This window comes from Bemisia tabaci, chromosome 6 (assembly GCF_918797505.1).
Source record: "Bemisia tabaci chromosome 6, PGI_BMITA_v3".
Taxonomy (NCBI): Eukaryota; Metazoa; Arthropoda; class Insecta; order Hemiptera; family Aleyrodidae; genus Bemisia; species Bemisia tabaci.
This window is the reverse complement of record NC_092798.1, coordinates 20,840,901-21,087,130: the sequence shown is the minus strand read 5'-3', so window position 1 is coordinate 21,087,130 and position 246,230 is coordinate 20,840,901. Positions and strand designations below refer to the sequence as shown.

At 38.9% G+C, this 246,230-nt stretch overlaps 3 protein-coding genes and 1 long non-coding RNA gene across 9 annotated transcripts; 2 read left to right on the top strand and 2 right to left on the bottom strand.

Annotated features, from left to right (window-relative positions):
• Positions 1–9,599: 9,599 nt before the first annotated feature.
• slgA (proline dehydrogenase slgA) lies at positions 9,600–61,627 on the top strand. 3 transcript variants are annotated; one of them, XM_019058093.2, is made up of 13 exons: positions 9,600–10,174; positions 41,496–41,704; positions 43,283–43,347; positions 44,706–44,867; positions 45,817–45,881; positions 46,977–47,152; positions 47,977–48,151; positions 48,584–48,694; positions 49,234–49,365; positions 50,769–50,968; positions 51,483–51,571; positions 52,934–53,156; positions 59,565–61,627. In XM_019058093.2, exons 1-12 carry the CDS (start codon positions 9,845–9,847, stop codon positions 53,137–53,139), a joined length of 1,920 nt encoding a protein of 639 aa, XP_018913638.1. In that variant the 5' UTR covers positions 9,600–9,844; the 3' UTR covers positions 53,140–53,156; positions 59,565–61,627. The 3 variants fall into 3 exon arrangements, with proteins under 3 accessions (XP_018913638.1, XP_018913644.1, XP_018913630.1); XM_019058099.2 differs by lacking the exon at positions 59,565–61,627 and adding an exon at positions 55,103–55,789; XM_019058085.2 differs by lacking the exon at positions 59,565–61,627 and having other exon boundaries at positions 52,934–55,789.
• Positions 61,628–62,893: 1,266 nt separating this feature from the next.
• Positions 62,894–105,060, bottom strand: LOC109042626 (UNC93-like protein). Its single transcript, XM_072301989.1, is given in 9 exon segments — positions 62,894–68,466; positions 72,806–72,943; positions 77,309–77,438; positions 77,964–78,074; positions 78,077–78,822; positions 78,861–78,986; positions 78,989–79,301; positions 86,866–87,188; positions 104,577–105,060. Coding segments are annotated over 8 exon segments (2,073 nt in total). The 5' UTR covers positions 87,145–87,188; positions 104,577–105,060; the 3' UTR covers positions 62,894–68,236.
• Positions 70,274–242,377, top strand: LOC109042632 (MFS-type efflux pump MSMEG_3705). 3 transcript variants are annotated; one of them, XM_072301988.1, is made up of 11 exons: positions 70,274–70,393; positions 223,476–223,718; positions 232,890–233,045; positions 234,100–234,210; positions 235,207–235,261; positions 235,731–235,838; positions 236,327–236,564; positions 237,386–237,579; positions 238,011–238,095; positions 239,027–239,224; positions 240,165–242,377. In XM_072301988.1, exons 1-11 carry the CDS (start codon positions 70,362–70,364, stop codon positions 240,344–240,346), a joined length of 1,602 nt encoding a protein of 533 aa, XP_072158089.1. In that variant the 5' UTR covers positions 70,274–70,361; the 3' UTR covers positions 240,347–242,377. The 3 variants fall into 3 exon arrangements, with proteins under 3 accessions (XP_072158089.1, XP_018915061.1, XP_018915054.1); XM_019059516.2 differs by lacking the exon at positions 70,274–70,393 and adding an exon at positions 203,151–203,307; XM_019059509.2 differs by lacking the exon at positions 70,274–70,393 and adding an exon at positions 207,311–207,807.
• LOC140224849 (uncharacterized) lies at positions 144,980–156,404 on the bottom strand. 2 transcript variants are annotated; one of them, XR_011900066.1, is made up of 3 exons: positions 156,033–156,404; positions 151,804–152,154; positions 144,980–145,602 (listed from the first exon to the last, which is right to left on the bottom strand). It is a non-coding gene; the product is annotated as an uncharacterized lncRNA (long non-coding RNA). The 2 variants fall into 2 exon arrangements; XR_011900065.1 differs by having other exon boundaries at positions 152,024–152,154; positions 156,033–156,345.
• Positions 242,378–246,230: the final 3,853 nt, after the last annotated feature.

Sequence of the window (246,230 nt, the reverse complement as noted above, 5' to 3'; positions counted from 1 at the left end):
AAGATTCGTCCCTAGATTGCATTTATTAACGCAAACACTATAATCATCGCGTCTTTCCTCCTAAGTAATATAAGTAAAATCGTATATTAACGGAAGCAGTGGAAAAATAGGGATCTTGCTTTCAGTACCCAAGTAGTATTTTTCAAACGAAAAAATCGCGATATTCTGAAATTAAGTTGCAATTTCATCACTATTTTTTGGCGCTAAAATCGCTAGGATCATCAACATCTGAATGCTTATCTTCGATCTTGTCGCAATTTTATTTTTATCTCTTTATAATCGAAATTTCATTTCAATTTATTACGAATTTTCGATGACATTGCGATAAATCGCCGTCGATAAAATCGTGATTTTATTGCAAATTTATATGATGAAATCGCAATTTATTGCAATTTTTCATCCGATAGTATTACAATAAATTGACGTCGATGAAATTGCGATACATTCTCCGATCAAATCGCGATCATTGCTAGGTACTTAGGTATTGTGTTTATGACAGCCCTTTCTTCTTTTTTTGAAAGAAAATGACTGGGCATTTTTGCATAGCATCATGAAGAATTGCCCTCAAAAGCCAAATAAAATCTATCATAATTTTGTCTTTAACATGATCAATCTGGCGGATACAACCGAAATCAGTCTAACTGATTTTCTTGTTGCTTATTTTTCTCGCACGTACTTACAATTTTAAACAGCGAACTTGACTGCGAAACGCCTTTTCTAAAGTTTCTGTGGATTTACCCTAGATTATGAAGAAAATTCTCATAAAATTTCAAGCCTCAGTGTCACCTCGTTTTCTGTTTAAAATAAATAAATGAAAGAAAAATTAAGAAGTATTAAAAAAAAAAATAAGCAGCGTCTGATTTAGCTAGCCGGACTCCCGGTACAATTTGTCCAGTCACCTTTTAAAAAAGTACCTAAAGTTTGCCAGGAAATCTGCAATATTTTTAACAGAGATGGATACAATAGGTACATGGTCAGACAGTCTCACCATCTATATTTGCTTCGAAGTTGTTTACCTATATCCAAGTGATACCTATACATTCATCACATTTTTAGTCATATATATATAGACCATTAATCAGATTTAAACGCACACACCCAAGTTTCAAATGTAATTTTATCAAATCAATGGTTTTCTTCAATTTTGTGCAAGAAGCAGAATGATTGCCCTCAGAAGTACTTTTCAGCCATTGAAGTAACTTGAAGTGGGAAAAAGTAGAGTTTCAAATTAAAGCCAGAAGTAGGTACCTATCACAGCGAGCTGAAGCTGAGAATACAGTGGAAGTCAAAGAACTCGTGGATGCCTTCCGAACCCGTGAATGCAACTATTGCGGCTCCGGAGGATCCTATTTTGCCTATCTTGTCGGTTGAAGGCAAATCTAGTGCGTAAGCTGTTCCGCGGAGGCAGAACTGTGAATGGACCGTTTCAAACAGAAGCACCGGTGACTACTGACCGAGTTCGTTCAATACGAAACACGTCTTTTTCGATGTTACCCTGGTATTGCAGGAAATACCCATACATTTTACATTCTGAGCATTAAGTATTACCTATAGGTACCTACGAGGAAATATCCCTGAAGTAAATTTTAACGCGAAAGATGTCGACAATTAAGCTTCTTGCACGTACCCACCTCGTTTGCGCTGCGGTTCAGAATCTCCGTTCTCATTTTTAAAGGAGAAAAAATCAACATCATCTTTGAACTTTTCACAGAATTTTCTTTGCGGAGAGATTAAAAACTGGGGCAAATTTTAAGAATTTCTTGAATAGTTTTCCATCAAGAAAATGAAGGAGGTATAGGTATTACAGGATGCATGTGACGCTGCAAACCGAGTGCGGTGGTTTGGAAATTTCACCAGGCCATTCTGACGTGCCAAGGAAGAACGCCGTATGAACTTTCAAGCGTTGCCAAATTTCCTTTGATAAAACCAGAATTTCCTGGTGAACTTATGAATGTTTTTCTTCCAATTTCTCAGATAATTATTTTTGCAATTTCACCTAAAAATTCCTGAAATTTACATGGAAAAATTGTCCGTAACTTTAATCAAAAATTAATACTTCATCGCAGGAAATTTGGCAACTCTCGAATGTTCATACGGCGTTCTTCCTCAGCCCGGCAGCTTTAGGATCGTTTCGTTCTCGCATTGATGATGAGAAATTCATTAAATTGACTCTCTGAGGGGTAAGGATTGAGGAATCGTCAACATATCGTGAGATTCACGAACTCCCTGGTAAAAATTGGCGATAGTAGCTGCGTTTCAAAATACCATAGGAGTTCTTATAGCCGACTGAAGAAGGCGATAGAAAATCATATAGCTGGCTGTAGAAAGTGGAAAAAATCATACGACCGGGCTACACGAAGGAATAACAAATTATATAGCCGGGCTATAGTTCCTATCGCCGGGCTTTACACTTTATCGCCTGGCTGTTGCTTTTTCGCCATCGGCTATAAAAGGCTATAAGAAATTGTGTAGAAATTCGTGTGCTTTGTAAAGCCTTAAGTTTGTACGGAATCACCTTAATATATTTACAAAACGCATATTATATTTTCCTTTACTACATATTTTTTTCATCAATTAAAATGAGAATAAACCATACAGAATGTGCAAACATTTCAAAGTCATGAGTTGAACAACGCTGACTCCAGGAGATTAAATATTAGAGCCTAACACAAAGCGGAGCGGCGGCGCACTGGCGCCTACAAACCTAACAGGGATACTTCACGCGTTGCGCAATGCGTGAAGTATCCCTGTTAGGTTTGTAGGCGCCAATGCGCGTTTCGCGCTGGCTGCCCGCCCGCCGCGCCGCAGCGTACCACGGCGCTTGAAGCAACTATTTCACACCAGAGGTATTGCACAGTATCATACGAAATTGAAGGCGCTCCAACATATTAGGAATGACAGGCGTCCTTCAAAAGTACGGAGCTTTCCTCGCAAAATAAATCAAGATACTACGGCCCAAAAAGAGAGCGGTAGTCCAAAAACTCACTAAGTTAGCCTAGCATCCGTAATTAGTAACGTTTAGCATACACTTTATCGCCAGGCTGTTGCTTAATCGCCATCGGCTATAAAAGGCTATAAGAAATTATAGTTTAGATGTGTTGCCGGCTATAGAAGCTATTGAAAATCTTACAGCCGGCTGTAGGTCTATGGTATTTTGGAACACAGATTCTACTGCCAATTTTTACCAGGGACTTACACCGCAAAACGCAGAGATGAAAAATGAAATATCCTTTATGCTGGAGTGTTTCATATACAATTTCGTCGAATTCTTCAGGATTTATAATCGATGGCCCAAATGCAAAACCACATATGTTTGTTCGCGACGTTGTAGACTTCTTATCATAAAACATTTTATACATACCTATTTTCTTTGGTAAGCTAGTCTACGGAATTTCTTAAGAGCTTCCTTAATTTGTCTTTTTGGTTAGCAGAATGTTTTACAGTATAAATAATCGCAAAATATATGAAGTTCGCCTGTTTCGCTTCGAAAAATGAAATAGGAGCTGAAATTTTAAAACACCTCGATGGAGATACGCGGTTCCGCACTTTCGCCAACGTTATGCAACCTGAAACATAATCGAAAATTTGACAGGCCCTGTCCACACGAGCGTGGTTCGAGGAACTTATTCGACGAACTACTCAGTTCCCGGAACTTTTTCCTTAAAACGAGGCATGTTGTCCACACGAGTTCGCCCGAACTGGAACCGGAACTTCAATAAAACCATACATTTATTGCAAAATAATAGATTATTACGGTCGCCAAAGTATCGAAAAATAAATGTTAATACATGTAAAGGACGTAAAAAACAAAACAAAAAAACAAAAAAAAACATTCACATTCAAAGAAACATGTAGAAGCTCGGGGTAAGTACACGGGGGAAGTTTCGGGTTTTGGAGGAATAAGTTTTAGCTCAGCTAAAACTTGTTCCGGGAACAAGTTCCTCGAACTAAGTTCCGCGAACCGCGCTCGTGTGGACAAGGCCTGACAAAAAAATTTCGCTGGTCAATTTATGACAATTTCCCCCTTCAAATTACGTTTAGGCCTGGATACACGCTCAAATTTTCCATCAATTTCCGATCAAATTGTGACTGGTGCGCACCATTTACCATCAAATACCTATTTGCGGCCTCCAAAAATGTGTCCGTCATTTTTGTCATTTAAATTGACGGAAATTTGAGAGTGTATCCAGGCCTTTTTCTACTGAGTATTTTCAGGCACTTATTATGTGGTCTATTTTGAATCTATTTACTCCGCAGAAAATTTAACCAGATAGCCTCTGATAAATCATTTGATCAAGTTCATAAAACTTTTATGATAAAAGTTTGCATTTTTGCTCAGAAACGGCCGGATATTCCTACTTACCGCCCCCTTCTCATTCGTTTTGAAACATCAATAAAAACCATCAAGTGAACGTGCCAGCGAGGGAGGGGTGCATAAGACGCGTTTACTCGTGTTAAACACATTTTTTGGGAAAACCCTGTCAACACTACTAGCAAAAGGTCGCGAAAGTCAAGTTTCGGTAACCTATCTCTAATGGACAAGGCCTTCCATTCATAAGAAATGAACGAAAAAGTTATGAAAGAACAAACACAAAATTTGGTTTAATGATTTTAACTTCCGCCGCCGCGCCGACCGCACCGTGTTTGGCGCAATACGTGAAGTATTCACGCAGTCTTGTAGGCGCTATCCGTTTCACGCTGACCACAATAACCGCACTGTGTTTGATGCAATGCGTGAAGTGTTCGTGCAGTCTTGTAGGCGCTTATATGTGTTACATGCCGATTGCCGCGTCGAGGGCTTCTCCTTTCCATCTCAAGTCCTCGTCATCATTTCTCTCTAAGTCGCGCCGTTCCAGGCCAAATTGTGTGTTTGGTTCTCTCTTAACTCGACAATTAAAGGTGCTGTCTCTTATATCACTGAAAGACGACAAAATTAGAAATTACTATACTCTCAGGAAATGAGAGATTTTGTAGCCTTTTCTCGTTTGTATTCTAAATCCGATTTTTTTTATACCTACTTTCAAAAAAATTGCAAAATTTGCCGCTCCTCAGATTTGCCGCCATAAGCCGCGGCCTATGTGGCCACCCCCTTAATCCGGCCCTGCTCAGAAAGGTGATATCCTTTCGTCTTTCCCTTCTCGGAAAGAACGTAGGTAAATATATTTCAATGTTGCCACAGTTCCCCTCGCAAATTGCATTTTTATCAACAGAATCGGGGGCATTTCTAACGGAAAATTTCACTGATTTCCCTCTGATTTCATGCGAAAATCAGAAAAATTTTTGACACAAAATGCACAGGTATATTCTTGCAAAAAATTAAATTGTTTCAGTCAATTTTGCAACCTTGGAATGGAGTTACGTCCCTTCGTGCCAGAAACGACGCTTTGCAAATGTATAAATTTGACAACACTGTATTTCCTCCATTTGAACCTATGTTAAATAATCGATTATTGGCGGCGCACCTGGCCCTTCCGAGAATCGATACATTTCTATAGGTTTATATGGAAAAGAGACAATGTTGCCAATTTGCTGGATCTGCCAATGGTATCAATTTTTTGGACTTTTCACGGAGCCACTTACCCATCCCCAATTGAAAATATCGTTTGGGCCTAATTTAGTATGATCGATACCTGACAGGTTACGTGAGAATTCCCACTGTGACGTCATGCTCGAAACAGTTCATGCGTGGGAGGCGCCACTGACGTTATTCGCTTTCATGGGGAATAGGTAGGTACCCTCATCGGGGCTTAAAAGGTTTTTTTTACACATTGAGGAGGAAGGCAACGGAATTGTGCGCTTTCCCCAGATAAATACAAAGGATGGTTCTTGGATGAAACCACCAGACTAGACGGGATCTCGATTTTTGACAATCTCTCCGCTATTCATTTCGTTTTTTTATGAAGTAATACCCACTGGTGTGTGCAACTCAACATTTTTGGGCGACATTTTTTGAGAATGTAGGTACTCACTGTTGAAAAAATGGATTAAGTAATTTACTTATTAAACGAAATTTTGCGCAAAAATGACGATGAAGCCTGTTTTAGAAAATAAATAAACGTGTCCGGAGATTTGCTAACGGAGGAACGTGGTTTAACACTTTAATTACCAATATTAGGAAACGCTAAATTATGGCATTTTCGACTATTCCTTTTCCCATTACTTTGTCATTTTTCCGTGCAAAAGTATACGTCACGGTAAGCCTATTACCTATTATTTTTCCTCTTCAGGCTTCAATTCAATAAGACAATTCCACGCATTAGTTCACGCACGTAAAATTTTTGAAAGGAAAAGTTTCAATGTAGTTGCAATTATTGAAAAGACGATAACGTCGTCGAACGAAAGACGAATAAAACTAAAATTCTTAATGCAAATTCGTCCAATCTTTCATAAGGATCATTCGAGACAATTTCTACGCCTACAGCCAAGTAGATAAGCAACACGCAACCTTACTATAGAAATTGCAACTCAGTAATGTACCCACCTACCTCAATTAAGTTATGTGATAATTTCAGCGCCTAGAACTGGGAGGGTAGGCAACATGCAACGCACACAAAAAATCATGATGGAAACTTTTGGACGAGCGAAGAAAACTCACAAAAAATTTCAATAGAAACTTACGGTTTTTTTCTGTAAAATAAATGAAACATGTGTGAGTGGAGGCTCACGAGGTTGCACTCCGAGGTATGCATTTTTCGACCTTATCGATCAATTCTGCGGATACAGGATACAGCTACATTGCGGCCCCTGAGAAGCCGATTTTGCCTAGCTTAAAAATTGAAGGCAAATTATGTCTCTTGTCCCTGAACGAGGGCTTGCATGCAACACGTGCTCAAAGCATAAGCATTTTTCAACTCGTGCCTTGTGCGATGTAGGAACCGCAGTTCATCGAGCCTCCTGAATCTAGTATGACTTGAAGATGATAACTTTCAAAGCTCGTTTTATGAATTCAAACTAAATACACGCATTAAAAACTCGATCTTAAAAGAAAATGGATTTGAATGCATCTTAGCATGTACCTAACCGTTTACGAGGATGTTAATTGAGGCCCGCTGTAGGTATAGAACTTTAATAAACAAGTAGGTAAATAAAATAGCAGGGTGAGAAAAGGTCAGTTACATTGGGACACTCAAGCTTCGAATGATGAACGAGGGCCAGCACTCAATAAGTGACTGGTGCCAGAGAGTCTCTCTATCATATAGATATAACTGCTACAAAGTATGCAGATCGAACGATCACCACTAGATGCCTCGCCAAATTTTTGGCGGGAGATTCATATGACCTACCACATTAGAACGAACATGAAAAGTCATTCAATGCCAAATCATCAGTGCGGTAGGTTTGGTTTGGAAGAAGTCACCTGTGGTCATTGGCTCCAATCAAATTGATGGCCTCGGTTCAACAGGATGTTTTGATAGGAGTTAATTGTTACGCTGCATAATATCAGATCTTACTGTACCTCTTGATATCTTTATGGGTTTTTTCCCCTCTTTTTTTCTGTCAAACGACAGTGAAGTATTCTAGAAACACCCGCACGATGAAAAGTACCAGGGTGAAAGAATTGAAGGATTTTTGAAATTTCACAAAAATCTCGATTAAATTCGAAACAAACTTCAAGGTCCATTGAATGAAGGCATCATAAAATTCGAGCATTTCATTTTTTCGTCCAAGGCGCGAGTTTTACGCGATATGATCAAAATCAATTTTTTTTTTTTTTTTATTTTTCAGTAAAGTATGTCAATCGTCTATCATCATGGGTTCACCAGTTCGGAAAACCTATGAAGTTGGCGATCATACTATTTCGCTACCTTTGTAATCCTCCAAAAAGCCTCTTCTGAGTCGATATTCAATGTTTCGGAACTCCGCTTTGTCATGGCAGTTTTTAAGATTTTCAACTTAAGATAGGAGAGTAATCAACGTGTGGTCCTTGCACCCGGGACAGAACGGAAGTGACAAACCTACTCCTCGCAACTATTCGTGCTCGCAAGCCACACATGTTGCCATCAAAATTATTGAAGGCGAACTCTATAGGGTGAGACACATGCAATGAGATTAATCAACGTGTGTTCCTTCCTGATACAGAGCGAAAGTGACAAACCCACTCCGCGCAACTATTCGTGCTCTCAAGTTGCCCATGTTGCCGTCACAATTATTGAAGGCGAACTCGATAGGATGAGAAACATGCAGTTGTGAGAATTAGAGCAATCAACAGGTGAGTTGACCCTCGGAGTTTTTGGGTAGGTACTAGCGAAATTATTTCTTCTGTAAGCGAATATGTAGTTATTTGGATAAGTACTTTTTGTTTGTTATGATTCTATGACGTCACTTGTTGGTCAAACACCCAGCCCTACATGATCTTCCGTTTAACGAAGAGTAGGTAGCATTGACAGGCAGTTGAACTTGAACTGTCGTAACAGCCTGTCAGCCTATCCAAACATACGCTGTGATCATGAAATCGCGTGATTACATCGACTCAATGACGTCATTCGATTTCAGTGAACCCTAATCCGAGCTATAACTACAGTCTATAAAAAGTATGAAAGAGGGGGGGGGGGGAGGCGTTTTAATAGGAACATGTTTTTAAACAGACTGTAGGACCTACGCATCGGTTTTTTCACGAAAAAGCTCTCGTTTGCTGACATACCTGTTCAAATACATTTATTTAAGCGTCGGACTTCGCTGTAAAACATTGTGCTGTACGTACGCAATGAGAAGGGGCAATGAACTTGCAATCGAGAGAAACGAGGAAAATGTATGCGGTTGAGGAAAAAAAATAATCTGCTGACTTTGCAATTCCTACGAAAGGAACCAAAGTTTGTGGGGGGGGGGGGTCTTTATTAATTTTCAGGCGGCAGGATAGGAAAGAGGGCTGAAAGTTGCATGCATGCGCAATAGAGGAGGGGGGGGGGGTTCAATTTTAAGGATGTCCCACGAATAAAGCGAATTTCCGTATAGATTTGCTTCTCTAGTAAAATATGAGATATTTTTGGGGATCTAGAGGTCTCTTGTGTAATTAAACGTGTTTTAGAGATAGGCAAAACATTTGAATCAAGAAAACTTGTCGAGAAAATGTCATGAGTCGCCGAAAATTGCAAATATCCGCTCTAGTCGAGTCGGCGGTGCCTTCGGTTGCATCGGTGCATTTGTCGTTGATTGCCCGGTCCACTGAGAGCTCCTTCATTTCGTCAAGTATGCAATTTGATCTCCGTGAGGTTAAAATAGTTGCTCGAGGTTCCAGCAAAGGCGCCGCTGCAAGGAGAAAACTGCATTGCTGGTTAAGTAACTGATGCACCAATGCAAAAAAATCGCGGTGAGGACGGCCGGCACCTGCATCGAGTTGCACTGATGATAACAGAAGTGATTAATGGTAAAATACATGGTCACAGCGCCAAGAATGAGGGTTCCATGGAGTCGTGACGCACACACGAAAAAGAAGAAGGGAAGCACCGTGGAGAGTTTGTGGATAGATCGAACTGGGAAGTTCAATATTCTGGTCCCCAACTCCCCACAATCCCGATTGAATCCCCCGAGCCCCGATTCCCACCTCCAGGCCCCCTCCGCTTGCTTCGCCGCGGCGCGCCATTCACCCGCCTAACTCTGCCGTCATCGTCATCACTCAGTCTGTGCCTCGCCGTCCGCTGGTGGTCTGACGTCGACCGTGAGCGTATATTATTGAACTGCACGCGACACGCACGATAGTGATAGTGACGTTGTATAAAAAACGGGAAGAATAATATTTAGTGTGCTCGAAAGATAAGATAGTTTAACATTATCTCGAAGTCCTCTCAAGTATTCTAAATTAATCGTCGACGGGGGGAGTGTATTGACCTAATACTTGGAGAGTGTAATGGCGTTTTTGAGAGCCGTTATCAGGCATAGTAATTCGCGTAATACCGGCAATATTTACCTCTTGCATGGCACCAAGGGTGCCCGAAACCAGATTTACTACCCTTTAATCAATTACTGTCCCAGTGCTCTCAGGTCAAGTGTAACAAACCCCCTCAATAGTAATGTCACGGCATCGATCAACGAAAATGCACCCGTGCGCGACCCTTTGGATACGAATTTCTCAGATCCCAAAGCCGCTTTCAAAAGCAAAACTACTTGGGAAGTTGTACGAGCTTACTTAGTCTACCAAATGTGCTCCTCTTCATGGCTCGTCGAGAATAACATGAAGGTAAATCTCTTTTATTTATTCAGTCCTCCTCCCTAACCTCTCTAACCTTAAAGGATTGTCACTACTGTGTCCCCTTTTCTGGGGTTTTCTATGGTTCATGTCGATGCTTCACGTATTTGATCCCAGTTTGCTGCGCTAAGGAGCAATATAATTTTCGGAGCTGATCATATGTTGGACCACCTCGATTATTTGAAACAGAGCTCACAAGTTCTCGGTACATCCAAAGTCACATGGCCAAGTTTCTGTGACCTCTAGGCCTTGTTACAGTGATCGCTCCTCACTAATTAAGTTAAGCTATTCTCTTTGGGTCTCTGCCATCTGAATTACTATTCGTTCAGTATAGAAATCTGTTCATCTATTAACAATGGGTTTTTACTGCTGAATGAGTCCAGTATTGTAATCTGCGTCATCTGATACTTGTCTCATCAGAGACCAATACGTATTGAGAATGCAGATGGGGTCGATTTACGAACATTTTAGTTTTTAGGCCCCTGTAAATGCATGTATGAGAATTTTGCATCGTTAGAATGCTGAGTTGTTTCAGCTAGTGGCTTACTAAGTTTTTTAGAAGCCCACCATTAATTCAGGACCCTGAACGCTGTTACACCAAGTTGTGTAAAGTAACAACTGTTCCTAATTATATCCTAAAGGAGATTTGTTTCAATACTTAACCCTTCAGCAGCATCTAATGTCAATGTGCCTGCGGTATCAAGAATTTAGAGGCTGAACTGTCAGTTTATGGAGTTTTCAATACAACCAGCAAGAGCAAAGTGATGCACTTTCAGTGTATTCGCATTCATGCAACACAATCCCTCTAAGGCAGATGGTAATTTTCTGTTCATCTCATCGGGTAGGCTCCAGTATTGTTATCTGTGGAGAGAGTTGTAAAGGAAGGATTAATCTGAAATGAGGTTACAAATTGAGTACCTGCCCATCCTGGAGGCTTGTCACTGAAAATGCATTCTGATCTACCTACTTGCGTTTATTTTCTCAGCATCTTATTCATCAAATTAAATGACATCACGGATAAAATATTTGAGAATTTACACGTAATTCTTAACAACCATAGAGTTGAAAGTTATAAAATTATTTGTATGCTGTTACACCAATTACTGAATTTTGAACTCAAATATTGAAGCAAAATTTTGGATAAAGTTTAGTATATGACCTGTTTGATGAACTAAATTATTTATTTGACAGACTTCAGCCATTAGTCTCTAACAGATTCTAATCTAATTGCATAGCGGGTCATCAAACTTCAAAATTGAAGCAAAATCCAGGATAAAACTAAGTATACAATCATTCAATGAATCACAAGACCTGTAAGATGAACTACAGCTAGTAGTCCCAAACAGAATGTCAGTTGAAGCGCTTGCTCTATGATCGGGAGGTCCTGCGTTCAATTTCCGGTTCGGTGACCCGAGTTTGATGGTCTCAAACAACGGTTATTTGGATCCGACTTGATTATGGATGGAAAGGGGATGGAACTTTAGGGACTGTAGGTAAAGTGCAAGATTATCTCTCGTGTGATATTTAAAGTGTGAAAAAAAAATGTAACCTAACTGAAGAGCGGTCCCTATACTAACTTTAGCTATAAACGGTGCCCTCTGTCCAGTCTTCTCCAAAAATAAGCAAACCAGGGAAAAACTCCCCGCCCATAAGTAAGCCAGTACATTAGTTTGATCCAAAATTTCATTCTTTATCGGTGATAACCTTCAGTTTTCATTTGACATCGGCCTGTGATGGTTTGGGGTGATAACAGCCCTGTTATCGGTGGAGGAATCAACAAATTAAATTATCTTAAGGAAAATCAACATTTTGGATTGAGTTTTCCGTATGAGCTGCTTAGGGAAGTGGATTTTCAGGATTATAGGACACTCCAAATGATAGAAATTTATGACTTTCCATGAAAATCATGGAATAACTACCATGTCTGGCTCAGTTTAGAAACTGAGTATGTACCATTGGTTTCCCTTTGCACATTGCATGTTTTTAAGGATGGGCTAGAAATAGTAGCTCCTAAATGCAAAATGCAGTACAGTTATAGGTGGGTACTGGTTTCCATATCTAGATACCATTACCATACATCAGGGATGTGTCTCTGAAGTCCCTTGGGAATCGCATAGTTTTAGGACCCAGGGAAGTGCCACTTGAGTGCGCTGCTGAAGAAAATTCCTTATGAACGTTGCCATTACCTATTTCCATCTTCAAAATAAATTTCAATTTTTTGGAAGCACTTGTGAATCCTTTGCTTTTCATCGTCACAGAATTTTATTCCAAAATTATTCAGGTTTTTCGCAAATGTCAAGGACTTTTCGTGACGACTTAAAAATCAAAATTTCATCGAGGAAAACTCGGCAACATTCTACGAAGCTCCTCCTTCACACCACAGCAGATTAGTACATCCATTATCTGTCAAGAAAGAGCCCCATATAATGAACTTAATGACTTAATTTTTCTTACGATGACTTGCGTGATATGGTTTCTGGCGCATCCTCGAACTCGGCTCAAGTAGTTTTTACTGAAAAGTGAGTGGTTTAACTAAGCAGGTACCAGTTTGTTATTTTTTTGGGTAGGCTTGCAACATTTTTTCTTGTCAAAAAATATCTTATTCGTAGCGTATGCAACCCTATACACGTCGTGCGCGAATCGTTCGCCCAGGCGTGACGTTTTAGTAGTTCGCTTTGCATTCAGAGGACGAGTTTACCGATCGCATGTTACCGCCTGCAAGGCTGCATGAATACTTCACGCATTACTCCACGGTGCGCGCTGTTCAGTGCCTGCAAGACTGCATGGATACTTCACGCTTTGCGCGTACGCTACTGGGCGCAACTCAATCGTCGCGTTTCCCCGTTTCCCGTCTTATGCAGCTCAAAGTTCCAGAGAGAAACGCGCATTTGCGCTTATTGATGCAAAAATTGATTTTTGTACCTTTACTTAATCTGATCTTTACGAGGTGAATTTCGCTCCGCTTTCCCGTGCGCCACGCACGCGTCAACAGGTGATGTTTCCTGCAGTTTGTAGGGTTTGCAATTAGATCCCCTGTGCAGGAATAGTTTCCTGATTATAAGTATCACCGAAATTCTAAGACACCATAACCGTTTTTTGTTTCTTTCACCGTTGTAATTTTCAACCGCAGTTCTTTGACTTCATTTGTTCAAAAGTAAAAAGGGAGGCTTCGCTGTCCACGCTGCAGCTCGTTTGGTATAATTCCTGAAGGAGAAGTGAAATAATAATAATCCTAACTTCGAAGAAGTCGCTCTTTTAAAAAGTAGACACAGTTAAAAAAGAGGATTCTTTGGTATTTTTGTGATTTTTCTCAACAACGATGAGACAAATCCACCAGTCTATTTACTTAATCGCCCTCAGTGCTCATTGTCAGTTCAATCCTATTATTTCTTATCATTGCTTACACTGTAAGCTGCACACACACGAAGAAGTGACAATGATGCGTTGACCGTAACCGAGCATAAAACCCTATACTCCCGAGTTTATCTCAATTTAGATACTAAACGCTCACACATAATCTATTTTTAATTAATTGTTTGATTGCTCACAAACTGAGTAATCATAATTAATTAATATTTTTTTCACGCTGGCGTTTATCTGACTTGCTGCAAGACGTGTGGGGAAAGATTTTTTTTTTTACTCCCGAGCCAGTTCCGTTAATTAGGTTTTTTCTTCCTTTTTCTTTCTTTTTTATTCGTAAATGATACTAATCACTCACAAAGTATTCTGCTAGCAGTTGTTTCCGAAAAGTGAACGTTATTTACAGCTGAAACGTTTTAATTCATAGTTTTTTGGGGATGCAAAAATTCCAAAATTCTGGGTTTTTTGCCGTGCTTGAAAGATAAGGAAAACTTTAAGAGCCCCAGCTACATATGCGAGCTTTAATACCTAGAAAGGAAACGAAAGAAGGAGAAGAAAAGGCATCAAAATTAACATCTTAATTTCTACTTTTATAGAAATTTGCTTCAATTTGTATTTACCTACTTCTCCTCCCATCATGAATATATTGGTACAACGTTAAAGCTTCTCTCGGTATGCCATAGAAAGTTCAAAAAAGGAAAAGGGCTTGTACTTCTAAATGTGACCTTCAAAACCACCGAATTCTTGATTGTAAGGTTTCAAGACGATGAAACATCTCTCATTTTAAGGTAAAACTCTTGCTCATATTTTACATTAATGAGGTACCATGAAGGCATGCACTTCTAAAAATGATCTTCAAAGATACTACGAAGGCATATACTTCTAAAAATGACCTTTAAAACCACAGAATTCTTGATTTTGTGGTCCAAAGGCGATTAATTATCTTTTATTTGGAAGTAAAACTCTTGCTCGTATTTTACAAGGACGAGATACTATGAGGGCACTGGGTTAGGAGGGGAGGAGGAAGCTGGGAGCGGGGAATGACCTACGTATTTAAAGTAGGTACTTGAGATGAAGGTAGAAAATGAAAACAACATTCTTGAGACACATCGTCTAGACAGTCCGTAATGGTAGAAGCGCGTTAGTCACCGTAATCACGGCAGGTCATTCTTACTCTGGCTTCCTCCTTGTTTACCACTTTCGATCTGTGCGTCATACGTCACTTTACGGCCCATACTTTCCGTCTTTAAATACTTACAGCAGGGGTGCAGAATCTTCCAAGCTTCCACATATTCACGCGCCCGCCCGCAGGCTTACCATATTTTTTTTTTTCACTGGGTTTCTACCTTTCCCACCAATTTAAAAAAAAAGATGACCTTTTTTCTGTTTTTCGTTGACTATCGACTGCTGACCCTTCAGAATTTTCCCTCCTTCCACATTTTAGGTGCTTTTCCACATTTTCCCTCGGGCGCGTGATCGGACATTTTCTGCACCTCTGACTTACGGATGTTTTGCCATGCGAAGACAAAACGCCGGATTAAGCATGAGCTTTAGAAGTTGCCAAATTTGCCCTGTTAAAATATGAATTTTCAGGCTAATGTGGATATTTTCCCTTCAATTTTTCGGAGAATTTTAGTCATTAAGTAAGTAAGGATATGAGCTCTAAATTGTCTGAAAATTTCAAGAGAAAATGTTCGTAACTCTCATTAAAAGTAGAAATTTTTTAGGAGGAAATTTGTCAACTCTCAATTGTTCATACTTACGGCGTTTTTCCTTAGCACGGCAGTGTTGCGTTCCTTTTCGAATCAGACTTTTTCCTAAAAAACTCCATGTTGACTTTTCAGATCCCAGGTATGGAAATTCTTCGTGCACTGTTGAAAATGAAGGGGGTTAATTTTGCTCCTTACTACTCCTAGTTCATAAATCCCATTCAGCGAAAGTTAAAATATCGTATAATTTAAATCATTCGGGGATAAACCAACTCGTCCAGAATTCACTCTTGCCGGCCAAGAAACCGAGGGTCAAGAGGTCAGAGGCCTTCTAGCTATACCTACTTTCTTCACATGCGTTCATAGTTCCTTCCATTGCAATATATTTCACTACTGTCTGGAGTCATTCATCCCAGACCATAGTCCTGTGTACTTACTACTTTTTTTTAAGTACCAAATTTGACTCCTCTTAAAGTGCCCGTTTTTAAACATTTGTCGTGAAATATGACTTCTGCATCTTTTCCTCAAGTTACTTTTCTTAAAAGCTTGGTATCATGGTGAATGAGAATCATTTACACGCTCAAAAGGAAAATAACATGTTTTCAACCAGCCTTCAAAAAATGCTTAGATGAGTTCTCTTTAGTGTAATACAAGCGTGACGAAATATTTGGGTGCAGTGACGAGCAATTTGTCACCGAAATTGAATTTCTAGTATACCTGAAAAAAAGAGGGAAAAAAATGACAACAGATGAGTTGTGATTAACATCTTTTTTTTCGCTCGGTAATTTGAGACGAGGTAAATTTTTCCCTCCCCGTCACGATCACAGTTTTCATGACAGTTGGTTGACTTTCGTCAATCAAAGAATATTAGTACCTTCTACAACAGCTGGAATTACTTTGACAAGACCATAGCATACTATTATCCCATACCCCGCAGTATATCGATTTTCTTCGGCTGATGTTGTTAGACGTGCGCCTTCTCACTGCATTCGTGTGAATTTGTAATGCCAAATTCACCCGTATAAACATACTGGGCCCCATTCCACCCTCCACCCTCCCCCCGATTCGGATATTGGCGATATAGTTGTGACGTCACCATATAGGGATTCTCTTTTTATCGAGTTGGGCCGAACGATCGCAATTGCATGGTCTCTCAATGCGACCAATGTGTTCAAACCTAGGTGCTCAGTTTTCAGACTCAAACTTTGTTATTTTCTCAGAGCACACTTTTGGAGGATGTTTTCAAGTCGTTAGGTACATTTTCTTATCTAATAAATAAAATTATTATTATTTTTTTTCTTCGTCTTTTTTTGGGGAATATTCATTGAGCACGTCTTTGCATACACAATCTAGTAGCACCATTACTTCTTAGGACTAGTTAGGTAGGAATAATTAAATGAGTGAGTAGGTGAAGTGTGAAGTAGATGAGTGCATGAATAAGAACTAACTGTAAGCTTAATAAAGTAGTTTGAATAAGATCTAAATATAAGCAAAATTATTCAATCGCCAATATTAGTTAAATATTGAGATCATAATGTACAGAACTCAGCCTCGAGCAGTCAGCTTTAGTCGTGGTCTAAGACATTCTGTTTGACGTCAAAGTATATACCTCTTTTTAGTCCTTGTAATTGTAATTTTTAAAAAGTCGACATCATCTTGGAACAGTCTAATGTGTAGCATCATTTTTCTTCAAAGCTTAGCGCGTAAAAAAAAGACAAAGAAATGAGTGAATACTGAAAATGTCTAAAATCGTGATAAAAGAACTATTCAATATTTTAAGTTGCGTCGCGTCGCGAGGAGCTCTGGACACCACACCTGCTTGGAGCGCATCTCCCGAGGTTTTTGATCATAATTGGTACTGGATCTTCGACCAGAATCGGCATTACGTAATGCGGAGAGGCCAAGTCAGCTGCCGTGCGTCGATCCGTCCGGTGCCTCAAGCCGGGAAAACAAGATCGCAGACAAGATCCTCGGCGATTTTTTACGCTCCGTTCATAGAATTGTTTTTCCGCTTTTGAGCGGAATTTTCCGGCACGAGGATAAGCCGCACAACTCCGCGCATTGTGATCGTAAAGTGGACGCTGCAGGCCACAGCGGATGTAGCAATTTCGATGGCTATCGACTTTTCCTCATCAAAAGCTTCAAAATAAATTTCGTGATTGTGTGGATACCATCAGGGAGTCCATCTAGGGAGATATATCGCCCAGGGTTGCCACAGTCAGGGGAAAAACCGGGAATTGTCAGGGAAAATGCCGAAAATGTCAGGGAAAATTTGTTAAGTCACCTTCATTTGTTTTCTAGAGTGGGTTTGAGGGTTCGAACTAACAAATTTGCCTGAAAACTATTTTCAATTATGTCTTCTCCATCCGTTTTCCATCTTCAATTGTCAGGAAATTTCACCGAAATGTGTCAGGGAAATGTCAGGGAATTTCACTTTCCAAATTCTGTGGCAACCCTGAATTCGTCATATTTAAGCCACTCTTTGATTGGGTCTCTGGGTCTTTCATGGGGTTCTTAGGGCCCCATCTATAAACCAACAAGCATTTCGCGGAGCAAAGGGCACCGTCCCCCTCTTTCAAGGGTCGTTTTTTGGCGTAGGGTAGGCTTCAGGTGGCAATTCAGGTTAAAATTTTGACGTTTTTTTATTTATATGGAATCGATTTGAAATTCGATTGGAAATCACAACTTTCGGGATTATGACCCTCCTGTTTACCCATCCCAAAGGGACCGTGGTGGCTTCACCATGCAAGTTTGGGGTCCATTTTATTTCGCAGTCTTTGACTTCATTTTCGACTTAGAATAATGAAGAAAACACCCTAGCACGGTTGATCGGGTTGAAAGCAAAAAGCGCTCTCCATCAGAAGTTGAGCGCTCAAAACAATAGGTAATAGTCTACTCTAGTGTGTTTCTTCATTGCCGCCATGCACTTTCAAGGTTTTCCCCCTCTCTCTTCTAGTTGTCCGAAAAAACTGCAAGAAAACTAGGCTGCAGCACCTATTCTAACTCGAAAGAAAAAAAAAGAAAGAGTAAGAATAAGGATTGCAACTGGTGTGTTGCGCTCGATAATTTTTTCTGTCTGTTAATTTTGTCGCATTCATAGGTTGATATGCTGGTTAATTTTTTCTATTTACTCAATCATTCACCACGTTTGCTTCTACGCACTCTTAAAGCTACCCACGACGGAAAGAACTAAAAAACGACGCCTTGTTTTTCTGTTCACTGTGTTCGTAATTTCAGGCGTTGTTTTATGCAGCTGTCCGTTGTACGAGCTTTCTTCTTCTCCCTCTTCTTTTAATTTCCAATGTACGATTTTAGTCGGAACCTCCTTCGAACAAAGAAGTCTAGTGTTTGCACCTGTCCAACGTTATATTTGCATTTTGGTGATGTAATCTTCCCGAGGCTTGTCACCGTTCGTCTTGAATGATGGTTTCCTCTCAAACTTCATTCAGCTCAAAAAAATGAAAGAGAAGAAAAAAGATGCAGCTTGGGTTTTTAGTTCTTTCTAGCTCTCCCTCTTAACCGCGTTTTTCCTCAACCGAGCGCCAGTACTCTTCCCCTTGTTTTAGTGTTTAAAATTTATTTTATTAATTTATTTTATTAATAAATTAATTTTAATTTTCTTTTTTTTTCAAAAGAAAAGAACGAACCAAAATATCGTTTCCAAATTTTCCGTGTGTGATTATATTTAAAACGGTTCAGGCAAATTCACAGGAAATTTTAAGATAAAATATGTGTAGCTATTTCTAATTACCCTACGATTTTTGCTGTGACTGTAGGACAATATTTATACAACGAAAATTATTGAAAGTAATTATTAACTAAGTCAATACATTTTTCTATGCAATTCAAAATCCCTGCTCCTTAGGAAAACTTAGGTCAAATGCATACTGGACGTTGAGCAAACGGTTCAGCTGCTGCACGCTGTTTACTCTTCTGAATTTTGAACTGCATAAGATGGGAAACGGGGAAACGCGACGATTGAGGTGCGCCCAGTGGCGTACGCGCAATGCGTGAAGTATCCATGCAGTCTTGCAGGCACTGAACAGCGCGCGCCGTGGAGTAATGCGCGAAGTTTTCATGCAGCCTTGCAGGCGCTAACATGCGATCCGCGCCGACTGCAGTGTTTGACGTGATCATTCTAACTTGCGCAGCGTTTTTCAACTTGTGATTTTAAAGTTTTTTTGCGCGGGTATACTCTGAATGGACCATTTGTCACTTACCCTGATTAAAAATTAAGAAACTACACGAAATTTCACTAATTTTCTTCTCTTTATTTGCAACTGGTCATGGTCGGCAGAAAGCGGAAAAATTAGGCAGGGATATTGGGGCTGGAGAATTAAGTACCTCTGCATGCGAAAGGGTAAGGCGCAGAATTAGCGGGGGGGGGGGGGGGAGTGATGTTGTGGAAGTGGTAGCGGACACACCCAGCGTTAGATACCGTTATGAGCTATGCGAAACTCTTATCATTTAGATAATAGATAAGATATGTACTCCTGAAACAGAAGAATAGGAGGCTACCAGAAAAAGACACATTTTGTCTCAACCCTTCCCAGATACAAATCAAGGCCCGCGTTTAGTATTCCGGCAATGATGAAGACATTTACTTTTTGGGATTTTAATTACCGTAATAGAGTAGCAACAGAAGGAGATGCCCAAGATGATGCTTGATTGAGTTCTTTCTAGGAGGAGACGAAGAGGACGCCCGGTGAAAGTAAGGCGACAGACTTTCAATGAAATGACTTGTGTGCCAACTCTCAAAAGGGTTGTGGGAGGACAGTGAAACTTGGCGGTGCAACAGTCATCGTACCTTCTTGTAGACTGTTCCTTTTCGAGGTAATCAGTGCACCCAATAAGTTTATCTAACAGTCCAACATTAACGACTGCTTGTCGAATACTGCACATTGATTAACGCATTGCTCAACAGGTCGCTCAACGGCCAACAAGAAGGCAGTTGGATAAATGAATGAGTGATGGAACCCCGAAAGGAGTGGTTACCACTCGTCGCGCTGAGGCTAGTGAAGGGTTTCAATTCGTCTCTGATTCTCCCTAGGAAAGGACTCTCTAACTTCGACTGTGTCTCGAAACCTTTCAGTTTTTTGTAGTATGTAGTCCAGTAGGCCTGATGGGACTCGTTCATCGACCAGTAAGCTTATCGCACTTCTACTATTTTTACATCCTGCCTGGAAGCCTCGCGCGCTAGCCTTCAACGTCGCAGTATCCACGCTGACGCAGCTTTCAATGGTCGATGCCCCCGCTTCTCGTACACGTGGTTTCGTTCATAACCATCTCAGCAGGTGGCGTGTAGTCGAGTACTTAGCTTCGCTAACTTATAAGAATCCGCGCACCTAGAGCGTATTCGCGAAATCGCGAATGCTCTGCAGTATTGCCAGGCGTAATGGCTGTACTCGAATATCCATTTTTAAATGCACAAGGATCCAGGGAAACTCGATGTGGCTCTGGAGCCATGGCACGGAAAATGAGCTGCCAAGTTAGATTCAAGGAAATGGGATCTCGGGGCGTATTTATTTCGCATTTTTGTCGTCCTTTTCCTGATGATTCGAACGTCGCGTTCGGATCTATTGTCACAAACGATAGAAATCCCTCTGTCAGCGTCTTTAAGCTTCTAGGTTTATCTTAAAATAACGGTTTCTATGATTCGTTTCCGTCAGTATTTCCTCTCGTTTCATACTGTGCTAAATTACAGAGTGTCCATAGGTTCGGAAAACCGGGATTTGCCAAGGAATTTCATGAAAGACGGAAACTTTTTGCTGCGTTAGGGCTGTCGATTGTTTTTGCGAGCACTCTCAACTTTTTGGACACGTTTGCAAAAAAAAATTCGCGACGCGTCAGTATGGACTCCAAACACGCAATTGCAAGCCAGTGATTCGCTCTTTTTCTGCGTACTTAGAAGCTGTTCCTAAGTTTTGGCTTTGGCCAGGCAAAAAGTCCCATTTCGCAATCCACGTGTCGCGGCAAGCGTGAGACTATAATCGGGTCGAACGACTATTTTCAAAAGTGATGGAACTTTTTTGCTCATTACTTGAAAGAAGTGGAGGCAAATCGCTCATTTTACCGTGAAATTAAGCATTTTACCATGAAAATGCATTGTTTTACGATAAGCAAATCGAAATGTTGGGGGTTGAGCACTAACGCCAGGTCGCCCGAGACTGTGGGTGTTGTGGAAATTTTACCACTCCTTTTTCTGTCCTTATCTGTTCTCCACGTACATTCTACGACTGCTCACATATTTCTCCTAGTATTGAGGCATGAATGGATCGATTTTCGATTTTTCCCCATTTGAAGTTAGAGTAAAAAATCGATCATTTAAGAGCTCGTCGCAAACATCCTGTTCCAGATAATTTTCCATAGGTTTAAGTGGCAGATCAATTTATGGATAGATCGCAAAGCACGACACGCCACTGCTGTCCCTCCCCTCGCCTCATGTTGCAACTCTAAGAGCGAAGAAAATCATCAGTTCAAAACGAAAGAAGGATTCCTTTTTCTTCATGGGAAATATGGCATGTATTGGCAGTTGAGGTAATAAAAATATCTATGTCATTCATCGGAAGTTGCTTCAATACTTCGTTACGTTCGTTCGAAGGATTTGAGACCTTGCTATCGTAGGAAACAGTAATTGGACCGGTGTTGATTTTTGCAATTTTGGCAACGGTGTTTCCCTTCATTTAAATGTAGTAAAACCATTGATTTGAGGCGAGGCAGACTTTCACACCTGGAATCGATATTTATTATGGATTTAAACGGAGGAAAGACAGTGTTGCCACCTTGTCAGAATCACGGCTGAATTGGACAGGGTTAAGCAGAAAGGAACCAAGCCACTTCAAAGTGAAATCGAGAAAAAGAGGTGTGAAATTATATGCCGCCTTAAGAATCGGTTGAAAGACAAAGTTTGATCCATATTTTCATTCCTAAGCTTGCCCGAATTTGAATTTTTGATCGGTGGAATTGTACGACTAAGTAGTTGAACTCAAAACTATCTGATTTATCATTTCCAAAGTTTGGCTGGATACCTCTGCTATATATGGTTCAATCGTAAGCTCGGAACACAGCCTTGACCGAACACGTCGAATACGTTTTTTTTTTTTCATAAGCCGTTAAGAATTATTTTTAGCCCACTTTTTACAACTTTCATTCGTAAATACTTATCTGTTTATCTTTAAATTTGTTTAATTTTTTTCGATATGCATGGTCACTAACTTGTTCGATACCTTCACCTTAGTCCTTGCGTTTCGGCGTTGGCGTGGATCGATCTCATTCTCCCGCGGTTTCGGAGTTGTGAAGTTTTTAAGTAGAATTTGCCTCTTATGTAATATGCAATCATAATGAAATGGAAGTGCTTTCTCGCATGTTGCTCGAAAGATGTGGAAACGAGACAAATAATAGTGATCACGCTTGAAATTTTCTCATCGATTTGGCATGACAGTGGTTCCCAAATGGACGTATTTATGCTGAAAGGAACTATATTCCACGCAAACTCCATGCACATAGTTCCTTTTAGCATAAATACGCCCAAGTAATGTTCCGCGTGACACCATCAGCAGAAAGTACCCCGACTTGGGTTTCGATAGCCTTGATCACATGCTCAAAGCGCGCTAAAATTGATGAGGCTGTCCGGAAATTGAGATGGCTTTTATAATCTAACGGTTGCGTGCGCTCATATTCACGTCTTAAGGAGTAAAAAAAATTACTTAGCGCCTTTCTGTGCGGAAAGGGTTGCTATCTATACGAAGTAGCTACTTTTTCATGAGTTGAAAAGAGATTTTGGATTCCAAGAAATTTGAAAAATTACGGAGAAGAAACGCAGGGATGACTTGTATAATCTGACGGTTGCGAGCTCATATTCGCATCATAAACGAATAAAAAAAAATTGACGCCTTCCTGTTTTGAAAGGGTTCCTGTTCCATCTAGCTACTTTTTCATGACAGGAAAAGGGAATTTGGATTTTAAGTAATTTTGAAAATTGTGGAGAAGAAACACAGGGGATCAACTATATTTGCTGTCAACTCTGTTCCTATAAGTTGCATTTTCGTAGAACATTGAATCATTGAGTATTTCTTAAACAGATAATGATCTAAAGGCTTTTCTCTTCGTCTGGGCATAACGTTAAAAACCTTGAAATTCGTCCGTAAGTTGAATTTTGAAGCATTCGGATTTTCAGCAACTTTTCCACCACCATGCTCTCTTAAAGTCATTTTTAAGGGTTGGCTCACTCTCTTCTGTCCCAGGTAGATATTTGGTCAGGGGTGAATACTCTTCACAAGGAGGGGGGAGGGGGTGCATCGTAAAAAATTGCCCTCTCGGCAAAAATTTTGAGTTGGGGGGAGGGAAGGAGATGCGGGCAGAGAACCGTCTACATTTTCATTTATCAAGACTCAATCAGAAACGTAGTTCATTCCCTTCATTAGAATTGCAACAAAATAAATAAACGGACTGTAAATGCACAAGGCAAAGAGGATACCACCAAAAAATCAACATTTTTTGTGTCGAGTGCAGTATTAATGTATTTTCTATTTTTAGCAGCGGTCACCGAAAGGAACACCCTGTGATCGATTGCGTCGCGACGTAGGATTGAGTTTTCCTCGTTTGTGCTAGCAAGCCATATGATCCGCGGAAGTAGGATTAGGATACCTACAAGCTTTTATTCCGTTCCTCCTTGTCTTTCCAGTTCACTACGTAGGCTTGTTGCAACAACACTCACGACATCCTCTCTATTCCTGCAAATCTCTAAAATTGTTGTCCAAACTTAGCAATAGTTTTGGAACCAAGTGTTCGAAACTGACAGGCGCTAAATGCGCTTAAGAAATCGGCCATGGCGCCTAAAAAATGAAGGCTCTGCGCCAACGTGGCCCCTAAAAATTGGCAGACCCATCTGAATAGGGAAACATAATGACACACAAGCTGTTTCTTGAGCCGGAGCTAATGGCTCCTTTTTTTTGTGTACTGCGGTCCACGGGTTAGATTTTAGTAGAAATCGGAAGGAGGACAACAAGAAGGATACGGAGAAGATGCGAAGGAAAAGAGAATTAATAGGAATTGGGAGAAGAAGAAAAATGGGAATAGAGATAAAGAGGAAAAGACGATGAAGACTAAGGAGAAGAAAAAAATAGAAGAATAGAAAGAAAATACGATGAACGTTGAAGAATAGGGAGAAGAAGAAAACGATTAATATAGAGAGGAAAGAAAAGGAGGAATAGGAAGATGAAGAAGGAGAGGGACCGAAAAAGAGAAAGGAGAAGAAGAAACGAAGAAAATGAGAAGAATAGAGAGAGATAAAGGAAGAAGGAGAAGAGGAATGAGAAAAATCGCTGCTTGAATGTATGCTCATTCTGAAATCTCGAAGCAGAGCGGTGTTGAATTTCGTGAAGCGACCTGCGATGAGTCGTAAAGTATATAAATCTGGAACTGGCAAGTCGGTGGTGTATGGAGTGTGTAAACTTTTCCGGAAACTCGTAGCGGCTCCGAATACGTACGGCTGATTTGCATTAAGATTCCATTTACCATATCGCATATCGTGCAGGAAGACCGGCCGCGCGCCGCGCCGCTCGCGCTCGGGTGCAGGAAATCCTTGAATGCAGCTCCGGACCCGTAATTTTAAGATGAGATCTCTTCCAGCCAATTTAACGCACGAATAACTGATTTTTTCACGGATGGTCTAAAAATAGAGTCGCAAAATCCAAGAATGTCAAGGTCGTAGAGGTGTGTGCCTAAAATAGATTCGCGAAATCCGAGAGGTCAAGGTCGTCCTGAACAGGTGGCCGAGAGAAGGTGAGACGTAATTTTTGTCTTACAGTAAGGCTTTTTTTTAAATATATATTTTAGTGTAAAAGAAGGAAAAAGTATGAAGGGGAGGGTTCTGTCAATCATAAATTTTAAGGTCACCTAATTATTAACATCTGCCGAGAAAAAATTCCTTATGAAAATTCATGTAACCCCCCGCTCCCCTCTCCCTCTCAATCAGAAGATGGACGTATTTAGTCCCAGGGAACGTTATTATTCCAAGCTTTTTAAGAATTGCTGGATCGGGGCTGAGCACCTTCTAAAAAAAGTGATAACTCTCCCCCCCCCCCCTGTTTCCCAACCACCTTCCCCCCCCCCCCCAACTCCGCCGAATCGCTAACTGTTTTTTGACAAAATTCTGTATAATTTTGTGAAATGGGCGGAGGACAAAATCATAATTTCGCGAAAATGTAATGATCCCCCCCTCCTCCTCTCCGAGCGGCTTTCCTATAGTTTACAGGCTTTCCAAGTTCTCGCGCGAAGAGCATCGACCTCCGCCCATCCCTGCATAAAGACAAAAAAATGAGGATACGAAATGAAACAAATACTTAGATCTTTAAAAAGTCATTCCCTCTGAACTGACGAATTAAAGAATTTAGTGATAATTTTTAGACGCCGGGTAATATATTTTCCTTTACAAACCGAGCATGATTATTTCTTAAGTGGAGTGCTCTAGCACGCATTACCGCTAGTTTAACACACATGCGGGTGTCGCAGAACAAATTGAAATGAAGCTACTGCCGGGCAAGATTGAAAGGCCGTAGGGTTAATCAAAGTCATTGCAACTAAGTAGACTGAGTATGCAAAGCTTTCGACCCACCTCAGAAATGAAGTTAGATATGTGTCGTGTGTTCACAGTCGAGAGCGTGGTGAGGTTGCCAAATTAAGTCGCCTGAGGGGTAAGATAGCGTAGCCCTGAGTGTTTATTTGAGTTTTAAAATTAGTCCCGAAAATCGGTTCGATTATTCAGAAGCACATCGACGTGCTAAAATTTATTCAATTTTTATCGCATAAAATCACTCGCTAATACGACGAACGGGTAGAAACAGGAAACGAATTGGCGAAAAGCATCACCAATTGCGTAGGTAGCAAGCAAGCGAGCCACTTTAATTCCTTCCAACAAATAATATGGCCTCATAGAGTCGATTTTGTCCCTATCTTTTTTCTCACAGTTGAGGACCTATGAATTCCCCAAATTTCGTCTGACCTTCGCGCAGAAACGTAATTGGATAGGTGCATGGGTTATTTCCAGATTCAGCTCGTAGAAGCGAGAAATCAGCGCTTTTCATGTCAGAAAATTCTAATTTACTGCTCGTCTAGAAACCTTTTTTGAATAAAGTTAGACTCTGAAAATTAGTGTGCTTTATGATGAAATATCCTTCTTCGGAAGCTGAAAACTTTTTATCAGGATTCTGAGTACTGTGAGTGAGTCAGAAGAAAATTCTGTGAAATCTAACTGTAGTCATGTGCCAGACGATGAGTTCGTTTTCAGTGTCAGATTAACTGCGTTAACTTCAATTTTTTTGGAGAGCGGTACGGGGAATCATACGCAGCTCATTACAATGTTATTCAGCTCTGGAACGTGAACTCGACACCAATTATTTTTAGTCGAAATTACCATGCCCATTTTTTTGGTAACAATTATCACTTCGGCCCCGGTACTGCTAATACCGCGTTCTCAGCACAAACGCAGCACCCTCACATGGGCCGAATTATTGGCACCAAAAAGTGTCATTGTAGCATGGACTGGAACTTTTGGTTGGGCGTGCGAAAGCTACAGAAATTGTAAGAGCCACGCATGATTTTCATTCTAGTAGAAGTTTGAATCGACTGTAAATTTACCATCAAGATAAAGTCTGTACATAGTTAAAAATGTTGTGTTTGGTTACTTTGAGTTACATCTTGTTTGGTCAGATCAACCCAAAGGACCTGCTTGATCGACCAAATGTTTTATTAAATCAATTGAAATCGTGTTCGCCGAGCTTTTCCGAGACATCTGTGGGGTCGAAGAAAAAGCCCTGCCGAACTTTTCTCTTTTCGTCGCTCAGAGGTTGCGACTTGCGAGTGGCTAGCACATTGGTCACCATGAGATCCATGTTCAATCTGGTGGCTCGCGCCTGATTTTTAACTAGGTTGAATTTTCAACCCTAAGATTTTGTCAATGGAACCCAAAGATAAAGTAACCAAAAAATACTGTCCGCTCATACTCATCTTCCATATTAACACAATACGTCGCTTAATTTTCCCTTCTATGTAGGGATGAATTTCAGACCTTTCCGAAGCAATCATCGTGATTTTTGGGTCACATTTCTCTAGAAATAACTATTTTCTTTTTTTTTCTAGTGATATTTCGCTACAGACCCATTCCAACCCTATACAGGGTTGCCACAGTCAGGGAATACCGGGAAAACCGGGGAATGTCAGGGAAAACTTGAAAATGTCAGGGAAAATGACAAAAATGTCAAGAGAAAAATTAACAAGCTACCTTTGTATGCATTCGCGAGTCGATTTGTCGCTTCGAACAATGAAATTCGCCTGAAAACTATTTTCTAACTATGCCTTTTTTTAACAATCTGGCATTTGTTCAATTGTTACTGAATTTCTGTACAACGTATCAGGAAAATCAGGGGAATAATAGGGGAAAATCGTCGAATTACCTTTATATGCTTTCTCGAGAGGGTTTGCCGTTTCGAACAACAAACTTTGCCTGAGATCAATTTCTAACCATGGCTTTTTATCAATCTGGCATTTTTCAGTTGCACTGGAAAAAAACACATTGGATCTAGAGTCCAGATTCTTAAAAACATCGACAAGAAAAAATACTCTTGATTCAATCAGATTTAAGCTTAAATCAAAAGGAAATCCGCTCAAATTAAGAGGCTGCACTGGTAAAAAAAACCTCTTGGTTCAAGAGTGCAGTTTCTTGTCGCCGGATTTAAGAGTTCAAGACTCTTAAATCCGGCGACAAGAAACTGCACTCTTAAGTCAATGCACCGCGGCATTGGTCCAAGAGGTTTTTTTTACCAGTGTGGGTTCTTGATTTAAGCTTAAATCTGATTGAATCAAGAGTATTTTTTCTTGTCGATGTTTTTAAAAGTCTGGACTCTAGATCCAGTGTGTTTTTTTCCAGTGTGTCAGGGAATTTTACAAAAATATGTCAGGGAAATCAGGGAAATGCCAGGGACTTTAATTATCTAAATTCTGTGGCAACCCTACCTACATAGCACCTAATAGTGAATCATCAAAAGAAATAGGGGCATTGGCGAAACGTGGCCGGAGACGGCAACGACCGACATTGTGATGCCGGCCGGTCGCGGGTTCGGGCAGATGCGAGCGAGCAAGGATCAACGCGGGCCGCGCGCGCGGTCGGGGCCAGGATGTGACGCAACCACGCCACGCCGCGCCAGCCTCCCTCCTTCTTTCGCCAAACTTATCCCTCTGACCTTCAGCCCTCCCCGGCCTAACCCTTACAACCGCCCGACTCTCCAGCATCTTGCTATTGTCTCCACCCTTTTCTTCGAAACGGGACAGGAGCCCCAGATCTGGATCCTTCAAACTATAGAGGGCCGTCCCACTTCGAGGGTACCACTTCGACTGATATTTGCAATATGGGTGTTGTAAAATGAGGAAAAGTGTCAGTTGGAGTTCAAAATATTGGTTTTCGGACGAAAAATTGTCAAAGTTCAAGTCTTGATATAATATCCATGGCTTAAGAGTGAAACTACGCATATCTCCATCGCAGGGTTTCAAAATCTCCCCTCCCAGTTTATTTTTTCGAAAAGCAACAAGTCAACTAAATAGTTTGAAAAAACACAATATCATAATCTGATAATGGAGAAAAAAAAGCAGGAACTTTTCAAAAAATTACGTAAACTACACTGGGAAAAAAACACATTGGATCTAGAGTCCAGACTCTTAAAACATCGACAAGAAAAAATATTCTTGATTTAATCAGATTTAAGCTTAAATCAAGAACCAAGCCTCTTAATTTGAGCGGATTTCCTTTTGATTTAAGCTTAAATCTGATTGAATCAAGAGTCCTTTTTCTTGTCAATGTTTTCAAGAGTCTGGACTCTAGATCCAATGTGTTTTTTTTTTCCAGTGTAGGTTTCCAAGGAAAAGATGAAGTATGACAGGGAGTTGCAACGGAGATTCGTAGTTCCGCACTTTGGCCATTAATATCATAATCTTGATCCATCAGTATAAAATAAAGAAGAAGAAAATCACAAGCTATCGACTTATTGATGTTCGATGTCCTCATTTCAACAGCATGTCGCTTTTTTGAAAAATACAGTCGATAGATGCACATTCGTAGTCCTTACTTCAAAATAATCTTTGGAACTCACTACGACTCCCTTGCTAGGAGCATTTATAACGGAAGGAAATTAATTATAAGCGAAGGAGAATCCAACACCCTTCATAATGGAAAATTGTCCTTGTTTTATTCAGATTTTCTTGGATTTTTCACCTCTGAACTTAGTAAAATTTCTGGCTGCGCCACCGAAGAGAGAAATCTCCGTATAGTTGCTAACTGCCTGGAAAGCAGATCAATGTCTTTGAATTTTTAAAGACCAGGGAGAGTAAAAAAAAATATTTAATTCTTCAAAAAGCCGTGTGATAATCAAGGATCTACATTAATTAAATCCTTTCTCAACCCAAACGGAATAATTAACCAATTGTTGGTCCGCGTCGAAGATTTTCATCTTTAGTTCTTTAAAAACAATCATAATTTTTTCAAAAATCCTCACCAAATTGTTGGATGGCTCTCGTTTTTTCCGATGGAAAAGAAGCAGTTGTGAGTAACCTGTATCTTATTGAAAGAAGTCTGACATCCTTGTCCCTCGCCTTGTTCTATTGAATTCAACTTGTGTACCGAACGTCTTAGGGTTGACCAGCGCGATGCCTATCCGCGCTCTTGAAGGAGTTCTCGTAGGCTGAGAAGAACTCCAGTCGTTATCGCTTTAGTAGTTTGGTGAATGATTCACGTGTTTGTTCATTCTGCGGTTGGTCGGCAACGCCAAGTTTACGGATTTTTAACGTCTTCGTCAATTTTTTTTTTTTTTTTTTTTTGGATTTCGAACCTCTCGCCCTTAATAAGGTGTCACTAGCCAGTGATCAGTGCTGTGTAATCCTTACCATCCTCTTTTAAAACTCAGTCGTTGATTTTACTAATTGAAGCGCCTTCTCGTCCCCATAAAGCAGTAATTTCACTTGATGAAAGAGGAACGTTTGAAGTTTCAACGGTATTGGATTTTTCCTCTTTTCTTTTTAGACGTTTCCAAGTTTTTTTTTTTTTTTTTTTTTTTTTTTTTTTTAAGAAAATATACTAAAAATTAAAATTTTTGTTGGACAATTTATCTCGCTGCGCCCATAACTCTTAAGCCCGGGTATACTAACTTTGAGGGCACAAAATTTCCACTTCGTTTCCGTTGCCTCCTTTTATGAGTTAGCTAGTCATCACTGATGAAGCCCCCCCCCCCCCCCCCCCTCCCCCCTCTCTGTACATTTAGCTAAATCTCCTCTACGCCCACGTTTTTTTTTTTTTTTTTTTTTTTTTTTTTCTGAGGGGAGGGGTATTTTATTAATTATCAAGTATTTCTGCGGAACTATCGCGATTAAAGCTGAATGCCGATATAATGTGCGAAAGTGTAAGCAAACTTTTATCCTGAATAAAGAAGAGAACCCGTTCGTGTGTTAAGATTATGTATAATTATGAAGTAAATGCATCGACGGTCGAGGTAAAATTGCTTACGTGTCTTGCAATAGTTAGTCAATTTGGGCTCTACGGGCAAAAATACATTGCTGACATAACTTATTGCACTAGTTGCGCAATTTAGCATTGCAGATGCAATTTCGTGTTGCACAACGTATTGATTCTTAATGAGCACATTGACATTACCTTGAAAGTGCTAGTCGCGCCAGTAAGACAAAAAAAGGAAGGAAAAACATAGTGTGCGTCAAAACGTGTACCTATAAGTATGAGTACGCAGAAAGTTACAGGAGATTCCAGTAAATTTGGCGCACTATTACCTTTTGCAAAACAAAAGCAAAGAAGAGTAAGGAGAAGAAAAAAAATCTGTGTTAACATTTTTTCATGGCAGGCTCGAATCTTATCTGTTACTAAATTATCATCTGTCAGTTGGTGTTAGAAAAAAAAGTGAAATAGATGCATTAGTGGAAAAAGAATGAAATTAAAACATCTAAAAGTCAACAAATAATTGATTTATCAGACTTTTAATTTTTTGCTGAGTAGCCTATTTTTAGGCAGTTGGAAACGCACCAACAATAAACCGGAAAAGTGACAAATTGAAGAATTTCGTTTTCATAGCGGTATGACAACTCTGGCGTCAAGCTAGACGGCTCAAATTGCACCTCAAGTTGAATCCAGCTCAGCGGCCCGTAATCGTTCAGCTCCGAATATACATATTTCTGTGTAATATGCTCTGCAGCACTTTACTTGCATTGTTGAAAGCTTCCTTTAGTTTCCAGTATGATGCGCTCAAGTCCAGACCGCATCATTTGTTTCGCTGTCACTGGCTGATCGATACCTCGCAGTGAGACCCGCCTAATGAACAATCGAACCATTTATGCCAAAAAGAATTATATGCGGATGAATTAGATAAAAAAAAAACTGCGGAGCATTTGTACGTAGTTCTTTTTGTTTTAGCTCACTCGCCTACATTTCTTTTAGCTTAATCTGCCGTGCTAAGGAAGAATGCCGTATGAGCCTTCAGACGTTGCCAAGTTTCCGCCGATACAAACCGAATTTACTGGAAAAATTGTAATATTTTCCCCCAAAATTTTCAGACAATTTTGTTCGAAATTTTTCTAAAATCTCTGAAAATTTCAAATAAAAAAGTGCAAGAATGCCGTCAAAAATACACGTTTTTTCAAGGGAAATTTGACAACTCTCGAATGTTCATACAGGCGTTTTTCCTCAGCACGGCAGAAATAACGTCCAATCAAACGTCCAAAAATAGTTAAGAAGATTTGTCAAAGGCGTGAACAAAAGTACGAGCCTTCCTGCAATCGATAGCATTTATCGCTTGAGCTATCGATTCTCGATCGTCAGCCCTAATTTGGTCAATTATTTTGAATTATAGCGTGTGAAGGTTGGTTTACATTGACACCGTCCACTCTGTAACTCCACGCTCGTGCCACTGTCGAGAGATGCCAACTCGTTCCATTAGTATCGGTTAATGACACTAACGCGTTTTCAAAGCATATCGATGGCTTAAGTACGAAACCACGTATCTCCATTGCGGTGTCGCAAAATCTCCGCTCTAGTTTATTTTCTCGCACAGGAACGAATCAGCTTTTTACCTAGGTTGAAATTTATTGAGAATATTCTGCCAGCAGCGAAGAAAAATCAAGGAATTTTTCAATAAATTACGTTGACTAGTTTTGCAAGGGATTTGTAAAGTATGAGCGGAAGTCTGCAACGTCATAAACGGAATAAGTTTGGTTAATACGGGAAGTAAATCGAAAAATAACCCGAGCCGTCGCTTGACTCTGGGGTTTTCCATTGTTTTTTGCGCTAAAGTCACCGCAAACTTTAGCAAAATCAAGACAAAATTAGGGTTGGTCTGTGTTGCACTTATTTTATTAACCAAAAGTAACACAAGAACACAAATATTTTTATCGGTATGTGTCTCGATATCTGGTGTCGCGACTCACGCGACTCCGATAATGTCGTGTCTCCGCAGTCGAGACCTGGCGCGAAGCGGCAATAACCTTGTCTCTTGTTTCGCACGGAAAAACACGAAGTAATCACGAAGCTTCGTTCCCGATCATCGTCCGTTCAAAAGCTCGTGTGTTTCATCGAATCGACATGAGAAACCCGGCGCTTGCTTTTTCGATCATGCGGCGGAAGAGCGCGATCATATTCATGTAGAATGTTGCTATGGTGTCCCATCAAAAATAGGAGGTGCAAGCAACTATTTTGAGAAAACTCAACATTCAAATTCAACGGTGGTTGGGTTTCATTCGGTGAAGTATACATAAATTGGAGTGTCGACCAAATTTTTTCTATAGTCACAATCCAATATCTGGAGTTCATAGAATTCAGTCAGAAGCGTAAAAGCTCTCTCCCTGAACATTCCTAGCTAAAACTAATTTTGACCGTATTCGAGGTGTAAAAAGGAGGTCAGTAATGACACAGTGACAAAGAATAAGAATAATTTTTTGTGGAAGTCAGTAGATATATTTTAAGGCGCAGACCCCATAAGGATTAGACCTGATATTTGATTTTTCATTGTTGATCATCTGAAGCGCGGAATTTTCAATTTTTCCACGATATTTTTTTCTATCCGTAGAATTTGTTTTTCATTTCGATTTAAGAATTTTAAAAACGCGTGAGAAATTTTCCGTCCAAAAAGTTCCGTACAGTTTCGTTGCCAACAATAGATCTCAGTGAACAACTTGCTCAGTATAATTTCGTCAAGTGCGACGCTTGAAACACATGTGAGTGACAAATTTACTAGGTCTAATTTTCATAGCATATTTTAGGTCTAATCCTCATGGGATATGAGCCTCTAAACATATCTACTGAAGTCACAAACATTGTAATCCGAGGCATTCTATAAGAGTGTCCGTAGTCAAAGCAGGAATGCATTATTAGTCGCAGAGACTATTCTAAAAAAGACAAGCACTTCCGCCAAAATGATGTCAAAATGGTTCATCGTTAAGGGTAGATACCAATTATTTTCACTGCGTTGGTGGTCGGTCAGTTAAAATATGTTGTTTGATGGGCCTGTAGGCCTCGTCAAGTCTCGATCCTTCAATTAATTTAGTATGCTGCTTTAAAACTTTTAGCGGTCAACTATACGGCAACTAATTCTGAGAATTGTATTCGCCCTCGAGCAGCAATAACAAAGTACGAAAGAAGCACTTTTAAGAGTCATGAGAAGTGTGAACAAATTTAATATCAGGCACATGCTCTCATTTTCCCGAAAGTTTTCGCCTTGACTCTTCGGGGAGAGAGAGGCGAGCTTATGAATTAGTTTTCAATAGCTCCAAAGTCTAACCGGGTTAAAATGCGCGACGGAAACCGACTTATCCTTCAGTTTGGTGGGTATGCAATTTGAGCTACCCTCGAGTCGAAATTGTTGTATCACGCATTTCGCTCACGACGCGGCGGCTCAGCGTATAAGCAGATAAAATGCAGTGGAACTTGTCACAAACCAATACCATCTGTTTCCACTTTACTAATTCAAAACTTGTTTCGACTCATTCGATAAATTTTTATCAAATTTCTGGTTTTCTAACGACTCAATGTACAGTTTTCAATAGCTCAATTCTAGGTTGTTTTAGCAGAATTGAATTTTTAAATCAACCCATTTAAAAAAAAAACCCGAGAATATATGCCGATTTTACAAATAGATTAAAAAATTAAAAAAATATTGGCTAAAAGCAAGTCGTTTCAGTAATGCCATAATTATTTCCTCCCTTTTATCTTTTCGACGACATCTTTTTTTATCTCTCTAGTTCACCTCCTTCATCTTTTTCTCTCATCTTTTCTAGATTTTTTTCATCTTTCTTAGACTTTATTTTGTTCAAACACGTAAGCCTCTTTCGCTGTTGCAATACCGTTCTTGTCCTCGCAACCATTTTCTTTAAAAATTACCCATTCCTCCAACACTTTTATTTCGTTGTCATTGCCTGGCAGCTCTTTTTACGTTTCAAATTTTCTCCGCACTCAGCAGATATCGTCGCTCACCGATCGTCAAGCGCGGGAACGTAATTTCGTTGCGTAATTGTTCAGTAATTTCAGAGCGATAGCGAATTAGCTCATCCGCTGTCGCACCTGTTCGGTATGATGGCGCCCCCAGTTTTAATTTCCCTTGACCCTCAGACAATTTACGAGCCACCTGATTAAAGACTGGAAGAAAGAAAAATTTCAGCCATCGCTGTTGTCCCTCCCATGCCGCCTTCGCCAAGTTTTGGGCTCCACCAAAACCCTTTCACTATCGCCATCTTGCAAGTTTTACAGCATCGGATGTGTAGATGGCTATACTGCCGTGCCAAGGAAGAACGCCGTATGAACCTTCAGACATTGCCACATTTCCTCCAATAAAGACCGAATTTATTGGAAAAATTTTGAATGTTCTTCTTCAACTTTTTCTGAAAAATTTGTTCGCAATTTTATCTAAAATGTCTGAAAATTTCAAGAAAAAATACGCATAACCTTTCTCATAAACACATGTTTTATCCGGGGCGATTTAGCAACTCTCGAATGTGCATGCAGCGTTCTTCCTTAGCATGGCAGTATAGTCGAAAATGCGTAACTCCAATTACGACGTTGCTAAGCTTTCCTCATTTTTCATCTTTTTGACCGAGTTTTTGAAAACCGATTTCTTGAAATTTCCCGTAAAAAAAAAATGAAGCACTATTAAAGATGTTGATACGTTGGAATGGCGACACTCATTTGGATTGCATTTTGCAAAAAGGAACCACTAGCATTGCAATGATGCTAAGATCGTGCAACTTCATCTTTTGCAATAAAATTGCGGAAATCGTGAAAAACTATGAAATTTAGATGGTAATTTTTGTCTGAAATTTGCCGTTTTTAGCGAGTAATATAGAAACTATCAATGGATAATCGAGTTTTTCCTCCAAGACAAAAGAAGTTGCACAATCTTAACAACATTGCAATGCTAGTGGTTCCTTTTTGCAAAATGCAATCCATTTTTTTATTTGAGCCGTCGACATTCTACTCAGTAGAAATTTGTCAAATACTAAACGTACGCGCACTCGTAAAGTGCTCGTCGCATTCTCCTTTTTTTTCAAACTAATGAACTATACTACAAAAATTAAACAAATTAATGTAAAAGTAAAGGAAATAGGAAACAGAAGGTTACGGTATGTCTTCTGTCGATAGTTTTGCTACTTATCGTTAGACATGATCATGCTCTGTTCGAATATCTGCACAGGAAGAATAAGAATTTAAGAAACTCTCAGACTAATAAGCATATCCAGAGAAAATTGCTTCAATTAGGAAACTATCAGAATAATCAATGAATTTGGTCTATAAATCCCTTCATTATACTCGTGTGTAAGAATCTCATCCGTCTGTTTTTTCCCCTATAAAATCGGCATTGGAAAACTTACTTGGACTTCTCAAAAAAGTAGAAAAAACTCGGCGTCCTCCCTTCCCTGCGTTATTCTCTTATTATTAAAAATAACTTTACTTTCATTTGTAATTTATAAAGAAACACTTTCACTGGCAAAGCTAATGATGAATGGTCTTCTCTCATAAATAAAACAAGGAAACATTTTGAGTGAAAGTTATAAGATGTTGCATTGCAGGCAGCAGGTTATCGACCGACACCGTCATCAGCTTGTGCGTACATCGTAACAGGATAATCAATTTTTTTTTTCTTTTTCTTTCTTTTTGTAGCAAAGTAGGGATAGTAATTTCGACGGCTGAAAAGTATGATTAAGCTATGCGTCAGAATAGCTGAATATTAAAAAAAAAACGGAATTTTTTTGTTCGGGATGTTGACTGCATGAGGTTAATCGGGAAAAATAGGAAGATGGGAAAAGGTCAGGTTCTGACTGCGTGACGCCCACCTCTGTTGTCGTATTTTCAAGCAACTTCCGCATCACGCTGCCGTGCCTCTGTTACGTAACGTAACACTTCCATCGCGTGATATCCGAATCTTACATCAAATAATTAAACCCTCGAAAACTAAATTGGGGTGCTTTTTCACAAATTTTTCATGAAAGAATTGAAAATAAAATGTAAAAGAAATTAGGTTTTAATTTTATATAATTAAAAATGATCAAAATTGTTTCGATGTAAGAGCGTATTCGAAAGAGCGCTCCTTTCTCACTGTAATATCAATCGAAAATCATGGGTCGTCGTGGAGGAATCTGGAGAGTATTTAAATGTATGGATCATATTCGATACATCAAGCAGGTGAGATTGTATTGATATTGATTGGTTCAACATGTAAACATAACCTCAAAAATCATTCGATCACTTTGAGGGAACGGGTTTTTTGTGATAGATTTTTGATTCTTATGAGTATAAAATGGCCGTACAGAGTGAAATTGGTAGGAGTATCCTCATTTCTAGCTTTTAAAATAAAGCCTTCTTAAATCCTAAAATTTTTGTTTGAGGTTATGTTCTGTTGTTTGAACCGAACGATACATCGAACCACTGACAAATACGATCTATTAAACATTAAATTCACGCTTTATTGGTCTCTCAATTTTTCAAACCTACGAAGAATATTCTTTTTGAGGCAGTTCCTAGCGTGTCATGACATTTACCTTGTATCTACGTTCTACGTACTTATTAAAATAATGACGAAAACCTTGAATGGAGAGGTAATCTCCGTATCGCAACTGCCATTGTTTCAATGTTTCATACATGCAATGTGCAATGATAAAGCCCGCTTGAGCCAATTTTGTTATTTTCTACGGGATTTCGTTCATGGCGAAACCTAGTAGGGATGGAGTTTTCCTCATGCAGCTGATTCGCGTGGACCTAGAAAAAATTGACACAAAATAATGATGAAAAATAATCAGGGGCACCACCGCTCCAATCAGGGTGTCTAGCAAGTAAGGAAATCAAGAATACCGCGAATAATTTGGGAATTTTTTTGACATCTAGGAAAACCCGGACAAACGCCCTAAAATTCGCGGAAAATGTGAAAGTCATTGAATTTTTTGTGGAACCACCAAAAATTCACTTTCATGTCTGGAAAATCGGAGAATTTCACAGAAATATCATTACACCTATTTCTTTCGGAGAATTTCTGATAATTAGGGATTTTTTTTCATTTTGTTCGTGGACCTCATTAACCTACGAGGGAATTTTTCTTTGCCAAATGCTAGACGCCTTATCACGTGAGGTAATTACTTAGTGTCATTGGACTACATTTTGAGATTGGGAACTACAATTTTTGGCTGAGTTCAGAAACAACGCATGTGGCATTAGTTTCCCTATGCACACAAGCGTTTTTACAGAAAAGTCAGAAATTTTAGCTCCTTATCGCAAAAAGTCGTCTAATTAGGAGGTTATAGGTGTGTCATGAGGTCGTTTATAGGTGCCGAGCAAAAGTGTAATTTTGAGACTTCATCAAGAGTACAGGATTGCGTCTGCGTGAAGTTCTTTAAGAAACACACCTTGATACCTGTGTTGACTTTAAGAACGCAATAAAAATACCGAAGCAGCTTGTTATCATTTGTGAATTTTGACCAAATGTGAGTGGTTATGTTTTACAGTCATTTTCCCTCAACATCCTATAAATAAACTGTCGGCGTCGGCCCGCGCCCAAAACAGCGTTGCCTAAAAACACCGGAAAGCATCCAGTTTCTCGGGCGTGACAAGCATCGTTCGGCAACGGTGCCCAAAATCCCATTGTTAGATGATTGGCCCATGAATCCGCGGCTATTTCAAGTGAAGCATTCGTCGCGTCACGAGGCTCCTCAATGAAGCCCCCCCCCCCCCCCCTCGAGTCAGTTCCTCTTCAAAAGTAAACATCGATTTTCATCTTTCAAAAATACCCTGCGCATCCTTCGAAAATATTTTCAAAATTGCGGCAATATTTCGTACATGATATCGTTGAAAAATCTTTTTGACAAGACTTTTCAACGAATTTTTGAACATGGGAAGGTGTAAAAATATTTTCAAAAGAACATTGCAAAATTTTTGTATAGGTAAGTATGTTTCTCAATACAACGTTGCACGTCGTAATATATACGTAAATGTAACGGGGAGAAGAATGAATCCAGCACGGTTGCAGTGTTCTACGTACGATTTAACATTAACTTTCGTTCCCTATTCGAAAATTGCGTCAAGGTGCTCCAAAGTTTTGAGGATTTTCTTTGGTCTGAAGTAATCCTTGCAGGGTGTCTACCAAAAGTCCCCAATGTTCCCGATTATCCCCAATTTTGGAAGGGTGTCTCCGACTGTCCCCGATATCCCCGAAAGTCCCCAATTTTCTTGTTCAGGTCCCTAAAAAATGACAAAAATTGTCCTAAATACTAGCATTTTCAAATTTTCCCGCCAGCCGCGGCGGCGCGGTATAACCAGGAATAAAAAAAACTAGTGTTGCTTGCTTCGTATGTTCTCATCGGTTCATCATCGTGACTTGGACAATTAGTCGTATAAAAAAACGTCTTTTAACGTTTTAACTATCTCCCTTTCGCTTACTATTTCGGGGAAAAAAAGTCCCCGATTTTCTTGAAAAAACACCCCTTAAAGTCCCCGCAAGCCCTCGATTTTGGTTTTTTATAACTGGTAGACGCCCTGCCTTGACAACTCACTTTAATTTTTTTTTTTTTTTTTTTTTTTCTAAAGAACGTAATTTTAAAGTGTGAATAAAATTGATCGTATTCTGTGGTTGATCAAACTCCAAACCCTGGCCCGGGAGTGCTAGAGTCTGTTTACACGTTGCGAAAATTTTCGAGCCATAATAGTGAACCTATCCTTTTTTTCCTCTTCTTTTTTTCTAGGACTTGAGCTTATCATTTAAGCTGTTTTCAAACAAATGACGCCCGGCAGAGGTAATTAAGACCGCGGCAAATTTCGTCCCGACAGTGCCGTGTTAAGGAAAAACGTCGTATGAACATTCGAGGGTTGCCAAATTTCTCTTGCTCAAACATGTATTTTTGACGAAACTTATGCCTATTTTTCCTTGAAATTTTCAGAAATTTTAGATTGAATTGCGTACAAAATTGCCTGAACATTTTGGGAAAAAATTTTCACAATTTTACACGGATATTGGTATTTTATCGGAGGAATTTTGGCAACGCCTACAGGCTCGTACGGCGTTTTTCCTGAGCAGGGCAGAATAGGGAATAGGCGCATTACCGTGACAAGTCTGTTGCCCTCTTCGCCAGACAGTAAGCGGCCGGCTTTCGGCCAGTCCGCGAACACCTGAACCTGATGCATAATTCATATTTCCAGGAGAGTTTTTTTCCGATACTTTTTCGTTTTTCTCTCCTTTTTTCTCAAAGCGCCGCCATAGCCTCGGCTTACTGCTCAGAGAAGCCTATAAGTTAGCATGGCCGCAGTTCAAGGAGAACAAAAGGGCACAAGACAATTTGATCGACCTCATCTATTTTGAGAGTTGAGAAAGAAAAAAGACCTAAGTCGGTTGGATTAAGCTATAGTCATTGCCGCGACGCTATGCAGGCTTTTGTCAATGAGTTAGAGTGCGTTCCATTCATGTAGACGGGAAATTGGACTACATTTTGCAATTCGGACCTCAATTTCTGGCTCATCTGTAAGAACACCTATGTGCATAGGGAAACTAATGGCACATACGTTGTTTCCAAACTGAGCCAGAAGTTGAAGTTCCAAATTTCAAAATGCAGTCCAATTATAGTCAATTTTAAACCGATTTGACACTGCTTCAACTGCAGCAAGGTAAATCTGCTTGAAGATTTTAAAACTTGTAACGTTGAAATTCGTGTTTTCAAGTCAAACTATCGACCACGGGGTACGCCCCCCCCCCCCCCCCCGACCGCTTCGCGGCCTAGGTGTCACGCGTTACGCGTTATCGATGTTTACGGCTGAACTTAAAAAACAAACTTCTCGATCGATGTTTTAGGTATCTTTGGGGTGTTAGTCCAGACCAGGGTGTCTGCAAGTCCGGAATTTCCGGAAAGTTTGGAAAAAGTACTGATTTTTCAAGGGCGGCCCGGAAGCACTGAACAAGTGCGGAAATTTCGGTAGAAGGTTCAGAATTTTTTTCATTTTTGTCGCAATTTGAGCGGGAAATTTAAATTTTTGAAATTTCGTCAGTTGAAGGTACTGAAAAAGTACTGAATTTTTCTGTATAGTAGGTACTGAATTTCTTGAGAATGTACTGAAAAAGTATTGTAAAGGTACTGATTTTTGGCCAGCCTGTTTTAGTAGACACTCTGCCGGACTTACCGGAAATAGTACTGATTTTTTAAGTGCGGTCCGAAAGTACTGAAAAAGAGCGGAAATTCCGCAAGAAGGTCCGGAATTTTTCCTTCATACTGTGCGTGTTTTTTGATAATGCCTGGAAAGTATTGATTGAATTGAATTTGAATTTTATTTGAACCCCTGCGCGTTGATTCTCTGAGAAGCATTTGCCTGCAAGATTGCGATTGTGTTGTCAGTTAATCTTCAACCTACCAATGAAATTTTGTGTCTACGTCATTTTGGTCGCAATTTGATCGATTATTTCAAGTTTTCGAAATTTTTCGTATCTCGTCAAATAGAAGTCCTAAAAGAGTACTGAACTTTTCTGTTGAGGATGTACTCTTGGAAATATTTAACCTGGGAAATTCTTGGCAATGTTCGGAAAAAGTACTGTAAAAGTACTGATTTTTGGCCAGCCTGGTTTGGTAGACCACCTCTGACACTGAGCTAGGTAATTATTTTTTTTGACGGAAATAGTGTGCAGTATTATTTGATTGATACAAACTTTTCTGATGTAAGGGTTTTGTTTCTTTTGTTGCAGTTGATGAAGCTAGGGAAAGCTGTGTTTGGCGAGAAATTGTTCTGCCAGATCATGAAACTGACGTTTTATGGTCACTTCGTGGCCGGCGAGGATCAGTACAAGATCGTGCCCACCTTGCAGAGGCTACAGTCCTTTGGTGTGAAACCAATTCTCGATTACTCTGTAGAGGAGGATATCTCTCAGGAAGAGGCCGAACAACGAGAAGTAGAGTAAGAATTATTACATACTTTTTCTGCGTATATAGATTTAAATTTAATAAAGTCAAACGTTAAATTTCCTTAAATAGAGGTCCTGAAAGAGTACTGAACTTTTCTGTTGAGGACGTACTCTTGGAAATGTTTTTCCCGAGAATTTCGTGAAAATGTTCGAAAAAGTATTGTAAAAGTACTGATTTTTGGCCAGCCTGTTTTGGTAGACACCCTGAACCTTTAACACCAAACTAAAACGGGTAAGTTAACGTTAGAGACTGCCTACACTAGCCTTTCAACGACAGGTGAAAACTCCTTTTCGTAGAGGCTCCACCATTCAACCTCAGTTCTTACAAGTACCTACTTTTTTATCAGAATTAGCTGATGAGTTGCTATTCATCTGGAGAATACCGCCGTTCTGAGAAAAAACACCGTATGAACTTCGATAGTTGCCAAATTTCCCCGTATAAAATATGTATTTTTGAGGAAAGTCACACACGTTTTACTTTGAAGTTTTCAGATATTTTAGATCAAATTGCGAAAAAAACTGTCTTAAAAATTGGAAGAAAAATATCCAAAATTTTCCAAGTGAATTCACTTTTTATTGATGGCAATCTGACAACGTCTCTTGGTACATACGACTTTCTTCCTTGGCACGGCAGAATAAGCCTTGTTTTTTTGACTGAACAGGCATCATAGTCCAACGGGCACTGCATTCTCACCCGTAAGGAAGAAGATATCATAAGTATTACTGCTCATTTAAAAAAAAAAAAAAAAAAAAAAAACCAGAAGTATGTCCCTCTAAGGGAATAATATGCAAGAAAATCAAGGGACTTCTTGAAAAAGAAATTACCTCTCGGAAGTGAAATTCTTCTTCTCTCAACTTCAAAATGAAAAAGTTTTTAAATTGATGGGCCAAGTTGATTTGGCTTCAACAAATTATATCGATGACCAAAATGCGAAACCACATATCTTAATTGCAATCTTCTAAAACCTCCGCTTCAATTGTATTTTTTCGAAGAGAAACACGCCATCTTTATGACTATTTGTAATTCATACAGAATATGTCTTTAGTTGTCAAGAAATTACGATGTCTAGTTCTCCAAAGAAGAAATAAAATATGATTGGAAATCTGTAACATCGCAAACGGAGGTATATGGTTTCGCGCACTTTGGCCATCGATATAAAAGATGAAATCGTTGAGTTTATTTATCTTGGGAGATCTTTTCCTTTGAATTTATAGGAAGATGAGAGGTTATCCTGGTTTCTCATCTATGAATTTTTCCGTGTAAATTAAGTAAAATCAGGGAAATATCACGGAGTGAAAAAATCAAGGATTCTAGACACCATGTTCAAAACGAAGTCATCAAAACGATGTACCCAAACTCTCTTCAAATTTGAGAACTTAGTTAACTCTCAGGAGAGGTATTCAGACCAATAATAATTTGGCATACTCTCAGTGGATGACAATTTTTGAAAGCGAGCCTTAGTTGGCTGTATTGTACTTTTGAATTTCACCTGCAGGAGTTCTTCAGTAATAATATTGTATTATATGGATTGAATATTGCTGTGATTCTAACTTTTTATTTTTGTTTACAGTGCCAGTTTATCAGAGGTTGAAAAAAAAGAAGCTTCAAGTGGAGTTAAAGCGAAACCAGATGAAGGTAAACTTTCTCTTTAATGCTGATCATTTCCATCTTTTTTATCCTTCATTTATCTATTTATCAAAGAAGTCGCCTAAAAGTTTAAAATTTATTTAAAGCTCTAGTGATCCATGGACTGTATGACTTAATGTTTGACTGTATGTAACATTTATTTGGGGGTGCTGGTGGAATTATTTCGACAGTGTTGAATTATGTAGATGCGCTCTTTGCTTGACTGTGAGGATTGTATATCTTTTATAACACTCATTGATTCCAAGTTCCTCGGGCACAAAAAATGATTTACTTAGGAGTGAGAAATTGTGCTGTCAAATCAAGGTGAAAGAAGTTTAATCAGTTTAACCCCCAAAATTTATATGAAGTATTTTACAATGAGCGTGGAGGAAAATGATTTTTTTAAAGGATTAGTCAAATTATTTTCATCGGTCTTAAGATCCTAAATTTAGAAAACTATTCATCAAGAAGAATTGGTAGGTAGTATGTTATTCAAGAAATAATGTTTTATTAATTTCAAAAATTGTTTATTTAGATATATCATTAATTTATAGCAGGATGAAGTACCTAAATCTCAGATTGATATCAAGAACTCAAATTTTTTCCGTCAAGAATTGCGCAAATATCCTCTTTGCCCTTCTCTTTATTCTGAGGATTCCTTACCTTCCCTTTCCTCAGTTTTCGCTGTGTAAGGAAACAAGGGAAAGAACAACACCGTGCTCTGTTTCAGAGTTCTTGAGCCTTTGTGGAAGGGAGATGGTGGAAAACTAACATTGCCGCTGTGGAGATTTTTGCTTGTTTTCCTGCTCATCAGCCTTTGAAAATTCTGGAAAAGAGTACCAATGGATATTAGTACTGAGCAATCCGGATGTCGTAAGTTTCACATAATTTGGTGCAAGAGAAATGGACCACATTTTTCCATAAGGAACTCCTATTTCTTGCTCATTTTAGAAACAGTATGTGTGTCACAAGTTTCTCTATGCGGAAAGGTGCTTCTACGGATGAGCCAGAAAAAGTAGTTCGTCATTGCAAAATGCAGTCAAAGTAATTTTGAGCACGTTACTTTTATTTCCACAAAGCTGTTAAGAAGTCTCTCTCATTCTTAACTTCTTCTCTGTCCAAATTAATTTTGGTGGGTGCTGAGAAATCACAGTGAAAATGTATTTATTGACAGATGAACTGTACTTTCTCCAATATCATTTTCATAAACTAATCATTAGATTCTTTAGGAGTATCGTTTTATTTTTATCTCACTTGTCTTTTGTTCAAGTTGAAAAATTATCCTGGCTATTCAGCTCTAGTTTGAGGATATACTGTGCTTCCGTTTTATGGAGTTCTTATTTTTCAATTATGTTTTCTGTTTACAGCTGCAGAAGTTTTAGGCGCACCTCTACCCCAATACCACGTGGACAAAAACTTTGCCGACAGAAGGTATAAAGTGGCTAGTGCTCGAACGTATTTCTACTTGAATGAAGCGACTTGCGAACGAAATGTCGAAACGTTCCAGAATTGTCTCCATGCTGTTGCAAGTTAGTAGATAAAGTGTTTTCATTTAACCATAAAAAATCAGTGATGCTTGAGATACACTGCAGTTTTGTAAGCAACACAAGAATTTTTGGGAAAACAAAAAAACTAAAATACAAGTGAAAATGATGTTTAATTCTTTGGTGAATGCGAACATCTAGTTAATTTAATTTACTCCCCCCCCTTTTTAAAAAAAATGTCCGTTTCGTTTTAGCCAACATCATCTCTTACTCATGACATCTCAGTGCTTTTTTTTATTTTTCTTTTTAACTGTTGTTTGCCATTTACTCCTGCAAGTACATTTTTTTTGGTACTTATTTTTATTTATCTAAAGCTGAATGGAATTGCTGTGATGCATGTTATGGCCGCTTCACAGACCTCTCTCGTGTTTTAATCATGAGAGAAGCTAGGGTCAGTGACTGGTGCCAAAAAAATATATTTTAAGATTGACTGAAGATGCAATAGCTCATTAGCCTCCCTCCGTCACCCCCTCTCATTTATATTTTTGTGTTTTTTTGTCTTAACTCTCTTTCAATAAAATCTTCTTTTGCGCTCATATATACGTTTGTTCCTGCGTATTTCAGTCATTGTAAAACCATTATGCTATTTATTGGAGTTTTAACAATTCGTTTACTCTCTCCCCTCTCCCCTCTTTGTCCCTCTTTCTCTTTCTTTAAAATTTAATCAGCTGGCAATTACATTCCTCAAATGCTTGAAGGTGATTCTAATTCTCTGTAAAGTGCGTTTAACGTTAAATTGTAGGACTATTGCCTTGTCTGTGATAACATTTACCACATTTTCACGAAAGTCTACCAATATTGAAAGATAACTATTGTCATTCAATGCTCCAATTTTATTTTCAAGTAATGAATAAGTAGAAACATTTCAGATGGACAGAAACTTTCTTTCCTTCCGTGTATGAATATTTAAGAGGCATTTTTCTCTCTTTTTCAGATGCCACATACGGAACAGGAATTACAGCCATCAAACTAACTGCTCTTGGCAGGCCTCAGCTGCTGGTAAGGCTCTCTGTATTATTGGACTCTCCCAGTTTACCTGTCCTATTTTGTCATAGCTAACAAGGTGTCTAGCAACGGGGAAAACCGGAAAATTAGTATTGGACTCTCCCAGTTTACCTATCCTATTTTGTCATAGCTAACAAGGTGTCTAGCAACGGGGAAAACCGGAAAATGTTAGGAAATTTTTTTATTGTGTCAGGAACATCAAGGAAAAGGTCAGGGAATCCGCAAAAATTCGGCATGTCAGAGAATTTTATTTTGCAAGCGATTTTCATGTCTGGGAAATGTCAGGAAAATTGAAAATCATGAATTTTGTGGAAAGTGTTTTCCTGAACTATACTCTTGCAAAAATTTCTATCAAAATTTTTACCTGAATTTTGGCTGATGTTTTTTAAATTTCAAAAATGATGCAAAAATATCTTGCTTCAGTTTAGGCACCTTACTATATTTTGCTCTATTTATGACATTATATTCCTAAAACATGAAAAACATTCTCACTTACATGTAATCAGTTCAACCAAGTCGAAAAATTAGGTATATTTTCCCCATTTGTCAGGGAATTTTAAAAATTTTCCCAGTTTTTTGGCTTTTTTTGTCAGGGAATTTTTTTAAAAAAACTGCTAGACATCCTGGCAAAGAAAAAATCCTAGACATCGGGCTGAAAAATAAGAAATTCTTATAGAGAGGTCTGTAAGTCCTCCTTGAGGACTGTTTATGACACACAATGCTGAAAATTAGATGTTTGACTCCGCAAAAAAAAAGTCAGGCGATTTTTTTCTCGTAAACACGGAAAGTCTAGCAATGGATTAAATTTTTCATTTTTGACATAATTTTTCTCTCTCTCTCCTCCTTTCTGTTCTACTAGTAAATGTGGTTTGGATAAATCCTTGGGTGGTCGTTTGAATACATTTTTAAGATGGTCTCATATTACAATATGGAGTGAGATGCCAAGGAACTGGAAATTCAGTGTCACGCAAAATTAAGATGGCCTTTGATCTCGTCATTTTTTTGGTTGTCTATCATTTGGTTTATGTTTCAAGCGCTAGCTTCATTCTCCTTTTACAATCAAGTGATCTTTTTCTTTCTTTCCTCTAGTTGCAACTGTCAGAGGTAATTATGCGCGCTCGTAACTTTGTAACTGAAGTTATGGGAGGAAGAGGTAATGTGATTGGGCAGAATTTGAGCAAAGATGACCTCATTAAGAAATTGAAAGAAAGAGGAATCCAAGACACGGAGAAATTCCTTGAAAAAGTTGTTGTTGATGCTCAAGGGTAAGTTCACTCCTCCAATTTTTATCCTTTTTCCTATTTTTTAGAAAATTAGAAAAAGACCCTCACTCAATTTCGAAAAAGTACCTGTGGAGTTGGATGATTCCAAAGGTGGATTTACTCTTTGCTCAAAATTGAAAGTTTTTACATCAAGTGTCTTTATTGTTGTTCAGGAAGGATATAGTAGATGGTTGTAGTCATTAGAAAACCCAACGGCTCTGCTAGACTCTAGGTCAAGATATATCAGTAGTTTTTCTCAGTTGTGATATCTTTTGAATGTTTTAAATTCTTTATTAAAAGATTAATTTTGTCTCCATAACTACTCCTTTTGCTGAATCAAGTTAGATCAGAATCACTGTTGCAAAATGGGACTTCAGCCTCAGGTTGAAATTCTCTTCAACTGGATCAGATGTTGTCAAATGCGGATGTCATTGCTGAAACATAAGAAACAATAATAAAAAAATTATTATAACAGGTTTTTTTACTTTTTTTTATAAACAGAAAAATAGAAATAGAAAAGTTTAAAAAATGAAGGAAAGTAACACATCTGATCAAGCTAAATTGTATAAATGGAATGAATAAGTAGTGAGTGTTAAACTATACCTGTGCTAATTCGTAATTTGACATTACAGTAAAGAAGATTGGTCATATCTTCCAATGGCATTGCCCGCGATGTTGTGTGAACATCCTAGCCTTTAATTTGAGAAGTGTTTTACACCCGTTTTGTTCAGTACAATGTGAGGTTATTAAAAGTTGAGGAATGCACTGCTTGTTAGCATCATTGAATTTGAATACCTGTACTTATTGATACTTCCAATGTTATACAGAGTTATCCATCTTTTCCCCTGGAGTGGATTGATCGATGAAAATTTTGGTTTGAGTGAAACATTCCGTGTTCCAAGCTTAAAAGAAGGTCGCATGGTCAGATTATTGTCTCAGCTCTCTCAAAAGGAAGAAGAAATGTTCCGCAACATGGTGCGAAGGTTGAACACTCTAGTGCGGGTAAGTTTTTTGAAGATATATTTTTTATCTGATGTAAGTTAATGAGACCTGATATCTGCTATAAAGCATCAATATCTTTCAAAAAAGTTGAGTGCTAGTATCACACATACATTCCAGGTGTTGTGCGTGTCATATGAGTAAAATATGCAAGGGATCATCTGTAAATAACTGATGATAGGTTTTTCAAAGTTTTTCATTTAGTGTGTGTGAGTGAATATACATTTTTAAAATTTTAAACTTGACCAATTCGTTTGTTATCTCCCTCCTTTTGTATATATTTTATGGTTAACGATGCAAAAGATTGATTTGAATTAGGTGTTTACAGATTTATCATCAAATCTAATCCATAGCTCAATTACTCTCTCTCTCTCTGTTAAATGGCGGACAGAACAATTGTGCTCATAACAATAATTATCCATGTCTTTTTTCTAGACTGCTGAAGAGTTAGACGTACGCATAATGGTTGATGCTGAGCAAACTTACTTCCAACCAGCCATCTCTCGATTAACATTGGAATTGATGCAGAAGTACAACACTGAAAAGGTATGAACATTTTTGGAAGTCTTAGTTCTTCAGCACACTAGAACTTAGTTTTTTTTTTTTTTTTTTTTATCTATGAACGGTTCCTGAAGTTTTTCAGAATGTTCAGTTAAAGTGGAGAGAAACTTTTGTTGCCTCTGAGCTCTGACAGCCTTCATGGTACGGCTTTGAAAAGTCTTTGAATACTCTTCAATAATTTTTTTTTGAATTGTCTACATACTGAATAACTCAAATCCTAAAATTTTATCTGGATATATTTAAAAATGCTTAAACAAATTTCTAGGTTCCCGGAGACAATTTTCGAGAGAATTAGTGCTTTAATTTCTATCCTTTTCATCATTTCTCTGTTACTCTATCACTTTATCATATAAAACAGAGAATAAAAATTATAGCTACATTGAATTGCTTCTCTCAATGAACTGGCGAAGAACGTTTTTCAATTTTTGTCTCTAGAAAGAAAGTAATATTATAGGTTTCTTTGCTCCCAGTGCCTCTTTTTCATTTAAGTGTCAAAATTAAATTATTGGCTTTTTTTTTTACAGGCAATTGTATTTAATACATATCAGTGTTATCTTAGAGAGGCATACAATGAAGTCGTTACTGATCTCAATCAAGCCAAGCGACAGAAATTTTATTTTGGTGCTAAATTAGTACGAGGAGCATATATTGAACAGGTAAACTTTGATTTTGTATTCAAGACAATACTTAGTTTTTTCTTTTTCCAAGCTAGTTCATGGCATGTTAAGTTATCTGTAGCAACTCCGTGAATAGCGTCTAATCACAATCTTATTTTCCTGAATAATGACTGGCTATAGTTTTAATTTAAGTTTTACAACATTGGCCAGAAGCTTCTATAATTAAGAAATCATGGTACTTGTTAAGAAAAGCATTGAGCTTACAACTGATGTAATAGCATTTTAATAATTAACATATCGTTAATAACAATAGTTCATACAATTTTTTCAAAGGAATTCATCAACACTTCAGCCTCTCTTACCAGGAGCTCTCTTACATCCTTGAGGAATGACATAGCATCAGCATTTTTGACGAAAAGTTTTATTTTTAGTGGAAGAGCATGTTGTGACTGAATTGCTGAATATTTATCATTTATTATTGCTCTCAGAAATTTTCAGAGAGGTTTTGACGTTAGTAATATTTTCAGATCTAGAATTATAGTGATGGTTAAGGGATAAATCAGCTAGTTCAATAAGTGCATTAGTTATTAAAAAATGTATGCTCTCAAAAATATGCAGTGATGGTAACATAAATAGCCTAAGCTTAAACAACAGCAATTGTTTGCACCATGCACTTAAGTTTCTTTGCAAAATTTGCAAATCACATTCCAAACTTTTTAATTTCTGAGCGATGTTCCCCTGATACTTGAAACGAAGAAATATCTGTCACCATCTTTTTGCTCTGAGCTAGATTTGTATTTTCTTCGCGTTCAAGTAATTTTTTGGGTGTCTACTGTACAGAAAAATTATGTTTAACTGAAAAAAGCACGGATTTTGAAAGGTTGGTGCAGACCTACTGAAATCTACGGACTTTTCATGAAAAGGCCTAAAAAGTAGAGATTTTTACAATAAATTCAATGAAAAAACCGTAGGGGTATGCAATTAATTGATATACGTAGTTCATTTTATCATGCTCCTGCTAAATCTTGGCTTACTGCGTAGTTTTTCTAAAATTTCCCTTTTCCAAATCTGAATTTCCTTAACCTCTGTTGTAATTTGTCCCAATGAAAGTTCAAATTCTATGTCATGTAAGGAAAAAGTGTGGAAAGGGCAATGAAAGAGTAAGGATTTCTGGAAACCTCGAGAAAGAAATTTTTTTTAGAACAAGTGGAAAAAGTAAAAAAGAAGAAAAGGTAATGAAAAAGCAAGGGTTTTAGATGATGTAGTAGACACCCTAAAATTGTAAGTAATCAAGACCGCGCTTGACGTCCAAAAATCGCAGGAAAAAAGTATTTGAAGAGATTCATAGTCTTACAAGTGAAATTTAAAATTATTACTCTGAAGCCTTTATAAATTTCAATTTTTTTGTGAACATACTTTGAAAATTCCTTTTATTTTTCTAGGAGCGGGCAAGAGCATCAGCTCTAGGCTACCCTGATCCTATCAACCCATCTTACGAAGCTACAAGTGAGATGTATCACAAAACTCTGACAGAGTGTCTTAGTAGGATCAAAACTTTGAAAGATGCTGGTGATGACCCGAAGAAAATCGCCATCATGGTTGCCTCTCACAACGAGGATACCGTTCGTTTTGCACTTCAAAAGTAAGTTCATCATTTTATATGTATTCTGATGGCTGTTATTTCGTTTAGAGTTGATTCAATGAAATAGGGTTGGAATTGGTTGATACAAGCTTTATTCAATTTGCCATGGAGACTACCATCAGCAGAAAGGAACCGAAAAACATCATTGTCAAAGAAAAAAATTACCAATGCAAATTTTGCCCTTTCGTAAAATCTAACGTGAAAGTAACTTAAAAATTCAGTTCATTGGTCTTGCTTCTGTGACCTTGTAAGTGTGGTATCAATGCTGCTCTAAGGATCGTGTAACCCGTTGCAGTCAAGATCGTCAAATATGGAAAAGATACGCAGTACTTCTTTTTTTGCCTTTCTTATGATTAAATGATTTAGGAGATCATTTTCAGTGTTTACAAATGTACAGAAGTCAAGGACAAGAAACCCCCACATTGACCTAAAACATGTTGTATTTGTTGCGCTGAATAAATCTCATGAAAACAAAATGCATGATCTTTTCATATCTTCCGTCCTCTTTTTTCAGAATGGACGAAATCGGAATTTCACCTGAAGATAAAGTAATTTGCTTTGGTCAATTGCTTGGAATGTGTGATTACATAACCTTCCCTCTTGGTAAGTTCTACAAATATTTTTCTTTAGTTATACCTGCATGATAAAGAAAGATAAAGAAAGATATCGTGCACGACGTCATGTCCAGGCAGTTATGCTGGTATGGACATGTGCAAAGAATGTCGGAGGAGAGGTTGCCCAAACAAGTTTTGGATCGGGTACCACCTGGGAAGAGGCGACGGGGACGTCCCGTAAAGGGTTGGCGGCAGGGCGTTGACGAAGAGATGTTGCGGTGTCAGTTGCCCGAGAACCTCTGGGAAGACAGGCATATGTGGCGTTTGGGTGTCGTAGAACGCCAGATTGTGTTGTAAAGCGACTTCATATATATATATCTGCATGATATCCTCAAACATCCATTCCTTTATCGAAGAATGCAGGGACTATGAAATAAATAATTTTCAGGTCTCTGAAGACTGGTTCGTATTTAGATTAGAAAGACAGTCCTAAAAATTAGCGTGCCTTGATGTAAAACAAGAAAAACCATAGTGTGACAGCAAAAAAAAAAAACAATAAAACAATCATAGAGATGGTTTATTTAATTTGGAGCACATTACGGACGCTCCTGCCTCCCATTTTGTTATGAATTAAGTCATGTCAGAGTGTTTTTCCGTATCTTTAAATTTCACTTACAGTTCTAATTGGTTCAGAATAATTTTGATTCTCCCAAATTCTCATGTGGTTGGCTTTATGTTTCTTCGTGTGTTCAATTGAGCAAGATATGAATTGACACCTAGTATGTAATTGAGGCGTTAGGTGCAAAAAGGGCGTTGTTTGATTGCCTTGTTTCAGAATCTCCAGTGCTAATCTTCATTTTAAAGAGAAAACCATTGAGTGAATTTTCTGAAATTTTTAGCTTTCAGCTCTGTAAAATCATAAAGAATATTCAGTTTAAGTTACAGCAAATTAAATACATTTTTTTAGATCATAACAGATGAAACGTTGGTGGAGATTTTGAGACATTGCAACCAAGTAATGCCCTCTCTGCATTCAGCGCTCCAATTTTTAATTTAATTAAAAATAAAAAAAAGAACAAAACAAATTTAGATTCCTCTATTTAATGATCAAATCAGCAAACATCCTTAATTTAAGTCAATCATCTCTCATGAAAAGATAGGTAAGTTGGACGATTTTCTGAAAAAAAAAGAGAGTGGATTTTGCTTTTATTTCATATTGATGAAGAATGTTTATGTTATTATCTGCCTAAGTTGGAAGGTTAACTGTAAAGGGGTTCACAGTCATCAAATATGAACTACATTTTCTTAATCCTCAGTTTTCTCTTTTTCTCATGTAGAATTTTTAGAGTAACGATCCAGCACCACTACTTGTGCTAAAAGGTTTGTCTTTTCTTCTCTCCCTAAATTTTAGGTCAAGCTGGATACTCTGCTTACAAATATACACCTTATGGCCCGGTGAATGAAGTTCTCCCCTACTTGTCTCGAAGAGCAATGGAAAACAAAGGTGTTTTAAAGAAAATTGAGAAGGAAAAAAGCTTACTGCTCTCAGAAATTGCGCGACGCCTCAAGTCTGGCCAAATATTCTACCGACCTCGTGGAAATTACAGACCCATTTAAAGTGAATGTTTTCATTGGTAAGTTTAAAACAGTTATTTATTTGTAATTAATTTTAGGATATTTCCCACTTTTTTTTTACGTTTAATTTTCTAGTTCCTAAGTTTTCTCTTCAATTTCGTCCAATTTTTGTGTTTCTTTTTTATTCTCACTTCATCTCTTTTTGTTCTTTTGAAGTTCGTTAATTGAGTCATCCAAAAGTTTAATGAGGCTGTTTTGTGTCAGATCTTTTGGATTGTTAACTGTTTAAATTAATTGGACGGGTTGTATTCTGCTGCAGTAATGCAAATCTTAGTGTGATTGGTCAACTTGAAAAATTTTTCTGTTTTTTTCTGTGCATTTTGTAGAGCTGTCACGAGAAATAAAATTCTCAGCAAAGTAATTAGAGCAGTATTATCAGGTATATTTCTTCTTTTTTTTAAATGAGAAGTTGAAACTCATTATTCATCTTAGGGATTCAGCTCTCCAAAGCTGTCTTTAGTTTGTGAAACATTTTAACACTAAATATGAAGAACTCCAAGGCATCCTGTTATGATGTCTCCCTTTGATGCTTGAGTTAGACTTTGATAGTAATACACAGACCACCATCTTCATTACATCTGAATGTTTGCTACAACTGAAGAGAAAAAAAATAAAAAACATCTATGATAAACAAGCTAGGTTTTTCCTTTCAATATTATCCATGTCTGTCCCTTGAAAATAGAAAAAAGTAACTGAGGGATGATAAAAATTGAACGATTTATTATAAATGAATGAATTATGCAGATGCATGCCGAACCTCTTGTTTCTTTCTTTGGAGTCAAATGAGGAATTACTTTTTTTACATGTTATGAGTAACCATAATTGCAAGCTGCAATTTTTCACCAAATTCTGCTCAAACATTTGACTCAAACTTGTTTATCATAACCTACTGCATTTTGAATTTTTAGCAAAATTTATTAATGTTCACTGTTAGCGTAAGTTTTACCTATATTAATAAGTTTATTGAAGTGTGAAGTTATTAGCATTATTTTGCATTGTACTTTTTTGAGCAGACTTGCATATTTACATGAATGTTCAGTCAATTTTGTAATAACCTAAAAGGTAATCGTACTAGCCAAAGAAAAAACAGTTCTATGAAATTGTAACTTCAATATTGCTCAAAGGTTCAAGCTCCTGAAGCTGTCATAAAGAAGTTTTAGAATCTCCAAGCACAAATTATAAACTGTATTGTAAAGTCTAAAGTTCCTTTTAGAGTTTTACTTTACTTTTAAATTAGTAGGAAGAAGTTTGAAACCAGGTGCAAATGATATATCCTGTTAGTTTTGAACACCTACTTCTGAAATTGTTCTGATAAGCTAGTGCATTGGTGTTCATCAGCAAACTCTCATGGTGTAAATATTTACTTTCATTTTGGACTGCTAATCTAGTCCAGATTTTATAGGTTTTAAAAAAGTGATTTTGGAACATTAGTATTAAGTCATAAAAACAGAACTGTTTTCAATGTTCAACATCCTACAAATATTTGGCTGCTGTAGTTTTATATTTTAATTTGAGAATAAAATAGAAAGTGTTAGAGTTGGCGCAAGTTGAATACTTCGACATTCACATTTATTTTGAACTGCAAGGTTTAAAGTTAATTTACTTCAGCTTTTACTCTTCCATTATCTTTTTTTTTCTTGCGCATCAGTTATTTCCATGATAAACGACGGGGAATTGAAAATGGAGTCATAAGCATAATTTTTAATGAATTGAGAAAATAAATTATTAGGAAAATCGATTGAAGCAAAAATTTGTTGAGGAGAAAAAGGAATTTTCTCAAAGAGAACACCTTTTATTGTCTATACTTATTTCTAGTAACTATTTCTTATTGTAGTCTTTTCAGTAGTTTTTGGCGATCCTTCAATATTTAAAGACTACGCTCAATTTGCGCTCAACACAAGTGCAGCAGTTTTGAAATGGAGCCTGTGTATTTTCTTTTTTTCAGGTGTTGGAAATGAAATTCATTGCTAGAACTTCCTCGAAAGTTTAGTCAGTCAATTTCAAGAAGCGTAAGCTTCAGTTTTTGAATGGGTTGATCTAATACCAAACTTTCTTTTTTATATAATGGATTGTGCATCATAATCATGATTTCTGCTTTGCCGTCTGTTGATGTATAACGTGACTGACTTTCATTTTTTTCTCTGAGATGGTCCGTCTCATGCCAGATAAATTCTTTTTTTTTTTGTCTTAAGGATTTTCTCTTGTTTTGTAATTATTCAATATACATAATAAACAAATCTGGTACGTAGGCACTCTTTGCTGCCTCAATCACGTATTATAAAGCAAGATTTTTGTAAATCACTGAAACAGTCTCATTAAACTGTAAATCTTTTATTTTGTTTTCACGCTCTCTTCAGAGAATGCTCTCCATGTGACTTTATGTACAGTATTAATTTTAAAAGCAGGTGATTGTAAAATAATTCAAGAACAAATTGTAAGGAGTCCCTCTGAAGCTCCTAATTTAATCCTTTTTACAAATGTATAATTTTCCGGTATATCTTCTCCTTGTGAATTAAAATCCAGTTCATTGTTCTAACTGAATTGTTTTAAATTGTACGATAATGTTGTGAGAAATTGTGTTGTACGTTACCAGATTAAAAAAACCGAAATAAATGTCATTTTATGCAAATGAGCTCATCGATTATTTTCCATTTTATCTCAGAAAATCTTAACAATTCTATCTGTTACCGTCAAGGTTCCAGAAAGTAAGCTTCAAATTTTTTCATATGCTCCTTTTTTCTTGAAATCTCTCGCTAATAATCTACATTGAGAGGAAATGAACATTTTGGTATCTCGCTATGAATGGAGAAACCATAGTTTCATCCTTACTTTTTGTTCTTTCATCAATCCACGGTTTGAAGAGATCGGTATAATCAGATCCATTTTATATTTTTTTTTCAAAAAATATGTATCATCACTAAAAAAATTATTCTACCCTTTATGGTTGGTTTTAAAGCTTATACAGTTCTTTTTCAGGCTGAAAATTTTTAAGTCGCAATTTTTGAATTATCTCAGCTTCAAAAATTTTCATCTCTTATATTTTATGTAATGATACTGAATCGAAGAACTTCAAACTTTTTGCTGCCAGACTTTAATTGTTTGAAATATGCATATATTCTTGTTTCTGTCTGCTCGTTAAGTTAATAAGCTGGTACTGAGAATTTGTGGCATATTTAAAATGATAATTGATGCAGCATCCATGTTAATAATATCATTGGTAAGAGATGAATTCCTGAAGATGACAGGGGTGTAAAAAGTTTTTAAGCGTCGATCATTCCTTGCAATCCAGCGTTATTGTCTCTCGGTAAGACTACCGATTTGTCTGAGGGCAAAACACTCCATCGGCTCTACTTTTTCCAAAAGATGAACAGTAGAAAAAAACTAAGAGCTCATCACCCTAGACAACTGCTTCACATTTGCTATGCTCTGCTGATTGCATAATTGGACACTTTTTGCGCCCCTGGAAAACTTTGAATGAAGTAATAACTCGATTATCAGACCTGTACTTATCTGGTGCGGTAATGAAACACCGTCGACACTCCAACATTTTTCTCATGAAAGAAAATTTGGCAGTCGCCAAGAGTCAAGTGCTCCAATGGTGACAGATAAAGAGTTTCGGGTGGGTATTCCTGACACAATATCATACCTTTGTCGGTGAATTTATTTGTCTTATGCAACATATTTTTAGACTCATTTCATGTGGTTTCGTGTGTTTTCATGCATATTTGATTATCCAGTATTTTCGGTATCTAAAGCTGGCTTTGCCATAATTTATCAGATAATGGAGTTATTATTGTAGTTCAATATATGCCATGGAGTGGCAGCTATTTCAGAATGTCATCAAAGCTGCATTATGACAAATATTTGTTCCACATTCTTCTGAACGGGAGGGGAAATTCTTCTAAAATTTTTGCATCTTGACTAGGTGTAAATTTCATAATTTTCTCAAGCTGTAAGTCCATGTACGATGACGTCATTCTTGGATTAATTGTTCTTATATCTGGAAAAAAATAATTAAATTCTATCAAACATGTATTTTCTGCACATACCAAGAAAATGAATGTCCCATTTAAAGCGCAAAAACTTTGAACAAATTTCCTTTACAGAGTTCCATGAAATATTGATCAGGTATGAAGTACAATGGCATTTAATGCATATTTTTATTGCTAAACTTAATAGCTTCTGTCATTACTTCAACCGTTAGGTTTATACATATAGGTATACAGTTGTATTGGAACAAAATTTTGTTGTTGTTGTTTTAAGATAGGTACAAAATATCGTTTGTCAAAATTTACCTCAGATCTCAACTATTCTGAGGTAAGCTTTTACGTGTGCCTTTCTTTACTTTTTAACAGAGGGCTTAGGACACAATTATGGACTTATGGAATAGAGGAAAAATTTACATCTAAATATGTAGTTTTCTGTTATTCTGCTTTTGTTCATGCTTGTGATAGGTAAAAAGGAGCCATTGATTTCATTTGGACGTATTTCTGCCAAACAGAACTATGTGCATCAAGACATGAGCCTTGAGACCCATATGAATATATGCATAACAGGGCTCATGTCATATTGCACATGGTTCCGTTTGGCAGAAATATGTCCATTCAAGCATCTACCTATTACATGCAAGTATGGTAACTACCTCTATTTGATGATTTTCTTTATCACAAAAACTTTGTATTAATCCTTCTATCTGAACTTAATCGTTCATCTAATTCTAGAATAATTCTGGCATTTTTGACACCACAGAATTGAGGACCTCTCGGTAAAAGAGCATATTGTCGCTCCTCTGATGTAAGGGCGTACCTCAAGAAAGGTGTGAGCCCTGTTCTCCGTATAACTCTATGCCCTCAGGGGCTCATATGAAAATGAGGTTATGCTCCTGTATCAGATCAGCGACGACAGAGGCCTGCAACACTGATAAGATTTTGCAGCTTATCTCTGAATGCACAACTGACATCTAAAAGCTCTGCTATGCCTTTTTCAAAATAACCTCTGACTTTTTCTTCTTATTGCTGTGAAAGCAATTCGACTGTAAATTAGTTCAGTTTTCCACTAATGGCAAGTGAAACTGTATACTCTTAGCTGTGTTGTAAGCCTTTTGTGCCCTTTTACCAAAGAATTCCTCAATTATGATTTTTTTTTTTTTTTTTAAGAAAAAAAAAACAATAATCAAATTGTCTTGAAATTATACATGAAGAAGTCAATAGCCTGTTTTAAATAGGGAAATCTTAAGAGCTATTTTTTGCGGACGCTCATATCTTTTTTACGATAAATTTCCTCAACAATTATTCCTATTTTGCCTCTGTCAAATGAGCTATGATCGCTTTAGCTACAAAACACTGAAAAGTGACAATATTCTCCATGTCTAAAATGGTCCTCTCTCTTATCTTCATTTTTTGCCATCAAGATACCTCTGAATTTATGAGTTCAGATAAATTATTTTTGTGATAGTTCGACACGCAATCTTGATGGTAAGTTTACTAATTTTACTGTAGGTTGTGTAAAATGAGAGTATCAGCTTCTAATGCAACTTTGATTTGCTTTAATTGTCTTGTCCACTGTCCATTATCACTTGACAAAGTATCCACTCAACAGTTTTTTTTTTTAGCTTTTTGAAGGTTTTTAACGAATTTTTCTCTTGCCTTTTAAGGTAATAAGAATTATTTATAAGGTATATAGTTCATCAAAATTTAAAAGATGGAAACCTCTGATTCATCAGAGTACGGTTTCTGTTCAGTGTAATAAAGCTGAAGGAACAGATGAGTAACTGAATTTTCTGATGACAAGTTTGTGCAAAATAGTTCTTTTCGTTGGTTTTCTGATTGACGTAGTTTCTTGAAAATATTTATGAAGAGGTTGATTCCTTGAAATTGTTTTTGGTAACTTGTCAGAACCAGGATCTGTCTTAATTTTTTTCTAAATGAATAAAATCCTGGATAGGAGAGGCAATCCTCAGAATTAATTCCCAATAAAGTTGTTATCACCCAATTAATTTAGAATGATGTGTAGGTTTATGTGTGATTTATTGAGTCAATTTTTCTTGCTCTTTCTATGAAGTATCATATCAGGCTCGTATGGAGCAATTTTTTATCTTTTTCTTCTGCCATGGCATTTGCGGTTCAACATAGGGTTTCTGTTCCACGCTAATTTCACGCCTTAAATCTCATGTACAAGTAGCAGCTTTATTTTATAAGTGAAGATAGTAGAAAGTCAGCTAAGTACAAAAAAGTTTGTTTAGCTTGGTTCAGGCCTGCCTGATAGTGAGATCAGCTGGAAATCAGTTTCACGCCAAAAAAATGTAATGAAGGAATCCCTGTCGTATTTCAAATTAATCATCAGCTTTTTGTTTATGACTCAAGGTTTCGCTTGTTTTTTAAAAAATCATTCTTTTCTTCTTTTTTCAGGTATTCTTGAAGAATTTTTTGAATGACTCAAAAGTATAAATTAAATCGTGAAAATTCAATTATCAATGAGAATCTCTTGAAACAAACCAGGAATATATTTATTAAAGAATTTCTGTAACTTGTAAACTGTAGGAAAGGACAATGTTCCTAAAAATTGTCCTCCTCATGTTATCATTCTAGTCTCTGTGGCTCTGAAAAACTGCTCCTTGATTCAATTAATGAAGAGTTGTGTGAAAGCTTCCTACGATGTATAATACAGCATCATCATTAAAGGCAATTAATAGCAAATCATATAAAGGACTTTAGCACCAGCCCAGTTCGTGTATCTTGTAGTTTTTTCCCCTCTTTATTTTTCCTATCTCTAGTAAATGATGCCAAAAATTGTCAGAAAGGCTTTTTAAGTTAGCTTTTGAACTGTTGAAATAGCTCTATAAGATGTTAGTTTTGTCCTTGTGCATCATACATTGACGATGCAATTTAAAAAAACAATCCCCAGGAAATTTTTCAATTATTATCAGGAATGATAAAGCAAAATCCTGACCTAAATAGCAACGCTCTTTTTATTTAATATGGCTAATTTTAATGATGTGAAAAGGAACTTTTCTTTTTTGTGGCAGTAAAAATAACGTAATGGCAAGCATCTTCATTTGTATGTTTTGATGTCAGGTACACACATTCACCTGAAGGAAGTTGTGTTTCTTGCACTTTGGTTCGTATTGATACTCGTTCTTTCAACATTAAGTCCTCCCTAAACAATGTAGTTCTTATTGCTTAAGGAAGCCTTAACATTTAGAAAAGACTACGCAGACAGTCCTTGGGAACTGAATCAAGATAGAACTCCACAATAAGTGAGGTTTTTGGGCAAGGACAACAGGGGCAATTTTTCATTATTTTATGAAGATTATTAATCATTTAGGGAGGATTTGTTTTTAAAACCCTCCTTTAATAGATTGCTTTCAAATTCCTGTAGTGGAGACACCTTAAATCCTCAGGTCACTTTCTAATTTTAATTTTTTATATAAAGATGAAGAAAAGAAAATTAAAATGAATTAAAAATTCTGCAACTTTAACTTTATTACTTAAGTTTTACAGTTGAATTAAGACACTACTCCAAGACTGTCAGTTGACATCCAGGGTTGCCACAGTCAAGGAATTTTAAAAAAGTAAGGGATAACCTGTGAATGTCAGGTTAAAATTGTTGAACAAATTGGTCTTAGAATGAGTTTGATGTTCTGAACAGTTGATTTTGTTTAAAAATTGTTTCAATTTTTTTTTTTTTAAACCACCCTGCAGTCCCAGTTTCCAGGGAATAAAGCAAAATATGTCTAAGAAATCAAGGAAATGTCAAGGAATTTACTTCACTAAATTTTGTGGCAACCCAGTGACGCAGGTAGCAAATTGAAACTTTACACGGCATGGTAAGTTATGCTAAGAACAGTACATTTCTACTGCTAAAGAACTTCTTTCCGAACTTGTAGCAGCTTTGCTATCACCAAAAAGCTTCAGATCATGAAAAAATTCAACATTTCTAAAACTAGTCAGCATAGGTACTTATATTGTCGGACTAAATTTCTGAAACTATTTATACGTATTCCATATATTTATCTTTTATAAGACTTCGACCCTCTTGTAGGCTTGTGAGTAGTATCTTAAGTTTCACATGCTTTGTACGCCAGTTGCTGATTCCATAATAAATTCAGAAGATCTAGGGTAATTAGGATTAGTAGATATTGTAAGCCTTACTGATCAGACAATAAAATGTAATATTCATTCAGTAGCTAACTTTCTCTATTACTCATTTTATTTATTGATCAAGTAACTTTTTTTTAGTGCAACTAAGTATTTAGTAATCAACTTCAAGGCTCTCAGAATGTTGGATATCCACGTTATTATCATGACCGTTTTTGTTGATGAATGTTTCACCATGTACTTACCTACTTCAATGTTAATTAAGTTTATTAGGTGACCTGTTAAATTTGTAAAGGGAAATGAAGTCATTGTTAGAAGGTGGCCAAATGTGTTGCTCTGTTGGAAAAGAATAAAATTCTTCCATTCTCATGGAATGTGTTTGTCGGAATTATTTCATCATCTCAATCAGCACGTCCCTGATCCAATAGACCCACCTCTTGTGCCGGTAGAAAACTGAGCCCGACACAGGGTGCTTTCGGTGGCGCCGAGGTTATTTTCTCCGAGTTAATCACTTCAATAAAATCCAATTTAATCCTCTGCATATTTTACATACTGAGTTGTGAATTAAAAGCAAATTTTTTGTATCATTCTACTTATATGTATTTTTACATATTTTACCTGTGTTTATGTCATCAGGACAGAGCAGAGTTTATGTCATTTTTATATAGTACCTATCAGGAGTTTCTACGAGGGTGGATTTTAAGGTAAATTTACCCATTTACTATCTCTAAAACTATTTATGGTAGAAAAAAAATCAGACCGGCTCAAGAACGACCATATCCTCAGCTTGGTAACAAGCTATAGTTTTTAAAATTTGGTACTTGTTGTGGGAAGTAATGACATATGGATTACATTTTGCAAAAAGGAACCACTATTTCTGGCCAATTTTTGAAACAACATACATGCCGTTGGTTTCCCTATGCAGATATGTGCTTTTAAGGGAGAGCCAGGGATAGTGGTTCCTTATTGCATAATGTAATCCATATTTTCCACACCCACCTCATGTCTTTACCATGCTGTAAGGTTTAAGAGAAAACTTAACTTATGAGGGGCTTGAAAGACAAGTGGGATAAGTGCATACATTTTTGAAAATTTTGAAGTATCAATAATTTCAACTAAAACTAGTCTTCAATTATATACTGTGAAAAATACACTACCGAAATCCAATTTTTAAGCATCAAGAAGTGAATTTGTGCTTTCTTTTCGCCATAAGGCTCCATGTAACTTTGAAACTTCAAACACGTTTTTCTTGAAATAGCGAAAACTGCAAGCTGGTCAAGGGTATATGAGACAGCCCAAGTAACAATGGAGCACGAAACAGGGTATCAAATTATGCACTATGATTTATTTTTCTTTTGATCAGGAAACACCGCTCAATTCTCTTACTCTGTCTCTATCTGTTGAGTCGATTGCTGAAGGAAGAAAAAATGAGATTGCACCGATAGAAATTTTTTATCAGTTTATTTTCATATCATGTTACACTAATTGAGCTAAACAATAGTTAAAATACACTCAAAATTTTTAACATCTTATAAAAATACATCTTGAAAATCTCAAAAATTTGATTATGTTTCATCGTTAACAGTCCTGATGATGTCATTAAAAGTCCTTCAGAGGGGAGTCCATCAAAGGTTGTTCGGTGTTCACATTTGATGTGAATTGAATTCAGTTTAACTGAAGATCATCTATCAATCGTAATGTATGTTGCCAGGTGGAATGCTATTTACAAAAGTTATAAGCGCTACATATATAGCTGCAATGTTTCTTTTAAGACAAGTCTTCAATTTTTGCTGACAACATAATTAGACAGAATGACTGTTGGCACTGATATTTCAATCAATTAAAGCCACATATACTTTTTTACCCCATCCCACACAAGTTATTGCAGGAATTATTCTGCTTCATAGCCCATATCATTTTTGCCTCCCTCCTTTTGTGGCGGTATCTTCCTCCCCTTCAAAACCCTGCTCCCTGCTACAGCAAATTTCTCTTTTTCACCACATAAGAAATGCCTCTTCCTACCCTAAGTCAAGCATAAGTCCCTCCTGTTGAATAATAATCACATATTTTACTCCTTATTTTTGAAAATACTTATGTCCCCTCACTTTTAAAAAGTAGATACCTACTTTTTTAGTTCATACTTCCAAACATTAATCTCAGAATGGTCTATATTCACAACTGGTCAGCAATTGTAACCGCACAGACATCCAAGATCTTAATGGTTATCTTAGGCAAAGGAAAGTCATTGAAATGTTAACGAAATTCAGCCTTACTGGGTTAGTAGGTTTCAAAGTTATTTACTTCAAACTGTTTTATTGATGCTGTCTACAATATTAGGGTAATATTACTGGCAGATGAGATATATTCTAGACAGTAGGTACTATTCCAGTACAATTATTTTGGTTTGTGATGTTGCAGACTTCCCGTCGAACTCCATTTTTTAAATAGAAAAAATTCAACCTCGTAGGTATCTTATAATTTTTTCTAATTTATCGTCTCAGTTTGAAGAACATCCATTAAAAATTTCAAACAATAGCGTTAGTTTGTTCTCTTTCGATAAAATAATACAGGATCGGAGATTTTGAGCAACTGCAAACGAGTTATGAGTTCTTGAAATCTCACTATCGATAAATAAATGCTTGAGTTAAAGCCTTGGAAAATTGAGTGGAAACATGCACTTTTTAAACACATGCACACTTTTTAAGCACAACTTTTGCTTCACAGCAATGGAACCCTGCTAAAAATTGGCGATAAGAGCTGCGTTTCAAAATACCATAGGAATTCTTATAGCCGGCTAAAGAAGGCTACAGAAAATCATATAGCTGGCTGTAGAATGCGGAGAAAATCACACGGCCGGGCTATACGAAGCGATAAAAAATTATGCAGCCGGGCTATATAGTTCCTATCGCCGGGCTTTACACTTTATCCCCATCGGTTGTAATAGGCTATAAGAAATTGTGTAGAAATTCGTGTGCTTTGGAAATCATTAAGTTTGATACGGAACCACCTTAATATATACAAAACACACATTATATTTTCCTTTAATACATATTTTTTTTTCATCAATTAAAATGAGAAAAATCCATACAGGATGTGCAAACATTTCAAAATCATGAGTTGAATAACGCTGACTCCACGAGATTAAATATTAGAGCCTAACACAAAGCGGAGCGGCGACGCACTGGTGCCTACAAACCTAACAGGGATACTTCACGCATTGCGCAACGCGTGAAGTATCCCTGTTAGGTTTGTAGGCGCCAAAGCGCGTCTCGCGCTAGCTGCCCGCCTGCCACGGCGCTTGAAGCAACTATTTCACACCAGAGGTATTGCACAGTATCATACGAAACTGAAGGCACTCTAATTTATTAGGAATGTCAGACATCCATCAAAAGTACGGAGCTTTCCTCGCAAAATAAATCAAGATACTACGGCCCAAAAAGAGAGGAGTAGTCCAAAAACTCACTAAGTCCTAGCATCCGTAATTAGTAACGTTTAGCATACACTTTATCGCCTGGCTGTTGCCTAGTCACCATCGGCTATAAAAGGCTTTAAGAAATTGTGTAGCCGGCTGTAGAAGCTAATGGAAATCTTACAGCCGGCTGTAGGTCTATGGTATTTTGGAACACAAATTCTACTGTCAATTTTTACCAGGGAATTTGAACTAAGTATACCTGCAACGGAAGTTGAATTGATATTTTTGGCTGTTGAAATCCTTACTCAATGATACCTTTGTTAGTCCTTGCAGCTAGAGGCGAAATGTAAAATCTAAAGATTATTTAACCATTGTTACTCAGAGGGCAGTGTCTTCATTTTTGGTAAGGCTGGTTCTTTTCAATGTGCATATTTCCTGCAAGAATTTTTTCTCTAATTTTTCACTTTTGCTGATGAAAAGGTATTGCCTACTTTAATACCAATGAATTGGTAATCAGCTTGAAAGAAATGGAATCATACTTGAAACACGTACCTACCTAGTAGGTAATTATTCAGGTAAATTATCATATTATAATTATGTAAAGTAATATATATAATTATTTCACATGGATGATTTCAAATGGCAAGCAATACCTCTTGGAGGGAGTGTGGAGGGCTAAGGACAGAGATATATGCTTCATTGGTTACATCCTTGCATCATGACTTCCCCTTTTTCTTCATAAATTAAGAATGGCTTTATTCAGCAATCCCTGCTTTCTTGAATAGCTGAATGTATCAGGTTCAAGTCCTTTTCATAGATTGATTTGAGAATGCTATATTACTTAGGTAACATACCAAATTGGCTTGTCTGATGACTGGGTTAAATGAGAACCTGAACTGATATTTGTTTCATTTGGAGCAGCCAATGGTACAATAACCTGTGAGTTTATCGCTTATTTGCATTACTGTTGTTTCGGATAGTAATTAAATACACCCTGAGATAGTGCTGAAGAATGTAAAAATTTGAGCGGAGAAATTAACATCAAATAGATGAACAGGAAATAACAGAAAACATTAAATGTGCCTAGACAAACACCTAGCAATGCTGTTAAAGTTGTCGTAAAAAACATTTGAAAGTGGATTTATCGTTTCAAATGAGCAGATTTATTTACTCGAGCATTATATTATGAACGAGAACTTGTTTTCGTTCTTGACTTGATAGAAAATGAGAATCTTATCAGACTTTAAATGACCCTGGAGAAAGTATGGATGATTGATGGTCAAATATTTTATGATGTTCAATCATTTTATCTGTTGATAAAAATATAATAATATATTTTTGTAACAAGATTAACTAATTTTGCATCTTGAATACCTATCTTCACTGAAATGGGTGCCAAAATTTTGTCAATTTTTTACCAAGGTTATCAAACTTGCGTGTGTAAGTTGAAAAAATGTCGAGGAGGGGGATGCCTACAGAAAGTGTCATCCCATGAACCATTTGCCTTTTCAAAGTGAAAATTGTGACACGGAAACTTCGGTGGAAAATCCATCTGACTACAGAACTTTTTCAGAAACTTCCCATCATCCTCGATTTTCTCTCGTTTTATGCCACCCTGCATGCAGCGTTCTTCCCTAACACAATACTATCGAATGGACCACTATGTGAGCTCCCTGTATCCGAAAGATAGGCAATTCGCAATGCAAAGAAAAATTGCAACTCTATTCAATTTTTCACAATACATTTTCAGTCAGAGAAACTCCTTCAAACAGTGAATAGGCAACTTGCACAACACTCTGATGCAATAGCAATAGTTTTACCAGGTTGTATTCCGATCTGTGCTACTCGAGTAGTGGTCCATTAAATCGGTTGGGATTCTGGCGACTGCGCGGTGAAAACTGCGAATGACGCACAGTGGATCAAGTCAATGAGAGAGGTCGGACATGAAATTTTTTACTTTTAAACCGCCAATTTTGACGTTTATTTCGTCACATTCTAAATTTTAAGGGATGCTCCTCGATGAAAATTTCACGAGAAAACCGATGGAACCACTTTTAAGACCTCAAACGTTTGTATGAACGGAGTTATAAGCGTTTCAAGTTTCCGAATTTTGTCCGACCTCTCCTATTGACTAGATCCACTGTGTGGCGGCAAAGTCGAGCGAGTGCGCAGAGATGCAACATTTTATGAAACTTAATGGAATGAAATCTCATCATGAAATTCCATGATTTTTTTTTTTAGAATTTCTGCCATGGACTCGTAGTGTGCAATGAGACACATAGAAACGGTGAAATCTTGATTTTTGAAATTTTGAAGAAAAAAAATATATCATAAGTCAAATACCGAAGTTATTTAACAAATCTCTTGAAATATTTGCGTGTTACAATTTCATGGAATGTGAAATTCTACTATTCAGCAAAATGAGATTTCATCTAACGAAATGCAGGGTTGCCACAGATTTGGAAAATTAAATTCCCTGAAATTTCCCTGACACACTTTGGTGAATTTCCTTGACTATTGAACAAATGCCATATTGTTGAAAAGACAGTTCGAAATAGCTTTCAGGCAAAATTTGTTGTTTGAAACGTCGAACCCACTCGAGAAAGCAAATAAGGTGATTTGACGATTTCTCCGACATTCTCGTCATTTTCCCAGACATGAGATATGATAGACGCTCCGCAGCCCGTGACAAGATATACTATAAAAAAACAATTTAAAGAGCGGGTACAAGGCTAAAATTTCACGAATAAAACCAAAACGTTTCGGCTGAAAACTCAGCCTTCCCCGGTTGGACAAGTAAAAAAAAAAAAAAAAAAAAAAAGGTAAAAATCTAAGATAGACATTCTCGCTTTGAAAGGTACAGCCAGGCACTATTTTTGATTTTTACCATTTTTTATTTTATTTATCCAACTGAGGGAGGCTGAGTTTTCGGCCGAAATGTTTTGGTTTTATTCGTGAAATTTTAGCCTTGCTACCCGCTTTTTAAATTGCTTTTTTTATTGTACTTTCCCCGACATTTCTAGCACTGAAAAAAAATTCTCGGCGTTTTTACCAAGGTCCGTTGGTACCTTTACCATCTCACTTTTTTACCAATTATTGGTAATTTTACCAAGACAGATTGGTAAGCTTACCTGAAAACCGGTATTTTTACCGTTTTTTCAGGTAAAAATACCACTTTTATTGGTAATCAATTCCTGGTAACTTTGCCATTTTATCTTGGTAATTCTACCACAGTCAATAAAAAGTATTGGCGGTTTTACCAAGGTGCAGTAAAATTACCGAGAAAGTTCAATAATTTTACCGAGATGTCTCGGTCAAATTACCAATTCCATAAATGGTAATTTTACCAAGAAAAAACTGGGATCAAATAGAACCCTGAATTCTTGGTAATTTTACCCTTTTCTTAGTAAATACACCGAGATTTTTTTTCGGTGAGGTTTTTCCCGGACTGTGGCAACCCTGGAAATGGGATTTTGCATCTCTGCGAGTGTGAGATGGAATAGAAAAATAGCAGTCTGATTATTAGTCTCATGGATTATGATAGTTTGATGACGTGAGCGACGGTGAAGGGTCATAACTTGGTCATCTGGGTGTTGGTTCTCCTGTGGGTCTCAAGGCGCCACTCGAGCCAGCTGTACGGGGCCACTGCCATGACGAGCGCCACCGCCAGGCCGTAGAGCTTGATCCAGTTGCAAATGGCCCCGTGGGCCCCGAAAGCCAGCGCCAGCCCCAGGAACCGGAAGAAGAAGCTGTGCGCGAACGGGGCTTGCCACGTGTCCGGGTACATCGACACTATCAAACCTGCAAACAGAAAATCCAATGGCGATCCTTGTCAAGAGAAAAACATTTGAATGAATGAAAAACAACTTAATCAGCCATCACACCGGAAAAAAAAGATGCTTTAATAACATCCCAGATGTTACGGGTACTAAAAAAATGTGCAACAACTCTTGGATGTTGCTATAAACACTCTGGCAGTTAACATAGCATGATAGGTAGGATGTAAAAGTAACATCCAATGATGTAACTTTAACAGCCAGAGTCGTAATGACAACATTCAAGAGTTGTCGCACATTTTTTTAACATCCAGGATGTTACTACAGCACCTCTTTTTTTTCGGTGGCACATAATAAAAGAACAACTTAATTTGGGGGAAAAGCTGCAAAGAAAGAACACAGGAGAAACAAAACCCGGAACGTTTCAAAATAGTTAAAATTTCATTTTCAACCGGAAAATAAATTAAAAATAAAACGAGCCGTCGCTACGCTGTTATTGCGAGACCGAGACTCAATTCATTGACTTCTTTCATTTGAATGAAATTGTACAGATAGATTTTGAGTTATTATGCCGTGCTAAGGAAAAACGCCGTATGACCTTTCTGGCGTTGCCAAATTTATTTGATAGAACACGAGTTTTCTGGTGAACTTATGAATATTTTCCTTCCAAATTTTCGCACAATTTTGCTCGCAATTTCACCCGAATTCCCTGAAAATTTCCACGAAAAATATTCATAACTTTCTTCAAAAACAAGCATTTAATTGAGGTAAATTTGGCAACTCTCAAATGTTCATACGGCGTTTTTCCTTAGCACTGCAGTATTGCTGTACGCAGATTCAGGGGGCGCAGCGCCGGGCGGACGGACACACATGCTTACAAGTCTGGTTCTTTTGATTCATGCACCTTAAAAAACGCCTAAAAATGATGAAATTTAAAAAAAAAATTTACGTTTTTTTTGACGATGAAAGTACTTCCTTTACTCGCGAGGGAAGCGAGAAAGTAAAAATTTGGCCCGAACTGCACGAGGATGGTAGAATAGCACTGCGTCCACGCTATTCTGCGAGGAAATCAAGGCCGAAAAATTCCATCAGATTAAAAAATTTGACCTCTAATTAATCAGCAACTATGGGTGCAAAACTGAAGAAGAGAGTGTTCAATAGCGCAGAATCTAAGCTCTCCTGCAAAGCAAAAATCCCCCCCCCCCCTACCCTGCGCCTAAAAACTTACAAGCGGTACCCATGTATTAGAATTTCAAGATTGAAAGTGATGAATAAGCTATTTATTGTGTATTTATTGCTATGGGACTTTTACTAAATAGCAATTTTAATCCACATGTGAAATACAAACTTGGTGAAAATAGTCATGTTTAATTTTTAAATACGAATAGCTATTTAATTGAAAATTTATATTGGACACTTACTTTTTAAACTATTTTGTTACACCCTGTTCGTGAATTTCAAAGCTACTTAATTGCCATTTATCACTTTCAAATTTTCATTTTGGGAAACTCTGCTACATGGGTATTTGAAAATACATAAATATGTTCATGACACCGTACGAGGACGTTCATATGCGTCACATTGACGTTCTCGCTGAATCTGAATCCAGCTCTGTAATATTACGAGGAAATCGCTGATATTTTGACGTTGAATAATGTTACATTTTCATCGAGTTTCTTTCCGTGATGAAACACGTAGGTCCTGTGTGCGTAGTGTCGCCTCCGTCATGGGAATTTGAAAAATGTCTTCTTCAGATCCGTCATGATTGATTACATGCGAAAATCTGCTCACCGTTCAAACACTGCTGTTACTGCCGGGCTGATTGAGTAAACTGTCACTTATTTGCCGGCACTCAATTGCCTATGTTTCTGTGGTCGATATATCGGTGCTCCGTAAACAGGAAGTGAATTTTGGAACAAAATGGATGACAACCCGTTCGTTAAGTTTACCAGGTAAGATGATTGACGATGCACCATTTCAATTAAGTATTATACATTCTATCCTGACTGCACAAATGTCTAAAATACGATGGTAATGCCAACTGTTCACGGATAGTTAGCAGTGCCACTCATGGATGTGTTTTTTTAAGCTTCCCTCACACAGAGCCTCCTTTCCTCGCGGCACCGCTGAAAATGCCATAATGAAGGTTTTTTTTAAACATGGCCTACATTTAATCAAAACGCTTAACAGAAAAATGGTACGATTCGATCGAGATGCTTGAAAATTTTACTGAAATTACCTTAGTTATAATATTTTCACATATATCTGTTGTTGTGTCCCTTGCAAGTCTATGTACGTGATTTTGGTAAAATCCTTTCCGCGGGGGACTCATCAGAGATTTTTCTCCAAAGACCAGGGAAAATAATCAGGGAAAAATAAAAATAAAAAATTCCGGACACCATGACTTCAAAAGAAAATATTAATGATGATTTCGCTTAAAACCCAATTAATTACCATCTTTACTTTGACAGCATTCGAGATTGCAAATACTATTCTTCCTTATAGTGCAGTAGAGGGAAAGAGTGCCTTGGACGATGCACGGATACAAGGCAACGTTAATTTTAACAACTTGATACAACTGTTTGAACTCTGGGGATGTCTGTATATCTGCATATACAAAGAATTGAAGGCGCTCCGGCTTTTTTCGTGTCGGTATTCCAGGATTGCGCGAAATGCCTGAGAAAAAAATATGAGGGTTGCGCGGAAAAGGCAAAAGGATTGCGCGAATGGAAACCTTAAAATCTGCTACAGGAATGCGCGACTTTAAAATGAAGTTAATTTCAGGTAGAGGTTTGGCAAAGCAGGAAACAGTTGGAAAATAATCGCATTTTTATTTTGACGCTAGTTTAAGTTAGTTTATTGACCAGTCATCGATGTCTTACCTATACCTCCTGATGATAAATGAAGTGAAAACATTGAATAATGGTCGTGGGTATAATAAAAACTTTCCTAACTTTTCTCGGAAAAACAATTTATTTGGGAGAAACGATGCAACGTTGGATGCAACGTACGGCGTCGAAGCACATCATTGCCCTTTTAAGCTCTATTATTCGATGCCGCGATTATTCTAACGCGAGTTCGTATAATCCCGCCAAAAACAGTGCGGCCGGCATTAAACGTATATTAGCGCCTGTAAGACTGTAAGAATACTTCACGCATTGCGCCAAACAGTGCGGTCGGCGCACAGCCCATGTTGGCGCCTACAAGACTGCGTGAATACTTATCGCATTGTGCCAAACGCAGCGCAGTCGGTCAGTTGGCATGCATGAAACGCATATTAGCGCCTACAACACTGTAGGAATCTGTAGGACCGCGTGTTATCATTCTTGACTTTCTGCTCCAGTTTTCACTATAATTAAAGGGAAACTATGTGTCTCATTGTAAAGATTCAGTAACTCGGATGATATTTAATTTTTTTGTTTTGGTTACATTAAAAGAAAATATAACGAACGTAAATGTCGAGTCAAAATGTTCGATACTATTATTTGAGATCAGTCAGGTAAATTCGCTGAAACTTTTCAGAGACACTGTGTGTAGCTTTTTAAAAACATTTATCAAAAATAAAACCTAAAAGTGGTGCATAACGTTGCAATCAGAGATAAATATTTTCTTTCGGGTGTACCCGTCGGGTTTTGAACCCATTCATCTCTTAATAAACTTTAACGTGGATGTCCTTAGTTCACTTCTTTCTTCCGTCGTCTTATGCTGAGAGTCTCCAGTCTGGGCATCCTCGACTTCAAGGGCTCATGGCTCAACTCCCTTGCCATAGAGAAACGAAGGGGGAGTCTAGGAGGGCCTGGCCCTCTTAGAACTGAAAATAGTATCATATACCCCCCCCCCCAAAAAAAAAAAAAAAAATAAAAATTTTCCAGATGTTTTGAATGCAACAATTCGCAAGTATTTTGTGCTGAAAGTAGAAAAAAAAACATAATTATTCCGCAGAAATTCTTTATGGAAGCTTCAAAATGCGTCCACTTAGTCGTATAAATTCTAAAATTTCTCGGGAGATGCCCCTCGGACCCCCCCCCCCCTCCGTGCTTGGGGTCCGGACCTTAAAACTGGTACCAGGGCCCGAGATGGGATGTGGCGGGCCTGGTTGAGAGTTGATTCTAGTAATTTTCGTCGCGCGCATCGTGCGTTCCGGGTTATATTTTGGTTAGGAGACATGTATTACTATGCTTAAATTTGCACCTTGTCTAATGTTCCATTTATAACGTCTTGATACCACTATTCTTGTTCAGGGGATATCCACGTTGCATAAATGAGGAAATGCAGGCGCTCTAGATTTTGAAAGCTATGTGGATGTCCTCGCTGACCTCTTTTTTGCCCTAAAATCGTATAAAAACGTTCGTGAAAATACTCACTAAAACTGAGAGTATCCCAGATAGCGTTACAGACTCCCCAAGCGGCAGCGATGACGTAGAAAAGCGCTGGATCATCCCTCGTCGGTTTCCACTGCAGTAGCACCAAAATCAAGCAAGCGTGGAAAGCGAAGCCAACACCTGAAGAAAACAATCACAGAATTAGCGCAATTAGCAAAATTAGCAGGGTTGTTAGACCATAGATCTGTAATCTATTTTCGAACTTTACTTAAAAAGTCGAATTTTTAATTGCGCTTAAAGCATCGTGTCTAGGACTTGGACCTGACTGTTTTTGCTCAATCACAGAATTAGCATTGGGATTTCAAATCATAAATCTTAAGCGTACTTTTAAAATTGGAATTTTTAAATTGGGCCTAACCCGTTGTGCAGAGGACTTGGAAAAAATTCACATCTAGAAGAGAAGCGTAAAATATCCTAAAAAATATGGAATTGGTCAGAAAATTGGTCATAAAAACTGACAATTTCTACTTTATCCGTTCTGAGACCAAAATATTTATACATAAATCTGCGATTATTGTTCATTTGGCCCTAGAGAATCAGACAAAAGATGAAATAGTTGATTCTTTCCCTAAACTTTGGAGAAAAATCTTGCTTTTTTTTTGTTATTTTATTTTATTTTATTTTTTTTTATTTTTTATTTTAAGAAGATGTTGAGAAAAATGTGAAGGAGTGAAAAAAATCAAGGATTCATTTGGAGCTAAGGAGCTGTACGCGGAGACACGATTTTGGTCCCCCGAAAAATCGGTTTTGAAACAAATTCACTTTTTATTTGTGTGCGAGTAGGTGTAAATTTCAATTTTTACTCGATACCTTTGAACCCTAAAAATGGTGTGTGACAGCAAACTTTAAACGGATCTTCTAAAATATATCCATCTCTTTCAGGGCCGGATTAAGGGGGTGGCCACATGGGCCGCGGCCTATGGCGGCAAAATGTAGGGGGCGGCAAATTTTGCAATCTTCTTTAATGTAGCTATCATAAAAAAGGAGGAAAAATCGGATCCAGAAAATAAAATACAAACGAGAAAAGGCGATAAAATCTCTCATTTCCTGAGAGTAAAAGTATAGTAATTTCTAATTTTGTCGTCTTTCGGTGATACAAGAGACAAAACCTTTAATTAGTCGAGTTAAGAGAGAAACCAAACACGCAATTTGACCTTGAGCGGAGCGGCGCAGAAGGCAATGATGACGAGGACTGAGATGAAAAGGAGAAGCCCTCGGCGCGGCGGTCGGCATGAAACGCATAGCGCCTACAAGACTGGATGAATACTTCACGCATTGCGTCAAACATTACGGTCAGCAGCGGTCGGCGAGCAACGCATAGCGCCTACAAGATTGCATGAATACTTCACGCATTGCGCCAAACACAGTGCGGTCGGCGCAGCGACGGAAGTTAAAATTATTAAACCACATTTATGTTTGTTCTTCCATAATTTTTTCGTTCGTTTGTTATAAATGAAAGGCCTTGTCCAAACAAGGATGGGTTTACGGAACTTAACTTTCGCGTAAAGTTCCGTGAACTTTTGTTAGTATTGACGGGGCTTTCACAAAAAATGTGTCCAACACGAGTAAACGCGTCTCATACACCCCTCTTCCACCGGCACGTTCACTTAACGAATGAGAAGGGGGCGGAAAAATACAGGCGGCCCATGAGCGGCAAATCCGGCCCTGATCTCTTTGAACGGAAACATTAAAACTGTCCTAGTGTTTGTTTGATTTTATATTTTTGAACGTTTTTTTGTTTCAAAATATTTGAGGAAGTAACAGGACGGTAAAATAGTGCTGGATTCACAGAATTTTGCGGCGAAATCAAAGCTGAAAAATTCCCAAAATTAGCATTCGAGTCACAAACTGAACTCTGATGAGTTTCAGGACCAAACTGCAGAGTGGGGGAGAGTGTTCAGCTCAGGCAGATGCACATTGGAATACTAATCTGGGGTCACGCCCAAAGATCTATATTCGCTGGAGCCTTTTTAGACCCTATCAGTAGATCACATTCAGGCAGGTTAGCATTTCGCATTTCCTGTTTTTTCCTCTCTTTTTTTATTAGGTACCTTTGAAGAATAATTCTCTTCGTTGTGGCATCAATACTCGCAATCTTGAGTTTTCGCGTGAAGCAAGGTTTCCCCGCAGGCGGTCACCTTTTCAAAAATGCAGAGCCATTGGTTAACCTTTCACCGCACAATGGTATTTATTAGATGCAATGGAGAATTTTCATGCAAATTTTTCATTGCTTTATCTGAAAGTGCTTAGAGAGTTGATTTCACAGTATTTTTTATAATTTTTTTCCGATATGGGAAATAGTATAAAAATATATTTATATATATATAGTCGCTTTATAACGCACTCTGGCGTTCTACGACACCCAAACGCCACATATGCCTGTCTTCCCAGAGGTTATCGGGCAACTGACACCGCAACATCTCTTCGTCAACGCCCTGCCGCCAACCCTTTACGGGACGTCCCCGTCGCCTCTTCCCAGGTGGAACCTGGGACCTAAAAATATATTTAAAAGTGAGAAAACACACTGCCTAGTGACGAAATCTGGCGGCATTTCCCCTTTAAACACATGTATTTTAGTAAATTAGATCATTTTGTCATATCTTCTCCAACACTGGAAAAAACACACATTGGATCTAGAGTCTAGACTCTTGAAAACATTGACAAGAAAAAGGACTCTTGATTCAAGCAGATTTAAGCTTAAATCAAAAGAATTCGCTCAAATTAGGAGGTTTGGTTCTTGATTTAAGCTTAAATCTGACTGAATCAAGAGTATTTTTTCTTGTCGATGTTTTTAAGAGTCTGGGCTCTAGATCCAATGTGTTTTTCCCGGTGAATAATTGTTCGATTCACGAACCAGAGGTATCCTCGTGTTCAGTTCACTCAGTAGTTTCCACTCAAAACACGAAATTCATCAAATTTCAGACATCTGCAAATTCTCCATTCTCTACAATCTTCAACCCCCATTTGGCGGGGGGGGGGGGAGAGATTACGTTTCCCCTCCATTTTATCGAAGGTTCAACTTGGTCCAAATGTTCGCAGTTCGTAAAAAAGCGCCCTGAAGATAATCGATACTCGTTGTACCTGGGGTTATCTCTAGGTGACGTGGTTCCTGTTGACGCGGTTATACTCCGGAGTGGGTTAATTATCCGGGAACAGGAACGGATCACTCCGTTCTCCTTTTGGATTGATTCATAGCTGCTCGTAAAATTATGCGTGTTTATGGCAAAGTTGGGTCGCCTGCATTTGAGTTTAAGGTGGTTGTTCCTCGCGCCATTACCTCAGTTTATACGTTCGGCCGTAAAGTTCGAGGCTTATCTGTTTCATTTGGTGCCCGTAACTTTCAGTGGTTCTCGAAACAGAAGCTAGAATCGAAATTGGAACGCCCCATTTTACATCACAGAGATGCCCGCATGAGTTTACGAAGACCTCGGAGATTCATATAAGAGATTATCAACCCAGTTGGCTAAACTTGCTCGGACAGATCTGAGAGTAAATGCTGAGTGTTGCTCTAAAAGGACTTTGAGCGATTTTCGAAATAATGGATTGAAGATTTTATAGATCAAGGGCCGTCCTTGAATTACGCTATACTGAAATTGCTGGTTTTTTTTCAAATTCCATCACCCGCTTAAGAGGCTCATAATGCTGACACCCCCATTCAGGAAGTAGAGATTGAGCAATTCACTCAAGCTCACCTCTATTGTTCTCTAACAAGGTGCTTTACTTTCGCACATGAAACGCCTTCAAAGAGTCAAGTATGGAATGAGCTAAAATTAGCACGCACAGCATATTCGTGAAAACAATTGCTGCGGACGCAGCTGAAGGCGAATTGAAAACAACCGTGTAATACACGTTATTATATAGCAATATATCTAGGATAAAGTGCCGAAAGAAAGCTATCTCTATAAAGTCTCATTTCAAGTTTAGAAGGGAGAAAGTGACCGGTCAAGATTTTTAATTTTCGCCAAGCATAACAATTTGTTTAATTATGTAAAAGTTTCCCACGCTTTTTAGGGCAGAATAAAAAAAATAGAGGAAAAATTTCTGCTCGAAACGGACAAGTGCTTTTTGCAAGTCCACCGTTCAAATATCGATCGTAAGACTCAAAGGTATCGTAAAAAAAGTCGGAATGGCTCACATTTAAAACATCAACAAGGAATCGACCTGCAGCGACGATGATTTAACGATCAAAGAAGACATTAATAAACGTTACGAAGTTGCCGTAAGTTCTTTGAGAAAACTTTCCGGAAACTTTCAGTGTGCTAATTTTCAGATCTAAGTGGAGGGCAAGTTTTCATTTACACGGCTAACAGTTTAATGTTTACAAAAAAGTTGATTTTATCCTCAACTGAACTTCAAAAGGGCTGTTTTCTCTCCTCGAGTTCGGTGCGTGATTCCTGAAAGTTGTGCATTTCATCTCAAAGCACCGATTTAATTTTCTTGGAATCTGGCGGATTTGAGTTGTAAAATGGAACACAGTTAACTCACCAATCACAAAATAACGTCTAACGTGTTGGAGAAGCATACTAAGGGTGATCGCCGCCACTGATTGGAGGAGTCCTAAGCTAAGGAGCACCAATGAGACGTTTTGTAATTCCACCGCACATACGACATACCACTGAAACAAGAGTCCAAGATAAGATAATTTTCCTAAATTGAACACTCAAATGTTGCGGAAATTTCACAACCGAGCAACATTTTCTAATCAAGTTAATTTTTAAAAATATCAGATGGGTGGTTACACGATAAATGGAATAGCTTAGTCACCGTAACCGACAACACATTTTTCGGTCATATTTTTAGTAGTAATGATAATCCCTCGAATTTTTTCGCATTGATCTTCAAAGGGTTACGTATTATAACGCTTTCTAATGATTTATTGCTGTACTTCTCAATTAATATTATGTAAATTCTATGACGACTATGACGTTAGGTGTACCTCAATTTCTACGTGAACCTCATGCTGTATATAACTCTGTGCTTTCCGTGGTTCATGTAGAAGTAGAGATTCTCCCTCAAGTCAGAGAAGGGAATATATGTGAGGTACGTTTTTGCAGGAGCTTAGAGAGTAAAAAATATTCTACTTGGCTGGGTTAGTTCGCTTAGAGCCACCTTAACATGCAAAAAGGCAGAAATGTCTCACCTTCGTGAAGTCGGTGTAAATAAAAGCCTGCTCGAGTCCAATAAATATGGACAACGGCGCCGCCAGCTGGAGCTTCGGTCTTTGAAAATATTCTTGATGATGGTGACGAACGGCTTGTTCTTCATGTTGTGATCCGTGGAGGGCCCCAAATGGTCCTGGAAGACGTAGATGCGGATCTTATCTATAAACGCCGCAGAGAGCGCCACGCTCATGAGCCCACACCCGACGAATATACTCGTGAGCAGGGTCGACGCCCGGCTCGACAGGGCCACCGGGAATATCCCGTCGGCGTCCCCGGAAAAATTCCCGTTCTCCGTCGTGTCCATCCGCACGGTCGCCAGCGGACACGCCTCGCTCCCGCAAACCTTCTCACCATTCAAATTCGAAAACAGGGATCCGTAAGGGATCGGACTCGAGTTATTCACCTCCAAATTGTATATATTATGATCCGTGTTGTATAAAACTGTAGCAGTGATGATGTTGCCTAGAATAAGCCCGAAGTTGGAAGAGAACGTCAAGTACCTCGAGAGTCTGTGCACGATGATTTCCTTGCGACCTAGAAGGTACATCTCGTCCATTTCCTCTTCCTCTCGCTCGGAAAGGACGTATGATAACTTGGACGCCAACGTCATGAGGAACGTGACTTGGGATATGGTTAGGGGCCCCAGCCAAAGGCCCATCAAGAAGTACCCGATGATCAAGACGTAGAGCCTCGGGTAGATGTGAACGGACAAGAACAGCGTTACGAATATGTAAGAGATTATGATACACCAATTGATTCCTAGTTTCCTAATGATGAGCAGCGAGAGGAGGATCGAGGGGGTGCTGACGAGGAAGAGGAGGGAGAGGAGGAGGAGCCGACGTTGGTGTTGATCTGGATGGCGCCGGTGCGGACGGCGGCGTCGAAGTGGTCGCCGTGGGGGTAGACGAACTCGGTCTCGTTGGACGGGGGCTCGAGGGTCTGGAGGAGGTTGCTGGGCCAGTACCAGGCGGAGATGGAGCCCTGGAGGGCGAAGAGGGGACCAGGGCGGCAGTTATGAGCATGTGCCCGAGGCAGAGGGCCCCGAAGTTGCGGCAGAGGACCTTGCGGCTGTAGATGGGGCCGTACTTGGAGGGCGTCGAGCGGACGACGGCGATGAGCTTGCGGACGGAGGAGTTGCCCGCCGAGCTGGACATGGAGTCCCCGCGGATCCGGGAGGTGCTCGCCGCGGTCGGCGCCGTCGTCGAGCAGGCGCCCGGGCCGGGGGTCGCCGCGTACGCGTTGTGGAGCTGGTGGTGGTGCAGGGTCGAGTTCGACCTGCTTGAGCGGTTCGAGATCGGCGAGTAGGAGGCCATCCTCTGGAACAGATCGAAACAAAAACTGATTAAATTTCCCTAGTAGCAGTGGCTGTTCAGAAAAGTTGTAAAAAAACTCGTAAATTTTAAGAGATCTCTTAAAATTTACTTTAAAACCACTTGAAAATTACGTAAAAAAAACTCTTGAAATATTCGTATTAGGAAACCTTTTTGGGCTTTTTTCCATCATTCGAAGAAAAATTTTAGGTAAATTTTAAGTAAATTTTTTACGTAAATTTTAAGTAAATTACTGTCAGGTAAAAGGTGGATAGATAATGTCCGTAGAGAGGTGGAAAGATGCCAGCCTCTGGAGAATCTCCACCTTGACTTATTACATTGGCGATTAGATGTTACAGAACGCACCAGTAGCCTTCAAACGCGACTAATAAATGCACTTTAACTCATGTATATACATAGTGGTCGTTTTGCTGTAGGTCGGTGACGCTCTCCGGTTGCGTTTTCATGATTTTCGAGCAATCTGAAAGGATGTGACTATTTCGATACCAAAGAGATGCTGTGGTTTATTAATCGAAATAAAGGAAATCAACTGCCCACACCGTTGAGCGCAGGGCCGGATTAAGAGGGTGGCCACGTGGGTCGCGGCAAAATTAGGAGGCGGCAAATTTTGCAATTTTTTTAAATGCAGGTACAAAAAAATCGGATTCAGAATAAAATTACAAACTAGAAAAGGTGAAGAAATCTCTCATTTCCTGAGAGTTCATTAATATCTAATTTTGTCGTATTTCGGTGATACAAAACACTGCGCACCTTTAATTAGTTGAGTTAAGAGAGAAACCAAACACGTAATTTAGCCTGGAGCGGCGCGGCGCAGAGAGAAATGATGACAAGGACTTGAGATGAAAAGAAGAAGCCCTCGGCGCGGCGGTTGGCATGTAACACATATCAGCGCCTACGAGACTGCATGAATACTTCACGCATTGCGTCAAACACAGTGCGGTCAACAGAGGTCGGCGCGGCGGCGTGAAACGCACAGTGCCCACAAGTCTACATGAATACTTCACGCATTGCGCCAAACACAGTGTGGTCAGCGCAGCACGTCGGCGGAAGTTAAAATTATTAAACCACATTTATGTTTGTTCTTTCTTAATTTTTTAGTTCATTTCTTACAAATGAAAAGCCTTGTCCACACACAGATAGGTTTACGGAACTGAACTTTCGCGCGAAGTTCCGTGAACTTTTGCTAGTAGTGTTGACAGGGCTTACGCAAAAAATGTGTCCAACACGAGTGAACGCGTCTTATGCTTCCTTTTCCCTCCGGCACGTTCACTTGATGGTTTTTATCGATGTTTCAAAATGAATGAGAAGAGGGCGGCAAAATACAGGCGGCCCATGGGCGGCAAGTAGGTAAATCCGGCCATGGTTGAGCGTGGTCTGGTGAGCGACTAAAATGATTCGCCATCTCTTGAACGTATAGACAAAAATACACCCTATGATTTAAAATAGAGGATTCTATGCATCCTAAGAAGTTGATCTGTGTTCCTCAAGCTCTCACTTCATTTCAGACTTTATGACAGTGCTTGATATAAATAATGACTCGTGTAATCTTCGCAAAATTAGAGAGAAAATATGCTTGTTTTTACAGGTTTTCGCCCCTTAGCACATCTTATTTACATTTTAATCAATCTGGAACCTGGACGTTTAAAATCTGCCTTACAAAATAAAGGAGAGCGGAGCATAACTCCACTCATAAATTACATCCAGTCGTGCGGATTTAGGAATCCAGAGTCCGCTACACCTTTTTTTCTTGCACTTCACTAAGGCCCGAACTTCTCCCGAAAAAATACGTCACTCATTGTTTTGAACACTGGAAAAAAAAACACATTGGAGCTACAGTCCAGACTCATGAAAATATTGACAAGAAAAAATACCCTTGATTTAATCGGATTTTTGCTTGAATCAAAACGAAATCCGCTTAAATTAAGAGGCTTAGTTCTTGTTTTAAGTTAGATTCTGATTGAATCAAGAGTACTTTTTCTTGTCGATGTTTTCAAGAGTTTGGACTCTAGATCCAATGTGTTTTTTTTTTTTTTTTCAGTGTTGAATGATATCATCTGCAGCCCGCTAATCCTCTCGCGTAAATAATCGGTATTCGTGTAGCCGATGTTTTTACCCTTACTATCACAAAATGTCATAAAAATCGACATTTCTCCTATAATTCTACCTGTAAATTCACGCAATGCAACTACTACCTCCCTGCGGGTTACGACCCGTCATGCAGAACCGCACACTCCTCTGCTTCCTAGTGTGTGACGTACTTTATCGTCGTTCCGCAGACGTAAGGACGTATCTCGATCTTCGCATGAGCTCCGGAAAGCATTGACTCCTACGCAAAACGGGGCTCACGTTGAATTTGAGATACGCGCTTACGTCGGGTGGCGGGGGGTGACGTTCGAACGACCCCCGCGAACATTCAAACTTCGCGGAACTTCCTCCGATAAAGTACGTATTCATGGAAAAACTTGAGAGTTGTTTTCTTCGGATTTTTCCTTGAATTTTATTCGTAAAACCTAATGTACCTTAAAATTTATAGGAAAACGTTTATAACTTTTCCGGAGGGTGGATACTGAATATTGTATCGGGGATGTTATTCAATATTTGAATACCACGAACAAACAAATAGGTAAATCGTCTATGTGGCTGCGGTATTGCCTCTTATATGTATGCACGGGTAGATCAGTCCCGATTTTACAAGTTGGCAACAGTGTTTCTCCTCAATCTAAATCCATTGAAAATATAGATCTTAGATGAGGCATGCTGTCTTACCAGGAATCGATTGTTTTGCATACATTTAAACGGGGGAAAAATAGTGTTGCCAACTATCAAGAATAGCCATTGGGTAAGATGGACCCTGGCTTCACTTATGGGCTCAGAGGAGAATCTCCTCGGGGATTTTAAGTTACAGGTAGGGATTTAACATTCCAGCGGGCCGATTATTGAAATTGATAGACAAGGTGATAGACAAAGAAGACATAGGGAGTATGGAGCTATCCTATTGGTTAAAATGGGTGATTCCTATAGAGTGAGGGAGAAAATTATGGGCTAACTATCGGGTCCCTCGTGGGTTACCGTTAGTTAGTCTATTATCTATCTTCTTTGTCCATTGCAAACACCTGCTTCCAACAATGGGATCCCTCCATATCTCTTTTGACTTCTTTGTCTATAGCATTTTAATGCCAATTTGGCTGGTTTTCATAGAACATGGTAAAATTATTGAAAGAATAATCGAGCTACAAGCCAAAAATTGTTTGTCTCGATTATTCTTTCAAACATTTTACTTTGTCTATAGCTTTGTCTACCAATTTCAATAATCGGCCCGCAGAGAGACATCTCAATGCTCAGCAAGTGATAAGTTTCCGCTCATCTGAAAGGTCCAAATTGGCCACCAAATGCGATCTTAGTAGAGGACTATGGCTAGAGGTGCACAATTCTAATTCATATCCAAACTACTCGGTTATTCATGAATGCAAACGCTGAGAAAACTGGATCGGAACCAATTTTTGTGCAACAGTTGAGATCAATGCATGAGCAGTATGCCGCGAAGAATGACAAATATCTAATACTCCTGTCTCAGAGTGTGCTCTAGTATTGAATGCCATCGGTATTTATTTCTATGAACTATAAATATTCAAATAATTTCATTCAGTGCGTTTTACGTACTGTATGTATGATGGATTGCCTGTAAACAGAGTGTAGTGTTTTTAAGTGGATGTCACTCTCTGTAAGAATCGAAATGGCGCGTATTTCAGTGTATCACAGTTGAGTTATCACGTAGAAATGAAAAAATTAAACACTAAGAAGTGGCCCGAAGCCTGAATTGCCTGATTAAATTTGGCAATAGCTGATGTGGCTTGGTTCCTTTCTGTTTAACGCGGTCCATCTAACGTTACCATGTAAGATTAATGCAATTTGTTTAGTTTTAGTTTAAACCATGTAGATAGATACAAGGAAATACTTGTAGTAGTTACGGTATATTTAAATAAAATTCCTCCAATAAAAAACTTCCTTCAAAAATAAAAGTTTTTAAGAGGAAATTTGGCAACATTTGAATGCTCATACGGCGTTTTTCCTTAGCACGGCAGTGCAAGAGTTCGATCTGAACGTGAAGGGTAATTATAAAGTTTCAAGGTTACGATTACCGTTCTGCGCGTGTTCGCCGGAAAACCCTTAATCTGGAGAGTTCACGATCGTCAGACTCGAGAGGTTCTTTTCCCTGATCCGACTCAGCGAAGAAAAAGAGGGGGGGGGGGGTGCAGAAGTGCCCCGGAAGGGAGAGCGTTTGAAGGGGCCCTGTTTCCGTTACGAGGATAAAAAGGAGCTCTGTTGAGCGGGTTTACAAAAGCTATCCTCTTATTATTGCCCTTGGAGCTCAGGGCTGAATCTTGTCGGTCGAACAAAAAAGCGTCATTGATTTAATTTTGATTGTGAACTTATAGTCTTGAGAGCAAGTTCTTGAGGTGGCTGCCGTTAAGTGAACAATTCTTGCACGTTCCTCTACCTCTTAACGTTTTTGCACTTTCATATTCGCTTCTATTGTAACCCGCACGCGGATGATTTTGATATCAAAAAAAAGACTTGTAGCTCTCTCCACTCTTAGCCAGCTCAGAATTATATTTATTTCTATTTCAGCTAACTTATATTTATTAGCTTTCTTTCACATAATTATACATGCGGCCGCATATAATTATGTGAAATATTTATGTAGATTAGATGAAATGGAACTAAATATAGTTGGACTACATTTTGCAATTTGGAACTATAAATTCTAGCCCGGTTTAAAAATAACGTATGTGCCAGTAGTTTCCCTAAGCACATAAGTGTTTTTCCAGAAGAGGCAGAATTTATAGTTCCAAATTGCAAAATGCAGTCCAGTTCTGAGCTGGCTAAGAATGGAAAGAGCTACTAGTTACTAGACTAGAAATTTGAGTTTTTTGGTTGAAAGAAATTAAAAAGGCCAAAGAAATAGTGTTAGATCTTGCTTTTCTTTAATAATTCTTTTTCACCCTTCGAATCTTAAAATTTCAGGACAATAGCTCTCGAAAAAAACGTTTACGTATTAGGAACTAAAGTCATGACCACAGGAGGGGTATTAGTTCTGTAGCAATGTTTGGTGTATAGCTTGGTGTATCATACTTATTTGAAGGAATTTCAGGCTGAGAAGTAGAGCATATGCATTAATATCGACACAATGCGTTTCATTTATGCGTACCTTTCATTTTGTCGGTGAACAGGAAACTCAAATGTATATTGTGCCAACACACGATTCGCCAGATAGCTCAAATGTTTCAGCTCAGATAAAGTGACGATTCTAAGCATTATTCCCGTCTAGCGTCTGCCAAATACTGAAGGGAGATACCGTCTATGACTCACATTTATGTTTTTTTGTTGAAAAAAACAATTGTTTAATTTTAGAAGTCGGGTGGATTGGGATCCACAAAAGGTAATCAGATATTCAAATAAGCTGATTTTAATACGCTATTTATCATATTATCTTAATGTCTGGCTTCCAGGCCAGTAATTGTTTAATACAGCAATTTTTTACAAAGACCTTTAATTTCTTATTTTTTAATCCTCTTATTGAAGTTTTAACTGCGGTGTTATCAGAAGACTCAAAATAACACTCTCAAGAAATCTTAGGAAATCGCAGAGGAAGTGAATTTCGCGTTCATCAGAATTGTATGCTGATTTTTGAATTCTACACTTTATTCATATTTGTGAAAAAGATATAAGATCGATCAAAACTCAGAGCTTTTCTATTCAAAATAAACGAGGACACTGCTCAAGGTTGCCAGGCTAGGCGATAAAATGTGGATATTTCACATGATGTGAAATGCGGAAAGTGCTGATTTTTCAGCATTATCTGGCAACCATGACCACTTGTTGAAGAACGAGATGGATGTTTCTATGCAGCGGTCTGTGCATCCAGCGTGCGTGTTGTGATTTTGACTCTGAGGTATTGTAATATTGCATTCTCGCATGTTAAGCAACTAATCCAAATAAATATCATAACCGATTAATGAGACTAAGGAGGAAAACTCATGGTATGACATTCAGCGAAAAATCATTCCACCCAGTTTTCTTTCTTTCTTTTTTCTCCTTTCTTTCTGCTCTCCTGCTTCCTCGAAAAGCGACATAGTCGGAAAGGTCATAATGAATCAGGAGAAGAAATCGATGAGGAAGAAATAGAGGAGGAAGAGCAGATGAAGAAAAAGTAGAAAAGAGGTAGTAATAGTAATATTCGTTTTTTTAAAAATAGAAAATTAAGAGGAAGAGGAGAAAGAAGAAGAAAAAATGAGGAGAAGAAAAAAGGGGGAAAGGAAGAAGATAAAGGAAATATAGGAAAAGGAAGATGAAAAAAGGAACAAGAAGAAAAGAGAAAGGAGTAAGAGTGAGAGAAAGAAGGATAGAGGAAGGAGTAAGAGCAAAACGAAGAAGAAGAAAAGAGAGAAAGAAGATTAAAGAAAGAGGAATTAGAAATAAATAAAGGAAAAAGGGGAAAGATATGGAATAGTGTTATCATCTTAAAATTGCACGCTAACTCGGAACACGTACAATAAATAGATTTTTACCCATAAACAGAAAGAGATTATTTAACACCATATCAGTGCGCCTTCAATTATGGGTGCAGGCTACCTGAGCTTCCACGTGGTCGAATATTAGTATTGTCGTGAAATGGGGCGCTTACCCGCAACTCACTCAAAAAATAACTTTTGACCTCAAAGGCTGGGGCTAGTTTAACGTCATATCAATTCGCCTTCAATATTTAGTGCAGGCAACTCGAGCTCCTACGAGGTCGATTAGTGGTATCATCTAGGTATCAAGCATAGAAGTATCAAGTATAGAAAGAATTTCCAATCTGCGTAGGCGGATACAGGCACTCCGAACGGAGGGGATGGAGGGGAGTCCAGGGGGCTCCCCCCGGAGAATTGTCGAAATTTTCAAGCATCTAATATGGAGTTTGAGTCAATTTTGTCATGAATAATAACCGGATATGAACGCTCGTCCTTCTTCTTTCCTCTGTTCCTTCATTTTTCTTCCTCCTCTTTTCGGGCGAACAGGGAGGCGGACGCCCCCTGAACTCCTTTTGGATCCATCTAGAGTACTTGTGTATAGCGAAAGTATGGACAGGCCGCTTAGGGCCCAAAAATGCAGCCATCCTTCTAATCAACTTCTAACACACAAAATTTCACTGCCATTCTGCAGAGTCTGCAATTTCAATTCTAACCAAGGTGGTTAAGGATGTACAGAAATGAGCGTTCTTCCGCAAAAATGAGTAAATTTATGGAAAAACTGAGTCAAATATAGTTGCTTTATAAACGGCGGTTCGTAACAATAGTATTAGTAAATCGTTCTGGATAATTGAAATTCATAGGTTGGCTGCATTTCTGGGCCCTAACTTTATTCGCAGAAGCATCGGTGCATGAGGGCCTGATGGATTTTCGGAGTTTCACGTCTGTCCATACTCTCGCTGTACAGGTACATACTCTAGATCCATCTACACTAATCTGTCAAAGGAAAAATAAAGAAGTAATGATTGAAGACTACATACTTCGAGAATGGAGTCCTCATCGGGTCTATCGATGGATCCGATGCAGTTGTGCTGTTGGCTGCCGGCGCTTTTGGTTTTGAGGAGGGGCGGGTGGTGGGAGCGGTGTCCGGCGTGGCCGGGCGGGGGCGGGGGGTGTTTGTGCTTGTGGTGGCTGTGGTTGTGGTTGCAGTGTCTGCATTGCGAGCAGCTCGCCCGCGCCTCGGCCAGCCGCCCCCGCTCCCTGTCCCGCGGCTCGTCCTCCTTATCGGCCAGCTCATGCAGGTTCGGCAAACTCCCCATCAGTCCGCACTAGAGCGCCCAGGCATCACTTGCACCAGCTACCCCTGCAATCACAAACAATCCCTTATCATCCGGCTGCCCCATCCGTTACGACAACGTCTCCGCTCATTCGTGGATCCAGCGGATTGGCCATGTTGTTTTTCCTCCATTTAAGGGCCGTCAATAGAGTCCCTTTATGCTGAGAGTCAAGACAACACCCCCTCATGGTGTCACAAACGGGAATGAAGATTACACAAATTGATCGTTTTTCGTAATCTTTGATCGGCCCATTCTCAAATTCCTTTCTCCGTTCCTTCTCTCATTCCGTTTGTTCCTTGTCGAACCGTAATTCCTCGGTCCATTCTGGATTATAATCTTTGCAATGGAGATGTTGCATGTGTGAGGGATTTGTGATTTGACTGTTGATTCTTACGTAAAAGTTCGCGAGAAACACGATGGTGCCACTAGTTTTCTCTGAAATCAACTCCCAAGCTCAAAAAAAGCTCTCAAGTTGAGGCCAAAATGGAGGGGATAGCCATAGCCCACCCTACCCTGAAAGTCCACCTCTACATCAAGACAAACTCTCCATGCAAAGATAGGTAGAAAATACATTAGCAGGGTTGCCGTGTTTTCAGTTGTAAAGTCCCCAAATAAAGTGGCAGCCCTGTCAATGTATTTACCCCCTATCTTTGCATAGAGAGTTTGTCTTGATGTAGAGGTGGACTCTCAGAGTAGGGTGGGATATCCCCTCCATTTTGACCTCAACTTGAGAGCTTTTTTTGAGCTTGGGAGTTGATTTCAGAGAAAACCAGTGGCACCATCGTGTTTCTTAAGTATTTTTGAGTAAATCCGTCAAGGTTTCTGGCGTGGTCGGACGGGTGTGCGATATATTACATCGATTATGTCAAAATTCTTGGCAGACTTAGAAATTTTAGCCGAAAAAAGGACGACAGCCCCTGCCCTGCGCATGAGCTCAAATAATTATTCCAAACAAAGAAATTGGCAAAATCTTGAGGGATGTAGGCAGAATTCTATTTGGTAAAAACCTCGCATTCGATGCAGTTATCGACATCTGTATCCAATGTATCCGATTGGATACAGTAACCATAAAAAACTGCCTTTATAGTTCAAAAATTACATGAAAAATAGTCCATAGATAAACGTTATACTCGAGTTGTAAAGGTAAAACAGTAGTTTTTTTATTTTACCATATTTACCGCGACTTTTACTTGCAGTGACCATAATCTCACAATCCTTTTCGAAAATTTTACGCAGCAATGTATACTTTATTGAATGGAAACAGGTAATATAGCAGAAAAGATTTTCAAAAACTGAGGCCGAGATTTGCCCTTCCTGGACTTCAGCGTTTTTACCAAGGTCCGTGGTACTTTACCATCTCACTTTTTTTTACCAATTATTGGTAATTTTACCAAGACAGATGGTAAGCTTACCTAAAAACCGGTATTTTTACTGTTTTTTTTGTCAGGTAAGAATACCACTTTTATCGGTAATCAATTCCAAGTAACTTTGCCATTTTATCTCGGTAATTCTACCACAGTCGATAAAAATATTGGCGTTTTTACCGGGGTCCGGTAAAATTACCGAGAAAGTCAATAATTTTACCGAGATTTCTCGGTAAAATTACCAAGAAAGAACTGGGATCAAATAGAACCCTGAATTCTTGGTAATTTTACCCTTTTCATAGTGAATACACCGAGATTTTTTTTTCAGTGCGGATGCTGAGTTAAATTATCTTTCATTAGGGTCAGTGATCCGACTTTGATCGCGACTTTTAATGTATCATCTCGAGCTTTGATTCCTGAAGCAAGTGTGAGGTGCGTATTTGATCCGCGTCGCTCCAACTTAATGAGCGCCCTTTGAGTCCACGCGAGTGAGATATCTGTATAATTTGTGTGTGACAAAGTGTTGGTTCGTCAGGTGCTCAGGTGTGCCTCGGGTAGTTAATGTTAATGTCATATGATCGTTCCCCTTGAAATAATGAGCTTTGCTCCTTTCCTGCATCCTTCTTGGCTTACTCTCGCTAAAATAAATATTATAACCTTCAGCCTTCAGAGCTCTGTGAAGTGAAAGCCAGACCGGCGCACAGTGGACTGAGTCGATGGGAGAGGACGGACGAAATTTGGAAGCTTTAAACGCCTATAACTCCATGTATACGAGACTTTGATGTTCTGAAAGTGGTTCGTTGGTTACCTAGTGAAATTTTCTACTAAAGCACCCCTTGGAATGTAAAATGTGACAAAATAAACACAAAAATTTGCAGTTTTAGTCAAAAATTTCATGTCCCACCTCTCTAACTGTCTCGATCCACTGAGCGACGTCGAAGTCCAATGGTGCATGTGTAACGATATCCCAGGTTTGCATATGGGAAGTGCAAATTACGAGAGCATGAAGAAGAACGCCTTATGAGACTTCAAACGTTGCCAAATTGCCTCTGATAAAATACGAATTTTCTGGGAGTTTTGTGATTGATTTTCTCCCGATTTTTCAGAGAATTTAGCCGGTGCTCAATATAAAGTATCTGAAAATGTCCAGGAAAAACGCTCAAATTTTCTTTCAACGATAGACAAATTATCGATGGAAATTTGGCAACACTCAAGAGCTCATAAGGCGTTACTCCTCACCACGGCACCATATATTACCGTGTCACACCCACACGAAAATTAGCTACTCGGAAATTGCACGTTTATTAAGAGCAGATTAAACGATCGGCACATTGTTGGATTTCTACCTCTCATTGTTTTTCCATCTTTGTTTTGTCTGTTCATGTTCGAGGGGCTTTAAAGCATCATATTTAATGATGGAGCTTTGGAATTCCGGAATCCTAGATATTTTATAAGGTGTGCAGACTTTCAATCACGATTACCTCTCCCCCTCCTCTTAACCAGACAAAACCACATAATAATTATATTATATTATTGTTTTTGGTCAACCGAAAGTAAGAAATTGCCGCCTATAAGCTCCGTTGTTATTTTTTGTCGTACATCGGGAGCGTAGGAGTATTATGAAGTGGAGGTTGTTTATAGACTCTCATTATTACAAGATCAAAAGATTGTTCAAATTGAGAGAGTACTCACTCTCTCTGAAAATTATTTTAATCCGTTCTTCTGTCAAAGGAAAATGTTCCTTGTTTCCCAACAATTTCCCGCCCAATGCGCAGAAAAAATTAATTTGAACGTTGCTGCACTTCCTCATAAAAACCAAATAGCTGCTGGAAATGCGTTTTCAGCTGTCTATTTTTCTCGTTGCGACCTTCAACGTTTTGATTAAATATAATCCACAAAATCTACTGGCAAACAATTTCATTTGTAGTTTCCTACGGAACATGTACCAAACCCTTCTACTTGTGATTTAGTGTCTCGGCAGTTCTCCGCCATTACACATATAGTCTGATAAACCCTAAATGAAGACATAATAATTAGAAATCATCTTTGGGCTTACATTTTTACTTCGAAGTATTATATCAGAAAAACTCCTCCTTATGCAGAAAAAATGAAAGTATTCTCTAAGCTGTAAGACTCACTTCACCATGAAAGCTTTCTGACTTCCAAACTTTCAAATTTTCATAGACTTGTAGCTCGAGACTTACAATTAGACGAGTGGGCCAATTCTCAGGGTTTTTCGGCTACCATCAGATAATAATATTTAAAAGAGTTTTCTTCTGAAGACCAAGGTTATTTCTATCTTAATAAGCACAAAGCGCCCACGTGAGGTTGAACCGCGTAGAGGCCGTGGGGCTGACCCCTCATATTTTACCGTCTTGGCAGTTCTTCAGAAAAAAACTTAATCTGATAAACCCTTAATGAAGACGTAAAAATTAATTACAATCATTAGCACTGAATACGCACTTTTTCAATACCTCCAAAAGAAGGAAGAAATTTCATCATTGAAATTTTCAATAGATATCTAGTCTTCCTTATCCGAGGGGTGTATTCATGTATCCCGCATTAATCCTGTGTTCCTCCTTTAAACTTGGAAATCGGCGGAGAGGCACGAACGATCGATCGATAATTCCCCATTTGAAGCTATGATAAGTAATCGATTATTAAGGTGTTCGTTGCGAACACGTTCTCCATCGATTCTAATCTATGGGTTTAAAGGGCAGATCAATCGATATATCGCAAAGCACGGAAACTGTTGGAAATGCGCGGTCTGAGCGGCCGAAAAAGCAGACAAAAAACCGCTTGAAATTGACGGTGATTGATGGCGTGTGTTTCAGTGGCGTGGCGTGAATGATCGATTATCGATACCTCGCCATTTGAAGCTTTGGTAAAGAATCGAACACTAAGGTGTCCGCTGCGAACACCCTGATAATCGATCTTTTTTCATAGGTTTGAGTGGCGTATCAATCGATACATCGCAAAGCCACGCCACTGGTGTGTTTTTCAGCGCCCTACGTTGTCGAAGAGAGTAAACTTTAATCGACCGGTGATTGACGTAAAACGGGGGATAATCAAAAACATGCGGACACAAATGAAATAAGCTGTGTCGTAAAAGCAAGTTCGCAGCGCGGCAGGCGTTCGAGTTATTGAGTGCAAAGGGCGCGCAGGGTTTATGTCACCGTCCGCTGCTTTTAGCGCCCTCTCCGAGTGACGGATATTTTGTTCGTCGAATTATCGGATATTTTGTTTGACGACCGTTCAGAACTGTCCGAAGTTTCCCTGACAAGACTTCAACTTTGTTTAACTTTATACGCGCGAGGATCGGGTTTTTACCTGCAGCGAACAAGAAAACCGTTTTTTCTCGCGCTGGGAGCATTGGCCCATGTGCGGAGAGGGTTCAGATCAAATGCATTACATTTTCCAATAAGGAACCACTATCTCTGGGTCTTCTATAAAATCACCTTTCTACGGAGGGAAATCAATGGCATGTGTTGTTTCTAAAATGATCCAGAAATAGTGGTTCCTTATTGCAAAATGTGGGCCAAATGGCTGGTGGCGTTCTCCGCACATTCTCTCGGAAAGCACTGCTTTCTCACAGTGGTGGGTTCACGAGAAGAGCCATGGTGGCATGACCCCCTCTTTGAGTAAAAAAGAACATTGCTCCATTCATCTCTATTGACTTTTCATAAGTACCTTTTTTCGCTTTTCGCTACTATCGTGCAATCGAGATCAAGATAGCACGGTGGTTACGGGCTTTACTATTGCGCCTGAAATTTATGAGGTATGTAAGAAGACATGCCTCGTGCTAAAAAATTATTTTCAAGAGTTTTTACTTTGCTATATTCACAAGGAAAGGTAGTAAACAAGATTGCGATAATTACAGAGGTATATCTGTCACAGGAACCTTGAGCAAGGTCTATGGTAAAATTCTCAAGGCAAAGGTCGAAGAGGTTTGGAGCGGCCAGGAAGCCGAAGAGCAGGCTGGTTTTAGAGCTGGCAGGTCTACCGTCGACCATTAGTTCACCATTACCCAGGTCATCGAGAAGAAAAGGGCGGTCAGTGGACGACCAACTAAAGGCACTTCTTGAGTTTCCGAGAGTATGTCGTCCATTCCACCCGACAAAGCACGGCAAAGCAACGATAATACGTAGCCGACCAATCACGCATCGCCATCCAACCTATGTCATCCATTTCCACCCGACAAACATAAAATTTCAACAATCAGGTTGCATTGGAGGGTCTCTTATCTCTGAAAGAACGGCGCAGACATGGCAATACGCTCCCGTATGTATGTAGCTAGGTACTCTACCCAGACTACAGTTTAGGCTTTTTTTGCCGGAACTGATTATATTTTTCTGCATGAGCGTATTTGTTGACGCTCTTGTCCTGCATGACGTCGGAGCCCAAGCCGCATGCAACGAAGTGTATCAAGACAACGCACGCCGCCGCACAGTGGATCGAGTCAATTAGAAATGTCGTACATGAACTAATTAACTAAAACTGCAAATTTTGATGTTTATTTCGTCACATTTCAAATTTCAAGGGGTGCTCATAGAAGGAAATTTTACTAGGAAACCCATGGAACCAGTTTTAGAACCTTCAAGTTTTGTATAAGCGGAGTTACTAACGTTTTAAGTTTCTAAATTTTGTCCGACCTTTCCTATTGACTCGATTCGCTGTGCGGCGGCGCACACTGGATTGAGTTAATTAGAGGGTTCAGACATGAAATTTTTAACTAAAATTGCAAATTTTGATGCTCATTTCGTCACATTTTAAATTTTTAAGAGTGCAGCTAGAAGAATATTTCACGAGGAAACCAATGGAACCAGTTTTAGAACCTCGAAGTTTTCTATTGACGGACTTATGAGCGTTTAAAGTTTCCGAATTTTGTCCGAACTCTCCGATTGACTCGATCCGCTGCGCGGCGGTCGAAGAGAAGGAATCGTTCCACCCCATCTTTTTTTCCGCGAAGCCTAGCGCGTGGAGCTGGAAAAAACGTGATATTTTCTCGTTTCGCGGCGCGACGCGCGCTCGCACCAAGAACCAGAGTAAGAAGTCGAGTTGGGATATTATGCGAATCGATATATTTATGGCGAGCCGGAGTTCAAGGTCTAGGATGCAGGTTCGATTCTCGTCGGCGGCGCTAAAAATATCCGGATCGGCAGGAGACGGTGCGGTCGCAATTACGGATTAACCACCGATCGCGGCGGATGCCTAACCGCGACGAATTCCGCCCGATTCTCGCCAGTTCCCTCCTTCCGCAAGCAAAGCCTCGGGTGGAGTGCATGTATACTTAGAGTATTGCCATGTCTGTTCCGCTCTCTGCGGACTGATTGTTGAAATCGGTAGACAAAGCGATAGACAAAGAAGGGGGCCGATCAAGAATTAGGTAAGGCACTTAGGGGGGGAGCGGGTCCGAGCTTGTCTTACGGAGCCTTACGAAGAGGAATGGGGACGGGGAGGGGGATAAAGTCGCGAGTCTTACGTAAGTTTTCCGCTGTAAAGAAGGGCTACTTATTGAACATTTGTTCTCTCACTACTTCCGGGAAAAATTTCTCAGATTTTCTTGAAAAACACCCCTAAAAGTCCCCAAAAGCCTCCGCGGCGACGGGTGCACCTGCGAGTTTTTTAATAGTGTTTTAATAAATTTTAGTAAATTTTAATGATATACAATGTGATTTTTAGTGTTTCCCAAACCAAGTGACCTGATGATGATGTATACGTAACATCGAAATAGCTATCGCCTGAAATCTGATGACAAGTGATCGGGAGAAAGGTAATATCATCAAACAAAATGCAGCCCGATAGAAAGAAGTTCAACTTTAAATTAACAATTTACTGTTGATAAATCCCAATTAGGTTATGTTTCCATTTTTTTTGTTCACAGTCGAGCCACCGCCACCTTGGTGCACTCTTTTGTGACTCCATGAGCGAGAACCAATCAGAATTGGATTTGTTTTTAGGCCACTTTCAGCCCAACCAACCCCGACCAGAATTGAGATGTCGTGACTCTGCGTATAAAGGGACTCCAAAGGGGCCTATCCCACAAAATGCTCAAAATTTACACATTATACGGTGCAATTGTTCGATATTTCAGGCCCCCAAAATGTGCGCACCAAATAAGATTTAGGTGTCAAGAGCAAGAGCAAATTTTTGGATGAGCAATGCTAGTTGAAGTTCAAAAAGGCCGTGTTCAACACAATTGTCCCTACAGCCTCAGCCCTTGTTTTTGTCTGCAACCACTTCAATTCGTTGCCGATGAGTGTACAAGTTCACCCGTCTTTTCAATAACCACCCAAGTCAACATGCGGAATGTATACATAGGTACGAGAGTACGCGATCTTTGTTAGCAGGGCAGGAATTTTGATCATTCCGCGAAAATTCGACAATGGGGACGCTAAGCGGATTACACCTCCAGAGCTCACGTCTATTTGTTCGAGCAGTTCGACAGATGAACACAATCAATGGAATTACAAGCAAATTAATTTACACTGCGTAGGAATCAAAACAACAAACAACACCTGTTGCGGCAAGCGTTTTCCTCGAGTGCGGACATCTAGCTGGACGTATTTATGCCAAACGGAACTATGTGCATTGAGACATGAGCCCTGAGACCCATGAGAATGCATGCATAACAGGGCTCACGTCATAATGCACATAGTTTCGTTTGGCAGAAATTCGTCCAGCTATGTATACAAGGAAGACGTGATTAGACATCAGTTCGAAATGCTCGTCGATAGATTTTGGTACGAGACCCAATTTCGAGTGGTAATTTCACAGGTCAGGAAAAATTGGTTTTGAAAAGGCTAGAATCTCAGATTATGCTCCGGAATGTACACGGCAAAAATTAAATTGTTGATTGAATTCAATCGCTAAAACAAGTGACTGCAATGTTTCAAAATCAACACATTTGTCACAAACAGATTGCGATAGACGCACGAGTTGCATAAACAGTAAGTTGCAACTTTTTAGCCATCATCGTGCATTAAAAATCCAGAAATCTGGAAATCTAAATGCAGAGGGACGAAGCTCATTCGAGCCTAATTTTCTCTCAAAGAGACACGCTGTTTGGTGCGCAACACTAGTTACGACCGTTCAAGAACGCAACTGCAGACATGTTTTGGATCTAGTTAGGCTAACTGGAAAAAAAACACATTAAATCTAGAGTCCAGACTCATGAAAACATTGACAAGAAAAAAATACTCTTGATTCAATCAGATTTAAGCTTAAATCAAAAGGAAATCCGCTCAAATTAAGAGGCTTAGTTCTCGATTTAAGCTTAAATCTGATTGAATCAAGAGTATTTTTTCTTGTCGGTGTTTTAAGAGTCTGGATTCTAGATCCAATGTGTTTTTTTCCCAGTGCATCTACATTAGTGTAGTGCAACAACAGGTCTCTTTGAGGGGAAATTGTGCTCTAATGAGCTTATTCTTCCTGCATTGAGATTTCCAATATTCTGGATTTTTAGCGCACGTTGGCTAAAAAATCCCAACTTCCTGCCAAAATTTGTGTTGGTTCGTGTTTCACCTCCTATATTAACCCAAAGTAAGACAAGAGCACGAATATTTTTACCGGTGTGCTTTCCTCCTCTCCTAAAGCGTTACGTATTTTATGAGCGATCTGAAAGAACAAGTTCAGGTTAATATTGTTTTCGAAGAACGGAAAGCTCAAGGAGCCGAGACCCTGCATCCGAAATTGAAGGAACGACCGTCCGGAAGCGGTGCAATGTCGGACAGACGGAAAGAGTATGATACGAGATGACACTGCTCTGCATGGGAAATGAACAAACAAGCAGAGGGCCGGGCGGGGAGGGGGCGTGGAAGACCTTTCTCCAAATTGAATTACGAACGGAAGCAGGAGATCCCGGCGAACTCGGAAGCTGGAACTTTCCCTGGATGGAGGACGCCCGTGCGAAGGCCGCGGGTGCAGGAGCGCAGCGCGGCGGGGGGCGGGGGCGCCCTGCAAAATTTAAATTTCCGCGCGGGATTTGCATGTGTATTGAATAAGTGCGACGTGCGAGGGACAGGGACGCGAACGCGGACACGGGGAAGCAGGTCCCGAGGGAATATCGGGAACGGAGCCGGAAAGGAAAACTGTCGGTCAAGGACTCGAACTTCTCTTTCCCTGTTTCTTCACCCGCCGGCGGCGCGGCGCGAGCGGAGGATGCAATTCCCAGACGAGCAGCGTTACAATGGCACCCATGGTGCTTACACACCGCTGCAATATTGCACCGACGCCGACGGAGCAGTGCTATCGTCATGAATTTAGCTATATAGAGCGTTTTTCCGAGATCGGCCTGGCCCACACTGCCGTGCTATGGAAGAACGTCGTATGAACATTCGAGAGTTGCCAAATTGCCCCGGATAAAACTTGTATTTTTTAGGAAAGTTATGCACATTTGTCTACGAAATTGTCAGATATTTTAGATTAGATTGCGAACAAATTTGCCTGAAAAATTTGAAGAAAAATATTCACAATTTTCACAAATTCCCAATACATTCGTCTTATATTAAAGGAAATATGACAACGCCTGGAGGCTCATACGACGTTTTTCCTTAGCACGGCAGAATTAATCTTCGATGCCTTCTTCGATCTCCGATCTTCCTTCGATAAAATGCCTATTTGAAGGAAAGTTATGAATATTTTCCTTTGAAATGTTCAGGAGTTTTAGGTGAAATTGCAAACAAAATCATCTGAAAAATTGGAAGGAAAATATTCATAAGGTTACCAGAAAATTCGTACTGTATCAAAGGAAATTTGGCAACGCCTGAAGGTTCATACGGCGTTTTTTCCTAGCACGGTAGCACACCCCTTAAAGTATTCTGGATCTTCATTGCACATATTCAGAGGTCCCAGAGCCCTCCCTCAAGTTATTTTTTAAAGAAAAATGGCCTTAGGAGCTACTCTGACGTCAAATCCACCTGGTAGGCAAGCTTTGAGCTTAAATCTATAAATGATTCATTGAAAAGTAAGACTGCTTCTTCTCCAATTTTTCACCTCGAATATGATTTTATTTCGATTAGAGAGACCAGGTGAGTCTGACCCCTGGCTCCTTTTATCAACTTAGCCCACGTCTATGGCGCTAAAGAAGTTCAGTTCTATTTGAATCTCTTAGATTGCTAATATGTACATGAATACTATGTGACTGTTCGCAGGAAAAGGGGCCTTAGTCTACATTAATTTAAATTTGAATTATTAAAATCCAGCCCAAAGAAAGTGATGCGCAATCATTTCGGGTCAACAAAATGTCAAACTGAAGCGGATTTATGGTGGTGTAAAGTTTGCAGTTTGTAGTTCAAAGAAAGTAGATTTGAAGAAAAGTTAATTGAAATTCTAATCTGCCTTCCAATCATGCCATTATTTTAATCATGCCATATTTGGCATGAAATTGAATGATTTTAATGCACCTTTAAGCTCTCTCTTGGCACTAAAATGCCACACGCACACACAATTAATTGCCACTGGTGACTTATCCTTTAGCTTGAGACGTTTCTTAAAATTTTGCTTCCGCGCACCAATGCCTCTTTTCAAGCAAAATGGCACATTATTGCATACGTACTTACACTTTTGCAATCATTCAATGCTATGATTCCTCGAGGGAGCAGTGCTTCCCCTCAATGGCGTGGCGTGCTTTGCGATATATCGATTGTTATGCCATTAGACGCGTTCACTCGTGTTAAACACATTTTTTGGGAAAGCCCTGTCAACACTACTAGCAAGAGGTCACGGAGCTTTGCGCGAAAGTCATACTTTCGTAAACCTATGGACAATCGTCTAATGGACAAGGCCTTCCATTCATAAGAAATGAACGAAAAAATTATGAAAGAACAAACATGAATGTGGTTTAATGATCTTAACTTCCGCCGCCGCCGCGCCGCTCAGACCGCACCGTGTTTGGCGCAATGCGTGAAGTATTCACGCAGTCTTGTAGGCGCTATGCGTTTCACGCTGACCGCACTGTCTTTGGCGCAATGCGTGAAGTATTCATGCATTCTTGTAGGCGCTATCCGTTTCACGCTGACCGCAATGACCGCACTGTGTTTGATGCAATCCGTGAAGTATTCGTGCAGTCTTGTAGGCGCTAATATGTGTCACATGCCGATCGCCGCACCAAGGGCTACTCCTCTTCATCTCAAGTCCTGGTCATTACTTCTCTCTAAGTCAAAGTTCCAGGCCAAATTGCGTGTTTGGTTTCTCTCTTAACTCGGCTAATTAAAGGTGCTGTCTCTTGTATCACTGAAAGACGACAAAATTAGAAATTACTATACTCTCAGGAAATGAGAGATTTTGTGGCATTTTCTCGTTTGTAATTTTTTTTCTAAATCCGATTTTTTTATACCTACATTTAAAAAAATTGCAAAATTTGCCGCCCCCTAGATTTGCCGCCATGGGCCGCGGCCCATGTGGCCACCCCCTTAATCCGGCCCTGCTCCGGGCTACACCAAAATTCAACCATTGGACGTTTTACGAAGCAACCTAGCAACAGAGAAAGGGATTTGCAAAGATACTTCTCCCTATGCGGAGTTTCGGTGTAAGACGACCGTTCATGCCAGTGAATTAAATGCTCGCACTAGATCATGAATTTCGCTCTCCCTTTTTTAGTCGTCTTGCTCTAATTTCTTGAGGAAGGAGCAGAGCGAACTGTCTCGGATATAACTCACGGTTGTGATGAATAACTCATTGGCTGGATGAGTTTATTTTCAGGCCAGCTTTTTGTGTTACATCATATGTTGGCGGAACATTAATAATTTAACAGAGACATTCCCCGAGCGGCTTAACAGAATACAACTCTCGGTATATCTTTTAAAGGTGGGCGGTTTTATCCTGCGCATGATGCTGTCCGACTCCCGTTGTTTCCTCTCTCCGCGTGCTGTTTTTTAGACTTACTTTATGTTTTACCTTCCCGTTTTGATTTCGTACCGGTAACATTCGTTCTCATTGCAACTGATAAGAACTCTATCGAACGAAAAACCAAGAAAAAATATCGCGCGAGAAAAAGAGTTCTCCGAAGTCAGAAGTATAGTTTGTAATACAATGAAACTGAAAATTCTGGAACATCTTTTTGAATTTTGGAATTTGCACTGAAAAAAATTCTCGGCGTTTTTACCACGGTCCGTTGGCACCTTTACCAACTCACTTTTTTTTACCAATTATTGGTAATTTTACAAAAACAGACTGGTGAGCTTACCTAAAAACCGGTATTTTTATTGTTTTTTTTTTTTTCAGGTAAGAATACCCCTTTTATTGGGAATAAATTCCCGGTAACTTTGCCATTTTATCTCGGTAATTCTACCACAGTCGATAAAAAATATTGGCGTTTTTACCATGGTCCAGTAAAATTACAGAGAAAGTTCAATAATTTTACCGAGATTTCTCGGTAAAATTACCAATTCCATAAATGGTAATTTTACCAAGAAAAAACTGGTGTCAAATAGAACCCTGAATTCTTGGTAATTTTCCCATTTTCTTAGTAAATACACCGAGATTTTTTTTCAGTGTGGATTAGTGAAATTGGAGTTGAAAAAATGGTGTAATAGGGGCGTAGGGAATGCGTAAATATTGCATCATATGATAGAGCTGGGTTTTTCCTTTAAGATTACGTAGTTTAGTTATGATACTCATCATTTGTGAGAGTGTTCTCCAGAAATATTCGTAGGGGATCGCACAATGGAATTAAAATTGAGAACTTCATTTAACCTCAAGCTATTGTCATCCAACCCCTTCACCCTAATAAAATTATATTAAAAAATGAACCTGCATCGAAAGACTATATTATCTTTTAGAAACCCCATTCCAACAATCTAAGCAGTGCCAAATGACATAGGGGGAAGTAAAAGTTAAGGTAGGAAGTCAACTCTACTTCTTGCTCCAAGTGCCAAATGATATCGGGGGAAGTAAAAGTTAAGGTAGAAAGTCATCTCTATGCTCGATGATGATTCATAAGTATCTATAGTTGAGCATAAACTCAAATACAATTTTCCGAATGACTTATGGATGTCGCGGTCTGCAATTTGCTAGGCGAGTTCTTGCAAATTGGGTTAAGATAGCCAAACCAATTATTCAACACATTGGTCATCAGTCATTATTCGGCGAATGTTCCGATTTCGACTTCGAAAAGTAACTTTTACACCATAGGGAAGAACGCAATGTGGGCTGTGGGGTCCATAAAATATTTTGTCTCTACCTGCATCCCTTTCCCTCCCTTTGACGCACAGACACATCCGCATACAGAAGTAATGGATCCATTAGCGCTCTCTATCAATTAAATATTTAAAGTTTTCATCAGCGGCGCACCAGTCATTATGACCCATTCATTAGCGATAATAAGCCTCCCGTTTCATATCACGTAAAATAGGGAATTCCAACTGTGTTTTCTACGCCGCGGATTTTCCCGCAACCGGAGTTTGTTTCTCTCCACATTCATTGACCAGATTCAGATTTTCAACATCCATCAGCACCGCAATGAAGGGAGAGATTACTGGCTGTAACCCTCCATTCTCGCAGCTCAAAACTCCGCGAGAGAGGAAATATGAATATGAAAGGAAGGAAAGAATGGAAAAAGGGATACCGATCGTAGTGAAGATTAGGTGCAGTTGGGTTAAGCAACTAAACTAACGTTACAGTAAAGCTTGAAGTATTCAGCGTGTTTGAAGGCGCCCTAAGTTGAAACCGTAGGAATCATTCGTCGTGTCACCTCGGTTCATCAGTGCAATACGCACGCAGGAAGAACGCCGTATGAAAATTGGGAAGTTGCCAAATCTCCCTTGATAAAACATGTATTTTTGACGACATTCATGCACATTTTTTTTGTTGTTGAAATTTTCAGATATTTTAGATTAAAGTGCGTACGAAATTGTCATCGGCGGATCCAGAAAATTTGCAACACTGTCTTTCCTCCACTTAAACCTATGGAAATGTATCGATTTTTGGAGGGGCCAGGTGCTCGGACAAGAATCGATTATTTAGCATTGATTTAAATGGAGGAAACCGGTGTTGCCGCATTGCATTGCTGGATCCGCCTTTGATTTCTGAACATTTCAGAATTAAATTATTCAAAAATTTCCCAGTAATTTCGGTTTTTATCGATGGAAACTTGGCAACGTCAAAAGGTTCATAGGGTGTTCTTCCTTAGCACGGCAGAGTAGGGACTCGAGGTTCCGGGGCCTTTTATTTTTTGATCCGTTATTTTTGTGAAAAAGACTGTTTGAACTGGGGTCAGGTCACAAGAGTTAAATATTTTCATCCTTAACCATGAATAGTATGCATGAATTTGTGATGAAATAGATATGATTTATGACGGTAGATCAGGAGCAATCGACTAATAATCATTGAACCTCACACTATAAAGCGAGTCTCCTTGCATTAATCTGCGTGTGCGTATGGCATTTGCAATAGAGTTATGTGAGGCACTGAGGTGTTTTGAAAAAATTCAATCCAACCATGCCAAACTTGTAGTGACTAGAGTCGTTTATTATTAAATGCTATTAAAATTAATATTTCTTCAATAAGAGCACTCATTTTTTGTGATCGAGTCTACTTAGTTTCACCGCAGGCGCATTAATCCATCAAGATGAACCCCTGTGTTTAAAAAAATAGTCGCAGTAAAAGGGTTCTCGTGTATTCTGAGTGAATGGTCCATTTTCATTTTCAAAGAAGGTTTGACTCTGAGGTGAACGTCTAGGCAATGCACGCTGAAAAAAAATCTCGGTGTATTTACTAAGAAAAGGGTGAAATTACCAAGAATTCAGGGTTCTATTTGATCCCAGTTTTTTTTTGGTAAAATTACCATTTATGGAATTGGTAATTTTACCGGGAATCTCAGTAAAATTATTGAACTTTCTCGGTAATTTTACTGGACCTTGGTAAAAACGCCAATATTTTTTATCGACTGTGGTAGAATTACCGAGATAAAATGGCAAAGTTACCGGGAATTGATTACCAATAAAAGTGGTATTCTAACCTGAAAAAAACAGTAAAAATACTGGTTTTTAGGTAAGCTTACCAGTCTGTCTTGGTAAAATTACCAATAATTGGTAAAAAAAGAGAGATGGTAAAGGTACCAACGAACCTTGGTAAAAACGCCGAGAATTTTTTTTTTCAGTGCAGAGTGGATTCTCCTACGAGTGCTCATTAAAATCTCACCTACAATGATACACTTATGGAGAGCTCGGATCTCGAGCACTTATTAGTGCCGCTTTTCTTACGAAACTTTGAATAAAAACAGTGGATTAATTTTAAAATTATCCATTTTTGTATGAAATTCGATAATCAGATTGTGGCGTTATGAGGACGGACAAGGCATGAAAATTAGATCCAAGATCAATAAGTTAAAGGACGATATTTTTCAAATGAGAGAAACTGAAAAGAAAAAAACCGATTGATAAAAAAATAATTTGAAACTGCAACTGATAATGATCAATTTGAACAAGAATATAGTAGCGAGTCTACCTCTTGCATTATACAAATTAGTTTAGTGGAAAAAATAATGAACGGAAATAGGCAAATGAAAAGTGCCAAGGCCGTTATCGAATGATCGAATGATCCATATACTTAAAAAACGCGATAAAGTATACGAATGAAAAAGAAGGAAACATGGGAGACCAATGAACAAAAAATTTGAGTTGAAGTTCTTCGATCCTCGTCGTTCTTATGAAGTCATCAGATGTCATTCTACCTTATTGATCGGTCTCAAAAATGAATGATAGTGTCTGCCTTGTGAGTCAGGTTGAGCCGACCTGAAGTTTTTGACCTTTTTTTCGGAGTGGATGTTGTGTTCTAGTTTTAGGTGTAGCACACGTGTTCGGAGATCATCTCCATAACCTACAACCTGATTCTGCATCTGAAGCAAATCGACGTTAAAACTTTTTTTCTACTACTATGTAGTAAAAACTACGTTTTTCGATTTGCGACGTTGTAGCGGATCCTCGCCATATTTTTTTAATGAGATGCGATTTAACTTCGTTCCTGAAAAACCTCAGTGATTTTTTTGTTTTCCCGTATTTTTTGATTGAGGAAAATATTCTGGGAAAATTTTAACAATTGATGCTGATTCCTTTATTATCAAAAAATAAAACAAGTGAAGAAATTTTGAAACAACGACGTCGAGATATGCGGTTTAGGAGCCTCGCCGTCAAAATAGAGCAGTCGGATTGATGACTTGAACTTTCCGATAGACGCTCAACGTCAAAAGGTCCATCTTTTAGGAAATTCAGGCGGTTTTTGATGAGAATGTGTGTGTTTATTGCAGTTCTATGCAGAAGGAGAAGGGTAGCTCAACGATAGGTGCGTTTCAGTTGTGAAAAGTTACAGAATGAAACGACTGAGGTCCTGTACGGTGAGAGATCGATTTTTTACTGTTTGTCTCTAAGTTTTATCAAACCTTTTCCTCTCAATATGTAAACTCATGTGAAAGGCCGTATACAGTTATCCTGCTTGTGGAAGTTTTACCCCTTTTCGAAACATTATGACTGCCCCTCGTAGAGGGAAAGAAATATATATGCTATGGTAATAAATTCAAAAGCGTAAGGAAAGAAGGCAGAGTCTTAACTGACTTGATATTAATTAATAAATAATGTGAAATCATAATTAAATTAATAGCAGTAAGTTGAGAGGTGGGCTTTGAGGCTAACTGTTGGGCGGAAAAGGAAAAAAATGGCATCAGTTAGGCAATACAAGAAGAATCTCCTGAAACTCTTTAAGTCCCTTTTCTTTCTTTAATCTCCTTACGCTGCAGGTAAATTACGCAAAAGGGAGGTCATTTAGTCTCTTGTGGTGTTACTTGATTTTTTTCTTTTTATATCGCATCTTCTTTTTCTTCTTTAACTGCTATAGATCACAGAGATAATTAAGACGTACAAATCTGTCAAATAGTGTGTTGCTGGGAGTGAGCAGCCAGTTCACTGCAGCGCAAACAATGGTTTAGTTTCAACAGGTACGAGTATATTCGCAGGTGAGATGGATGATCATGAAGCTACCCTAAGATCCAAAAAATTACTCATGACAATTTTCAGGTCTGAAGAAACAAAGATTCAGCAGAAGAGATAAAGAAGTTACCTTCACAATTTGACTAAAGCTTGATCCCGCGGAGATCTCTGCTGGTAGGGTTCAACGCGTGAAAGGTCAGGGACCTACATGTGCAGAGGAAAAATGGACTCAGCTTCGAATGCATAGGAAAAGACACTGGACCGCCTCTCGGACGCGAAATCTTCACGCGAACTGACGCCTCGAAATTATTTCGCGAGAAATACGACGTAAATTTCTGGATACCCTGCACTGGTCACCAAACTTAATCAACCCCAACGACCTCTCGTTTTTTTCTTTTTCTTGGAGGCGAGTTTAAAAAAAGTCGGGTCAAGACCTATTGGCCCTTTGCGTGAGGGTTTCAATCGAGATGATTTTAATCCCGAGGGTTTAACGCGGAATTTCAGGTGCGTTGTCGCGGATTTTTTGCGAGGGTTTCGAGATCGGAACGAGGTTGTGGGTTGCAGGGCCGAAGGGAACTCAAAAATATAAACACGGCTACGAGCAGTCGATTGCACCCGCGGTGCGCGCGCAGCCCCGGATCGATGCTCGGGCGCAAGGCATCGGACCCCAAGCGCGTGCAACATGTTTCGGCCACCGAGCGCTCAGGATCCAAAAACCACGTATCTACACTGAAAATCTCGAGTCTTTACGTGGTTATTACCACGCGTGGGAACGCTACTCGTCGTGTACGCCTTTGATACTGCCGTGCTAAGGAAGAACGCCGTATGGACATTCGAGAGTTGCCAAATCTCCTTCGATAAAATACTAATTTCTGAGGAAATTTATGAATATTCTTTCTTGAAATTGTCAGGAACATTAGGTGAAATTACGAAGATAATTTGCTGAAAAATTTGATGAAAAATATTCGTAAGTTCACCGGGAAATTCGTGTTTTATCGAGTGAAATTTGGCAACGCCTGAAGGCTCATACGGCGTTCTTCCTTAGCACGGCAGAATACTACCGTGATCAGGAAAAACGCCGTATGGACATTCGGAAGTTGCCAAATTTACCCTAATAAAATGTTAATTTTTAAGAGAAGTTGTGAATATTTTAGGTAGGTCCTCAAAATTCTCAGATAATCAGGGTTGAATTGCAAATTCTCAGAAAAATCGAAAAATAACTGACCTTCTTTTTTTTTTTTTTTTTTTTTTTGAAAGAGGGTGTTTATACAGATACTTCGTACTATGCAGAAATTCACTGAAATTTGCACAAAAATCCGCACAGCCTTTCATGTAAAAAATAAAGTGCCCAATTAAATTTGGTAATAATGGATGTGATTGATTCCTTTCTGCTTAGCGCGGTCTACTTATCCTTGAAAACTCCTATCCTATCAAAGGAAATGCGGCAACTCCTGAAGGCTCACACAACGCTCTTTTTTAGCACAACAGAGTACTACCGAAGAACCGCGTATTTAGTTGAGGCTCCCGGTTCTCACTTAGCACGGTATAGCACTGCCATGCTAAAGTGAAGTGCCGTGTAGGCAGTGTGAGCCTTCAGTTGTTGCCAAATTTTCTTTGATAACTATGAATTTTTAGGTAAGCTTCTGAATGTTTTTCTCAAACATTTTCAGTGAATTTTTCTCAAAAGTTGATCTGCGCATACGGTGTCTGAAAAGAGGGAATGGCATTCATAATTCTCTAAAAAATAGACTTTCATTGGAGGGAACTTGGCAACGTTTGAATCCTCATGCGACGTTTCTGTTCAGTATGACAGAATTTCTCATCGTTTGATTGGTCCGGTGTCTTCATTCATCCGAAACTCGGAGATTCGGGGGAGAAAGATCTCTTCGGGAAGTTCGGAGAATTCAACCCCCCCCCCCCCCCCCCAGGAGACTTTTTTACGGTCGCTCCCGAGAAGACCCCCGCACTAAATAGACCTCGCATTAAATTTTTACGATATAACGGGAATATCACACGGATGATCAACAAACATCTGAGAATTCACTCAATTTTTTACGTCAGTAGATTCGCTGAAACATAGATACCGTACAAGTATTCTGCCGTGCAAAGGAAAAACGCCGTATGTACCTTCAGGCGTTGCCAAATTTCCTTTGATGAAACAAGAATCTCCTGGTAAACTTATGAATACTTTTCTTCCAACTTTTTAGATAATCCTGAAAATTTCAAGGAAAAATACGTGTAACTTATCTCAAAAATTATCATTTTATCGAAGGAAATCTGGCAATTCTCGAATGTTCATACAGTGTTCTTCCTTAGTGCGGCAGTATTTTCCGAGACCTTTTTCTAAAGGGAAGGGGAAACTTTAGATGTACAGTGGCAATGGGGTCTTCACCGTCCGCGCTAGTGGAGGGGGAGGGGGAAGGGGTGGACCGCATCGGGTATGAACGCCGCAGTTACGGACTCACACCATCCGCGTTTCAGGTTCAGTGACCGGATGCCAAGCTCCAGGTTCGGAGTCTGTAAGTTCCGGATTGAATATCCGTAACTTCATGCCCTCATCCAATCCACATAACCCGTAGGAAGTTTTTAAAGCTTTAAATCCCTCCCCCTTTCTAGAAGAAAAAAACGCAACATTTCCTCTAAATTTCTTCTAAAACAACCTTTTCTCGTATTTGGTACTACAAAGCGAATTTCGTGGACTTTTCGGTATTCTTTACATTCTCTCTTCATTCGTTGCACGAGATATCATTTTCTGTCGTATATTTTCAATTCAGAAACAAATGAAAAAAAGATGACTTTATTGTCCATGTTGGAAACTAAATTGTGCTATCATTTTAATTCAGCGGTATACTAAAAACACAATTAACGTATCGACGGTGAGACTGCAAAAATGCGTGTCTTGAGTGCGGTGCTTCAAAATTTTCGTTCTTATTTTAATTTTTAAAGGAGGCCGAACCAACATCAAGCTTGAAATTTTCACAGAATATTTTTCATGTTGAGGAAAAAAACCTCTGAATTTTTCAGGAAATGACGTTCAGTAGTTTTCCATGTAGAAAATAAAGTATGAAAGAAATAAAAAGCCTGCAATGCTGCATCCAAACCGAGATACGCATCTCTGCAATTTCGCTTTCGATATCGAAATTTTGAATCAATCAACCCTCCAGAAATATCCTAGCTTGTGATCTTACTTCCGTAACGAATACGTTAAATTCCAGAAAAGAAGGGGCTTAAAATGAGGCAGGTGGGTTGACGTTTCGCAGCGTCAAGTACAAAATTAGGCGATGGGTGGAAAGAATAAAAATATTCAATACGTTCTCTGAAATTTTTTTCTTGATTTAAGCCCCTCTCGGAAATCTCTTCCATTGCGATCTTACCTCCGTAACGAATGCGTTGAATTCCAGAGAAAGGGGGCTCAAAATGAGGCAGGTGGGTTGATACGTTTCGTAGCATCGAGTATGAAAACGAGGAGATGGGTGGAATCATGCGAGTATTTATCATTTTGAGACCTTTGAGTGTGTGCTGCAACGTAAGCAGGATGAGGAACGCACATCCGGTCGTAACTCATTAGCTTGCCCTGAATTTTCTCGGATCTCGGGCTCGACTGCTGAGCTCATCGGAGCGCGTTTTGACCTTTTCCACGCTCATCTGTTGCAGATCCGGAGCCCCATTTCCGGCTCGCATCTGTAGCACGCGTCCTTGTATCAACGGCGTAATATGCAGCCCCCGGCCCCAGGGGATGAAGTGCCTCTCCTGCTCCTGAAAGCTTCGGAAAAATACATCAACAAGCAGAGAGACACTAACGATAGATCAAATTCAAAATAAGCTCCCATGCTATACTACGCAATCGTTGGAAGTGGGTGTCTCTTTCTCCACTGGAGACGGAAAACTAAGGATATGTTTCTCATCGCATGGGTTTCGAGTGAGTGGGGAGGTGGGAGTAGAGAAATATTCTGCCGTGCTACAGTCCCTTTACACTGAGAGTCAAGACAATGTGAATCCATTTCTGATTGGTTCCCGTATTTTAGGCCTTCACAGTGTCACAAACGGGAATTAAGATTACATTTTCACCGATTGCAAAGATTATAATCTGGAATGGACCAGGAAATTACGGGTTCGGCAAGGAACAAACGGAATGAGAGAAGGAACGAAGAAAGGAATTGGAGAATGGGCCGATCAAAGATTACAAAAAACGCTCAATTTGTGTAATCTTTATTCCCGTTTGTGACTCTATGAGGGGGTGTTGTCTTGACTCTCAGTATAAAGGGACTCTAGGTGGGAGTAGAGAAATATTCTGCCGTGCTAAGGAAAAACGCCTTATAAACCTTTAAAGGCGTTGTCAAATATCCTTTGATAAAACGCGCATCACCTGAGTATAGAGAAATGTTCCGCCATGCTAAGGAAAACGCCGTATAAACCTTCAGGCGTTGTCGAATTTCCTTTGATAAAACGCGAACCACATGGGAAAATTTATGAATATTTTACTCCCGATTTTGCAGACGATTTCGTTCGCAATTTTACCTAGAGATTCTGAAATTTAAAGGAGGATTATTCATAACTTCCCGAAAAAATAAACAATTTATCGAAGGAAATTTGGCAACTCGCGAATTTTCATTAGGCGTTCTTCTTCAGCACGGCAGTATTGCATCATAAGGACAATACGTCGTCGTTTCCCGGACGAGGGAGCGTAACTCCATTCCAGGGTTGCAAAATTGACCCGAACAATTAATTTTACTACAAAAATGTACCCGTGCAATTTTCGTCCAAAATTTTCTGAATTTTGCAGAACATCAGAGGAAGAATCAATGAAATTTTCATTCAGAGGTGCTGGAAATTTTCCTGGTAAAAATGCAATTTGCGAAGAGAAATTTAGCAACATCGAAATATAGGAAGTTATTTTGGGGGGAGACGATGAACGGAGCTGTTGCAAACTTTTGCTAGGGCCAAAGGAAAATTATTTAGTTTTTGGAAATGGTTCAAAAATTACTATGCTCATTGTGAGACTTTGAACTTTAATCCTAAATTCACAATTAGCGTCAAAATTTCGCATTTTTTTTAGACCTGTTTTTTCGGTAAGACAATATTTGACAAAGTTAAGTCGTCTCGGTTTTACAACTCTAGACGAAGCTAAAAATGGCCAATCTAACACTATCGATGCACAAATACAGCAATTTGGGAACATGAATTTTTCCACAGAACGATTCTCAAGTTGCAATATATCTCGCAAAAACTAAAAAATATGAGGTAGTCACCGCTCTACGCCAAACGTTCAGATAGTTGGACGTTCGGTGAATTATTCCTGCTCTCTTTTTTGAGCGATCGTAACATTTGAGAGTGATACCACTATTCGGCCACGTGGGAGGTCGGGTTGCCTACATTGAAAACTGAAGGCAAACTGACAGTGAGGTAATGTCACTGCTTCGCACGACGCGCTCAGTGAATTATCCCCGCTTTCTCCGTTGAGCAAGCGTGAAATCTGAGAGTGATACCTGAATTAAATAAAAGAGAGAACTTTGAATAAATTCATACAATTTATTACAAAAACGAAAGTAAAAATCGGAAGTGAAGTGGGACCACCTTAGCGCGCGATGCGTAGGGTAAGTGAATTCGGTGCGGCGATCGGTATCCGGGCCGCCGGTATCTCCTGATATCGGTATCTCTTGAACTTAGACCTCATGATAACAGTATGACTCTATGGAAAATATATCACCTCCCAACCTGGATTCAAAAATAGTATCTAGATGGTAAAACTGCCAGGAAAGATACATTTTTGAGATTGAGACGTCGTCATGTCAGGTGGCTGAAGAAGACATTTGGGATGACTCGTCTCGGGATTCTTACAGGGCAGAATATTATGAATAGTAACCGGGTTATTTGGTGTAGTTGTTTAGCCTGAAAAAGTTCATGGATGCAATCACTGACTGTATAAAAATTATCGTCACAGTGGTAGAGTTCTTCTCCCGGGTACGTTGAGGCAAGGGTAGATCCAAGGAGTAAATCGCCATGTGATAGTACATATTTTTCCTGAAATGACATTCGAATTTGTTCTGGCTGTACAGAGGGGAATTTGTTGTAACATAAAATATTTATAGGAAAAAGGAGCATTCAAGGTATTTTGATGGTGTATACTAGCAGGGAATCTTCGCGTTAAAACTACGCGGATGGAGCCTTTTGTAAATTTAAAAACATTTTCAATTTTCAGTGGGACGGGAAATGTAACGTTGAATTTTTGCTTATTAATTACGACAAAAATAAATCAGGATATAAATGCTAGGGTGGAGTAAAATGTTAGAGAATCTACAATGAATCAGAATGAGAATCAGTATGAAGAAGAGGGAAAGAGAGAAAAAATTCTTGGATCGCATTCTTGGTTTCAATCCGGATATAATTTTTTTATCTGATCTAGGCGTAGTTTTTCACCAGCAGGTTTTCTCGGGTTATGCAATACCATTGTCTCTTTATTGGCTTTCTGTTGAATTTTTTTGGGGATGAAACTTGGTTGTACTTTTGTGTTGCCCTGAGTATTTTTGCGGAGAACTTCATTAGGCTGCTTTGTAGGGGCAGGTTTTCTATTTCCATTAACTTCTGCAATATACTTTTCTTTGTTTTGATCAAGCCTATGATGAATCAAATCATACAGTTTCCTACAATATTCTTTATGTTTTTGAACGTATGTTTGTGTGTTCAAGCTGTCCTTTACGTTTAGGAAGTTGTTTGTTTCGAGATGTCCCGAAATGATCTCATGAGGAGTTGATTTTGTTACATCAGAAATAGAATTGTTGTAAGCAACAAGGGAATACAACACTAACATAGGAATGGAGTCGTTCTTGAATTGTGGAGTGAGCTTAAGTGTTTTAATATGTTCAATGAGGGTGCAGTGAAATTTTTCAATAATTCCATTAGATTGTGGGTGGTCGGAAGAGATTAGGTGAAATTCTGTATCATGACTGTTGCAAATTTCCCTCAGAGATTTATTATCAAATTTTCCACTTTTATCAACCATCAATTTTTGTGGAATGCCATGATGAGAGGTAAACCTTAAATATTTTTCAGCTATTTCGGTTGCCGTTTTATTTTCAACCTCGTAAGCTTGGGCGTATTTTGAGAAAGCGTCGACAAAATCAAAAATGTATGACCAGAAATCGTGAAGAGGTCCAAATGGAGGATTTCAAAGGGTTTGAAGGCAGTAGGTGTCTTTTCAAGGGGTGTTTTATGTGGATTACAAGCATATTTGGCTCTGTTGCAGATATCACAATTTGCAAGAAAAATTGAGATAGATTTTCGCATGTTTGGCCAGTAATATTTACGAGTTAGGTGGTTTTCTGTTTCAATTACACCTCTATGATTGGTTTTGCCTTCGTGATAGTTTGACATTACGGTCATTTGCTCGTCAACATTCTCAATATCCTCAAGGAATCTGTTGGTTTTTTCTAGCCTGAGATTTTTAAAAGTGTTTTGCAAGACAGGGGTGAGTTTTGTGTACAGAACATCTGGAAAAAAATGCATTCGGTATTTGTTAGAAGGATTAAGGTGCTCGCACAAGATTTTTGATACATCCGTTTCAAAAGTATTCTTGTTCAAAGTGATCCAAAGTCGAGTTTTTTCGTTTCGGGAATTTTGAAACAGTTTTTGAATTTCAACATTTGAGGGCATGGTATGTTGGCGAAAACAGATTTGATACTTGGAATAATTCAGAGCTTGTTCCGATATTGGGATTTCGAGTGTATCAGTGTCTAATTGACTATGCACAGTATCTACTTCCGAGTCTGAAACGTTCTCGGCGAGAGGAGTTTCGTCGAAACTATGTATTACGTTAGCAATGCGGTCAAAGGAAAAAACGTTGGTAGGAGCTGTTGAGGACTGTTTCTGAGAAGGTTCCAAGGTGGAGATAGAAATGGAGTCGGAAAGGTTTTCCTCCATGTCTACATTAACAAACAGTGAGGCCATGTCATCGTCAGTCAGGTCACTATTTCGCGCGATATCTTCTTGTTCATCAAGATCAATTACTTGCAGAGAGTCGAGATCTTCGGGGAGGTCACGAATAGTGTAATGAATTTGTATCCTTGATAAGGCGTCTGCATTTAGGTTTTTCTTTCCAGGCTTGTATTCGACTGAATAAACGTATTCCTCTAACTGAATTCTCCAGCGGGCCAGCTTGCTCTCTGGATTTTTTAGTGAAAATAGCCAAGCTAACGGTCTATGGTCAGTGAAAATTTTAATTTTCTACCATATAAATAGGGGCGAAAAGTTTTTACCGCCCAGACGATTGCCAATAATTCTTTCTCGATTGTAGAATACAGGGTTTCCGAATCATTTAGGGTTCTAGATGCATAGCATACGGGGAGGTCAGAGCCTTTAGGGCCCTGTGACAAAATGGCGCCCAAAGCAAAATTTGAGGCGTCAGTCGTAAGGAAAAATTCTTTAGTAAAATCCGGATTTTGAAGAATTGGATCATTACATAACAATTCTTTGCACTGATTAAAACGTTCAATGAATTTTGGGTTGTTGTGAGGAATTGTGGCATTTTTTTTTCAAGCACACCGTTAAAAATTTTGTAAGACGGGAGAAATCAGGAATAAATTTTCTGTAGTAACCAAGAAGGCCTAAAAAGGATTTTATTTCTGTTGGGGTCTTAGGCACCGGAAAGTCTGTAATGGCAGAGATCTTTGTTGGACAAGGTTTCACACCTTCGTCAGTTATTAAGTGGCCAAAATACTCCGTTTCGTGTCTAAAAAATTCTGATGAATACAGCTGGATTTTCAGGTTAAACTGTCTTAATCGTTCGAGGACTAGGCGACAATGTCTTATGTGTTCTTGAAGAGAAGAAGAAAAAATCAGAATGGTGTCAAGGTGAACTAAGCATATTTTACCTTGTAAGCCTGCTAAAACAGAGTCCATTAAGCGTTGGAACGTTGCAGGGGTATTCATAAGTCCAAAAGGCATCCTAAGGTACTCGAAATGGCCATTTTCCGTGCTGAATGCTGTTTTAGGAACGCTATCTGGGTCAATTTCTATTTGGTGGAAGCCATTTGCAAGGTCAAGGGTCGTAAAGTAAGTACATTTCCCAAGTTTGTCCAACAGGTCGGAGATGTTAGGTATCGGGAATTCTTCAGGGATGGTCTTTTCGTTAATTTTCCTGTAGTCGATTACCATCCGCCATTTTTTCTTTCCACTAGCGTCAGTCTCTCTGGGAACCACCCAGACGGGAGAGGACCATGGAGAGTGGCTAGGTCGAATAATGCCTGATTCTAACATTTTCTTTATTTGGGTTTTAATCTCTTCTTTGTGCACATGCGGGTGTCGATACGACTTGGTGTAAACTGGGTTCTCATCTTTGGTACGAATGGTGTGTTTCACTCCGTGAGCAAAACTTAATTTCTGACCTTCAACGAAGAATGTATCAGAAAATTTGTTCGCCAGATTTTCAAGAGCAGATTTTTCTTCCGAGTTCAGGTGATCACTTCGCAACATGGAAAAATCAAATGAGGGTTCGGGGTCAAGGTAATGAAAATTTTGATTGGGTCTCTTCTTTCGTTTCTTCCGAACATGTGCCTCCTTATTGGCACCAATATTAAATAAATCAGCATCGAAATGATAAACAAAATGTTGCTGAGAGAAATGGACATCATTAGGACTACTATTTCTCACGAGTACCGTTGCCAAATCGTTAACGTTAGTTGCAAGGCATGACGGAATGACACAGTTTTCGGTTATTTTATATTTTGGGATTAATATGTTCTTGGGACTGTTCGGTTCTAATTTTAATTGAATTTTTGTCTCTGAGTTTGCTTTTGCAGTATGGTGTGATAAATTGGGTCCAGTTTTGTGGTAGAAGAATTTGATGGAGGCGTTGGGCGATCTTAATGTTTGATCACTGTAGCAAATGTCAAGTTTTAAAAGTTTGAGGGCGTCCGAACCAAGGAGGCCATGAAAGTAATTGTGAAATTTCCAGTGGTGAAAGCGAACAGGGAGGGTTGTCCCAAGGGATATCGGGGTCATTCTAGAACTATGAGTTAAAGCAGTTTTTCCATGGACAGAATTAATAATGACTGGATTCTTATTTTTTTCTGTTGTGAACAATTTAGTGGCAATTGCAGGGTCAACGAAGGAGTTTGTCGATCCTGAGTCAATTAAAAATCGTAATTTATAGGTCGGAAAAATTACATAAGGGAGTCGAGGTGCGGTCAATTCTAGGAGGGATTCAGTATTGTCGAGGCTGGTTGCCGAAAAACCTGATTTTCAACAGTATGAGTTTCTCCGTCTGTATATTCCTCGGCATACTCAGCTGCAGATTCAGAGAAATGCTGACAGTCCTCATTATAATGACTCATTTCATTTTCAATTGGGGGCTCATAATGTTCAGTGGCTTCCAAGTTAAATTTTTGAGCTGTAGTTAAATGGGAATTCCTGGAGATTCCAGACATTGGAATTGGAGTATTGGTGGGAAAATTATTTCCACCAGATGGTCTTGTTGCAAAATCACGATAATTTTGCTGGTGCGCTCGATTCTGTTGAGTTGAGATCAATTTACTGCTACTTTCATTAAACTGAGAACGAAAAATTGGATTTGGGTTGGCATTTGGCTTGAAGGGCTTGGAATAATTTGGTCTTAGTTTATTAGGATTTTGCATGTTTGTGTGATTATTAGAAGCAGGAACAGACACTGTTGTGAAATTTTTGCATGATGCTTCTTCTTGATATTCGTTCATGAGAATGTTGTAAATTTGAGAAAGGGATGAGGGTTTTCTAGCTTTCACGTACTGTTGTAACGGGTTTTTCATACCGTCAAGGGCTTGTTTTGTAGCCAAATTAGACCAGGTTTCTTTTAAAAGAGGGGCATCTGTGGCTCTACCATGAGTATCTAGATAAGCATTTATCAAATACAGATGCTGTTCCAATCTTTGAACAAAATCAAAGGCTGTCTCATTTACTTGAGAAATTTGATACATTTCCTTTGTCAATGTTCCCAGATCTCGCTTATCAGCATAAGTATCTAAAAGCGCTCGTTTAATTTTTTCCCAGGAAGAAAGGTCATGATTTGCTAGCTTAATTTTTGCGTCTCCTATAATTTTTGCTTTGATATGACTTAAAATCAACCAGTTTTGGGGAGGGGTGTCAGAGGAGGTATCATAAAAATTAGAGACAATGCCACTGCAAACACTCAAAAAGTCCTTCAAAACTTTTGGTTCTCCGTCAAACTGAGGGATGGCATCCAAATACATTTTTTTCAATTTTCGGAATAGTCATGATTGGATTTGAGCCTAACGAAACAACTTTTGAAAACAGTTCGAGAAAAGATTGAGAATTTGGGTCAGTTTGGTGGGACATAAACTATTCAGGAGGAGGGGGGGGGAGCCAGAACACTTGGCAGCATGCAAGAGAGGGTATAAAAATCGCCGGGCACTGGCGAGCGTGCAAAATTAGGGGAAAATGATGGGATAGGGAGCCAGAAACAAATGAAGTCTTACATTGATATGATGAGCAGGACTCGCATGGCTGGATGAGATGACGTCACGACTCGATCAGGATTCTGAATTGGTTGAAGAACAATGGAGCAGGAGTACTCGCGCACTTCCGACGCAAAGATTCGGTGGCGGGGAAAAAATTTTTCTATGAAGATAAAGGTCTCTATATTCGCGATGAAATAGTGTCTTTGTTTCTTCGTTTTTCTTATTTTTTTTTTTGAGAGAGAAAAAAAATTATTTACGTTGAACGTTGAATAATGGAGCAAAAAGCTCAGCACTTCCGACAGCGATTCGGTCGCGGAGAGAAAAATTTCTCTAGAAAAATTAAAGTTCCTATATTCGCGATGAAATGGTTCTTTTTCTTTTTGAGAGAGAGAAAAAATTTCCGTGGAACGTAAGTCCGATCCCGTGATAAGGTGGGTCACACTAGGAAAACTTGATACTTCGCGATGAAGCAAGTTTCCTTCACGGGGCTACCAACTGCGCCAATTAAATAAAAGAGAGAACTTTGAATAAATTCATACAATTTATTACAAAAACGAAAGCAAAAATCGGAAGTGAATTGGTGACCTCCTTAGCGCGCGATGCGTAGGGTAAGTGAATTCGGTGCGGCGATCGGTATCCGGGCCGCCGGTATCTCCTGATATCGGTATCTCTTGAACTTAGACCTCATGATAACAGTATGACTCTATGGAAAATATATCACCTGTGTTCGGCCGCTTGGGAGCTTGGGTTCCCTGAACGTAAAACCGAGCCCAAACTGAAAATGAGCCAAAGTCAGATCTACGTCAGGGCCGGATTTAGGGGATTGCCATATGGGCCGCGGCCCATGGCGGCAAATTTTGCAATTTTTTAAAAGTAGGTAGCTATAAAGAAAAATCGGATCCAGGAGGTAAAAATACAAACGAGAAAAGATGGCAAAATCTCTCATTTCCCGAGAGTACGTGTATATCTCTAATTTTGTCGTCTTTCTGTGATACAATAGACCTAGCACCTTTAATTAGTCAAGTTAAGACTAAGAGAGAGACCGAACACGGAATTTGGCCTGGAACGGCGCGGCGCAGATACATGCCGATGATAACGAGATCTTGAGATGAAAAGGAGAAACCCTCGGCGCGGCACGGCGGTCGGCATGTAACACATATTAGCGCCTTCTAGACTGCATGAATACTTCACGCATTGCGTCAAACACAGTACGTGCAGCAGCGGTCGGTTCGAAACGCATACCGCAAAACCGCATACAAGACTGTAGGAATACTTCACGCATTGCACCAAACACAGTGCGGTCAGCGCGGCGTTGTGGCGGAAGTTAAACTTATTAAACCACATTTATGTTTTTTCTTTCATAATTTTTTCGTTCATTTCATATAAATGGAAGGCCTTGTCCACACAGAGATAGGTTTCTGAGTATTTCTCCTCCGATTTTTCGCAGGTTTTCGTTTGTAATTTGATCTAAAAAGTCTGAAAATTTTCAAGGAAAAGTATTCATATCTTTCTTCTAAAATGAATATTTTCAAAGAAAAAATTTAGCTACATTAGCACTTAGTAACAACTTTTACCGCGTTTCTACTTACGGCAGAGGTATTATTAGCTGTTTTCCGTGAGAGCGTTTCTTGTCCCTAGGAACTTCATTTATAAAGGCCCACGGTGCGTTTTAAACAATTTTAATGCGGTCAACATACCACCCGCGATTTTTTTGCGGAAATGTCAACTAGAAGGCCTACTGATTGAGGAACAACAAACCGCGAAATCTGTGATGGGGCCGTTTTTGAGAAAATGCGATTTTTCGCTTTTTTGGCGGGAATTTCGGGTCAAGGCGCTGAAAAAGTCAAGTTAGGCTGTTTTTGTAGTTCGTAAATGCATATCCTATACATTTTGAGTCAATCAAGTGCCAGTAGATTGCTATTCGTGCATATTGCCCAAAATTCATATCCTTAAATCCACGACTTTTGGGTTTTTGGGGGGTTAGTCAAGGAGAAATCCGAAAAAAATAGGGTTAACATGGAACAAATTGCTTAACAAACTTTTCCTACGTAAACTTCTTCAGTAGGTCCTATTGAACAACATACCAAAAGTTTACCACGGTTCGCTCCCGGAACACACCCCCAAATTGCCTAAATTTCAAAATGGCGGCCATAATAAGGCTTCTGGGAGTTTGATTTTTTTAAAAATACGCATACAGTGTCATGTGAGGTGTCAATTCCTATGTAATTTTGGTCGTAGATTTCAAATATGAAGTCAAAAAAGTCCCTTGATCAAAAGGGGGTACCCCAAATCCAAGATGGCAGCCAATTTTGAAAGTCAAGAGGGTGGATTTTTAAAAAGTTCGCGTGATAAGGCAAGTGAGGTATCATTTCTTATGTAATTTTGGTCGTAGATTTCATTTATGAAGTCATAAAAGCCCTCAAGTCAAAGGGATTGCTCCAAATGCCAAGATGGCGGCCAGCTTTGAAAGGCAGGAGGGTGAATTTTTGAAATGTTTACGTGACATCCCTAGTAAACAGAATCAACCTGACGTTTTATAAACTACCCTGAGTCAGACTAATTCAGGCTGATATCAATCTGACTCAGGGTAGTTTATGAAACATACCCTGACGTCAGGTTGATTCTATTTACTAGGGATTTCACGTACCTAAACATTTCAAAAATTCACCCTCCTGCCTTTCAAAGCTGGCCGCCATCTTGGCATTTGGAGCAATCCCTTTGACTTGAGGGCTTTTATGACTTCATAAATGAAATCTACGACCAAAATTACATAAGAAATGATACCTCACTTGCCTTATCACGCGAACTTTTTAAAAATCCACCCTCTTGACTTTCAAAATTGGCTGCCATCTTGGATTTGGGGTACCCCCTTTTGATCAAGGGACTTTTTTGACTTCATATTTGAAATCTACGACCAAAATTACATAGGAATTGACACCTCACATGACACTGTATGCGTATTTTTAAAAAAATCAAAACTCCCAGAAGCCTTATTATGGCCGCCATTTTGAAATTTAGGCAATTTGGGGGTGTGTTCCGGGAGCGAACCGTGGTAAACTTTTGGTATGTTGTTCAATAGGACCTACTGAAGAAGTTTACGTAGGAAAAGTTTGTTAAGCAATTTGTTCCATGTTAACCCTATTTTTTTCGGATTTCTCCTTGACTAACCCCCCAAAAACCCAAAAGTCGTGGATTTAAGGATATGAATTTTGGGCAATATGCACGAATAGCAATCTACTGGCACTTGATTGACTCAAAATGTATAGGATATGCATTTACGAACTACAAAAACAGCCTAACTTGACTTTTTCAGCGCCTTGACCCGAAATTCCCGCCAAAAAAGCGAAAAATCGCATTTTCTCAAAAACGGCCCCATCACAGATTTCGCAGTTTGTTGTTTCTCAATCAGTAGGCCTTCTAGTTGACATTTCCGCAAAAAAATCGCGGGTGGTATGTTGACCGCATTAAAATTGTTTAAAACGCACCGTGGGCCTTCACTGGAAAAAAACATATTGGATCTAGAGTCCAAACTCTTGAAAACATTGACAAGAGAAAATTCTCTTGATTTAACCAGATTTAAGCTTAAATCCAAAGGAAATCCGATCAAATTAAGAGGCTTGGTTCTTGCTTTAAGCAAAAATCCGATTGAATCAAGAGTGTTTTTTCTTGTCGATGTTTTTAAGAGTCTGGACTCTACATCCAATGTGTTTTTTTCCAGTGTTTTTCTTTCGTATATGACGCTTCTATCCTAGCAGAACGCTACTTCCACCCATTTCGGAACTCTGGTCTCGGGTGCCTCTAGTTCTGGTTTGTTTACGTTCGCACCTCAGGTCTCCGAAAAAGGGTTACGGAAGTACAGGAGAGCAAAGAAACCGCAACCCGTTGCGCGTAAAGAACGACCTCGCTGCGGATCTAAGTCGCTGTCGGATGTAGAGCGACCTCTCAACGCTCGCCACCCACGCCACGTGGGTCATTGTTTGTCGCACCCGCGCGCGCGGCCCGCGCCACGCCACGCGACGCGTTGACAGGGTGGGATTTCGCTCGCATTGTTAATTCGAGTCCCGTGTTCGGCTCAATCGCGGCTCCGAGCAACAAACAAACCAACGAGCGTTTTAATTGAAAAGCGAGCAGATTTATCGAGTTCCTGCTCAGATTAAAGGCTTTAATTGTTATTTATAAATGGGCTTAGCGCGGACCTGGAGACTCCTTCTGCTTCGACCCAATCGCCGCGCCGGGTGGCTCGGAGATGACGGTTGGGGCTTCAGTCCCGCGCGCGAATAAGAGGAAGATGCTTATCGTGGTTTGAGAATATTTTTCAAAGGCAGCGGGTGGAAACTTCTAGACGGTGTCGCAGTTTTCAAGTCTGAGACTCTTTATTTTCGTCGGCTTCCGCACTTGCGAAGACTCCTTTGTCTATTGCATTTTAGAAACACGCAAATGCATGAACCGTTAAAAGCAAGAGAATTGCAGGCGCGGTGCCGGTTTTATGAATTTTTTAACTGGTGCGAGATTGATTTAGGAGCCCCACTTCGGAAGAGGGCGAGTCTTGAATACCCCAACAAGTTAAAAAATGTATCTAAAAAAGGCCTTCCAATTTTTTTTTTTTTTTTTTTTTTTTTTTTTTTTTTTTTTTTTTTTGAAAAGTTAGCAAGTCTCTTATACACACTGGAAAAAAACAGATGGGATCGAGAGTCCAGACTCTTAAAAACATCGACAAGAAAAAATACTCTTGATTCAATCAGATTTAAGCTTAAATCAAGAACCAAGCCTCTTAATTTGAGCGGATTTCCTTTTGATTTAAGCAAAAATTTGATTGAATCAAGAGTCCTTTTTCTTGTCAATGTTTTCAAGAGTCTGGACTCTAGATCCAATGTGTTTTTTTTTCCAGTGCACTGTAAGGAAAATCTTAAATTTTCGGCCAAGCCAAATTTTGTTCTTGAATGAGAATTATTTCTTTCGCAGGTATCATCGGGGTTTTTTTTTTATCAGAAGCTTTAGGCAGCCTTATCAGAATGAGCGCTGAAAATTCTGAGAAGGGGGTGGCGGTGGTCCGCTAATACTATGCTTCATACCAATGAACAAACACGCTAAAACTGCTGCAAGCAACTATTCCACGTACTCCGAGCTTCTACATATGTTTTCTGTTGATGTGAATTTGTTGTTTTTGTTTTTTTACGTCCTTTACATGTCTTGACATTTATTTTTGTTATACTTTGACGGCCGTAATAATCTATATTTTGCAATAATTGTATAGTTTTATTGAAGTTCCGGTTCCAGTTCGGACGAACTCTTGTGGACACAATGCCTCGTTTTAAGGAACAAGTTCAGGGGACTGAGCAGTTCGTCGAATAAGTTCCTCGATTCCCTCTCGTGTGGACAGGGCCTTAGAAGGGGCGGCGGTGGTCCACTAATGCTATGCTTCATACCAATGAGCAAAAACGTCAAAACTGCCGCAAGCAACTACTACTGCTCCCATGCCGCTTACATTGCCTATCAAGATTTTAAAGGCGAACCGGTTGAAAAAAATTGGAAACGATGTGAATGAAGTATTAAGCCGCCACACCTATGCAAAAAACCAAGCAAGGAACGTGGCCAAAATGCTGCGAGCAACTACTGCTGCTCCCAAGCCGCTAACGTTGCCTATCGAGATATTGAAGGCGAACTGGTTTGAACGAGTGAAAAATAGCGTGAGTGGCGGTAATGGAGAGTATTAATCCTTCAATGCTACGAACATAACACGGCTCGTTAATTTGAAATTTGGGCCCCTGAGAACCTCGGGCGGAGATATGTGGTTTCGCACTTTTGCCATCGATTTATTATTCACCATGTAAATCACGAACGCTAATTGGACTACATTTTGCAACTGGAACTATAAATTCTAGCCAGGTTTAAAAACAACGTATTTGCCATTAGTTTCCTTATGCGCATAAGTGTTTTTCCAGAAGAGCCAGAATTTATAATTCCAAATTGCAAAATGCAGTCTAATTTTCACTCAGGGACCGTTCTTAAATTACGTAACGCACTTTTTCGGAATTCTTGGCCGCCCACTCCTTTTGTAACGCTTTTGTGAAGTTGGGACCTATCCCCCCTAGAGCGTTACGTAATTTAAGGGACGGTCCCCTTGAGACTTAATCATGCAACTTTTCAACGGGTTCAGGCTTCGCGTGAAATTTTGAAGAGATTACATGCCTTTTAGACGTCTGAGTCTTGTGGTGCATTTTGATACATACACGGAGAAAAAAACTTCGTGCGTGAGACCCGAAGTTTAGGTCATATGGATCTCTGGAGTTTTCGGATTCAGCATTCGAACACTTAAGGTCCAGCTGCTGAGGTTTGGAGCACACATCTGAAACCTCAGTTCTTACGTCTGAAGTACTTCGGTTTTCACATCCGAAGAACTTCGGTTCTCACATCCGAAAAACTTCGGTTCTCACATCTGAAGTACTTCAGATGTAAGATCCGAACCTCGACCTTAAGTGTTCAGATGCTCAATCTGAAAACTTCAGAGATCCATATGACCTTAACTTTGGGTTCCACGCACGAGGTTTTTTTCTCCGTGTACACACATTGAGTCGCTCTTACAGAGCTCTCTGGCGCTCTGCAACGCCTAACCGCCACAAAACTCGGTCCTCCCGCAAGTCATCAGGGAGTTGGCACTCCCTCATCTCATCCAAAACCCCCTGTCGCCACCCTTTCACCGGGCGTCCCCTTCGTCTCCTCCCGGGAGGAACCCAATCTAGCATCTTTGTTGGCAGCCTCTCTTCCGTCACCCTAGTGACATGACCGTACCAGACAAGCTGTCTGGATTTGGATTCGGATACAAATCAGAGTGTGACCGCTGACAATGAGTGGGTGATACTCTTGACTGGTGACCCGCGCGGCGCCGCGGTGGCAATGTCAAGGACGGTGAATGTTACCAGTCATCCAAGTAGTGAGCGTGGTGCTTGCGCAAACCTCATTGCTTGCCTCCGCTCCAGGAGGCTGGAGGATGCGCTCGCTTGGGAGATCTGCCGTGCTGAGGAAAAACGCCGTTTGAACATTCGAGAGTTGCCAAATTTCCTCCGATAAAGCGTTTACTTTTTAGGAGAGATACAAATATTTTTCCTTGAAATTTTGAGGAACTTTAGGTGAAATTGCGGACAAAATTATCTGAAAAATTAGAAGAAAAATATTCATAAGTTTACCAGGAAATTTGTGTTTTATCAAAGAAAATTAGGCAACGCCTTAAGGTGCATACGGCGTTTTTCCTCAGCACAGTAGAGTTGGGCTCGCGCTTCACTGCATCATTTGATCGGCATACTTGCAGTCTTGCGCCGACTCATTTTACAACTGCGTGCGTTATTCATTGATCAGCTGCAACTAACCAAAGTAGGAGAAGTTGGAAGTTATCAGCAAAAAGTCGATGTAAGAACCAAAATACTCTAAACATACGTGACCGTTCATTGGAAAGAGATCCTGCCCACAGAGGTAAAATTATAAAGAAACTGTTTTCAAGTTGGTGCAAAACATGCATGTACGGCGTACGTATTGAGCGTATTGATACACGGAAGAAATAGGATAGTCATCACAACCAGGATGGCCATGGTTGTGACTATCCTCTTTTTTTTCCGCGTAAGGAAATAATAGACCCCGGTACAGTGCGCCTTCATTTAAATGGTTAGGCAAAAGGGTATTCTATGCGTCGAAATAGTTGTATCTTTGGAGATCGACTTGCGAGCTTAAAGTTGCTACGCTTAGACTTTACATCTGAATCTTACATTACGGTGCACTCCTTATTTGAATCAGTGAGTTCAAAAACACACCAACTCGGAAAAAAAAATTGTTCAGGAAACACCTAAAACTGCGCAGCGGGCGAAGAAGTTAGTTTAAGAAAAACCTTTTTGGTGCCAAAGAACAAGTACTTAGAGACTTTGAAAAGCACCAAGTTTAAATAGATACACCATGTTTGATGACAGAGAATTAAGCGTTTAAAAATTTCCGAGTTGGTGTGTTTTCGTTCTCACCGACTTTCAGATACTGATTTTTCATAGTTTGCCTAGAAAAATTTATATTTTTAGACCTGAATAACGCTTGAATATTTATATAACTTGTTGGTACAAGGTATACTGAACCGAAAAAAGAAAACCGCAAAATCGGATGATCACCCGTTTCCCTTGAAATGGCCAAAAATTGGTATTTCCAATGAAATACTTCGATTTTTCCCGTTTCCCGTCGCTGTTCCGAGCACTTCCGATCGCAATTTCGGAATTTCCTTTTGCATGCAGATGCGTCTATCCATAAATGTTACTAAACCGTAAAAAGTGAAAATCGAAAAAAACCCGAGTTGGTGTGTTTTCGAACTCACTGATTCCATTGCCGACCATTACCAGTTGCAAATAAAAAGAAGAAAATTAGTGGAATTTCGTGTAGTTTCTTAATTTTTAATCAGGGTAAGTGACAAATGGTCCATTCAGAGTGTACCTGTGCAAAAAACTTTAAAATCACAAGTTGAAAAACGCTGCCCAAGTTAGAATGATCGCGTCCAACAGTGCGGTCGGCGCGAAACGCATGTTAGCTCCTGCAAGACTGTATGAATACTTCATGCATTACTCCACGGCGCGCGCTGTTCAGTGCCTGCAAGACTGCATGGATACTTCACGCATTGCGCGTACACCACTGGGCGCACCTCAATCTTTGCGTTTCTCCGTTTCCCGTCATTGTTAGCGAAGGAGGGTGAAGGTCTAAGGGTCTTGCCGTCAATATTTCACAAACAACCGCGTTTTCTGTTTTGGTGATCTGTGATGAATTTTAATCTGCTCTTTGTTAGTTTGAGAAAAATTCTTCACCAGTTTTTATTTACTTTTTTACAAATGAAAAATGCTTTGGATAGAGCCGTACATAGAATCACGTATTGTAATAATAAAAACGTAGAGTCTTGGTCCGATACTCTGTCACTAAGAGGTGCAATTTTTATTTACTTATTGTTTTTTGTATACCCTTTTTTCTTCGATATTTTAACAACAACAAAAATTGACACTACAGCTTTATACAGGTTACACCACTTATAATTTGGAGGTTTGTCGTTTCTCGATTTCCAATTTTGAATTTCCTGTACGTCAGCTCTGTCGTTAATTTCTTTTATTTTCGAGCAATAGCCAACAAATAAGCCAATCATCGATGCAATAGTATGACAGTCAACCATATTGACTTTTCGGTGGTCAAGTAATTATGTTCTCCTTGTGGCGCGATCTTATACATGTAAGATGAATCAGATAATGAGGCCTCCAGAGGGCTAATTTTGAAATTTATAGATAAAGCAATAGACAAAGCAATAGACAAAGAGACCAAGAGAGAAAATGATGGACTAATTATTGGGTCTCTCGTGGATTGCCGTAAGTTTGTCTATTATCCACATTATTCTTTGTCCATTGCAACCACCCGCTTTCGCCAATAGGATCCCTCCATAGTCCATATACCTTTTATCTTCTTTGCCTATTGCTTTGTCTATCAATTTCAACGATCAGTCCGCAGGAAAAAGGGAAACCACGTACGAAAAAAAAACACTCCCTACTAATGCAATCCACGACATAACACTGCAGGAAAGGAGGAAAAAGCTAACAGGAAAATAAACAAAAAACAAAACCTTAAATCTGTGTATCAAGCGTGTAAATTAGCTAAACATTTATAACATGAATCCCTGTCATTTGAGATACTGGCTCCTGTGAGTGACCTAATTTCCTCCACACGCCGGTATTTAAATATTCATTAATGCTAATATATGGGTTTTTGTCCTCATTTCATGGATGTTATGCAACTCGATTAATTACGGCTCCGTTGTTTGATTGGCATCCGTTCTCGACTGGAATCCGGCAAATTTCCTTCGAATTTCACAGAAGAAAAGAAAAATGCTTTAAATTTTGGAGATGTTTCCCAAGAAACTCGTATTACTTAAAAATCAAAATCAGGTATTGCTGTTTCATCCGGTTCTACATGGTGTTGAAAATATTTTATTCCTGCATTCATTAAACGTCTCTGTAATTAAATTACGCTGACCGGTGGAGGTTAATTTTACGTTTTTCACTCCTGTTTCGCTCATTCTCCCACATCACTCTCTTCGCTTTTTGGGTGATTTCTTCGGTTCCCCTGGGAACAGCCAAAAAATGCATACACATTTTGTTCCTTTGCTGGAAAAAAGTGACTTGATTTAATCAGAAATGTAATGGAATTCGCTGCAAAGAAGATTTTCTCGTGAATCAAAACGAAACATTTTTACATCAAAAGGAAAAGATGTGTTTATCAAGAGGATAATCATTTAAGACGATGGTACAGACTACAACTTGATTGGAAATCGAAAAAATGATTCAAGCAATTTTAGTTTTGATTCAAGGATGATCTTCCAGATGGCAAATGTGAAGAATATTTCTGCTTAAATCAGATCATCGTTTTTTCAGTGCCCTTTGATATCACAACTATTTGGATGTATTTTACAATTAGGAACTGTAATTTCTGGCTCAGTTTAGACATAACAAATGTAATGTTAATTTCCTTGTGCACATGAGTGTTTTTTCTAAAAAATGAGCCAGAAATTGTACTTCCTAATTATTGCAAAATGCGGTCCATCATAGTAAAAATCTCAATTTGATGAGGGGCTCGGGGGGGGGGGGGGAGGTTAAAATAAGGAGCCATCTTAAACCAATCATCATTTTTCGTCGAAATGCAGCTTGTAGATCATGCTCATTAGCGTGTTACTGAAAAAATATGAGCGCAAAAGAGGGTCCTTTTTTCAGAGGCAAAACGGTTACCTAAGAGCTGCAAGACCTTCAAATGATGGAAAGTATGAGAATTCATGTGAGCAGAGTGCGAGGATTATGGACAATCTTCGCCTGCATCGGACTGACCGTTCGGAAGGACAATAAAGAAGCAAGTCGTGCTTTTGATTCTCGCTCCTTGTCTAAACGTAGTGTTTATCGTTGAAACTTGTTAGCTCCACAAACGAGTTAGAGAGGGAATCAAAGCTCTTAACGTTTACTGTAATCCTCCAGTTTCTATTCCATCGCCGAGCTACTAACCTTCCCTTACCGCGGTGGTCGCCAGGCAAATCTTTTTGCTTAATTGAATAGCCACATCAAACACGATCGCCGATTGGCCCGCGCCTCTTTAACACCCCCTCGTACCCCCTCGCTACTCGTAATCGCATCAATTTAATTTGAACATTTAGTGTTACGAGCTCGATACACGAAAAGCGGTTTTCGTTCGTTTGCACCCGGAGTTGTGTAGTGTAATTTGTTGGATTTTTTAGTGTGTTGTTATAATACGAAAAGTGCTTTGTGGATGCGAATTTCCATCGGACTTCGACCTGTCTAATATCATTAGAGGGTGAGTACATTAATGGCCTTCACATTGGTGTTTCTATTGAAGGTGATGAACATATGATAGTCGCACGGTGGATCGAGTGAATCAGAAAGGTCGGACATGAAATGTTTAACTAAAACTGCAAATTTTGATGTTTAATTAGACACATTTTAAAGTTTGGGAGGTGCCTCTGGAAAAAAATTTCACGAGGAAATCGATGGGACCACTTTTAAAACCTCGAAGTTTTGTATGAACGGAGTTATGAGCTTTTAAAGTTCCCAAATTTTGTCCAACCTCTTCCACTGACTCGATCCACTGTGCGTCGCAAGGGTAAATTGTCACCCATGCAAGCATCAAGTGCGCCTCAAGTGGGATTAGGTTAATCGACTCACAATGTTTAGAAGATCATAACATTTTTGTAGTGAAAAAACGATGTGTATAGTTTAGGATAATCACATTATGTTTTAAAAGAAAACTGAAAATCTCCACAAAATTTAAAAAAAATGAAATAAAATAAAAGAGAAGCTGAAAATTGTGGCGCCCCTGCGGTTGGCGTTCCACGTGAGTGAGTACTTTGCGTCTCCTTAGAACGGGTTTGATAATGAATATTACGTCAGAGTAATTGGAAAAATGTTTTATTCCCAGCTCAAATTGCCTGCATATTACTTGTATTTTGCTTGTGAGGGAGTTGAGAGAACTTTCTCTTCTAAGAACTGCATTATTTTCAGGTTTCGGACGAAAAAAATTTTTAAGGTTTTTCTTTTACTCGCGTAGAATTCGTCGGAAAGAATGCAGTCATGATTAGGTCAGTTTTTATTGCACCTCAAAAACGTCGGGAGTCAGTTTCGTTTTCTTACACAGCCTTGCATAATGCAGATCTCTGACCTTATTTTGGGTGTGTCTGATAAGTCCTGCAGACGATTTAAACTTGAACTATAACCATAAATCACTTTTTGCATTGTGAACTCTCTTTTTATCTCTAATGAGCGACATTTTTCATAGGAAATTCCATTTCAAGTAAAGAGGGAGGAGTCTTGATTAGTGGCGCCTCCGAGACTCACGTTGTTATCATGGGTATGCAACTTGAGACGACGATGTAGTGAAAGGTGAAACCAATTATGTGAAAGAGAAATAGACGAAAAAATAATGAATTAAAAAGGAGAAAACCCCCGAAAGAAAAACGACATCAAAGTGAAGTACAAACATAGCCACCAAGAATTATCATGAGCGTCCTACTGTAGAGTTATTCAAGTGAATGATTGTGAGGGCTTTTGAGCTTGCTGTCATGGATATCGATCAACTCGGCAAACACATAATACACAATCATAATTATCTTAACATGTTTCGCTGATTATTTTCTGTGAAGATTTAATTTATTGTATTTAGTCCAAAATTTGAACTGATCATCGATGATGCTGAGGTTCCAAGAGTAATAGGAACTATCAGACCACGTATCTCGTTTGCGGTATTTAAAAATCTCCGCTTTATTTTTATTTTTTGGAGGTAGAACGAATCAATATCATTCCTTGAAGTTTTCACAAAGTTTCCTTCGCAAAGAGATGAAAAATCACGAAAGTTTCCAAGAATGGACGTTGAGAATTTTCCCATTTGAATAATAAGTATGAAAGGAGGTCTGCTACGTCGTCGCTAACCGAGATAAATACGTGGTCTGGTAGTTTCACTGTCAATATTCGTTCGAATTTCAGCGACACAATTTAATTTATCTTTGTTGAAGAATTAGTTTCGTGGAATAAAATTTTAATCATGAACCTCCGCCGAAATTGATAAAATACCTCGAAAAAAAAAATTGAAAACTAAATGAAAGAATTGAAGTAGGAATTAATGCATAGCCGGAAAAATTTAAAGGCGGGGTGGAAATGCAAAATGAGTTCTGTCGTTGATGTAAATAACTTTTTGTTACGTATAAAACTAGAAACTCTACCGTCTGAATTTATTGAAAATTCCGCTCATTTTCTAAAAGATATTACAATATATTTTCGCATAATATTTTCAGAGCACTCCTAAAATAGACTGAAAAAGAAAAATAAAGACTAGAATCATAAATTATTCTGATTAAAACCTAACCAATCATCTGTAAGCATCTAGGCCAAGATACTTTACCTACTTTGATAGTGAGACTTTCATTCCGCCATTGATCATGTTAAATTATTCATTTATTTTAAAATGTAGCGCACAATGCAACTATGCTCCGAGGTTTTTTCCTCTGCTGTATTTCCAATGTGATCCGGTAGAAAGATGTGTGAGAACAGGTGAGCGAGTGTATATTTTACCTTTGCTACGTATGGTTTAGGTATGTGACAAACTACGGAAGCATGTCCTGAACTCCGCGTCTTTTTACGTGAATAACCTCTTTTTTCTTTAATTGAATTGATCTACGACTCGTGTCAGCAAACTTAGTCCCGTCTTGACTTATGTAGCCTTCAAATGAATCATTGGAGCCAATCCTGATTTATTGCTGATTTGTCAACCGGCCATTGCATGCTAGTCTTCAAGCAAACAATTAAAGCACACAGGTTTCAAATACTTATTACGTAAATTTTTTAAGGGAAAGCTTCTGAAATAATCAATGATCTTATTAGCCTTTCATTACAACCAGTAAATGTGTAGGTAATACTGAATTCAAAAAACCTTTTTTTGGAGGAAACTTTAATTGTGAAAATAGGAATTTTGAAATATCTAAAAATGGAGAAGAATTGAAAATCTAGGGATGATCATATGTGTAAGAGACAGGAAACACAACCCTATAGGTAGTTGAAAATTAAATGAAATAATTTAATCATACCGTGATGGGATTATTTTGCATCATTTGGCGAAAGAACACCTCAAAATGTGGGGAACTTAGCCTTTGAGAGCATTTTATAATTATTCAAGAACTATGGCCGGATCTACCTACTTGCCGCCCATGGGCCGCCTGTATTTTGCCGCCCTCTTCTAATTCATTTTGAAACATCAATAAAAACCATCAAGTAAACGTGCCGGAGGGAGAAGGGTGCATAAGACGCGTTCACTCGTGTTTGACACATTTTTTGCTTAAGCCCTGTCAACACTATTAGCAAAAGTTCACGGAACTTCGCGCGAAAGTTCAGTTCCGTAAACCTATCTCTGTGGGGACAAGGCCCCTCATTTGTAAGAAATGAACTAAAAAATTAAGAAAGAACAAATATAAATGTGGTTTAATAATTTTAACTTCCGCCGCCGTGCCGCGCTGACCACACTGTGTTTGGTGCAATGCGTGAAGTATTCATGTAGTCTTGTAGGCACTGTGCGTTTCACGTTGCGCCGACCGCTGTTGACCGTACTGTGTTTAACGCAATGCGTGAAGTATTCATTCAGTCTCGTAGGCGCTACTATGTGTTACATGCCGACCGCCGCGTCGAGGGCTTCTCCTTTTCATCTCAAGTCCTCGTCATCATATCTCTTTGCGCCGCGCCGCTCCAGGCCAAATTACGTGTTTTGTTTCTCTCTTAACTCAACTAATTAAAGGTGCGCAGTCTTTTGTATCACCGAAATACGACAAAATTAGAAATTAATGAACTCTCAGGAAATTAGAGATTTTGTCTTCTTTTCTTGTTTGTAATTTTTTTCTGAATCCGATTTTTTGTGTACCTGCATTTAAAAAAAAAATTGCAAAATTTGCCGCCCCCTAATTTTGCCGCCATGGGCCGCGGCCCATGTGGCCACCCCCTTAATCCGGCCCTGTCAAGAACGATAAACCGTCAAATTCCAGAAAAACGCGAGACATTTTTTTTTTTTTTTTTTTTTTTTTTTTTTTTTGTGTGCTGTTATCTGCATTAGAAAGGACTCATTGTAAACCTGTGTATACTGACTACAAATTCAATATTATATTTTTACCCTCCTAAATTAATTTAATCGCTGTAAAAGTATTAATTGTGTATACCAACCTGGAGCCGACGGCATCAATTCTTTTAATTGGACTTAGAAATTACCCTATTGACGGATGATTGATCGACAGAAAATGAATAAATACAAAAAATGCTGATCTATTAAGTTGGCGACGACGTTTGATGTTAACTGCGAGACCTAAGTATAGTTTTTTCCGTCTAAATCAATTTATTATCGCTTCGACCATGTGGGTTTTCGATTCTTCCTTGCAGGCAACACTATCGAACGAAGACATTTTAAATTTTATTGAACATTGAAAACATTGTTGGCAGGAGATCGATCAATTAAAAATGATAAAAAATCATGGTTTATTGAGTTTGCGAGAGAATTTATGACAGCCACGAGAGATAACTTAAAGATGTATTTTTTTTCCTCTTCGCTAGACTAATCTATGATTGCTGAAAACACATCGATGTTTGATACTACTCGCTCACAACGCTTTCAAGCTGATACATTTTAAATATTTTCATTGGACGTTCAATAATTTAAAAGAAAAAAAATGGTCGCTCAAACTCGAGAAAAATGGTATTAACTACGAGACCGATTATTTCTTTTTTTCCGATACATGAATTTACTACCCCCTTAAGGACCGCCCAGTGGATCGAGTGAATCAGAGAGGTCGGACATGAAATGTTTTACTAAAACTGCAAAAATTAATGTTTATTTCGTCACATTTTAAATTTTAAAGAAAATTTCTCGAGAGAACCAATGGAACCTCTTTAAGAACCTCAAAATTTTGTCTAAACGGAGTTTTAAGCTCTTAAAGTTTCCAAATTTTGCCCGACCTCTCCCATTGATTCGATCCACTGTAGGCCGTTCCTAAATTACGTAACGCTCTTTTACGGCATTTTGACCCCCTCCTCCCCCTCCCCCTTGTAACGTTTTTGTGACAGGTCCCTATCCTTTATCACGTAAAAAAATGGCGTAACGCTCCCTTCGACGCCCCCCCCTCCTAGAGCTAGCGTTACGTAATTAGGGGCCCTTGCCTTTGCTTGCAAACAATGCTCCTTAGGAAACTTTCAGGTGTTGTGTTGTTTTGATCATAGTTCAAAAATAATACACTGAAAAAAAAATCTCGGCATTTTTACGAAGGTCCGTTGGTACCTTTACCATCTCACTTTTTTTACCAATTATTGGTAATTTTACCAAGACAGACTGTTAAGCTTACCCAAAAACCGGTATTTTTACTATTCTTTCCAGGTAAGAATACCACTTTTATTGGTAATCAATTCCCGGTAACTTTTTCATTTTATCTCGGTAATCCTACCACAGTCGATAAAAAATATTGGCATTTTTACCAAGATCCAATAAAATTACCGAGAAAGTTCAATACTTTTACCGAGATTTCTCGGTAAAATTACCAACTCCATAGATGGTAATTTTACTAAGAAAAAACTGGGATCAAATAGAACCTTGAATTCTTGGTAATTTTACCCTTTTCTTAGTAGATACACCGAGATGTTCTTTTCAGTGCAAATAATGCTCCTTAGGAAAATTTTAGGCGTTATGCTGTTTTGATCATAGTTCAAAAATAATAATATTATGCGATAGGGATGATTAGGCAACGTAACATGTAGTTTGGCTGATTTTGATCAAATCCGTCCTATTCGAAATCTTTTAATCGGACGTCGAAGTTTTATTGACAGGCGATTGAGACTGCACAAACGGGAGCGTGACGTGACAGTGGCGCTGGGTCTGACGTGACGCGGCCGGCGTCAGGAGGCAGTTAGAGGTTAAAGTCGCGTGAACCAGTTTACATAATCGCCGCTTAATGGGCATCATTCATCGGTTTTGGCACACTCCTCAACGGAATCCGCTCTACGATTCAGCGTCGCGTCGTTGTCCCAATTGTGTCGCACGGCTCTTGAGTTACCGTCATGCAAATTAATCACCTCCTTGAAAATTTGAGGCCCTCTCTCGAGTCACCCTCCCCCCCCCCCCCCCTCGCCATGGATACTTGAAACTCGATGACAAAGGTGATACGGCGGCGCCCGGTCGAAAGTCACATTTTTGCAGGTACCAGAGCAGCGTATCTCATCCTCGGGGATTTAATACTTATGTCAAGGTGTTTTACAGTCCACTTTTTTTAAAATTTTATTTAAATGCATCTTTTTCAATGACCTAATTAAAATATATTATCAGAAATTTGCAATTTTTGACCCCTCTCCCTTTGTCATGTACCTATCTTGCAGATCAGCAACTCGTAGGAAAAATTGGATTACATTTTGCTATAAGGAACCACTATCTGTGGCTCTCCCATAAAAGCACATATCTGCATAGGGAAACTAATGGCATGCATGTTGTTTCTAAACTGGGCCAGATATAGTGGTTCCTTATTGCAAAATGTAATCCAATTACGATAGATCGTTCTAAAATTCGCAAGTTTAGACCATCATAGCGTCCTTTTGTCACGTACCCGTTTCACGGACGAGCAGTTTCCTCGGAAAACCAAGTCACTGTTTGGCCCCCTTTTCGCATGAAAAATCTACATTTCCTATCAATATTTTTACCGAAACTAAGTTTTCAAAAGTATCTCGTTTTGGTGACAATAATCACGTGATGTAGGCCCCTTTTTCTTTCCTTGTAATGCATTCATCTCTGCTCAGAGCGTAATGTAATTTTTGAAAATAAAAATCCATCTATGACCGCTTTACAAACCAGGCCGAAAGGTCTGATCAAAGACATTAAATCACGGATCTGCTGACCTAATTTGAGATTTAGAATTCGTTAAAATTTTCACAAATTTTACCTGATAAACGTTTTAATTTTTAACTCCACAGCATCAATTTAAAATTCTCATGAGTTTTGTGAAATTCTATATAATTATCAAAATTAAAACTTATTGAAAGTCCTAGGATTTAACTCTGTACCTTCTGTCACTGGAGGCTTTAAAATTTAAATGCATCGACTGATTATAATTAGTACAAGTCACTCATTTTCTCAGTACTTAGTCTATGAAGAAGGCCAGGAAATTTATCGGATACCAGTAGGTAGTATATGCGATTGAGTAATTGGGTACCAGATTTGTGCCTGCCTCTTGTGGTGAATATAGACTCGCTTTGAACGAATAAAATCACACCTTCACCTCTTACCCTCAGATTTTTTTCACCTGAGTGCAAAATATTTAAACGGCGCCTATCAGATAAGGGATACAGGAGCTCTTATAACCTTGTCGATGGATACGGTGGTCATGTAACGATCAGCAATTCTGATTTGAAAATATCTCCATTGTCTTGTCGTCGGTGAAGTTTTATAGTCCCTACTAAATGGTTTCGTTTAGTTTTTTTGGGCTTTCATAGCCTAATTTAAGTACCGCGTTAACTGTCGCCTCTTAAAGCGAGCGATTCTGCCGCCATCGTTAAGATGCTTTTGAGTTTATGTCTGTCGTGGCGCACTTTTTTAATGAAAAGTTCTGCATATTCAATTTTATATATCGATGGTCACAGTGCGAATTGAGGTGTTTTAAAATTTCGACTCCTATTTTATTTTTTCGAAAAGAGATAAGTCAACTTTAGAGCATGAAATTCATACATACTATTCTGGAATTAGAGAATAAATATCAAGGATGTTTTCAAGAAATTATGTACATTGCGTATATTGTTTTTAAAAAAAAACAATTATAAATAAAGTATGACAGGAAGTCTATAACTTCGCAAGCGGAGATAAGTGGTTTCGCTATGTGCCAATTGATATGCAATTGTGAAAAAAGCTTATGCTGTAGTTAAAGTATTCCTTACACATGTACTGCAAATTGAAAGGCGCATATATTATTAACGCGCAAAGTAAGTAGTCAAAACTGTACAGAATCATTTGAATTCAAGGTTTAGATTTTCAATTGATCTCTTTGCGAATCCTCTAGAGAGAAAAATGATATTTCTCTTTGCACGGCCGGTATGTGTGCAATAATGCTGAAATTCATATGTATGGATTCATACCTTTATCCTTCTCACCTACCATGACCCAGTGATGTGGGACAAACTAAATGGAATATTTCCAATACGATAACAAATACTGCAAATCAGAACCAATGTCAAGTGAGCAAAATAGTTTGACGCTTGCTCGACCTATTTGTATCGCAGGTGCAGGAATCTATTCAACACATGGTGCTTTACACTAAAATAACCTCATAGATTTCTATTTGATTTTCTCATGATTAACGCCAATTATTCTCATCTCATAGTTTCACAATTATTGCCGACTCCTATTTGAGTCAATGAAGTTTTAATGAAACAATTTTCATTTCGTAATAATCAAATCTATCCGTTGAAAGTGAATTTTAAAAAGGAAGTGGTATTGCCAGTCTGGTGCATTTGCAGTGTTCACTGATTTTTGGTTTGCTCTCAAAACCGATGCGTTAAACAAGGGATTATCGGTTTTCTCCGCGCTGAGGAGCAGGAAATATCGAGTTTTTTGGAGCATTTAAATAAAGTTTGATGCAAAACTTCAGTTTTAGATGGCCTGTATAATCAAGGCAATTTTATGAAAGCAAACTTGAATGATATTACCGAAAACGGACTTACTTCTAATGATAAAATACTCTACATTAACTTCTGTTGTGCCTCTCTCTCTCTCGCTTTTGCCTTGGCGTTTTATTTAATCATGTTTCTTATTATTTTTTGGGGTCAAAACTCCGTCGTGCTTTTAGAAAAAAATTTCTTTGGATATGATGATAAACCCATTAATTTTGTTTTGGCAGTTTAGGTTTTTTCTTCCTCTTCTTTTATTTGGTAAACTTGAAAACTGACTCGACTTGAATTCTAAGCATACATAGACATCGATAATGACGTTGAGCTTCATACATCGCAGGCAAATTGCAATCTCTTTATGTTGAATACAAATATGTAAGAATTCAAAAGTATATAAATGAACAAAGTAAAAAGTTGGATCATTTCACTTAGATTTTGAGCAGACTCTGTTTTGTTCTTCTAAAGCTTTTAACCAAATGGCGCGTGCACCGTGCACTTGCTAGTGCGTGGAGTAAGATCAGTGACCTTAGTTGGGTTTGGTTCGGATAGGCAACTAAACTAACTATCTGGCAAAGCGGAGAGAATCACCGACATTTGAAGGCGCCTTTAGCCTAGTCGTTCTTTTGAAGTTCTTTACCATTAAGATCGTTAACTTGTCGATGCGCACTATTGCAGTTAGACGAGGTAATAGTCATAACGCCTGCAAATCGACGACTTGATGACTGCTCGCAGCTAATAACTGTTTTAATTTTCATCTTTTATTAAATGGTAAAGTGATGCACTTAAGAAAACTTACTTTCACTTTATTGTAAGTGTGGCGGAACATGGGAAAATACATCTATGCGCCGCGTAAAAAAAGAAGAAAAAAAGTGATCCATCGATGTCAAAGCAAGAAGAGGTGTCCTACAAACGTTCTGAAGCATACCCGTCCAAAAATGTAAAACCAGGCTAGAGGCGTTATGAAGATAGCTGTTTAAAAATCGTGGCACTGAGAAAAAGTCTCCAATAATTCTAATCTACCAGGCTCTGGTAATGGAATCGCTGAATTTAATGTAAAATGCAAGCCCTCTCACACGAAAATGAACAAGTCCATTTGAAACTTATTCATTAGGTCTCTAAGGAGCATTTTTCGTGGAAATGTTAAAATCTAACTTTTCAACCCAACTTAACCAGAAAAGCTCCGCTGAAAATTGTGACTTCGCCCACGAAGGTCCCTACTCAAGCGGCCGATTACTTCTTCTATTAAGCATGCACGTTGGATACCAAGATCGGTGATTAAACTTACTTTTTCCTGTAAGTTTGGCAACATTTAATCAAAGCTAACGTCTGTGCATACGCATATTTCTTGGTGTCCGAGGGTTCATGAGTCATAACGCCGTTGCAGCGTTAAGTGACGCAACTTGTCAAGTACTCGTGGGTAATCAGACGTTGGATCCCTTCGTTTGGCGCCTTCTAAATGGACGTATTTCTGCATTATGACGTGAGCCCTGTTAAGCATATACTCTTGTGGGTTTCAGGGCTCATGTCTAAATGTACATAGTTCCGTTTGGCAGAAATACGTCCAAATTACCTTCTGCGTCCGGCATTTCATGAATACAGAATTGATAACAAGTTCCGATCATTTGTTTTTTAGCAAGTGCGTGAATAGGGAAAGTCATTTATTTTCATTTCACCAGAAGTCTGAAATTATAGTAGGTTGATGTATAGCCGTTGCGGCCCACAGAAGACAAACATGAACACAGAACATTTTGGCCACACGTCCAGAGAGTGTGTACTTGGAAATTACTTGCCTTTGCTGCGGAAATCTGATGAAAAACTGTGGCGTTGAAATTCAAGGAAAATTATGTTGTACGGAACGGAATGTGTGCAGCATTGGTCGCGGAATCTTGTCGTCACCGTATCAGGAGGCGGTTAATTACGGGGAAATGTGAATACACTTATTTGTTAACGTGGGCATGCTACCTACAAGATCTGTCAAGTTCATACGGCTCCATTGAAAAATTTAGTAAAAGTAGTTGGTCACCACGCGGAAAAAGAAGCATGCTTGTGAGTACTTTTTGGCTATGCAGTATTATGCATTCACAGGACAATTTGAAGATTGTGTCTTTAATCGTCATCTAGATTTGTTGAAAAAGGATCGAGGTTACTAGACTCCTGGTCACATATGATCCCAAGAAAATCTAGAGGCCTGCATTCCAGATTTCTGACAGTGCTTATCACATGGCGAACGTAACTGTGGCAGAAATCTGGTTTTCGTTACTACATTGCCTAGACATCGTGTACATGTAATCAGGAATCTAGTGGCCACTAACATTATCCAAGAAACATCTACGCGGAAACTAAGAAGCGATCGCCACAAATATTCTGTGATTGGATCTTCGGCAAGGAATATTTCCTCTCAAGACATAAATATGTCGAAATATAGTTTTATAATTCTATACAATTTTGGACGAAACGCTATTTTGATACTTTTTTTAGATGCAGTCTGACGTAAAATATTTTATTACAGAATAACAGGAGGTAGTACAAATGTGCAAAAACTAAAAATCCCAACAAGACTATAGGTATGAGATAGATGGATGAGCTTTCCAGCTACTACCATCGAAATTCTGGTACCGTTGCGTAATTTAAACGTAACATTAATGTAACATTTTACGTAACCGCTGTCAAAATGTGCACTAGCTCGGGAACTTATATCTGCGCTGCGGGGTTGATGTATGAATTATGTTTGCGAAAAAAATTAGGTTATTAAATTCCTGCTCAAATACTTCGAAGTAGTAAAAATAGCTGGAAGATAGCTGTAGTCAGCGGAGATGAGGCAGTGAGGCACCAATTAAGTCTGTCAAGCGCCTCATAACAAGCTCAAGGTGAGGTAGGTGTTATGAGGCTGATGTCTCGGACATAGATGACTAGGTAACGTTTAATTCACTTCTTAAGTGACCAAAAAGTGGACAGCGGTGAATTTAGAATTCGTATGGTGTCAGGTACCCGCGAATGCACCCAAGACTAGCCCCCATGCCTAGCCCTATAGGGCAGAACACCTTGTTGCCGCATTGCACGATTCGTTCTCGCCTCCTTTAAATGGAGCCAGTGGCGAGAGTGAATGTTCGCTTATCGATGTTTCCTCATTTGAACATGTGGTAAAAAATCGATTATTAAGGTGTTCGTTGTGAACATCCTGCTTATCGATCATTTTCATGGGTTTAAATGGCAAATCAATCGATAGATTGCAAAGCACGCCACGCCAATGAATGGAGCATGAAAGCGGCACTGATCTGGCGGCTATGACGAAAAGTGAGAGGCGATTACTGATCGCTAATCCGCCGTTCGATCCATCGCACAACTCGTCAAATTGACTTCCAGCTTAATGAATCGGGAGATGAACGTCTGCCGGAACACGCGACTTAAAACGCCGGTTTTCAACGTCATAAGATAGTTTATTTTTTTTCGTAACTCCAGCATGTCCGTAGCGGATTATCTTAATGCCTTTTTTTATTAGTCAAAATTTAATCTGTGTCTCATTGCGGGATAACTCTTCGTTTTCCAGGCGAAAGAACGTATAACTCCACCCCTAGGTTGCAAAATTGACAAAAAAAAGTCAAGTCCCTACGAGAGTATAACTATGCAATATTTGTCCAAAATTTCATCGATTTTTGCCTGTACTTAAATCAGTGAACTTTTTAGTTGGACACACTCAATAGTTTCCCCTCGAAAGTAAAATTTGCAGGTGAAAATTGGGTGGGCTTAAAAATGTAGTTCCGTTCTTTCATTCGAGAAACGACAAAGTTGTTATAAGTTGTTTGGTGCTGAACCAAATGCTGCAATTGGTTAATGATTGCGCGACCGACGGCGGTCAAATCGTGTAGATTACCAAAAATAATAAAGAAAAATTTAAATGTCCAATATCTGCGCCAATGATTGACAGTTAAATTGTTTTCCAAATAACCGCGTGAATCGCGCCACGGCATACCTACTTGGTTTTGATTCCTGGCTTTTCCTAAATTGGTCAGTTAGTGAAATAAAAGTTGCAGTTGATAACAATGTGATTTTCCTTGTGTAAAGTGCTTGAGTTATTCGTCTTCTTCTTGAAATTCCTGCTTTGCTTACGTGGGACGTACAATGAAGGGACAGAAAAAAACAGTAGGGAAAAGGGAATAAGAAGAAAGAACGAGCAAGAAAGAATTGCCGCCATGAAAAATAAAACTCATACTGAAATCTACGGTTGAACCGATTATAACAACGTAGCCGTAATATTTTGGTTGAACGAAAAACATTGCAACATTGATTTGTGTAATTTTTTCAGACGTTTTTTTGCCACTATTCCACTCTTCCTCTGTAAAACCAACTTTCCTCTAGAGAAAATCAGTGGAAACAGTGAAACCAGTCAATTTTTATCGAAACTTTTAAGTTTTAGATCTGAATTTTCATGAATTTTGTATTGTAAGGACTTTCATTTGTCAAAATAACCTGACAAAAGCCCTTTTAATCCTCCAAAATCTCTGGAAAAGGGGTGTCCTTAATGGTCCCTTTTCTAACCACTCTCTAGACCTATGTCATTGCTACAGTTACGCTGAGAATCAGTATTGGAGTATCAATTTTTTTTAAATTTTCAATCATTATGGGTTTAGAGTAAACCGGAGTTCCCAAAGATGGATTCAGTTTCCGATGATGCAGACCGGAAGGAAAAATTTCAAAAACTGTCCTTGATCTTGAACTTTACCCATTAATCAACGTGTACAGGCCAAATTTCCACTTATATAACCATTTTTTGTGCCGTTTATGCTGTTTACGCTACGCTGTTATTGGTGGAATGCAGGTCCATTCTCGAAGCTCGAAATGAAAAAAAAATATTTGATCGATCGGATATAGGCGATCCGCGGCCGACGAAACGTTTACGTAACGACCAGAGCACGAAGAACTTTTCAGGGGAGACAATGAGATGACAAGATATCGAGAAAAAATGAGTGAGAAACAGTGGCGTGGCGCGAATGATCGATTATCGATATCTCGCCATTTGAAGCTATGGTAAAGAATCGATCACTAAGGTGTTCGCTGCGAACACCCTAATAATCGATCTTTTTTCATAGGTTTGAGTGGCGTATCAATCGATATATCGCAAAGCACACCACGCCACTGGTGAGAAACACGGAGCATACCCGATGTTTTATCGTTCTTTCACCCACAACGCGATGACCTCCGCAGATCTGTTAAACTTCCCAAGAAAATCACGCCGGTGGATGGACTTCCGGCGTGTTGGTAACAAGACAGGGACATCGATTCTTCGGACCAAACAAATACTTTTGAATTTGAAGGTGAAACACCGGCTGAAAAACATGTATTTTTTAAGTCAAAGAACTTGCCTTGAGTATTTGGCTCGTTACAACTTCGGTCTTCGGGTACATAGAGGCCGCCAATTTTGTGTTTTCCTTGTGAAAGTAGGAAACAGAACCGGAGTAATTCCACCCAAGAGCCCAAGACTTTACATCTCAATTACTAGCTGTTATTTATTTTTATGCTTTTAACAAACAATTTCAATTCCTCTTACTCTGATGAGAAGGGGCAGCGGAATATATACCCGGGATTCTATATATGGATCTACACAGTCGGGACTTACACCTGGTGACCCTCCTGTATCATATTTATATCGAGTATATTACGACCTGAGATGAATATAAGCTCATGCAACTTTGAAATCATGCTCTTCTTGTCACTCAAGAACAATGTTGCATGAGCGAATCATTCGCCAATCAAGTCGTTGTTCTGCATACTGCTCAGACAGCGAGGAAGTAAGATGTGAGTAGAGTCCCTTCATACTGAGAGTCAAGACAATGGGAATCCATTTCTGATTGGTTCCCGTATTTTAGGCCTTCACAGTGTCACAAACGGGAATAAAGATTACATTTTCACCGATTGCAAAGATTATAATCTGGAATGGACCAGGGAATTACGGGTTCGGCAAGGAACAAACGGAATGAGAGAAGGAACGGAGAAAGGAATTTGAGATTGGGCCGATCAAAGATTCCAAAAAACGTTCAATTTGTGTAATCTTTATTCCCGTTTGTCACTCCATGGGGGGTGTTGTCTTGACTCTCAGTATGAAGGGCCTCTAGATGTGAGGTGCTACTGGAAGAAAATGCGAAGTTTTCGAAGATGGAAGTTTCTGGTGTTGTTAATATACTGGTAGAGGGTCACTGCACATATACCACCCTGTAGAATCAGTTTATATATTAGGCTTATCATATGTATTTCAACGCGCAACATTGGCAAAAAGTTCCAAAATTCCGACCAATTCTATCAATTTAGAGCTTTCGCCTCACACGGAGAAAAAAACTTCGTGCGTGGGACCCGAAGTTTAGGTCATATAGATCTCTGAAGTTTTCGGATTGAGCATCTGAACACTTTAGGTCCAGCTGCTGAGGTTTGGATCAAACATCTGAAACTTCAGTTCTTACATCTGAAGTACTTCGGTTCTCACATCCGAATGACTTCAGTTCTCACATCCGAAAAACTTCGGTTCTCACAACTGAAGTACTTCAGATGTAAGAACTGAAGTTTCAGATGTGTGATCCGAACCTCGACAGCTAGACCTAAAGTGTTCAGATGCTCAATCCGAAACCTTCGGAGATCCATAAGACCTAAACTTCGGGTCCCACGCACGAGGTTTTTTTCTCCGTGCACGACAGCATATCATAATTCTCTTCCATTTCCCAAGTTATGAGCCGCAAAATGAGCCATAATTATATTCACAAATTAAAAGAGAAATATATATATTTGTTGATTGCATAATGATTATGGCATATTGCGAGATCGAAGAGTTCGTCACCCTTAGAACGCAGAGGTCCTTATTCTCTTCGAATCTTGCTTGCTATTAAAATGACGTCATAACTGAAATTCTTGCTTAGGACGCGCTTCTTACTTTTTTATATTTATTTTTATATATATATTTTATATTTTTTATTATATATATTTCTTTTTAAGTGGAGTGGCCCTTCAACATATTAATTCAGTTTTCTTCCTCAGACGGAGGAAATTATATGAGGCAGTGTAAGGGGGCATTCCCTCCTTCCTGTACAATGTACATCCTATCAAAACTGATTATTAATTTTTGAATGGTGATATAAAGTGCTCGGGATGATCATACATCTAAGGACACGAATGAGATGCGCGGCACGCGCACGTTTTCATTTTTACCAGAAAATAGGGCCAAGTCTCACAAAATTCGGATCTATGTGACCTTCATGAAGCCCCCGCAAAAAAAGAAGAAGATGCGAATCAGGCAGTGCTGCATCATTAAAAACTGAGATACCGGCCGGTACCGCTGATGAACGGAATAACTCTCACTCTGCTATGTTGCCGACCATATTCAGTTTCAAACACAAGAAGAAGAGACTAAAATCATACGTATAAAAAGTGTAAAAAATTGTTAAAAATGTAGCCAGGACGTTTCAGTCCAGTTGCATGCCTACTTTTCCAATGGAAACAAAGGGTAAAAGGCATACTCTTTTTCTTGTTTTCATTTTTTGATTTTTTATATTTAGCCTTAACCCAAATTCAATTATTGTTCCTGGATTTTTGTATGCCGGTTCAACTCATGTTGAAACCGTGTTCGATCATAGCTAATAGTAAGTTCCATCTGGCAACAGAGTCTTTAAGTTGTGCACAAAGCCCATTAATGAAAAACGCTGAAAATGAATTAGCGACGTCCTCTGCCACCTCGTCCTGTTGCCAACTTCAACATTGTATCTTCATTTATGGCTAATTTAATTGTTGTCATCTGCATTTACCTTCTGGTTTGAAAATTTGGAGAGGAGAAATTAAATGACATTTTACTCTGGATATATTTTATTAGATAAAAATCCCGAAGTCCTGAATAGTATTTGCTGACGATATAAATGGTCACCTCGAAGACTGAAAGCTTTAATTTTGCCTCGTTTTCCACAGGGACCGAAATCGGAGAGACAAGTGGTCAGTTTCTACATTTGCATTGGAATTTCAATCCCTTTTTGGGGTCTCTGTAAGGGAATTTTTAGGAATATTTTGAAATTTTGCCCTTTTTCAAAGCGAATTTTGCCTCATCTCGATAACTTTAGTCTCCCCTTCTCCTGAAATTCGGCTGTAATGGCACCCTTGGTTTTCCGAGACTGTTAAATCCACCTGGACGGATTGATGCTAAAGAAAACTGTATGGATATTTTGATAAAACTGTAAACAACGTTTATTCAACTATGAGCGTAGTGTAACTGTTACGTTCAACTGTAAGAATAACAGTGTTTGAAAAAGTTTAGAGTATATTGCCCGGCGACTTCAGGTCCTTGTAAATGCAGAATAATGTTACTTCTACCCAGAGATCAAAATGCAAAAAGCACGTGCTGAAATTTTTTGAATTGTCACCACGCCTTCAAGTCCAAAGAAATGACAAAAATTTGTGTAGTCACTGGTATAGAGTTGCCAAAGAGGTATTAAATGTCAAAAACCTCACTTCAGCAACATTCTCGAACTCACACATGACAATTATTGTCGGGAGCGGAATTATAAAAATGTCATGTGTAACCGCTCGAATCGTTCAGAAACAATTCATGTTATTGAAAATATTCACTATCTAATTTCCGAGACTTTCTTCTCTTGAGGTTTGAATAAAGTTGAATAAAATCTATAATTTTTGGGGGGAAGTTTACGCCGCTTTTTGGCAATTCTCGAAGGGTCTTTTGAAAACTTGAGAAGGTTTTCCACGAAATAAAATCCCCTACAATTATATGTGTGAAAAGGAAGTGAAGCTGTGTAAACGTACCGATACAATTTCGCCATTTCTACTTCAAAAGTTTAACATACTAAGTTTGACAGAATGGCACCAAGTGACATCAAGATCAAACTGAGGAGCAGAGTTCGAAGTTTTTTCCCAACATGAAAACGCAATGTTAGAGTATATTTCAACCCCTATGTTCACATTTAAATTATTCAGACTCAGCATTGAAATGAAAGGAAAAAATGTGTGATTAGTTAAGCCCAAAACTGCCCTATATGTCATCTTTCGCCAAAATGTGTCTAGGTTCCTGTTCATTTAATTCAGTCCTCATAGTTTAGGAACCGTTTACTTAAACCACGTAACACAGTGAAGGTTCAATTTTGTGATATACGTCGGTGCGTTACAGGGGAAGGGCGGGAAAAGCTACGTTATACATACCGCTAAAATCGGTGATTGGTGCCAGTCCGTCGAAAATTTAGGATACAAAATCGACGCGAGGCAGCAATTTTTTCATCTCAAATTCACCACAAAACGCAAATTTGAGGAACGGAGACGGTGGATAAAAGCATCAAATATTTTAGAAAGAAACATTACGTATTTTAAAAGAGGAGGAAAAGAAGAAGAAGAAGAAGAACATATTTTACAAACAGTCCTTATCACCTTTCGAATACACGAAATAAAAAGCAGAACCGAGATACCCACCTCCACACGAAGACACTCTGGCAACTCAGCGGGGATAATCAAAAATAGTGTGTGCTGAGCTCGACAAACAATCACTGTTAGTGAGCATCGTAAAGTACCCTGTGTTTTAATTAAACTGAGCTCAGTGCGGGGTATAAAAAAAAAGCAAAATCTTTGCTGAGGAGTCTTTGTCCTTTACAAGGTCTCCGCCGTACCTCAGCAGCGACTCGTCCTCATAATGGGCTTAATTCCCCGGATTGCTGATGCAATGCAAACGGACCGGACGGTTCCCGAGTGCGTTCCCTCGCCGTAGTTGGCGGACTGCGGGAAAAAATTGGCCAATTTGACGTTGTATTGATAGGAAAATGCGGTAATTTCAAAGTCATTGCCTCGCGAAACTGCATGAGCGGACTCCGTGCCAAAGCTCCAACTGTGCTACTCCACGAATTAGTCGTCCTGCAATGTTTGCATTTGCGAGGTCCAATTTGCTGCTTCTTGATTATGCTGCAATGATTTTCCCTTTCAGTATACATTTCTACATCAATTTTCAACCGTTGCGCTGTTTCTGTAATAAATAAGATGCCGTTTAAGTATTACGTAACGCACTTAGGGAGGGGATTGAGCCACCGTTACGTGACAAATCTGAGCCGAAGGAAAGGAGAGACTTTGAAAAAACGTGCAAAAAATTGAAAATGTCGCCCTTCCCGACTGAATCTTTTTGGCGCGTGACCCAGTCGACGCAATGGTTTTCACGCACCTTTATTGATGTCTTCCCGTCTTATTTTAGCGAATTATCTATAAAAAAAAACCCCGAATTTTTTTTCAAGCTGTTTTCTCAGCGTTTTACTGATTTTTTGAAAATTGGGAAAATGGGGAGTCAGGCTAGCGTTACGTACTTCAAAGGGGGAGTCGGAGTGTAGGGCTGCACTGCGGGTGCGTTACAAGGGGAGGGAAAGGGGGTTAAAAAATCGGAAAAAGCGCGTTACGTAACAGTAAGGGACTAAGGGACTGAGTTGAATATGAATGAGAAAAACGTGAGTTGAATAGTGTAGGTAGGTGTAATGTCAGATCAAAAATGAGTGTTACTACGTCAAAACCTTGGCGGTTGTTTTAACGTGCCTGTTTGCAAGCATTTCTCTAAAAAAAAGGAAGAATTAAAGAAAGAATTCATATGTTTGGATCTCACTTGTTTGTTTGACAAGCCCAAGACATGCTAGTAAAAAAGAACAGGACGAAGCAAAACTGAAATTAATTCATGAACCAACATGAAAACTATGATGTAGTCGCAGGATTCACAGCATTTGAATGCAAATGATCAAAGCCCCCCCCCCCTCCCAAAAAAAAACAAATAGGAGCAGAGACTAATAAAAAAACCCGCTTTATTTTTTATGCAAGAATTTTTAATTGACTCAATATGACCATGTCTTACGCGTGCCATATGAAAATAGAACGACTACTTAATCCATACAAGTGCATGTGAGTTTGGAAAAACAACAAATTGCTGTGATTTTGGTAAAAATATCGTATCAAAGAGCGGTGATTCTTACACTTTTTTTTTTTTTTTTTTTTTTTTTTTTTATGTTTTTGTGACTACAGATTGTAAAAAGGACTTTGAAGTGTCCTCAATATTTGCGAACACATTCATCCGCGACAATTCGGCGACATCTGTGTTTTTGTACTCAGGAAATACGAAGGCAAAAGCCGCCAAAATTGGCGCACCCTACTCCATCTCCATCCGGCATTTTCAAAAATGGTTTGATGATGCACGCAGATTGGTTCGGATCTGTCAATGCATGAATACATGACGTCATAATGTATGGGCGATAAAAATTGTTGCATTATTTCGCACGGTCATTAATAGCTTATTTATCTCGGAAGGCTAATCAACTCACTTCCTCGGGTTATGTAAGTTGGTATGATTCTTATCCCCTCCCCCTCATCTCGGCAGATCGTGAGTGGCAGAAGGTCAGAAAGGAAGGAATATTAGAAAAAACAATTAAGTAGGTTCCTAATTAGACAAAAAAACTAATATTAGTCGCAGGCCAGCCTGCATATTCATTTCCCTATATTTATTTTATATACCCGCTGCGGTTTAATGAGGATTAAACTCGACTTTCAAGCACGTGTCTCTCAAAATGTCCCCACTCATTTTTGAAACGATTCATTCGGCATACAGCTATTTCCAGGTAGAGGCAAAGAATTTGCAAGATAGGAACCACCTTTCCTATCATCTACTCGGGGACCCTAACGCAAGATTGAATTGAATTCAATTAGAGCACAAGCATTAATTTGTGAGTAATAGTAAATTTTTTATATAAAAAAATCGGCAACCTGTCTTCTTTCGCCGTGATGAACTGAACCTATGAATGAAATTTTCGGTAGTATCATTCTTATACGTATAACTTCATTACCAGTATAAAATTCAAGATCTGCATTCATCTACATCATGTACCCCTTAGCAATAGAGAGCCGGACAATAATTGATGTTTATAGATAATTAAATTCACTTAATACTTCAGTTCTGACACTTAAAAGTCAAGTCTCGACTTACGTATTTAATTTCCGTTTTTTTTTTAAAAAAAAATAAATAAAACTCTGATAAAAACGGACTTTCAGGTCACTTATCGAGTTTTTTTTGTTGAATCTTTCGAATGATTTTATTTTCATTCGGTATTTAATCGAGTTCATCTAAAAATTTAAGGATAAATATTTATAACTTTTCCCAAAAATACCCCCTCCCCCTCATCAAAAACAATTTGAAAATGCTTAAATGGTCATATGGCGTTTTGTCTCAGAATAGAAATAAACTCATTTGCTCACTTGATATTCTAGATTGACATTATTAGCAAAGGCTTGATTTTTCGGACCCATTTGATAAAAAATATGGGAGAGGGAAGGTACCCAGCGTTTTATACGAGGAGAAAAAAGAACCATTGCTCTTACAATATTCATAGTCGATTCTAGATCCAACCTACTTTTCTTTGAGATACCATGCTATCACAAAATCAATATCGTAAAAATGATAAGGGATGAAGGTAGGGCAAGGCATTCCTCAATAAATGTCGCGGGAGCGACGATTTTTCCCCCCTGTAATTCATCAGTGTAAACCGAATTTTTTCCCACGGGAGCATCATGAGGGTCAGGGTCGGGTCAACCCTCGGAAAAGGGTCAAGGGCAGTAATTTCTTTTTAAACCGCGAGAGGAGCAAAAACTTGCATATTCCTCACACCCTTCCCTGGTATTCAACGATTACGTGAAATTCATTTTTGAGCTGGAGTAAAAACCTTTCCTCCATGCTTCATTGTCAGGCGACAACGCCGGATGACGTCACGGTGTGAACGTGAATGCGCGGCCTTTCATTGTGTGGCTCAAGCCTCAAGGGCTGAGCCGGGGTGCACTCTGCACGTCGTGGACGTGGACGATAGCGTAGTGACTAAAACCAAAAGCTTGTTTCCGGAAGTCCTTCCCGATTTGCTGAATGACACGCGACACTAGAGGCGGGAGGCGGGCTCACTTCCCCCGTTCCGAAGCGTAGCCGAGCCTCAACGTATCGCCCGAGCCTGCGACGCGACGAGAGACTCAAAGGCCAGTCTAGAAAAGTAGTCGCTCCTTTTCCGCGCCGCCTGCCTGCGCCTCACAGTGGATCGAGTCAGTGGGAGAGGTCAGACAAAATTTGGAAACTTTAAACGCTTATAACGTCGTTTATACACAACATTGAGGTTTTAAAAGTGGTTTCTTTGGTTTCTTCGTGAAATTTTCTACTAGAAATACACATTGAAAATTAAAAAAACGACGAAATAAACACTGGAAAAAAAAACACATTGGATCTAGAGTCCAGACTTTTGAAAACATTGACAAGAAAAAATACTCTTGATTCAATCGGATTTTTGCTTGAATCAAAACTAAATCCGCTTATATTAAGAGGCTTGGTTCTTGATTTAAGCTAGATTCTGATTGAATCAAGAGTACTTTTTCTTGTCGATGTTTTTGAGAGTCTGGACTCTAGATCCAATGCGTTTTTTTTCCAGTGAACATCAAAATTTGCAGTTATAGTCAAAAATTTCATGTCCAACCTCTCGAATTGACTCGATCTACTGTGCGCCTTCACGGCTCTTGCCGATTTTTTTCGCGACTTTGAACTTAATACGATCTACTCGGACGTGTGAACCAGACGCTTGATTAGCAACAATTAAATATCAGCATGCAACGACATTGTAGTATAGTAACGACTCGTCCTTGAGTGGAGATCTAGCGGGCGTCTATGGCTTGATAATTTCATTCATGAATGAAAAGTGGTGAAAAAAGAATGAGAACGCTCTTCACGAGCGGGGGGAGGGGATTTAGTAAGATTGCGTCTTGCGGCTGCGGCACTAGGGGAGAAGGGCCAGGGTGGCAAAATTTCATGAAAAATAAAAACTTGAAATTTCACGTGAAATATTTCAAGAAATTTCAGAAATTTATGAAAGATATTGAGAAAAAAAACTGGTTCCTTTTCGTGTTTCGCAAAATTTAAAACTTGTGACTTTCTTCTATTCTTGTGTGGGTTGCATACTCTTGCCCCTAAAAGTATGAAATATTTCACAACCTCGTGAAATTTCATGAAATATCGAGGACAGTCATCAAAGCATCGTTAAAACAGTGCTTTGCAAATTGGTCAGCGATTTTTGCAGTCTAATCAAAATTTTCTTCATAAGATTAGCCTACTTCCATTTTGCATCTAAGGTCGACGTGCAGCTGGAGGCACAAAGTCAAAAATTCATCTCCCAAATCCTCAGCACCCAATTTTTGTCTATCCTACCGTTAATTAGGAGACATCTGCCAGACATGCAAGGTAAATTGACTGTACCCATTAACAATCATTAGTAAGCTCCTTGTCGCCGTGCTAAGGAAGAACATCGTATGACACTTCCATCGTTGCAAAATTTCCATCAATAAAACATGAATTTTCCAAGAAACTTGTTGGTATTTCCCCCCCCCCCCAATTTTTCGGAGATATTCGGTCGCAAATATATTCTTAACCCTCTTTGGCATGAATTAATTTTGGATCTGAGATTCTGAGGGACACTTATCTAGTTTATCTATTTAGCTGTTATATATGTTATCTATTTTGTAGGTTGCAGTGCCAATTTTTCTTCTTCTCCTTCTTCTAACTTCTGACTAGGGTCGTGACCCTGTTTGTCTAGCCTCTAAATTAGTATATAAATATGATAAATAAAATATGATGGCGATGAGAGAGATCACTTAATACTCCGGGGATGAAAGGCAAAGGAATTTTTTTTTCAAAATTCTAAATTTTTGGGAATTAGTCATTTGAAAAAAGAGGAAAGCTAATGAAGACTTGCAAATTTATGCCACCGAGGAGACATTCAATTTTTAAAACACCCAAAAATACGTTTTACGAATTCGTAATGCACATGGCTTCATGGCTTTGAAGGATTAAGCATTTGGAATTATCCAAAAACAATGTCTCTAACTTTTCTGATAAGTTGTAACTTAATAGAGAGAAATTTGGCAACATTCTCGCTCTGATATGGCGTTTTTCTTAAGCACAGTAGTTTGTTTGGTTGGTAGTCGGCCCCCTGCATCCACTGTATCCCGTGGAGCATCTTCGTGGTTTTAATTATCCTTAATGCCCGCAACGCTATCATTGAAGATAATCATAGCAACGCTCGCCTGTTTATCCTTTTGCTATTTCTAAAATGTGTTTTTACAAATAGTGGGAGCAGTAATGACAGTTTTAATAGCCGATTAGACTCTGAAAAAAAAACGTATACACAAGATTGTATATGTACACCTCTAATCTCTCTTGAATGGGGTTACTCAGAGGAACCACTTAACTTGGTCAGCTCGTGTCCTTACCTTCAAAAAAGGAGATAAGTACGAACGTGCCAGGCTAATTGCCTCAACTTAGAGCTGCATCAAAATGGGGCTCGGGAATTATTATGAAACGAACCGACCGCATGTGTATTTTTACTCAAAATTCCGTTAACAACGCCCCAGCCGCATCGGTGTCCTTCAAAAATTATGTTAATCTATTTTCGGCGCATAGTTAAGACTAAAATACCGTGGACAGTTCAATGCCCTCAGAACTTCTGAATTTTTCCATTGCTAGTTTATGTTTCTTTCGGACCCATCGCACGAACATTTTTATCCGTGAATTTGTTGCTGATCAGGAAGAGAACTGTTCATATAGCTCGTAAACCACCGAGGCCGGGGGGGGGGGGGGGGGTGTGAGGATTTCGGACTATCGTAGGAATGCATCAAAGAAAGGGCGTACGGTACGTGTGGCCTTTTGTAGGTTAAAAAAATCGGAAAATATGCCTAATGCAAAAAAATGGAAAAGCATAAAGCGCCTCACCACAACCCTTTCAGTTAGTTGAGGGTCTCGTTTGAATACTTACTTCATTACTTCATATGGTTTTTACGCATATATAACATTACTTCAAGGGATGCGCGTCCATAAACTATGTAACGCACTTTTTTGGCATTTTCGACCCCCCCCCCTTCCCATTGTGACGCTTTTGTGATGTAGGTCCCAACCCTTCATACATAAAAAACATATGGCGTAACGCTATTCTCGACGACCCCCCCCCCCCTTTTAGAGCGTTTCAAAATTTAGGGACGGCCCTTTATTTATATCAATCATTCTACGCTTTCACTGCTTTGTAATGCTGGTTTGCAGAATAATCATTTAGCACACAGACTGAATGAATTAAACTGCAGATTCGTATTCCTCGTAAAAAATCACCCATAAACCATATCTCACTTGTTGTAAACACGTAAGAGGAAGCGCGAATCTCATGCACGTATTGGTCGAAAAAATTAAGTGACGTGGGTGGTCTTTTCTTTTCTCGGAGTGGGTCGGAAGGATTTGAGGAATTGAAGAAGAATAAAGTGCAGTAGGAATAAACTCTCAGATCGCTAGCGCCAGGCGCTACGAAGGAATTCGTGGAACCGCCGAGCCTTATCTCAAATTCCTGACCGACCTTTTCTCGGCAGACAGAGTGGCGACTGCTGCGGTCGGCGTTCTTATCTGTCCCATAGGATAAGAGAAGAGGGGCAGGAGGAGACGATCCTTCCTGCGTTTCCTTGACGCACCGATAGATGTCAGCAGCACCTGCCAAAAATTGTTAGAACGGATTTGTAACGAAGCACACTACCGATTGAATAATTCTAGCTGGAGTGCACTTTAGCTATGAATTCAAGACTGCAAAAATGTTAACGGAAATGGAAAAGGCCAGCGTGCATGAAGGCTATTTTAATTGTAATCTTCTGTCACATTCCTAAGGCGCAATGATACAACTATTTGAACTCTCCGGAATGCGTGAGGTATCACACCGCATTTGAAGGCGTTTTCAAAACAGCCAAGTTCCGATATCCGGATTATCGTTTGCATAGTTCATATATTCCTTTGTTTTATTCCTTACCACCTGTTAATTTTTATTACTCGTATAAAAACCACCCATTTGCTAAATAAAATTCTAGCTGGAGCGCACTTCAGCTATGCATTCACCACTGGAAAAATGTCAAAGGAAATCGACGAGCCCAGCGTGCATGAAGGTTATTTTAATTGTAATCTTCGGTCGCATTTCTAAGGCGCAATGATACAACTATTTGAACTCTCCGGAATGCGTGAGGTATCACGCCGCATTTGAAGGCGTTTTCAAAACAGCCAGGTTCCGATACCCAGATAATCATTTAGCATAGTCCATATTATTTTGTTTTCAATTCTTACCACTTGCTTAATTATAATCCTCCTAGGTATAAAAACCACCCATTTGCTAAATAAAATTCTAGCTGGAGCGCACTTCAGCTATGCATTCACCACTGGAAAAATGTCAAAGGAAATCGACGAGCCCAGCGTGCATGAAGGTTATTTTAATTGTAATCTTCCATAGCTTGAGGATGGACGGCGCATCGAAGAGTGTGATGAGTTCAAGTATCTCGGTGTCTGGCTTGATCAGGATGGAAGGATGGATAGAGCAATTAAGGACAGGATCATCCAGGGCAGGAGAGCCATCGCGATGCTGAACGGGGTGCTCTGGGATCAGAGCATCTCAAAGGCAAACAAGCACCGGATATTTGACGCCATCGTTAAAAGTATCGTGCTCTATGATAGTGAAGTGTGGCCTTTGACGAAAAGAACGCAAGAAATGTTGAGGGCAACTGAAATGGATTTTTGGCGGCGATCTGCCGGCATTTCGAGACGGGACCGTGTCCGCAATGAGAGAATTCGCCAGGTGATGAAGGTTGAGAAAGATATCGTGCACGACGTCATGTCCAGGCAGTTATGCTGGTATGGACATGTGCAAAGAATGTCGGAGGAGAGGTTGCCTATAAACAAGTTTTGGATTGGGTACCACCTGGGAAGAGGCGGTGCGGTGGCGTTTGCGGACGTGGCGTTTGCGGATTCTAAGAATCGGGTGGCGTTTGCGGATTCTCATATTTTGACGGTGGCGATTGCGGACAGGCGGAACAGGGCCGGTGGACATTGCGGACCAGACAATTTCGGCGGTGGCGATTGCGGACGGAGGGGTAGGCACCTACATATGCTGCCCCCCACCCCTGCGATGTATATTAAAGAGAAAAATTACCGGAGAGGCTCTGGATTCCTTTTCGTGGATGAAGAATGAAAAAAATATTAGTATTAAACATTTTAGTATTATACTAGTATAAAAACATATGAGCAGTGAACATACAGTAAATTTTTAAAAAAAGGCATATCAGAAATTGCAAGAAACTGAAAAATCGTCAGTTTCAGTCCATTTTTCGGATGAAAAAGATGTTGTAAATTCTAGTCCAAAATTACTGAAAGTCAAAAAATTAAAATGTGTTTCCATTTTTCGTATGTAATTTTTTAACTTTCAGTGATTTTGGACTAGAATTTACAACATCTTTTTCATCCGAAAAATGGACTGAAACTGACGATTTTTCAGTTTCTTGCGATTTCTGATATGCCTTTTTTTTAAAAATTTACTGTATGTTCTCTGCTCATATGTTTTTACACTAGTATAATACTAAAATGTTTAATACTAATATTTTTTTCATTCTTCATCCACGAAAAGGAATCCAGAGCCTCTCCGGTAATTTTTCTCTTTAATATACATCGCAGGGGTGGGGGGCAGCATATGTAGGTGCCTACCCCTCCGTCCGCAATCGCCACCGCCGAAATTGTCTGGTCCGCAATGTCCATCGGCCCTGTTCCGCCTGTCCGCAATCGCCACCGTCAAAATATGAGAATCCGCAAACGCCACCCGATTCTTAGAATCCGCAAACGCCACGTCCGCAAACGCCACCGCACCGGAAGAGGCGACGGGGACGTCCCGTAAAGGGTTGGCGGCAGGGCGTTGACGAAGAGATGTTGCGGTGTCAGTTGCCCGATAACCTCTGGGAAGACAGGCATATGTGGCGTTTGGGTGTCGTAGAACGCCAGAGTGCGTAATAAAGCGCATATATATATATATACTAACTCGATATATATATATATATATATATATATATATATATATATATATATATATATATATATATACACCATAGCATTCCTAAGGCGCAATGATACAACTATTTGAACTCTCCGGAATGCGTGAGGTATCACGCCGCATTTGAAGGCGTTTTCAAAACAGCCAAGTTCCGATACCCGGATATTCGTTTAGCATAGTTCATATTATTTTGTTTTCATTTCTTACCACTTGCTTAGTTATAATCCTCCTAGGTATAAAAATAACCATTTGCTGTATACAATTCTAGCTGAAGCGCACTTAAGCTATGCATTCACGACTGCAAACGTGTTAACGGAAATCGAAAAGGCCAGCGTGCATGAAGGCTAATTTAATTGTAATCTTCCGTCGCATTTCTAAGGCGCAATGATACAACTATTTGAACTCTCCGGAATGCGTGAGGTATCACGCCGCATTTGAAGGCGTTTTCAAAACAGCCAAGTTACGATATCCGGATTGTCGTTTTACATAGTTCATATTCCTTTGTTTTATTCCCTACCACCTGTTAATTTTTAACACTCTTATAAAAACCACCTATTTGCTAAATAAAATTCTAGCTGGAGTGCACTTCAACTATGCATTCACGACTGTGCATTCACGACTAATTTTTATAGCGACACTGTCAGTTTTCAGAGGAATACATTTTTAAATGTATCGCAAAAAAATCACAAAACCACACAAATTGGATAGGTATAACCATGATTAGTAGTATTTCCAGTCAACCTGCGATTAATTAGTCGTCCCTTTTTTGGATATTATTTGCTTAGTACCTTCGGGAGCCTTAATTTTGACGTTTAAGCGCAACATTTTTTATGCATCGTACGGAAGTAGGAACAAAAACTATGACCATTCGTCTTACCACAAAATGAAATGCTACTAGAAATCTGTAACTTCGCAAGCCTAAATACACGTATGATTTCCAAGTGCAGCGGCAAAATTATAGCACAATAAAGTCTGGTAAATATCTTAGTGAAATTATGGTATGTTCTCCTCTTTCCCTCCTGAAACGTGAACTGCGTATAGTGATTTATTATGACAATAATTTCGATCTGTCGTTCGGGAAGCACGTATTTGACTTAGTTTTTGCATAAATTTACTCATTTTTGCGGAAAGACCCTCATTTATAAACATTCTCAGCTATCTTGGTTTGATGTTGGAATCTGAAGATTGGCAGCGGCATTTCCCCATGCAAATTTAAAACCTTTTTTGACAAAATGTGGATGAAACAACTCGCAATTTATTTCTTGGAGCATTGCCAGTGACAGCTTTCCGTCGAGATCTGAAAATTTTGTTTTTTGACCCAACTAAACTAAATTAGTCCGAATAAAAATCTTTTTGAAGTGGCGACTTTAGGTACCTTCTTTATTAACGGTCTCAAAATTTTATGGATTTAACTAGAACTTTGTAAATTTCTTCTCATTTATTCCTTTTTTCAACAGGAAACCAAGAAAAACCCTGACTCTATGTTGTAAATTACATATTTTTCATTACTCACCTGGAAGAAGTTTGTACAAAGGTCCAAAGCTTATGTTACTGAGATGAAATTAAGTAACGTAAAGTGAATAAGACTATTTCTAGTTATATCCACTCAATCGTTCCGTAAGAGACAATGTGCATGACCCGAAGGCAGTTAAATTAGGCATATTTCATTGATAACAAGAATGTTGTATTGCTGCAGCTGTTCAAATCAATGGACACATCAATGAATTTAGAGCCTGCTCGTGCATCTCATGAACTTAGGAAGACACTACGCACGACTCAAACGGAGCTTGACTAATCGATTCGCGGCAGTTTTTGCTACATTATTACACTCCTTTCTTCCGAGTTTGTGCGCTAAGCCGTCAATTTTCGCTACGCTCAATAAGCAACGACAACAATGTAAATAATAATAATAATATTTCCAACCTTTTCCTCATAGAATGGTGCACCAGACATTTTTTTTCACTATTATCGTTATTACTGAGAGAAACATTCGCTCTGCTTGATTGCTGTTATTTTCAAAAATTAAATTACTGAAAGTATTTGTAGTTAAGATCCGATGAACCTTGACTTTATATTTCGTAGTTAGCGAGACCCGAAAAAATGATCTTGCAGCCCCATTGCTCCCAAGTTTATTCCAAACTTGCAAATTCCTGAAAATGACGGTTCTTACAAGATGGGAACATTGTTTTTTTTTTTCTATTTAAATCTATCGATTCTAGGTATCGATCTAGGTTCGACTGCATCTTCCGCTATAAACAGATAAACATGGATTCACATAAATAATAAGAGAACAAATTCCAATGTTACCAACCCTGCGGATCACCACAGGTCCCTCATCCTCTACATGGCGTCAAGTGTCATTATCTAAGATTAAAGCGATGTATGTCAAGCACATTGAGAATGGGAATAACGCAATTTTTTCCCAAAATAATGTTAGTCAAAATTACCAATCAAGTTTTGCTTTCGCATTCGACTCCACCCCTCCCCCTTCCGAATTTGAAAATTGGACTTTCATTTTATTATTATTTTTTCCGTGGATTTGCTGCTGTTTATTTTCGACGAATAGGGCAGACCTGAGGAGAAAAGCGAAATGTTCACACAATTTTAAGACTTATGTTCCCTACTTTTCAGAGAAAAAAATCAAAATATGAGTGTAAATTCGACAACGTCGTATACGGTTACGTTGATTTCGGTCAAAGTCATTTATCCATTGCACTATTAATAGACAAAGGCTTCCAAATCGATACAGTCAGTGAACATCGAGATCAAAGTTGACCACAATCGTGTTACCTTGATCATCCTATATGTATACCTCAAAGATTAGAGGATTCATTTAAACCGGCTATTAATATCTCAATAGGTAAAGGACTTCGACCGCTCGCAACCACAACCTGGTAATGACTGGATTATGATTGTCGGCATGGCGGTTCGTGTTGTTGAACTAGGCATACGTCCGAATCCACGAGACAAATTCATGCTGCGTGGGTTAAATCTCTAATGACATCCGCCGCAAGAAGTGCATCGGTGAACGGTGAAAAACGCAGGTTTAGATAGCGCGAACTGTCATTCAGGAGAGTCAATGAAGTCGTTAAACTGCGTCCACGCTCTCGAGTGCAGGAAGAGAGTTGGAAACGGTTCTCATTTACAAACTGGACTCTGTCGCAGCGCGTGACTTCGTTACTTGGTTTTTAATGCTGTGCCCGCCATTCATCTGGTATCGTGTTTTTATCAAAGCTCAAAGTATCGCACCTCAACCATATATGACACTAAGCGGAGTGACAGAGGAATATGGAAGGATATACAGCAATAAAGCTCATACGAGGCCTGAGGAGGTCATTTGGGAGTGGCAAGTCCCGCAGCTTTTCCTGGTTTCCTCCTTTCTCATTTCATCCAATTGAATTTGAATCTTCGAAAATTACTGTGGAATTTACTCTCGATCAAAGAAATATTTTTAACTTCAGACTAAATACTGAAATACGCATTGGTGGTTTCATTATCCCTATCGATAGATTTTGAGTAATGGAGAGAAAATCGAATCTTAGCCGCACATCATTGAAATTGCAATTAAACTTCGATAAATAATTCACAAAGAAAGGGAGAACAATACAAACAACGAGAAAAATAGTCGGTAAATTAAACACACGAGTGTTGAAAAACGTATTTAAAGTCATCTCATTTAATTTTTATACTTATTTTTTATATCATTGAGTTTAATTTATCCAATTACTGTTTGAATTGAGACAATATATCAATTTTCACTCAAGCACAGATTGATTGATGATCATTAGATTACTTTCAATCGATCATCTTTACGAGATGCAACTATTTTAACTCGTAATCAGTGCGATTTGCCTACACGAAAATCTGAAGGAACGTCAACTAATCTAGATTCTTTCGATCAATCATTTCTATTTGATGCAAAAATTATAACTCGTTATCAATACGACCTAAACGGAAATTGAAAGGGAACTTTGACCGATTTGCATTGCGATCCTTGAATTATTTTTAGTCGGTCATCCCTACGAGTTGCAACTTTTTTAACTCCTTATTAGTGCGATTAGCCTACACGAAAATCTGAAGGAACTTTGACTGATATGATGCATTGGAGTCCTTGCATATGATAACATTAGGTATTCCCTCCATTTAAATCATTTGAGAATAATGACTTTCAGGTGAGGCAACATGCGGGCAGGCGGGCTGAGTGTTGAAATTCATAGACAAAGCTATAGACAAAGAAGACGAAAAGGGATATGGAGGGGTCCTATTGATGAAAGCGCGGGTGGGTCCAATGGACAAAGAAGATACGTAATAGACTTACGAACGGGAGTCCACGAGAGACCCATGGTTAGTCCATCATTTTCTCTCTCAGTCTATAGGAACCATCCATCTCAACCAATATGATTGCTCCACTCTCTACATATATCGACGGTGAAAGTCGGCAATCACATAACTCGTTTGCGGTGTCTGAAAATCTCCGCCTCTACGTCATTTTTTTAAAGGAGAACAAATTGACATTATTTCTTGAAGTTTTTGCAGAATTTTCTTCGCATTGAGAGGAAAAATCACGGCAGTTTTAAAGAATTGCCGTTGAGTAGTTTTCCGTTAAAAAAATAAAGTATGACAGGAAGTCTGCGACGTCGCAAACCGAGTTATGTGATTGCCAACTTGCACCGTCGATATGTCTTCTTTGTCTATCGTTCTGTCTATCGTTCTGTCTATCGCTCTGTCTATTGCTTTGTCTGTCGCTTTGTTTATCGCTTTGTCTATCAATTTCAATAGTCAGACCTCAGCTCCGATATCAAGCACCGATTCAAATAGAGGATCATAACCAGTCGGATGAAAACGAGAGACGATGACGTCATCGATGATGGATGCACTTCGAACCGATCGCGAGACGCAGTCGTCGTCGAGATTAACTCGGCGTTTCATTTTAATGAGAGGATAAGCACGCGCTCGAACATCATAAACTCCTGCTCTCACGATCGTTTCCCGCATCTCGGCTCCACCTCCACCACCTCCAACCTCCACCACCTTCTCCACCTGTACCACCTCCTCCACCTCCATCATAACCTCCACGTCTGGCAACTCAAAATTGATGAGCCGCCGAGTCGAGTCGGGACTGAAACCCGGCAGCAGAGAGAGAGGCGCCCGCGAAATTGCCGCGGTTATTAATTCAAAAGCGGCGAAATGCACCCTCGAACAATGAAACCTCTCGGCGGGGGCGGTGTGGGGGGCCGGGGGGGGGGGGGGTGCAAAGGAGCGAGGTATCAGTGACAGAGAGTCGGGTGGAAAAGTGGAAAGGCACCGAGCGAGGCAGTGACCCAATTCCACCTGCCGAAGCCCGAGTGTCAAGGTCGGATGCTCCCAGATGCAACAGCCATGCGCCGACGCCGCGTTCCCACAGGATGCTCATTGCTCTGGCAACCCGGGTCACCGAGCAACGTTGCCGATTTTTAGCGGGAAAACCCGCGGAACAGAGTTACGGTTGAGGGTATTTGAGGGGATTCGGCAACGATGCAATGTTACGATGCACCGATGCAATTCATCTCTTCGACTGCCGCGCGATTCGGACGCCGCCGCTCACTTCCGATGAAATTATTATTATTTCATTTGCAACGTTGCCAATTGTTGCCTCGAGCTTCCACAAGTTTCTGAATTGTTGCTTTTTCCGAAAAAACAAAAACAAAAAATTCTAAAGTTTCACACCGGAAAAAAACGAATGGATCTAGAGTCCAGACTCTTGAAAACATTGACAAGAAAAAGGACTCTTGATTCGATCAGATTTAAGCTTAAATCAAGAACCAAGCTTCTTAATTTGAGCGGATTTAAGCTTAAATCTGATCGAATCAATTGTATTTTTTCTTGTCGATGTTTTTAAGAGTCTGGACTAGATCGAATGTGTTTTTTTCTTTTTCCAGTGCACATGAGGGGTCACTCCGACGGTTAAACTCCTAAACCACGTTCCTTGTGGGCAGTTTTCTTAAGTCTTCGCTCCTGTTTTATATTTTTAAAGGACGCAAAATCATCTAAATGCCTGGAGTTTTTCGCAGAATTTTCTTCGCTAGGAGAGGAAAATCACGGAAGATTTTAAAAATCGTCGCCGAGTGGTTGAATGGTAGTGAGTGTGGACAGGAAGTCTGCAACGTCGCAAACCGAAATCCATGGTTTGGAGTTTCACTGTTGACAGGCAGTTTTTCTCGTCATAAGCATATATATTGAGAGAAAAGCTTCGGTTCTTCCCGAAGGATAGGATATTAGGATAGGATAGGATAGGATAGGATAGGAGGTGTTTGTCAGGATAGACTGTCCGGGTAAAAGAAGTTTCAAGCCGTACAGAATGAACCTCAGTTCGCGTAACTATAGTTATAGCAGATAATACTGATCAGTGTGTGTGACAGAAATTTTCTCTGTGTGCACTTGTGACAGTTCTGTGGCCTTAAATTTTTCAAAGGGGAAGGAAAGAAGGGTTAAATGATAAACAAATTCTCCGGGAGAGGTAGGGTGTTAGGGGAGGGCTCCAGACTTTTTAATCCCATTTGAATACAAAAGTAAATTACTTGACAAAGTTCACTGAAATCCAATTTAGTGATTCCATCTTCTGCCCAATTCATGAAAAGTCGCGTTTTCAAAAATCAGTATAAACTCTTGAAGCTCAAGATTTTGTCGCGTCCAGTGATTTATCGATTCATGGTTGTGATAAATAATTTTCTATTACATGCACCAAATATAATGATTTTTTTTAAAACCAGGTGTTTCAAAGTTTTCTTAGTCCTCATCTCGATTGTATGATTGTTTTCCTTTCATTTTTCAATCTACTGTTCATGGTCATTAAGAAATACTTCAAAATCAATAGAGTGAAATGGTTCAAGTAATCAACTTTTCCTCTTCAATTTAAAAATAAAACATTGCAAAATGCTGCGAATGGCCGTGGGTAAGATTTATTTTTTCAGCAAACAAACGTGAAATTTCTACAAAAAAAGACGATCATTTCATCAATCTAGCCGACCATTGTTTCACCAACCGAATTGGAAAGATACCTGGCAACATTTGCAATCAGATCTAGTGGCATAAGGATCAATTTTACCCACTCGTAAGGTCATGAGCTCCAGCGAAAAGTATCGCAAAAATAGATGTCATGAGCAGCGAGAACAAAACGGCGAGAATTAATTAGAACAGAAAAGGATTTACGCAACAAAGTAAAAAGATACGACAAGGTTTACTTAATAGGAGAATTATGGGATGGGCCACCGCTCTAACTCTTGTTACCAAGTACCCCATGTATTTCAGCGGCGTTTTTAGACTGTACCTCTGGACGAAACAGAATCGACACAAAAAGAGTATGAAAATTCCACTTATCTACTGCTATTTAATTACCGACTATTTAAATAGCTACTCAATGATTGATAATGAATATGTCGCATGACAATTAGTCAAATCAGGCATTTTATCAAACGCCTAGGCAAATAGTCAGATTTGACAGTTTATGAAATTTTGCATATTTATAATTCAAATCGAGGGTTTCAAGGAAATGACATATTTTGAAAGGTTCCCGCATTTTCCACAAGAAAATCAAAGTAAAAAACCGCAAATATTGATGAAAAAGATATTTACGTTTGCGGAAATATTTTGCTTTCCATTGCAATTTCAAAACCGATTTTGAACCAAACCCAAATATTTAGAAGATCTGAAAAATATTATATACTTTATTTTACTCTTCAGACCTTCCAGGGCATCAGAATATTATTACTATATTTTTTTTGATAGGTTTTCCGAGCAGTGCTTCATTTTGATAAAAGCAAATCGAATATAATAATATTTTCTGAATTATCTTTATGCTCTAAAAGTGACTAATCGTTGGCTTACTCAAAATATTTCCTTTGAGAATGGGGAACTCACAGAGAGGAACCAATTTCAACCACGTTCATAAAAAATGCTACTTATTTTCTCGCTCTAGACGTCCCGTTTTCAGGAATTCTAACCTAAAGCGTCTTTCCGCATAATATTACCCTCAACCAGAGATTTAAAAAAATAAGTGCAAATTGCAGACTAATCCTCGAATAATGAAGAGCCAGTGGTGTGGCGTGAATTGCGATATATCGATTGTTAAGCCATTTAAACCAATGGAAAAGGATCGATAAACAGGGTGTTCGCAGTGAACACCTTAATAATCGATTCTTTACAATAGGTTTAAATGGTGTAACAATCGATGTATCGCAAAGCACGCTACGCCACTGCGAAGAGCGACCGCTTTGCGGAGGAAAACCCAATTTATGCAAATGATTCGTGAAACACAGGAAGAACTCGACAAAATTTCAGCGCATAACTTTTTCCCGGCGAGAGACGGGATTAAATGTTCATTACGAAAGCTCTACAATTTATTTAATTAATGGAACGTAAATTAAGGCGAGCTTTTTGCGCGGAGTGTCCAATTACCGCGCTATCTTCACAAGGTTTAATTGCAGTGATTAGAGTTACTTAAGATTTACAATGTCTGATTGGCCTCAGTAATATCATGCTGTCGGTACGAATTAAATGCACTGATACTCTGATAAAGAAGATGAACTGCCTCATAAATAATAATACGCAATATTGATACCTTCGTTTGAAACGTGGATACGAATACACTTCAAGCCTTACACTAAAAATCCGTCGTATTTTAGACAACAAAAGAGAATAAAAAATAAATTGAAAAATCACGTGAGACTCAGTAAAATGTTAGAATTATTGTAAAAAAATATAGCACGCAGGAAAATTATAAAATTATAAGGTATATCGAAATACTGTATTCCCGATTTAACTCGAGTAAACTCCACCTGTTCTCTGAGAGGTAGGCGTGAATCAACGTATACGAAAACCGTTGTTTTAATGAGGTAAACTTAGAAAGTTTTAATGCGTCGATCTAGTTCACGTAAAATTTGGATATGGAAACATGCAGATATTTTAGTTCTTAACGCGTTAACGTCATGTCCTGTCTAGTCCCTAGAGAATTTTTAAAGAATCACTAAAATGACCAAGAACAAAAAGTGAATTTTTTTCTGAACAAATTAATAAATTATGAATGGAAAATTTACAACATTTCAATGCAATTAGACCCCTTTGACTCTTAACCCTTCATTGCTTAAATACCCACGCGTTGTCATGTGAAAACTTACAGCATTTGCAGAGAGATTTTTCCTCACCTATGATGCTAATTCCATTAAATTCAACCATCAAAATACGATCCTATGACTCATAAGACTGACCCACTTATAGATTGGGGTACTTATTTCGCCTCCAACGAGTTAGCGCGATGTACTACATTACGCAATAAGAAATTACGGGCTAATCCATGAGATCATCCTCCGGCATAGGCAAACTTATGGAATATAAGTTGTTTCTATACTAAACCAGAAATAGTACCTCATTTTTACGTAATACAATACAAATATTTCAGTATTATTCAACACATGCCTGTATTGAGAGCTACGTAATGGTTATCGTTGTCACCGGTTTTGGAGGTTAATTTGAAAAAAATAGGTTACGAGTTGGTTGCAAATTGTAGGTGGATTACAGTTTAAGTCGGTCACAGTGGCGAATTTTGAATGTAGGAAATTACTGATTCCACTAACACGTTCCGGAGTGCATTGTTATTTGTAAAGTACACAATTTATTATTTTGACCACCTAGACTATGTGGGAAGGAAGACCCTCTATAGCTTATTGTTAGTCTACAAAATCTCAATGGAATCGTTGATGATGGAGAATAGAACAGCTCTCTACATAAATTTTAACATTAGCCCAAAAATTTTAAAACAAACAGCCGAGAATGACGGTTTTAGATTGAAAGAAGGATGTTCGAGGGAAAACTGTTCCGAATTCCCTTTTGCTAATTTTTTAGGGTACAAAATTGCCTGATTTTACAACAAATCTGTGCTCTCTTTTGGCGACAAAGTATATACCAAATCACTCGCGACCCATTTTCAAGGATATTAAAAAAGATTTTCCCTTAAAATCTCAAAAGAGATTTCTGCTGTCCAACTTTACAAAACTTGCTCAATAAACGTAGATGGCTACGTAATAGTAAAATTTATTCCTTTATATATATTTATTTACTTTCAATCATAAATATCTAAATATCTCAACAGAGCTATAGCATCAAAGTTGTCAGGTTGAAGTTTGACATACTGTACAGCGAGGCGCAATTCAGCAGAGTACGAAAATCTGAAATATATAACTATTCCGGCACAGCGTATGTTATGTGGCCTACTTCAAAATTTGAAGGCGAAACATCAGTGTGCACATTTAGCCCCCCTTCGTTTCAATTGTACCCCTTACTCTTTTTTTGTCAGAAAGCACCATTGGTTGGCCGTGAGAACAATAGGTAATAGTCGAGCAAAGCTCACAGCTAATTGTTCACAGATTACTAATCTGCTCATCAATTTTCTTGCCACAAATTGAATCATAAATTACTCTTCCTCGTCGTTAAAAAAATTATGATCCTAAATGAAAAAACACATCCGGAAATTCCTTTCAACTAATTTTACTCCTATACTTTTTCGCTCGATATCCATATTTTATACGACAATAATTTGAGCGCTATGTAGGCACGGCACTTAAAGAGCGATTTGCTGATTACATTGTATATTGTGACGTGGAAGTCAGCAGGAGGAAATAGAATTCCGGTAGCTGGAGCGACGGTAATTAATGCGTTTTAGACCAATAAAAATCGTAGCTGAATGACAATAAGATGCCGTTTATGAGTTAATACACTTTCAGTTCTCGAAGTCAAGGTCACGGAGGAAATAGGTATACCAACTGCGAGACGGCAGAATAACACAGGAGATTAGATGTAGGTGGAGGTAGGGCTTTTATTGAGATGAACTATGGTTATAATGACAGATGCTTTATTTCAAGGTGACAACGTTAGGAAAAAGGTGGGATAAGGGATAGGTTCCGTCTGCAAACTACTAGTAAGTCGCTTTAAGAATTTCCGTTTTTAGGAGTTCCCTTTAAGACCCTAAAAATTTAATTTATATCTTAAAAATTAACTATTTTCTTTATTTCGTATGAATGATATGGAGGGAGATAGACACGTACATGGCTTGCAAAACTGCAATGTTCTTGTAACACTTCAGTTTTTTATCAGCCAACTGAAAGTCCCACGAACTTTGCATTATTTTTTGTAACTTCCAAAGACCTTCTCGAAAAATTGTAAAAATACTAAAAAGAAAAGCTTATTATCTTCTAAAAAAGTAAATTGTATTGATGTACAAAATAAAAGTACGGAGACTTTGGAACTAGAGTGAATTTCCAGACTACGGAAAAAGTACGCAAAATCCAATGGGTAACTCTACGGTATTAAGTATAGAACGACCCTACAATGCATTTTTGTTTTGTTTTTTGTACCGTTATATATATTCATGAATTTTTCAGCGACGAATTTTGTGGATCCCTACATTATAACAATATTGCAACAAAGAATTTACTATGTTAACTTTGAGCCTTTTCTTCTTTTTCAGGTATATTTCTCCTTACCTTCGGGCATTAAATGACACTGTGAGTAACAATCAATTTTTTACTTAGTGGTGGCTCAAAAAACTGAGGGGTGTAAACAGTCTAATACATTTGACTCTTTGAAATAAACTGCGAACATTGCTGAAGCTTCTGCATGTGACTGTTAGTGTTAGAGGTGAATGTCCTTAGAAGGTCTCATATGTACACGCAGTACTTACTTAATAATAAGAAGAGGTTTTATAGCCGGAAGCGCCTTTTGAGTTCAGGAGTAAAGGTGATAAATAATAAATTATTTTTCCTTCTCGCATCATTTTTATTTTTATATCTCGGAATTCCCTTTGTTTTTGATGCTCCTCACGAGGAAAAAGAATCCAATTTTCCCGAAAGGTATGCAGGCATAAAATTCCGAAAGTAGAGCATCCTCGATCCTGCTTATTACATCCGAAATCCTTCCATTGAGTACAATAAATAGGTGAGCCTGGTTCATACGTCCTCCCAACGAGTGAGTGCACACGAATTGCAGTGGCGAGGCGTGAATGATCGATTATCGATATATTCCCGTTTGAGGCTACGGTAAAGCATCGATTATTAAGGTTTTCGTTGCGAACACACTCTCTATCGATCTTTTCCTTAGGTTTAAATGGCAGATTAATCGATGAATCGCAAACATCGCCACGCCACTGACGAATAGAATTGTATTTTTACATCGAATGTTTATAAATCAGTTTAAAACTTACAATTGGTCACTGAGCGTCTCTCTACACATATCAGCAATATTGTTGATTGAAAAACAGCAAAATTCCGAATGTCTACCGCGGTTCCTACAGTTCTTCTACTACCATGCAAATTGGTCAATACTTAACACAGTTGTGATGGTTGTCTCAATTTTCCACGACTGAAGATTGATTTCATGAATAGAAGATAAATATAGACAAAGATTAATGATTTAGGAAAAACATGGTATATTCAAAGGCGTGGCGAATGCCTTCATGGATTTCGTTTTTCAAGCATGATATTGTGTACATAAAGTCCGCATTCACATAATTAAGTTTTGCTGTACGACTGTCACGCATTATGTGCAGTTGCAAGATGACCATTTCTTAAGTTGCTAGTCTTTCCATTTCAGTCGCAAGATAATTTCTTTCATTCAATTTTCTCTGAGAAGTTGCAGTTAATTTTTATTTATTTATGAACAGCCTATCTACAAAATCGAAGCATCATATCAAAACTGTGCTCTACTATACGTACATCTAACTCATTTTGTCAGCACATGCGGCAACTTTCCTCTCTATGTTTTGTGCACATATATAGAGAATTTGCAGGTGTCTTACATTTTGTGAATTTCATCTTTAAAATGATACTGCTAGGAAAACTGAGTAATAGGATATCCTTGGTTTCTAAATTGGACGATTATTGGAGAAAATATGACAAAATAACCTAATCTGCTGAAATACATGTGTTTAAATCGAAAAGCCGCCATTTTTACGTCATGAGGCGGCACATTTTCTCACTTTTAAATCTATTTCCTCCAATTTCCCATGTCAGAAGAAAAGCACGAGGAATACTACGAACTCAGCTCATTAGACACTCTCAGATGAAGCAATAGAATTTTTGTGTGCAAATAATTCTCCATTTCATAAATTAACAAGCAAAACAGACTGTTTTGAATGATCAAAAATGAAACTTCAATAGGGTGAAAAAAGCAGAAAAATCTAAAAATGCCCAAAACGAACATTTCTGTCCGAGGCACGAGGTGAGCATATGCGGCACAGAACAGACTCAAAACGGCGCACTAATTAATGGCAGGTGTGCCAGTACAGGAATGCACCTTCAAGGTCTTGATAGTGAATTCCTAGCTCACGAGTCTAGCACTCAGAGTCACGCATCCTTCGCTCCGACACTCGCAAATCGCAACTTCCCTCTACCATATCTGTATCAGTCGTCGCTGAAACCGATCAAGTTCATCATCCAATGGACCTTGGTTAATATGCATTAGTCCAACCGCCAGGGCCCACGAGAAAACGCCGTCGTTAGGTTTCACAACAGGTCGCGGTTCGGGTTCATCGAGAGGAGGATAGACTAGAATCCGCTGGAGCAGAATCAATGGGGCCCCCGATAAGTGACCGGGTTTTCTAAACTTATTGGCGCGTTTTGTCCTTCGAGGCTGAAAGGGAGGGAGGGGGAGGGAGGGGGGGAGGAAAATCTGCATGCTAATGGTACGCTCCCGAAGACTGGTTCCCGTTCACAGGAGATTCCGAGAAGTGGGCGTAAGTGTGAGATGGTTGTTACGTTACATCTTAGCACGCGGTGACTCTGGAAAGTGGAGTCGCGAGCATTTTCAGATCATAGTATTTATGAGCTTAATCATCAGGAAGGAAGACTGAAATCTTGTGTCGCCTTTTCTTGAGGTCGGTTTGACCCGCCGTTTGTAGCGGAGAGTCCTCCAGGCTATACTGCCGTGGTTAGGAAAAACGCCGTATGAACCATGGGGCGTTGCTAAATTTCCTTTGATAAAAAAAAATAATTTGCTGAGAGAGTTGTAAATGTTTTTGTTCAAATTTTTCGTACAATTTTGCTGATAATTAAATCTAGGATATCTGAAAATTTCAAGGGTAAATATGCATAGCTTTCTTTAAAAATAGATATTTTGATCCTGGGAAATTTGGCAACCTCGAGTGTTCTTACGATACTCTTCCGTAGCACGGTAGTATAATGCTGCTGCGCAAAAGAAAAACGCTTGCCTACTGCTTAAATGTAATCGAGCTATGCTGAATTTCCTCCGATAAATAGACGTATGCTAATTAAATATTGCCCGAAAAGTTATGAATATTTTATAATAAAATTTTCTAGTCCTCCGAATTAAAGTGCGAATAAAGTCTCTGAAGAATTCACTGGATAATTTTTACAAGTTTTCTTGAATTGAAAATTTTATCAGAGAAAATTTCGAATGCACATATTTGGAAACATATGTACAAATGCTAGTGGTACAAAAGTTAGTACGAAAAATATGTATTTTCTTGGGAGAGCCTCAGTTTAAAGGAAACCGGGACTTTAGTTACAGGGATTGAACTTACGTTCATACAGAACACTCAAGTTTTTCGGTTCAAGAAACCGAAGTTTTCCTATATAGGAACCGAATTTCGGTTAGCCGAACCAAAGTTTGGTTTCTGTGACCGAAAAATATGAATGCTCAATAAGGACAGGCCTTTTTGCTTCGTGTAGAATACGCTCAGTTAAGGAGGGAGGGAGCTCCAAGGCTATGGCACGGAGTGTCATGATAAATTGTAGGAGATTCAAAGCCTATTGGTTTGTAAAAACACAATTCAACAATTCGAGTTGTTATCATTTACTACGAAAACTCAATAACCAATACTTATTTTAAGTATTTAGTTTTTCCTATTTGTTAGGAAACCTTTCGGGTAGAAATAAATTGATCTAGACATTGGTGGCATTAGGAATATTAGAGCGAATAGGCCTCTCTTCGCCTAATTAATTACGAAATCACTTTCTCAAGGTTTGTAACGTTATGAGGCTGTTCAACCTCAGGAATTAACAAAAAAAGGGGGAAAAATGAGGAAAACATGATCAGGGGTGTGTCTGATTGTCCGGAGGCCTGCTTTCGCACTGATCGATACCGTTAAAAGAAGAGTGTATCGAACGCTTTCAGGATGACCTCGGATCAAAGATCATTCATCTGAATCCATTAAAACTGGACCAACTTCCACGCGAAAGAACCAACTCTTTTCCATGTATCTCAGAGACGACACATTAATGACTGAGGTCTAAAATGCGTATACGTATCCAATTCAAAGTTTCAAAATTTGTCGAATCTTCATTTTCTAAAAACGCAAACCAAAATATCTACTTCTTACATCTCAGGATATGTACTTACGTGTACCAAGATGCTGTTTTAACGACAATTACTTATGTGTCAATTAAAACTGAATGTATTTTTAGTCCTCTAACGCCTCGTCATCAGTGGTTAAAATTTTTCGTTTGTCATTCTCATCAAATTCGTATCTTAGTACGTGCAATGGGTCACTAAACCTGGTGTTTTTTATTTATTATTCTGAAAATATAGTTGAGTAGATTACAAGGTGATTTATTGTGTATTTTGGGAGCCAAAATCCTGGACAAGCTCGCATTTAAAAAATTCAAAGACTCGAAGGAGTTTCAAACGCGTCAGAGGGGCTGGAAAATGATGAAAGTTATAAACTCTCATTTTCCACTGATGTTAAAAGTTACAAATATATTCGATTTTCACTTGAAATTGATTTTTCCTATGTTCAGCGCAGAATACTATCAAAGATTCTCGTTTGCAGGTGAATAAGAATGCTTGAACTTACAGTGGTGCTTGTGAACATCTTTGCGTGCGGAGTTTTGCCTCCTGACTGTGACCTATGTCCTCGAATCCCTGCGAGAGTAGATGAAAGGTCACTTACGTGTCTGATTTGTGAATAACTCATGCTCGCCTGAACGGATGCAGCATGGCGGTAACACAGGGCTTTTGATTCTGATAAAATCAGCTAAGTTATTATCCGGCAAGGAGCGAGACGTGCAACCTGAAACACCGTGGGCTCAGGAGAAAACGTAAAGGACACCTCTCACAAGTAGCGAAGGAACATGGGTTTTAGGGAGTCATTTCCTCGTATCCTAGACGAGGACTCGATTCCAAGTTGCAATTTTTTTTTTTAAATAATTCAATATTTTTTACAAGAGTGCACCTGTGCAATTTTTTTCCGAATTTTTCTGATTTTTCACGAGATCAGAAGAAAAATCAGTTAAATTTTCAGTTAGAAATGCCTAAGATAATCCTGGTTAAAATGCAATTGGCGAGGGGAAATTTGGCAACTTTGAAACGTTGTTACATTATTTTGCAGGGAAAACGGTGAACTATGAGCCTTCTACCAAACAGAAAAAGTTTATTTTAACTTCTTGTCAGTTCGATTTCAATATTCAAAATGTGAATCGGAGAGTTTTTAAGATGAGGACTGATTGTTTCTTAAAAGAACCATAAATTTGTATCGAAATCTGATGGAAAACTGGTGATAATTTATGTATATGCGTTATATCAGCTTAGTCACTCGAGTTAGGATCGAAAGTTTTCACTCACATTCCGGGCAGAGTGTTCATTCATGTAGCAAAGCAATTTTCTTGAAAAATGGAGATCCTCTGGAACACGCATTTATCACAGTGAGGGCTCCAGCACCAAACGCCTCCTTTTGTGATGTGACATATTCTCACATCCTTCTTTGATGTAAAAAAGTTAAAGAAACGTTCGGAGAATCTAATATCAATTTTGACAGGCAGGTAAAATAATTTCTGTCTCAGTATAAAGCGGGGGGCTGATACGTTATTGCGTGGTAAAAAGAATGTGATGTACCTGAATAAAAAATTGATCTTATTCAAAACGGCATGCTGCTTTCAAAGAGCGGCCCAGAATGTGCGGAAAATGTATGAGGGTTTGCTCTGTACTTCTGAACGGAGAGGAAAGATTATACTGCATTTATGACTAAATTTTCAGCTATACAAATTTTAATAAAGTAAGAAAATGTTAATTAAAAAAAAAATGAATCTTAATGCGGATAAAGGGAAGGGAATTTCACGAGTAAAATTCAGATAAATCTGTATTGGCCTTAAATGTTTCATGATTGATGTTATAGTATAACACGCTATGCATAAAGATATTTTTATGCCACTTGAAGTAAACTTTTTTTGAAAACCGATGTTTTTAAACAATATTTGAGTTGTACAAGTATTGCCTCATGTCAGTTTATTTATTTATTTTTTTTTTCGGATGCAGAAAAAACTTTCCTCCTCGCCGAATCCGATTCTTTCACCACTTTTCCATAGCCCCACCCCTAACCTTCCCCCAACTACAACCCCGCCGCCATAAAGCTCAATGCCGCACTTATCGAAAACAGGGGCTATTGATCGTATGGGCGACACTCGACAACTCGACCTATTTCGTCGGCTGTCGCCAATTTTCTCGGCACCCCAAAATGAGAATGACCAGGAAAAGTTGAAAAAATAATTTTCCCTTATCAGCCCCGATATGAAAGAGCTGTGTAAGCGTTCCCTCATTCGGAAATTGCGGGGAATCAAGAGAGTGTACATTTCATTAATACGACATTGCCACCAGCGTAGCACTTTTGCTCTTAGGTCAAAGGGTGAATGCTCTTATACCTTTCCCCTCAACCCATCAAAGCTCAATGGGTCAGTTGCGCTGGTCACAGAATCGTCTTTTGATGTTTCATTCTTGCAGATCAACTATTAAAAATAAGATCTGTCCAAACAGCAACTTTCAACTTTAAATATTAATCGAAATATCGCGCCTTGAAAAACTCGATTCATAACGTTATCCACCGCGGTAGTACACAGCGGTGTACGCGGTGGATAACGTCATGAATCGAGTTTTTCAAGGCGCAATATCTCAGTTAATATTCAACGTAGACAGTTGCTGTTTGGACAGATCTTCTTAGTTTTAGCTAATCTACAAGAATCAAGCATCAAAAGACGGTTCTGTCATCGGCACAACTGGTGGCCATTCAAGACTAATGAGGAAAAATTTACGAGATAAAAATGAGAAAATAAGAAATTGGGAAAAAAAGGGATAAAAATTCTGCCAAAAAATACTCAATGTATAGTTTTGTGGAAACTAATTACAGACTGACATATCGTATCAAACAGTTTTTGAAGCGAGCTTGTCAAACTAGGCTTCGTTTGCTATGAAGGATTTGTCGACACTGCGTTCATCAATCATTATTAAGCGGAAACCCTGGTAAAAATTGGCAGTAGAATGTGTGTTCCAAAATACTATAAACCTAAAAAGCCGGCTGTAAGATTTCCAATTGCTTCTCTAGCCGGCTGTATAATTTCTTACAGCCTTTTATAGCCGATGGCGATTAAGCAACAGCCAGACGATAAAGTTTATGCTAAACGTTACTAAATGCGGATACTAGGACTTAGTTAGTTTTTGGACTACCGCTCTCTACCGTTATCTTGATTTATTTTGCGAGGAAAGCTCCGTACTTTTGAAGGATGCCTGTCGTTCTTAATATGTTGGAGCGCCTTCAATTTCTAATGATACTGTGCAATACCTCTGGTGTGAAATAGTTGCTTCAGACGCCGTGGCACGCTGCGGCGCGGCGGGCGGGCAGAGAGCGCGAAACGCGCATTGGCGCCTACAACCTACACGCATTGCGCAATGCGTGAAGTATCCCTGTTAGGTTTGTAGGCGCCAGTGCGTCGCCGCTCCGCTTTGTGTTAGGCTCTAATATTTAATCTCGCGGAGTCAGCGTTTTTCAACTCATGATTTTGAAATATGTTTGCACATACTCTGTATGGACTATTCTCATTTTAATTGATGAAAAAAAATATGTTTTAAAGGAAAATATAATGTGTGTTTTGTAAATATTAAAGTAGTTCCGTATCAAACTTAATGATTTCCAAAGCACACGAATTTCTACACAATTTCTTATGGCCTTTTATAGCCAATGGCGATAAAGTGTAAAGCCCGGCGATAGGAACTATAGCCCGACAGTATACTTTTCTATAGCTTCGTATAGCCCGGATTTACGATTTGCTCCGCTTTCTACAGCCAGCTATATGATTTTCAATAGCCTTCTTTAGTCGGCTATAAGAACTCCCATGGTATTTTGAAACGCAGCTCGTATCGCCAATTTTTACCAGGGAAGTAGTTTAAACCATGGCTTGCAAAACACACTCAGGTGGAAGAATCGAACTTAAGTTCTTGAACACCAAATCTTGGTTCAAGTAACCGAATTTTCGTAAGCTGAAGTGAAGTTCCGTTACTGCGATCGGAAACTTTGGTTACCTTAACCGAAGACGAAGTGCGAGGTTCAATTTGGACAGGTTTTTTTTCTCGAGGTGCATGGCTCGCTGAGTAGAGGTACTCAACGGTGCAACTTGTCTGCAATGCTGATCCGCAGACACTTTTGTGAGCTCGAGCATACTCATTACTCGGATGTCAACGAACTCGGCTTGATTAAATATTATTGCAACGGTCCGGTCCTGCTCGAAGGACTTCGATTTTCCGAGTCGCTTTCATCTTCCAAGACGACGCTAATCAAGCATCGTTGAGATTTCCCCCAAATTACCGCTGCAGGGTTGTCTGCTGGTGCCGAGATGAAGGATTCTGAGAGGTCCGACCGATGGTGAACGGTAACTCAAGAGATCATTCTCTCCAGCTGTGGAAACTTCTTTAATAACAAGAAGCTATACGATGGAAGTCATCAAGGAGTAAAGGGTTACTTACGTTAAGAGTCTTGAAAAAAGACATAACGTCGTTTATCAGGCAAAGAAACGTGACTCCACATTGAAAGAAAAGTAAGGTAACATTTACTATCAGTCTACTTGATTCTTTAACAGTGATACTATTTAGTGGAGATAACCAGAATTATAGCAGTATTTATCAGATCCCCTGTGATACTCATAAGTCCAGACCATAGAGTCTAATGTTTATCGCCATACTCGGATCAGTGTGTCAGAGTATGGTAAAATCTACTACATTTTGTTTTCAGTGCATACCAACGTTGTATAATGGGCTTTTACGCAAATTATGTAAAAATTTGAACTGGGTTTTTTATGTAATTAAAAGTCGAGGAATCAGTGAAATTTTCAGTCAAAGCCCAACTCTATTCTAGAATAAATACAATTTGGGAGTGAAACTTAAGACATTAGGATTCAGTACGTTCTTTTGTCTAGGAAAGGGAAATAAGGCAGTAGGTTAAGAATGGCAATGTATGTTGGAAAATAATGGATACAAAATTAAAAGGAGTTGACGAGGACGTACAGTAGTAAGAAACGACTAACGAGGGACACTCATGAAAATCACTCAAGTTTCCGTTAGACTCCAAAGTCACATAGGTTTTCAGGTGGCCCTTCTTGCCACAAGGTTTAAGCATGAAGTTGAATTTACCCTACCCTCAACATCTACACAGACACAAGAAGAGGGGATCCATAAATAAACAAATTCTCAAAATCTCCAAAAATGACTCTCTTCGGACGAAAAATTGGTATCATGGTGGAAAGATTCAAACCCGAGGGGAAAAATTCCTCCTATATACTGTCGTGCTTAGGAAAAACGCCTTATGAGCATTCAAATGTTCCCAAACTTCCTCTCAGAAAATATTTATTGTTGAAGAAAATAAGGAATATTATACCCTGAAATTTTCGGACTATTTAGGTCAAATCAGGAAAGAAATTTTCTGAAAAATCGGCGGAAAAATGTTTATAAATATTCCCGAAAATTTGTGATTTGTCAAAGGAAATTTTGCAACGCATAAAGGCTCATACGACGTTTTTCATCAGATCGGCAATATGTAAAGCCTCTGGGGGATAAGGATTTGACTCAATATTGAGAAGAAGCATCCCATGTGCCTCCAGTATTTTTGTTCTTCACCTAAAAATAAATCGATCGAGGATGGATAGGATCAATGTAGCGTGTTTTGTTAATTATCCTAGTGCAATGAGCAAGACTAATTATCTCGAACGATACTTGCTCTCAATTAGACTGAATAATGCGGAAGCGGCGTCACTTTGAAGTGTGAACACCCGGGGTGCATGATGGTCATGGAGCCACTGCTTCAGGCTACATGTCCTCTCATACTCAAAAATCCAAGTCCATTATGGAGAAAAACATCCCCATTAAATACATTCTCAACTGAAATATGAGCACTGAGCAGCTATACTGCTCTGCTAAGGAAAAACGCTGTATAAACATTCAAGAGTTGCCAAATCTCCTCTGATAACATATTGATTTTTGAGGAGAATTGAGGGGCTTAGAGGACAAGGCGCATAAGTGCAGTCTTTGCTATTTCAAAAAATACGTGTTTGAAATTTTTAAATTACATGGATCGTTACCGATTTTACCAGTTTTATGAAAAGTCATCAGGCACAGAAAATTATTTTCCACCGTGTCTACATAAGCAATGATCATATTTTTTTGGAGTCCTCTTTGTAATTAAGGAGTGACATCATAGAGCTCCACAAGTTTTTCCTCGGTTTTCCACTTAGACAAAATTTGATTGCAACATCGTACGTGGATGTTTTCTTTCATGCGCGGACAAGGTTCTCTAAAAATTTCAAATACATATCAATGTTGATCAACTTTTTTTTTTCCTGTAAGAAACCATTGAAAGAAATTTTGCAACGTCGGAACAGTATTAGCGCTGCCTCTAGCTATGGCGATACTCTTAGTTCCCAGAATTCTATAAACTCATAAATACTTGCACTCAAGATGTACTACATGAAAAAAGGTTTGTTCACGGTGGAATTCATGTTTCCTTTCTTTTCCCTCTAGTTTTTTTTCCTCCCTTTTTTCCATCCACGTTTTCCGCATCATAATAATTAAAGTTCAGTTCTGACACGTTCTTTATCGGATGGTGTGATTATTAAAATGTAAATTCACAAGTGCCAGAAAAAACATGAGCATCTTTTTTCTTTCATTTTTTAGTGGGTCAAATGATGAACAGGCATTGAGGAGCATCCATTATTATAATTCTTTTCCCCTAATAGCTCGTAAGAATAATTGAACCGACTGTATATGATTTTCGGGTTAATATTATGATTTGGCCACCAAAGCACTTGAACAGAAACTTCCCATTTCTACCGTGCGTTTTCGAGCTTAAACATACAAAAGATTTAAAAGATACGTTTTCAGACGTAAGATAAACGCTAAAATTTTAGATTTCAAAATAAGCGTGCTAGGTGCGGGCGACGATATAGGCGAATTACATACTGCTGTGGTAAGGAAAAACACTGTATAAGCTTTCAGTCGTTAACAAATTTCCTTTGATAAATAAAGATCTTTAAGAGAAACTGTGAATATTTTTCCTTTAGATTTTCAGAAAAGTTTATTCGCAATCAGATTTCAATCGCATCTAAAAATTTCAAGAGAAAATATTCACAATTATTATTGAGGGGCTCGGAGGACAATGCGCATGGGTGCAGTTTTTGATACAATTGGGATATTAATTATTTCAAGTAATACTATATTGTTAATGCATATTCTGTGAAAAATCTGCTCCTGAATTCAAATTTTAAAACATCAAAAAGTCAGCTAAAACTTTCTTACCACCATAATGAAAAGTATAATTACCTCTCATGATGAAGTAATCTATGCATGATTGAAAATTCCCTTTAAAATTTTACACAGTAAGACATAATGATCAGTTGCCCGAATGCTCATCCTAACTCGCACACCACACAAATACTAATACTTTACATAGGTACTAAAAACTTTTGTCCTTTTTTCACGCTAAATACACGGAAAAAATAAAATTGTTGATTCAACAATTTTGTATTTAAAAAAGTGTCCGACGTATTTCAATGTAGATTTTGCAATGAAAAAAAAACTAATTTAACCACCCCCGTGGTTGAATTAGCTTTTCACCATTGTAAAATGTACATTTAAAACATTTCGAACATATTTTATAACAATTTAGGTAATTGTAAAATCAGCAATCCATTTTTTTCCGTGTAATTCCCAGCCGCTTTCGAAAATTACATACAAGTATTTGCAAGCATAATTTCCCTTGCTGACACACGTGATGTGGCGATAGCACCATTAAACCATCGGCATGTCATAAAACCGGCAGTTCATTTACAGTAACTCACGACTTGACGAATCCATCCCGTTCGAGAACGAAAGCCGGGGGCACCGAGTTCACGGTCAGAAATTAGCTTTGGAGTTAAACACACAATAAAGTTTGCATAGTCCAAGTCCGCTATTCTTATGGGCCCGGATTTTTACCTTATACTAACAAACATTCAAGACTAGATTTTCCTCTCGGATAGCGGTGCGTGCTCTTGCGATAAATTTCCAGGATAAAGAACCCACTACGTAACCAAGGCCAGGTGCTCATCTGTTCAATTTTTTTTTCAAGTGAGAGGGTTCTGTTTGTTTTCCGTGGTTTTTTATGAGCCATAAAAGTAACTTTGTTCGTTCGATTTTCCTTCAAAGTTTGATTGCGAGGGTGTCACGAGCTTTCGAGCTTAATCTAATGAGTAATTACGTAATTAATAGAATACATGTATTGTGTCAACACCCCTATTGTTCAAAACGTGGACATTACGATAGAGCATCCTCCATCGAGGTAAAGGCTTCGAGAGCACTCCAACAACTGCTAGTCCCGAAAGTAGATGTAAAAATGGAAACGATAATCGAAAACACAGGAAAAAGCGGAAACAAGGCTAAAAATACACAATAAAAGGCAGGACGTTTCGGCAGTCTCATTTACCAATTTCACAATGTAACGCCGTTTGCTGGTTTTTATTTTAATTTCTTTTTATTTTTAATTCTTTTTGCAGTTGATAATGGTGCCGTAAGGTACCGAAACGTCCTGCCTTTTATTGTGTATTTTTAGCCTTGTTTCCGCTTTTTCCTGTGTTTTCGATTATCGTTTCCGTTTCGGGCTGCTTTTACATACCCTTTGTTTTCCACTGTAAAAATGGATAGAATGAATTAGACCTGTGACGATTTAGACGAGTGAAAAAGGCGGAAGAATGATGGATAACTGAGTGGATACGATACAGAGGTATGCACTGCTGCGCTAAGGAAAAATGTCGTATGGGCCTTCAGACGTTACCAAATTTCCTCCGATAAAAACCAAATTTACTGGGAAAATTGTGAATATTATTTTCCAAAATTTTCAGACAGTTTTTTACGCAGTTTAATCTAGAATAGCTGAAAGTTTGAAGGAAGAATATGCACGAATGTTGTTGAAAATACATGTTTTATCAAGGGAAATTTGGCAACCCTCGAATGTTCATACGGCGTTCTTCCTCACCGAAAAATCCATGAAAGTTGGACGTATAGCCAGCCGAGGGATTTATTATTATAAACGTGCATTTTTTGTGCATAGTATGACATGAATGAAATTGTTGCTACAAATAAGTTGCAATAATTTTATTACCTTTTTTCTTCATAGCTTCTCAATAATATCTAATGATTTATCTCTCTCAGTTTAAAAGATCTCTTTCAGCCAGTCAAAAAATCTCCGCTCTTGGAATTTCCGTAAAATAGTGATCCTCATTGCACGAATCTGTGAGAATAGACACGTGAAGGAGCTCTTGTTGCCTAGTCATCACAATGAAGGCAAGTAAGTGCTTCTTGCCCGAGAGTGAGGAAATGAGGAGATGTCGACGAGGCACGTTTCGCCTTCATTTGCAAGTTTAGGCAAACATCTTTCTTACGTATCGTAACGGCCGCATCCTCGGAGATTCGGAATCTCGTGACGTGTTTCTGAGCTTTGAATGACTTATCTCCTGCCTAAAATATTTAGCACACTGTTGAAAATGACATTATTATCCTGTTCCTATACTTCGAATACGTGATCGAGTCAACTTAACTACTTTTTCGAGTCGAATTCGACTAGATTTCGATTCTTTAGACCTATGTTGACTCAAAATAACCCTAGTTGGCTCTAACGAATTGACCCTGAGTTAATTCGATCTACGAGTTATTTAAATCGACTTACCTTCAAAATTGGAATAGAATATTATTAATGGGCCAGTTGCGCTGGTCACAGAATCGTCACAGAATCGATGCTTTATTCTTGCAGATCAACTAAAAATTAGGGCCGGATTAAGGGGGTGGCCACATGGGCCGCGGTTCATGGCGGCATATTTAGGGGGCGGCAAATTTTGCAATTTTTTTAAATGTAGCTATAAAGAAAAATCGGATTCAGAAAAAAAAAAATTAAGAGCGAGAAACGGTGACAAAATCTCTCATTTCCTGAGAGTATATCTCTAATTTTGTCGTCTTTCTGTGATACAATAGACAGCACCTTTAATTAGTTGAGTATAGACTAAGAGAGAAACCGAACTTGGAATTTGGCCTGGAACGGCGCGGCGCAGTGAGCAATGATGACAAGAACGTGAGATGAAAAGGAAAAACCCTCGGCGGTCGGTATGTAACACATTTTAGCGCCTACAAGACTGCATGAATACTTCACGCATTGCGCCAAAGACAATGCGGTCGCCGCGGTCAGCAGCGGGCAGCGTGAAACGCATAACGCCTACAAGACTGCATGAATACTTCACGCATTGCGTCAAACACAGTGCGTGCAGCAGCGGCGCGGCGGCGGAAGTTAAAATTATTAAACCACATTTATGTTTGTTCTTTCATAATTTGTTGGATCATTTCTCATAAATGGAAGGCCTTGTCCATATAGAGATAGGTTTACGGAACTTAACTTTCGCGCCATGTTCCGTGAACTTTCGCTAATAGTGTTGACAAGGCTTTCGCAAAAAATGTGACCAACACGAGTAAACGCGTCTTATACACCCCTCCCCCTCCGGCACGTTCACCTGATGGTTTTTATTGGTATTTTATTGGTGGTTTTTAATGAGATGGGGGCGGTAAAATACAGGCGGCCCATGGGCGGCAAGTAAGTAAATCCGGCCCTGCTAAAAATAATAAGATCTGTCCGAACAGCAACTTTCTACGTTCTACTACAAATTACTTATAGACCGTGCGATCTACAAGAATAAAGCACCAAAACACGATTCTGTGACCAGCGCAACTGACCCATTTTAAAATTGCGCCAAAAACATGGAATTAAAGCTCATATCCCCTTTCAGTCTTCTGAAGGAAAAAAATCCAGACCCCATTTTCCTTCATTTGAGCTAATTGCGAAATTGGTCCTGCTGAACTCAGCCCAAACAAAGGAGCGAATTCCTCCGATTGACAGCGCTTTTTTTCCCGTGATGTCTTAACAGCAAGTCATGCGGGGGTGGAGGTTTCGCTCATGCTCGCGCATCGACCTAGCCAACAATAAGAAACGAAGTCAGAGCTCAGACGAGGCACGTTCGACGTTTGCCGTGAGCCTAAAATCCTGTCCATTCGTCCGGGAATCAAATATTGACACGGTTGATGGAACGGCAGCAGGAGCTCGCGTTTCTAGCTCGCGGGCCCCCCTGCCCCCCCCCCTCAAGTCCCCCCCGCCCCCCGCTTCCTCCCACGGCTAATTCTACGAGGTGCGCTCACTCTGCCCAATCCTGTAATCAAATCATAACGATGGGATGGGTAACCCAGACGCGCATCACGACGCGACCTGCCACACGCCTGACCTTGGCCCAGAGCCGCCAATTCGCCCATGGCTCCCAGGGGTTTCCGTGGATAAACGTGGGAAAAATAGGGGGTTAAGAGTTGGCAACCGTGTGTTGTGCTATGGGTCTAAGTGGAAGATAGCTGGTTGGCAATCTTATGGCACACCCTTGCCAAACGATCCGAATGAAAACTGTCGGGAAATTTCTGATCGAAATATTCTGGGTCCTCGTGATGTTCGCCCAATCGATACGAGATGCTTGCTTCCGTGCTAAGGAAAACCGCCGTATGAACATTCGAGGGTTGCCAAATTTCCCTTGATAAAACATGTATTTTTGACTCATTCTTAAATATTTTTATATATTATAAAATATATCTTACATATATTCCTAATTTTCTCAAAAAATTCCGTTTTTATCGAAGGAAACTTGGCAACGTCTGAAGGTTCATACGGCGTCAGGGCCGGATTAAGGGGATGGCCACTTGGGCCGCGGCCCATGGCGGCAAAAGTAGGGGGCGGCAAATTTTGCAATTTTTTAAAAATCAGGTACAAAAAAATCGGATTCAGAAAAAAATTATAAACAAGAAAAGGTGACAAAATCTCTCATTTCCTGAGAGTTCATCAATTTCTAATTTTGTCGTATTTCGGTGATACAAAAGACTGCGCACTTTTAATTAGTTGAGTTAAGAGAGAGACCAAACACGTAATTTAGCCTGGAGCGGCGCGGCGCAGAGAGAAATGATGACGAGGAGAAATGATGAAAAGGAGAAGCCCTCGGCGCGGCGGTCGGCATGTAACACATATTAGCGCCTACGAGACTGCATGAATACTTCACGCATTGCGTCAAACACAGTACGGTCAACAGCGGTCGGCGCGGCGTAAAACGCACAGTGCCTACAAGACTACATGAATACTTCACACATTGCGCCAAACACAGTGTGGTCAGCGCGGCACGGCGGCGGAAGTTAAAATTATTAAACCACAATTATGTTTGTTCTTTCTTAATTTTTTAGTTCGTTTCTTACGAATGAAAGGCCTTGTCCACACAGAGATAGGTTTACGGAATTGAACTTTTGCTAGAAGTGTTGACAGGGCTTACGCAAAAATGTGTCCAACACGAGTGAACGCGTCTTATGCACCCTTCTCCCTCCGGCACGTTCAATTGATGGTTTTTATTGATGTTTCAAAATGAATGAGGAGAGGGCGGCAAGTAGGTAAATTCGGCCATGTACGGCGTTCTTCCTTAGCACGGCAGTGTTAGGCTGATCATACATTATTTTCCGCACCACGAAGGAGACGAAAGTCTGGCTCAGATTGGCAGGTGTAGAAATGGGGGTAGGGGGGGCTCTGACGCGATGTGACGTCGCGTATTTCGGAAAATTTTCCTACAGATGTTGTGAAAATATTGAACAAAACTGATTTTTCAAGTAAATAAAGACAGAGACTGTCGCAAAGTTGTAACCTAGGAAGGGATGCTGACCTGCGCGACGGCGCGTACCGGATAACGGCACGGGGCCCAGGATTTCGAATTTTAGAGGAAATTCATGAAGGGCCCTTGGAAAAAAGTGACCCTGAGGACTCAATATAATGGAGGGGTTGTAACTGCATGTTTCGAATTGTGTTATCTTTCTGTAGATGAACTTCATACACTGAGGGAAATATTTTCTGTCGTTCAAGCTAAGAGAGATAAGAGATTAAAAATAACTGTACAAAATGTTCTTGTAGTCATTATTTTCCCTTTTTTTTAAAATGAGGAGAAAGAGGAAATAATCCTCATTCGAAAGCAAAGCCTAATATGTATTTTATAGAGAAAACAAACAGGAAAATAAATACATTTTTCAAAGGATATTCATCCCATCCAAAAGCGATTTGATGCATTTCAGAACGTGTAACTTTTATGTTAGCAAGCAGAATTAATGATGATCTGAAAATTTAGTGGGCCTGTTTTTATTGCTTCCTCGAAGTTTTAATGGCGTTGCAGAATTACATTTTCCGTGGATATTTATTCGAATTTATATTGAGATTCTTTGTCAAATTGCTGAAATTATTATTTTTTCACACTGAATTTCAATCAAAGGATGAGGATAATTATTACTGCAAAATGACTAAAGCTCAGCAAACAACCGTACAGATTCAATGAAATATCAAAAGTCGCACGATACTTAGAAGGTGTCAATCACTAATGTAATTTCTTTGTGATTTTAATCCCTAAATAATAAATCCATTGATCAGAAAAAACTGTTCGCGTTTATTTACTTTGTAGTTGTTTAAGACTTTAAAGAATAACTAGCTGCTTCAGCTCGCTACGCTCGCTTGCGCCGCTAGCCGGGGGCAAGCCCCCTGGACCCCCAGTTACTCGCCCCGCGAGTAACTGTTGGCTCGCTTCGCGAGCCAAATTTTGCTACTACCAGTGCTTAGAGGACTTCCTGGAGGAAAAATGATAAATTCAAAAACAAAGAATAGGAAACTAAAAATTACCTACTTTTAGAAAAAGAAACAACCTTGAAAAATAAATAACACTCCTGGAAAAGAAAATCAGAACACTTTTTGAAAATGTAACGGTGCGAAAGGGTGAAGATAAATCACCAATTCTCTTGGAAGAAGACATGAGCCGACCCCCGACATGAGTGAAACTGCCGTAGGACCCATGCTAGGGTAGAAGGGTGACACGTGTTGTGAGCAGGTAGGGATGGGTTTACGTGGAGAGGGAAACGGAAAATCAGAGGGTGGGAGGTCCCCCAACCATATGACTCGTCCAGCGTCAAAAACGCAAATATGTCGTTATCAAATCGAGGTAAATTTTGCAACTTCGGTCGCGCAAATCGAAAAACGAAGGGGTCTTGGCACATCTAGACCCTATGAGCTTTCATTTAAAACAAATCCGAGGAAAATCGGTCCAGTAGTTTCCGAGATCGAATTAGCACAAACTGTCCAACGGCAAAAACGCTAATATGTCGTTATCAAATCGAGGTAAATTTTGCAACGTCGGTCGCGCAAATCGAAAAATCAAGGGATGTTGGCACGTCTACAGCCTAAGAGCTTTAATTTAAAACGGGAGACTTTCATTTCCGCACACTTTTGGGTCATTTTTCATTTCCACACATTTCTTCAAATTTCATTTCCGCACAGTTTCATTTCCACACATTTTATATCATACGCAAGTTGGCAACGTTGTTGACAAAAATTTGAGAAATAAAAAGAAAATTAACGACTCACCTACCTAAATGAAATCTGGATCATCTGCGTCATCTGAATGGTGTCCATCAGTTTTGTCCGTGAGGTTGTTTGTTTTGAAGCGGTGCAATTTCTTTTCCTCCCCAATTTCGTACAGGAAAGCTAAGGTACTGGTGACGTACTTGTAAATATAAAACGCATGCGTGAGACTCGTTATATTTTCTTCCATAGTTTTTTGTCTGTGTCTCTTCTGGAAGAATTCGCCTCGCAATATGGATTTTATTTTTAAGGAGATAATACTCTGGTTGTCGAGGATGCAACGTATTACTTGGTGTATATCGGGGTGAGAATGGTAAAATTCATGCTGTAACTTACTGTTATAGCTTTCCACTCCATTTGTGGTTGTGAACTCTGTATCGGTAATTGGAGCGGCCCACAAGGCAGGGGGGAACTTTGATGTAGGATTAATGTAGTTTTTTCTCAACATAGTCTAAAAATTTACTGGCATCCTCATGCTTTGGAGCTACTTCTTTCAACTCATTGAAGGCAGCTTGAACATCTTCAGGTTTGAGATAAGACAGTGAAAAAAAACATTGTAGCCACTGCTTTGTCGACATAAGTCGCTGTTGTCGTCTTTTTTATAGTAGTAAGCAAGCCTTAGGGTCTGGTAAGAATAAACGTGTTTCCACCAATTCTGGCCAAGATGGAACTTACATGCTCTCACTATAATTCCTGGAAATGCAGATCTTGCAGCGTTGTGAGCAGCAGTCTCGAAGTCAAACATAATTTCGGAAACTTGCAGATCCTCACAGTAATTTCTAGGCACATTCTTTTCAACAACACCACATAGCGTTATATGTTACCTCACTTTTAGAAGGCAAAAAAAATGTTGCGACGTGAACGTAAAAGCCTTGTTTATAAACATGGATCGTATAACTCTGGGCGAAATGATTGGGAGAATACGTGAAAGTGCCATCTCCAAGGAGTTTTTGACCATGCCTTATCAAAAACTTAATATTTTCAGGGAAGCTTACTCCAACTATCTTGTTTTTTTCGTCCGTTAAAACTATGGGACAGTCTTTCATCCCTCGTCAGTAGCTGAATTTTCTCTCGGATTCTGATATAATTCAACCATTTGTGATATCGCAATGTCAATGCTACGAGCTAATTTGGGCAATACTTTCCTTCTCGCTCGATAGCCGGCTAGCTGTATAGGCGGTAAATCAGAAAATGTCAGATCGTTTTTCTTTTCGCTTAACACTTGCTTCAGAACTTTTGACGGCTGAATGTGGACATCGTCTGCCGCTTTTCTTTTCACTGCCTGACGAATTTCTTTTTTTTGTAACGCTCCCTCACTGACGATCTCGTGGTTGTGCACTTTTTTACCACCTTCCTTTTTCTTTTCTAATATAGAGGAGACTAGACGATCAGTTTTTATAGTGACACCGCAGTTTTTGTCCACACATCGCCACACAAAACTGTTCTTTTGATCACGGAATTTATAAAATGTAGCACCTTCATGTACAATCATTGGGTTACCCCTGTCACTTTCAATTTTAAACATATTCAAACCACGTATTAAAACATTGACTACAATAATTATTGACCCGACCGGTTGGATTAAAAACGTAACACACTAAAATCACACGTTAAAAACCTTGAAATACACACGGTAAAAACGACTAATTAAAAAATTGGCTATGATAAATTATTCACCCGACCGCGGCTACCGACGACGTGTCACTGCCTTGTTTGTCATTGCGGTCCGCCGATCCTACGTGAGAGGAGCTAATCAGTCACCAGTGCGTTATCAAACGCACTCCTCGATGTGCGTTATAGTAAACATTTTCACCTCTTTCTGTAGATGTTGCCACATAGTGCAAAAAAAGAAGTGGGAGGAAATGAAATTTGGAAAAAGTGTGTGGAAATGAAATTTGGAAAAAGTGTGTGGAAATGAAAGTGTGCGGAGATGATATGCAGTCATTTAAAACAAATCCGAGGAAAATCGGTCCAGTAGTTTCCGAGATCGAATTAGCACAAACTGTCCAGCGTCAAAAACGCTAATATGTCGTTATCAAATCGAGGTAAATTTTGCAACGTCGGTCGCGCAAATCGAAAAATCAAGGGATGTTGGCACGTCTACAGCCTAAGAGCTTTCATTTAAAACAAATCCGAGGAAAATCGGTCCAGTAGTTTCCGAGATGGAATTAGCACAAACTATCCAGCGTCAAAAATGCAAATATGTCGTTATCAAATCGAGGTAAATTTTGCAACGTCGGTCGCGCAAATCGAAAAACCAAGGGATGTTGGCACGTCTACAGCCTAAGAGCTTTCATTTAAAACAAATCCGAGGAAAATCGGTCCAGTTGTTTCCGAGATCGAATTAGCACAAACTGTTGGAGGCCAAAAAAGGCCTTAGGATATTAAATATATAGAATAGATTCACGTTCTTCACTCTTCACATTTTAACTGAAATATCCTCAAAAAAATGACTTCTTCATAATTCATTGTCTGAAATGTAACAATATACTGGATTGGGACATGAGATAAATCAACACCAAAAATATAGAAAAATATCGAGATGTCAAAAAATTTGATTAAATTTTAGTTTTACTTTTAATTTTTAGGGAAAAGCGGAACTATTTTGCCTCAACTTATATTACAGCTGACTATTTTCGAAAAAATGTCTCGGAAAGCCAAAATAAAAGCTCAAAGGATCGAAACGCAAATATATGCCATTCTATGAACAGACTGAATGCTATGTTTTGCTGCCGGATACTCTCAGTTTTCAATAATGGTTTCCGTGGGAGCATGTATTTTGGAATAGCCAGCTGATATGTTCTTAGTTTAATCGCTCCGATTTTTGCTAAATATTTTTGATGAAACTAGTATTTTAGGAAACTTTGTTTGGTAGGTATCTCGATGACCTCAGATATAGATTCACCTTAAGTATCACATCAAATGTTGGCATCAGCTTCTCGGAAAAACTTGAGATAAGTTAGGCATTTGCAGATTAATTAATAAAATACCAAAGTTGTTCATTTGTGTCATTTGAAACGTTTCATTCGCCACAAAACCGCACGTTCTTCTCGATTCAGACTAATTTGCGAATGCTTTGTAATCAAACTAATTTGTCATTCTGCTAACTCATTCTTGTGTTAATTTATTTATGACAAGGTTACAGGTATAGAGTATCATCGAACTCTTGTAAGAGCTCTGTCGAGGTTTGTAAGACAAGACTTGGTCAGATGGATCAGTTGCACGCGCCACAAAGATTTTTTCGATGCTCGAGACATGAAGAACAATATCAATCTCTAGTTACTGATAACATCTATAAAACCCAGATATTGTCCTTCGAAAAAAATTATATGGCATCAACTGCGGTACCGCATGCGCCAATTTCCTCCACCTTGGATGTATCTCAATCAGTGATGCACAAATTTCCACTGATTTTTCGCTAGACAGCACTGATCGACCAAGGTGGATCATTGTATGCACTACCTTGATGTCATACAGTTTTTTAGAGGTGATATCTTTGTTAAAACTGAACGTAGACAAATGACATTTGAATCGATCTAATTTTTTTTGCTGCTCCATAATTTACGACCAATTAAACACAATTCTGTGACTTATGCAACTGCCGGATTTGCCGGAAACTTCATTACATTCTCTATAGTGTCCGATTTCTCAAGATGTTTCGGTTTTTCCGCAGGCAGGAAGTAAGCGGATTGCTCCAACATTCTTACTAATTTCCCACCAAATAGTTAACTATGCTTATTGCCGATAAGTGCGTCCGTGCTCATTGTGAACTTTTGATTAGTATATCGCTGACCAGAGTGTGAGATACGCATTCTCCGTTTGTGACGTTGTAGACCTCCTGTCATACTTTATTTTTTCAGTGGACAAACTAGTCAACGTAATTTTTTGAAAAATTCCTTGATTTTCTTCTTTCTAAGCAGAATATTCTGTAAAAATTTCAAGCTATAAAGTTGACTTGTATCCCTCCTCGAAAAAATAAACTTGGAACGGAAAGTTTGAAACACAGTAACGGAGATTTCGACGGTGAAATTACTAATCCACGTATCTCGTTTACGGTATTTAAAAATCTCCGCTCGTGATTTATCTTTTTAAGGAGAACAAATCAGCATTGTTCCTTTAAATTTTCTCAGAATTTGTTTTCACAGGGGAGAAAAATCACGGGAGTTTTTAAGAATTGTCATTGCAAAGTATGACGGGAAGTCTGTGACGTCGCAAACCGTGATACGTGGTTTTCCTATTTAGCCATTGATATGTGGTTTCGCACTTTAGCCATCGATATGCTTTCGAAGTGCTTTGGTTCTCACCCTTCAGGGGCCCACTCCTCTCCTCCATTCAAAGGTGCTTTTGAACCAATGATTAAATGTCAATTTTTTGCCGCCCAAAAGAGCAAGGAAAACCTGATTAGAGCGGAGCCCGTGCCTCACGTCAACGCTGATTGAAATAACGAGCTGATCAGTGACTAATTCTGATTTAGTTGTCGACTGCAGAAAAAAACTCGCTCTGACAATGAACCGATAACTTCCTGAAGGCGAAAAAATGACCACGCAGGGGTAAGAGACTCACGAGTGCAGTATGAAAAAGTGTGATTCGGAAAGTACAGAGGTCACGGTGAAGGAATCACGCGTCAATCATTTATTGACCGCCCTGTCCAAAATACTGACAAATTAGCTGATCACCATTCTTTTATCATGTGTCAAAGGTAGGAGTAATCCACACGATATAATGCAGGAAGTCCAGCCGCCAACATCAAACAATTACCCGCCCACCAACTCCTGAGCTCAGTTTCTCACTCTCTAATGATCCCGGTTGCCGTTTAGACTTGAAATATACACATTCGGGATCTTGATGATAGATTTTATTCGTTCCATCAGGCAGTCATTAATAGTGGCGGGGCGTGCCTTGCGATATATCGATTGATCTGCCATTTAAAACCGATGGAAAAGGATCGATAAACAGGGTTTTCGCAACGAGCACCTTAATAATCGATTCTTTACCACAGCTTCAAACCGGAAAAATATCGAGAATCGATCATTCACGCCTCGCCACTGGTCAAAACTGACGTGCTAAGGAAAAACGTCGTTAGAAACTTCGAGGGTTGCCAAATTTCCTCTTAGAAAATAGTTATTTTTGGAGGAACTCATAAATATTTTTCCTTGAAATTTCCAGGATCTTTAGGTGGAATTGCGAACAAAATTATCTGAAAAATCGGGGGACAAATATTTAAACATTCTCCGAAAATTCGTGATTTTCTAAAGGATATTTGGCAACGCCTGAAGGTTCATACGGCGTTCTTCCTTAGCACAGCAGCGACTGTCTACAGCATCGGTGTTTCTTGAGGTCACGGGGAAATCCTCGTCCGGAGAGAATATGTCTTTCCCACAAGTTCTGGGTACGGAGAGGACCATGACCTTCATCATTTTGATGATTTTTTTTCGTGGATGATTGGTGAGCGGTGTAAGTGGGCACGCTTGGACATCTCGGTGCCGGCCAGGAGGAACCCGGAATTGAGTGAATTTCTGGTTCATGATCGTATTCGTGCCGAGCCCACTCCACCTCTCGTCTAAAAATGACATTTGACGAAATTAGGATGTGAACAGGCGGCTCTCCGACATTTAATTGGCGAATGTGTACGCTGTACGTCTACCTCTCACGTCTTTGCCAAAATCTATCCTGGCGGAAGTTTTTTGTGGGCTCTAGCCTTGACAAAGAGTACTCACTGAGTGATCCTCTTATTTAGGTGTCAGACTTGTTGTTCCTCAGTAAAATTTGCTCTCATTTGCGACACAGGGAATAAAAGAATGCCTGCATTATCATGCTTTAGAAATTCATGCTCTTCAGAAAAAAATTAATAGAGACTTTAAGGGGCTTGGAGGACAAGACTCATAAGTGCAGTTTTTGCTATTTCGAAAAATACGTGTTAGAGGTTTCGAAACAACATGGATCTTTATGGCGGAAAGAATGTTCAAACTGACTTTTTGATGCTTAAATATTAGAATTTGGAAGTGAGTTTTTCACAGAATAGCATCAAGACTAGTTTTACTTGAAATCATTGATGGCTCATTTTTTTTTTCAAAAACTGCGCTTAGGCGGCTTGTCCTGCAAGCACCCCAATTAGGTCTTATTTTGACCCATCAAACACGTTATTCATTATTAGTTATTTCTGTACTGATATATGGACGCGTTTATGCTATAAAAGAAACTATATCCATAGGGTTCACGTGAGATATAGTTCCTTTTTGCATAAATACGTTTATGTAAGCCGCATTTGGGTCGCCTTCTCGGAAAATTTTTCTGAACTGACTCGATAAATGGACGATTCTGTCAACAGAACTATGTGCATATGACGTGAGCCTGTATGCATGACTCTATGGGCTCAGGCTCTGCTCAATGCACTAGTTCCGTTGGAAATACGTCAATGGCCTCTGTGTACATCTGTGAGGAAAATAGGGTATTTGTGGGGAACAGTAAGAAAAACCACAGTAGAATTACTTACATAATTTAATATGTGTTTGATTCTGTCACACAGTTTAACCAATCGGTTATATAACGCAGGAGCCCATGCTCTCTACATCTGATAATTCTCGGAATGTGCAGGGGAGCTGAGATATTCTCGTGCACTTATAACTTGTGAGCGTAACACACATCGGTGAGTGTGAAGTATGCTCACTGCTCAGCCCTGCCAAGGGTGTGTTTATAAGTGTTAAACTTCGTCATTTCAGATACCTTGAATCAGAAAAAAGGACGGTAATATTTAGTCGGACACAAGTATACAGAGTACAAAGCTCTCGGATTTTGTGACAGCTTTTACAGGAATGCACATCTTTTGCCGTGAAAGTTGCTGTCATCAGGATTTTCTGTCAAAGTCCGAAGACTTTCCACGAAGGTTTTAATACTTTGAAGACATGTCCATACTGCTTTTCGATTCTCTGAAAGTTGTTTGTAAAACATTCGTTAAAGAAAATGACCGCGAAGAAGTAAAGCGGGAAATGGAAATAGGAGCAACATCTGACTATATTTTGCACTGCTGAATTAATGTTTCTAGCTCATACTATAAACGATGTACGTGTCTCTAGTTTTCCTGTGCAGATAGGTCCCTTTATAGATGAGCCAGAATTATTAGTTCTTCAATATAAAATGCAGTCTAATTAGCACATTTTTTTTTCTCATTTAGAAAAATTCATTCTAAAATTTCAATCTCTAGGCAATCTGTTCTGTTAAACATTCATGTTTTCTTGGTCCACATCGTGCAAAGAAAAGCAAATGATGATTTGTCTATAACTCCATCGTTAATGAATCGAACGCCATAAAAAGTTGGGTTCCGGAAACCAGGTACCCTGAAATTTAAAATTTTTAAAATCCCTCGTCATTTTCCCGCGATTTTATCACGCAATTCTTGATTGTGGCAGACAGGCGTACCCCTAACTATGTTTCCTACTCTTTACAACTGCAATTATCACTTGAACCGAGGAAACTTATATTTTCCTTTAATGAGCCCTCCTGTCGCTACTAATGAGTGCATGTATGGAAGGATCTCCACTCGTAAATTGGCCGATCAGTGCACAAGTAAAGACCTCTTTATTAACGCTCATACTAATTGACTATTTTTCGCTGGATATGGGCATGGGTATGTCTCCTTCGATCGCATCTTGGAGAAAAACGCTAATGTTTGCGTTACGAACAAAAACTCCATTACGGCGATACAGTGTGGACTAGGAACACATCCTCTGCAGAGGGGAGGAATCCAACATTGTATTCAAATTTATGTAACCGGTATTTTTACCACGAGGTACGCTGAACTGGTCATCTTGACAAGCGGTTGATTGTGTGTTACGCAACAATCGAAGCAAGTGATTCGAAAGAAGCAAAATTTATCAATAGAATTCCTTATGTAACTTGGCTATAATCATTGGGTATTTTAAATCATTATATCCCCATCGGAAATCAGCGAGACTCAATATTCCACTTTTTTTGTCTCGATCTTGAACTTCAGAGGCATTAGATAACTTTCAGAGTTTTTATGCGTTTCTCCACTGATGTGTGATCTTCAGCTGATGGAAAAATTTCTTTTTTCAGTATCTATTGCATTTGAATTTCATCTTTTTAAATGTTCTTTTTACTATGGTGATGTCAAAAATAATTCCAGATTTCTATTTCTCATTACAAACGCAATTTTCTTGTCACAAATTGTGCAGTTCTTGATAATTCCTTCGATAGTTTGCAAAATATACAGTTCAGGAAAAGTCAGAAAGATGATAACTATTTTCCGTGTATTATAAAATAGGAAAGTCGTGTTTAGGAATTACATAACCTCTTTTTTCAATTTTTGATCAACTTGTATTTTTGTGTCGCGAGAGAACTTGAATAACTCTTCAAAACTCCATGAAAATATTATGCAAGGGTTTGCATAACGCCTTTCTGTGAACCTCACCTTGGCTTTGGGGCTGATTGTTTTCGCACAAAGATAGTTATTGGCTCTTTCAGCTATTCGATATTTTGAGCGATAACTATTTAGACACAGGTGTCGTGGGGTCGTATACTTAGCTTTTTGAACGAGATCTTTAAGGCGCATCGAATACATTTTTCAGAGTGCAATGGTGAATTGTTCCAGGACGTTTTTGCAGAGGATCTTTCGCCCAGAATATATAACAAACTACCCTGATGAGATATTTCATCGCGTGTTCAGAGGCTTAGCCCCCTGACCTCTCCTAGGTCGGACCGCAGTTGTACCATAAGGGAGGAGTCGGAAGACATTCCACCATTTTCTGACGCAACGAAGGAGATTTAAGCACTTAAGCGACACGCTTGTGCTTTGCCCAGGTCCTTTTTAGCCAATTTGTACTCAAATAAATATGTCCCTCCATTGACCTCCGGCTTTAATACCACTAAACCCACTGTCCCGAAAAAAATCAGTTTCACAGAGAAAACAACTCCGGCCGTGGAGGCCGTACTTACGGGCTATACTAGACATACGGTCCGCGTTCCGGACTCAAAGGCCGAAAGTTCCGGGCGTAGCACCCGGAGCAATCAAAGCTACAGCTCTAGCACCCGGAACTTTCGGTCTCCGAGCCCGGAACGGACGGTACGTATGCCTAGATAACCCATAACTTTTTCTTCAGTGTTTCTATGGAAGATCTCAACTTTTTCAAAAAATTAGTGGACGTGGGCGAAGAACGAAGGTCGTTTCAAAACTCAGCACTAAATTCATGGGCTTCACCTACCTATATTCAACGTTTTAATTTTGTTTTCTTCTCGTTTTTCTTGCTGACCAAAGTAGTTTACTCTTACTATCCTCGATGTTTGGACTGGGTCAAAAAACTCAAGTTGTAGTAATTGACTCGGATTGAGATCAACTTTTGACCCAGTTCTCAAGAGTATGTGAGACTCTGAGTTAAATCAGTTTTCAATTTCACCACGAAGGGGCAAGCGGAAAAAGCGCTAAGAGCGGAAAGATCTGCACTGTAAAAATTGCCGAACGAAGGGGAATCCTCATATGACTAAGAGCGGAAAACACAATGGGTTCAACGCTCGTGGACGTAAACACAGGGAGGAGTGAGCTGCGAAAAAATAATTTGTGTGGAAGCGCCACTGCAGTAGCGCCTGCGTCTAGTTATTATGTAAGAATTCTTAGTAGAATGCCGCGCCGGCGCGGCGGTGAGATTAGCCTCCAGATTTTCACAGACGTCAAAAGTGACAAAGCGCGTGGCGACGCGACGGACGCGCGCGCGCCGCGACGCTCCGCGACGCTGGATAAATACCTGCCATTCATCATTCTGATTCACGACTCGGCGATTGTAATCTTCCGGTCTACGATGCTGCGGCGGGAAATTTGTGAAAATTGTCGTGCGTCAAGTTTTCCGCAGGGAAATTGCAATTTTACCGTTGCACCATTTTTTACTTTCACATTTTTCGTTGCTACTCGGACGTAAGGGCGTATTTTGATTTCAACGTGAGCCCTGTTTCCCATATAACTCTATATTTTCCAGGGCTCATGTGGTAGTTGATATATAGTATAGATACGCCCTTACGTCAGAGGAGAGGAGCAACGTCTTATGACCTAAACGTAAAAACTGGTCTTATTATTAAAGTTACACCCATCATAATTGGACCACGTTTAGCAGAAAGGAACCAAGACACATCAGTTATAGCCAAATTTAACTGGGCAATTTAATTTTTTAAAAGAGAACGTTTTTGCGGATTTCTATGAAAATGTGAAGGAATTGGCCTCTTACTAGGCAGAAAATTCACTGAAATTTGCACAAAAATCTGCACAACGGTTTTCTCGTAAAAATTAAATTGTCCGATTTAATCTGGCAATAGCTGATGTGGCTTGGCTAAAAAGCAACACCTTGACTTACCGTTGTTTGTTCATACCTCTAGACACCCTCTTACTTACATATAATATTAATTTCCCATTTTTTTACATCATGTGGGGCAAAACTTTTCAGTAAACAATATGCAGGTGTCCAATTTTTCCTCATAATCTGGGATACATTTTGCATTTGACTTACAAAGAGCGTACGTACCATTTTTTCCCTATGTACGTAAGTGTTTTTTCAGATGAGTCAGAGATTGTAGTTCCTAATTGCAAAATGAAGTCCAAAAGGAAAGCACGGAAATTAAAAACTTGGTAAGCGCTATCAAGCGTTGCAATGTAGGTGTACGTTGCTTCTGACTGTGAAGTAAAAGACTAGGTGTCTCCGCTTCATGGACTTTGCGATGCGAATTTTCTCTTAATAGTGGTCGTATTTTCACGGGGAGAATTGTTTTTCTCAGCTACAGGAATCCCGTTTAATGAGAGAAACAGTTGCACAACACCTAACGACGCCTTACGGCGCTTATCAGGTTGAATGGTCCACTCTTTAAATGTTAAGATTGCTTTAAGGTCGAATACTTCTCTCCTAGGATTAACCTTGAGGTACGTATCGAATATTTTTATAATCGGACGAATACGTATGGCTGAATTATCCTAATTTTGCTGACTTCGTCCATTCCGTTATTATGAAGACTTTACCTACTTTAATTTAAAAGCAGTGATGCCATTTTGTAAATAATGCGATGTGAATTTTTTTTACACTGATGAGGTATAGTTTATTGACTAAAATTAACTAAATTAATCGTGCTATGCGGATGAATGATGCTAAGCGTGAAGTGTAAAATGAGTAATATTAATCAATAGAGGTGCAATCATCCTGTCGGAAACTTACGTTTTGATTTTGTTTTTGGCGAAAAACCGATGTGAAAAATTTCGTGTGATCGTTTTAATAAAGTTAATTTTCTACACCTCTAAAAACGCCATTGAATTAAAAAAAAAATCGGATGGAAATTTTCCTTCATCGAAGGAAGCGAGGAGATAAAATCAAACAAAAAGGAATATCGCACCCGACATTTACTGAAAAAATAAGTAGCCTTTTTGAAAATGTGTAATTTTGCATCATAAGTTCAGACTGACTACTATATTCCCACGAGTTTAACACAGTGGTGATTCTGGAAAGTTGGCAACATTGTTTTTCCTCCATTTAAATGTATGTAAAACAATCGATTCTTGGTGAGCCCGCTTGCCTCACATAAAATCGATATTTTTAATAGATTTAAATGGAGAAAAAACGGTGTCACCAACTTGCAAAATCGCCACTGGTTTGCCATGATTAGAGCGCATTCCGAGGCTATAGACACTGATGGTCAGCATCCTATATATTTAATATTTCGAGCGAGAAGGGAGAATACCCAGACAAATACATGGTAAAACTTCCTTCCTATAACAGTCCCCAGCTGTTGTATTGGTATTGCAGCTTGGGGGCCCGGGAATTCCCGCGGAATTTAAACAAGTTTTAAAGTGACACGAAAGCGACGCTGAAGACGCATGACATCAGCATCAGAATATCCAAGTCTGAGGGTTTATCCCGACCTCGGGCAGCTTCTACACTTGCTCCTCTGCCTGCTTCCCTCCTCACCCCCCCCCCGCCCATATCATGTGAAACTGGTTTTCCGAGGAAAGGATACAGTCCAGCTCGGACTTTCAGCGATTCCGGTGCGTCATACGTACTTTTGCCTTTTCCTTTTCGCACGCCTCTAATCTCAGCCTTTCCTTGATCAAAAATGGAGCAATTCCCCGATCTGTGGTTTTATTCTCAGAATTCAGTTAAAAATAATTATCCCCGAGAATAGACCTCTTTTTAAATAAATGTATTGAGATTCTTCAGAGGGTTTTAAATATATCTTCAAGGAAACTTAGTATTTACGGTAGTTCGCGTTCTTTTTTTATCCCTCCAGAGAGATGAAGTTTCATTGGGCAACTTTTGTACTTTGCGATTTTACTGGTGAGCCATGAGTCAAACCGAATCAATATGTCTTGTTATCTTTTTCTTTAAACAGTTCAGAAGTTGTTTTTTAAAACTTCTTCAGCTTTCAACGAGGCCTCTTTTTTTCTCTCTTACTTTGTTTAGAATTTGAAAGATATACAGTCATGTAAAAGTTCTTTTCATTTGTGAGCGAAAAAGGTTCTGCGTTCAAATTGAAGCTCTATCAATTTTAGAACGGGAATTTTTCCTGTTATGTCACTAACTCCGTCCGGAAGTAGGTGAAATTTTTGCTTTGAAAAATCGACTTGATCGGTGACTTTGCTTCGTGTGGACCTGATTGAGTCAAATTATTTTTCGTCGGTTTGAACCTATATTATTACTTCCCAAGGAATATTCAAAGATTGATCCCCAGGTTTTTACAGGTTATAGTCGATAAATTTTTGAGGAAATAAGCCTCAATTTCAACATCTCTGACGACCAATAATGATGAAATTCACAGTATATCTTGAGTCCTTTTTATCTAGGTTTGATTTACTCTCGATTGATAGATTTGTCTAATTCGAAGTAAAGGTTCCGGATGGAAAAGAGTTAATTTTCTCGATAAGAAAGCAATCAAACTTAAATTGATCACACTGAATATATCAAGAGCTAAAATACTGATACTGTTGTGTATGTTTAATAATGCGATAAGGCCTTGAAATTAGAAAATCGTTGATAGCTGCGGTCTAAGCGGCAAGACTAATCAACTATAATAAAAGCCGTTTATCAAAGTAAAAGTTCATTTCACATCTTCCTCAAATCGCATCATCCACGTTGGCATGCCATAAACATACCTGTTCGTCAAATCGAAAGGATTGAGCTCAGGCTAATTCTTTAAATGTCTATGACTGTTGGTTTTACGGCCAAAGTAATTCTTTTGTCCATTAATCGGAAGCTGAATTCGGATGATCTAAATGCCTTTGTGGCGTTCATGTCTATTTGAGCAATAAGAAACCGGAAGTGAAATCGAAAGCTATAGAGAAATTCGAAAATTGGGCGCAAAAGTCAACAATTCCCCGCAAGTCTACATTTTAAGTGCACCTCTGGATCAAATGTTGATCTGCATTCCCTTACCTTATATCGAGGTTGTCCGATAATCATTTACGTCTTCGTCGTCTGAACTTTTAAGAAACACGAAATCTTCGTATGCACTCAAAATACCTCTCAAGTCTGCAATCCAACAAGTTTTTACGGTAAAACGTTCACTGCAGCACTTAACTCTCTCCAAAATAAGTATTTATAACTACTTTTACATTTCTCTTTACTTTTACGTTTCGGGATCTTCTTAATGTTATTGCAACGTTGCAAAGGCTTACATGAAAAATCATCTATTAATTCATTCACAAATGCATGTTTTCTACTGAAAATGTCTGAGTGCTGTTGAATCTTTGATTCCATTTTTATTTAGAATAATTTGCAAGTAGGAAAATGGAAGCTAAAATTAAATTTGAAAGAACATGTTTGGTCTCACAAACTTCAAAATAAGTTCTTAGCAAGCTTAAAGCTACTTACTTATGGACAAAATGTTATGAAATTACCAATTTTTCAGCTCTTACAACTTTTTTTATCGGACACGATAAAACTGTAGGAAATCTAGAAAACTTTCGGCTGAACCAAATTTCCGGAAACTAAGTAAAACTATCTGAAATTTTTAGTCATAGATATTCACTAGAAATAGTGGCGATTTTTCACTTTCTTTCTTACTGTCGAGTCAAATATAATTACTTATAAAAATACCGCTCCGCTATAACGATCTTGTAAGGAGATAATATGTTGAGGTTTCTTTACATGCCTATGTACTAATACTTGCATACATTAGGTACTAGTATAGTGTGAAAGGTCTAGTGCAAGGCACTCAATGTCTGCAACCTTGTCAGAAACCTCCTGCAACGAACCAAGTGCAGGGACGCACAATAATCCCATTATTCGATATAGTAACCCATGTGGTTAAAATTTCGCTTCTTTTTTGTGCATGAACATGACCCTTCACGATTCAATCAAAGGAAGCTCTAATGGATCAACACGAAAAATATTGGGCGTGGAAAATCGACGATGCAAGGAAGTGAATGCCTAGAGCTGTCTGGCTTTGCCACATCGACTAGGTTAATAGGAAACTCCACTTCAAATGAGTTGTTAAATCAGAGCTTTCAGCGGGGGAGACGCAACATTGTCGGGGCTTATTTTGATGAATGACTAAGCAGCACGGCGAACGCGTGTGCGACACGTCGGAAGCGCGAGTGAAAGACAAAAGATTTTAATCTTGTAGGTCATCGCTTGGGTGTATTGTATTGCTCGGGTAATCCAGGTAGCACCTTGTGACCTTAGCCAGGGTAAGCCATAAACATCGGCTCCTAATAAACAATCCCGCGAGTTTGGAATAGGAAGATTAATTAAATCAAATTGTCCTCATGCTTGTCTGTGATATCCGGAGTTTCCGGGCCCTGTCATAAGACGGCGTGGCGCCCCGCACGCCACTGGGTTACTGTGCAAAATAGGGAACGTAAGCCGTAATATGTCAAATGTAGCCAGTCCATATATTTTTATAGCCAGTCTTCAACTATGCATTTGCAACCGCGAAAACGCATTTAAAATTTTCAGATCAGATAATAAGACCAGGCAAAAGTGCAATATGTTTCAAAATTGAATTGGTTTCCGGTAGACGGGCGTAAGTTCAAAAACTCATGAGCTTTATTGTCTTGCGTGATCAACAAAAGCCAGAACTCACGAGTTTTTGGACTTACGCCCGCGCGTCTGATAGAAACCGATTCAATAATGGCTCGTTGCTGATCAAACAATTATTAAAGCGTGGCTTCAAAGCGTTTCAATCCATTTCGCCTTTTGAAGCCAAGGCTTTATACTATGAAATCTGTGAGAAACCTATCTGTTTTACAAAATTTTAAAAGGCCAACAATTAGACGTCCATCATATTATAAGAACGTAACTACATTTCCGTATTGCAAAACACTCCCACGCTATACTCTAACTGGGAAACTGTCAGACATTTCTGTCTGAGAATTTAGCAAAATTTAGGACAGAAATAGTACAGTTTTATTCTTGTAAACAATGAAATCGTTTGAATAAATTTTTAATTTGGCTTTAAATTATACGAAGAAGACTTTAAATTTGATTCCTTAACAAAAATATGGTAAAAGGGCGTCCTTCCCCCTTCGTTCGATTTCTCAATCAGTGATGAAGCGGAGACACTAAACAACTCGCCTCTCAAAACAACGCCTTGATGCAACTATTCAAACTCTATGGATGAGCGTGCGTGTTGCCTATTCAAAAAGTGAAGGCGATTTAGCTTCCTTCGTCCGATGCCCTTACAGCGAAACGATACGCTGTTTCACGTGTCATCTAAGACAGCGCCTTGATGCAACTATTCGTGCTCTAAGGATGAGCGTGTTGCCTATTTAAAAAGTGAAGGCGATCCAGCTTCCCTCGTCCGAAGCCCTTACAGCGAAACGATGCGCTGTTTCACGTGTCATCTAAGACAGCGCCTTGATACAACTATTCGTGCTCTATGGATGAGCGTGTTGCCTGATCAAAAAGTGAAGGCGTTCCAGCATTCCTGGACCGCACAACAAACATTACACGCATCTTACTGTTGCAAGTTGCTGGCGAGTGATCGCACCATTGTCCAAGAGCCAGCAACTGCCGCGCAAAGGAAGAACATCGTTTTAATATGTTGTCAAATTTTCCCAAATAAAATATTCAATCTCGGCAATAAATATGGATAATCTTCGTTGAACTTCGCGTGCACTGGATAAAATTGTATTCAATAAATCCAACGTGACAGGTCTACATGTTTGGGCGAACCCTGTTTTCGAACGTGGTTTTATTATGTTATTATTTGTATTTGCACAAATGTTAATCTCTCTCGGAACTAAAATGTGAGTGCAAATACACGCCGGTCAGTGTGTCTATTTTTCAAGGATAAATAAAATCTTGAAATTTCACGTAAAACATTTCGTGAAAGATCAAGAATCATTGAAAATTATTGAAAATTGCCTCGCAGAAGTAAATTTTTAACTTAAAAAATGAGACTAGCTTAAAATGCACCTAATATTCGGATGTTTGCATTCATGGCGATTGTTTCAGTCTTCTTTACCTCATTTACTTTTTCAATAGGCGACACAATGTTTATCCATAAAGCACAAATCGTTGCATCAAAGCGTTGTCGTAGAAGTCAAGTAAAAAGCAGCTTGTCAAATCGCTGTAGAAACGGACCTGGAAAGCCGGAACGCCTTCACTTTCTGAGTAGGCAACACGCTCATCCATAGAGCACGAATAGTTGTATCAAGGCGTTGAAGTGGGAGTGCAGTAAAAAGCAGCGTGTCAAATCGCTGTAGAAGCGGACTAGGAAAGCCGAAGCGCCTTCACTTTCTGAATAGGCAACACGCTCATCCATAGAGCACGAATAGTTGTATCAATATCAAGGCGTTGTCTTGGATACCACGTTGCGTGGTTCCTTCGCCTCGTCGCTCACGTCGCTGGCTGAAAAGTTGAACAAAGAGGGAGAGACGTCTTTTTATTATATCTACGTGAGTAAATAGAGTTTCAAAACCCGATGTGGTTTCCTTGTTTCAGTGCGAAAAGTTGACGTCTCAGAACTGTTGTATTTATCAATCTCGCCGCCACTAAGTGCAAGCACGGTTATCAATAGAACCGCAGGATCTCGGATAGGATCCCAACTTCGGCAGGACTAATTAGTAATTAATTGCGAACGAGCTGCAAATTCTAAGAAAATACCTGGCCTGTGAAGTTTGTTGTTGTTTTCGAGGGCGCATCTCTAATACGTCGAAATATTAATCAAATTAAAAATTAATGAAGCCTCCTTTCATCGCAAATGTTTTACTGAATCACCGTGTCCAGCTTCCATACAAATATTTGCCGATGGGTTTTTGTTTACCCTCACAATTTTTCACTCGCAAATGGTTCGCTTTGAAAAAACATGATTGAGCGTCTTCATCTTCACCATTGATTCCTCTCAAGACTGAAGCTCTCGAATTTTGATACTTCTTGAGCTGCAATGCAACTGTTTCTGTAAGAGCTTCGCACTCCAGCTCGTAAGTTAAAATCTTCTATCGCCGACTCAGATCTTCATTATGAAAATCATTGACCTTCGGTAAAGTTCAGTAATCCTGAAAAAGAACAGTGAACCAATCAGTATTTGAAGAACTATTGATGGAGCAAAAAGGAAAGTTGCTTCAAATTAAAAGAGGCTCAAAAATCTCGATACGCACATCAGAAAATTCTTAAATTCTCTAACTTTGCACTCCATGTTAGAAACGAATTTTTGAGCCTTTGGGTTTGAAAAGTACATGACGACGTGGGTAAAATTTCATTATAAGTCATCTTGGATCTTCTTTTCATTTCTTTTGCCACCTCTCCATCGTTCTCTTCTTGGTAGCAAGGTATGCTGACAGCGAGGAAGACAGAACCATTTGGCTATTGAAATCAGCCTAAATGAATATACTTGATCATATACTTGAAAATAATAGATTTCTTCTTTTTACTCTTCTTCTTTTTCGTATTCTGATTTGGAAGACGAAAGACTAAAAGACGTTATAAAATACCAGAGACCGTCAAGCTAAGGTCAAGCGACACGAGGTACAAATCCACGTTTAGACAGCTATCGCCGAACGGAGGATATTTTCTGGCCTACATCAAATATTGAAGGCGCAAAGGCAATATGAGCGAAAATCTCATTTCCCATTTTCCCTTTCACGTTAATTGGACCGTGTTTAGCAGAAAAGGAACGAAGCCACATCAGTGATTGCCAAATTGAATTGGACAATTTACTTTTTTACAAGAGGACGTTTGTGCGGATTCCTTTGAAAATGTTGAGGAACTTGCTTCGTGCCATGCAGAAAATTCACCAAAATTTGCATAAAAATCAGCACAACCTTTTTAATGTTAATAATTTAATTTGGCCGTAGCTGATGTGCCTTGGTTCCTTTCTTCTTAGCGCGGTCAAATTGTGCATTCTCCAAATGTCAGGTCAGAGGACACCGGAGTTCATCAACAATGCACGTCAAAAACCGCGAAGCTAACGTATGTCCACAACCGTCCATCAATCGCACCGCTAATCGTTCACCGGACACGTTAAACGATCGTTCAGCCGAAGCTCGTTGCCATCGACGTCGCTAGGTATATCCGTTGCGATCCATTAAATGTCATTACAGGCGTGAAAAGAGCCCGAAGACGCCGAGTTCAAAGCGGGTTCAAGTTCAGCATGAGCCCGAGTACGGAACTTGGGACATCGACACGGAACACTGCAATTTGGATCGGCGATTACGCGAGCACCCCCCACCCTCACCCCTCTCCGGGGAAATGGGGAAATACTTTCAGGTCCGACACGCGCCTCCGCCTAGGTCTCTCCCCCCCGCGAAACGAGAAAAAAAACGAAGAAAACAATGGGTCTAGCCATCAGCAACCACTCTGTGCAGCATCGCACCCAAGGTCAAGTTTGCTGGCGGGCTCGGAGACTCGCCTCTCAGCGGACGGGACCAGCTTCAGTCAGTGGCCCAACTCTCAAGCTTCCAGTTCAAGTTTCGACCGCGTCCCTAAGACCGGTGTAGCTTGCTGTGCTCATACTCTAAGTGGTTTTATCTCGCAGTTTTGTGATTTGTTACGCTTTTTTTGGACTATAAAAGGATAAAAATTCAACTGTGAGTATAATTTTCACATTTCTCGGTTTTCACACTTGTACTTGGTAAAACGAAGGGATGCCTATAGAAATACATAGTTTTGATTTTAAGGAATGTTGGAAAAATGCATAACCTGATGGCTTGCATTTTGTACATTATTCAGGTGTATTTTTCAGATAAAACTTTTTCTCGAAAAAATTCATTTTGAAAAAAAAAAAAAAAAAAAAAAAAAAAAAAACGTGGCGAACAAGATAGGTGTCAATTTTTTATTAATTTAATTTATTTGCTATTAAAAACCAGTATAATCAATTTTCTGTACAGAGATTAATAGTGTTGAGTCCAACTGATCAGATCCCTCGCCCGATAAAGCAGTGACCGCGCCATTCTCATTATTATCTCCGTCTTTTGTGTTGCCAATTTAATTTAATTTCCTGGCAATTTAGTCTGGAATTTTAATTTAATCATTGGCAGTTTACATAAATTTGGTTTTTTTTTAGTTTTTAAACTAATTTAAGTGTGGCCGGTCAGTCACGTAAGGGTTTGTTCGCGAATCTCTAATGACTGCTGATGCATTAAATGGATTGATAACTAACGATAGGGGGGTTTTTAGATGTTCCAATGAGAGAGGTTTCGAAAGGATTGGGCTGGATTGTTTTATAAAGAATTTTGGCCCAAATTCACGCATAACCTGAGATGAGCAAGGGTAAGAATTGACCCGGAAAGTTCAAACACAAGCTTATTGCTATCGTGGTATGATTGATTGGATAGCTATCCTAATCACTCTCATATCACAGTGTAAATTAATGGACTGCATATTTCATATCTCGCATTTTCAGTTTGCTTCATGCGCTTTTAAGTATATGTTTGCTTTAAGATCGATTGATCTCACCAGGAAAGACAAATCCTCTCTCATTACTGCAAAAGTTTTTATTCGTTTTTCTCCACTGAATTTTGTGCTATGAATGAGAAGTATATTTTCAAAACCTGCAAAAGGAAATTTTTTGTAATTCATTTTTCATCACAAAACGAAAGAGTTTGCTCCTTGACACATTAGAAACTATTTAGCTTCGAATTTTTGTGGCGCGCCTTCAAAACTCTCGAGATGCAACCCGCCATACGATTTGTAGACAGGAATTGGATCTCTATTGCTGGCATATTAAAATTCATGGTCAATTTTTTAAAGATCAGTTCAAAAGGGATAAGGTGAGAAATTTAAAACTGAGCAAAAACGAGAAAGTCTAATTCAGTTAAAGTGGGAAATTCAAAACAATAAGTGAACACATGAATAAATCCTTGAGTTGAGACGATGGAATATAGGTGATTTTAAGCTCAATTCATCTTTACCTTAATCAATCAAATTATATGGTTGGCTTATGAGTTAATTATACTTTTGACGATGCATTATGTTTATTACGTGAGGTGAAAGTTTTAGAACCTGGTGGGTGCTTGTGATGTAATGAATTTAGAGCACTTGCAGTTTGGTCCATTTTTATTAGATATCAAAATTAATTTATCGAGCATGAAATATTCTCGTGCTTGTCTGTAATTTTGGTTCGAAGTAAAATTTATTATGAAGAGGACTTAGGTTTTTATCTTTCACTTGCAAGATTCAGTACTCCAACCAATGAGAGGTGAGAGGCTGGTAATTTTAAACCAGGAGCACGTTCTGAGATCTCCGCAGGCTAAGATAAGTAAAGAATCGACTTTGGTAAATTCAAATACCACGTGGTTTTGCTTTCACATTCTCTCATTTCGCGCCATTGAGATGCTACTTTTTAAATACAGTATTAGAACTTTTTGATTGTTTTTTCCTCTTTTTAAAACATTAATCCTCCAAGACGATCTTTAATCCCTTCGTAAGACGCTCTGATTTAAACGGACATTAACAGAGTCGGAATTGTAAGATGACAGGTTTAATAAATCGAGTTTGCCTGTCATTTAGAATCAAAGTTTTTGCGCATTCTGTGCGAGGAAAATAATGCTCATGAAAGCCCAGACAGAATGGGTAATCCGTCCAAAACTGTATTTGTAAAAGAGAGAAAAAATAAACGGAGGTAACACTTGACGGAGGAAGTGTGAAGAAGATGACAGAAAGAACCTAAAGTTTTGTTAGTACGGCAAACTTTAAAATAAATATGTGACCCATATGTTCAGATTTCAAAAAAGAAGTGCAAAAAAAGACATCACACGGCAAAGGACTCCTTTAATGGTTTATTTTGCCTTTCTGCAAAGTCACGCTGAACCAGACTGGACTCTCCTTAGCTTCTCTTGGCTCATGATGTAATTTATGAACAATCTCCCCTTTAATACACGCGTCAGTCGGTGCATTTCCTCTTTCATAACCCCGTTAGTTTTGCTACAAAAATTAAATTAAGGCAAAACTTTTGAAACACCGCGATCGAGATACGTGTTTATCTAGTTCTATTATCGAGATACTGCAATGAGAAATCCGTTCATGATCATTCATTAATGCTCCATTTGATCAGCAGTTAAATCAGGATCTAAAGCGGGCATTCCTTACGTCATGGGTGAAAGGTAGACCTAGGGGAAGGGCGGGCCGATCAAGAAAAATGTTTATTCCATTTAACTTTTCAATGTGTTAGCCAGCAATCAACCGCTGAAATGCACACGTGACATCTCGTACCCACTAGATTGTTGCATTTATGACGTCACTTCAGGGATTCCCTTCAGAATCAGGAACCGGTTACCCAACATACATCGTGACGTTGAATCAACATTAAAATGCAAAGGATCATCCAAGATCACGCGTAATCAACATTGTTTCGATGTAAAGGAAGCATGTTGATTAGAGGATGTTTTATACTGTTTGTACTCATGATTGTTTGATTCACGACGAATTGACCATGAGGATTGTATCCATGGTCAATGTTGAATCCACGTTGATCCGAAGTGTATGTTTTACTATGAATTAGCTAGTTCACGAACATTCTTGAAACCATAAACCAAAATTCAACGTGGATTCAATAATGAGGGTTGAAAATGGATTCTATCGTTGCAATGATTCTATCGTTGCAATTCTATGTGGCTTTCAACGGGCAATTAACTTATAAGACTCAATAGTAATGGCTTATTGAATGACCTTAACCAATAAACACCCCACTTTTCCGGAAAGCGATCGAGTATGTAGGTTTACTTTTAAAAACGCTTTGTAAGCCGATGATTGAAATTAATAGTAATTATGTTGTTTCTGAACTAAGCCAAAAAAATTGTGTTCCTTCTGAAGAGGACATATATAATAAAGATCATTAGACAAAAATAGTTCTAAGGTTCCAATAATCAACCTCCATAAAAATTTACAGCCAGCAAAAACCGAGAATAATTGAAGATGCCCACGTTTTGAACCCCAAAAAATGCATTTTCTCACAATATCTTCCCCTCCCCTCTGGAATTCTTATCCAGAGACTCTACTGGCGAGAAATAAAGCATGAACATCCCTTTTGCCACCTTTTCTGTCTGTATCTGCCATTGGTAGATTCCACGCTCTGATTCAACTTCACAGTGCTTTGGTTTGCACAGAATTGAATGCTAATAAACATAAGCACTTACAATGCTCCATCCGGTGGGAATAAGAGGGTATCAATGTTTATTGAACCATCAATGCCTGTATGTGCCTGTGCCGTTTCATAGAATAAACGTGAGGCTGCATGGCTACACTTCCTCCATTGAGCTTTCGCAGAAAGCGAGAATTCCCCCGGCTGATCTTTGGACGCTTTGGGCCGCAGCCACACTGCTCGGTTAACTCTTCGCTCCTCTGGCGTAAAGGCGTAACTCAATTTAAACGTGGGCCTTGCTCTGCATAAAACTCCATGCTTTCCGGGTCTCATCCGGAAAAATGGATACGCCCTTACGTCAGCGGAGTGACGTATTGCGCGGTCTCTTAATCTATTTTTATCAGCTGTTTTGGCGTAATTTCCCCTCGTCGGGTTTTCGTGTCATGTCGATCGCGGGTCAAGTTCAAGAAACCCTTCCCCCAGTGAGACTTTCATCATCGAATGTGTGATAAATGATAACGTGTGCCCGACGTTTGATCAATGAAAGCCATTTGCGGTCTCCGGAATAGATTAATCGAGAATCGAGAGCAGACCGGCTTCTAAGCTGGTGACTAGCATTTTCTTCACGTCGTCAACTCGGGCCTTGTGTCGGTTCCGGCGTCTCTCGCAGCCAGTCGCCGCTTTTCCGCGCTTTCGTCGTGTTTTCAAAGGCGTAGGGTGTGTCTTCTAAAGTCTCGTGTGCGTTGATTTTACCGCCTGTGATCGGAGGATTTTGTCACGTGTGAGCGGACCCTCGTAAAATTGATGATTTGATGATCTGGTGGTCAGTCTCCCGGTTTTCGCATAAAATTTGAATAACTTTTCGGTCTCGCCGTTGTGGAAACCTCGGAAGGTGTGTTCGTTGTGATTTGGAAGTTGCAAAAAATGTGCCACGCTCAGGATTAACATGCTTATGTAATTTCTCGCCCCAATCAACGCGGTGGAATATTTTCTCAAAATGGTTTGTTAGGTGGGTGAAATCAGCTATTTTACTTTCGCAGCAGGTGATTTTTCCTTTTTGATCTGGAATTTTTTGTGTTATTTTTATATTTATGGATTTATCGCAAGAAAAAATTCTGAGTTGGGGGAAAATTGGAAAAACTCGAGTTGTTACGTGAGTCTTATTGTAACAGCTGTATGATTTGAAGCATTTGCAATTTTAGCCTGATTCTATCCGTTACGAGTTCATCCTGTGGCTAAAATTTTTGGAGGATCTCTGTGTAAATATTCAATTAACCGAAGGGCGGAACTCTTAGTTCCGAAAATATCTCACTAGAATTGAAAATCTTATTTGGACCATTATATGTATTTGAAAGCAGTAAAATCTCCAGAAGCGGCGTATGGAGGTTTGCTTTAACGAGAGGTCAAATTAGACCAGAGGTGGTGATACTGAGCCTCATTGCTGTTCAGTTTTCATTTTTAAATATAATCTACAAATCTTGAAACTTCGGGAACAATATTGGGGTTCTCTGTGATGTAACCCACAACATTCTTAGAAAATTATGACACATTTGATTAGAAATAAAGATGAGGCAAATCCGAGATTACTTAGATTTTTACTCCTCTTTCCCACGATTTCATGGATGATATACATGAGTCATATGCTTCCTGATTCGTGTGATTTGATTGCACTTACTTAACAAGCTTATCAAAAATAATGTGCCCACGTAAATGAGCTAGGTCTGCTTATGGGCATTTTTTAATCAATTTTTTAGTGGGTTAATTTGTTCATTCTTGAGACTACATGCATTTCAATAATTAGATCTTATCAAAAATTCTGGAATTACACAATCAACTCAGTTATAAAGCCTCTCTTTTAAATTTTCTCTGAGAATTGAACACTGGGAATGAAATTTGAAAGTTATTAATCGAACAATGACACAGAGGAAACAAAAAACTATCCGATTTCCCACGGCGGCATTTCCTCTTATGAAAAGTATACAGCCGTCGATAATGAATGGTCATGAGGGTAAATATCATGAATTCAAATGAGCGCAAACTCATTGAGCACATTATGGATTCAAGAGTTCATGGTCATTTCTATTAAAGAGAGCATGTGGCCAGCCGTTGACTTATCTCGCTTCACCGGAACAAAGATTCCGTTCCGACGGTAGTGTAGCAATTGACGAGGAACCAGTCTTGATATTCAATTTTTACAAATAGAAAAACTTGCGAGGGATATCTCTGATTGGGATCGTTATAATATTGCTCTCTAGAAGATGAATTAAGAGTGTACTTTCCCCTTTACAAATCGCTGAAGTTTCTTCTAATACGTGGGGGCCGGTCGTTAAAGATACTGCTGATTCAACAGACTTTTATTGAGCAATATTTTCCGTTTGAAATTGTCTTGCAAGTCTGGCAGGTCTGAAAATATAGCCCTTAGAGCTCCAGTCGCTCCTTAGAACAAATGCACTATACGAAAGGGTTGGCAGGTGTATTTCAAGACCGCATCACGTCATCTATGGGTGGCCCATAACATACCCTGAAATATTCTGAAATTTGACATAGCGATTTTCAACTGATTATATTCAAGGCCTATATTTCAGCATTAAACCAATTAAAGCCTCATGATTTTCCGCAAATCCAGAAAAAATTACATCTATCGGGCTCTGATTTGCCTAGCTGTCCAAGCAGTTTTGACCACAGTTCATCATTATTATTCACCAGGGGGTGTCTTCCTGGCTGCTTTACGCCCTCTGAGGTGCGCTTTGCGGTGCCTTGTGAGTTAAGTTTCCAAAATCTGAATAGAGTGGAATCATCTATAGAGATTATCACCTGTCGCTGGCCCCAAAACTCGTGTAAATTAGCTCAATAGAACGCCAGTGCGAACTGTGACAATGAATGAAACTTTAGGCGGTTAGAGAGGATACAGCTATGTTTTGAGTATCTTTTCTTTCTTTTTAAAGAGCTTCATTTGCGTTCGCCCCGTTGTAATTTCATGGCAAACTTGATTAAAACTCCTAATTTTCCTCCAAGATCAGGTCCTTATTAGAGAAAAACTACTGAGAAGAAGTCTGTAAACGCAAGATAATCGATGAAAAGTCAGGGTCTGAGGTCATGGCGTGCGACAATTTGGCCACGGTTCGCGTAATACCTGCACGTTTGGCTTTGTCATGCAATGCACGGTGTAATTACACCCTTAACGCGAGTATGCAAGCCGACTCCTGTGAACCAATCTGGGTACACACTCCTCTCCCTATTCTCATTGAAGTATGTACGAATTATGAAGGCATTTTAATAAAGGAGCATTTCCATGAATTATTCATAGCTTCGCGAACCATTATTCTCAAGTAATTTGCCTTTAAAGTGCGTTGATTCCGCTCATTTTTCCCGCCAGGTGCACCTCAACACCAATGTTGCCATTTTTATGAAATTTCTCTAAGTTTCTTGAAAGGAGCGCATTATATTGGGAAACATTAGTTCAGCAATGGCAACACTGCAGATCTGAGGGTGACCAAAGATAATGGTGCAGGATGTAGAAGGAACTATTAAGTTGGAAGTTGTTTCATCAAACAATTTTTATCTCATCTGTGTCAAGAAAATCGTCAAAGGTATTCTTTGGAAGTGACATACGTCGAGAAACTTTAATCTGAAGTTTTGTTGAAGAAATGTTATTCGCCTCATGTCTTCAAGTCGCTGGTCGTTGGCAAACATAAAACGGAAGCGCCTTCATTTTTTGACTAGGCAACATGGGCAGTCTTCAAGCAGGTTTAATTGCATCAAGGCGCCAACATGGAGCCCGTGTGTCCGCGGTGACAGAGGTATGAATTGGACATCGTGCGATTAATTTAGTAACTGTGAGAAACAGTTCAATTATCTAAACATGTTTTTCGGGTGGGACTAAATACTGGACCGAAAAGTTAGGCAGACACGAGCCTGGAAACAACCGAAATGATTTTACTGGCCCAGAATTGCTGGCATTGAAGGAATTTCTGCTATGCATGAAAAGCGAAGTACCTATACGAAATGTTTCAATGTAATTTAAGAGTGGAAAGTTAATTAATTATCTAAGGACAATGAGTACAAATATGAATCAATTTTAGAACCCTCAGGTGTCGCATAATCGAATTAGCTCTGCTCGATAAGCAGATTTCATTACAGCCGTGATATCATCACTAAATACCAATATAGCAGTCATTAAGAGCCGTGGGAAACGTGAACTCCAAATATAATGGAACCTTCTTTCGAGTTCATTGAAATCACAAAATTTATTCACGGATTTTTTTCCTTTTTTAGTCAATGAAGCAAGCCACAGGGGAAATTGCTCAGAAAGGGAAGAAAAAGATTTAATTAATTAAAACGGCTTTTTTTTACCAAAACTCAGTGCCCAGTATAATTTGACCAAAATAACTCAAATCAATTGAAATTTTATGTTTTTTGATCGCGCATGATCGCCTTACTTGTAGTGAATGTCTTACAAATAAACTCTCTCTCATTAAATTCTATTCCACTCGTGAATTTATTTCTCTAAAAATAAACCGAGGAGCAAATTAATGCTCGAAATTTCTTACGCTTATTTTGTCCCTTACGTATATTGATTTATTGTCTGTAGTTAAATTGTTTCGTTATATTTGGAAGAATGAGGTGTTTTCGGACATAGTTTTCTAAAAACATAACATTAATGATATTTTCAGTAGTTTCAATATTCAATGACAAAAGAACGAGATGAATAAAAGAAATAAAAGGGAGCCAATGCGATCACCCCCCCCCCCCCTAAATGTCCCGAAGACAATGGCTATTTCAAGGAAAGAAAAATAGATACTCGCAGCAATCCGACAAAATTAAGTGGCGCTCGCATCCGTAGAATTCGATCCATTCGGAACTGGTTTTGCCAATGCTCGGGTCCACAACCGAATCCCGGCCGTATGACGTCATCAATGATGGTCCGTATCTCTATATCCTTTATCTTCCTTGTGTTTCCGCTCCCGTGCTTCCATTGGTCCACCGCGGGGAAGGCGGGGCGGGGGAGTGGTGGCGAGTTGGGGAGCGCAAGGGCATAGTATCCTTGACAGTGAATTCGAGTTTGGAACATAACCTCTGATCCGAACAGCTAGGAACCGGCTCGATCAGCTGGCCGACCCACGTTTGGGCCCGAGGTGACGCAATCCCATTCCGAGTTCGAAGATGAGTGATCATCTAGGTCTCAAACGCGGTCACAAAAAAGAGTTTTCCCACGTCCTTTTTCGTCGGTTTCATCGCGAGAGAGCGAGTCGCTGCCGTGCTAAGGAAGAACGCCGTATGAGCCTTCAGACGTTGCCAAGTTTCCTCCGATAAAAACCAAATTTACTGGGAATTTGCGATTAGACTGTTGATTTCTATGTAAAAGTTTGCGAGAAACACGATGGTGCCACTGGTTTCCTCTGAAATCAACTCTCAAGCTCAAAAAAAGCTCTCAAGTTGAGGCCAAAATGGAGGGGATATCCCACACCATCCTGAGAGTCCACCTCTACATCAAGACGAACTCTCCATGCAAAGATAGGGAGCAAATACATTGACAGGGTTGCCACTTTATTTGGGGACTCTAAAACTGAAAACACGGCATCACTGCTAATGTATTTGCTCCCTATCTTTGCATGGAGAGTTTGCCTTGTTGTAGAGGTGGACTCTCAGGATAGCGTGGGATATCCCCTCCATTTTGGCCTCAACTTGAGAACTTTTTTTGAGCTTGGAGTTGATTTCACATATCATGGGCACCATCGTCTTTCTCGCGAACTTTTACAAAAGAATCAATACCTAGTCAAATCGCTATTTCCTCACGCATGCAACATCTCCATTACGAATGTTATTTTCGACAACTTTCAGACAATTTTATATGCAATTTAATCTAAAATATCTGAAAATTTCAAGAAAATATACGCATAAATGTTGTCAAAAATACATGTTTTATCAGAGGAAATTTGGCAACTCTCGAATTTTCATACGGCGTTCTTCCTTACACGGCAGACTGCCGGGCGAAACGGACAGCGTTCTTGAGGTTTTAATGATTTTGAAGTCGCATCGCAAAATTAGGCATTTAATTGCTTCGGCCGTGGGCCCAGCCTGATCCATTGGCCTAGACACTGAGAGTGTGACCGCCTGAAGTTAATTAAAATTCAAGAGTAGCTCATGCAGCATCTAATCTAAAGTTCTAGACACCGTGGTTGTTGTGTGTAGAACTTGCTTCCTGGAGATGATGAAACTTTATGCTTGAGCAGAATGTACGGTCTGGTATTCGGAGGAAAAACGTGTAAAGTTTTAAGGCAGTTTTGGGAGAATATCATTGGCTGAAGTTCGAAACAACGTATATTTGTTTGCGACGTTGTAGACTCCTAGTCATACGTTATTTTTCCTTTGGAAAACTAAAAAACTTCATTACTTGAGAGCCTCCTTGATTTTTCCTGTCCCAGAAAATATTTCAACACGGACAACCGTTTATACTTTACGACACTCTTTCACCTTAAAAACTTCTGGTGCGACGTTAACTTTTCCCTATTCCAAGATGATACCAACTAAAAGATGAAAAATTAGTTGCATTCACTACAAAGTTTCTGCTATATGTTCCCCAACAAAAATTTACCATGTATAAATGACGATTGCGTAATTTTATTCTTAATTCATCAATTGTATAGGAGCCTAATTCTACCGTGTACCAAAAGTGTGAGGCGCGAGATCTTATTTGCACTATTTTACGCTAACTGTCACGCAAATATTTTCCGAACCCAGAATGAAATCACAAATGATGCGATTTTACTCGAGCATGCCCCATTCAGATTTAAGTTCACTTAATAACCAATCCGATTACCTCAACTAATCCTCAAGAAACGGACCCACGCCTATCCCATGGTTTCTGCTAGCTTTAAATGAAACCATCAAGTAAAAGCTGCTGCGGCGAATAAATCACTAAGAAAGGTGTGGCTGTGGGAGCCTGCTGCATGTGCTGATGGTATGCTCGATCATAGTCGATTTTCCATTTTTCTCTCATGCAGCGTTCAAAAGGTTATCCACATTCTCGCCATATCCGTTTCTTATCATCGCGGATTTTCGTCCAGTTCGGAAAATTTAATCCGCGGAGAAAATTTCACAATAGCCAACGCCTTTAATGCGGACCTACATTAGATGCCAGGTTGCGCAAGTGTATTAATTTAAATTGCAAAGGTCTTGAGTGTCCGAAGTCACGCGGAAAATCGTCAGGTGCGGGAAAATGAATCATCATCAGCACACATACGATCACACAAGCGCATCATAGACACGCAGGCGGATATTATCGCTTTGATTTCAATAAATCGCCTGAGTAAATCGACTCCGCCCCTTGATAGATCTTCCCGAGTCCTCCTCTGCCCTGCTGATGAAGAACATTGTATGCACTTTCGGACGTTGCCAAATTTCCGTAGCTAAAACATACAATTTTTGCCGACTCGTGAATCTTTTTCTTCCAATTTTTCAGCTAATTGTTTTCGCACTTGCGCCTCCGAAGGTTGCTAAATTTCCGTGGATAAAAAACAAATATTTTGCTGGTACCTGTGAATATCTGTCTTCTAATTTTACAGATTATTTTGTTTGCACTTTGATCTGAAGTCTTCGTTTACGAGGGAACGTATCGTGTTTTGTTTGCGCTGTTCGAATTTGTCTGAAAATTACGGTCTTCTTTCATTAGATTAATATAAAAAAAATTATTAGAAAGTTCAGCCTGTAAAAAAATAGGTTACTTATGGAAATTTGAAGTAGTTTAAAGTAACTTTTTTTGTGACCCACCAGTAATTTCGTTCGAGTTTTTCAAAACTTAATATGCAATGGCTACTCCGGGATTCACTTCCATCGTCAGGTACGAAAAGAATATAATAATATATAAAACTAATGGTTAGGAATTTGTAGCGAGACGTGAAACGCATCATAGTTTATTTCGTCTCCTTGAAATATTTGGACGAAAATTATCAGTAAGTCGCAGAAAAATTTACTTCTCAAACCAGGTAACTTTAACTTCAACAGGCGACTAAAGTTACAGAATGGTTCTGTCATGTCAAATAAAATGTAAGTCAGTAATACTGAAACGGCACAATCGAGATACGCTTATTCGTGCGAGAGACGACGAAGTAGTATCTAAAAATTTCAAGAAAATTGTTTGCAATGTTGCATCCTAAAAAATGAACATTCCATCGTGAGGAAGTTTGGCAATATTCGACTGTTCATACGGCGTTCTTCTTCAGCACGGTAATTCTTAGTTATTGCTCAAGAAGTAGGAGAATCTTTTGCCCCCGCTCCCGTCTGCCCAACTGAATTACCTTATAGGTAAAGTGATGAGGTGCACAAGTCGTATGCTCTTCAAGATATCTACACGGATTCAGTCGTTATAAATTTTAAATGCGCCATGAATAACAATAGCATCGTGAGCTGCATAATCAAGCGCAGGCTCAGTTTGTGTACTTTTGAGGCATGCTCCTGTCGCACTTGATTGCTGACAGCCGGTGGCAAGAGTCCAGTCCTCGGAAATTTCAAAGTCTTGTCGATTTTAAGTTTATAATACTTGGTAGCGTGTCTGGAATTGGCATCTAGCATGCGTTCTCTCGCAATTTGCCAAGACCGTCAATTTGTTCTGAAAGAGGCTGGGTTTGAAAACGTGTCATGATCCTTTTCAATCTCACTGGGAAAAAAAACCCATTGGATCTAGAGTCCAGACTCTTATAAACATCGACAAGAAAAAATACTCTTGATTCAATCAGATTTAAGCTTAAATCAAGAACCAAGCCTCTTAATTTGAGCGGATTTCCTTTTGATTTAAGCTTAAATCTGATTGAATCAAGAGTCCTTTTTCTTGTCAATGTTTTAAAGAGTCTGGACTCTAGATCCAATGTGTTTTTTTTTTCCAGTGCTGAGCGAGGTTTGCAAATTGTTCCACAACGACGAGTTGTTCCGCTTTTTGGTGCATCTCGTCGGCTAATTGATAGTGAATTCACAAATACTTGCACTTCGATTTATGTGGTCACGAGGGTGTTTAATTATTTTGTGAAAAAATTCAACTAAAGTCGTAATCCCCAAAAATGCGTCTGTTTGTTTTTCATGCCTTGTCTATTATGTATTCCAAGATATAAAGTTGTGCAAACGACATACATTGCAACAGATGAGTGATTCACTCGTAATGCAGTATAAACTAAGTCTGTGTACTTGCCTACTTGCCGACAACAAATTAACGTGGGAATTTGCTTTGGTTGACGACATCTTCGTCTACTACCCTAGTTTTGCCTCCAACTATCAAGATCTATTTTTCATAACCTTTGGAATCGCACATAGACACATTCACGGACGCATTCAAGGGAAATATTAACGCAATTTCACAAAAAATTGGCAAAAGCACAGTAAAGCCAGTAATTTGTAGAAGTTGTGTGTAAACCCGTGTAATATGTATAGCTAACACTTTTCAGCTGAGTTCACGTAAGCCACTCTTCCTTCTCTCTAGACTAGAACTTACATGACTTTTCAGGACCTAACTTTGGCGTGATTTTAATATCCAGCGTTGTGATAAACCTTTTATAAATCATTACACCCCTCAGTTACCCCTGCTGGTAAGTTAGGATTCTCATTCAGTCTAAGAACTTTCTTATAAGCTTAGGAGTTAATTTCAGAAAAGATTAGTGACATCATCGTGTTCCTTGTGTTTTAAAAGTAAACAACAAAGCTTATCAAAAGCCTCCGCTGCATGAATAACTTCATTAAATAAGAAGTATGACAAATGGACGAAAATCTACGATTAGGAACTACAATTTCTGACTCAACCGGGAAAACACATATGTGCATAGGGAAACTAAGGGTACACGCGTTACTTCTAATTTAGCCAGGAATTTTGTAGCTCCTATTTGCAAAATGTGGTTCAGATCTAAAAAAACACGATTTTCTGAAAAATTTCGGTCCGATGACAGAAGTTTTTTCTATGCCTAACAAAGGCAGCAGGTCCATGGTGACGTCCCGGAGAAATAGAAAAAAGGACGAAGACACGCGCTGGGATTCCTATTACATCGCGAGCGCGAACCGCGGTGATGTCAGCGGCGTAATCGCATCGCGACGTCGTCGCGGCGCGACGCGACACGGGGCAAAGAGTAAGAAGAACAGGAGAGAAACACTGACCCGGGTAATAAGAATGTTAAGGACACGAGATTCAGAGATGTTTGGAGGCTAATTGGCCCAGAATAGAATTGTTGTAGAAGTAGTGAAAAGAGTGAGATAACCTGTGCGTCTGCGTCTGGTCATTTTGACGCTGATCACCATAATCAGTTGTCGAATCGCTTGAAAAACCGATCCTAGCCGTGGGAATCTCGCTAGACGCCGACATAGATCTGGCGCGCGCGATCAGCTGATCGGCTGATGATGACCAGGCTCCGACATCTGGGTCAACCACTTACCGCGGCCAAGGAAAAGAAAACGGATAGACTGATTAAAAAATGACTGGACATCGGGTTTGTTGATTTCTTGGCGTTTCTATGAGAGTGGTAAATCTAAAAAGTAAGGATATGACATTTAATAGGGTGAATTTTAATATCTAACACTGATGCATAAAAATAGCCTCAAATGTCAGTTTTTTTTTATATATACAAATTTTTCTAAAGGTAATACTGAAATAAGTCGAAGGGTTGGCACACTTCAAGCTGGAGACTTTGGAAGTTTCAGGGATTAATCAGGCATCGAATTTTCTGGGTAAAATCTGTTTTGGCGGACCCACCCGCAATAGTGCCATGAATTTTTTAATGAATAATTTATTTTTCACGAATACTGGGATCCAAACTCGGGACCCATTATCTCGAGGTCAGATGCGCTGACCATTAATTTACAATTAGATGAACACTGTTTTCTATCAGCATGGCATCTTGGATCGAGTGAACGAGGGAAACATAGGTACATTATGGTATTTTTATGAGCTCCAATAATTTTTTACTTAGAAAAGGGATTTTGGAGGGGGAACGAATCCTATATACGCACATAAGGGTTTGATACCTCCTTAATTTTCCTCAAAAACCACATCTTACATCTCATCGTTATGTGCTATGGTTCTAAGGGGAACGTCCGATGTCCATGTTTGCCCGTTACTATTACGTCACTGCAAAAGGCGAGGGCCAAAAATTGGAAAGATTTGCCCTCCTTTAGCATTTTCCACTCCAGAATTTAAGTTCTGTCAATTCAACAGGGATCTCTTTTACCCGAGACCAAAATAAAATTCGCTCAAATGTATGTGGATATGCAAGTGCCAGTTGAAACGCTGCATATCCGCTGTTCGTATCCTTAGCCAAGTCCTCGCGAATCTCGCCGTGCATGGTTGCCAGGTTGATGGAAATTGCACAATAATTCCGCTATTTCAATTGATAACTCGAGAGCGTGGATATTTGCAATGAGATCTTGTTGGTAGGTGCTCGACCCCCGCTCGTCGCGCTGCGCAGTTCGCTCGTCGTAACTCGTAAACCAGATTCTTACTCGAGAGCAGTTTATGAATGAACTGATTATATTACGTAAGTCTTAATTTTCCCCCACGCGCGCGTCCGAGATTCCATCGCTCTAAGTCACAGTCACTCCATGGAAAAAAAAAGATCAGTGTCAATTAAATTATTTCTCATCATTTCTTCTTTTGAAATGAACCACTAGCTTTTCTACTAGCTTTTTCGAAAAAAGCTTGGGTTATATATTTTCGTCAAAAAAATCTCACGTCGCATTTTGTTCCGATTCGTGCTATAGACCGTATTCGACAGTGGCTCGATGTATAGTTTGGTTCAAAACAATAGAACATAACCTCAAAAAAAAAAATTTTAGGATTTCATTTGGAAAAGCTAAAAATGAGAAAATTTTTAACAATTACAGTTTTCATTGGCATTTGGTGCTCGCAAGAATAAAAAACCTATCACAAAAGATCCGTTCACTCAAATTTCTAAATTGACTTTTGAGGCTATGTTTACATGTTGAACCAATTGATATCGATACAGTCTCACCTGTTTGATGTATCGAATACGATCTTTCGCTTTTAAACAACCCGAGTGAAATTAATGTACCTTTTTTGTGGAGTGAACGTGAACATTGCCTTTCTAAGGAGCTAATTTCACTTCAAATTCAAACCTTAATTTCGTTTGGAAGTCATATATCGATGGCTAGGCTGCTCTGATGGTAAAACAACGAAAGTACTTTTTGAGGTTAAACAAATCGAGAACTTCTTCGATATGCTCATAGATTCTTGTAAAAAAAAAAAAAAAAAAATACGCCCTATTCCAGTTCAGCGATTACTTGAACTTAACTCCAGCCCTGATGGCAATCTTCGATCCTTGAATACTCTTGGAGACTTCAACGCTGAGTAGGAAAATAAGAGACTCTAGAGCGTGGTTTCCTTTGGCGATAGTTTCAAATTTTGATTTCTACCAGCGGGCTGATTATTGAAATTGATAGACAGCGTGATGGACAAAAAAATAACGAGAAAATGGGGCAATCCTATTGGTGGAAACGGGTGGTTGCAATGAACTATTAAGGAGGTAAGAAATGGACTAAATATGACGTTTACACGTTAGAGATCTTATAATTAGTTCATCATTTCCCCCTCAGTCTATAACAGAAGTATGATAGGAAGTATGCAACTTCGCAAACGGAAATATACGTGATTTCGCACTTTGGCCATCTGTATATGATGCAAAAACGAACACCTAAGAACCCCAAGAGAGAAATGTGAAGTCGCAAGTCGACTTTTGAAAATCTGGCAAACTCTGTTTCTTGCGTTTTGCGGCAAGCCGCAACTGTAACTGGTTTGGATAATAAACGCGCATTAAGGAAGAACTTCAGCTTAGTTAAGGGCACAAGAGACATTCACGTGCGTGCAGTGCGAGCTACTGGTTTTTTGAAGGAACTTACACGCGTATAATCTCGTTAAAAAATCATAAAAACTTTCGAATTTTCGCCGGCGAAATTGAAACGCGTCGCGGCGGGTTATTTTCGCTTCAAGACTGGCGGCTAAACCGTTCACACGGAAGTATTTATCCCAGATTTGTTTTTTGCTTCCCATGCCCCCATGCGATCTCGTTAACTCCTTAACTGGTGACAAATAAATCGAGTCGATAATTGAGGTGTGTTTTTGGATTGCCTTAAAGAGCAGATACTGCTATGTCTGTACTGGAGACAACTTATTTGTGTGCAGTTTTTAGGGTATTTGCAATGTGAACATTTTTTAGACGTACATCGAAGGATTTAATTAGGAGCGAAGAAGCTTGTTTCCTTCCGTCTCACATATATCTCTGTTCTAAGTTAAAGTCTTTAAGTTCCTTTTCATTGAACACCGTCTGTACAGGGTGATTCAGGGCTATTAATGGTCAGACTGCAGGAGCCGAAACACCCCTCCTAAACCCCCTATTTAAATTGGGATTTTGATTTTTTTTTTTAGATCATTTATGAATTAAGGCATAAAAGTACAGGACAGTACACATTCTCATGAGATTTGGTTCACAACCGTTGCCAAAATTCAGGAAAAACTATTTACTTTTCGAATTTTTTTTTGGCGGGGGGGGGGGGGCGTAGCTCCAACTGGGGGCACTTTTAGGAAAAACTTTATAGAACAAAAAAGTCTTATTTTGAGCCACAGAACACGCTCTTATAGTCTGGCCGTTTAACCCTGGATCACCCTGTATATTTATTCTGACTTGAGTCCCGAGATCCATAAGATTACGTCCATAAAAGGGCTCATGTCAAATTTGATATAGTTCCTTTTGATTTACATGCGTCCATACGATAGTATAAAGATAAAAATGACGCGCCTCGAGTCAATAGGGCCGCCGAGCTAACTTGTTAAAGGGTTTATGGAGGAATGTTAGAAGGGGCGGGTTCTTTGACTGCGGGTAATGGCAAGGCGCTCATGCGGACACTTCGGATGTCTGCGACAGGGTTCTCACGAGTGTCATTCGGCGAGGCATCCTTTATGACCTCCAGCCCCAGCCCCAGTCTCGATAATGGAGTCGAATTACCCGAAGGTGTAAATTTTATATCCGGCGATTCCCGTGATTCCCACCTGGACATTGGTCCCGCACTCGCGGTGTTGTCCGATTTTTTCCGGTGTCGGAGCTTTGGTTCGAAGCTGCCCCGCTTGCTTGCTCACCTTCTAGAGGCACAGCATGCTTTGTGACAACGCGATTGATCTGCCATTATGCACTGAAAAAAAAAAAAAAAAAAAAAAAAAAAAAAAAAAAAAAAAAAAAAACCACATTGGATCTATAGTCCAGATTTCTTGAAAACATTGACAAGAAAAAGGACTCTTGATTCAATCAGATTTAAGCTTAAATCAAAAGGAAATTCGCTTAAGTTAAGAGGCTTGGTTCTTGATTTAAGCTAGATTCTGATTGAATCAAGAGTACTTTTTCTTGTCGATGTTTTTAAGAGTCTGGACTCTAGATCCAACGTGTTTTTTTTCCCAGTGTGAGAAAGGATCGATCTACTAACAATCGATTCTTCAGAATAGCCTCAAATGGGGAAATATCGATAGTCGATTATTCACGCCTTGCCTCTAATACCTTCATCTCCAGAGATGATATGTTTCGGAAAACAAAAATGAACGAACAGACGTTAGGGTTGGATGATACTGACAACGCTAGAATAGGTTCACGTCTCTGATTCCGCGAACAGATTTTAATTCATCAATGTTAATACCTCAAAAAATTCAAATTTTACGAGAGGAGGCAAAAACTTTCTCTTAATCCTGCTTAATTTGTTAGTTTGCACTGAATTTACGATGAGAAAATTTACCTTTGGACACGTTAGATTTTTTAATGAAATAGCTCAAATGAATAATTTTTGTTTTCAAAAACAGAGCGACTTCCGAACTTTTTGCATAAATATTACACAAACGATGGAATTCTTCTACACAAAGAGTATCGCATGAGATCCATTATTTTTACATCATGGACATGTTATAATAGGACATGTCACTGGATTAATCATTTTTGCGAAAACGCTCATTTCTGAACATTCTTCGTCATCTTGATTTGATATTGAAATCTGAAGATTGGCAGTGACGTTTTTTGTGTCAGTAGGTTAGCTGCCTTTTTGGGCCCCACGAGTTCCATATTTCGACATGTCCGTGCCCACCTTATATGTTTAGGTACTAGTCCTCAGTACCTCTGTTGAAATTTTTATTGAGTCAACCAAGGTACCTAAGTGCTCCAGACGTCTGACCCTAACTCCGGCAGCTGGACCTCAAGTTTCCAGATGCACGTTCTGAAAAATTCACAGATCCACAAGACCTGATCCTCGAGTCCCACGCACAGAGTTTTTTCCCGTGTTGTGTTCCAAATTAAAAAGTTTCTATCCATCTTCAAGTGGCCAGCGGCTCATTTTCTGTCTCTGTCTCTGGCATCAGCTTTGAACACGGAGAAAAAACCCTCGTGCGTGGGACCCGAAGTTTAGGTCATAGGGATCCCTGAAGTTTTCAGATTGAGCATCTGAACACTTTAAGGTCTAGCTGCCGAAGTTCAGGTCTGACATCTGAAACTTCAGTTCTTATATCTGAAGTACTTCGGTTTCCACATCCGAAAAACTTCGGTTCTCACATCTGAAGTACTTCAGATTTAAGAACTGAAGTTTCAGATGTCAGACCTGAACTTCGGCAGCTAGACCTTAAGTGTTCAGACGCTCAATCCAAAAACTTCAGAGATCCATATGACCTAAACTTTGGGTCCCACGCACGAAGTTTTTTTCTCCGTGAAGATCCTTGATCAGCGGGCAAGGATATCCGTAATTACATTGCCACAACGGCAACGCGGTAGTAATTGGCAGTGGACAGTGGCATTACTCGGGGCGATGCCCGGGCGGCCGCGGGCTCCTCTGTCCGCGCCGAAGGGCCCCGAGACGATGCGGGGGTGGGAGGCCGCTCAAGAAGCTCCCTGGTTCCCACGCACTCGCCCGGACTCCGACTCGGCTAATTTCTGCACCTTCAAGGTCCGGTCCGGTCCCGGCCAACGTCTGTCTTCCCTTCTCCCGAGCCCGAGTCGTTGTTTCCGACCGAAACCGCCGTTTGATGCACTCCCGAGTCAAGCCCCGCAGCTTTTAATTAGTGGTTGCCGGGAGCCGCCTCTCCCACGAGCCTCGCCGAAGTTTATGCAACCTCGGTGCATCTTCTAAGGATCGGCTGCATGCAGGATTCTCAATGAATTCGATATCTTGATGATTGGTTGTAATCATCATTTGCAACAAAGTTGCAGTTTTTTTGTCAATAACATTTCGTCTAAAAGTCCACGCAAAATAAGTTTACGCAATTTTAGACTGTAGCAAAAGATCCGCCATCTTGATTCTTGCATTCAGTTTCCATGCTAAAATGACGTCAGTCGATCTTCTGCCGCAGTCTAAAAGTGCATAAACTCATTTGGCGTGGACTCTTGGAATGGGTTATAGTTTGACCGAATTTAAAGAAGGCTTAGTCACATCAAGAATTTAAGATGAAACCGAGAATAAGATTTTGGAACTTTATTTCCTTTCCTGAGTTTTCTTTTTGAGTAAAAGTTCTATTCTAATTCTGTAACAGTGGATCTGTATTGCGGGCATATTATCATATTATCATCTTTACTATATAATATCTGTTAACTCCAGTGTGTGTTTCTAACCAAGTGTTTCCCAACTTGCTTTCACCTATTAATTTTTCTATCTGATTTGAATTTGTTGCAGATTCAAAATGATGCCTGTACTGAAGAAGTTAAGTTTCCTGTACAATCCGTATGTGCTTACGGTGCTTACTCTCGGATACCTGACGTCCGAGATGGGTCACTTCATGATCGGAGTGACAAGTAAGGCCACCGCCACAGACACGCATTACGGAGACATTGCTTGTCAGTACAATATGAGCGATTCATTTCAAGAATTCAACTTCACCCTCTTCTCCAACTGCGATGCTGCCAAGACCGAGGAAGCGTAAGTACTTTTTATACAGTTTTAAAGTCTATTCCCAAAAATTGTCTAGAGTGGTGCAGCTCATTTAAACAATTCAAGATGAAGAATTTAAAAAAAAAAATATTATATTATTTCCCAAAAAATGTAAAATCAGGCGTCCTATTTCCACTTATAAGGTAATCCATCTGTAGAGAATACCAATTTGTCTCCAAACAAAGTTTTTTTTTTTTTTCATTTTTAGTCAGCTATAAACAGAGGTTTGATTCCTGTAATCTTCTCATGAGGACCAAATAAAGGAGACATTTCCATCTTTTTTGATGACAGCATTTATTTGTTGTAATATGACAACAGGATATTTCGTAAAATTTGAATTTTACAACTCATCATTTTAAATTCTTTGAATTAACTCCATCTCTATTTCAATGATCACGAGGAAATTCTTCATTAAAAAATTAGATCTTTCATCAATCGAATGCAGTCGAATAGAAATTTCAATACGATGTCGCTTGTCAAATGCAGTTGGTACACCGTAAAAAACTCTCTTGGGTCCAGAGTCCAGAATCTTAAAAAAATTGACAAGGAAAATTACGCTTTTTCAATCGGTTTTTTCCTTGAATCGAGAGCCAAGCTTCTTAATTACTAAGCCAATTTCCTTCTGATTCAAGCAAAAATTCGATTGAACCAAGAGTATTTTCTCTTGTCAATTTTTTTCGAATCTGAACTCAGGACCCGATAGACCTTTTCCCCATGTATTACTGGTTTGCATACCACAATTCAATCGAGCTCCAGTGTATACAATAGCCAAGTCTAGAGGGACGGAAGTACACGCGACGGGAGTTCAAGAGAAGTGAGCGGGTCATGGCCCCGTCGTTACAATGCCAACCGGTCCGAACACCCACCACGAAAACGCGCTGATGATTTTCCTCTCGAAAAAGCGTCGTTTGTGATGACTGGTGAGAAAATCAGATAAAACGGGCGGGAAGGATCCACGCGAAACCGTTGGCAGATCGAGCGAGGTCCACAATTATTTCATAGACGAAGCTATGAGCTTGCCGGCAACTCTGAGTCAAAGAGCGCAAGTTCACGCTCATAACTAGGCTAATACGCCAATGGGCAGGCTGCTAGCCGGCGCGGCGTCGCGACGCGTCGCGTCGGGTCGGGTCGGGACTAATTAGGAATGTCGAGTGTCTTCGATTGTCCAGTGTCGACCCCCAAGTGACCGCACTTCATCCTTGCCTTGGATCCGAACTTACTCCTCGGTCGCGCTCTGAATACCCCGTTGCCAGAATCGAATTCACAGACTCGTGAAAGAATTTTCGTTCCTGATCGGGCTTGGCGTCGGAGTACGGTCCAATGGTCTCGAAATAGTCTTTGGAGTCAAAAGGGTCAATGCAGAGAGGGAACTGCTGTGCTTTTGATGGTCTCTGATTGGTTCACTAGGGCCCTCAGGGCCAAAAGTAAACAAATTTGACCTACACGGAGAAAAAACCTCGTGCGTGGGACCCGAAGTTTAGGTCATATAGATCTCCTGAAGTTTTCGGATTGAGCATCTGAACACTTTAGGTCTAGCTGTCAAGGTTCGAATCACACATCTGAAACTTCAGTTCTTACATCTGAAGTACTTCAGATGTGAGAACCGAAGTTTTCCGGATAAGAGAACCGAAGTACTTCAGATGTAAGAACTGAAGTTTCAGATGTGCGATCCAAACCTCAGCAGCTGGACCTAAAGTGTTCAGATGCTCAATCCGAAAACTTCAGAGATCCATATGACCAAAACTTCGGGTCCCACGCACGAAGTTTTTTTCTCCGTGTAGGAGAATGTGTATTTTTATGAGTGGAGAAGAATGACACCTGAAGGAAAAGAGTAGATTCGCGACGGAAATATTCGTCAAAGTTTGTTTAGAACTCATTTCAGAAGTTGCGACTTAAAAACGCCAGATCCATCGTAAAACTCAATCACCAAGAGCAAATTTGATAAGGATACCACTATTTCATCACGTAGGAGCCCCTTTTGCCTATCTTCTCAAATGAAGGCAAACCGACGAGTCTTAAACTCTTCTCCAGTTGGCTGGACCTCATTGAGCTGAAAAACCGATAGCCAATGAGGTGATGACGCATGCCACTATTTCAGTATGTGTGATTTTCTTTTGCCTACCCTGATCAATGAAGACGAAACTGTTATTCTAACTGTTTAGTAAGCTAGAGATCATAATGGGGGAAATGAAGTATAAGTGCATTAACAACTTGGTCCATTTGCCCGGAAGGAGAAAGGAAAAAATTGGTCTGTCATTTGCTAAACAAGTCATTTGCACATTGCCAAATATTTACGTAGTAATTTTTCCAAAAGCGTAAACTGAATAGCGAACCATATTTGTTTAGTGCAATTGACCATCTACTGAGGCATTTGACTTTAAAATCTGATTCGACCGTTAGCTTGCGACGTATCAACCATTGTATCGTTTTTAGAGAATTTCGTTCTTCACCCCCGTCTGTTAAAAAGTAAACTGATACTATTCTATTGGCACGAAAATTGGTCAGTCCGGTTTTACTGCACATCTCATTTTCTCATTCCAAGAAGGGTCACTGTCTAATTTTTGTGCTCGTACATTCATGAGTTATTCCTCACTCTCGAAATGTTTGAAAAATAACCTGCAACGAACTCTTTCGAAGAAAATTAAATTCCTATTATTATCATTGTTAATGTTCTCAATATAAATCCACCACACGCCACTCGCGACATACGATGTACGTAACGAGGAAACATTGTTTATTATTATATTCCTGTTCGATAAAATATGAGACAAGCCATTTACTCATGCGTCAAGCGAGAATCCAAATCACAGATAAAATAATAAAAACGCGATCACAAAACTTTCCGAACAAAATTTTCCATGACTTCGGGGAAAAACTGGTGTCATTTGATCTTCGAAGAATCTTAGCTATTGACTTTGAATTCCCAAACTATCTTCCTGACAGAGAACGGAAAGATAGCCTCGGTTAATCTCCCGAGCAGGAGGAAGGGGGTCATCTGGGGGACAACCCGCATGCCTTGGGGCCATTGGGTTTCCCCACAGATATTTAACCACTATTTAGATCCATGACGGACTGAATTAATTACCCATTTTTGGTTGAATCGTTAATGTTTGCCTCGTTGTGGCTCCTTAATCAATGGAATTTCAGTGATTTCAATGTAAAAGACAACACTATAGCTTAAATGGTCTCTTGGAGAAAAATTTGAGAAGCCAAAACAGCTCGAAAATTCTCCGACAGTGATCACAGATCGAATGGGTGTAAGTTGGATCGAATTTAGCAGAAGAGAAACTAATGCGGTTACAGCGTTTTTAAACTCGTGTAATTTCTTCTTCGGTTTAAATAATACCAAATATTTGTGCAATAATAATAGTTGCATGGCCGTTTTCCTGTAAAATGAACAAAATTTTGGCAGGAAAAACAAATTATATTTCCTGCTCTAGGCCAGTTCTTTTCCGATAAAGATGAAAATGTTTTTACAACACTTTGATCGCTTTGGTTTCTCTTTGATAAACGCTGTCCATTTAGTTCCTTATACATCTGAACAAGTGAAGTCAAGATGCTTATTATTAAGTTTCGAAGGCAAAAGAAAACGAAAGGCCGCTGGTTTGCTTGACTTATCAACCCCCATATTTAGTTCTAATTACAGTATTTTTTGTGAGATCCACGAGTCGGGCTTTCATTTAAACCAGCTCATTAATGAAAAAAAATCGCGACAAAATTTTTAAGGTGTTTTTTCGAATAACAGGGGATTTTAGGCCGCACAAAAAAGAACGAGTAATTGCAATGATAGGCATTTGTTAATTTTGAGGCAACATTACAGAGACAATCGGAAGTGTAATTGCACCACTTTAGTATCCAATTGAGACATTTTTTGCAGAGACAACCTGCATACTTTGCAATGCTGCTCCGATCGCACCATATTTTGACCGTGTTTCTCGAAAAGGAGCTAAGTGACATTAAAGGTTGCCAAATTATTCTGGACGGTTTATTTGTTTACGAAGGAATATATGCACCCATTTTTTTAAGTTTCAAAGAGTTTCCTTTGGAATGAAGCAATTTCTTTGACATTTTTAAGAGAATCTATGTAGTCGTTCTTCAGTTAAAAATAAATGATTAATTTTGGCAACAGTTGATGTCTTTTAGTTCCTTTCCGAGAAACATGGCTCATTTATAAACAACAAACAAATGTGTATGACCATTATTTTAAGGAAAAACAAGTAAAAATACCGTAGATTTGTGGGTTGAAAATTCCAGTAGATTCTTAATGTCAATTACGTGCACATTAAGGCACAGAGTTGGATAATGGAAGCAGCATGTTGCAAGGCTGGAAACGTTTTTTCTACGAAAAATTGCTCAAACATTTTAATAATAATAGCCATTATTAGGAATACCAAACATGTCGAACAAGAAATTACGAACAATAAGATCAGTTGCTTCATAATATCGGATCCGCTGGAGATGGCAGTGCCTATCGACTTAATTTTAAACTTTTTTTTGCAATTTTTTTTAAAAAATTGCCTGAGATATACAAAACCCAAGGTTGATACTCCTATGTAAACCAACTTAATTAGTAGCCTTAATGACTTTCGATTTGTTTGTCCATATTTTAGTATGATTCTTCAAAAATTTACTAACTTTTTAACATTGCTATAAACTCAATTACTTTTAAACCTCTTTGATTGGCTCGCGATGGATGGCAACATACCCGACACAAACGCCACGATGCATTCAAAATCCTGACCTAGGAATACTGAGAATCGACATCATGTTTATGGCGTCATGTCTCATAAAGGCGGCAATGTTACGCGCGTGAGCTCGACTTAAACCGGACAGGGCAACTTCAGCCGGCGCTCCAAGTTTCATTGAAACGCTTTTTCCGCATTTTCGCTCTCCGGGCTAACTTTTTATCGGAATTAGCGGTTCTTTTTTTCTCTCCGAGGGCTCTCATTAAAATAAAAGGCGAGAGAGATAATCCGTCCTACTCGGAAATATTTCACCAGTGCCTGAAATTCACCGGAAGATTTCAATGCCCGGCAGTTCGTAAAAGGGCGGCAAGTTGTGCTTTGACATAATTCGCTCTAATGCTTAAATTTTAGAAGCCATTTTACAGAATTTGATGGGCGTAGCACTCCCGTCTCCACCTTTTGTTCTTGCGACTTGAAATTGAAAATTTTGTTTTAAAATTTTTCGTGTCCGAGTCACTGACGACTTCTGAAAAAAATTTAGGAATCCTTTGGAACCTCAAATTGTTACTACAATAAATCGTAAAGATTATAGTCAAGATCAATAAAAAACCATAAATGATTATCATTCGGACACTAAAAAGACCACTAATTTTCACTCTGCTCAGAATTATATAATCACTGAAAGTAATGCCCGATTGTAGCAACGATTAAATCTAAATATTTTTTTTTCTTAAAAAAAAAAACTACCCCTAGATTTCTTAAAAAGTTTTTCAACACTTGTCAAAGCAGACTAAATGTTAAAAAACCATAGTAGATGTTTTGAGAATTTCTTTGAAACCGTTACACTCAAATTTTACTTTTAAAAATATTAAAAAAAAGTTCCATTTACATTTTAGCAATTGAGGCACTGGATGCGAAAAGGGCACTTCTCGGTTGCAGTGTTTCAGAGTCTCCTCTAATATTTAATTCATAGTAAGGAAAGTGAATGCATCTATTTCACTAAAAATTTTACTGAATATTCATCATGATTCTACAATTTTCATGGAAAGAATTTTGGAAAAATCACCTATTGAAGTCTTAATTCTCCGAGCAACAGAGATTCTGATCCACCGCAATCGAGAAGTGCTCTTTTCGCACAGTGCCTCAATTTTACTCAGAGTCCTCTTTTCAATATTTTATAGTTTCACCACTCATTTCTAGAATAGTCATTGCTTTAGGGGCATATCGAAAGGAGAAACTCGGCCTTTGGGAATAATACTAACCGTTGTATGAGGACCAACCATCAAAACACGATTTTGTGACCAGCGCGAATGACCCACAATAAAGCCGCGCATACCTTGGAATAAATCAAGGGTCGTAAAATTTGTCGAGGAGTTCTAGTACGTGCACTCGGCCGGCCCGGATTCACCGCGAGGAGCATGCGAAGTAAATATAGTGAGGCTGGGAGCATCTTTGGCGGCCGAGAGCCATGCTCCCGTGCCAAGGAAAAACACAGTATCGACTCTCCAGCGTTGCCAAATTCACCGCGGAAAAACATTTATTTTTGAGGAAAGTCGTGAATATCATCCCTTGAAATTGGCAGATTTTATGGATTAATTTGCGAATAAAATTCTCCCTGAAATCGAAAGAAAAATGTTGACAAAATTCCTAGAAAATGCGAATTTTATTGATGGAAGTTTGGCAACGCCTGGAGGCTCATACGGCGTTCTTCTCTAGGACAGCGGCATGGTCCGGTGCATGCAGCGTGGCGGTTCGCGGTTGTGGCATGTCTCGGGGCTAAGCGTCACCGGGCCAGCATACTGCTTTGCCCAGCCAAAAAAGCACACGCGCATAGGGATTCCACTAGAGATATGCGCTTTTTGCTAAATACGCCAGCATAGCGCCACGCTCATGCCACCACGCTGCGCCAACGCCGCCGACTCTCCGTCTCGGATACTTATCTCCACGACCAAGGTCGTCCTCACCGCCTTCCAGCCGGGGGGGGGGGGGGGGGGGCACTCATTGCACTTGATACGGTAGGTGTGCAGTGAGTAATATTCGCAAGGATCGCGTCGGTTTGCTGCAGAAGTTATCGATGCTTATTTAGCCTGCATTTCCACGAGTAGGCAACACTACCTACACTAGCCAACGTGAGCTAACGATAGTTACTAGCCGATCGGTGCGCCTTCAATTTCAAACTAGTCGACAAGCCGGACACCTTTCCTCCTGTCATCGCCGATGCACAGATTTGTAACTGAAAATGAGCTCAATTTGCCGCTGCAAATTTCTCATTAGCTTTAAAATTCGCGCAGCCATTAGTCATCTTGATACGTTTGATATACTGTCTGTGTAATTATCATTGCATGTGGAAAATTTGGTCGGTAGCCGTGGGAACAATTTACATTAATAAATACAATACGACGGAAAAAAATTTTAGCCCGAGGCAATCAAGTCTTGATACCTATCTCGGAGATTACAATTGTAATAACTCTGCATTCAAAATATTGCCGAAGTCTAAATCCTTGATTATCAGTATCTAATATTATTTTACTCACTTATTAGTCTAAGGTAGAAACACTTTTTGAAGACTTTAAACAAAGACCTACCAAGGTGATACATTTTTGTATAACATTAAACTACCCTGTTAATAGCAGAGAAATTGAAAAGTTTGATTCTTCGATTGCTTTGCCGATCTGAAGAGGGAAAATTACAAAATTGCAGCTAGAACTGTGCAAAAAGTTAACGACTTTATGAAAATAGTTGTTATACTGCAGCACCCTTTCTGAGTACCCGCAAATTTGAATGAAAAATGATATTACTCATTCGTGCCCCTTCAATAAGACAACCATTACTATTACGGTTACAACGAAAATGTATTTTTAATATTTGTGCTTTTTTAAGAATTTTGTATGATTTTGGAGATATTTTAAATTCCTCATCGATCATCTAAAAATTGAAGTCAAAACTAACCGGACATTAAAACTCCCTTTTGGTATTTAGCTCTTATCACCTTATCATGACATCTTGTCATACCGTTCACAACGCATTGCCGATTTTCGGTAAGCGCGCAACTAGTGGACTCCCCGCTTATTTGAAAAATGGCGCGTCAATTTGTAATTTTTGCCGAGCGTGGTACTGAATTGGCGGGAACCAATGGGAGTGGACGTTTCGACTTGTTTACATTCGCGTTATTTTGATATGCAAATTGTAAGTTCTTATCATCCTCTCGTGAGTATTGTGAATAAGTCTACAAGTCTTTTGAATTTTTAAAGTTTCTCTAAGCCAAAGTATATCCTGAGCTGCAATGAAATGCAATCCATAATAATTGAAGTTGTTTATGAATTATTTTATGGCTACTTAACCTGCAAGGTTCCAGTACATACCATTACTTTTCAGTGTATTTTTGTTTCTCCAAGAGTATAAAATTCATATATCTCTAAAAACATCATCGAACCGCTTCCAAATTCATGTACATACATAAAAAAATGGCAGGAAAGAAACCTCTGTTCTCAAGCACATATTGATCCAGTGAAGTGTTGAAATTGCTCGTTGAAGTTGTTGGAGCTTGTTACAGAATACTGTTCCCTGTGATTCATAGTCCTGTGATTGCTCATCTTCCCGTTTATTTCAAAGCCATATATTCCTTTTATACTTAGCATAATATAAACCTAACTCCTGACTAAGCATAAAATTTAAAATTCTATCATTGCGTTATGATTTCATCCAGTGGTACCAAAATTTACGCGAAAAGTGTCATCATGCTTTCAATTAGCTGTATGTGTTTAAGTGTCATGTCAGGAAACGAAGTAACCAAGGACAAAAATACTAAAGACGGTGCAACTATTGGCGTACATTTCTTTTTTGGCGATGAATTTACATTCACATAAGTAATTTTACTATGCCAAGAGCATTGTATGGTGAAATAATCTTTGATAGAAACAAATAGAGTCTCTCTGTTCTCTTCTCTCATGTGAAACGTTGTTTTCGTCTGATCCGCTACTTGCATCGGTGGTGTGAGAGATGTGAAACCTTGTGGTAAGAGATTTTTAAGTTGAAATCCATTCTCTTTGTACAATTTTTACTACCTTTGATAGTGCGGAAAGCGTCAAATCATCATCTATCTTGTTGTCAATACTCATGGACAAGTCAATCATCATTCTTTCCTAGCAGCATCATTTCATATAATAAGCCATGGAATTTGGTTCTTATATGATCAAATCACTGGGTTATCAGGAAAAGCTTCTATATGGAGCCAAAGGGTGTGTGTTTTTTTTAAGGAAACTTTTAATAGTCTATCAGCCAATGTCATTCTGGTGCGACTTGATCATGGTACAAAACTTTCACAATGCTGTCATCTACTTTCTTTCTCCTGCTCTCACAAGTTTTATTTTACTTTCTTTTGCATTGTAAAGTCACTATTTTCCTTCAACACAGGTCTTTCAATCGTTTATTTTGTGTTGGTAATTAATGTAATCTTACTCTTTTATTGTTGCAGATGTGCCAACCTGACTCTAGATGATGGTACACGGTACTGTGAGTTTGCCCACAATGGTAAAGGCGTTGACTACCAGATTATTGCTGGGCCTTCATTCATCGCAGTTTACTCAATTGTTGGGATTTTCTTTGGTATTTTGGCTGATAAATATAACCGGTAAGTAAGGGAAAATCTCATTTTAGTCCGACATATTAAGTATTTGGAAAAAATTTTAAAAAACTGAACCTTACGTTTTCATCTCAAAAAGCTCAAGAGTCAGAGGAACTCTTCTTCAAGGCTGAACCCAGGCAAGACCTTTGGGAACTGACGCCTTAGGTGGTAAATTTGAGAGAAATGATATATTTAAGAAGCACAACGGTAGATTTTGAAAGTGATGATCTTTTTTCTTTCTTTTCAATCTCATTTTGTTCTGAGATTAAATCACATACCTAAAATCAAGGAGTACTTAAAGAAAAAAGGGAGGCCGCAACTTTAAAAATTAAGTGATGACAGATTTTTGCAAACCCAGGATGGCAAAATGTTAATTCCAGCCCTGATCATCAAAATTGATCACAAATCTTTATCCAGACTGTCACTTGAGCCGTCAGTTTTAACTATTTAAAATCAGCAGGAAAGGAAGTATAAATATAAAAACTCCAACGTCCAGGTTTCCCAAGATTCTCCTGGGTTTGCATGCTACTTTTAAAGGAAGTTTTTCAAACGGTCTATTGCTGTGATGCATCAAAAGAAACTGACGCTGGATTTTTCCCTACTCAGAGATCTCATACTATTTTCGTTGAATTTAGAAGCACATAAATTCAGCTTGCAAAAGCTTTCATAGTTGCAAAATACTTCTCAAAGCTTACAAACGACTCACTTCAAATGATTAAAAGGCGAGTCTTTCTCAGAGAGATGTATGAGCTAATATGACATTTTTACTTAGTTCATATCCTGTAAAAGAAAATTCAGTTTTAATCCAAAGTTCAATTCCTTTAATTTGATCAAAACTCTTCATGAAAGTTTTTGAGAATGTGATCATGCTACCATTTCTGAGTTTAGGCTTCAAATTACCTCTTCTAATTTCTTGGATTCAAGATCTCCCGTGACTGAACTCAAGTGTGTAACTTTGGAGGAAAATGGTCATCTCAAATTGCAGAGCAACAGGAGCTTGCCTTTAATTTTCTTTTTCATGTAATATTTTATTAATAACCAAAATTCCTATTTGTTACAGAGTCGCATTGTGTGCAGTATGTTTTCTTATTATCGGAGTATCTTTTGCATTGACTGGAGCTGCTACATCTTTCTGGCAACTGCTAGTCTTAAGAATGATCCTCGCCTGCGGGTAATTATTAAACAATTATTTAGAAATCAACAATAAAATATATTTTTTATAAATAATTGCATGGATTTAAAAAAAATTGCATAAATTTTTAGCAAGTTCAAGCCACACAGACCAGTCATTCCTTTTGAAAAGTTTTGAGACCCTTCTGCAAAGTGGCAGTGGGAAGTTTCAATGCATTGCATTACTGATGAGAGAAGTCAATCGTCAGCCATACCGGCTGTGCTCGATTGAGGGCCGGATTTCTAAAAGATGCCAGTCACTGATGTGCGTGGTTTGGTCTTAACTTTTATGTAATAATCATTACAATCTTTGAAGCAAAATGAGCTTTAAAACAGAACTAACTATCCACTGCTTTTGTGGAAAATAGGGCTGAAAAGTGAATTTAACGACAGCCTTACAAGCAGGAATGTCATACTATTACCAGAATGTGACCAAGGAGAGTATTTTTTTCCTCTCTGGAAAAGTAAGATACACATAAATGTGGATTCCTGTGACTCCTCGGAAGCTAGCAACTTTAAGGCACAAATTTGAATAAATGAAATGCAAAGCGAAGAGAATCAACATTTTTTTGAATGATAATAGTAGATGGCATGATTTTGTGTCGGCCTATAAACACACGCTTGTGTGGAAGTCCAACCCAGCATATAATATTAAAAATTTGTCAAAAAATATTTCTTCATGCATTATCTCATGCTCATTTATTTTTATTATTTTTATTTCTTTATTTTCTTTTAATCTATGTAACAGTTAAGACGTATGAGTCTAGTCGGGATTTCATGCGAGTATGGGTTATGGAAGTTAAAGCTAAAAACAAAAATTAGACGTTAGTCAATTTCTAAGTCACTTTATTTGTAAATAAAAGTTAATTTACACCTAGTAGGTGGTTGTAACATGTATTTGAAGAATTAAAAAAAAAAAAAAAAAAAAAAAAAAAAAAAAAAAAAAAAAAAAATTGCATTATAATTTATCTGACCAATGTAAATATTTTTGTTCCAGTGAGGCTGGAGTAAATCCCTTGGCCACTGGAATCCTTTCGGACATTTTCAATGAGGTAAGCCCACATCATCTTAAAAATATTTGTTCTGCTTAATCTGTAAACAAACAGTTTCATACCAAACCTTCTTTTTCCTATGAGGCAAACAAGTGGCTCTTGCATGCCACAGGGATTTGCTAATCAAGTATTTGATAACCTTTAAAATCAGGAATGTAAGAAAATCTTTTAGAGTAATAAGTAGCTCTGGTCATTCAAGAACTGCAAATTTTAACCCTAGAAAAAAAAAAGGGTTCACTGTGAAGCATGTATTTCAGTGCCGTAATGAGAGTTTTGTATTGATTTAATAGCAAAATATTTTTGAGTCATATCCTTTCAAGATTTATTTTTTGTTGCGCTAAAACTTCCAACCAATGCAGTGGTCATTTTTACCGTGAACTTTATTCTGTATTTCCTCTTTTTATGTCCCCTCAACTCTCATTTGAGTATTTATTTTTTGTGCTCAACATCAAATATATTTTTTGTTCAGGAAAAGAGAGCCCTCGTACTCTCCCTCTTTAACTGGGGAATCTATGCTGGTATTGGTCTTTCTTACCCGGTTGGACGTTACATCACTGAATTGGACCTGTGGGATTTGGTAAGTGTCAATTTTACCCTTGGAAAGTATTCATAAGAATTATTCTGAAATAGTTCGGAACAACAGTTCAAAAACAAGGGATAGGGGTAATATTCATCGATTAAGATTATAAATGACTAAGTCTGGGAAATTTTCATTGGAATAATCAACGATACTGTACTATACTGTACTACTTGTACTGTGTCAATTATACCATACTGTACAATAGATTCTTAAACTAAAAAAAAAACATCCATTCAAAAGCTTAAAAATGGAAACAGTTCAGTGTTTTTCCACATGAATGTTGTTGATCTAGATCTGATCTGATTTCATGAAAAAAAAGCGAGGAGAATATTTTGAACTAAATATCAGTATGATTTGCTGAATCTTTTAAATTGTCCAAAAATAGGTTCCTTAAAGAATACTCAATACTCATTGCACATATTCAGTATGAATTAATCTTTTGTCATAATTTTTCTGTTCTATTGAGGGTTGTTTTTCTGTTCTAGGGCTGGAGAACACCATACTACCTGACTGGAGTAATTGCCTTCCTTGTTGCTATATTTTGTGCCTTCACTTTATCTGAGCCAAAACGTAAGATGATCGGAGAAGAAGTTGAAGAAAAAGCAGAGGAGCAAGTAAATGGAACACCACAGAAAGAGGAGGAACCTAAGACAGGAGAATGGAAAGCAATGGTTCAACCTCGAGTTTTAATGTTGTTTGTCGCTGCTGCCATCAGGCACACAGGTAATTGCAAATTAGAGAATATAACAGTCCTTTGGTGTTCCTAGCTTACAAATGCTCTTAAAATCTAAATTCCCAAATTAAATTCATAATGTTACTTTGTTTTGTATTCTTGTCATTTTGCTTCGCAAAACACAGCAAAATTGAAGAGAGACATGTTTCAAGCTTTGTGGAGCCTAAGCAAAGCTTAGCACAATCCTAGTTTTAACAAAGTACTTGGTAGTGATCCTTAAGGTTTTTTGCCATGAAAGAATAAAAAGTAAACTAAAATTAATAGTACAGTGAAGCACCGATTATTTGGTGCAATTTGGCAGAGGTCCGCGTCAGATGACGAAAATAATGGATAATCAAGACCACCAAAAAAAGACCAAAAAAATGTCACTTCAAACTCTGTTTGTTACCAGAAAGCATAACCTTGGCCAATTCTCTATCGTATGTGTAAAACTTAGTCATTTAATTGGAAAATAAATTACAGAAAAACATTCATACGTTCAATTTTTGCCCCAGACACCGATTTTCGTTGTGTCATGTCTGGATATGCCACATATCAATGTTGAAAAAAGTGCGCCTGAAAAGTAAGTAAACGGATAACCAAAGCATAGCTAATCGGTGCTGTACTGTATGCAAGTATGGAAGAAGATGGCTATATTCATTCTTACTCAGAGAGACCCCCTAAAAATTTAAAATAAAGTTTCTTTTTTCAGTAAACTTTGTTCCCTCTCGATATAAGATATTTTCCTCTCCAAAGCAGATTGAGCAGCTGTCTATTTCGACAATACTGATTAATTTATTGTTAGTCTCATCATATACTTTTGCTCGTGCAGGTGGTTTATGCTTTACTTACAATGCTGATCTCTTCTACCGGGAAGTCTTCCCTGACTGGGATTTAAGCTGGATGTTATTCTTTGTCACCTTCATCATTGGAGCTATTGGTGTTGTGTTTGGAGGAATGATCTCTGATAAAGTTGTTGAAAAGTACGGAACAAAAACAAGAGTAGCAGTTCTTGCTGTGAGCCAGGTAATTAGCGTTGAATAACCGTGTCTATTTTAAGCAGGATAGTGTTATTTCTTTAAAGAGGGCTAAAATCAGAATTAAAGTCATTTTAGATTTTCAATATGCTGCTTATTTTAAATGTCTTGCCTGTTAGATCCAAAACATTATTTTCCTACTCGAGATTTTTGCTTCCTTCTCATCGGGATACGAAAAAACCCTTCTAAAGTGTTGAAGATAAAGTTTCAATGTCCAATAGATTGAATTTTTGGTTGTTTTATCTGAAGCATCAAATTCCTATTCAAATAATATGATTGAGTTCTACATATTTTGCCTGAAAATGATCCTTTAATAACATTGTCTATGTGTTGCCAAGAAAAATTGTTTTCAAGTCTGTCATCAAAGATTCTTCTCAACCAGATAATCTAATAAAACCTATATTTTATTTTATTTTTTAGCTGATCGCAACTCCATTTGCTTTTGGAAGTATCTACATGGGTCCCATCGGTGCCATGGTCACTTTGGCTATATCTTATCTATTTGGTAAGCAAGAATTACTTTTAATGCTTATTTTTTCACCTTATTCAATTTCTTGAATGTCTTCGAACAATCATCTTTCAGAATTCGGTGTGTAAAAAATTTGACACAAATAGAGGGGAAGTATTATATTCTTTTAAAGCAGATTGAGGATATGTCATATAATATACAGAATTAACAGTCCTAGAATTTAGGTAATTCAGCCCCTCATAGGTTTCTTTTCAGGTTTTGTTCCTAAATATTTCTCCCCTATTTTGTCTTATTTTCACCTGTCGTATTCGAAGCTCCCTGCATACTGGTAAAAAATTGAATGTAACCTGTTCAAGTTATTTGAATAGTTACAGATTCAGGGAGGTTCAGTCAAGCGAGTTGCGTTTTGTTCCAACTCTCTGGGTTTCTTTCGATAAATACATAATTTTATTTTGAAATTTACCATTAATGAAGCCTAAAAACTCACTGATGACCAGCTCTGCGCGTGCGCTCATTTGGTTTGTCCAGTCTTACAAAATAGAAAAAAACAGATTAGATTTAGCACAAAGAATTATCACAATAGATAAGAAGGAGTGAGATGAAAAAAATAGAAGAAGAAAAAACAAACAAAAGAAGAGAAGGAAAAGAAGAAAAAAGAAAAAGAAAAATGAAAGAAGAAAGTAGAGAAACAGAGAGAGGAAAGAAAGAAAGAATAAAAAATTTTAATTTCAAGACTTAGAGGAATTAGAATAAATAACTAAATATTTTTTGAAATTAGTGTAGATGCTTAGCAAAGGAAGAATACACAAATATTTGTTATTCATATGATCAGCACTTGTCATGTGTACTCTAGTTCATAGCCTCTCGACGAGAAGTGAATATACTTGATCTTGGTTCTGGTGAAGTAAACAACATGAAAATTTGAATTTATTGATCACTGACTGTTTATTCACTCTTGTCTTTACAGCTGAAATGTGGTTTGGAATCTTATTCGCCATCTTGGTTGAAGTTGTTCCTTTATCTGTAAGATCAACGACAATTGGAGTCTTCCTGTTCGTCATGAACATGGTTGGTGGTAACTTGCCCATCCTAGTCGAACCTGTCCGAACAAGCAGTTCCTTTGCGGATGCCTTAGCCATTTTCTATGCTGGTGCATATTTAATAAGTAAGTAAAACTAATTATTTTTTCGAGGGCTTTTCAGGTGCGAAAGGTAATCAACGTTGCTGTCCTGAGTTGATGGTTCAATTTAATTAAATTTCTTCTTATGCTGGAAAAATGTAATCAAAAACAGGAAAATTTCCTCTCAGGAATTTTCCAGTAAATTTTATCAAAATTTAATGTAGTGTATTTGGAAATTTCAAAGAAAAAATTTGTGTAGCTTTTCTCAAAAGTTAAAAATTAATATTTTATGGAGCAAAATGTAAATTCGGCGTTCGTAGTTTGTTCAGTGGTTCAGGGAAAGGGATCTTATTGCTGGAAAACAATTTTTTTAAGAGAGCAATTTCTTCAAATTTTAACTGATAAAGTGGAATTTAAATCTTGAACCAAAAACAAACTGCAGTTGTCACAAGAATGAATATCATGCCCAATTGAATCTGCTCCATGTTGTATCAGAAGAATAAACAGCAAAGTTTCAAAGGAATTGATTTCAATAGAAGACAAATCAATGTATGCAGAGAAATGCATAAGTCATCATGTTTTAAGATCACCAAGTCAGATCTTTTGATGTTTTAATGCGCACATTTCAATGATTTGGTGTTCTTTTGGTGGTGATCTAAATTAGGTGTGTCTATGGTCGGCTGCCACCTTTTTCTTCAAACAGCTTCCATTGTTTCTGTGTTAAGACTTTACTTAGGTGTTTAGACTTAGGTGGCTACCGCCATCCATGATTTATTACCCCAACCGTCTCCAATTTATCTGAATCATTTAAATCCTCTATTTTTAGGAAAGAATCCTGTATTCAAAATCGTAAAATCATTTGAAAGGGTTCAAACTTTCTTGTCTTGGTATCAGGATTAATTTTTTTTTTTTTTTTTTGTATTCTGTCTGTAACAGTTGTAGAGGTTTATTTTTATAATAATTTGTATTTTTCTTTTTCTTTTAGGTTCTGTTCTGTTTGGTTTGGTGTTAGTAATGCCTGGCAAAAAGAAGAAGGACCAATCTGCACCTTTACCAATGAAAGCCGGTATTGAAAATGGAGGTTTCACAACTATTGAAAAAATTGCCTCTCCTCCGTACTCCAATGGAGTCGAGAATGGCTATCCTTATGAGAGTCATCACTTATAAGTTGAAACTGGTACAATTTTCCTATTCCTTATTCCTTAGAGTAATGTAATACACCAGCAGCTGTTGTAGCCGTTGTAGCTGTCCCAGCGGTGTATTGCCATTTTTTGTGATGAGTCGATCGAATTTTTTGTATATTATTCCACTGCTATGACTGTACCTTTCTTGAAACTGTCTGACTGATGGCACTTTTGAGAGTGACTGTGATTTTCAGTTAAACATTTTCATATTACAAACATAAGATACTGAAGTCCTTAATTTATTGGATCGAGCTTTTTTCAAAGCCAGGTTAAAATTTATTCAATGTTGTAAATGTCTCTCCTCACATTCTACATTGGAATTTAAATTATATTAAGTTTTGAATGATAGTTACCATAAATATGAATGGTCTCAATACTTGTCAATATGTATTCATGACAATCCACTCGGAGCTTAAATTTTCTCAGACCCCATCTCTGTGATAGAGAATATCCTCACTCATGTGCTAATCACACATCGGTCTACATCTAACTTTTTCGCGTCTCTTCTTAAGAGATCAGTTCAAGGAAACTATTTCTATCTTAGTGTATCAAAACTTGTATTATCCAATTTTTTTTTATTTCTTCATTTTATTAGGGATTTTTTTATCTGTACCTTGCTCTTGTGAGGGGCTCGTTCTGTTTTTTAAGACAGTCCGAAGCTGACTCAAGACCCTCAGGAAGTGCCAACTGCAATTCAGTTCTTATCTTTAAATTTTAAGTTGTGCAGTGATGCATATTTTGCAAATACTTAATAGCCATCTTTAATTATTTTTATTCCTCCACTCCTGCTTAGCAAAAAATAGTACTTTATCGATTGCACCTTTACTCTATTCTGAAGTAAAACTAATTTAATCTTCATTTTGTAATTTGCATCAAGACAGTAACGAGTACATATGTACTTACTGTGAGTCAAGTTCCTTGTCTACGATTTAAGAAATAAGGAATCTAAAAATCAGTGATAAGTAAAGTCTATTTAATAAGTAAGTTGACTCATCTAATGCTCAACTGTTGTGTGCCAGACAATTTGAAGTGTCATACTGATGTAAGAAATTAACTGGAGTCTGTATTTTCTCCACAAATTCCAGCAGAATTCCTTCCTAAATATTATCTGACAGTTAGAATCTCATTTAAAGCAACCAGTGTTTTTTCAAAGAATCGTAATAAAAGTTTTCGAGTCTTAGACAAATTTTAGTAAAGTTATCCGTAGTTTTGGTTCTAGACTCAGCTCAATAAATTTACAGGAAAAAAAGAGAAAAAATGACTCTCAGCTTGAAAACAATTCATTTGAAATTTTTTTTGGATTGTTGAAGCTAGGGCCTAGTTATTTTATTTATTTGGATACTCCAAAGAAATGGAATGCATAAGATACTCCGTGGATTTGTTTTTCAAAGTTGTTTCGTATAATAGGATTTGACAATATTTCTTGTCAGATCAGAACTTTGTACAGTTTTAAACTTTGTAAATATGTATTTGTACAGTTGTTTTCAGCAAATCGATTTTCTTCGTGCTTAAACTAGGTATTTTTAGTCGATTCCTTTTTTGCGCACATTGTACATAGTCGATTTCCTTTGTTCGTAAACTTTATCTGGCAATCGCCAATTTGTTGTATGTACCTATTTATTTTATTATTTCTAGGAGTTAAAGTATATTTCTAAAGATTTCTCTTAATTTATTAATGATCGAATTCTTAGTTTTATCCAACAACTTTATTTTGTGAACCTCTTGAGCAAACATTGTCGATTTCTTTCTCTCTCTCCTCCATTCTTTCTCTGTCTAATTTCTCAGCCATCAAATTAGATAAATTTTTACTTGATGTGATGTAAAAAATGTTTGTTGGAGGTGAAGCTCCTCTCTCTCTGTCTTCCTGAACATTATTAACTGATTGTACTCAGAACTTGCTTCAATGTTTGCAAAATTTTATTGTTGGTAATTGTGATAAAAAATCAATTTTATTTATTTTGTACTTTAGCTCTGTAATTGAGTAATTATGAGACAAGTAAACATCATCAATTAATTTCTTGTTGATTTTTTTTTTACATCCATCCTTTTTTTACTATCATTCTTATAAACATTGAAAACAAAATCGATGTCAGAACTAAATATTTGGCATAGATTTGTTTATTCTGTTAAATTGTCAGCTTTTTTAAATAGGAAATTGAATTAGTTCAAAGCATGCTCTTTGTGAGAGAGTTGTTTTCTGAATGTCTTTTGTGGTGCAGAACGAACACTTGAGATCCTAAAATTAGTAAATTGAATAATTGATCATGAATCTGATGTATCGGGCCAATAAAGATAATTTTAACCAATCAGTCTAAACCAAGGATCAAAATTTTAGAATTAGTCGTCTTTTCTGCTGCCCTAACCAAAATATAGTCATGTTTTAGATCATCAGTTCTTTTACCTTCTGATTTACGTTTCCATTGTTGTTTTTTCGGTAAATGATGATGTCAATTACAAAGGGCTTCATCCTGATAGCAGAGTGAAAACAATACTCTCATTCGGTAACGAAAGAGTTCTGATTACACTACAGTTCCACCTCTTTTCACCTAATATAAGGACTTAATCTAAGGATCTTAAGGTTTTATCTGAGAAAGGACTGAGAAATATGCAATATTTTCTAATTTTTCATCGATTAACATTAACATCGATTTCAGGAAACGGCCTAGTAAATCAGCAGTTTTCTAACTCGTATTTCTATACGATCAAATAAATCAGAATTCAAGTTTTTATACATTTTTTGGATCTGGCAATAGGACTGTTTTTTTTTTAGCAACACAACAGAAGCTGTATGCAGCAGTTGGAGAGAATAAGAGAAAAATTGCAACTGCAACGAAGGGTCACGTGGTACCCCCTGATTTCAGCGACGGGGAAGTAATCCTCTCTGATTTCTAGACTGTTCTCATCAATTTTTTCGAACAACTAAAATTTCAGTTCAGGTGGAACATCACGTGGGTTATTTCTTGCGGTGAAATAACTCTAGAAGAAACATGCATTGTGCATTCCTTGGAATCCTCAAAAGACAATTTTCCAAAATTTTAAGATGAGATCATTGGGTGATGAGTCTCCTTTTGACGGTGAAACTACCAGACTACGTATCTCGTTTGTGGTGTTTAAAAATCTCCGCTTCCATTTTATTCATCTGAAGGAGAACAAATTAGTACCATTCCTTGAAGTTTTCACGGAGTTCTCTTTGCACAGGGAAAAAACCTCGGAAGTTATCGAGAATTGACATTGAGCAGTTTCCCATTTTGGAGAAAAGAATGACAGGAAGTCTGCAACGTCGCAAACCGAAATACGTGGTTTGGTTGTTTCGCCGTCGATTTCGTCTTCCATCAGACGAGAGAAATTCCTCTCCGGAAAACCTTAAAATCGTGAATAGCGCAGGGAAGTTGACTAATAACTACGCGTCTCGGAACTACTGTCCGTTATTTTGAGCATGTTTCGTAAAAATATTTCTCAGGCACAATAAAATAAAATATGAACTTGAGTCCAGAATAGTTCTTTGTAGGGAGCCTTAAAAAAACTTGGGATAAAATTCCTGAAAATCTATTTTTCCAGGTCTAGTAGTTTCTAATTCAAGAGTGTTTTATTGCCCCTGCCCGGGAGAAAAGTCATATAATTATCCATAAGATGTAAAATTATTCGATATCATCCAATTTATATCAGAAATTGGCGGGAGATATCAACCAATCAATGCGACTTATTCCTGCTGTTGAAGCAGGTACCTAGCCTAGTTCACGCCTCACGTCATTGCGCCTTCAATTTTGCAGACGCAACGCGGACATCCATCAAGTACGAATAGTTGTATCGCTGCGCCGTTATGAACGCAAATCTTTTTTTGTGCTCTCTTTTCATATTGTATGTTTCTCTCCGTTTGTCTTACTTGTGATGGTGCTTCAAAGGTTAAGTGAGCGACACCGGCAAGGATAGGAGAGATGTAATCGGGCCTCGTTTTTCAACTTTTCGTTCGACTCCCATGACACCTGATCTGCAGCATAGAGCGGAGCATCGCACGTTCATGTCTTGCACCATACCGCCTTCAATTTTGTAGACGCAACGTAGACATCCATCAAGTACGAATAGTTGTATCTCTGCGCCGTCATGAACGAAAATCTTTTTCTGTGCTCTCTTTTCATATTGTATGTTTGTTTCCGTTTGTCTTACTTGTGATGCTGCTTCAAGAGTTAAGTGAGCGACACAGGCAAGAATAGAAGGCGCTTTTGGAAACGGCGAACTTTCATTCGGGGATTCTCGCGTCGTTAAAAATTCGGAGCATGAGATACATGGAATGACTGATCTTATGAGCCAGTGCGACAGTTGCTCAGTGCGCAAACCTCCTAGTTTTGATTTATTATATATAAGGAACTTTCTATCTTATTTATGATCAGTATGTAATTTTCTCGAATGTATTTCCGTTCCATAATTTACTGGGATTTCTTGTAATTTATTCTTGATTTCAGTTCATTTTATTTAGTTATATTTTTCACGGCTTATTCATTGTTAGTTCTTCCGTAAAAATTATTAAAAACAATTCTAGCCTAAGCACACTTAAACTATGTGTTCAAAACTGCAAAAGCGGCAAAGGAAAACCGACAGGTAGAGGCCAGCGTGGAGGCTACTTCAATATTAATCTTCGATCGCATTGCTCAGGCGCAGTGATACAACTCTACGTGCTCTCCGGAATGCGTAAGGTATCACGGCACAATTGAAGGCGTTTTTGGAAACGGCAAACTTTCCATATACGGGGATTCTCGCGTCGCATAAAATTCGGAGCATGAGATAAATGGAATGACTGATCATACGAGCTAGTGCGACGGTTACTCAGTGCGCACACCTCCTCGTTTTAATTTATTATTTATGAGGATCTTTCTGTCTTATTAATGATCAGTGTGTAATTTTCTCGGATGTGTTCCTTTCAATTCGAGCTTTTCATACACATACTTTACTGGGATTTCTTGTAATTAATTCTTGATTTATGTTTCTTTCATTTAGTTGTATTTTTCACAGCTTATTTATTGTTAGTTCTTCAGTAAAACTTATTTAAAACAATCCTAGCTTAGGCACACTTAAACCATGCGTTCAAAACTGAAAAAGCGACAAAGGAAAACCGACAGGTAGAGGCGAGCGTGGAGGCTACTTCAAAATTAATCTTCGATCGCATTGCTCAGGCGCAGTGATACAACTCTACGTGCTCTCCGGAATGCGTAAGGTATCACGGCACAATTGAAGGCGTTTTGGAAACGGCAAACTTTCCATACGGGGATTCTCGCGTCGCATAAAATTCGGAGCATGAGATAAATGGAATGACTGATCATACGAGCTAGTGCGACGGTTACTCAGTGCGCACACCTCCTCGTTTTAATTTATTATTTATGAGGATCTTTCTGTCTTATTAATGATCAGTGTGTAATTTTCTCGGATGTGTTTCCTTTCAATTCGAGCGTTTCATACACATAATTTACTGGGATTTCTTGTAATTAATTCTTGATTTATGTTTCTTTCATTTAGTTGTATTTTTCACAGCTTATTTATTGTTAGTTCTTCAGTAAAACTTATTTAAAACAATTCTAGCTTAAGCACACTTAAACCATGCGTTCAAAACTGAAAAAGCGACAAAGGAAAACCGACAGGTAGAGGCGAGCGTGGAGGCTACTTCAATATAAATCTTCGATCGCATTGCTCAGGCGCAGTGATACAACTCTACGTGCTCTCCGGAATGTGTAAGGTATCACGGCACAATTGAAGGCGTTTTTGGAAACGGCAAACTTTCCATACGGGGATTCTCGCGTCGCATAAAATTCGGAGCATGAGATAAATGGAATGACTGATCATACGAGCTAGTGCGACGGTTACTCAGTGCGCACACC

What these genes read in the sequence shown, in the direction of transcription:
- LOC109042632 (XM_072301988.1), top strand. Translation starts at nt 70,362, where the DNA reads ATGGATGACAACCCGTTCGTTAAGTTTACCAG. An exon ending in CCGTTCGTTAAGTTTACCAG is followed by an intron (nt 70,394 to 223,475) that starts GTAAGATGATTG and finishes AATTTGTTGCAG; the next exon opens with ATTCAAAATGATGCCTGTAC. An exon ending in TTGGCTGATAAATATAACCG is followed by an intron (nt 233,046 to 234,099) that starts GTAAGTAAGGGA and finishes TATTTGTTACAG; the next exon opens with AGTCGCATTGTGTGCAGTAT.
- slgA (XM_019058093.2), top strand. Translation starts at nt 9,845, where the DNA reads ATGGCGTTTTTGAGAGCCGTTATCAGGCATAGTAATTCGCGTAATACC. An exon ending in TTGGCAGGCCTCAGCTGCTG is followed by an intron (nt 45,882 to 46,976) that starts GTAAGGCTCTCT and finishes TCTTTCCTCTAG; the next exon opens with TTGCAACTGTCAGAGGTAAT. An exon ending in AGAAGTACAACACTGAAAAG is followed by an intron (nt 48,695 to 49,233) that starts GTATGAACATTT and finishes TTTTTTTTACAG; the next exon opens with GCAATTGTATTTAATACATA.